General features: G+C 41.1%; 15 protein-coding genes across 32 annotated transcripts; 5 read left to right on the top strand and 10 right to left on the bottom strand.

Moving 5' to 3' along the window:
- Positions 1-988: 988 nt before the first annotated feature.
- LOC139628398 (uncharacterized) lies at positions 989-18,488 on the bottom strand. 2 transcript variants are annotated; one of them, XM_071490047.1, is made up of 8 exons: positions 18,270-18,488; positions 17,385-17,608; positions 17,132-17,233; positions 16,170-16,271; positions 14,430-14,543; positions 13,681-13,789; positions 4,690-4,764; positions 989-2,009 (listed from the first exon to the last, which is right to left on the bottom strand). In XM_071490047.1, exons 1-8 carry the CDS (start codon positions 18,379-18,381, stop codon positions 1,864-1,866), a joined length of 984 nt encoding a protein of 327 aa, XP_071346148.1. In that variant the 5' UTR covers positions 18,382-18,488; the 3' UTR covers positions 989-1,863. The 2 variants fall into 2 exon arrangements, with proteins under 2 accessions (XP_071346148.1, XP_071346139.1); XM_071490038.1 differs by lacking the exons at positions 989-2,009; positions 4,690-4,764 and adding an exon at positions 10,224-12,144 and having other exon boundaries at positions 18,270-18,483.
- Positions 18,489-18,586: 98 nt separating this feature from the next.
- On the top strand, positions 18,587-20,983 carry pdf (peptide deformylase, mitochondrial). 5 transcript variants are annotated; one of them, XM_071490120.1, is made up of 4 exons: positions 18,676-18,732; positions 19,475-19,568; positions 19,806-20,475; positions 20,728-20,983. In XM_071490120.1, the coding sequence occupies exons 3-4, from the start codon at positions 19,857-19,859 to the stop codon at positions 20,883-20,885; spliced, it is 777 nt and encodes a 258-aa protein (XP_071346221.1). In that variant the 5' UTR covers positions 18,676-18,732; positions 19,475-19,568; positions 19,806-19,856; the 3' UTR covers positions 20,886-20,983. The 5 variants fall into 5 exon arrangements, with proteins under 5 accessions (XP_071346205.1, XP_071346215.1, XP_071346221.1 ...); XM_071490104.1 differs by lacking the exon at positions 19,475-19,568 and having other exon boundaries at positions 18,587-18,732; XM_071490114.1 differs by lacking the exon at positions 19,475-19,568 and having other exon boundaries at positions 18,654-18,727.
- Positions 20,984-24,614: 3,631 nt separating this feature from the next.
- spata2l (spermatogenesis associated 2-like) lies at positions 24,615-29,260 on the bottom strand. Its single transcript, XM_071490017.1, has 4 exons — positions 29,123-29,260; positions 27,302-27,677; positions 26,757-27,044; positions 24,615-25,987 (listed from the first exon to the last, which is right to left on the bottom strand). The coding sequence occupies exons 2-4, from the start codon at positions 27,671-27,673 to the stop codon at positions 24,986-24,988; spliced, it is 1,662 nt and encodes a 553-aa protein (XP_071346118.1). The 5' UTR covers positions 27,674-27,677; positions 29,123-29,260; the 3' UTR covers positions 24,615-24,985.
- A 454-nt stretch (positions 29,261-29,714) lies between these two features.
- On the top strand, positions 29,715-35,751 carry LOC139628389 (peroxisomal trans-2-enoyl-CoA reductase). Its single transcript, XM_071490025.1, has 6 exons — positions 29,715-29,924; positions 31,088-31,195; positions 32,299-32,438; positions 32,690-32,786; positions 33,542-33,666; positions 35,308-35,751. The coding sequence occupies exons 1-6, from the start codon at positions 29,840-29,842 to the stop codon at positions 35,482-35,484; spliced, it is 732 nt and encodes a 243-aa protein (XP_071346126.1). The 5' UTR covers positions 29,715-29,839; the 3' UTR covers positions 35,485-35,751.
- A 9,655-nt stretch (positions 35,752-45,406) lies between these two features.
- Positions 45,407-75,643, bottom strand: vps9d1 (VPS9 domain containing 1). Of its 2 annotated transcripts, XM_071490001.1 has the most exons (17): positions 75,519-75,643; positions 73,583-73,655; positions 71,070-71,273; positions 70,724-70,859; positions 69,825-69,936; positions 67,579-67,641; positions 66,471-66,523; positions 62,751-62,838; positions 62,136-62,221; positions 61,468-61,616; positions 60,442-60,792; positions 60,096-60,225; positions 57,196-57,401; positions 56,423-56,507; positions 53,195-53,299; positions 50,359-50,475; positions 45,407-47,138 (listed from the first exon to the last, which is right to left on the bottom strand). In XM_071490001.1, the coding sequence occupies exons 1-16, from the start codon at positions 75,609-75,611 to the stop codon at positions 50,364-50,366; spliced, it is 2,046 nt and encodes a 681-aa protein (XP_071346102.1). In that variant the 5' UTR covers positions 75,612-75,643; the 3' UTR covers positions 45,407-47,138; positions 50,359-50,363. The 2 variants fall into 2 exon arrangements, with proteins under 2 accessions (XP_071346102.1, XP_071346107.1); XM_071490006.1 differs by lacking the exon at positions 73,583-73,655 and having other exon boundaries at positions 75,519-75,632.
- A 416-nt stretch (positions 75,644-76,059) lies between these two features.
- znf276 (zinc finger protein 276) lies at positions 76,060-85,008 on the top strand. 4 transcript variants are annotated; one of them, XM_071489974.1, is made up of 12 exons: positions 76,060-76,163; positions 76,814-77,115; positions 77,365-77,680; positions 77,804-77,850; positions 77,957-78,391; positions 80,537-80,618; positions 81,194-81,277; positions 81,385-81,504; positions 81,706-81,781; positions 82,105-82,222; positions 82,338-82,437; positions 83,404-85,008. In XM_071489974.1, the coding sequence occupies exons 2-12, from the start codon at positions 76,878-76,880 to the stop codon at positions 83,672-83,674; spliced, it is 1,887 nt and encodes a 628-aa protein (XP_071346075.1). In that variant the 5' UTR covers positions 76,060-76,163; positions 76,814-76,877; the 3' UTR covers positions 83,675-85,008. The 4 variants fall into 4 exon arrangements, with proteins under 4 accessions (XP_071346075.1, XP_071346066.1, XP_071346084.1 ...); XM_071489965.1 differs by having other exon boundaries at positions 76,066-76,197; positions 83,404-83,812; XM_071489983.1 differs by having other exon boundaries at positions 76,070-76,134; positions 83,404-83,812.
- On the bottom strand, positions 84,886-112,807 carry LOC139628338 (Fanconi anemia group A protein). The gene is made up of 42 exons (XM_071489951.1): positions 112,560-112,807; positions 112,072-112,184; positions 111,484-111,580; positions 110,876-111,030; positions 108,967-109,062; positions 108,675-108,748; positions 107,430-107,539; positions 106,403-106,513; positions 106,143-106,206; positions 103,756-103,868; positions 103,427-103,503; positions 102,274-102,415; positions 102,014-102,147; positions 101,468-101,578; positions 100,786-100,881; positions 98,889-98,951; positions 97,696-97,784; positions 97,505-97,565; positions 97,352-97,401; positions 97,043-97,113; positions 96,001-96,099; positions 94,678-94,811; positions 94,508-94,578; positions 94,265-94,364; positions 93,886-94,073; positions 93,650-93,746; positions 91,658-91,861; positions 91,366-91,439; positions 91,137-91,265; positions 89,884-89,962; positions 89,553-89,728; positions 89,336-89,441; positions 89,175-89,234; positions 88,953-89,057; positions 88,151-88,266; positions 87,765-87,924; positions 87,399-87,461; positions 86,219-86,312; positions 85,948-86,023; positions 85,555-85,708; positions 85,369-85,467; positions 84,886-85,226 (listed from the first exon to the last, which is right to left on the bottom strand). The coding sequence occupies exons 1-42, from the start codon at positions 112,618-112,620 to the stop codon at positions 85,128-85,130; spliced, it is 4,371 nt and encodes a 1,456-aa protein (XP_071346052.1). The 5' UTR covers positions 112,621-112,807; the 3' UTR covers positions 84,886-85,127.
- A 5,553-nt stretch (positions 112,808-118,360) lies between these two features.
- slc10a3 (solute carrier family 10 member 3) lies at positions 118,361-120,800 on the bottom strand. Its single transcript, XM_071489911.1, has one exon. It carries the CDS (start codon positions 120,355-120,357, stop codon positions 118,942-118,944), a length of 1,416 nt encoding a protein of 471 aa, XP_071346012.1. The 5' UTR covers positions 120,358-120,800; the 3' UTR covers positions 118,361-118,941.
- A 4,368-nt stretch (positions 120,801-125,168) lies between these two features.
- On the bottom strand, positions 125,169-132,803 carry chmp1a (charged multivesicular body protein 1A). Its single transcript, XM_071489936.1, has 7 exons — positions 132,667-132,803; positions 132,017-132,036; positions 131,838-131,915; positions 128,295-128,441; positions 127,978-128,106; positions 127,564-127,757; positions 125,169-126,830 (listed from the first exon to the last, which is right to left on the bottom strand). Exons 1-7 carry the CDS (start codon positions 132,671-132,673, stop codon positions 126,809-126,811), a joined length of 597 nt encoding a protein of 198 aa, XP_071346037.1. The 5' UTR covers positions 132,674-132,803; the 3' UTR covers positions 125,169-126,808.
- Positions 132,733-135,855, top strand: LOC139628326 (charged multivesicular body protein 4b-like). Its single transcript, XM_071489923.1, has 6 exons — positions 132,733-132,906; positions 133,165-133,458; positions 134,484-134,580; positions 134,832-134,949; positions 135,335-135,461; positions 135,703-135,855. The coding sequence occupies exons 1-6, from the start codon at positions 132,801-132,803 to the stop codon at positions 135,771-135,773; spliced, it is 813 nt and encodes a 270-aa protein (XP_071346024.1). The 5' UTR covers positions 132,733-132,800; the 3' UTR covers positions 135,774-135,855.
- A 3,695-nt stretch (positions 135,856-139,550) lies between these two features.
- cdk10 (cyclin dependent kinase 10) lies at positions 139,551-150,043 on the top strand. Its single transcript, XM_071489901.1, has 13 exons — positions 139,551-139,747; positions 140,565-140,637; positions 140,729-140,800; positions 141,606-141,708; positions 142,096-142,177; positions 142,688-142,755; positions 143,409-143,461; positions 144,840-144,909; positions 145,150-145,209; positions 145,462-145,585; positions 145,698-145,837; positions 147,797-147,849; positions 147,938-150,043. Exons 1-13 carry the CDS (start codon positions 139,658-139,660, stop codon positions 148,030-148,032), a joined length of 1,083 nt encoding a protein of 360 aa, XP_071346002.1. The 5' UTR covers positions 139,551-139,657; the 3' UTR covers positions 148,033-150,043.
- vps4a (vacuolar protein sorting 4 homolog A) lies at positions 149,546-158,963 on the bottom strand. The gene is made up of 11 exons (XM_071489889.1): positions 158,730-158,963; positions 157,966-158,077; positions 157,700-157,844; positions 157,523-157,584; positions 157,120-157,239; positions 156,203-156,359; positions 155,774-155,922; positions 155,523-155,604; positions 154,109-154,328; positions 153,871-154,011; positions 149,546-152,148 (listed from the first exon to the last, which is right to left on the bottom strand). The coding sequence occupies exons 1-11, from the start codon at positions 158,748-158,750 to the stop codon at positions 152,047-152,049; spliced, it is 1,311 nt and encodes a 436-aa protein (XP_071345990.1). The 5' UTR covers positions 158,751-158,963; the 3' UTR covers positions 149,546-152,046.
- Positions 158,964-161,985: 3,022 nt separating this feature from the next.
- sntb2 (syntrophin, beta 2) lies at positions 161,986-190,561 on the bottom strand. Its single transcript, XM_071489876.1, has 7 exons — positions 189,582-190,561; positions 169,802-170,021; positions 168,323-168,533; positions 166,296-166,438; positions 165,472-165,668; positions 163,712-163,902; positions 161,986-162,507 (listed from the first exon to the last, which is right to left on the bottom strand). The coding sequence occupies exons 1-7, from the start codon at positions 190,309-190,311 to the stop codon at positions 162,415-162,417; spliced, it is 1,785 nt and encodes a 594-aa protein (XP_071345977.1). The 5' UTR covers positions 190,312-190,561; the 3' UTR covers positions 161,986-162,414.
- A 4,148-nt stretch (positions 190,562-194,709) lies between these two features.
- Positions 194,710-235,791, bottom strand: spire2 (spire-type actin nucleation factor 2). Of its 5 annotated transcripts, none has more exons than XR_011692734.1 (16): positions 235,024-235,790; positions 219,391-219,428; positions 218,544-218,927; positions 216,049-216,129; positions 215,774-215,938; positions 214,970-215,056; positions 214,011-214,128; positions 211,804-211,970; positions 209,793-210,015; positions 206,987-207,114; positions 202,750-202,887; positions 202,571-202,638; positions 200,696-200,723; positions 199,579-199,676; positions 197,302-197,423; positions 196,061-196,202 (listed from the first exon to the last, which is right to left on the bottom strand). XR_011692734.1 is itself a non-coding variant. In XM_071489840.1 (15 exons), exons 1-15 carry the CDS (start codon positions 235,319-235,321, stop codon positions 195,788-195,790), a joined length of 2,436 nt encoding a protein of 811 aa, XP_071345941.1. In that variant the 5' UTR covers positions 235,322-235,791; the 3' UTR covers positions 194,710-195,787. The 5 variants fall into 5 exon arrangements, 3 of the variants coding, with proteins under 3 accessions (XP_071345941.1, XP_071345954.1, XP_071345964.1); XR_011692739.1 differs by lacking the exon at positions 197,302-197,423 and adding an exon at positions 201,246-201,307 and having other exon boundaries at positions 196,161-196,202; positions 235,024-235,789; XM_071489840.1 differs by lacking the exon at positions 197,302-197,423 and having other exon boundaries at positions 194,710-196,202; positions 235,024-235,791.
- A 3,330-nt stretch (positions 235,792-239,121) lies between these two features.
- On the bottom strand, positions 239,122-259,639 carry chst6 (carbohydrate sulfotransferase 6). Of its 5 annotated transcripts, none has more exons than XM_071489825.1 (3): positions 257,353-259,639; positions 243,297-244,091; positions 239,122-243,125 (listed from the first exon to the last, which is right to left on the bottom strand). In XM_071489825.1, exons 2-3 carry the CDS (start codon positions 244,003-244,005, stop codon positions 242,809-242,811), a joined length of 1,026 nt encoding a protein of 341 aa, XP_071345926.1. In that variant the 5' UTR covers positions 244,006-244,091; positions 257,353-259,639; the 3' UTR covers positions 239,122-242,808. The 5 variants fall into 5 exon arrangements, with proteins under 5 accessions (XP_071345926.1, XP_071345894.1, XP_071345916.1 ...); XM_071489793.1 differs by adding an exon at positions 256,901-256,986 and having other exon boundaries at positions 239,122-244,091; positions 257,353-259,636; XM_071489815.1 differs by having other exon boundaries at positions 239,122-244,088; positions 257,353-259,636.
- Positions 259,640-266,123: the final 6,484 nt, after the last annotated feature.

Here is a 266,123-nt window from a genome sequence, read left to right as displayed (position 1 = left end):
ATGTAACTTGTGGCGCACCTGTAGTTATATTAAGAACTACAGTGGCCCATAAGGACAAAGCACATACAACAGTAACCCCTCTAACCCGAGTTTTTATGGTGTGCTAAGCTAACTGCCCTTTAGCGCATAAATGTCATTCTATTAATTTAAACTTACTTTACTCAGGTAACAAGCTGTAAACACAACACTGGCATATTATCACCTTTTTGTTGATATTACAACTTATTAGCAAATAGTTGCTAGCAGTAGATTTAATTGTAATGGTTGAGGGAGTAGGAGGTGTGTGTTTGAGGGAGACCCATACATGAGGCAGGAATCCAAGGTTCAAGAATGCAGAACTTTTTCTTTTCAACTTGTTTGTGTTTGAGTCCAGAGATTAAATAAAGATATAACATTTTTCAGGTAAACACTCAAAGAAACCAATTCCTGCAAGGTTTGGGTCAGGATGGTCTGTGCTGGGGCTTAGGGTGGAGACTGCTTTGTTGTGACATCACAAAGTTCCAGAAGTCCTGGCGGCTGGTTTTAAGGCTCAGTTTCTGAATACAGGCTGTGTGCATTTCTCTGTGGACTGAGGCTTTGATACTTTCACAGTATTAATATAGAACCTAGACCTGCTTTATAATCAAAAACACATGGACATCTACCTTTATACAATATGAGACCTTTAAACTTCTTCAGCAGCTTGGAGATGGTCTTGTAGCCTTTACCTTGAGTTTGGCAAATATGTTTTTCCTTATCTTCTCGGACAGCTCTCTCCTTCTCTTCCTCCTGTCCATGTTCAGTTTGGTGCACACAATATCAAATAGCACAATGAGTAGGTTTCCCCATTTAAATAGGCTGAATGGGTGATTATAAGACTTAAGACACGTGTTAAACTAGCTGAGGACAATAGTAAGCAAGAATCGGTTCTTTTAAAGCTGCTGTGTTTTATTCTATGGTTAACTAAAGACATTCAGGTATGACCTTTTAATTTCAATATTTTCCAGGAAAAACAGAGCATTGTTTCACTGAGGTGTAACAGCACCAACACTTTCAGCCACATCAGCAGTTATGTGATCCACTGTTAATATAAAAATGCTTATTATAGCTACTTTATAATTTTACATAATTTTACATTTTACAGAATGAGACTTTGTCCCATATGTGATGGATGTAAAAATGTTTTCTGAAATACTTCAGTCGAAACAACAAGGCAAACAAAAATTCAGGAAACAGTAAGAGTAACTGTAAGTCATTAACCCCTTATGTCTATGGTGCTCCCTGCCCAAACAGAAAGTTACTTATTCATGGTGCGTATGACATACTATAGTTAATACCTGAGTCAACAAAACAGCCTCTAGACTGTCACATTGTGTTAAATCAATATGTGAGTCAGTCAAAAACAGTTTAGACAAAACGCACTGATGATGGTGTTGTTTTGCCACAGAATGTATTTGGATCATATTTCACATGTATCCAGTTTCCTTCAGCTATGTTCAGTGAACTGCAGCTTGCAGAGGGAATAGTGAGCGGCAGTGAAGGCAATAAATGTTAGTTAAACTGAAACAACATCTGTGGATAACTCCTGACATGAGTGTGGGTCAGTGAGGCTCCTGTGCTCAGCATCAGTTCATTTTACCCTCTGTCCACTGTGAGTAATTACATGGAGAAAAACGACATATAAACTAAAAGGCATGGCTGTACTCTTCCATCCATCTATTATCCATACTGCTTATCCGTACAGGGTCACTTGGGAGGCTGGAACCAATCCCAGCTGACATTGGGTGAGGGCGGGGTGCACCCTGGACAGGTCACCAGTCTATCACAGTGCTGACATATAGAGACAAACAACCACTCACACTCACATTCACACCTACGTGCAATCTAGAGTCTCCAGTTAATCATACCCGGAGGGAACCCACACAGACACGGGGAGAACATGCAAACTCCACACAGAAAGGCCCCAGAACCTTCTTGCTGAAGGTTGACAGTAACCAACCACTGCACCACTGTGCTGCCCAGCTGTACTCCTGCAAAAAGAAAAACAAAATAAATAGTAATAATTGTATTATTGTAATAAATGTTATTTTATTATCTATAACATAAGTTAGAGCAGAACTTATATCAGTAATTAAATGCTTTTTAGAAGGATAAATTCATGGCTGTTTTTCTTCTAAATAGTATTTAATATTATATCAATAACAATCAGATAAAACAACACCAGCTGTATCCTTAAATATAGATAGATTCTTGTGACCAGGCCATTTGTGGACCCTTTTTTTTGTCCTTTGTACCTTGATAACAGATACAACAACATGTCTGAGAATACCAGACCCAGCCAGTATTTCATGAAAACCAGACATGAGCAAAAGACTGGTTTCAGGTGTTATAGGAGGATGTTATGGTTGCTTGTGTGGCCCTAAAGTTTGACCCCAGAGTTCATCCGAAACTGCAAAGTCATTGTCTGGTACTCCATCAAGGGGAGACCATGCACTAAACACGGTTATCAGACAGTTGAGACAAACCACAACCGCTAACATTAACATAGCAAAAATTATATTATTTACTGCAATTCTCATTTATTGGTTTGACAATCATTTGGAGATTTAAGAGGCAAAAGTCTCTGGCATGTATCTCTAGACCTGAAGGGTAAATGTGAGTGAGGAAATTGGGTCAGTGACTCTGCCACCTACAACAGGACGGCCCCCACTGTCAGAACGAGAAGCATCAAGTCATGCCCAAAAAAGATAAAATAAAACAATGTTCAATACATGTAAAGCCCCATGTGGCTGCAAATGACAATGTTCACCATCTTCGCTTCTTCTTGTTAGCATGCCAACATTAGCCTATTAGCACAAAACACAACGTGCAGCTAATGCTGATGGGAATGTTATTAGTTTTACAGGTGTGGGGTGCTGAACATGAAAAAGAATAAGTGATTCTTTGGTTAACTGTTACTGCTGTGACAGGTCTATTGTAGAACCAGCTGTGCGCTGCTCCTGATGTGACAGGTTGTGCCTGTCACTCACTCTCAAGGTGGATAAAATTATAATGAGCGTCTTGAGGAGGAAGGAGATTCTCTATTTCGACATTAGCTACAGATTAATGTGAAACTGTCAGTTCCATATTATAAAATTTAAAAAGTCTGATTATCAAAATAATCTGGCGGGCCAGATATTATTGCTGGCGGGCCAGTTTTGGCCCGCGGGCCACCAGTTGCCGACCACTGACATAAAACAATACATGTTAAATAAGAGCAACGAGTTTGACCTCACTCTTGAATGTAAACAGACTGCAACAGTCATAAAAGGTGGTAATTTGTTTCAGCTTCACCTGTTCTAGCCTACTACTATTCAGTGCACAACCAGAAGCTGCGGCAAGCACATGAGGGAGGTAGGCCCACCTGTAGAGCTTACTCCTGGTTGAATACACGCTAAAAAGCGCCAACAGATTGCTTCAGCGGGCCAGATTCAACCCGCAGGCCACCACCTGACAATCACTGGTGTAGGTCATGTAGTTTACATTTCAAAAGTGGTGTTCATTAGTGGGATTCCCGTTGTTTTTTGGCTAAAATAATATGTCATCTAGTCATAAACAAACATTTTGGACAAAGTAAAATTCTGACCAGATGATGGTGCAAGGAAAAATGTAAGAGGATCATCAAAGTTCTCACAATTCATCTTCAGGGGAACATGAATGTCAGTACCAAATGTTGTGACAATTCATCCAGTAGTCACGGATTTCACTCTACACCCGCTGGTGGTGCCAGAGGAAAAGTCAGAAGAGCAACAAAACTGTTAAGATTCATTGTGTGGGAGCCATGAATGACTGTTACTAATTTCATGGCAAGCAGCCCAATAGCTGTTGAGATGTTTAATCAAAGAGCAAAAATGTCAACCTCATGGTGGCGCTATAGAAGAGGTCAGTGGATGACCAGTAGTCAGTAGGACTGGGAACCATAAATGGGAAAAAAGGTTTAGGGCAATTAATCTCCAGATTTTACCATGTGCAGTGGATTCAAATAAACTTCCCAGTCAAAGCCCCACTGGGTTTCCAGCTCTGACATCACTTAGTGATAGCACCAAACAAAACAGTTAGCATTACACTGTGCTACCTGCTCCAGCCCATGGACCCAACCTCAGGTATGGGCTGAAAGAACAACACAATGCCGTTTTCATTTTTGCACATAAAACAAGATCTGAATATTGTAAGATGGTGTATTGCAATACTGCAACACAAATTCACACAGGCTTTAAAAACAAAACAGAAAACAGGCAGTGTTACGTCAGTCATCCACTGCTCTTTAGCCGCATGGTGGGAACATTCAACATCACATGGATCTGATGTAATACTGATATGAGGAAAACTCAGTAAACAGTCACAGCTTGTACACCTGAGATGAAACAAATAAATAAATGCGTCCATGAATCGAATGAAAAACTCTAATACAGCGTTTGGACTGTTGGGATTCTGCTGTTACATACCTCAAAAAAATCTATGCATCACAAACTCAGTCGCTAATAATAAAATGTTCAATTTAAGCATGATGTTGTGATTTCTATCTTGTCTGTGCTTGATGATATATAAGCTGTATTGTCTAAAATGCTGTGAATGTTATCATATACATTCTGATTTTGGAGAGTTTTTTAATAAGGACTTATATAAGAACTCAATACACACACAGTTTACTCCATACTCTGCACTTTGTACCTTGCCATCTATCCAGCACTGCCTCGCCTTGCCAAGAGCCTGGGCCACTGTGTCCTCCACTGTTGATGATGGCACCTGTGCACAAACAAAATACCTGCCACATGAACAGTATGAACAAATCTGTTGAAAGAAAGATGCCTGAATAAAAGCAAATAACACTATTAGTAACCCTTTTGTTTTGAAGGGGGGCTTCATGACTAATGTGGGTTAACCACAAAACAATGTACTGTGGATACTCTGATGCACTTGTGACACTGTGTGACATAAACATGTGCACCAATGTGGAAAATAGCTCTGTTACGCCACCGAAAACTTATGGGTCCTAACAATGTACAGGGTTTTGGGTCAGGTTAGAGCCAGTTTATTATGTGAAGCTAGAGCTAGAGCTGGGTTTCAGTTTCTTTCTCTCTCTCTCTCTCCCTCTCTCTCTCTCTCCCTGTCTTTGGCTGTGTCAATGTCCATGTGTATCATGGTTTCCATTAGCCTAAACAAACTAATAGTCAGTAATGGATGAAACAAAGGAAAATATAGCTTAGACTCTGGCTTCTGTTATTTTGAAAAGCATTTTAAAGACTAACTGAGTAGCAGTTTTCTTCTGCCCTCTCTGGCTGAAACTTTCAAAACAGTTTCATGTTGTCAGAAGTTTACTGTGGAGCTGTAACTATACCCAACAAGAGCAATGCAAAAATTAAATAAACTATTGGTGGTGGTGAAACAGTTCAAGAAATTAACTTTTTTTTTTTTTTAAAGAAAAAAAAGAGTGAGATAGATCCCGTCTTTGGCTTCTCATTTTGTGAAGTTTAATTGGCAATTTCTAAAGTCAGTGTTTGATTGACACTGTGTCAGTGTATGAAAGTAAATCTCATGCAAACTTACATTTAACTTCAAAAGTCACACAGTATTGAACAACTATTGCATCCCAGCTGGGTTCATCACCTCTTAGTCTCCCCTGGAAACACTTCCACTGTGTTGTGAGTATTTGCAGTGCATGTGTCAGGAAATTGTTGAAGAAGTTTTCTGATAATCCTTGTGTTTTGTCTATTTGCCTGTATGTTCTTAAGTTACACAGGCTCTTAATACAATAACAATTAGTATACACGGTGTTGGAGAAACTATTTTGAAAGCATAGCTTTGCAAGCTACCACTTAACGTTGAAAGAAGTTGAACTACAGCAAAGCTACACAAGGGAGAACTCTAGCTTTGTCACCTAAAGCTACTTAGAAAAAGTAGTTCAAACTACTTTGTAAAAAAAAAAAGATCAAGATTAATAACATACAAGTGATACAAGATTACAAAATCAATACAAAGTTACATGTGAACAAAAACTGCCACACAATTGAGTTTCAATTGAATTCACCTTTGGTATTCTATACAAAAACAAGTATGGTCATGATGTTTCTTCCTCAGGCTGAGATTTAGGAGGTTTATCCTGGCTAACTACAAAAAAAAGTAATTTAACTATTTGAATCACTATGCAAATATGAATGTAGCTGAACTACCTTTTATGCTCTTTCAGAACTAGTTTGTAAGACATGCTGTCCACTTAAGTCTTAAAGTTGTTCTGGCCACACTTGAAGGCAGAGTGAAAAGAGAGGGAGACATGACATTTAAAAAGGTCAGCACAGTCTCTCTGAGGAGGCATTCTTAGTGTTGCACTCAGCTGTACACATAAAAAAAATCCAAAAATAGTTGGATTAACAAGTGAACAAGTGAATAAAAGAGAACTGGAGCAAGTCCAGTCCACAGCTGGCCGATCATAGTGTGAAGTGGGTGTGAATGTTGGGACTGTCAGTCAGTTACAGAGACGGTCGGACACATCAGGTCAGTGTCGATATTCTCAGATTTGACAGATGGTATGAACCCTCCTGTAGAACAGGCATCCAGATGGGAATGGGAACAATTTCATATATTGACATATATGTTTAGTCCTTTCTCAGAATGGGAAGGTAGACATTAATAAGAAAAACATATATAACCATATAGGATTTTTTATATGTAAGATGTTGAATAATAATACTTAATAAGCATAGCATATATGAATTAAATATACATACATACATGTTATACCTTATAAGAGTTCATCATATAGATATTTTAGTATATGTACATGTACAAATTTAACTATAGGTATTTCATATATGTTAAGACCTCATTAACTATGTGTTCAAAATCTTCATATATCCAGAGAATGTACATAATATATGTAATATTAATAATATATCCCCTGTAGGTGATATATATGGCAACATCACTCTTGATATAGGGACATATATGTCATGTATTACATTTCTGTATTTGAACACTCTAGGCTAACATTATGTGAGGTTACCCTAATGACTTCAGTGAAATGCAGGGTTCAGATCAGAATGTGCAGTTGAGTTTATTAACCTACTTGCACAGAACACATCATAATGAATTTGAAAAAACTGTACTCAAGGTTTCTTTAGTTCAGCCACTGGCTAAGAAATGTGTAAGCTTAATCACTCCCCACACCTCTGTCTGAACCTAACAGAAAACCACTAATATGTATGATTTGATGACTGAGCAGCCACATGCGAAGTTTCACATCCAGTCAAATCCTCAACTTGTTCTATGTTGAACTTTATGTCCAGGATGTATCATTCAAGGGCACATTTCCTAATCAATTCTCAGGTCAAAAGCCACTAACCGGTGTCCTCATTTTGCCTCAACCACAGAGACTGGCTCTATCTACTATCCCCTCCAATAACACTGTGTAAATACACATAAGCAAACAGAGGGGGTACTGTTGATCTCAGAGCTGACCCTTCGTGATTTGTCGCTCACATCTATACCAGTTTTTTGTTTTTTGTTTTTTTGCACACATCACTCAATTGACCATCATGAGGACAGCAGGTGCTGTGTCGTGCCATTGGACAGCTCGCCAGTCAGAGCTGACGTCTGCTGAGCTGATTGACTGACTCAGGAGAAAGGCACGTAACTGGCCAAAGAAAGCAGACGTGACTCCCAGAGGGTAGTCCATGGAGAATAAGTCCATGTCTGAATGAGTGCGTTAACATGCAGACTAGCATCCTGGTTATGTTTTGTGCATGTACGCAGCTTATCCCGGTATCAGAAACCTGGATATACTACCTGAAGTACTCCATAGAAACCAGGATACTGTGACATGTAAACACCATGTCCAGGTTTCTGAACCATCTCATAGCACCTGAAATGGTGAGAAATCAGGACACACCTGCAGGCACACGATCAGAAACCTGGATACCGTTCTGATCATGTGTACAGGGAGATGAATGACCAGGTTTTTCATGTTCAGTGTAAACACAAAAACTGGAAAAAGCTCAAAATCTGGATACCATGTAAACATACTCACTAACATCAGCTGAAAAGGTAACAGGCAAGTGGATACATGTTAGTCCATGCTTGTGCTTTATACACACAGATTGGTTTTTAATTTTGAGTTTTATGTGCCTAAAATACTTTTACTAAAACCAGGCTCTGTTTTCTATCAGTCTCTGAGCAGCTGCACTGATTTTGGTGCTTTAAAGAACATTTAATTCTATAGCACAATGCACAAATGGTTCTAGATCTAGAACTGAGTTGTTCTCAAGTTGCTCAAGTCATTTAAGAGAAGTCACCAGACAGTCACCAATTTTCTCATACTTTTTGTCTCTCTTGTTAACAAGCGGTCCAGACCTGTCATACAAGTCATTTACATAGAGTCTGCTTTTTTCCACATGACAAAAAACACTTAAAATAACCTGAATGAATATGGAATAATCCTGAAATCAACTAAAATGGAATATATAACTACGATGAACTTTTGGCACAGCAACGTCTACATTTCAGTGTTAAAATAATTATCTCACTGCACTCAGTGAGTCTCAGTGACTGTCATGGACAGACAGCTTTGCCTCATAATGATCATAATCTTTAGCATCTCACCTCAAGTCAAAATATTCCCCCTTTATTTCTGACACAGTGCAGTGCTGCTCTCATCACATGTCATTAGCAGCCTTGTTATTAAGGTTTTCAAATAGTTTCTGGTGTTAGCTGTATTCAAGCATATTGGTGTTTTGTGCAAAATGCTAATATCAGGGTGCTATCATACTAACATGCTAAATGGTGTCCCTCAGGGTTCCATCCTGGGGCCAATTCTATTCAGCCTATAAATGCTCCCTCTGGGATACATCATTAGAAAGTACAACATCTCCTGTCACTTCTATACTGATGACTCACAGCTGTGCCTTCTACTAAAATCCAGGGATTCCTTCCAACCTCTCCTGGACTGTTTTGAGTTATCTCAGCTGCAATCATTTTATGTATGTGATTGGACAACATGAATGACGTCATGTTGCTTTGCAGGAAAAGTTGAAACAGGTTCAACTTTTCAGCCTGCACACTCTGTGTTTGCGTCCCTCCTATGCTGCTGGACTGACCACATTTGAATACATGAGAGGGGGGGGTATGAATGACCACAGCAAATTTCACATCAGTCAATCTAATAGTCATCAAGACAGTCAAAAGCACAAAGCTAGAGGAAAAGTCAGGCAATGGCAAGTGGATCATCATCTGGGAACCATGACCATCTGTACAAAATATCTCACTGGCTAAGTCAAACCTTTTTTCCAGGATTTGACAGTTAGGATTCATCCTCTGGTGACCATGTGTTGCTGGACTGACTGACTTATTAAAAAAAAACATGACAAGGATTTGTTAAGAACCCCACTGGGTTATTTACTCTGGTTGTCAACAAATCTACACTGACAAACCATTTTCTCTGGTTACAAAACAGTCAAACATCAAGAGACACCTGCTACATTATCAAAATGATATTCAGAACTGTACGACATTTACAACAAGCATTTTTTTTCAGTTATGCAGTCACCACCCCTCAGAATCAGAAGTTATCTATGTCTCAAGTAATCTATGTCCTTTAAAACGTATTTAATAACAGTCTTCTAAAATTGTAAACAGACTCTTTTAAGCTGAATTTAGCAGGGTTCTGGGTACAACAATCTCCACAATAAGCTAAGTCACTCGTGTTTGATATAACATGGCCTTGTAAAATTGGCTGTTTGGTGTGGAGCATTTAGCTTACAGTGGTTTTATCTGAACTGTTTCAGTGAAAACAGGTCCCTGCTGTAGCTGGATATAAGGCTGATTATGTAAGGTGCAGCAAGGCTGTGGGCCCTAAAATTAAAACCATGAGCTAAAAGGTGCTAAAACGAGGGGAACTGCATAGTTGGGTAATTCTCTGTGGGTTTAGGGGACCTTCCGAGTGACCCCTCTCATCATTAAAATTCTTATTATAACAACTCTTATAACTTATTAAATTATCATATCAGAGTCTTCATTTCTTAACATAATTTTAACTTTGTCTGTCTGCAAGTGTAGCAGTCCCTTCAGACTTGATGTCGGCTCCTAAAACCTGAATCTAGCAACACAAAATGTTACACTGATAAATCAGCTAATATTAGCTTATTGTAGATGTATTGACATCTGTGCAGATGTTGGCCAATAAGTACCAATAAATTACAGTACAGAAATATGAACAAGGTTTGAGGTAATTTAGAAGACAGTCTCACCATTACACAGTTAGTCCACCAGAGCAGTAACAAGTTGATTTTTACAATGTAACATGTTCAATTTCATACAAATCACAATTTAAATAAAAAAGCTAAATAAATAGATCGTATGAGATTGTTTATGATAAAACAGTGCACACTTGGCCAATATATTGTTTAAAACGCCCAAGCTTCTCAAGCTTCCACTATCACTTGGGCAATATGGTCCATATGTTCAATCGTTCTCATATGTGATTCAGGATCCTTGTGCTCTCATACTCTAACAATAATCTTTTCTTTTTAATGCGAGGATTGTAGTCAGGGTCGCAGCTAAGCAAGTCCTCACTGTCACTGCTTGAAGAATGACTGGAGTAAAGAGTGTTCACATCAAAAGAAGAAGAATCCAAATCTTCCTCCACCTTCTCTCTTTCCACATCATTGCTGCCTCGCAAAACAGGTTCTGTGTGTCTGGCTGAGGATCTCCCCTCAGTCACTCGGTAACACTCCTGAGCGCTCAGCCTGCTAAGACTTACATAGGGCTGTAGCAGTGTGGACTGCAGCAGCACAGCCTGACTCTGTAGTGATAACCTCAGCTGGGCTCTGCAGACTCTGCGGCTCTCAGACCTGTCAGCCAGACGATCGGAGTTGGAGGTAGAGGAGACGACTATGGATTGAAAAGGGCTGGTGTTGTCTGTCTGAGGGTGAGGTTTGATTGAGTTCTGAGGGACAAGTTGTCGAGATGACTTGGTAGACAATAGGATTTTATTAGCAGTACAGGCTGAGGTAGTTGGGGCCTTTTCAAACTGTTCAGCTGAAAGGTTTTGACTGAATCCGTCCAGAGTCTGTGAATGTCTGGTGGTAGTGCAAGCCCGTCTGAGCTTTCTTAAAGGTCTGGAAAAAGACTGTAGAGTTTGTGTTTCACAGCTGAAAGAGGTAGATGCATCATGAGATGCAGGAGGTGTTTGCAACTTGGATGCTGTGTTTGGGGGATTTGTTGGGGCCACATTTTCTAACTGATCAACTGTAGAGTCTTTGTTTCTGGAGGTATGGCAATGAAGAGAGGTTAGTACCCCAGAATTGGAAGCTGCCTGCTTGTTACTAGACATGATGAAGTGGTTTGGAGATGCTTGATTGGGGTTAAAGGCTGGGTATCTCCGTCTGACGGAGGCAATGTCGATCAGTCGGACCACCGGGGATAACAAAGCAGGCAGACGAGTGTCTCCGGAGGACGGCTGAAGTAGAGATTCTATTGGAGAGGTATCGCTTGCCAATCCAGAACTCCGCTCGTCTTTGGGGTTTGCTTGTTCAGATTGTTGGACTGCTATCTGAGGATGGGTAGTGGTCTGTGAAGGTGGATATTGTTGGTCAGGGGGACATGGGATGAGGTCAGAGGGGGTGAGGTCCTGTGATGAAGAGGTGGATGAGGATGACTGGAAAAGTGTGGGAGATGAAGAAACATTGGCCTGAAGCAGCAGCTCTTCTGAACACTCATCAGGACACTCCTGCAGGATGCTCTTCACCCATCGGTGGTGTTTGGAACAGAAATGAGGAGAGGAGGCAGCTTCTCGAACACATTCCCTGCTTCTCTGACTGGTTTCCTGCCTTTCTTTGTCACTGCTCTCCTCCTCCACCCTCTTAATTACCTCACCATCTTCCTTTGTTTGTTGATATCTCCTAACATCTGAATGATTGTCATTCTCCAACAAAAAGGGGCTATCCTTGGACACTTCATGGGTAGCCTCCTCTCCTACCTTAAAAACCTCCAGGGGAGTTTTGCTTTGCAATGACTTGATAAGAACCTTTGTGGAGCTGCCATATGAAGCAGACTTTGAGAGTTGAGAGCTTTGCATATCATTCTCTCCATGTTCTGATGACTGAGAAACCCTGGCTGGACAACAGGAGGGAACATCTAAAAGAATGGAAAGGCATTGTATTGTGATTAACAAATGTCTAAAACATTTGGACTTAACATTTTGCTGCCGTACGTGCAAAGACCATAACACAGAAAAAACACATAGTACAAGCACAATTAGATCTTATTTTGTTCCATGTTAAAGGAGAACTCCGCCAATTTTACACATCAAATTATTTACACGTCTTGGATTGGTACAACTGCATAAGGTGTCAGATAAAACTGCCTCTAGTAATGTCACTTGAGTCAGCACAGGTTGGGGGTACAGACTACAATTTTGAAAATGACAAAAAGGAGTGTGAAGTGTTTCTGCTTGAGCAGACTGAGGTCACACTAGCCGCTACTGGTGTAAAGCATCTGGATCTTCGACCAGTTCTGACCAGGAGGAAAAATGCATGGAATAAAAAAAAATAAAAATTTATCTGGTCCTACCACATATATTCTGATCTTTTTATAACTGTCCATAATGAGACAATAATGTAGTAACAATGCTAAACTTTTAATGTAACAAAAAGCCCCTGACTGAGATTAAAAATAATTATTTTATGGCCATTATTAATTAGGCTGTATAATATATACACACACACACAAAAAAAAGGTTATGTGCCTTTTTATATAGTGTATGTAAACTTCTGGTTTCAACTGTATATATAAAACTATTTATTCTATTGTGTTTGTAAATGTTTTATTGTTTTTTTTCTATTTTATTTTTATTGTCTTTTCTCTATTTTATTGGTTGTTATCATATTACTTTGATCATTTCTATTTCTCATGCACATTAAGATGAGGTAAAAAACACTAGGGTAAAAATATCAGTATCTTAAATGGCCTTTTCAGACCTGACATATTTAACACTGATTCATCTATTTATAACATATCAATTATGTTAAATATTTGTTATGCCTTCATTCAGGCATGACAAGCCAGTTATAGGAGGAGTCAAATTAAAACTAAAATTAACTGCTCCTTTAACAACCGTCCACCATGTCAGCTGAAAATGGCGATGGATACGTCACTAGTTACTGAGAGCTACACAAAAGTTGTAAGGCCCCATCCTGAACAGAAAACAGCTAAAAGAAACAGATGTTCAGAAACAGAACAGATAATCCAGTCTGTGATTCAGCTGTGGCTGCATCACTGAAGAAGTTACATTCGGTCAGTAGTTGTTTATTTCATTGTCAATACATTTTTAATTTCTACTGTGAACACAAGGAATGCTCCAACACGCACCGCTCGATATCCCCGAATACATTTTCCCATCAACGTCCTCAATTTATGAGAGCGTTATGCTGTTTAGTTTATAAAGCCCAGCAGTGCAAGAGCATAAAATAACAAGATGTGATGCTGGTTCTCTAAATTCAGTCCTATTCGCTCAGCATGCAGCTTGCATGAAAGAATATTAAAATACACAGAGGACGTACAGTGGAAGGGGATGCCATACCTTGTCCATTTCCTGCATACATCAAGACACTTGATGCATGCATGGAATTACCTTCACTGAGTTCATCATTTTCTATATAATATATTTCTTACCACAGTGCAGCAGTTTCCTTAGAGTTGTAGCTATGGTGGTGGAGTCAGAAGTAATAACTTCCAACAGCAGCTTCTCCTCGTCAGTAACAGGACTTCCTTTCTTCAGTATCTAAAGTGCACACATTCATACGTGAAAATTCCCATCATGACCAGAGGTAATTCAAGCGTTGTCTATTTTATGGTTCTTTCTTTTATGGACTGACTGAAAGGTACCCTGAGGAGTTTTTCACCACTAGTGGCGCTATCGAGCAAATATCGTAATGACCAGGCCTCAATTAGTGTTAATTTTGTGAACAAAAATTTTGACAACATATATTTGCCAACAAACTTTTTTCCTTATAACAAAGATCGGACACAAAATGATGTCATTACCAAAAACTGCGATGAAATCTAAGTAATTGTTAATGAAAAACAGACAATGATTGAGTTTAAAACTAAAAAACTTCAACAAATTATCTCTATATTATAAAAAAAGAGGAGATGACTATCTCAGGACTAAACCCAGGAGTAAATCTAAAAATAGCTGACATAATTCAAGAATACACACTATGTGTTTGGCAGAAAACACTAGTTGTAACTTTCATCTAAAAGAAACTCTCCACAGTAACTTTAAGCATTTAATTATGGAGATGAATACATCCTTCCTATTTACAGTGTACTTCATCCACATGAGAACGTACATTTTAAGCACCTGCAGTTATTCTCTTTCCAAATGGGACCAAACTGCAAACACAGATTAAAGCACACACCTTATCAATGAAAGTATCTCCTGGTAACACGGCCTCCAGCTCATGTAGATAGTGTAGCAGCCTGTCCTCCACTTTCTGGGCATAATGTTCACCGTACTGCGTCTCCATCTGTTTCTGAAAATCACACAGCATCCGTCATCTCATGTGGATATGTACATCACAGTTTAGACACTTCAGGTTTAACTATACATTTTGAAAGCTACAAATGCATCAAGGTGCAGTGTTATGAAAAAAAAACTTTGTTGTGCACAATTTAGCGTGACTAATTCGTTTCTAGCCAGATGGTAAATGAAACAGTGGTGGAATGTGTTTTCATAGAAACCAGTTGTTTTGGTCCACAATGTTACTCATCATTTGTCTGTTTACTGTTTTACATACCGAACTTTAATACCCGAGTTCCAGAGATTTCTGGGAAACTGTGCTCTGCCAAATTGCATCCCACCACCCCACAAACAAGACTTCTCTATCTTCAAATATAGACCTGTTAGTGCTCCCTGCTGGACAGAGAAGGACTCACAGTCTGCAGTATCATGAGAAAACCATTCTCTCAAATCATTCTCTCATAACCCCAGTTCACACCAACCACAGCAGGGGAAGCACTATCGATGTGCATGCAAACAAACAATATTAAGGATTTGGGCTCATTCAGGTTTTATTCAAGTTTGAAGAAAAATGGTCTGAAAATATTTTGTTGAGACCAAAATGAAGGATTAAGTTCCACTGTTCCACTGTATATTAAATCTAAGTTGAGAGCTGCTGTACTTCCTCTGGCCACTGAGTTGGCAAAGCAAAAAACATTCAGTAGAATAACAGGATGTGTGATGTGTGTGATTTTCGATAATAACATTTTGATTTATGAATATCAGTCGAACACGGCATGGTTCAGCTAAACAATCCGAATGTAGACAAGATCAGAAATCTGAATGGTTAGAAAAGGAGCCTAGACAAACGGTTTAATTATTATTTATCATTATATTTGTCAGGGATGTATAACTTCTGTTGTAGACGAATGTCTGAAATTCTGATTTTGAGAAATATGAAAAGTAATCATAATAGTTTTCTTTCTTTATTCTTTATTTTTTAGTTTTCTTATTTTTTGTTGTATTGTATGAAAATGTATGGAGACTCTGGACTTACTTGAGGTCATTTTTGGTATCTTGTAAGTCCATTGTGTAGTTGTAAGCATGCAGCATGAGACAATAATAAAAACTTAATTTGATCATTTACACAGCTGAAAGAAAATCTCAGTTGTGTAAATAAAATGTAGTCATCATTTCAATACTATTACTGAGTTTAATCTGAGGTCTATTTAAGGCTAAATGCACTTTCAACCTGCTCTTGTTTGGACGTGCAGTGGAGGATGATGCATCTGGACTCAGCACACCCCCATACCACGATTTTATCAATGGACTTCATATCTGCTTTTTACACTGTAAATATACAAACATCAATCAACAGACCTGTAGAGCTTCAGGTCAATCAAACTCTGGTTTATAGATCAGTAGAAGTTCAATAATAAGGAAAGCCACTGTCATTACACGGCACCCCTCCCACCTCCCCCACCAGCTCTTCCAGCTGCCTCTTTAACATACCACAGGTCAAGAACACCTTTAAAATGTCCTTCTTCCCCACAGCTATCAAATAAATCACACCTACAACTTGTCTATTCATGGTACTGATGTTAGCATTCATTCAAAACGTATTTTTACTGTGATGTTTTTACTGTTTTACTGTTTCTACCTTAATATAATCTTCAAGTTTGTCCTTGTCCATAGCGAGAGCTTGTGCCAGAGTCTTAAAGTCCACATTGTTCTTCCTCATGAGGAACGTCTCATGTTGGCTCTGTGCAAGAAAAAGACATAAAAAACAGGATCACTGCTGCATCTATTCATTTTGGTAGGATTTTAACATGGGCATGGCAAGGTGACCCCATAATTAACTGGACAATGCTGTAAAGGACATGTTTCTTACCTAGTTGATAAATTAATCAATAAATGTAGTATTTCATTCATCTGACATACAAGATTCTAGCTAAATAAAAAAATATCCAGACAGATATCACTAGATTTTGTCCTCAAAAATTCACTCCATTTAAATAAGTCGAGGGCTGCTTCTGCAGGGGCTTTGCCACAATACAGTTGTAACTTTCAATATTAATAAATTATCACTTCAAGAAGTTGACATGGCTAATGTTAGCTAACAGCTACCTGCTTTTACGTCTAGCAGCAGACATGAGGCAACATTAGCATTCATTCGGATTTGGATTTCTGTGCACCTGATAAATATAAGTGTAAGACTAACTCTCCTTTTAGCTCCATTTTTGGTGTCAACCTGTATTCACCTGCTAGTTGCTTATCTTACATCTACAGCATAGTGGACAGTGGGTTTCTCAGAGTTTTTTTTTACTGAGAATAAATCATTAGAGTCAGGTTACAGACTAGAAAACCAAACAAATGAGCTAAAAGATGCTGAAATGCTTTGCAGAGTTGAGGGAAACTGCAAAATCAGGTGTCACTACAAGATGCCCCTTCCACATTAAAAGTCAACATTATTTCCATTCTTAATATTAAAACAGTGATTAGTACAACTTTATGTGAAACGGATGCTCCTGACTTCTACACAAGTCTAAAATCAGCAGAGTAAGAGCGTGTTCAGTTGTTTCAAAGACAGAACTTTGGACAGTTCCAATACTGGACACTTACACATTGATCTTGGTATTGAGGTAGTTTACTTGGGAAGAACTGGGTGATTTTAAACAGAGTGTCAACCATTCCTCTGCCCTCCCTGAGCATCCACATAATGACCTGGACAGAGAAACAATAACCGAGAGAGAGAGGAGTATATAAATACAGGGCATATAAATACTGCTCCTAGAACATGTAAGGCGCACCAATTGATGATATGATTTTTCATGCTTGTTGAATAAGTCAATGTTACCACCACTCATTTCCATACCATGGTTTTCAGGCCAAACATGATCTTCATGTGTTTGATGGGAGCTACCAGTCTGGGCAGAAGTCTGTAAGTGGCTTCCAGAAAGCCCATCACTCTTTCAAAGAGCTCCATGTCCCTGTTCTTCACGATGGAATACACCTGGGCAGAGGCAACACGCAGCCTCCATGAATCTTCAATGCTGAGAGGCTGGGAGTCCACATCTGGCCAATCGGAAGGGTCCACAACTGAGAGGAACAAAACATCAAGCACATCATCACATTGTCCTCTGATGTTAGTTTCATTACCACTGTCAGTTCTCCTGTGTTTTACAGTGATTCTTTAATCTGGAACATATTCTCACACACAGGTCTTTCAACTGATATAAACATATTCAAAATTAAAGCTGAGACTCAGTTCTTTAATGTGGTTGTAGAATTAAAAACACGATTAGAAGTTAAAGTGAAACAATGGTTTTCACAACGAAGATGTTAACACTGAACAGCCTCTGACACCACTCACTTATCAGATCTATAATTACATGGGCTCCTCTTTACTTACACACACCACGCCTATGTTGATGCATTCATACTCAGCACATACACAATACACATGCAGTAGACACATGCACACACATGTAACGCAGTCTCTTTTATCTGCCCTGCAGTTGATGCTGATCCTGTTTTACCACTGTTGTTTGTTTTAAGTTAGATTTCAAAGCCTAACAAATAAGCTTCAGCTGGACGTCCTGCTCAATGCATTTTTTACATTGTTCATCTGTATGTAACAATATTTTTCAGTAAGGTCCCTGCTGAACAAACAAACAAACAAACAACGTTATTGCAATGTAAAGTCTTGCCACGCCAACTGAATAACACTTTCAGTAAATAAAAATAACTGAAAACCAACCTTCTTGGATATCCATCATCTTGTGAGCCCAGACATACTCTATGATCCACACTGGTAACTTTTTGAAGCTCAGCAGACATTTACTTTCAGCCTGTTGCTCTCTTCCCTCCATCGCACTGACAGCACAGCACCGGGCACCAGCCGCTCGGATCCCTGCCCGGGCCGCTGGACATGTACCGGCAAGTTCAGAGTGTCAAGTGCTCATCACCCAAGTTCTAAAACTGTTTTTAGAAAAGTTACAAATTACTTCCGTGTCAAACTCACCGGTCGTCATCTAAATAAAGTTTGTTTTGAAGAGCTGTGCCTCACGTAAACAGGCGGCTGTCGCATGGAGACTTTTATTCTGAAGTTTAGTGTGCCGTGACGTGTTGACCCGGAACTAGCTGTACCCGGTTGTGATTCCTCCATTGTCACAACCTCCCCTCCCGAGTGTGTGCAGTTCGTCCTTTTCAACTAGTGTAAGGTAAAGGACATATGCAGTGTCTTTAAACAACCAAACACTACGCTCGGTTTGGAGAATCATTTGTGTATTTTTAATGCAACGTCTTTATTCTCATGCGAACGACTCAGCTTTGGACCTTGTAGTGGCTGTTGAGTGGGCGCGCATGTTTCGTAGCACCAGGCTGCCCCGTCGGCGGTGTTTGAAGCACTGCCCTGCTGTTTACTGCTGACCGGAGGAATAGTTACGGCAAACTAACTACGTTAATGTCAGTTTTTTTTTTGTGGTAATTGACAAAGATATATATCTTTAGTAGTAGTTTATTACATCTGCCGTTGACATGTTTCAGTAAAGGGGCACAAGTAAACACCGCGGCACAGGAACTGTGACATTTATTTACTTCGGCAATTGAATAATTTGAAAGATGATATCCGACACACACAGTGACTTTAAATTCAGGAGTAATTATGGTATAAAAAGGCACATCCTAGTCAGACATTCAAGCTCATTCTTCACAGTTTCACCTTGATGGAGGTGCACAGATGTCCTGATAGTGAAGGTCTGGGCCTGTTTGGCATGGTTTGGCCCTTCAGTAAAGCAGATCTTAAGGCTTCATACAATAACAGTATTCTTACAGCCTCTAACTTGTCAGCAGTTTGGAAAAGACCCTCCTTTGATTCCAGTTGACAATGCCCCTGGGCCCAAAGCCAGGGGTTTCGCAGTTTAGTGTTAAGAACTTGGTCTCAACCTTGGACTTCACTAATAGTGTTGTGAGTGAAGAGGAGAATCTCTCTGCAGCCAAGCTCCAAAACCTGGTGGAAAGCCAGAAACCAGAAGAGTGGAGGCTGTTACAGCAGCAAGTCAGTGCCCATGGATTTGGAACGATGTGTTCAACATTCACATATAGGTCTAATGTTTGTTATATCCACTTATGTTTGGACATATACATATCAGGTGTTAGAGCAAGATTAAATTAAATGCGTCATTGTCATCATTATATCAGTGACCTCATAAAGTCTGAAAATGTGGCATTTGGTCTTCATGACAGAGATTGAGGAAGTAACTAAATGTTCCTGTTTTGTGTGATGTCCTAATAGCGCTGTGGATCACCCCTTCATGTGATACATCTTCCCAGCTGCAGCTCCACCATGAACACAATATCATGTGTATCTCTGCTCCAGCTCTCCAGAATGGGGCTCAGACTTTGTGCATCCAAAGCCCCTCACTGCAGAGCCTCAGCCTGGAGTTTACCAACAGCGACTCCCACTTGTCTTTCACACATCTCACCTGTACCCTGCAGACGCTCTTACTGCAGTGATGTCAAGGTGCGCTCCTACCTTCAGTACATAAAGCGCAAGATTATATCCTCTCCCAGTCCTCCATATAGTCATGTGTGCCAGGTAGGAGACCCAGTGCTGCGTTCACATGCGGCTGCTGTTGACCCTGCAGCTATAACAGGCCCTGAGATCCAGAAGGTCATCAACACCATGGTGAGAGTAATGCGGAAAGTTGATTGTGTGGGACTGAGCGCACCTCAGATTGGGGTGCCGCTCCGCATCTTGACCCTGGAATATCCCGAGAGGATGTTGGAGGAGAGTTCGACAGCATCGAGGGAGGCTCGTGGTCTCTCCGTCCAGCCCCTGAGGATCTTTGTCAACCCCCAGATGAGGGTGCTGGATGGACGGACTGTGCTCTTTCAGGAAGCCTGTGAGAGCATCTCAGGCTTCTCTGCCACAGTTCCTCGCTACCTGTCTGTGGAACTGTCCGGTACGCACGTTTCTAACTTAGTCCTGTGTTTCCAGCTCAACACTGCCTTTTACATTTTGCACCATTTGCGCCAAATCTCATCTGCTGAGTCTTAGACTGTTCATGTCTGCATTTCATTTAAGAGTACGAGAAGCGTTAATGAGAGTGCTGATACAACACTAAGCTTTTGATGTGACATTAAATCCTTTGTGTCATATTAGAAGACACATTAAAGGGCAACTGCTAATACATTCCTGTGTGTTCATCCTGCAGGTCTGAATGAAAAGGGTGAAGCCGTCACATGGCAGGCCAGCGGCTGGCCAGCTCGTATCGTCCAACACGAGATGGACCACCTGGATGGGGTCCTCTACATTGACCGCATGGACAGCAAGACCTTCATCAACATCCACTGGCAGATGCACAATCAATAGAAAACAGACAAATCCTCAGGACAGACCACAAACATTTCCATAAGGACAATCAATAAAACTTATTATATCCAATCATTAAAGTTTTGCTGTACACCATCTCTGATCAGCCAACACTATGTCTCTTAAGTTTTTACATTTGCTGTTTTAGCATACAGTGTCTGTGTGTGTCTTACCTGTGAAAAATCATCTGGTTTGCAAAATATGATACATTTTGATTTCTGGTTCCAGTTGGAATAGAGCTGAGTATCAGAATCATTGAGAACTGAAATATTATGATTGCTAGAAGGTGGAGGGAAGAAACCCCAAAGCAATTATGTCACTTTAAAGTGCAAGCCAACAGAGCAAAGTTCTGTGGACCGCAGGATGCTGGATAGATCAAGAGGCTGATGTGTTTATGATAAAATGAGACATGAATTATGTCTGACGCCATCATGATGAATAAACTTCACTATGGTACCATTTAGCAAATCAGGGAAAAATGCTGGTAGAGCAAAGAATATTTCCCATTTTTCTAAATGACTTCCATCTGTTCAGTGTGATGTAAAACACAATTTAAATTTCCAAATGTTATCAGTGAAGGTCATTGTACAAATATTTAAAAGAATTTCATGGACAATTTTGCATATGGTAAAAACTCATTCTACTGGCAGTTTCACAGCACCTGAGAATGCAAACGTGGACGAGACTAAGTGACCCTGATCAGATTTGGACAGGGGACTCTGGACATGAGCAGACATGACCCTGGTCTAACAGCTGACTGAGTTTTTTTTGGAGGTCTTTCAGTGGGATATTTCTAAAACACTAAATGACTGATACTAAATGTTCAATATTAATATTGGGAAAGTATCAAAGCCTCAGTCCACAGAGAAATGCACACAGTCTGTATTCAGAAACAGAAACCGTCCCCCGGGCTGCACTGGGCCACTCTGACCATGTGATGGTCCACCTGATTCCCACATACAGGCAGAAACTAAAACTGTGTAAACCTGTTGTGAGGACATCGAAGCAGTGGAGCAGTGAAGCCATAGAGGATCTGCGGGCATGTTTGGACTGCACTGACTGGGAGGTGTTCAGGACTGCTTCCAACAGTCTGGATGAGTTCACAGAGGCTGTGACGTCATACATCAGCTTCTGTGAGGACTGCTGTATCCCATCACGCACCAGGGTGAGTTATAACAATGACAAACCCTGGTTCACAGCTAAGCTCAGTCAGCTCAGGAGGCAAAAGGAGGAAGCTTTCAGGAGTGGGGACAGGGACAAGTTTAAAGAGTCCAAGTACAGGTTTAGCAAGGCGGTGAGAGAAGCTAAACGACTGTACTCTGAGAAACTTCAGCTCCAGTTCTCAGCCAACGACTCTGCTTCTGTCTGGAAAGAGCTCAGACAGATCACTAACTACAAACCTAAACCCCCCCACTCCATTAACGACTTCCGTCTGGCCAACGATCTGAATGAGTTCTACTGCCGCTTTGAAAGACAGTGGGACAAGCCTGACACTAACCTCCACATCAGAGCCACATCAGAACCCCCCTCCTCCTCCTCTACCAAAGGAACGTCTCTCTCTATCCTGGAGAGAGATGTCAACAGGCTTTTTAAGAAGCAGAACCCCCGCAAAGCAGCCGGTCCTGACTCTGTCTCTCCATCATCCCTGAAGCACTGTGCTGATCAGCTGTCTCCAGTGTTCACAGACATCTTCAACACCTCACTGGAGACCTGCCACGTGCCAGCCTGCTTCAAATCCTCCACCATCATCCCTGTCCCCAAAAAACCAAGGCCCACGGGTCTAAATGACTATAGACCCATTGCCCTGACCTCTGTGGTCATGAAATCATTTGAGCGTCTTGTCCTGTCCCACCTCAAATCCATCACTGACCCACTCCTGGACCCCCTGCAGTTCGCCTACAGAGCCAACAGGTCTGTAGATGACGCCGTCAACATGGCTCTCCACTTCATCCTCCAGCACCTGGACTCCTCAGGGACCTATGCCAGGATCCTGTTTGTGGACTTCAGCTCTGCCTTCAACACCATCATCCCGGCTCTGCTGCAGGACAAGCTCTCCCAGCTGAGCGTGCCTGACTCCACCTGCAGGTGGATCACCGACTTCCTGTCTGACAGGAGGCAGCACGTGAAGCTAGGAAAGCACGTGTCTGACTCCCAGACCATCAGCACTGGATCCCCACAAGGCTGCGTTCTTTCTCCTCTGCTCTTCTCCCTGTACACCAACACCTGCACCTCCAGCCATCAGTCTGTCAAGCTCCTGAAGTTTGCAGACGACACCACTCTCATTGGACTCATCTCTGATGGCGATGAGTCTGCCTACAGGTGGGAGACTGACCGTCTGGTGACCTGGTGCAGGCAGAACAACCTAGAGCTAAACGCTCTGAAGACAGTGGAAATGATAGTGGACTTCAGGAAGAGCCCAGCCCCACCCACCCCCATCTCCCTGTGTGACTCCCCCGTGGCTACCGTGGAGCATTTCTGCTTCTTGGGAACCACCATCACACAGGATCTCAAATGGGAGCTAAACATCAGCTCCCTCATCAAAAAAGCTCAGCAGAGGATGTATTTCCTGAGGCAATTGAAGAAGTTCAACCTGCCAAGGACTATGATGGTGAACTTCTACACCTCCATCATCGAGTCCATCCTCACCTCCTCCATCACCATCTGGTACGCTGCTGCCACGGAGAGGGACAATAACAGACTGCAGCGTATCATCCACTCTGCTGAGAAGGTGATTGGCTGCAATCTTCCGTCCCTCCAGGACCTGTACGCCTCAAGGGCTCTGAGGCGTGCAGGGAAGATTGTAGCTGACTCCTCCCACCCTGGACACAAACTCTTTGAGACACTCCCCTCTGGCAGGAGGCTGCGGTCCTTCAGGACCAAAACCTCTCGCCACAAAAATAGCTTCTTCCCATCTGCTATTAGCCTCATCAACAAGGCTAGAGAGCCCCACTGTTGCTGATCAATTGCACCAATCACCAGAAAAAATTCCTTGTATGTGAAAACATACTTGGCAATAAAACTGATTCTGATTCTGATTCTGATTCTGAAATCTTAAAATGAGCCATCGAGACTTCTGGAACTTTGTGATGTCACAACAAAACAGTCACTGCTCTCAGCCCCAAGCCCCGCTCACCTGGACCCACCATCTGACCTTGCAGGATTTGAATTTGGTGGAGTGTTTACCTGGAATCTGCTAGATTTTTATTCAATCACAGTCAGCCAGAAGAGAGACTCAGAGCAAACTGTTGTTACTAGAGCTCTAAACTACAATGAGATATTTTTTGGTGTTTAAAACTATAAATATATTTTCTTGTGGATATCAACACTAAAGATAAAACACTGGAAAAGTGTAAATTATGGGACCTATAAGCAAAAATGCCCAAATATGTCAACTTAGCCTTTAGAAAATTGTGTCTGCCATTTTTTAGTTTCATGACATTTTATCAACCAAACAATGACTCAATTAAATGAGAACATAATGTGCATATGAACTGATGACAACAATAATGGTTAGTTGCAGCCCTTGTTTGTTTCCACAGTAATTACATACAAAAAGAAAGACAGAGCCACATACTCAAGGCAAAAACTAAAGGCATTAAAATGTTCTCAGGAAGGACTTGATTAGTGTTTGATATGACTGAATAAAGTATTAAAAGTGGTAAACTTAATTTATTCTGGTATATACTACTGTAACACAGTATCGCAAAAAGCACATTTAACACAGACAAGTGGCATATTGACCATTTTTACTCCAGTCTGTGTGCAGGCAACAAATACAGATGAAAACAAACATTGTTGTGCTTTGCACCAAGTTACATTTAAGTGACCCAAGAGCACAAACTGTGATCACAACTTCAAGTCTCAACAATACACAACACTTATGATGCCAATGGTAAATATGTCCATTTACAGAATAACTGGATGGCAGAGTAATGAGAGAAGTCCCAAACAGAAAAACTGGAGCACACTTAATACTGCATTTCAGCATTGTGTCAAGGCAACATTAGGATTTGATTGTTCATGATTCAAAAGTGTGCAGATTTAAGGCATTATGATTTTGCTAGTTGTGCCTCATTAGTGCACCACTTTTCAGATACTAATTACACAGAGGATGACTGGTCAAAGGTTTGGCCACAGGTGCATACAACAGGATTTCTGTACCAACAATCCCGGCAATACTCATTTCCACAATATCTGCAGAGAACCAGAGGGTTTCTGGGACATGTCCTCCCACAGGTACACACTCCCAGCTGTTTCATTGTGTGGTGGTGACTTTGGCAGTGGTCCACATCTCTGCAGGATCGAGAGTGGAAGACACTGCAGCTGCAACACAGGACCTGAGGGTCAAGCTGGGCAAGGTTGCAGCAGTCGTGAAAGGTGATCGGAGTAAGAGATGTAATTAGGGACTCAGGGTCATCACACAGGAGTAAGGAGGACATTGCTGTGCTGCTGCTGGTGGGAGTTTGTATTAGACTCATGTCACTCACTCTGAGACTTTCATTCTGTGCTGATACTGCTCCTGATTCTTTCATATTGTAAGAGGTTACCTCGCTGTGGTTCCTCATATAGCACTGCTGATGTAAGTCACAGGTGATATTGTGCAAAGTGTTGCATTCAATACAGTTATTTAGGTAAAGAGGATGAGATTGGAGACAGCTGCAAATGTTGTTGGCTTCAGCCTCACTCTTGCAAAGCCCCATCGCCTGTAACTGCAGACTGATTGACTGTGATTCTATATCTGCTTTGTCAAACCCTGACTCCTCATAGGGATGTCGGCCTTGCCTCTTGCTAGACGAGGAGCTTCCGGTAGTCTCTGACTCCAGAGGTGACGTCTTGGGCAGCGGGAAGTTGAGTTTAGAGATGCGGATCTGCTGTGTGAGGGGAGAGGATGTCATTCCGTTGCCGTGTGTTTTGAGAGCAGCAGGGGATGCACATTGTTGAGCCAGCCTGGTTGAACAGCGATGACTCTCGTCGTCATTGACAACTGCCTCTCGCTGCCCCCCATTAACATGCTCATCTGTGTACAGATCCATTTCTGCTTCAAACGGCTCCATCAGTGGCTGGTTGACTTTCAGTGTCCTCTTGATGTTGTCCAAGGCGACCTATTGACATGCATGGACAATAAATCCTCAATAGTTTACATGTCTAACTGTTCAAAAGATTTGGATCTTGTTTATTCTGTGTTCAGACCTTCTCAAACAGTGGGGTGGGTTATTTACAGTGGAGCAGGGCTGAGTATTGAACTGCATTCCTTTTGGTACTGACTGAAATGTGTTTATATTAGTTAATACCTAAAACTGCCAATTATTAAAAGCTGGCATCAATGTCAGCTAGGGCTGGGATGTATCCAAGCAGAAAAGAGGATCATCTGAAGGGGAAAAATGAGCCTAAACCACACTTTAACTGGATTTATATTTGAAAAGGAAATGTAAAATAGAATATTACCAATGCTACTCAGTAAATGAGACTCACAGATGTTGGTGGAAATGTATTTGGTGCCAAACTGTAATAATCTGTTTCATCAGATCTTTGTTGAAACTGCCTGGTGTTCACAGAGTGAAATAGTCAAGGCCACGACTCTGTAGCCCTCTACGGTACACCATTCCGTCAGATAAAAATATTTTCATGTCTAGAACATTATTTTGTGCACATTTCTTTAAAATTCAACCTGATTTATTTGGTATCTTTGGAAACTTTGGGATCTCCTCTAAAATGAAAATATGCCTGTGGGTTTGAATACAGTCTTGCAGTATGAGTCAGGTTGAACAGGTTAAACACAAAGTCGGGGCTGTGTCCCGTCACCACATAACAGGTGATAGACTCAGCATTTCAAAACACAGACCTAACCCCTTGAGTGACTGATCAATTTACCTGTAGGCTGTTTCCTTTCTGTCGCTCTCTCACCAAACTCAGCTCCCACTTGGCCTCGCCAACGTGCTTCCCAAGCGCTGTTTGAAGGAGGCGGCACTCACAACGGGCCAAGTAGAAAGCACAAGACAAGCGGAGGAGCTCATCCAGAGAAGCAGAGCTGAGTGCCTGGAGAAAAAGTTGCTCATGCCGAGAGGAGCTGGGCTGGTATCCTAGCAGGCCAAACAGTTTCTCAATCTGTGGCATCGACAGCACCGGTTTGATATAGTGGGTGAACATGCCAGAGTACATCTGGGACACAAAGGTGAAGAAAAGAAACACAAACCAAGCAAAAATTAGAAAATATGTGAGGTTTTAAAAATTATCCTTTTTTTTTTTAACCAGGTCTCTTCTGGACTGTCATGGCACAAAAAAAAAAAAAAAAAAGACAGAGGATTTTATTCTTAATGGCCAAATGATGATAAGAATAATAATGATAGCCTGGACCCCCCAAAATCAGAAATTTAATCCTAGATTCCATCATTTTATTCGCCCTTTTTTCAGCAAACCTTGACTACTTTGTACTCTTCCCTCCAGGGACCAAGGTACAGGTTCAAGGCAGCTTGCTCCAGGACCTCAAAAGCTTTTGCCAGGCCTTGCAGCCCTCCTCTGGCTTTGATTTGCCCACCACTGGCTGCTGTTGTTGCTGATGCCTCTGCTGCCGCCTTGAGCGACTCCTCCATCACAGTCAGTGGATCCAGACCCAGGCAGTGTGTCTCCTGAGCATCTCCATCCCTCAGCGGCCCCTCCACCTGCTTCCACAGCTCCTCATCTCTGCACGCCAGGTTGGAGCCTTGTCCCAGAATTTGCTGCTCCAAACTTTGATCATAGGCGCTCTGTAGATCTCTGGCTCTCTGCTTGGAGTTGCTCATCTCTATCATTCAGCTGAGAGGGAGACAAACAGGACGCTGACATGAAGGATGAAAATATGTTCTCATCTGATAACGACTGTGCTGTTCTTACAGAATTATTACTTAGCCAGCACTAATCTAATCCAATATGTTACAGTTTTTGCGATGTACACCAGTTTTCCATGTTACACAGACTCAAATCTTCTGCATACATACATGTGCTTAATCCTAGTTAATACAAAGGCTGTGATAACTCAAATAGTAAACTTCCTTCTTCATGCGTCAGGGAAATGTGGTACATATAATTCTGCTGAATACACATTATTACATCGTTTGATTTCCTGTCCTAAAATGGCAAACTACTGTAAAGAGATTTTCAGATAGAATATTGTACAACCAAACCCCATGATGATCATTTTTAGCACAACACCGTCTACATTGATGGTCCAATAAGACTGTACAATGCTAATAGCAAAGAAAGATTCACTAAAACACTAGAAAACACCAGAACCACTGTCAGTACAGCAGTGGCTAAATTACTTGTCAGGTGCTATCTACCTTGAAAGAATGGGTGCAACACAAGCTGAGGGAACTATGCCACTGAGAGTACTGAGTATTAGTACAACGCTTAGCTGCATGAAATATTACAAACTACATTAGCTGTAATTGTTTCGTGCTCAAAACCACTTGTGCTTATAACCGAAAGTGAAACATGTGACACCTTGGCCCAAGTGAAAGAAAAAAATAATGTCAAACTTTTCGTGTAATTAGCAAGCGTGTTGACGGGCAACGTAAGGTCGGGTCCGTTGTAAACTGGTCTTTAATGTAAGATAACACCACTCAGGGAAAAATAGACAGTTGTCTACAACCCAGTTTGACGTTAGCATTAGCGGTAACTTAGCAAAACTAGCTAGTCAGTTGACTGGCTATTTTTGCTAGGACATCTGTTAATGTTGCGTCCTGTTTTTAATGGCGAGAATTTTACACCAAATGTCTTATAAATACGCGCTAATTCAAAAATGTTCTTGTTTTTTTTTTATAAAAGGAATTTGTCATAATATACCACTCTAAGGTTTTTCAAAAAAACATGAAGGCTTTTCTTCAATTCGGTCAACATTCAATCCGCCAAACAAATAAACTTTTAGCACCACGGTGTTTAACCTTTGAGAAAAGAGTCAGGAAGTAACATAAGATTTCCACAGAAAAATACACATTTCTGACGAAGGGGACTTTTATGTTGTCTTGACAAACGCCGAATTAAAGGCCGACTCTCGCTGATTTAAAAAAAGCGTCGTGGTTCACTAAAACCTTTTATGCAAAGCAACATTACATTTCTAGAGCTGTGAACCACATCTCTGACCGACCAACCATCACTACTGTCGAAGCTAAGCTAACGTCACCCCGCTGCTACAGCTGGGAGAGCCGTGCTCTGACCACGGTACCAGACTCGCTCGACACCCTCGGAACACAGAAGCTCACCTGTGCCTGGCACCTCGTCAGCTGTCGATCAGTGAAGCGTGTAGAGCATGTCCGGCCCCACGGTCCCCGGTCCCCGGCCCACGGTCCCCGGTCCCCGGCGCTCGCTGCTGGCTCCGCGAGTCTCACGGAACAGTAAACATTGTCACGTGGCACGGAGTTTCCCAGACAGGTGCGCGTGTTATGGATATCAGGACGGGCCGAGGGGGCGGAGTGTGTGTGTGTGTGTGTGTGTGTGTGTGTGTGTGTGTGTGTGTGTGTGTGTGTGTGTGTGTGTGTGTGTGATTCTCCATTAAATATTCAAATTCTAGATGTAAACACTGAAAACTAGATATATGTAAAATAGACATGAAATGAATCGATAGAAATACTATGATTGTCTCATGATGTTGTGAGAACTTAATCTCTCTCTGGAGTTTCATCAAGCCTTTCATCCACTAGATGGCATCATTTTATCTTGACAGCCTCACCTCTACATGAACTACACACACACACACACACACACACACACACACACACACGCGCGGTCGTGGGGTGAATCAGTGGTGAGCCTCCTCTGCTGACCTGCGGGCGTGGCCTCAGTGACACCGGTGAGGGGCGGAACTGGAGCCCCGAGTCTCCTTTAAAGCCTCTTGGGTCGGCAGAGATGCCCAGCACAAGTGAGAAGCCTCGCCCCAGTGTCCCTCCGTCCATCAGCAGGCCTGTGCAGCTGCAGCCAGCATGTCGAACTCGGACAGGGTCGTGCTAGCTCTGGGAGGAGCGGGGACAGTGGGCTCTGGGATCGTTCAAGCACTGCTGGATAAAGGTAAGCTGCTCAGAGACCCTTCTCTACATCTGAGAGGACCTCTACAGAAACTACACTCTGTTTTACCGTTTCTATGATAACTCTGACATCCAGATTCATTTGGAGATTGTCTTAACTGCACAGGTGTCTGCCTGTCATGGTGAACTTGAGGTGTAGACACTAAATGAATATTTTATGTGAGTTTTCGGACTTACTGAGCATTTCTGGCTTTGAATTCTTAAATGACAGTGGCTATTAATCCCATGTTGCTTTCGTCTGCGTAAATTTGACTAAACACTGCGAGTAAAATAACACATCAGCTGCTCATAATACATTGCTAAAAGTACTGCTTGCATATAATTATCAATTAACAAAATATTGCAACGAATCATGTGTCATTACGAAGATTTCTTTAACGGCAAAGGAAAAGAAGTAAGTCTGAAAAGATTCAAATATCATGTAATGAATTGCAAGGACATAAAATTTCATTTGAACATAATGTTTCTTCAAAGGGTCCTTTGGACAACAGAGACATTTTCATACGGTGTGGACAACATGCTTTACCCAACTTTAAAACTACTTATGATAGAATTACTGTAATGGGAACACTGAAAACAATGAAGGTTAAGAGGATAAGATATTTTATAGTATTACAAAACACCAACCTATAAAAATGTAAATATCTGTGTTGTGAGTTTATGATAACATCATAGTTGGGATTTCTCTGCTGGTGTTTTGATCGATAAAGTCCTTTAAACTCTGACCTGATCTGAGCTCTGGTGTCAGCCTCTGCTGTACTTTCCACCATTATTAACATGTGAATTTGGCACGTTCTTCATCCCTGTGTAGTGGGGTTCTCAGTTCCAAAGCTGAAGTATATTGTAGTTATTTATGGTGCTCTGCGAGAACCACTGACGGAGACAGTGCTAAATGCTGTGGTGAGAGCTTTCTGGTTTGCATGTCCACAGCTTAATTGTTTGAACTGAGCAGAAAGTTGCCATCTGCTTCTCTGTCACATTCATCCCACTGATGACCTTGATAAACAGATTAGGACAATTTAGGCCTATTACTGAATTTTGATTTTCATGTGAGAAGGATTAGTCCTGTGTCTGTGTTAAAGGTGCTGGTTTCATCTGTCTGCACCACAGATTAATGTAGAATCTGATGTGTGTGTGTGTGTCAAGGTTTTAAAGTGGCCGTTATCTCCAGGGACAACAGCCGGCTGGAGAGACTCCGATCATTCGTCTCTCCCAACACGAAGGATAACCTCACCACTATAGTGGGGAACGTGGGTAAGTTGAGGTTACACATCATTCATCAGGACAACTGCCTCTCTGTCCATGAGGCTGATGAGATGGGTGTGACTACAGATTCCTCCTGGACCATTTCTGTCTGTTTGAGTTTCCAGTGTCTGCAGTAAAAAGTACAAGTACAGTACTTGAGTGAAGCTGTGTTACTTCCCACCACTGCATACTGTATCATGGATATAAGAATCTCCAGCAGTGACATTACACCAATTTGACAGATCCAATGGTAGGAAAAAAATATAAAGATGATTTATCTATTGTTAGAGCCTTACTAGTAATAAATAAAGCACCAGAAGCTAAAGCCATGCTAGTGGCTCTGTGGAGATGTGCTTTGTCACAGAGGGGCTTTGAGCTAATTGCTAATATTAGCACACCAACAAGCTCACAGTGATGATACTGACGTCCTGATGTTCTGATGTATGAGATATGATGTCGACCATGTCCACCTGTTAATATTCACTAATTAGAACTAAACACAAACTGCAGCTAAGGCTGATGGGAAGTTTCACAGGTGAGTCTGGCTCCACTTCAGTGAAAAGGTGGGGTCATTAAATAATGTAACATATGAAAGACTCAATATCACATCTTCCTCTTACAATGAAATAAATAAAATAAGGTTGAATATGTAAGCGATTAAACACACTGGCTAGTGTTAGCAATCTTCAGATAGATGTTGTATTGTTGTGCTGTATATTGGATAATAATATAATATAATATTGGTCAATAATATATTAATGTTTTATGTGAAAGGTTTCATTTTGTCCCCATTTGGAAATGGCTCAGTTATGTTATTGGTTAGTGTGAGTTACCCTGTCATGGACTGAAGTGCATATCACTGGATATCCTGACAGTGGTGCTAGATGACAAGTCAGGGGGTCACCAAAATTGTTATGAATCAACCTCCATATTATATTGTCAAAAGGCCGCAGCTTAAATAAAAAACTATCAATATCAGTCTTTTAAAGCCCATTTTAGTCCAGCCAGTCACACATATTGGTCTAACTTGCTGTTTTGAAGGTCTTCCTAGTCCTTCAGGGGGAAAAGTCTTAACCGGACGATAACCTGGAGGCCTTTCCTCTTTGTTCCAGGGTCAGAGGAGGGAGCAGAGCAGGTGAAGCAGGCCCTGCTGAAGGCTGTGGGGAAAGTGACAGACATTGTTTCCTCTCTGGGCTTCAGCTGGTGGCAGGGAGGACCGCCACACACCCAGACTCTCAAAGACCTGCACTGGGTGAGCGCACACAGATAAACCAGACAGCAGCGAGACCAATGCATGACACTGCCTGACTGAGTGGTTTTGATTAAATAGTGAATTTTCTTTGCATTCACGTAAGCATGTACACATTTATTACTTTATTTTTAGTTTAGTTTTAGTTTTTAACAGAGCTCTTCTTTTATATCATGTCTGAGTTTTGGGAGGGAACCTGAAATTAAGATGCTTGTCTGTCTATTTTCATATTTCCTCTCTCCTCAACCCTCCAGGTAATTGAGACATTACTTTTTAGCACATTTGTGTCTTGGAAGGCCTTCTTCCCCTTGGTAAGGGACGACTCCAGCTGTACCTACACCTTCATAACAGGTGAGTCCCTTAGCCATTTATTTCTACTAATAGCACAGCCTCTGTCCAGTACGTAATGTGGTGTAGGGGATGCTCATAAACACTATTGTTTGTTATTTTACATACAGAGGTTGAATAAGGCTCATGCTAAGTGAAGTTCAGTTCCACAACCAGTGTAGTTCAGGATTTGCTCCAATATTAAGCTGTGTTTAAGTTGATTTGACGAATGTCTTATCAAACTATTGTATTTACACATCCAGCAACCCTTATTCAGAGATCTGCTTCTGGCTACCTGCTGAATGTAAGTCCAACATTTGTACAGTGAAGGTCATCAGAGCTATTCACTGACAACAGTAAAGAGGTTTACGGGAGCAGTGAGCATCAATCAAAACAGTGAGGTTGAGGACCAGAAAACCAAAACGATGAGCAGAAAGACACTAAACTCCTCAGTGGAGCAGAGGGTAACTGCTGAGTTGGATGATAGTTCTCTGGGGGTTCAATACACTGAGTGACTCATTCCACATTAAACAAACTCACTTGATCTGTTATTTTAAAAACGTGAGAATACATAACTATAAAATTAGCATATCAGCAAAATTAGCATAATTAGCATTACTTTTAATCCACTTGAACCATGAGTTTTTTGTAGTCAACAAAGAGGGTTACTTTCATTTGTGTTTAGGTCTATAGTCACTTCAACCATGACTCCATCACATAGAAAAAAAACTGCCAGAGTGTTTCTGTAGTTTTACGCTCTCTGCTGCTCTGTGCCACAGGAGGAGCCGGAGAAAAGTTGCTGATGCCTGGTACAGGCTTCCTGACTGTGGGGGCTGCCAGCACCCTGGCCTTCTGCCAGGTACTACGAGAGGAGTACCCCGAGGTGTCCTGTAAACTCAACCAGGTGAGATTTCAAATGGATTACACAGCAAGACTTCAGTTAACAAAGCACCAAAGCCGATATAGAATTTCTGCCTGACCTCAGTCTCACAGCCTCAGACCTGTTCAGCTCAGCACAAGACAACAAAAGAAGTCCTTCAGAGTTCTTTTCTATTGCTGAGATCCTGTTCTTTTCCCCACAGAGCAGCCAGGAACATTTTTAACACAACATTATTAATTAATTATTAATTAAGGCAGTTATTACTTTGATGTGCTACAACAGCGGTACTCAATATGCGGCCCCCGGGCCGCATCCGGCCCGCCGGCCACCTATTTGTGTTGTTATTTCTTCAGTATGTGTTTTGGTTGGGTCAACACGTGTACCTATCGGGACTTGTCTCCATGCCAACGATACACAGACAGCCTGTTAATGGGTCGAGCGCGTTTTCAAGTTTCACTTTCGCTTGTGAAGCCGTTGGCATTGTCCCTTCGCCAGAGAGCAGGGAGGAGCTGGACTGTGCACGAACAAAAAAAGGTTGCACGAAAATGGCGTGTTCCAAATTATCTGCCAAAAGAAAGGTGGACAGTGAAAATCGTCAATTCAAAGAAGAATGGACTGAAAAAATTCTCTCATTAAGCTGTGTTTCACACTGACACACTTAGAATGTAAAATAGTTTTTCATTATATTTGATTCCTGAGATCTTGATATGTTTGTTTGTTACCTGTTACGACTCTATGGAGGTGCTGATTTATTTTTGTTAAACTTAATGGTAAACTGGCCTGACCCACCTCAATAAATGGACCTTTGAGTCACTGAAAATCATCTTTGTGGCCCTTGAAGATTTGTATTTGAGTACCCCTGTGCTACAAGCTGCATTAGCACTGAAATACAAAATCAGGATTTGTGTTTTTCACATGTTGTTGTCTCAACAACACTTACTTCACAGTTGTTAAAGGTCCTATATTTTAACTTCTCCTGTGTTTTATCTGAAGTGTTGATCTCCATCAGAAGATATATTTGTAGTTTTAAGAACCAAAAACCATCTCAGTGTAGTTTTACATCTCCTCTCTCAGGCTTCTCTCTGCAGCGCTAGCAACAACACTTTGATGAGCCAGTCTGAGCCTCTCTTCTGATTGGCTGTTTTCTGAGTGATCAAATGAAAATATATCAGATTTCAGGTAAACACTCAGAAAAACCAAATCCTGTAATGTTGGATTTGGGGTGCAGGTGGACGGGACTTGGGGCGTGGCTGAGAGCAGTGACTGCTTTGTTGTGACATCACAAAGTTCCAGAAGTCCTGACAGCTGGTTTTAAGGCTCAGTTTCTGAATACAGGCTGTGTGCATTTCTCTGTGGACTGAGGCTTTGATACTTTCACAGTATTAATATAGAACCTAGACCTGCTTTATAATCAAAAATACATGGACATCTACCTTTATACAATGTGGGACATTTAAGTTGGATTAGCAGATCTGGGCCAAGGGTGTTCATTTGGTTTGGCTTTTCTATGAATTACATACATCTTTGAGCAAACAACCCCCCTATCTATCTATCTATCTATCTATCTATCTATCTATCTATCTATCTATCTATCTATCTATCTAAGCAGTAACCATACACCTTAATGCGTTGAAACAGTCTCCATTTATTGGTTGGTCCTGGCAGGTGAAGATCAACACCGGTGTGGCCACCCCAGAGCGCATGGCACCTGGTTACCTGAACCACCTGGACCTGGGCGAAGCTGTTGCCACCCTTGTGGAAAAGCGAAACACCTCCCACACCGTCTTCACCGTCAATTGCCCCGCAGACTTAAAAACTGTCCTTCTGGAGGGGAACCTTTAGGCCGGGAAACCCGTCCTCCTGCCACACATTTACACTTCTGCTCCTGCTCTTGCTGAACTCTCCAGAAACACATTTACAGTATCCATGTTTTCATCTCCCACAACTCTGAACCATGCTCTTGCACAACTCTGTGTGAACTGTATATTGTTTCATCTAATACTGTGTATTCTGCTGCCTGATCTTAGATCATTAGCAACTGTTTTCTCTGCATGTGCTGTTGTGCGATGTTTGTAAAAAATAAAAAATAAAAACTCACAGGATTTATAATACTGACCCTCTCATTGTCTCCTGCTTCTGTACAAATATAATCACACAGTTCTGTTCTGTCTTCGGCATTGTTTGAAGATACCCAGTAGTGTTTTCTCCATGGCTCTACTAAGTATATTTGGTATAAAACTAGACCTCTTAAGGTTAAACCATTGCTGAGAGCAGGTGAAGATCAGTTCGTTAGTTAGCTGAGTTCCCATTAACAACTCGTCAGGAAAGAAGAGGGAACAGATGATCTGATCGTATGGATTTAAAGCTACCCTGTGGAGGCGCCATGGACGCCTGTCTTGTTCTGTATTAGCAGGCACACATGTACACACATGTACAGCAACAACCATGCTTTATGCTACTGCACTGACAGGTGCCAGTAACTGATGAAACAGCAATGTGCAAGCAAAAAGCATCATTGAGGACGACAAACTAGCAAACATAAATGTAAAGAATGCAGTTTTGTAGGCTATAAAGACTGTAAGTGAAACATGTTTGAAGACTGGAGGTAACACAGCTCTGACACTCAGTGACCTGAGATGTGTAGGACTTTGAGATACTGGAAAATGTTGGGGACTGGAGGCCTCCTGGACTTTAGATGCTAAGTACCTATCTTTAAGAAACTGAAATATTCAGGACTTCTATTTTGAGGGCATTGATATGCTGGAGAAAGGATATGTTGTAATAACAGGAGAGTGAACTAATTTCATATCCTGTGACCCATTAGAGGTTTACTGAAATGAATTGATTTGTACGATGTGTCGTCTGAGCACAGCTAAAGAGGAATGTGTTTATACCTGGTCCAAACAGCCACATTCAAAGCCAGCCATCGTAGACTCCAGTGGCTGAACCCTATTAACTGGTATGACTCTTCAGTCTCGACTGAAGACATTGATGGAGCTTGTGTAAAATGCGAGAGAAGTCATTTGTGTAAAGAATGGGAAAAAAAGAAGAGAGCCTTACAGAAAATTTTAAATCATGCATACCTTTGTCAGTGGAGCACACCATTTCATGCTTTTAGACAACACTTACTTCACCACAGTTGTTAAAGGTCCCATATTTTACACTGTTTCTGTGTCTTATTTGAAGTGTTGATCTCCATCAGAAGATATATCTGTGGTTTTAAGAACCAAAAACCATCTCAGTGTAGTTTTACATCTCCTCTCTCAGGCTTCTCTCTGGAGCTCTAGTAACAACAGGTCAGTCAACCAATCAGAAGAGAGGCTCTGAGGTGCTCTTCTGACTGTTTTCTGAATGATTAAATAAAAATGTAGCAGACTTCAGGCAAACACTCAGAGAAAGCAATTGCTTTACAATCAAAAATACATGGACAATTACCTTTATACTATATGGGACCTTTAAAGCACACTGACTCCTTAAAGGCCTGGGCATGCTTAAATCAAAAAGTTGTCAAAGCAGTTGTGTGGAGAATTAAAACAGAACTCAAACTCCACTTAACTGTCTCACCTTCACACCTGGTCAATCACCACATAAAGTGGGTGTGATCGTAAGACTTTTGGTTGTCAAAGGTTATAAGAGGATACAAACAAGTACTTCATCTGAAGCATACTGACCCCTTACAGATGGTGACTACAGCTCTGAACAGTAACAGTCAATGGCATGATGAGCACAATGTCAGAGCCTGCCTGATTACAGAGAAAGTGTTCCACAGCACGGTTTGGCCCATTCTTTGTTAAGCTCTTATTAAGTGAAAAAATGAAGCCTAAATATGTCATGTTTTACATTCAAACCCAGATAAACAGTTATATGGTCTACATCCCTAACCCTGTGTGTTCACTGCAGTATGTTTGTCTTTGTAGTTGTTATGGTTGTTATGGTTAATTGTCTCTATGGGGACATTGCAGCACTAAAAAGAAATTACTGCAGATAAAGGTTGATCTCTGGGGCGGGGCAGGTTTGACACATTTACATCCCCCTAGCGTGACTATCTGTCCCGGTCACAAGCACCAGCACCGACCCCCTATGGGTCGGTGCTGGTCCCTTTGTCTCTTACCCATTATTTGGGGCAGTGTGGCCCTTAGATAAACTAAACAAAAGTTTGGAGGCCATGGTAGACTGCAGTATCAGAGGGGGTATTGTTGTTGTACTGTTAATGTGTGCATGCTTCCACAACAAGAATGTAGATTTGTGTGCCAACAAAGAAGCCCCCCCCCCCATACAGAAATGCAATATATAATATATGTGCCTCTATATCAAGAGTGATGTTGCCATATATGTCACTTATATTATTATCACATATACACATACACTGGATTTATAAAGATATAGGTTTATAACATATATGAAATACCCATAGTAAAATTTGAATATGTACATATATTAAAAATATCTATATGATGAATTTTTACATAGTATAACATGTTGTGACCATATATGTTAATGATACATATTTAATTTATGTTTGCAAGTTTACTAAAACAATAAACATAAGAAATTATATGTATATGCTTATGTATGTTTTTCTTATTAATTTCTCATTAATTTTGAATATGCCTATCTTCCCATTCAAGGGAAGTGGTCTCAGACTTTTTAAAAACCTACTGTATCTAATATCAACATATATTGACAGAATCATCATCAGAATCATCAAATACACATACATAAACATACATATGTGCATTGGCTAGACATATATGTCAATATATGAAATTATTCCTAATAGGCTTCATACATGATTGTATGTGTGCTTTTTTTATATGTACATATGGAAATTAAATATACAGTATGTACATATTACATTTGTTTATGGGCTGCCCTTGTTTGACAAGGTTAAGAAAGCAGAGTGGGGAGAGTGAGAGTAGTAGTAATTCTGGGGGGTTGGGGTTGGGGAGTCAGTCACAGTTTTTGTTTTAAACTTGTCGGCTGACAGCTCAATTAGGCCAAATTATGGTTAAACCACAAGGGAGAACCCACTGGGCCCCACTTTCTCTTCCTCTTCATCTCCTCCTCTCCCTCCCTCCCTTTCTCTCCCCCTGAAAAGGACAGAAACAGTCAACAGGCATGTTCGCCCTCTGATGATGACTCATCTCATTCTAATAAGAAAAGAAAACTGGCTTTTGTTTAAAAAAAGGAATGAGGAGCTGCGGTCTCCTAGACAGAACTTGACAGACTGAGGATCAATCAGAAGGAAACGGAGGTGAACAGGTTCAAAGAGAGGAGAGAAAACTGGGTGAAACATCGGCTTTGATGACGGGACAGGACAATACATTTCTTCTAGCGCCACCATGAGGTTGACATTTTTGGTTTTTAATTAAATCTTTCAACTACTACTGGATGGACTGTCATAAAATTTGGTACAGATGTCCACAGATAAATCACAGTGACTTTGATGTTCCCTGCATTTTCCTGTAGCACTGTCAGCATGTTCACCAGTAAAACATCTACATGAACGGTTGCTGCAAAATTTCATGCACATTCATGTTTCCCAGAGGATGTATCACACTAATTGTGGTGCTCCCCTGACTGTTCTTCTAGCGCCACCATGAGGCTGATATTTATGATTTTGAGTGAATGTGTTGGCCACTATTGATGATGCTACGGTGGCACTGAGAGCTCAACGCACGGCACCTGAAGAAAACACATGCAAAAAGACACAACACAAACAAATTCAGAAAACATGTTCATCAATTTGACAACACATGTGCTGCAAATACAACAAAACCAAATACACAAACGCACAGCAAAATACCCACAACACAACTGAAGTGTTTCCAGGACACACAAAAAGTGATGAACCCAGCTGGGACACACTTGTTGTTCATGTGTGCATGGATGTATTTTAATATATTTGTACTGTATTGTGAGTATTTGCTGCATGTTCCTGTCTTTGGTTGTGTTGTGAGTATTCGCAGCACGTGTCTTGTCAAACTGATGAAGATGTTTTCTGAATTTGCTTGTGTTTTGTTTGTTTGCACGTGTAGGCGTTGAACTCTCAGGGCCACCGTAAGATGCCCTCAGGATGAACTGTGAGCACTTTGATCTTCTGACGTTTTTTTCTGGCACCATCATCAGGTCAAAATTGAAATTGTCCAGTACTTTGATTTATGACCAAATAGCTGCAAAGCTGAAGACATTCCCATCAGCCTCAGCTGGACTTTGTGTACTTAAATGTTAGCACGCTGTTACACAAAACTGAGAAGGTGAATGTGGGAGCTATTACAGCATGTTAGCAGGATGCTGATGTTTAGCTGAAAGCACCACAGTGCCTACATACAGTGTCACAGAGCATGTCAACTCTCAGTCTTGTTTATGATGAGAAGATGCATTGTAAGGTTTAGTCTACAAATCTTGCACCAAAAAACATGCTGCTCACTTAACCTCATTGTGAACCAACCGGGAAACTACAGTTCTCTTGGATGATGATCAGTAAGCCGAGGGTAATTAGGGTAATTAGAGTAATTGCAGAGACTTAGCTCAAAGTGAATACACGTTTTTTGACAAAGTGATTGAATATTAAGCCGATGAAAAGGGATGGAGACATATGTTGATGGTTCTTCCCTGCCTTGTACCTGATGATACAACAGATTACAGTCAGAGCACGGAGACAATGGCAATGAGGGAAGAAGAACAGTTCAACAGCTGAGAGACGGATGCCAAATTACTCCTCTGCTTCTGATTAAAAATTGGAGTGGCTGAGATGAGAGGGATTCAAATTTTGAGCCAGATGGAAAAACAAGCCATGGGCTCGGCGCTCTGCCTTTTGTGAGAGAGCAGCAAGGTCTCACCAAAGTTTTCAGCTCCTGAAAAACTAACACACCACACATCACCAGGCAACACCACAAGACGCAGTCCGACGAGCTGGCAGACGGTAGGTTAATCAGAGAGGCCGGGCAGCCATAAAGGCAAGAGACTGTGTCTGTGTGTGTGTCTGTGTGTGTGTGTTGTGTGTGTGTGTGTGTGTGTGTGTGGTCCCTATTGAGATATCTTCTTTCCCTGGCCTAGTGTGTCACAGGGAGTCATGGCATTGTGAAAAAAGGGGACAGAAATTTGATTGGCCCATAAATGCTGCATCTATTTAATAACAGCTGCCTTCATGCTTGTTGCTATGGAAACGAGTAATAAAGCCTTACACACTGCAGAGGCTTATGTCATATCAGCAGCCAGCTCTGGGGTCAGGGAAGCTCAGAGTCAGAGCTCTCAAGTCACGCTATCTCTGACAGGGTGTGTCGCATCACACTAAAAGGACACACAATCACTGACACTGCGGTAAAACACTCGTAAACACAGACATATGCCAGCATGTCACACAGAGTAACTCAATTATAAACTAATTGGTTCAAAATGTGGGTTTGTGGAGTGGTTTAAGGCCAAAGTGTGACAGCAGGGTGGGAGAACATTTTACCACAGCAGCCATGTTTGGAGGACACTCGTGGAGTATTCCTTCTTCTCACCATGATGCACATTTCTATTAGGACAGATGAGTAAAATAATCTTCGTTCACACATCTTGAGTTGTCAGTTATACAGAGATTTATGTGCATGAAATACTCCAAAGCAGACAAAAACCAACAGGCAGACAGTGGACAGGCACGTGACCCTGTGCATACCACACTGTCTCCTCTGAATGTAAAGGCAGACAAGCTGCAGTCATTATTACAGCGACGACATTCAAAGCAACTAACAGGTGAAGGACATCACTAAAGCGTCAGTGAAGTAGGAACCCAAAGTGCATAGAAAAACTAGCTGGGTTGGTAAAGGAGAGGGCTTGATCTCAGAGGAAATGAGTCTTCAGGAGATTCTTGAAGACAGAGGGACGTCCCTCCTCTGATGAGACTGTGGACTGACCACCTTGTGTGCAAGGGTTGGCAATGCCAGACGACGTTCCTTGGAGGAGCACAGTGGTGGAGAAGCAGCAACAGGCTGTACGATTGAGCTCAAGTAGATGGTGCAGACCCAGAGGCTACAGATGTTACTAGATGTGAAATATCTACTTCTTGGAGTCCCACTTTGTTATGAAGCCGACCTATTTAATCAGATTCTTCCTTATTTTTGACAGATGAAGTGTTCATGATTTGTTCTCTTTTTCCAGCAAACTTCACATGTAATTCAATCATCTAACTGCTATTATGAAACGTCCTGGTTGGAGACCACTCTTACAACGATACATCTGTGAACAAGATACAAACAGACAGAAATAACTCATTAAAGTAAATACTACATCCTACATTTGCCAAACTGAAACTTTATCTCAACAGTGTGATAAAAGTCAACCAACCCATGGCACCAATTAATGCTTTATATGTCATTTGTTCAATTTTTTACAAAAAAATGCAGACAACAAACTTGTGACTGTGACAGGCAAAAAAAGCAAGATACAGTATAATTAATCAGTGAGCTTTAGACGAATATTTTCATGTTTGGAGTGAGCTAGGCTAGCTGTTTCCAACTGCTTCCAGTCTTTATGCTGTGCTAAGCTAACTGTCTCTGGCTATAGCTTCATTAGCATCCTGATGATGGTGGTATCACAGCGTACTCTCAGCAGGAATGCTGCAATCTTAAACTATTTCTTTAACTTTTAACCCCTGTAAAAGCTGTTTCACCTGGTGGACGTTAGCCCCACGTATAACACTAACAGAACCAGCAGTTTTTACGTTTTTTAGGACTAGACTTCAGATATAAGGATATGTTGAGGTTTTAAGTTTAAGGTTTAATATGAAACTATAATGGTCAAAGATAGCTGTTACTAAATACGCAGCTAAAACTGAATCTGCACTGTTGCACTGTATGGTGTTTATTTAAACCCGAATCAGGCGGCTAGAGTCTGTATACTGTATACTTGGTATGGGGGTAACGAGCTTAGTGAACTAGATGTTGATGGAGAGGCAGAGCAAGAGAAAGGCAGCTAGAGAAGGGTGACGGGCTGAGTGGTGCTGTGGTGGCTGCTGGTGGTGTTCTGACTGATTCAGAGTGGCATGTTGTTCTTTCTTTAAGTTCTCAGGCCTCTGCTGTTATTCAGCCATGTGTCCATCACAGCCTCCTGCATCATCCAGGCCTCATCCACACACAGACACCCTAACAACTGACAGCAAAAAAAAAAGACAGACAGAAAGAAAGAAAAAGAAAAACTTGTCACATCAGTTAGAACTGGGTGTCAAGACACAGGGACTGTTTCCTTTTCTTTTCTTTCTTTTTTTTTGTAATTCTGCTCTGTAGATTTAGCGGAGCATTGATTCTTTCCTCTCAGCAAAGAACAGACAACCTGTATGACTGTAACCATGGTCATGTTCTGTCTGGGGTTGTCTGAAGTCTCTTTGTTCCTAAGTAGATAGTTATCAAACCAAAGTAAAGACAGTTCTCTGTTAGACAGACGAGAGTCCAAGACTATATGGCTTCACCACATAGCCATACAAATGTGGTTTTTGCAATCATTGTTCCAACATAAAAGAATGCAAACAATGTAGTGACTTTAAGACAAATAAGGTGTGCAACATAAAAGCATTCATTAACTGCAACACCTCATCTGTAGTATACCATTTATCTTGTACATGTGGCTGTTTTTACAGGCCGGACTAAGAGACAACTTAAAGATAGAATCACTGAACACAAGAGTGTCATTAGAAAAGCTAAATTTGATTATCCTGTGGCAAAACACTTTCACAGTTTGCATAATAGTAATCCAGATGGTCTCATGGCTGAAGGTCTTGAAAGCATCAAAAAGAACAGTCGGGGTGGTGACAGATTGAAATTACTATTACAAAGAGAAACCTTTTATATGTATAATTTACAGGCCACAATGTACCCAGGACTAAATGAAGAAATGCATTTTAGTCCTGTTTTGTAACTATCTCTCCTGTAACTATCTTGTCTGTGTATTCCTCTGCTATCAGCCTACTATATGGCCACCTAGTGGTTTTGTCTTGTATTTGTTCTCTTACCTGTGAGCTCACGACCTCATCACTCAGGTGTTTGTAATTAGGCTACAATACACAAAAGGGGAACGTTTGCACAAACCATTTTTCCCCTGTTTTGGTAAAGAATGTCTGGAGTATGGAGCTAATTTTGTGATCCATTAACAAAAAAGCTGGTAAAATCTTTACCTTGTCTTAATTTAATTTAGTTCATTTTTAAAAAACTAAATTATCCTAATAATTCAATTATGAAAAAATTTAATATATATTGTAATAATCCTAAAATACTAAATAGATTTATTACATTTAAGTTGACCACTAGGATTTAGTATGTTTGTAAATGTGTAAAAGTCACACTGATTATAATTATCAGTATATATTTCTAAAGGTATGTTCCACTTATCAAAAAAGAAAAACAATGACTATATTGTTGCAATGAACTATATTACCAACAAAAAAAATCAATGATGACATCTTATCTTGATAATATGTTCCTCCAGATCTGTTGTTGGATGTGATTGATTGTTGTTGAGTCAAAAGATGAAGGAGGTAACCAACTCTGTGACAGTGAAACCAGGGACCCAGGATTATCAGTGTTAGGTTTATCAGGGCCTGGTACCTCAAAGAGGACTCAAGCAGGTTGAACCTGCTTCATGAAGTCAGATGATCACATCAAATGATTTCTCTGTTCTGTTTATTGACTCATCTCTCAGACATACACACTTCAGTCTCAGTCTTACATTTCCGAGCTTTCACAGTAAATACGTTTAATAATGAAATTACATTCACATTATTACAAAATGTACAATCAATCATTTACATGAAATGTAGTGGCTTGATCCACTTTGCAAAATATCACAGCGTCCTGCAATTTTTATTATTACATAAACATTTTTGGTGTTAATGTTGCAAAATCGAATTAATAGTAACAAACCCAAAACAGGTAGACACAGATCTTTTCACATCTTTTGGACCCTTTCAAAGTTTAAAAAAAAAAAAAAAAAATTAAATAGTAAATTCAAGCAAGCAAACAAACCAAACAAGATAAAATGACAATTTATAAAACTATAGTTTTTCAATTAACTAAGAACCAACACTGGAGGCAAGTCTGCTAAAGATCCATCTTCAAAACACAAACCAAACATGTTTTTGCATATTTTAGCCCATAATGTAATAAACACTGCTGACCATCTACTGACTCACACCACAGTTTGCAGGTATCATGTTTTTAACCCTCCGTCCTAAAGCAAGTGGTTTCCATTTATTCCTTTACATTACAAAAATTGACTTTTAAAGAGTTCAAACCTGCTGGACATTTAGTTGGTAATCATCATCATCATCATAACCCCTTCCATCTAAAAGCACATCATCGTTGTTGTATTATTAATAGCACACCTATACAAAACAAGTTTCTAGAACTGATTTGTACACCTTGGTAAAAATTAATGGAAACTATGGCTAACTAACAAAAAACACTGCACACTTTAGAGAATGGTCACTGATGATTTGAAGCTAAAAAAATGCAAAAACATGAGACCCTCTCAGGTAAACACTCACTCCGGTGTCTCTACGCATTTAAAACCAAACAGCTTCAAGGAATCAAAGAAAACAATAAAAAATTTAACTCTTCCCTGTCATCAATGTAACATGCTCCCTTTAATACCATACCTCAACCATTTCATCAATTCATTTCCAAATATACTGTATATATATATATATATATATATATATATATATATATATATATATATATATATATATATATATATATATATATATATATATATATATATATATATATATATATATATATATATATATATATATATATATATATATATATATATTTTCTCATCCTGTGACTGTGGCACTGCAGACATGGAAGAATGCTTTGGAAAACAGGCCGTGAAGATGAGGTTAGCTTTTAGCTTTTAACAGATAAATTCCTTCACTGCTGTATATTGAAAACAACAACATAAATCCAAATGGCCGGATGATGGTCACATGTGCCTGCAGTAACTGTGGCTTGGCTTGCAACCTGTCGTACAGGCCACACACACACACACACACACACACACACACACACACACACAAAGTGGAGCAAACAAAGTGCAACAGTATTACAACCTAACCACATTCCTGTATACCCAACTCAGATGTTACCAACATGCTGCAAACACAGCGACTGTCAACAGATGCTACAAACAAGAGCAGTCATTCCTGTGCTCCTCCAGTGTCTCATTGTCGTTGTTACGTGGCATCTCTGACAATCGTCCCATAGACAAGTCTGTCTGCAAATAGATACACTGTCTGAAGCCAAAACCTGCTTCCCCTCAACACCTCAACACCCAAAGTGCATAGATTTATACTTTTAGTTCATAGTCTGTGGATGAGTTTTGCCCCCAGTCTTAAAAACACATGCACACACAGTTTTTGTATTTAAAAAAAAAAAAAAAAGGAAAAAAAAGAAAATAAAGCCACAGGGTACACGGATTAAATTATTTTTGCTGCAGTATCAGTCCGAGACATTCTTGTCTTCCAGAAGATTTCCAAAACCAAAGCCCTGTTTGGACAGGATTTATTTCTCTAGGGGAGGTGGGTGACTGGTCAGTGATTTTAATTGCAGCCAGAGCTTTAATGTAGATCATTTTTCATCCCCACTAATAATTACAGCCACCATTTACCTCCCGTCTGTCAGTGAACTCTCTGGTCCTTTTGTAATTTAACTCTTGTCCGGAGTGTCATTCTTGTAATTGTAATGTAATTGACTTGAAATTCAGCAAATGTCAAAATGAAGGAAGTTGAAAATGTTTTTTCCAATCTGACAGAAACAAGTTAATACCACCACACCAGCCTATTAGGGAAACCTCATCGTCATTTGGCTGGTGCAACCTGCTCTAACTGATTTAGATCCTATGCCTCTAGTGTTTAACATCATGACCTCACATACACCAGTCCCCAATAACGGAAGAACAATTTCAAGCACAAATACCACATAAGAGCTATGCACCAAGTCCTAAGTGTGAAGGGTTACTAATATCTTATCCCCCATGATATGAATCCCATCCAAATGGGGCTTTAGCATACACAGTTGGCTGACACACACACACTCGACACAACTTCAGTATCGCGTTTAGTTTTTTTTTTTTTTTTTTACCTCAGTTCCCACAGATTTGACCCATTTCCCAAAATGAAGTACATTTGTAAACCATTTTTCCTTTTCTAAGAATTCATATAATCAGTGGCATCACTTCCAAAGGTTCCCTAAGACATGTCTAATCTTGAGCAGATACAGTAATCCCTTTAATAATCCAGTGGTAGTTAATGTTTTACAGTTTGAAATCACAACCTCAGAGGACCCAGTATAAAGTCTGATCAGGTTAGAAATGACTCAGGCACTGGTTTAGTCCTCTCTTCGTTTGTACAAGATTATAATGCATCTGCATAACTTGCAGGGAGCTGCAGGTTCAGCTGTTGCCTCTGTCGCGCAGCAGGGAAGGTGGGATGGACAGTTGGGAAGGTTTGCAGCTGCCTGCAACACAAAATGAAAGACTTGTTGCACTGGCATCTTAAAAAAGTAAAATGGACAAGTGCCAGACAAGTTTGATATTCTGTTAAAACTAAGAGGACACAGAAACACAACTGTCAACGCAGAACCACAGACACACAGAGGGAATATCACTCAGAGCCTCCATATAGACGCTTCAGTCAGTGTTTGTGTTTTTCAAACAGCTCACTGCAGCAGGAAGGTGTAACTGCAGTGTTTCTGGTTTAAACAGCACCGTGCTGAGCTGACTTTTCAACCCCACTGTACATGTTAATGTCTTGTCCTCAGTTTTCATATGGCTCAGAGTAAAAAATTACTGTATATTATTGTATTATTCCCTGCAGTCAGATCAGGTCATATCAATTCAGTGCTTGTTTTGAATTATGGGCAATAAAATAAAATAAGACAAAAAAAAAAAAAAAAAAAAGAAATTCCAGCCTTGTCTTACAAATCATACTGATAGTATGATCACATAAAAAATCTCACACAATGGTTTTAAATTGAAATCTCCAAACCAAAAACAGTGGGACTTTCCGGAAATCATCATAATCCACAGCAGATTTCATCCATTGTCCATTATGTTTTCGAGGTAACTTCAGGTTTAACTCTGGGTTTTCAGTCCTACAATGGTGGTTGACTTCTTTGGGGTAAATCACTGTGGTAACTGATGCTGAACTCCTAACCTGGGCTGGTTAACTTAAAGAGATCAGATCAAAACCTGTCAACAACCCGACTACTGACCAATCAGATTTACAATAAAGTCCTAAATAATAAAGAGCAACATATCTCATCTCTGATGACGATGAGTCTGCCTACAGGTGGGAGACTGACCGTCTGGTGACCTGGTGCAGGCAGAACAACCTAGAGCTTAACGCTCTGAAGACAGTGGAGATGATAGTGGACTTCAGGAAAAACCCAGCCCCACCCACCCCCATCACCCTGTGCGACTCCCCCGTGGCCACCGTGGAGCATTTCCGCTTCTTGGGAACCACCATCACACAGGACATTAAGTGGGAGCTGAACATCAGCTCCCTCATCAAAAAAGCTCAGCAGAGGATGTATTTCCTGAGGCAGTTGAAGAAGTTCAACCTGCCAAGGACTATGATGGTGAACTTCTACACCTCCATCACTGAGTCCATCCTCACCTCCTCCATCACCATCTGGTACGCTGCTGCCACGGAGAGGGACAATAACAGACTGCAGCGTATCATCCACTCTGCTGAGAAGGTGATTGTCTGCAATCTTCCATCCCTCCAGGACCTGTACACCTCAAGGACCCTGAGGCGTGCAGGGAAGATTGTAGCTGACTCCTCCCACCCTGGACACAAACTTTTTGTGACACTCCCCTCTGGCAGGAGGCTGCGGTCCTTCAGGACCAAAACCTCTCGCCACAAAAATAGCTTCTTCTCATCTGCTATCAGCCTTATCAACAAGGCTAGAGAGCCCCACTGTTGCTGATCCCCCTGATCCTCAATTGCACCAATCACCAGCACAAATTCCTTGTATGTGGAAACACACTTGGCAATAAAACTGATTCTGATTCTGATATTTTCATAAATCAGTAGTTTTGCTGTTCTAGACCAGCATGTGTCCACTCAGGTTTAAAAACAGAGCTCTAACAAACAGAGGAGAGTTTATCACACTAAATAAATATATAACTATTATAGCCTGACTTTAATAATTAGAAATCATTTCTATTGTGTCTGTTCTAGTTTGTTTACATTTCACCTTGTTGAATCACTTTATGGTGTCACTCCAGCTGAATTTACTTGCAGGTAGTACTTTAACTATCAGATATGAATGTGGTAAAATCTGTGTTGCATAAGATGTGTAAAGTCATAAATGTAGGTCTGATTGTCTACATATTGTATAAACCAGACATTGAAAACCTAACCTGTTCCTCTAGTATTAAATACTCTAAATTCTCCCACATCTCAACCCAGCAACCCAGCAGATAGGTGACAGCTCTGTGGAGCACTGCGGTCTACAAAGTTAAATATTTGGCAGTTGTGGAATCATTGTGTCACTGGGAGTTTTTGGGAGTGCCAGTTGAGGATGTCACATTTTATATCGTGCAGTGTCATCACATCCCGTCCTGCCGAGTAACAGTGTGGACACATCACCTTGGGCATCAGACAAGCCATTCAGCAACACACTCACACCCTTCACCAGCTGACCAGTCTAAACCAGCAATGTGTTCATTCACTTGTCCCCAAGGGCAAGAAATAAAATAGTAAAAATAAATAGTTGTGGAAGTGTACTTTCTATCTCTGTTTCCTCCTGCATATGCACATACACATTTGCCTGACTACAAAAGGTTTAGTGTCATAAATATGTATTTGTAATTGTCATATAATTTGCCTGATTTTAAACTAATATTTCACATTTGTTTTCTTTGAATTAAGTGTGAGAAATGAGCTTTCCATGAGTAGATCGAGAGCAGAGTTGTTAGTGCATATGGATCATTAAGACATGAATGCTATTTACACTCACTGAACACTTGAGTAGAAACACCTGTACACCTGCCAATCATGTGGTGCAGTGTGTCAAATCCTGCAGATGCAGGTGAGGAGCTTCAGTTCATGTTCACATTAAAACATCAGAAAGAGGAAAAAATGTGATATCAGTGACTCTAACCATGGCGCGATTGCTGGTGCCAGATGTGCTGGTTTGAGTGTTTCTGAAACTGCTGATCTCCTGAGATTTTCACACACAACTGTCTCTAGAGTTTTTACTGAGAATGGTTTCAATCACTGAATCACTGATCCTTCCATGGAAAGTACAAAAAGTCTTAGTCTGATGCTTTTTTTGGCCTCCATGCTGCCAAAAAAATCAATTATTGCAGCTTTGAGTTGTTATTGCAGATGACTGCAGACAAAAGGAACATTTGGAGTTGTGTTTCTGAGACTCTTCTCTCTTTTGGTTTTAGGTTCTGTCTATCAAGCTACATTTTGTGACTAATGCAACAGTCCTGTACACAAATCTCATTTGGTTTTATGCCCCCATAAAAAGAGGAAGAGGTTTTGAGACACATGCATTTTACATGGACATATCATTTATGATAACAATTATTATCTTTAGTTTTCATCACTGACATCAAATACTAAAATATTCTTATTCATGAAACACTCATTATATATGCTCTCATCTTACTCTAAACAAAGGCCAATAATACATTTATCAGCAGTATCAGTATGGACTTTACCTTTTTCATATGAGCTTGTCTGCAGGAAGGTGAGCTCCTCCTGTGTGCAGTGACTCAACATAGGCCAAGGCACTCTGCATAGAGGTCAGACAGTAGCCCTCCTCTCCTATCAGATATCTGAAATAGAAGTGAGTGTTAGCTGATAAGACATATGTAAAGTCACTTGCCCATGTCACAGAACAGATACCCTTCCATCATATTCCATGTATATTCATGTAATCCACACTCGCTCTGACATGCCATTGTTTTTTTTCCCCTCTCTGGTTCATTTAGCGAAGCATCATCTCAACAGACAGTTCTTAAAACTACACAAATCTCCCGTCTATATGTACTGAACTTTTTTTGAAGGGCCAGAGTGAAGGATTTGGTGGCATCTAGCACTGAATAAATTTTTTTTTAAAAAACTCAAGTTGAAGCCCAAGTCTTAACTCACTGTATCCATTGCAACATGTTTCCTGTTTCTAGGAAAAGATTAGTTTATATCTGTTGTGTTACCCAGAAGAGTTGCTCTCACAGCACATCTCCAATGGCATATCTGATGTAAACAAAGTTGACAGTGTAACTCATCTGACTGACAGATAATGATTTGGTGTTGAAGAGTGGTGAGTCCGTCCGTAAGTAAACATGGGATGGGGGTGGGTGTGTGTGTGTGTGTGTGTGTGTGTGTGTGTGTGTGTGTTGGGTAATGGTCCCTGTTGGCCTTGCACCTCCTCTTATGTCTCTTGTTGAGTATTGTTTCTTTATGCAAATTAGTAAATACCGTCTCTAGTCCCAGATTGGACCCAGAACCCCAAACCTCTGTGCCTCTGGCTCTGGCTGTCGCTGGCGTGGAGGCATAAAATAACAATGTTGAAGGCTGTGGCAGCTGCAGCCTCAAGTTGAAAAAAAAAACAAACAAAAAAAACACCTTTAAATTGCACAATGTGAACTTTCACCGACGAATACTGAAATAACAGAGTAAAATTGTATTTGTTGGTCAAAACTGAAGCTTATGATCTCATAATGAATTAAATGTCCAAAATATGAAACAAAATAAATAATACTTGTATCTCCTGTAAATTTCACTTCTGGCCTTAGAAGCAGTGAAAACAAAAGATGTTTATTTGCTTCATGTTTAATTCTTGTAACTGCTTTTTAAAGCACAATGAAATGAAAGTGACCCCATTAAAGCTCAAAAAGCTTTGTTTCTTTTTGCATCACGTTACTCTTGTCGCACTTTAATGTTTCTTTTTTTTTTTTTTTTTAAGGTCTCTTACTTTGACTATAGGTCACACGCAAACCAGTCAAACATAAAATCCCAAATACACCGAGTGTCATCTAACTCAGCCACTCCCCAATCACTCCACCCTCCACCTCTGCTTCCAACCCACTGAACCACTTAAACATCAACTGGGACTTTATTTGTGTTTTTATAGAGAAGAAAAACCAAACTCTAAATATCCTGCCATTCCTTAACCACTGCCAAACTGACCATTTTACAGCCCACTGGTTTTATGGCTGTTGGTAGATCTTTTGGGTGTGGTCTGAATTCACACGCAACGACACTCAGTGTGATGTCGCATCAACTCAAGACCACCAGCCCTACTTGACTGCCACAACACTATTGAGACTGCATGAAGAGTCATATGGTCATCTGATTAAAAACTGGACTGGACCGTCAACAACAATCCAGCTGTGATGTGTGTTTGTGGGGACGGTCAGGTTTTCTCTATAATAAAGTGCCTTGAGATAATGTATATGATGATTTGGTGCTGTACAAATAAAACTGAACTGAATGTAATTATTGCACGGTCAGAGCTGCATCAATACTACAGGAAGTAGTCACTCTAATTGGTGCTACATTAGTTGTGCATAGAAGGCCTTTTAACTCTAACACAGCATTTTGATCCAGTTCCTCAGTACACATGAATAATTTTACCATCATTTCCATGAAGTTTGTTTTCCATGTTAGCGGTCGTTTCCCTGCAGAGATTAAAACCATGAGTGCTGGTATTATTTTATCTTAATTTAATGCTGTAAACTGCAGTTACCTCATGAAATAGTTGTGGCGAACTTGATAGCAAACAAATGCTTATTTTACACATGACATGGAGCAACGTTAGCATCCACCTGATGAATGTAAATCTGACATCTCTCTCTCCTTTTAGCTCTGTTTTGGTCTCTGCCAGCTCCTGAGAAAAATACCAGGCTCGGACTGTGGTGTTTGGTGGTGGGCGGGTGGCATTTGGTGGGTTTATCAGAGCTTTCTGACTGAACAGCTGTCTGGCCCTGGAAAGGCCAATGATGGGAGCACATTTTTGAGGCTTGGAAAACCAAAGTAATGACCTACATGACACTTGTGATGATCCTCTGTGGGATTATTAACACTTTGAGTTTTCACAGTCAGTTGACTCATTATCTCAACTCATTCTATATACAAGACAAGAACATTGAATTTGCAGGGTGGTGGGGACATTGTTGATCCACCTTTTGCCGGCAGCAGAAGTATTGACCAAGCCAGATTGATGTCTGTGTAAACAAGCATAGACGGCATGTAATGAGATCTCTGAATAAAAGAGGCTAGTGAGGACCAGCACAATATACTGCCAGGTTCAAACTGGCAAATACTGATCTGCCCTGAAAAGCTGTCATCAATCAAAGTCACTGCGATAATAATTCATGCTGGCTGAGATTCCATCAGGTATGAGGCCGTTTGCAAGTTTCTTCTTTGACAGTGGCGTCGTGAAGGTGGACGTCCTTCAACATTGTGACCACATCTACTCAGACAAATCATTGTGTATTTGGTGCAAACAAAGCAGACCTTCATTCACCATCTTTTTCCACGACGATGACTCACCCTTCATGAATGAACTCCTCCAGAGCAGCACATTCAGACACCAGCTGAGGACACTGGCACCGCAGAGCCACGAAGGACAGGATGGGCAGCAGGTCATCTGCACCGCTGTCAGACAAAAGAGAGAAGAGGGCGGTGAGACTGAGGAAAACACAAGTGAATAAATAGAAAAAAAAAAATTTGTGAGAGAGTGACATTTACAGAGTATGATGGCATGTGCTCCCCAGGGCACTGAATGGAAACTAAATCAAACGGAGCTCTTAATGGGATGCGTGTTCAGGGATGGGAGTGATAAAGCTTTTTTTCTCTGGCTGAGATCTGTAGGGAGGACAAATTGCAGCCTGGGAGATGATGACAGCCTGATAGCATTCTCCCTGTGTGCAGACAGTGACCGTTTGTTTATCAAGACTCACACGCAGGGCTAACTGCCTGCGTTCTAGTTTGCGTGAGAAGGTAGATTGCTGGCCCTGGACTGACCCGGCCGCATGCAACTGGATACTCTCCTTCTGCAGGTTCTGGAAGGTGTGGACAGGCTCATGTAACCACAGAGTAGGACCTCACTCTCACACACACACACACACACACACACACACGTACTTCCATCTTTGTGAGGACATTCATTGACATAATGCATTCCCTAGCCCCTTACCCTAACCTTAACCATCACAACTGAGTGCCTAACTCTAACCCTGACCCTAACCTTAACCTAAACCTAATTCTAACCATAACTCTAAAACCAAGTCTTAACCCTCAACATGTGATTTGAAGGTGTCTCAAAAAGTGAGGACCGGCCAAAATGTCCTCACTTTCCCAAAATGTCCTCACTCTGTTAGTAAAATACTTTTTTTGGTCCTTACTATGTAGCAAGTACAAGTACAAGTACAAGTACAAGTACACACACACACACACACACACACACCCTGAATTATAATCTTCTGAGTTCACTACTGTAAACACACATCGCTCCTCTCACACGAAAACTGGTGTTTCTGCATTCCTGCGATACAATGCACTCTTCCCACACGAATAAATACTGATTTCAGTGATTTCAGGCACCATTAAGGGTTTGCAATGTGTTCCAAAAAAAAAAAAAAAAAAAAAAAAAAAAAAAAAAAAAAAGAACAGCAGATAAAGGCAGAGGGGAAAATAATTCTTAATTAAACAGGATACAGAGGAAAAGTGGCAGCCAATTTAGCTGCACAATAGAAGAGAAAACAGAACAAAAGCACAAAAGAGAACAAGTGAGCTCCCAGAAAACTGCTGCTCAATGAATAAAAGGGGGCAAACACAATAAAGTAAGTGTGTGTGTGTGTGTGTGTGTGTATGTGTAAATTAGAACCTTAAGTGTAAGGGTGGGGCAACAACAAATAGGCAGAAACACTGAGATCTAAATATGCAATGTAAATATACAACGTGGTTATTCCTGCTGAAATAAACGAGCATGTGTCCCAGCACAACATCTTGTTTAGCTATAAATCCTCCTCCAAAATCTGAGCCGGGCCTTGATCAAAAACACTTTGTATGAGTCAGAGTGACACGCTGAAAGGCAACCTGCATTTAGATGGACTAAGAAAAGCAGTCACACATGGGCCTGTGCTATGCCACAGTGAGGACTTACAAAATGTGAACACAGGAAAATGCATCGTCCAAATCTGCCATCTTCAAGGAGCTGAGAATTTTATTTAGAGGCTGAAGTTTGAGGTCCCATTCTGAATGAAAGTTTTATTGAATTAAAGCAGCCAGTGGCCACTGGCTAGAACATGACATTGTAAAATTCAAATGGATCTGTGATGAGCTCGTAGCGCCAGAGTTGCCTTTGAAACGCTGGTTTTGATTCATAGATTTTTTTATTTTGGCCAATAAATTCCACCACAGATTATATTCTGGCAGACATGACTGCATTCTTCGTCTATAGACTTTAAACAAGACGAAATTAATTATTGATTTAGACGCCTTATGTGGTTTGGCCATGTTTGACTAACGTGCCAAAACAAATTCCACACAGTGTGATTTAGTTTCCATTTCTCTGGACTATATTTTGTGAGAACACAAAATAAATTCTTCATCACTTCCACATTTCTGGACAAAAAGCTCTGAGTGGTGCTGTGCCCAGTCAACTCTTCTACTCTGCCATCCCTTATCACTTCACACACACTCCAACACAAGAAGACAGATATGGAGCAAGAGACACAATCTCAGCCATTCTCCAAAGCCATTAGTGAGTCCATGAAAACAGGGATGAGGGCAGGAGTGGATGAAAGAAGATATTAAAATGTAATCATACACAAGTTGTGCATGATTATTTTCCCTAGTGCACATATATACACCCTTTTATTGTTGGTGACATATCCGATGGGTTTCATGTCAGCTTATAATAAGCTCTATTAAAAAACATCTAACCTTAAGACTGGCTCTCAAAACAACCCAGTAAATGCTCCTATTCTAAGACACAGTGGAAAAAAAAAAACATTGCTTTGTTTACTAGCATGTTCACTAGGAGTCTCAGTCTCTGCTTGTACAATAATGATGCCAACATAGTTTCAGTCCACTAACTCACAAATGAGAGTCAAGCCAGGCAGCGATGGGGCTGATCACTGTCGTCTGGTGGTTCAGAGGAAAACATAAAGGGCGCAATCAGAAGATACACATTCAACTTCCTGTGTATTCATTTATTTTTCAGCGTTTCACTCAAACTTTGTCAGCACAGAACAATTTAAGTTCACAATATATTGCATGTGCTTCATTATTGGTGCTGTGACCCACTGAGCCTTTGTCTGACTCTCTGTGCATCATCACGGATTCCACAAACCTCAATCTCCTTTCTTCTTCTCTCCGAGCTCGTTGTTGGGACCTGGGGTCTGCTCCAAACCCAGACAGGACGACCTACTTTTAGACCTGGCCAGGAAGAGGCACTCTGTAGGGGGCAATTGACCTAGGACAGCCCATGCTGTGCCAGGCCTAGCTGAGCACTGATGAGACCTGACAGGGCAGCTACCAAGGCAGGGAGCCCTTAAATGATGTTTGGGTACTTTCTCTGGACTTTGGGATAGTCTCTTCCTCCCTCATGACAATGTAGTCAGTGAGGACAGGGCTCTTATTTCTAAGTTCAATTAGGTCAACTTTGGAGAGATTCAACTGAAAAAACAGGAGTTTTACACTGTGCACAGTGTTTTTCTTGTATACACCAAAACCCTGACGTGGCGGCACGTATTTCAGCTGATGAATACTCACATGGCAGCTGTTTTGGGTGCAGAGTCCAGCTCATGAAGACATCTGTAATCCTCAGCACAGGCACAGATCACACGTAACGTCCTAACTGTAACAAATCATAGCAGAAGCAACACATATACAATCATGTCATGTTGTGCCCTGGTTCTTGGACCAAATCAGAGTTTGCATTATACAGATACAGAGAGACAGAGACAGAGAGAGAGCAATGTAGCAGAGGGACCATAATTAAAAACAACAACTACTAAATGAACTGGCTCTAGATGTCAAGGACTAATCAGGATTGTTAAAAGTCATTTGGCCGTCAGATTATGGATGAGTTGCACTTTGCCCACACCAACCACTGCTCCATTTTTGTCAATAAACAACAGTGCATAACATCAGTTGGAGGTTCATGTAAAGGATGCGCTGCTAACGTGTGAAATGTTGTACACAAAGCAGCTACAACCACCATTACAGCCATCACCTACAGAAACTCTGATTTTACCAACAATCTAAGGAAAAGAACATCTCAGTGTTAAGTCTGAAATATTAAAATTTATTGTGCAAGTATATCTCTGTGCTGGTTGCATTATATTCAGGTGGACAAGGGCTATGATCACACATGTCCTATGAGAGCAAAAGGAAAGCTCATACTGTGAAGGAGCGACCAGGTCTGAGGTAACAATACTCTGCCACAAAAGGGTAAATTTCGTCCTTCATGTTGAATTAATACTCTCTGTCCTCAAAGTTCGCATTTGAGTCAGGAAGAGTGAAAACCACACAGTGCCACTCACCAATACAATCCAACTTCTTCTGTGGACAGCAGTCTTTAACGAGAAGCTTCAGCTCCTCAACAGCAGACTCGTAGGGGTAGGAACCCTGTAGTGTGCCAGGTTCTGGGGGGAACAGTTTCAAAGGCACCCCTACATCTCCAGGTGAGGCATCCTGATACAGTTTCATACTCGTTTCAAAGGCCTGCTCTCGTTCCCTGTTCACCTTCCTGAGAAAGACATACAAAAAGGTGAATTTTTTTTTCTGCTCCTGAATAAAAGTGTGATAGAAAATATCCATGTTAGGTTGTTATTTTGTCCTGGGAAAAAGTAGCTGATAATAATGCTAAAGGCCAACATGGACCACAATTAAACAGATAAAAGATGAATGTGTTTTATTTTCATTTTACACCCCACACCTCATTTACACCACCACAGTGAGTCAGCCCAAAACAAAAACAACAAATGAAACAGAGTCTTTGTTTCATGTCTCTGTCATTTGTCCCTGATGTAATTTAATGTAGCATCATTTTGATTTGAGATGGGTCACTGTCAACTGTGAGAGAAGGAACCACCTACCAAATCACCTCCTAGTTCCCCACGTCAGCATTTATCATTCATTAACACTTAACACTTTGTCTTTGAGTGCAGGAAATACAGAAACATAGAAGTGTCTATCACAGTGTGACATACTTACAGATGGTATTGACATAATTCTCATGATAATGTGAGAAGAGCTTCATTTAGTAGAAGTCAGTAAAGATCATACTATGATACTATCATACTATTAACTCCAATCATTTCAAAGTCTGTATGTGAGAGTGGTGAGAATCAGAACTGGAAGAGGCTGACATACTTAGAGTTGCACTGCCACATGCTGGCCAATGAGAGACCTCCACTCACACTGGATCTTCACACCAAGCTCTAGTTTTTGCTTTAACTGCAGTGTAAAAATAAACACTGACGGTATCAAACGTGTGATCCCTGTGGCCTCTTTCCTGTCCATCGTGCTGTCACTGACTCAGTTAAGATTTTATTTCAACACAACCCACATAATCTGATTCTCAACTTACTTGCACATATGCAATGGCTCAGTTGTGTTTCACAACTTGTCAAGCAGTTTATCAACAAAACAATGGTCCATCACTTGATGCTGTCTAAACTTTATGCTGTTGAGAGTCATTTTCTAAGCAGTTTAAATTGTTTCCTACACTGGAGCAGCACTTTTCCACGACCACATTTCCATTCAACAGTTTAACCTCCTCACCTGAGGTATCAGAACCAAATGTCTTAGACAAAAAGGTTTATTCAGCACAGCACAAAGGAAGAGTATGCAATGATTTGATTGGTAGTCAGTGTGTACTGTCATCAGGTGAGACAAAGTCTGAGAGCAGGCAAAAACAACCATTATGTGCTATATACACTGCATTCAGAAAGTCTCCCTGCACTCCCCTCACATGTTGCAGTCTTATGCTAAAATTATTTCAGTTCATTTTCCCTCATCAGTCTACACTACTATCCCACAATGTCAAAGTGAAAACAGATTTTTTTTTTTTGTAAATTTATCAAAAAGAAAAACTGAAATATCACATTGACATAAGTATTCAGACATCATGGTCCTGTTGGAAGGTGAACTTTCAGCCCAGTCTGAGGTTCTTAACTCTGGACCCTGGTTTTGAGGACGTCTCTGTACTTTGGTTAAGGCTGGGGGAAAGCTGAATGGAGCAGTCTCCCTGTCCCTGGCACTGAAACCCCCCCCCATACCCTGATGCTGCCACACCATGCATCACTGCTGGGATGTTGTTAGGTAGGCGCCTGGTTTCCTCCAGACATGATGTTTAGAACTCAGGCCAAACAGACCATCATCAGACCAGAGAACCTTGTTTCTCACAGTCTGAGTCTTTCAGGTGCTTTTCTGCAAACTTTCACTGAGGAGAGGCTTCGTCTGATCACTCATAAAACCCAAACCTCTGTCATAAAACCCAGATTGGTGGAGAGCTGCAGTGATGGTTGTACCTCTCTTATCAAGGCTCTTCCCCCCGAGTTGCTCAGTTGGTCCGGGGGACCTGCTCTAGGAAGAGTCCTAGTTTTTCCAAACTTGTTCCTTTTAAGAACGATAGAGGCCACTGTTCTCTTGGGAACCTTCAAAGCAGAAGAATTTTTTTTTGTAGCCTTCCCCAGATCTGAGCCTCGACACGATCCTGTCTCTGAGCTCTGAAGGCAGCTCCTTCCTCCTCATGGTTTCTTCTCTGATCTACATCTTCAGCTGTGAAACCTCAAACAGACAGGTGTGTGCCTTTGCACATCATGCCCACTCAGCTGAATTTACCACAGGTGGAGTCCAGTCAAGGGGCAGAAACATCTCACAGATGATCGAGAGAAATGAGCTTAATTTCAGAGTCATATCTAAGCGTCTGATTAATTCTGTCAGTGATATTTCAGTTTCCTCTTTAATAATTTTTAAAAAATTCAGTTTTCACTTTACCATTACAGGGAACTGAGAGTAGATTGATGAGGGAAAAATGAATTAAAAATTTTAGCATAAAGCTACAGCATAACAAAATGTGAATAAAGTGAAGGGCTCTGAACACTTCCTCAATTCACTGTACATGTGTGGCAACTCTCCAAAGGTTACCTGCCAGTAATGACTGACTGTTACTGATTTTATCCAGATGAAAATTGTAAAACTGGCGCTTGGTGCACGATGATTTCACATTTTTCTAGCTCTTCAGGTATAGTCAGAAACTTTGCGCTGAGAGGACAGAACAACTATCAGCATTGATGAACAGTGTTTTTTTTTTACAGTGTTGTATAAGACCATACCACAGTCAAACTACAAAAGCAGTGAGAAACATTGCCTGTTTCAGATCACATTTTAAGGTAGGAAGAGATGTTTGAGGACACAAGGATTTAGGCTGCACTACCTGAAAAGAGCCACCAGGGCGCTCCACAGTGGTGTGAAGAAGGCTTCCTCTATGCTGGCAAGGCACAGGTCTTTAGAGCTGGCTGTGTTTAGACACTCAAAGGAGAGCAAACACAATGACAGGAGCTGATCTGAAAGAAAAAAAAAAAAAAAAAAAAAAAAAAATATATATATATATATATATATATATATATATATATATATATATATATATATATATATATATATAAAAAATAAATAAACACATAAATAATAAATAAACACTCCAATTATTTAATATTCAACAACTTTTACTTTGGCGCATGCGCACACACACACACACACACACACACCATTGCTGCACTCACCGACTGCAATATGAATGTCTTTGACGATGGCCTTCAGATGCTCTTTCAGCGCCCTGATCTCCAGCTCCTGCATGTTGCCCTCGTTGAGCATCGAGGTATCACAGGTCAGCTCTGAATCAGAGCCGGTGTCATCTGCACCGCCGTGGACTGGAGCCAAGTCCAACTGGGTCAGAAACTGCTCCAGATCTTCAAACGAGTTTTCCCGGTCCACTGTCACCTGTGTATGAGGCTCCTCCCCCTCCTCGTTGTGATAGTTGGTGTGGAGATCATGCGGGAGCAAGGGGGAGAGTGACAGGCTGGTGCTGAGGCTCTGGCCACTGCTCACAGAGCTGGTCGACATCCTCTTGGTCTCTGTATGACACAGAACATAGTCACATAAACATATAAATTAATGCTAATGCAGCTCACATGACTGTTATACAAGAGTGATTTACCATTGAGATGTTACATGGTGTCCTGATTTATTTTCCTTTTTAAAACCATACCTCTGATATGCCTGGCCAAGAGCCAGACTGGTTCAAATTGCACTTTCCCTAATGTAATAAAACAGAATATTTAAAGTGGTGCGCAGTTCTGTGAATCCTTGGCTCTGACTCAACACTGGGACAAGAAACATGTGAATGTCTTTTGCACACTGATTCTTTACCAAACAAAGCTGACACTGCAGCACTGTGGCTTGATTTATCAGACTTTTTTTTAAGGACCATTTACAGCAGTTTTTAATGACGTTAAGTGGACAGAAGCTCTACATATAAAAGTCAATAATTTTAGACACAGTCAGAGAATGAAAAAAGCAAACTGGCAGCCACCAACAGAAAGATGAAAGCTGATGAAATGAACAACATACATGTGAACCAGCATTTTTATAATGAAACAACCCAACAAATCAGAAGTGCAGGTAATGAATCACTTCAGTCTGTTGTGCTCAGGCCTGTAGAGCACTGTTTATCACAGCACAACAGCACCCCTGCTAAAATAGGTACAGGCTCATAGGTAGACGTACTGATCACCTGGCTCTGGCCCTACCTGGATGAAGCAGGTTGTGAGTGCTGCGTGAAGGTCTCAGCAGCACAGCAGGACTCTGGGGGAGGCCTTTGCTGACGATGGGGTAGAGGGCATTGTAAACCCGGTACTGGTGTTTCCTCAGCAGCTTCACCACAGGGTGATCAGACCGGCTGGGGACATGGAACAAATGCACATCAATCCTCATGTGGCATGAAAGTGTTGAATGTGCTGTTTATGATATATGATATATAAACACATTCTCAGTCTGTTGTATGGAAACAATCTTGAGTAACACTAACTGGAGCTACCTGAAGATAACAAAAAGGAAACACAAACACTTCTGCACCATCACGTATTGACAGGGAGGTTGATGCAACGCAACCAAGCAAGAGTGAGTCAACCTTTTGAACACATCCCAGAAATCTGTTTGGGTGGTGCTGTGTTGTCATAACTAACGCCATCCTTCACTTTAGTTTGAAAATATAATCACATTTACACACTCAGCAGTTTGTGTGAGTGTGTGTGGTAATCCTGAGTGATAGTAACATGGGGAGCTAGTTGAACACCAGATGAAGTGTCAAAAATGGTCTGTGATCAGGGGTCATACAACAACAAGTTAACTTGTATACTGTTCTGCAGTAACGCAAAAATATAACCTTAATGAAAATGCTGGTGTTGCAGTTAGTTACCTGAGCAGGTAGGAGACCAGACGTGACACTAATGTGACATCATCAGGATGCTCCTTCATGTTGGCTTTCCACAGTTTGGGCCAATCCTAAAAAGCCAAAACATGTAGAAATGACTTCCTGGCAACCAGATCTACAGTTTCATATAAACATGTTGACTAGTTCATTCATTTTAATGTAACTTCACAGAAAGTGATCGATGCCTAATTGAGGGTTTTCTTCAACGGCTTCTGTAAGAAAATGAGTTATTGGAAAGTGCAACACATAAGCACAGAGGTGTTACCACAACTCAAGGCATCGTCAACATCTGGTAACTTGTGGTGGCTCACAGTCCATTCAGAAAGTATTCAGACCCAATCACTTCTCTCACATTTTGCTACGTTGCAGCTTTCTGCTGATCTGCTTCAATTCATTTTTCACTCATCACTGTAGACTCAATACCCACAATGACAAAGAGAAAACTGAATTTTTCCTTTTTAATCGATTTCAATTTACTTTGTCATTATAGGGTATTGAGTGTGACAGCACAACAAAATGTGTAAAAAGTGAAGGGGTCTGAACACTCCCTGAATACACTGTATGTCCTTATTTTGTTTTATAGCATTTATTCAAACTTACATGGTCTTGTTCATATTCCAGTACATTGGTGTAGAGCATACGCTGTTCTTGCTCCTCTGCAGTCATGGCCCCAGATGCTGCAAATCTCCTACAGCGACAAACACAGGAAACAGATTTACATATACACGTACACCTGCACCTTACACCTTGAATTAATATCCCTACAGATTCAGATTTGTTCATCATACTGGTCAATAACTTAAATAACAGTCTTAAGTGCTAGAGTTGATGACAACTGGGCTTCTTTTAGGTTCCAGTTGTCCTCGACTCTAGGACTTCAGACTACCGTGACCTGGATGACTGAGAACCTACACAGACAAGTTATATAATAGGTTTGGTGCCATGACCACTGAACTAAAAAAAAAATGGCAAAAGTGAATGCTAATATACGGTGCATGCACATCATATTTCATGATCTGCAGAAGACTTTTCCCTCCATCTGCGAGTTTTGTAAACTGTGTGACTCTAAATGATTTTCTCATGGACTAAACTCTTTCAAAGAATTTATTGAGAGCTTTACCCATAGATAACTACAGAAATAGATAACACCACTGACTCTGTAGGTAGCCTTTCAAAAGCAAGGAACACGAGTGGGTGAAAACTTCATTTCAAATTTAGGAGACTGACCTGAATCATGAACCAAAAACTGTAGTGGATTGAGGGAAAAAAATAATTTGATATGGTCTTATACAGACTGAATATACTGTACACCTTACACATGTCTAAGTATATACCCAAGTCTGATCTAAGGCTACATCCACATTACTACATTTTATCTCATTTTATCTCCTGTGCTACGTTTACTCCTCCCATCCATGATACTCTGGAGTTTGAGCACCTAAAATAGAGACTTTCAGGAACGCTGCTGGACCTGTTTTAGTTTGAAAACTCTGGGGTTCAGTTGTGGTCTTGACGGACAGAAACAGAGACCTTTGGAATCAATGATGTAGACAGCCACATGCTCCCTGTTTGGGTCGCATCAGCCTCAACTTCCAGTGGTGAAAGCAACATGAATTACAATTGTTTCTGACCTTGTTGTCTTTGCTAGCAGCTGTTGTGCAGTTAAATTCATCTGTCTTTACACCTTGTTCGTAGTGTTTTGTACAACTTAACGACTGAAGAGTAGACAATCTGCTATCTGCTTCCTGTTTACACCGGCTCGCACGTGCCCGGAAAGTATTCACAGCGCTTCACTTTTTCCACATTTTGTTATGTTACAGCCTTATTCCAAAATGGATTAAATTCATTTTTGCCTCATAATTCTACACACATACCCAATAATGACAAAGTGAAAAAAGTTTGCTTGAAATTTTTGCAAATATATTAAAAATAAAAAACTGAAAAAAAAAAAAAAAAAAAAAAAAAAAAATCACATGTACATAAGTATTCACAGCCTTTGCCATGACACTTCAAATGTTTCTACAACTTGATTGGAGTCCACCTGTGGTAAATTCAGTTGATTGGACATGATTTGGAAAGGCACACACCTGTCTATATAAGGTCCCATAGTTGACAGTGCGTGTCAGAGCACAAACCAAGCCATGAAGTCCAAGGAATTGTCTGTAGACTTCCGAGACAGGATTGTATCAAGGCACAGATCTGGGGAAGGGTACAGAAACATTCCTGCAGCACTGAAGGTCCCAATGAGCACAGTGGCCTCCATCATCCGTAAATGGAAGAAGTTTGGAACCACCAGGACTCTTCCTAGAGCTAGCCGTCCAGCCAATCTGAGCGACTGGGGCAGAAGGGCCTTAGGCCTTGTTCAGACTGCCAGCCAAAATCCAATTTTTAGCCCATCCAGATTGGAACTGGATGGCTCTTTTGAAGTCTGAACAGTCACAAATCACATGAAATCCGATTTTTGGAAACCAGATCGAAACCACCTTCGGGAGGTAGTTTCAGATCGCATTTGGACAGATGCGTCTCAGTCTGAACAGCTCCAAACACTCAGATCGGTTTTGACTGTCCGTGACGTCACTCTACGCGACGCCAGACCCAGTGTGCCAGTCCGACCGCTATTGCCGGCCTGAGGTGCACGTCCAGGCATGTGAGCCTTGGTCGTAGGCGATCAGTGAGCATATTAAACGTTGCTCGGCACATTCTGAAATTCACAAGCAATTGGTCGTCGCTGCACAGAAACTCCGGCAGTGAGTGCAGCACGAAGCATTGTTGTGTATAATCCTACCAGCCTCCTGTGGCGTTGCAAATGTCTAGTGCGTCTCAGATGTTCCGCACCTCTAGTGGACAGTGATAAAGCCAATATACTGAGGTGACCTGCCTCCATCATGTTTGCTGTTGTTGTTGTCGCTGTCGCAATTATATGATGTCAGACACTCCGTTACTACAGCAACCTGTCAGATCAGTCAATAATGTGGCACAGTCTGAACAGAGCCATATCCGATTTGGACACTTGCTAAAAACAGTGTGGACAGTCAGCCCTAAAAATCGGATTTGAGTAGGAATCTGATTTGAATCAGATTCGCCTGCAGTCTGAACGCGGCCTTAGTCAGGGAGGTGACCAAGAACCTGATGGTCACTCTGACAGTGCTCCAGCGTTGCTCTGTGGAGAGAGGAGAACCTTCCAGAAGGACAACGATTTCTGCTGCACTCCACCAATCAGGCCTGTATGGTAGAGTGGCCAGCCAGAAGCCACTCCTCAGTAAAAGGCACATGACAGCCCGCCTGGAGTTTGCCAAAAGGCACCTGAAGGACTCTCGGACCATGAGAAACAAGATTCTCTGGTCTGATGGAACAAAGATTGAACTCTTTGGCCTGAATGCCAAGCGTCATGTCTGGAGGAAACCAGGCACCGCTCATCACCTGGCCAATACCATCCCTACAGTGAAGCATGGTGGTGGCAGCATCATGCTGTGGGGATGTTTTTCGGCAGCAGCAACTGGGAGACTAGTCAGGGTCGAGGGAAAGATGAACGCAGCAATGTACAGAGACATCCTTGATGATAAACTGCTCCAGAGCGCTCTGGACCTCGGACTGGGGCAAAGGTTCATCTTCCAACAGGTCAACGACCCTAAGCACACAGCCAAGATAACAAAGGAGTTCAGGACAACTCTGTGAATGTCCTTGAGTGGCCCAGCCAGAGCCCAGAGCTGAACCCGATTGAACATCTCTGGAGAGATCTGAAAATGGCTGTGCACCGACGCTCCCCATCCAACCTGATGGAGCCTGAGAGGTTCTGCAAAGAAGAATGGGAGAACCTGCCCAAAAATAGGTGTGCCAAGCTTGTAGCATCATACTCAAAGACTTGAGGCTGTAATTGCTGCCAAAGGCGCTTCAACAAAGTATTGAGCAAAAGCTGTACATGTTGGATTTTTGTTTTTTATTTTTAATACATTTTCAAAAATTTCAAGCAAACCTTTTTCACTTTGTCATTATGGGGTATTGTTTGTAGAATGTTGAGGTAAAAAATTAATTTAATCTATTTTGGAATAAGGCTGTAACATAACAAAATGTGGAAAAAGTGAAGCGCTGTGAATATTTTCCGGATGTACTGTATGTGAATGGTCATGTATGTATATGTGATTGTATGGACTGAGATAGTTTCTGTCATGGAGCTAAAACTGCATCTGGATGGAGATCGTTTTAAAATGAAAACGCACTCATGTGGATTAAAGAGATTGGTGATTAAAGATAAAGGCAGCGGCTAAAAACAGAACTAATGCTGAACCTAATCCAATGTGTTTGTGAAGAACCATAGTTTACCTGTTAGCCTCCTCCTGGAGCCTCAGTCTTCTCTCCTCCATCTTCCGCTGGAGCTAATGTTACAACAAACATCAAGGAAACCTCCAAACATAATAGTTCTCATATGAATCAGCTGTAAGTGATGATGCCTTTGACTTTAAATCAGACGTGTATAATTACAGCCTTTGATGGACGTGAAAAAAAAACACATATGAACATTCCACCATGTAAATGTCAACAGACCACAGAGGTCACTAGGTCATCAATAAGCTCCCTGTAAAACAGCCATGCATATGATACAGAAAAACCTATTATGGAAAGAACATGGACATGGGAATGTTCAGAGCAGGTCAGGGGGAGGAGTGGTCCGTCTTTAGCCTAATAAAGAGAGTCCATTAACCTGTGCAGCTGAGTTTACACAGTCAGGAACAGAATTACCTACAAAAAAAGGAAAATAAGTTGCCACCAGTTAAAGATTTTACCAGGGGGCTTCCAGGTGCAGGCCTACATCAATGTGAAATAGCGCATGGATGGAAATGAGCATGTATGCTCAACTTGCTCTGGATATAGTTAACACTGTATAACCTCTTTTATTGGTAAACTGGAGAATCACAGTGCTGCCTTGTGATTCTAGTGGGACTATTTAACCAGGAAGATTCTGAAGGCAGAATAAGTTGCAGCGATGCTAATTGACCTCAAAGACAATATTTTTCAGAAATCTACAGTTAAATGTATGTTTTTCTCTTCGCGCAAGTCGTTCTCTCCTCCTGACCCAGCAAAGCTCAACATATTTCATGACCACTTGAACAGTACAATACGAACTAAAGCCATGATTTTTGCACTTTAAAAACACAGCATGTGGCTTGTCATTTCTCATGGTCTGGCAGCTAAAAGTTGCTAAATTTCTCAAACACCTGTGTAGATATAAGAGGCTCTTTCTTTTAAATATTTGTTTCTAATGACACTGATGTTTGCCATCTGTCCATGCGGAAACAAGGGGAAATATTATTATATACATAAGATATTGGAACTGGAAGCGAAAAACGTTTTGATGCTAGTAAAGCTAACCTTCACCAGTCAAACAATAAAAGACAGAGACTTGTACAATACAGTGACAACAGAAGGATACAGCATCCTGCCTGGCCTTGGCAATGATGAGGTTCTCCATCATCTGCCGCTGGAGAGAGAGCTTCTGCAGGGCAAAAGAGGAGGGGGTTACTTTAATTACATGCATTCATGCAATCAAACATCACCAAGAAAAAAATATTATGAAATTGTATTAAAATGTGAATAGTTTATATAGAGAACAATTCAGCACAACCATGAGGCTGGAAATGATCCTATGGCTGGTTTGTAAATATTATCAGGGAAAACAAGAAGTCAGGTGGCAACAACAACATACATAAAAAAATATGTGTTAAAGGTGAAGCCATTATGTCATGTCCTGTCCCTACTCCCATCTGAAATGAACAATTTCAAACAAATTCTTCATCTTAAATCTCTGGAGGGAACCATCACCATTTCACCTGCACAGGTACAACAGATCAAAAATCTTAATTATATCGTCTTCAGTTGCAACCCTGAAGACTCCGTAGCGTCTCATGTGATGAGTCATATTTACCAGAACAGACAGCATCCAATCTGCACCATAAACATGGCTGTGAATGCTGTCGTACAGTTATAGTGAACAGACACAAATGAAACTCCCCGGAGCCAGAAAACTTGCTGTCTGTGAATTTGAAAATCTTCAATTTTCAGTTTTTTAATTCGGGGCTATCACAGCTCCTGTGGTTCATAAATGTTTGTAGTGTTAGCCCCATGGATAATACATCCATGGTTAGCCCTGTAGCGTGAATTAGCTGATGAGACCTTTACCTTTACAAACGCCTTTAGCTTTCTCCAGTAAGCACGGAGCTCCACTTGACGCCGAAACATTTTCCGTATCTGAACAATAAGGTCACATTATTTAAAAAAAGAAAAAAAATCTCCAACACAACACAGGACGCATTTAGGGGGAAATGAGTAACGATGGCAATTAAAATACTGCTCACTAAGCTACAGGTTAAATGTTGTAGCTTCTCGCTTACCATGATTTTTCTGTCTGGAAAAAGTGACCTTTCTCAGCAAAGACACGAACACGATGAGAGGAACGTTGTGCTTCTTAGCTGTGAAGTTATTTATCCTTAAATATCCCATGCGGCTCAGAGACACAGCCCACTCCCCCTTCTCTCAGGTATTCATTTATCATCAACCGGGCAGACGCGTCAGGCTGACGTAGACTACATACCGGAAGTACCGCAGGTAATTTAAAATTAAACCACATACGGTGTCTCTTAAAATGTTGAGACAACTATTGAAAAATGAACGGTGAATTAATCATGTTTTTGTTTAGGCTAACCCTTCTAAATTTGAGAGTTACGTTGCTATTAAATCATGATTTTCAACGCATTTTTACTGATTAATCACATACACAAGACAAGCAAGGTTTCCACTATAATTGCTCAGTTTTCACATGAACTTGTACATCAAATTACATCAAATCTAAGGCATTTGAATTGGCAGCTTGTTTTTTTTGTTTTTTTTTTTTTTTTTTGAACTGATGAAAACAGATGCTGCTGAAGGAGCTTACTATGTTTGTGGAAAACAATAAAGTTGTCTGTTTTGAACTCTTTCTTTTTGTGTCTGATCACTTAACTGTACAAAACACAGTCCAATCATGGATGATGAACCCATTCAAAACTTTTAATTCCACTGGTAAACTGAATAATTTACCTATTTAAAAGTATGATTAAAATGAGCATCAGTGCAACAGAGGATAGGTCCACAGATAGTTTTAAAGGCCGATATAATAATTATAGTTTGGAGCAGGAAAAAGCTGATAGACGATTAATCAGCTGATACTAGGATTAACTTTGTTGTGAATTACATTACATTATGAAATGCCACTTTTACACACCATTAATGTGCATAATCCTGGGGCTCCTAAAGTGTGCGATTTCATTTCATGAGTGGATAGTTGGTGGCTGGATTCATCAATTGGTGAGTAAAGTAGCAGTTGAATTGTGTTCTATTTATATATATTTTAGTTTGACTAATTTCTATTTATTTATTGACACTATCTATATAGTTAGTTGGCAGTTTATTAGGAACACCTAGCTTAAACTAATGCAGTTTCATTGAACTGTCCTTCAAGAAATAAATCCAACCTTCATGACAGTTCAAATGTTCAGTTTGTGTTGCGACTGTTTGACAGAGGTGTTGCCAACACAGTGACTATACCTTTACTTCTCACTTCTGGACCACAAATATAGCCTTAGAAAAACTCAGTGGGCGTCAAACACACACACATGCACGCTCGCACACACACACACTCACCAAAGACGTCTTCTGGTAGGCCTGACCAGGTGTGAGTCTTGCCAGACGAGCTTCATAATTGGCTTTCAACTTCTGGTTCAAACGTGAAGCTTGTTCAATGGGCGTCAGCTCTCTACAGCACATGCACACACACACACGTAGAAACACAAACAAAATATGAAATACAAACAAGTAACATGTTACTTAGCGGGTGAGTCAAAGGCACATAAACCAGTCTCTGTGTGCACCTGTCATCACCACAGGATTATTTTTATTAGCAGTTTAGACTCTTTGTTTTCAGTGGAGACTGCTGAAGTCAGCATGGACGCCATTCTAATAAAATAATAATAATAATAATAATAATAATACTTAAATCTAACCCTACCTCAATTGTATAGCACTAAAGTTACAAAGTGTTTCACAAAGGGATAAAACAAGAATAAAACAACAAAAAAACAATTATATAAAATGAAATAAATTAAAATTCACAAAAAGACAAAAGCTTTTTTTAAAAATCAGTTTTTAAGAAGGGATTTAAAAGCAGTGAGAGATCTAGCAAACCTAATCTCGGAGGGTCAGTCCGGAGTCAAAAAGCTCAGGCACCAACAACATTCACAAATGGTGGTGATAAGATTCTGCAAGTTAAATCAACTATTTTTAATTAAAAAATGGTGCGTAGGCATAAAGATAACTGAATACAAACAGCAGTGAGAAGGAGCAAGACTTTTTTCTTTTTTTTATTGATTCATTTCCAAGCACAGGTCTAAAATGTAGATTTTAAAGAGTGTAAGAATCTGTTTCAATCTGGTTGCTCTGAAAGGAATCCAGCAGCAGCTGGTTCTTGGAAATCTCTCTTATCATTGCTGTGTTGTTCACTTCAGAGGATATCTGGCATTGAATGGAGCAATATGTGGCCTTACTTTTTGCTTGTGTCCTTTGACTCCACTGTTTGTAGTCTCTTGAAGACTTCAGGGGGGAGAAAGGGGGAGAGCTCCCCGCCACCTTCTGACAACACCCTGCGGTGACCGGTCTTTGTGGGGCTGGTTGCTTTACGCCCTGTATCGACAGGAGCACCAGACAGAGGTGACAGTGACAGCAGAGGTGAAACAGAGAGAAAAGGCTTCTGATTGGCTTAAAGGACAAAATCATGTGGCTGTACATTGGCTGGTTTCGATTTGTGAGCCCGGGGGCAGACTCCAAGTTATCAGTGATTGAGCGAGTGATTATGTTTATAAAAGACAGGACTGGAGGAACACAATTATTTACCAGAGTTTGCTGCAGTGGCCCCTGGGAGAACGGCAGTCTGTGAGGGTTCTGATTGGGCAGGTGAACAGGAAGAGGAAGCAGAGGCAGATGCAGAGAGGTCAGGGGGGTCAGTGCTCTTCTCTATAAATGACTTCGCTCGCTCCAGACACTGCTCAGCTAGCCTCAACATCCGCTCCACCTCCACCGCCACCATCTCCCTCTCTTCTGAGGGCGGGACAGAAACAGAGAGAAGACAGAAAAGGTTATGAGAAGTGATTTTTTTCCCCCCCGATGATTAATCTAATGCAGGTAAACTATGTAAAGGTCATGGGATTTAAGATCTGTGTCAATTTTGTGCTAACAGTCAGCTACTGTATTCAAGCTGATTAGTTCAAATCTGGTTAGAATGATTAACTACGCTGGCAGGGGCTGCTGCTCCTGGTCTGTTTGTCCCATGAGGCAAGTCTGGACAGTCCCATCCACCACTCCACTGACTGCCATATGTTAAAACCTCAGTCTTTTCTCTTAGTTCATAAATTTCATCTGAGATCATCATAGTGGTCTAGGAGAAAAGTGACAGTGCACACCAATAATGTTTGAACATCAACCTGCAGGCCAGTTAAAGACGTCCCTCAACCAACTTAATGTTACCATAGTTCATACTTTTGCAGTGTTTTATTTGACATGATATTCACAGGAAGATATATCTGAAGAACCAAAAATCATCTCAGTGTAGTTTTACATCTCCTCCCTCAGCCTTCTCTCTGCAGCTCTAGTAACAACAGGTCAGTCAGCCAATCAGAAGAGAGGATCTGAGTCCCTGCGCTGGTCTTGGGCCCAGTTATATATATATATATATATATATATATATATAACTTTTTCTATCTTTTCTTTTCTGTTTTTCTAATAATGCACAGTTTGTTTTCCTGCCCAGTGCTGCACATTTCCTCTCATTTCAAATACATATTTCAAAACAGTAAGAGCACAATAACAGAATCACAGTGTGTCTTTGAGTAACAAGTAAAAGTCAATAGCTCATAAGACAGTAACCTGTCTTGTCTTTAGTCTTAGTCAGAGTTCCCAAATACTTCTTCTGCATCTTGCAACAACTAAATGTAATTACACAGAAAAGAGAGTGAGACAACTCAGCAAAATGACCTTGTAGACAGATTTTCACCACAGTACAAAGTGAACATGATACTGTATCTGTCTAAAATTCATCATCAACCAAAATATTGTCACAAAGGTTATGAAGCAATAGCGAATATTGGCCTTAACTCATTCAGCATTTATCCAATCAACATAAATTGCCGACGTCGTCAGTCTGTGATTGGGTAAAGGTTTACCAGAGCATTTTGAGCCCAACCTATAGGGGGCACCACAAATGTGAAGTGCCATATTGATTAGTGCAAGTGGGCATGACTTATCTATTTTGTATTTGCTCATGGCTCAAGATGCCTTGATGTCACTAGAGACATCCTATGCTGCCTCCTGAGCATAGACAAGTTTCATTCAAATCTGATGAACGGGGAACAAATGGTACTACAGTAACTGAGTATATAAGGTTTGAAATGCTGCATACATTTTAATGATGAAACAAGTGTGCGGTTGGTCTCACTGGCTCTTCAAACAGAATTAAACTAGCTGCAGTGATTTCGCTCGGCTTTGTGAAGCTTGAAACCTGCGTGTTGCTGCTTGCACCCTTAATCTCAGATGACTGAACCTCTTCCTGCTGTTGAGTGCAAAAAAGTTAGAACCCACAAACAGCTATAGTTCAATAAGAATATTTGCCCATGAAAGTACAATTAAAATAATCTGAGAACAAAGGGCAACAGGCCCAAAAATCAACAGGATATACAGCATAGGACCCACAGCTCACCACTGCTGATGATATCAGATGCCTAACAGTGTCTGTAGGCATCTGATATCAGTCTGTAGTGTCTGAGCACATTATGGTGGAGAATGTGTACATTCTCTGCTTTCTGAAGTTTCATTTCTTATTTAGTTGATAGGACTTTGTTTTGGTGAGCTCACAAAAAATACAACAACAAACCTCAGGACTTCACATGATCGCAATAAAGGCATGAGTAAGTTTAGCTGCGGCCCAAATGTGTTCACTTTTTTAATCAAATCTTAAGTGTTGCATTCAGCAGAAAACATTTAAATAACTCAGTATCACAATCAACAATATGACCACAGTGAAATGTTTCTTTGTCCTGAAGTAGGTATTTTAATGCAGCCCTATCTGCCAGTCATAACCACGAGTTAAACATTGCTGGCTGTTGTTTAACATGCTACCGCAGCTTCCTAACTTAGATTTAGAGGTTCAGATGCTGACAAATCTCTAGATGGGAAGTCAGATTTTTTCAGAAGCTCACAGAGGGCCCATTGGACAACTCTGTGCAGTATGCAAAATTGAGTAAACATACTAAAGAAGTAATAGAGAAAGCAAACACGAGGTTAGATGTCTTATCATAAAGCATCTCAGTATATGTCTTTAACATCAGTCATACATGCCACAACTCGGACCTTACTTTGTGACACAGTCTCCTCCAAAAGTGCATGTGATATGTAATTGATTGTCCGGAGGTATTCACAGTAAGCTTCCTGCAGAGAGACCACAAGCATGTAAACAGTAAACAATGCAAGATACCCACAGAGATTGTTATGCACTGCATCAGTCAATTCAGTTTGTATAGAGGCAATGTCAAGTCAATATCATGTTTATCAAAAATCTGTCAGTAGACATACTGGAAAGACAAGAAATTATACCTGACAAAACAGATTTTCACAGATGGATAATAAGCTCTCCTTAGTAAGGTTCACAACTCAATGTCCACATTTAATGGTGGCTGGCCTGTTGTGGTCTTTGTTGCTTGTTGTATTGTCTCATCACAAGATTTTCTAATCACACTCTGATGACTATGTCTGAACATTTGGAACTAGCTTTTATTGACCAGTTGCTATAGACTTTATCTTTACTACTGAATAAAGTGCTGGCGCTTATTTTAAACTTAATCATTGTTAAGTTACACTGCCTGTTGCCCAGTCGATTATGGGATACCCCCCAGCAACCCACAAACTACAACAGGATAAGTGGCTATGATAGATGGACAGTCATTCTCTCACAGTACTAGTCCCTGTCCACTGTTCAGTTTATATGAAATTAAATTAAATGATTAAGGATACACTTAGAAATATTTGTAAGTACAGAAACAGCATCTAATCCTACTCCAGAAGTCTCTACAGTAGTAGTTGTAGTAACAAGTAACTATTCTAAACTATTCAAGTAACTTTTTCTAAAAGTTATAATATTCAAATTATTATCTAAGACTAAGACTATCTGATGTAAGTCTAAGGACCTGGTCTGAGCAGCACTGAGGCTTTAACTACAGTGTCTAACACACTTTCACAACAGAGGTGCAAAGGGCAGAGAATCAGTCGCTGAGTATTGTAACTTAAGTGTGCCTCAACTTTTCCGTTAACTGTCAAATCAGAGCCTGCAAACTGGAAAATAACTTCAGCGTCACCTTCACAACAGGTTGTTTTTGTTGGCCTACTGAACATATCCAAAATGCTTTAAACCTACATTGCATCACAGTTTGGTTTTGGCCATATGTGCTGATATGGTGACAGTAACAGAATCAAAAACAGCATTAGCCGTTGTTGCTTTCTATGTTAGAGTGCTTTTTTTTTTTTTTTTTTTTTTTTTTTTTTTTTTTACAGTAAACTGATTTGAGTTCACATTAAAAAAAAAAGACAGAGAAAACAAAGCCTTCATACAAATACGTAAACAGTCTTTAAAAAGTATATCACCTTGAAATAGGGGACAATGAGAGAGGACAGTAGTAGGACAAAAAATCAGATATGTAGTGTAAAATGTTCTGACTTGATATCTCAATAACTGGTGTACATATATTCTATTAGACAGACAGTAAACTCTCCTGTGCAAAATAATGGTGACATTATCTCACTACCATGATAAAGTAATAGTGTCATGTTTAATACAGCTTATTGTACTAAGAAAGGTTTTTACTTTCTTTATTTTTACTTGCTATACAAATCTAACTTAGTAGTGACTGAACATCTTTAGAACAGTCTAAAATAAAAGTATAGTGTTTATTACTAACTTTTATTTGTATAGTATTTAAAGTGAAGAATCCCTTCTGGAATAACAAGCTAACTTCCGTCTAAAATTATATTAATGGCATTTACTACACGAATGGATGGTAGCCGGTAAAATATATGCATATCTTTAATAACTAATGAAATTTACAGGATAAGCATTAAGGCTTTCTCTCCTCTCCAGCAGGTGTGTTTGAGGCCACCGATGAACACTGAAGTGACAGGTTAGCTTGCTAACCCACTCACAGCTCCCGCCCCCTCCGTCTGTTTACATCACCACACACTGGTCCCTGTGAGCTTGAAAACCGCATGTTATTGTTGCAGTCGAGCTGTGGGGCACACTACCTTATGTTTGCTCCCTCCATCCAGCTGTATTGCTACTTTGGCCATTTTCATGGCATTTTGAAGAGCTGTCACACCACTGTCAGCTGTAGCCATGGTTAGTCCGGATACTCTTCTTCTTTGCCCGTTCTCCCCTCCCCGCCCTCTTCCTTCTTCTTTGTGTCCACTCATGAATGATTGTAAACAAAGCTTAAGTGTGCACTGCCTCCTATTGTACGGGAGTGGCAGTCAAATCACGAATTCGGCTGAATCTTAATAATAATGAATAAATTAAAAAGCATTTGGAAAAGTAAAGACAATCACCACATTATCTCTCCGTCACTTTATGTATCTGATGCACCCAGAGGACATTAAAACATTAATGTGATCCAAAATTAAAATATATATATATATATATATATTATTATATTTGTGTGAGCTTGCATAAAGTCAGCAAAAATTGTATGTAACTTTTGCTGTCACTTCATGGCTAATAATGAAGTGACTCAGTAGCCACATGAAGGACGGCGAGCGGCGCTGTATCACATTTCCGCTTATGTTTTCCTCCAGTTGTACTTCCGGGTTCTAATGTTTACAGCTGGTAGCATCGTTGAGACCACAGAGCTGGATCCTGACTTATGTAAAGCCTCTTTTATGTGAAAGCAACATGTACGTCAAGTGCTAGGATTTATATAAAGTCACGGTAGGCTATGCCGCAAGACTGCATTAGTCATAACGTTAACGCGAACTGCATTTTTGACACCAGCTAGCAAACGTAGCAGGCTCAGTCATGCTGCTCAGGCTAAGCTAGCTGGTAGAAATGAACAGTTAATGAACAGAAATGTGTCATGATGTAAAAGCTATTCTGTGTGTGTGTCTATTTAATTTATTGGTTTCCGTTTTACTCTCTTTGTAACGTTATATAATTACACGAAACTAATGAATGTTGTTAAATGGCAATATCACTGTGGCCAAATATATTCAGCAGCAAATAGTGGTCCAGCAAAGTAAGTTTTATAAAGTCAGACTAAATGGTGTTTTGTGAAATAAATACAGCTGTTCAGGGCAACATGATTACAAATTAACTTAGTATCAATGTATGAATGTTTCAAATGGACCAGCATGAGGGTGCAGAGAGGGTTTGGAAAATAGTGAGCTCACTCTAAGACTAATATATGAGAAGATATTTTTGGTCAGTAAAACTCATGAAATATGGACAGTAATTTCAAAGATTAAAAAAATGTTTAAACCATTGTTTATTATTATATCAAAAAAGATAAGACTAATTGGAACTTGCCTTACATTGCAAATCTTTACAGTGGCACAGGCAGCAGGCCTCCATCATCGAGATCAACTGCTGAAAATCCAAGTACAGAATAAACCATGAAGAAGAAAAGCAGGCGTCCAAGGTCGTGTGAGACTTCACGACAGATGACAGTGAGCGTCAGTGAGGAAAAGAGGACATCTGGAAACAGAGGGAGACCTCGAAAGACTGTTCCTGTCACCACAGACAATTTTTACCATGGTAACGCTACAACAGACAAGACTATTAACTTAGACTTCAGCACGACAGCTGCTGACGACACACAGAAACATCCAGAGAGCAAGTCAAAGTCTTCAGGTGAGTGGTTCAGCACTGACTCTATTGTGTTGTGTCTTCTCTTGTAAAGATTCATTAATGTCAGTATATCAGCTTCCACTGAAGCTGTCTGTTCTTTGAAGATCTTTTAAATGTGGTTTCATACACTCTCCTATTCATTTAAATAAAGAAATGAAAAGGGCCAAGTAGGGAACCTTCTTTGAAGACACATCCAGTTTTATGTAATAACTGACAGTTTAGAAAAGAGTGATATCTTTTTTTGCTCCACAGGCAGACTATCCACTGCAATCTGTCGGCTCTGCCATGGAAAGTTCTCTCCACGCAGCCTTAGGCACGCCTTCAACAGGTGGTCTCAAGATCCCATCAATATTGTTGATGATGAGTCAGATGCCGCCGCCCAGTCACCCCTTTTATTCCACTCAGATTTCCAGCAACTTGTTGGGGTCCAGTTGAACCGTGACCCCCGGTTATCAGAGTTTATCTGCAAGAAATGCCACGCCAAGTTCTACAAGTGCCACAGCATCCTGATCAGGTTTCTGCAACGAGTCAACCTCCCTCCAGTTGGGAAAGAGAACCTCAAAAGCCAGTGAGTCCAGTATAAGAAAAATAACAACTTTCGGTGACTTTAAAATTGTGTATTATATATAGGATTTTCGCATATTAAGGCAGAACATCTACAAGTATAAGAAGGTGTGTGCTTCTTTTTCAGGAAGAATGCAAAGTGTCCAGAATCATCAGTAAATCAAGGTTCCATAAGTAAATAAAAGCATTTCTTTGTTTTTGTTTTCAGAAATTATATAAAGTACAAGTCAAGTTGTCTGACTGCATTACTCTGTTGAGACATTCTGCTGTTTTCTTTCAGCACCACCATCCATTACCTCAGACCCTAAGTGCCTTCACAGTCTGGTCTCCTGGGCTCACCACCATGGAGAGGCCTGCCGCTCCTGCCCCGACCTGAAGGAGGTGCTGAAGGGCCAGTGCTGGGGCTCTGTTAAGGCCGTGTGGAGTTGTGTTGATGGTCACAGATACATCATGGACGCTCAGTGCACCACTGCCACTAATCCAGGTTACCCAATGAACTTCAGCAGTGGAGCGTTAGGGAGTGGCAATGGTGATGGAGTGATGTCAGAGGAGGAGGAACTGGAGCAGCAGGAGGAGGAAGAAGGAGTAGAGCAGCCCAGTGGGAATGGAAGGACCCCCGCAGGAAGTATAAGCGCTCTGACTCAACACAGTCCGCCAGCAGTCACGGCACAGACTCAGAGCTCAGCACTGGCTGACTGGGCGAGCAACACTGAAGGTGAGACTGTTTACAAGTCATGTGATCCCAGGAAGGAGGCAGCATCAACTGTACACTGTGGTTACACGTCCAGCGCTGCCTGTTTCTCCTTTCTGAGGGTCTGTGATGGATGTTTGTAGTTTTTATTTGGTCTTGTAATGTGTTGTTACATGCAACCTCTTACTCTATAATATATTTTTGGTGGTAAGTTGACCCAGTGAGTTGTAGTTTTTAGTTTTTCTGTCAGCATTTTTTTGTGTTTAACAAATTTATCAAGAACGAAGTCTGTTCAACAGATCAAAACCCAAAGATATTCACAAGAGAATAAAAAAAAAAAAAACAGCTCAAACCAGTTAATCAATCAGCAAAATAGTTGCAGATGAATTTTCTGTCAATGGGCTAGTCAATTAACTGACCAGTTGTTGCGGCTCTAATTAGCAGTAGGAACACACTCTTTCTTCATCCTTCCTTCTTTCATTCTGTTTAGCAGTTAACTAGTTTCGTTTGTGGACTGTGTCAGTGGCGATCAGATCTATTATCAGTGACTGAAGACACAAACACTGATCGTTTTTTCAATGACAATATTAAGGAACAGTCACTGTTTAGCAGCACAAGTAAGTCTTTATGTTAATGCAACCCGCTGGCGCTCCCTTTTCCATCTGTGAATCCTGGCAAGTGTGCTGAGCATCTGAATCTGACAAACCCCTGTACACTCACCAAGCACTTTATTAGGAACACCTGCTTGATCATGTAATTATCCAGTCAGCCAGTCATGTGGCAGAGGTGCATTGCATAAAATCCTGATTCAGCTCATGTTCACATCAAACTTCAGAATGGGGACAAACTGTGATCTCAGTGACTTTGACCATGGCGCGTTTGTTGGTGTCAGACGGGCTGGTTTGAGTGTTTCAGAGGTTGCTGATCTTAGAATGCTGGCTGATGGTGGTGAAATGTTTTCTTCATACACTTTGGGCTCATTAATACCAATCATTAATTGTTTGAATGCCACAGTCTGTCTGAGTGTTGTTGCTGACCATGGTCAACCCTGTATGGCCACAGTTCACCATATTCTAATGGCTACTTCCTGCAGGGTAATGCTTTATGTCACACAGCTAAAGCAGTCTCAAACTGGTTTCATGAACATGTCATGAGTTCAGTGAACTTCAGTGACCTCCCCAGTGTCCAGACCTGAATCCAGTAGAACAGCTTTGGGACGTGGTAGAACAGGAAATCTGCAGAAATGTCAACATGGAGCCAAGTATCAAAGGAAAGTTTCCAACATCTTGTTTAATCCATGACATGAAGAACTGAGGCGGTTTGAGAGAAAAGCAGCACCCAGTATTGGTATGGTGTTCTTAGTAAAGTGCTACCTCTTGATTCTAGCTGGTCTTTGAGTCCATGTGGGTCCATGAGCCATGTGTCACACAGGATCTTCCCTCACTCGCGCAGGCATCTTCATGTGCCGGGTCTGTTTCTAACAGCTGGTTTGCATCTAACTGATTGATACCGGTAATGACAATATAATGATATGAAAATACAGACGATTGTCCAACCCTCACACAGATACGCTCTGTTGGCAGTTTAGTAGGAACTCCTGGCTGTAACTAACACAGTCTAATACAACAGTCCTGAATAAATCCTTCAACCTCACGGAGGTTCTAATGTTCGCTTTATGTTGAAACTGCTTCAGAGAGCTGCTGATTCAACTTGGAGGCTGCAGTTTGTGGTGCTACTGAATTATATTGTGTTACACTGAGAGGTGTTTGTTATTTTGTCCACCCCATTTATATCAATGAGGGTAGGCTAAATAACAGAAGCACCTCTCTGAGTTTCTCAATATATCTTAACCTCTATGAAGTTTATCATGTTCAGTTTTTGCTGAAATAACCAGGGGTCATTTTCGAGAACACAACTTTGTTTTGCTGTTGAACTGAATTGTGTTCTATTTAGTGTCCACTCTCACCTGCATGGATTCACCAGCAGACAGTGGAAACTAGTTTGGTTATTCCCCACATGCAGGGAGACAAAGATGTGCCAATAACCTGTTGTTTTCCTGCAGATACTGATGCAGATGTTGAACTCATCTGTACGTACCCTCTGAACTGTCAGCTTGTGGCGTGTCTGTATGAATCCTTCACTCACATGGTTGTGGATTTTCTCTACTAGATTTTACAGGTCATGAGGAGGCTTTGTCTCCTGCTCAGGCCCAGCTGGAGGACAGGACAGCTGACAGCGATGTGTCTGACAGGTGAGTCACGCTGCTCATTTTTTTCATCTTATTGTCTTTTCTCAAGTATTAAGTGAGATGTCTTTTTTTCCCATGTATTTTTGATTATAAAGCAGGTCTAGGTTCTATATTAATACTGTGAAAGTATCAAAGCCTCAGTCCACAGAGAAATGCACACAGCCTGTATTCAGACACTGAGCCTTAAAACCAGCCGTCAGGACTTCTGGAACTTTGTGATGTCACAACAAAGCAGTCACTGCTCTCAGCCACGCCCCAGGCCCCGCCCACCTGAACCCACCTTCCAACCTTGCAGGATTTGGTTTCTCTGAGTGTTCACCTGAAATCTGCTATATTTTTATTCAATCGCTCAGGAAACAAGTCATCCAATCAGAAGAGAAGCTCAGATCCTCGCTTATGATTGGCTGACTGACCTGTTGTTACTCGAGCTCCAGAGAGAAGCCTGAGAGAAAAACTACTGAGATGGTTTTTGGTTCTTAAAACCACTAATATATCTTCTGATGGAGATCAACACTTCAGATAAAAGTAGTTGGATTAAGATTGATAGAATTCAATAATATCTATCTGTGTGTGTCCAGGGTCATCTCCGAGGATGAGTTTGAGGACAGTAGAAAAGGAGGGTTATCAGACGACGAGTTGTTTGAGCCGTACTCAGACAAGAGGTGTGTACAAATACACTTCACCAGAGAGCAGAGATGGACTCAGAATGGGTGCTGACAGAAACCCAAGTACAGTGTGTGTACTCAGTGTACGTCTCTCCCCTTCTCAGAGCTCGCAAGGTGACCGTCCCAAACAAGAGAAGACAAAGCCCAAAGGCCCCACAGGAGCCCAAAGTCAAAAAGAAACCTGGACCCAAACCTGGCTGGAAGAACAAGTTCAAACCTAAAGGGTGTGTAGGCATATTTGTCACAACTGGAATCCTGCATTTTCTCAAATACACAAGTTGCATGTAATATTTAAATGTGCAATTTATTTCAGTCGGAAGCAACAGATAAGTTTGTTTTTGGCCCATGTTTTGTTTATTTTAGTCAATGGTCTGAACACTAAATACACTTCATATGTCAAACTACTATTCTGTTTTTATTTGAAGAGAGGAGCTTCCCAACATCTACAAGTGTCCGTATCAGGGTTGTACCGCTGTCTATAGAGCTCCTGATGGCTTGAAGGTCAGAATTCACACACCCTGACACCATGTCATTCATATTCAACTGATACATGTTAAGTAACTGGAACAATAAAGATATGTATTACTGTTAGGGTAGTATTGGGTGTGTGGCCTACAGCAGGCAAATTTCTTGTCCTCTGTACTGCTCCAGACAGAATTAAATCAACTTTGAAATTTGGTCTCACAGTGTCTTACATGACAATGTGTAAGAGTGTTATCAGTAAAAACCATTCATTTCTACTGTAAATCAATAGAAATGAATGAGATGCCCTGTTTGAAGTTGGCTGTGTCAAAGTCTAGTTTTCTCCTCTGGTGGGATTTTAGAAGCACATCAAGGAGCATCATGAGGAGGTGAGAGAGCGACCCTGCCCCCATCCCGGCTGCAATAAGGTCTTTATGATCGACCGCTACCTGCAGCGACACGTCAAGCTGATCCACACAGGTGAGGTCTACAGGATTTTAGTTCGTTTGTGGACAGAGTTTTATCAACAGTCATGTTCATCATATTTGGGGTTTCATGTAGCTTGTGCTAAAGTCTGTCCCCTCCATGTCTCCAGAGGAGAGGAACTACATTTGTGACCAGTGTGGTCAGACCTTCAAACAGAGGAAACACCTCTCAGTTCACCAGATGAGGCATTCAGGAGCCAAGCCACTGCAGTGAGTACTGTTATCCTTCAACTATTTGTACCAGGTGAAGGAATCAACTGTGACTCTTCGACATGGTGGTTTTCTCACCATTCATTTGTTTAGAAACAGATTTTATTTGGTAATAATTTAGGACAAGTCAGACAAAGGCCATGTTTTCAAGTTTTAAAGGGACACTCCTGCAGTTCAGTATTGCACATCCATAAATCTGATTGACTCACAGGAGAGATTTAGACAATGCTCAAAATTAACTAGTATCTGTACTTAACTTTAGTATTATTATTTTTTTTAACTTCTGACCTTAATCCCCTACACTTAAAGACAAATATTGTACTTTTGACTCCTCTAAATTTCAATGAAGTACTCATTACTTTGAAGCAGAGCTTTTAGTCAGCGAATTAACCTTCTTTTATTTTGAAAAGCACCACGACCTTATCTTAAGCCCACGTTTGAAAGTTTCGAATTTAAGAAAGATGCATGACGAGGTAATGTTTGCTCAATTCCAGATAAACTTTTAAACAGACAGCTTGTAGTTGTTGCTGTTTTTATGGTCTGGATGGTCAAATGACTCACGGCCATTTCTACAGGCTTTTGATCATATTCTCCAAGCATTTTATTCTACAGTTTCTGCAGTCAGTCAGCCCATAGATTGTTTTAGAGTCATTAGGTTCTGTAAATGTGGAACAATATAACAAAAAAATGTACTTTAGAATACATAAGTAGCTTTAAAATCCAGACTCCAGAAATAAGGAAACCTACATTTCTCTGTAGCAGTGTCTCATATTAGATCCTCCATGCCTCTTCCAAACTTGTCAGGGTTTTTCTCTCAGACTGGACAAAGCTTCTCCAGAGCCACACAGGACTTGTACGACATTTTTCACAGGATGAGTAGAACTCATGAGGAGTAAACTAAACTTTATGAAGGAACCAGCAGAGTGATTCTTAAAAACAGGTTTCAAATTGTTTTCTTTCCTGCAGGTGTGAGGTGTGTGGCTTTCAGTGTCGCCAGCGAGCATCGCTGAAGTACCACATGACCAAACACAAGGCGGAGGCCGACCTGGAGTTTGCATGCCTCATATGTGGGAAGCGTTTTGAGAAGCCCCACAACCTGAATGTCCACATGTCCATGGTCCACCCACTGACTCAAGTTGAGGCTCAGAGAGGCAGCAGCCAGCAGCAGCAGCCTTACTCTGACTTACACACCATCACACTGACCGGGGAGGTGGTTCAGCAAGACCAGGACAGATGACAGCAGGGAGGTCAGGTCTAGGTCTGCTGCAGGGGTACATAGACTGTGGGACCTGAACCAGTTCTAGCAAACTGTACTGTGGTTTCTTCTCGTGTACACTGAGTTCATGGACCGGGATGGGACTCAAAACAGAGGTTTCATTTTAGTGGCTAGTGACCAGTCCAGAGCCACCTCACGGTCAGCTCCGATTCTCATTCCAGAATAAATTCACGTCATTGTCAGGACAAATTCCGACCAAGTAAACCACGTGTTTAGGTGTTAGTTTGTTAGTCTGTAACACTGACAGACGCTGCAGTGTAACTGATGCTTGGGAGTGAAGGTGTCGAGAATCTTTATAAAAACAACCACTGGTAAACATCATTGACTTTGTCACAGTAAGATCATTTCTACTAACAGATTTTTAAAAATTCAAAGGTGTAATCCTTAAGATTTCAGTTAAGGTTGAGATTTGGTGACACCTGTTGTTACCATGGTAATAACAAATGAGAGCTAATACTGCACAGCAGAAAAGCAGCTGGTTTATCCGTTTACAGAGCAGCCAAACAGTCGTGTAATAAAGAAGTCTGCGCACAGCGCCAGTAGTTTTCCACCTTAAGGTTTGTTACTTCACTTCCTCAGTGAAGTCGGAGGTGTTCATCTCAAACAGCTCACTGTGGCTGCCCCTCACTCTGCCATTACACCCACTTATGTAGACGCAAGTCAGCACTGTGACAAATACAGTTTCCTGTCTTTGCGTTTCCACTGCTGAATGCTTTTAATGTGAAGCATAAGTAGGAAATGGATCAGGATCAATTTTCTACATTTAGTTTTCATCTGTATAAATGGGGGTGTGAGGCAAGTTAAAAAAAAAATGGGGGGGGGGGGGGGGGGGGGGGGTCACTTATTTTTGTCTTCCAAGAAAAAAATATTAACTTGCCTTTCTGGGCTTCCATAAAAAGGAGTTTGATTGAATGAAATTCTTAAGGATTATAACTTTGAAAGAAACAACCACTTCTGGTGCCTCTGGTGGACATATTATTTTACACTGCCTATGAACTACATGGAGCTTTTTATTTCATAGCTGACGTACACAGTAGCAGCCACATATTAACGACCGTGTAACCTACATGTAACCTCCTCACGGTGCAAACAGTTGTGCAGAACGATTCCCAAGAACATATGCCTCAGCTTTCTTAGGTCACTGTTTTTTGTTAAGTTATTACAGTGCTCAGTTCCTGTTTCAGGACTTTATCTCTGTATTGTAAACAATGAAAAGGGCTTCAGATGTACATGTGTAAGTTGTGTGTGCATTATGTAAAAAAAGACGTAAATAAAATGTAGACGTTTTTTACAAAGCTGAGTATCAACAGTTTTTACATTAGAACAGAACTGAGTCAGTTACTATCAACTGTCAAAGACATAGAAGAATTTGCAGTAAGCGGGCGTCTTTGCCTCAGTGTCAGTCCTTAGCTGTTCAGAGGAAGTCCATCTCTGGGCTCAGGCTCTGAGGGTCGAGGTGCACAGAGAGAGCTGCTGCCACCTCTGGATCCAGGTCTGCACACTGGGACTCCAGCTGGACCAGGAAACCCACCAACAGAGAGACCGAACAGGAAGAAGTGATGAAGACAAGACAAGTAGGAGAGAGAGGAATCCATTGTTTTAAACGGAAGATGTTACAATGAGGGGAAGTGCAGGTGTTCATGTGTGTTGGTTACCTGTCTAAGTTGGCTGGAGGACAGAGCAGTCGGAGACGTCTGTGAGATCACTCTCAGCAGAAACGGCTTGGTGTGGTTCAGAATCTGGGAAGGCTCCAGCTGACAATACAATTCAAGTATTTCATGTCAGAGCGATATCACAGGTTTGAGTGCAGTCCAACATGAACAGAGAATACACACTATCACCTGAGGCTCTTCAGCAGGTTCAACAGCTGATGGAGGTGTGTGTCCTTCCAGGAACAGCTCCAGAAGACGAATGTAGCAGAGGACGGCAGTATGAAGGAACCCTGGACAACGCACGGCTCTGTGCAGCAGCTCAGCACTTTGCTGGAGCAGCAAGCTAACACACACACACACACACACACACACACACACACACACACACACACACACACACACACACACACACACACACGGATTACAGGGATACATTTTACAAGAATATGAAGTGTCTGCTGATAAAGCTGTTTGCACTTGTTACACCATTAGTCACAACTTTGTAACTACAGCAAAGATCTACAGTGAATCTAAAGTTGGACAGTTTCCTCTTTAGATTCATATTCAATGTTGTTGTCTCACCTGTAGAAAGCCCAAGGCATCAGACCAGTAAACTCATCTGATGTCACCATGGTAACTGACTGATAAACACCTTGTTCTGCATTTGAGGAAAAGCACATTAGTCTTATGATGCATAAATATCCACAAGATAAAATGAGTTAATGTCAGTGTAACATCAGATTTAATCAGAGGTGAGCAGCAGGTTAAAGTGGCAACAGAACTGATGTTGACTAACAGCTGAGTGCTGAGCATGTGGAGTGAACTGAGGTGTGAAGGTGTTCACCCACTGTACCGTTTGGTTTAAAGATGAGCAGCCAATCAGCAGAGTCCACCAGCACAGACAGAAGGGTTGAACATAAGCTCCTGGCAGTTTGATTGATTTTCTCCTATAGAAATAAACAGAAACCAGTCGCTCCTTCAAATGTCATGATGAAAGGCTTCACTGTCACATTGCTTCAGTGTTGTGTTCAAAGCTGAAACTTTGTAAACATGATGTGAAGTTTGACCTGAGGGAGTGTGGACTGTGAAGGAATAGTTCAACATTTCAGGAAACACAGCAGATGAGACTCAAAAGCAAACTCAAAACTTATCCATTCTCTGAGGCTCATGGTTAATTACTGTGTGTGTGTGCGTGTGTGTGTACAGTTTGTTACATGTTTGTTACATGTGCGGCAGGGGTTTCCGTTTGGTTGTGTTGATGTTTTGGGTTTTTTATTGCTGTCTCTTTTCTCATGTGTGAGCCTATACTCTTATTTTCATTTATTTGTGATGAAATGTGCTATACAAATAAAAACTGCCACTGCCATGATTGATATCGGTCTTGTATTTGTACACTGAATATGAAGCTGCTTAGCTTAGCATAAAGACTGAAAACAGAGGAACAGCCATCCTGGTTCTGTCCAGAGGAAACAATATCTGCCTCTGAGCACCTCTAAAGTTGACAGGTGAACTCGTTACAGCAAAGGTAATATCTCCTGGCTATAGCTTTATGTTTAACAGACAGATAAACTCAGCAAGAAAGCAACTAAGTGTATTTCCCAAAATCTCAGACAACTTCTTTAACAACGAAGCCACTTAGCTGACACCACTGAGAGAGAAATGCAAGTACAACAACATAGGAGGCCTCAGTTTCATGTGTCCATTACTGTCATAATGAACTTTGAGTATTTCCAGGACCAAACACTTCTGTTCCTCCCTTGACTAATGCCGTGTTTGTGTAGATGTTGTGTTGTCTACACGGCTAATGTGTAATAAAGAGGATAATGAATGAACCAATGAATCAGAGACATGTTTTTCATCTTGGGCCTTGTATGTTAGTTTGCATGTTGCTCATTAGGGTTTATTGGCCTGTGCTGGGCCTCAGAGACAGAGCTGTCTCTGTAACTGCTCACAGATCCCAGTTGCTTCAGTGCATCTAATGTAAACCTGAACACAGCCTGGTGGTGGATATGGGGCTGTACACAGTCAGATACCTGAGGACACAGGAGTGCTGACAGATAGTCGTTTACACACAGGAAAAGCAGGAAAAGCAGCACCTGGAAGAAGAAACGAGACAGCAGCAGGTAAATATAGAGATGGTGGAAAACAGCCTCTGATCAGACGTCACTCTGGATCAGCTGATGTGTCACAGCCACCACACCACAAGATAACAGCTCCAGCTGAGTCTGGTGTTTACAGAACAACTGTATGTATAAGACATAAACTCAACACTGTGCATCGTGGCAGCATTATACTGACTGTAACTTACTGTATATCAAAGTTTTTGAATGGAAACAAGCACACTGGCCGGTTTAGACTTGTGGTGGTGAAATGACATGAGTGTGATTCTTAACTCTCACCTGTCGGTGCTGTGTGCCCCTCTCTGGTCGCAGCATATTCAGGGCTGCACTGAAGCCCTGGCTGTCCCCTGCATGACCTCGCCAGGCACGATGCAGGCTGGATGCCAACAGCAGAGCCGGAGCTTCAGGCACTGGCAGTGACGATGGGCCATTTTCTAAACTGAACAGCAGAAGGAATTAAAAATCAACTCAATGTGAGAACACACACACCACCAAGAAAGACAAACTGACACTGGAATTGAAGCTGGATGAGCCAGAACAGGAACAGCTGAATGTTTCAGTGGTAGCATGGACTGAGGTGGAGCAGAATCTTGGGTGAGAAGAGAAATGTCTCCACGTATCTACGACCACGTCAGAGACAGCGGTTAATGAGGGTGGAGCTTTACCTGTGAGCCCAGTGCTGACAGTCAGTGAGGAGCTGCAGCTGCTCTGGTAGAGGCTCTCCATCACACACACGACTCCACAGTGACAAGAGCACCGGAGACAGACTCTCCCACCAGTGCTACACACACACACACAAACACATCATCATGAAAAGGCATCACACAAAAACTGTATCAGTACTGATTTCATCATTTCCTATTTAGAGAAAATAACCATTTCATGATGTAAAATATTCAAAATAAGGCAGTAAGAACAATGATAACTAAATGCAGGAGTTTTAATTTTTACCCGTTACATCTGTCTCACCAACTCATTTTAGTTTTATATTGAACCTTTAAGATTTACATTTGTAGAAATGGGATGAAAAATGTCCAACTGTTAACACCGATTTTATTGTTCTTAGGAATCTTCTAGAATCAGTCTCTAATAGAACAAGAATTATCGCCTCGCGGCTGTCTGCCTCCACCACTAGTTTTAGATTATATCCCTGTTTATCCAGTCATGTAAAATATGAACCATTTTTGTCAAATTTTGTCATAATTGCTGCATGAAGTCTTGAGTAATGGCTAAAAAGTGTATTGTGAAGGAAAAGCGCAGGTGTTACCATCTGTTCAGGACCCTGCCATCATTCATTTTATAAACCGTCCGTGACATTAAGGTCTAAATGCTTTCTATGGAAAATACCTGAAGCATCACCGTTTGTATTTGACCCTTGTAAACACACTGGTTGAATCCAATAAATGACTCAAAATGAGCATGTAAAGGTTAATTAAGTTCAGCTGCTGTGTGGAGAACAGAAAGTACCACTGTGGAGGTTAGGAGCAGGGGACAGCGGAGACTGATCTGAGACCAGGCCTTGTTCACTTCTGTCCTGGGATATCCGCAACACACACTGGCACATATCACACCCTGGAGAGGAAACACAGTCAGCAGACAGACTCTATGATGCTGTCACAAGAGCTCGAGAAAAACAGTAAGACATGTATCAGAGATTTGATTTTTAGATTTTAGTGAAGTGGTTCTCACTCTCAGGAAATGTGCTGTTACATGTCGAGGCAGCAAGCCGGCTGGAGAACACACCTTCCTCTGATGCACAAAAGAAAAACAGACAAAGGAAGATTTCAGTTTTACCATCAAGCACATTTGTCACACAAAAACAGCTGATCAGACTTGATCCAGCCGCTCACCTGATGCTGGTTGACGTGTTCTATCAGTGTGTTACAGTCCAGAGTTGTCCTCCCTCCTTCAGCCTTCACCTTCACAAACAGCCCCGCTGGGAGAGCCAGCAGCACTCTGTGAGACACACACGTCTCACACATCAGTGGATATACACAAAATGAGAGAATGTGTGTGTGTGTGTGTGTGTGTGTGTGTGTGTGTGTGTGTGTGTGTGTGTGTGTGTACCTGTTCCATGTGTTCAGTGTGTGTTGCAGGCTGAGCTCGGAGCTGACACTCAGTGAAGCTGAGCTCACTGTAGAGGAGCATCTCTGAGACACAAACTGAAACAGGAAGTCGCACACATCTGCTCTGCCCCTCCAGCCACCAGAGAGGTTGCTCACCTCCATCTCAAAGACGAGCTCCTGCACAAAATGATTCTGATTAACCTTACTGAATACTTCTTTCTAGCTTGGTTCACTGTGAATGTACAGTATTTAATTCCAAACATGACACTAACTGTTTCTTGACTTGTGTCATCTGAAGTGATGTTACACACACACATACAGTGAACACACACCTGTAACCTGGACAGGATGTCTGGCAGACAGGTCCCTGCGGCTGACACTCGGTGATCCAACTTTCTCAGGCTCTCATCACTGTTAACATTAAATAAATAGAAGAGTTACATTTAAGGTGGAAATAACAATGTACATTTACTTTCATCACAGTAACAGGAACAGCTTCTACTTGTTGCATTCATATTAAATCTCAAGTCCTGTAGGTTGCCACAGCACAACAGAGGGAAAAGGTCTGTTGTATCACATGTAAGTACAAGGACAAAGGTTTTCTGATGCATTTTGACTGTTTTTTGTGCTACTTTTGCTTTTAAACTTTTTAAGGGCCCATATTTTACAGTTCTCCAGTGTTTTATCTGAAGTGTTGATCTCCATCAGAAAATATATTTGTGGTTTTAAGAACCAAAAACCATCTCAGTGTAGTTTTACATCTCCTCTCTCAGGCTTAACTCTGGAGCTCTAGTAATAACAGGTAAGTGAGCCAATCAGAAGAGAGGCTCTAATCCTCTCCTCTGATTGGCTGACTGTTTTCTGAGTGAGCCAATAAAAATATAGCAGATTTCAGGTAAACACTCAGAGAAAGCAAATCCTACAAGGCTGGCCAGTGGGTCCAGGTGGGCGGGGCTTGTACAATATGGGACCTTTAATAACATCCATCCAGCTACAGTGCAGTACACTGGATGGCTATGAACAAAATAAAAAAAGAAAAAAATCTGAGAAATTAGAAAAAAAACTATACACTCACTTTTGCTCTGACATTTGAATTTACCACTATTACCACTATATTTGTAATTGGACTGTGCTTTTCTACCTTAACTCACAAAGAAATTTACCATTTGCCTTTCATCCACCAACTCTCACACACACACACACACACACACACACACACAGTCAATGTAAGGCAATAGTCGAGAGCAACGTGGAGCTCAGTGTCTCGCACACAGACACATCACCATGTGGACAGCGGGAGCCAGGGGCCGAGGCACCAACCCTGTAATCCACCTGCGACCCACTGCACAGTCTTCTCACTGGAGACCATGACACTGAAGCACACTTGGCTTTCAGCACATTTTTTTTAATACTTATTCAGGAAAAACATTAGACTACATGTGTTTCAGGTGTCATTCACACTTCCTCCTTTGGAGAGTTTCTATTGAAAAGATTTGACATGTAATCGATTACAATGTGGTTTCTCTATCAACAGCACTAATTACCTTTCACATACAAAATACTGTTTCCATGAACGTGCACCCACCTTGACTGCTGGTCCATGATGGCGTTGAGGAGATGAGAACAGAGGCTCTTCATGTCTCCTCCACAGCCTCCCTCCTCCTCTGGGCAGCACCAGTATAGCTCCAAGCAGGCCCACTGCTGGTACTCCTGACTGCACACACAGAGGTAATAGGTGTGTTGATTTTATTTCTGTTGTATGTCTAAAAGCAGAGTGTGTGTGTGTGTGTGTCTGTGTGTGTGTCCTTCCTCACCGTTCTGGGTCGGACAGGGTGTCTTCACTTCTCTGTACTCTGAGCTCATTAACCAGCCATTCAGAGAACATCAACTTGACAAACACAACAAAGGTTGATCATTATTCGTTCTCAATAACATCAATCCATCAATCAATTTCATTTAACCTACAAGTGGGAGTCACAAAGCCACAGATTGCTCTCTGAGTATGATACACCGGTTCACTGGGCACATTGGACTGTCCAGTCAAACATTCAACAGCCTCTGAGCCAGCAGAAAAACACACGACCACTTCACTGGGCTCCATCTCACCTGATACTGTGGTTTGTGTTGTAGCTGCTGGAAAGCAGCGTGTCTCCACAGGTACCAAGCCGTCTTCCTCCAGGTGCTGCTGGTGTCTGTGGCGCTGCTCCACAGATCAGGCAGGTTCTCCTCCTGGTTCTCCCCCACCGGACCATCGGCAGTGACGGGAGTCCTTCTGGCTTCAGGCAACAGTCTTGGGATGAGGTACAGAAGCTAAACACAGACACATAGTTATATATGAAAAAGTCTGGCTGTTTGTTTGGTCTCATCTCGTTATTAATCAGTATTGCAGCTGCTTATCAGCGAGGGTGGAAGGTTGGCAACATGTTTAGCTGTCATTTGGACAGAGGATAGTGATGACAGGAAGCTGTATGTTGTAACGAAGCTGATCTGCTGATACAAGATTAACTGATTGGTCGATGGACAGAAAACTGAAAATTTTAAAAAGTTCAAACACAAACCGGTTCCAGCTTCTCAGATGTGACAATATGCTGCTTGATTCTGTTTTATGTCATTATATGATCATCACTAACTGAGACTGTGATGTACATGTTTCACTATCTGGACATCTTACAGCCCTTCAGCTGATCATCAGCTGCAGCTGATTCCCCTCCCTATGTGTCTTGTTTGTCCCCATTCGGTCCTTTGAGTCTGTGTGTGTGTGTGTGTGTGTGTCTAGCTGGACGTGGCCTCCTGATTCCACTTCTCATGCACAGCTGTTCTTCATCTGCCAACCAACTCCACACCCATTTAAACCTGGCTCATCTCCTCATTCTCCACCAGATCATCCAGTCACATTAAGGCCGCGTTGAGACTGCAGGCGAATCTGATTCAAATCAGATTCCTTCTCAAATCCGATTTTTAGGGCTGACTGTCCACACTGTTTTTAGCAAGTGTCCAAATCGGATATGGCTCTGTTCAGACTGTGCCACATTATTGACTGATCTGACAGGTTGCTGTAGTAACGGAGCGTCTGATATATGTCATATAATTGCGACAGCGACGACGACAACAACAACAACAACAACAACAACAACAACAACAACAACAACACTGATGGAGGCAGGTCACCTCAGTATATTGGCCTTATCACTGTCCAGTAGAGGTGCAGAACATCTCAGACGCACTAGACCAGGGGAGCCCAATACGTCGATCGCGGCATTAGAAGAAGTAGAATCTACTTCTTTTAATGCCGTGCGATCTACATTTTTTCCTCAACTTCATTGGGAGTTCCGTGCGATCTACCTGCACTCCTCTTGCGATCGACCAGTAGATCGCGATCGCCGTATTGGGCACCCCTGCACTAGACATTTGCAACGCCACAGGAGGCTGGTGGGATTATACACAACAATGCTTCGTGCTGCACTCACTGCCGGAGTTTCTGTGCAGCGACGAGTGTGGTGCCACCCGAAGAGCTGGGTCTGGCGTCGCGCAGAGTGACGTCACGGACAGTCAAAACCGATCTGAGTGTTTGTAGCTGTTCAGACTGAGACGCATCTGTCCAAATGCGATCTGAAACTACCTCCCGAAGGAGGTTTCGATCTGGTTTCCCAAAATCGGATTTCATGTGATTTGTGACTGTTCAGACTTCAGAAGAGCCATCCAGTTCCAATCTGGATGGGCTAAAAATCGGATTTTGGCTGGCAGTCTGAACAAGGCCTATGTAGTATAAACACTATGGCCAGTCTCTGTACCTACCTTTTTTTTCACTCTACCTGTTGTGTTCTGCTTTGTGAGTCCAGAAAGAGAAACACAAAACCTTACACAATTATGAAAATGGTTGTTAGTTGCAGTCCTAGAACAAAGGAATACAGCAACACTGTTCAGTTGTGTCTGTGTTAATGGGCAGAAAAATCTGAAGAGTCAGGAAGTGACAGATGTCATCATCCATTTAGCAAAAGATTGGAGACAATGTGGCAAAAAGTCCTCTACAGTAAGACACATCAGCATTTTCTATTGTTGCTTTATCAATGCTTTCTGGCTAGTAACAGAAAGTGACACCTTCTTATAGAGGCTGCTGAGAATGTAGTCCTGCTGCTGATGCTGAGGCAGTGAGTCCCCTCTGCAGAGCCCGTAACACACAGCTGCCACACACAACCTAGACCGGAAAAAGAAGAAGTTCAAAACATGCTGCTCTCACTATTTACATCAGACATTTTCATCAGTACGTCTGTAATGAGTCACCATCCATCAATATTCAGCCTGTAAACATCTTCCAATTGTAAAAGCAATCTGACCTGACACAGGAGAGCATGTGAGTGTGTGAGCTGCAGACCAGTGCTGAGCTCAGAGCTTCTCCAACAGGTACTGGTCTGGGCAGAATGGGGGGGACCAACTGAATCAGAGGACTGTGGGACATGGAGGCATGGAGGTGGACCACAAAAGCTGCCAGACCGAGTATGTGTGCAGAGCTCAGCGATGACAGCTTTGGACAGAAGAGGTTTGTAAAACTGATGAGTGAGTGAACTGATTTCAGTCCCGTGGAGGAATAAAGAGGTGGATGATTTTAATGTTTTCAATAGAACGATCCAGGCAAGAAAATGAAGTAAGAGAGATAACAGACATAAAATCAAGACAAATACAAAGAGAAGTGAATATGAATAAGGGTTTATGAACCTGGTTATGAAACAGGTCCCAGAGTCTGTGTATGAGGCTGGAGAGCAGCTGTGTGTTACCAAGCAGCACAGTGACGAACCTGGAGGCCCACAGGGTTTGTCTGGAGAGACAAAACACATCTGGTATTTGTAGATGTGTTTAAATACCAATTCATACATCTGTGTGTATTTTTTTTAATTGCTGGTAATAATCACATTCCTCTTCTATTACTTGTAAGACTTTCAAAACATTTGTCCCACTCACTTATTAGGAGGGTTTGCCCGGGAGGCGTCCAACAGGCACTGGCAGAAGTTTCTCAGGATCATGTTGACAACCTGAGAATATGAGGGAGAGATTCATTATGGAGTACATATACATACTGGTAACGTAACAACATTAAAATAAAGAAGACAATGTGTTCCATTAGTGCATACTTTGACATGGAGCTCAGGGGACAGAGGAGGGTCTGTGTGAAGTTTGAGGACTGTTTGTTCAGTCAGCTCTTCAGGACGCCCAGGGAAGACGATGCTCAGTGTGTGTGAGATCCTGGACAGCTGGGCCAACATCTCTGAGGATACACCACCAACATGTCATGTATGGACAAGAGGGATTCAAAGAGACTGGACTCAGCATTAGGGACTGAACAGAGTTTGGACAAAAGCCAACATCTAACACAGATTCACACAGATTTGTGGTGCTGCTCGTGGAAACACATGAAAAACTTTCCATTTGGAGATTTACAGAAGAAAACACAATCAAACAGTTCAAAGCAGAAACACATTCATACTGCACCAAAAACCACACTGTAGATACACTGTACTTCATCTAACAAGACAAGGTCAAAACCTAGCATATGGCTAGACTGCCTACGGTAAGTTCCTGATTTTATCAACATGATGTCATCTGACAAAATCAGCAAACACATAAATTAAAGACAAAGACTGTGTGGCGATTTCAGCAGCGCTTACTTTAAAATGTTCTCTCTGAAAGAAAAATAGAAAATACAAAAAAAGACTTTCTTATTGTGTCTCTCACACAGAGCACAGCCTCCATCTGGGATCTGAGCCTTTATTTACCTCAACTCCAGAAGGTCACAGACTTTTATTAGAGGCAGCTCTTTATTTCTAGAATTGGTCACGGTGGTATTTTTGTACGAAGTCTCGTTTCCAGTTGCTCCTATTTGCCATGTGAAAGTCACTGCATCATATGTTAATACAAACTCAACACTTCCTGTTACCATTTCAAATTTAAGACCCTCCAGTGTTTCAGTGGGCAGAAACTATTTATTTCTTAATAGGACTTTTATTACTGTGCTGCAGGAAGTGCATTGTCTCATTTCTGGTTGCTGGTGTTTCTATTGTTTACATGCTGTTCAGATCTCGAGAAGGTAACTGACTTTTATTAGAGGCAGCTTTTTATGTCTAACTAACATAGCTGTTAGAACGAAGCCTTGTTACCAATCACTTCTCTCTCTCTCCCTCTCTCCTGCTCTCCCTCTCTCTCTCAGTGTGTGTCTTATGTTTAGTTATTCCTCTGCCTCCTTTAGTAATAATGACACATGTATGACAGTAGTTTATTTGCTGTAACGGAGGTGAGCCTCAGTGTATTGGACTTAGCGCCCCTCCCCTGCCCTGCAGTTCCCCAGCAGCTGGGAAACCAGGGCAGCTCAGTAAACTGCCTGTAACATGAGGTGTGGCCGTCAGCCCGTGTGTGTTTGTGTGTGAATTACAGTCATTCCTCTCTTGATGTCTGCCTACCTCCATCATCTCCATCAACCACCAGTTCTGTGAACTCCTGCAGCTGAACCTTCAGGACCTCCACAGGATCATCACTAGCGTCCACACACACAACACTCCCTGAAAACACAACATGTCAACACAGCACAGTGTAAATGTGGGTCATCTGTTTCTCAAATATGTGCAACATTAGGTCTATCATGGTCGTGAGAGGAAAAGAGAGATCACTGGTTAGGAGAACAGCACAAGGTTAGGAGGTCTAGTCAAACTGCAGCCTGCAGCCTGTAGATTCAACATTTATTCATGGTGAAATATTTTCATCTCCATAAATCTGCTCAACTACTATGAGGCAGACAGAAAACAGATCTCCTCAGCTTTCAAAACATAACAAGTTGTATTGATGTAGTTGGTTGGGAGTCACAGGAGTAGGTAAAAGAATAAGAAAAATAAAGGGATAAAATAAATATATTACACTGTATCAAAAAATAAAAATATATAGAAGAACTTGAGTAATTTATATGCAAAAATAAATATATATATATACATATATATATATATATATATTTCTTAAATATATAAATAAATATATCAGAAATAAATGAACAAATAAATGAAAATAAATAAAAATGCTTAAAATCATTCATTTTTATTTTTTTTAAGTTTTTTTTGCCTTTTAATGCCCTTATTAGATAGGTACAGTGAGAGAGTGACAGGAAAGTCAGGGAAAGAGAGAGGGGATGACATGCAGCAAAGGGCCGTGGGTCGGACTCGAACCTTGGGCCGCTGCAGTTAGGACTAAGCCTTAATGGTACGCGTTCCACCAGGTGAGCCACCGAGGCACCCCTTGGTTATTTGTTTTTTATATTTCCACATTTATTTATTCTTTTATATATTTCTTATTATATTTCAACATTGTTTTATGTACTTATTTACTCATTTATCTATTGCTCTTTATATTTCAACATTTATTTTCTTATTCTTCTACAGATTTATTCCTGTTTACGGCACTTCTATGACTGCGTAGGTGAGTACACAACAAATGAGTGTCATAATGGATACCCACTGTCCTGCTGTCTCTGTCTCTGGCACGACTCCACATACGATGAGTACTGGGCAGCTGGGATCTTGTCTGCTCTGAATACACAAAAAACCCCAATAATAACTAATAATTACACAATAATTACACAATCAAATAATCAAAGATGATCATTATTGGGATTGATTGCAATCCTTTTAGTAATAAAAAAAGATAATAAATAGGATAAAGTTGTGACAGCTTGTGTCTATAAAATTAGAGCCTAAAGGTGGCATGTTGACGGGTTGTTGATGAGTTACAGTATAAACATCTGACAGGCTTCTGATAATAACTCACTTTTTCAAAGCCTCTATGAAACTCATCCGAGCATCAGCTTTCACAGGAAGCTGTAATTGAAAGACAAGTGAACTTGAATTATAGATTTGTGACAACATAACATTTTTTTTATGAGGCATCTGTTAGTGTATGAACGTGAGGTGAAGGCCTCACCACTCTCGGCGTCAGCAGAGCAGGAAGGAAACGTGTGAGGAAATACGGCCTTCGGAAAATACTGTGAGAGGACACAGGCATCAAACTTCTCCATGTCTCTGTCTGTCATTTCATTTTCATATCTACATGATTCATTTCATGGAAGGCAGAACAGCAAATGTCCTTTTTCAGGACCTTCATGAACTGCGTACCTGGCCTCCATAACTGTGGCAGAGATTCTTCCTGTGCTCTCAAACAGAGACACTGCCTTCTCCACATCCTGGGCAGCCTGACACTGTGGCTGCAGACACACAAATATTACACTGTTATTAACCCACCATTCACTAACCACTGATCCAGAATGTAGAATAACCTGATTTCACAGCAGAGAGAAAAATCTTAGTCACTTGTGACACTTTCTTCATTTTTCTGTCCCTTAGAATCTTTAACAAGGAGATAAGAGCCTCTAACAGAGGACAAAGAAACAACAATATGATCCATTCCTTTTACCTAAAACAGACCAGACCCACCAGTTCAGTCCCACCACAGGTTTCTGGTTCAGACAGTGATGAGAGGTCTCTCATAAGAACAAGAGTAAACTGAGACTGTGGACTGATCGTTTGGTCATTTTTCTAACTGAGGGCAGAAAGTGTAAACACCTCCACGTGTTTGGGAATTCACAGCTAAGATTGTAATTTTTTGGTAGTGTCGCGTTTAGTTTAAGTGCTTGAAGTTGGCATCAAATGTCTGGTCAGATTCAGTTTTAGCCTATTTTAGGAAAACTGTGAAGGAAATGTTCTTGTATGTCTGCTTGTAACTAGACAACTTTTAACATTAATGAAGTTTGGCTCCTTTTGTTGAATGAAAGACTGAAACACAGAGCTTTGCAGAAAACTTGTTCACATTCCTTTGAGTATTTTTTTTTGTTATTGCAACTATAACGCAACTATAATTATGTGTAATTATATTGGTGTTTTATAGGTGAAATACAACAGATTTTTAAATCATATTTGCACGCAGGGTGACTCATAATTTACAACATGAATAATTATTACCAGCTGTGTGTGTGGTTGGGATTGTTGTGTGTGTGTGTGTGTGTGTGTGTGTGTGTGTGTGTGTGTGTGTGTGTGTGTGTGTGTGTGTGTGCGCGTGCAGGTGAAATACATCTGTCTGTCTGTGGTTAGATTACTGTCACCATGACAGAGTCAGTGTAAGATACAGTCATGAAACTTTACAGGTGTGTAGTTGAGATCAGAACAACAACTGAGGTCAGACCCATGAGAAATGAGTGCTGATGTAATAATGTAGTAATGACTACTGAGTACTCTTAGGTCAGAGCTGCAGTTTAACTAGGTGCTGCGCCCTCACCATGACCTATGACCTCATCACTATGTGTTGCTGTTACCTGCACTGGTGCTCCACCTGCAGCAGAAATATCCTCATATAAACCCATGTCCTCCACTGACTCCTGCATATGTACACACACACACACACACACACAAAACAAGGAGGTAAGCATTAATACAAGTTATATTGGAGAGTCACTTTCAGGGATACTAACCATAATACTCTAATCATTATGTTGCGTTACTGTTATATACAGGTGCTGGTCATATAATTAGAATATCATGAAAAAGTTTATTTATTTCAGTAATTCCATTCAAAAAGTGAAAATTGTATATTATATTCATTCATTACACACAGACTGATATATTTCAAATGTTTATTTCTTTTAATTTTGATGATTATAACTGACAACTAATGAAAATCCCAAATTCAGTATCTCAGAAAATTAGAATATTACTTAAGACCAATACAAAAAAAAAAAAAAAAAAGGATTTTTAGAAATGTTGGCCAACTGAAAAGTATGAACATGAAAAGTATGAGCATGTACAGCACTCAATACTTGGTTGGGGCTCCTTTTGCCTGAATTACTGCAGCAATGCGGCATGGCATGGAGTCGATCAGTCTGTGGCACTGCTCAGGTGTTCAGAGCCCAGGTTGCTCTGATAGTGGCCTTCAGCTCTTCTGCATTGTTGGGTCTGCCGTATCACATCTTCCTCTTCACAATACCCCATAGATTTTCTATGGGGTTAAGGTCAGGCGAGTTTGCTGGCCAATTAAGAACAGGGATACCATGGTCCTTAAACCAGGTACTGGTAGCTTTGGTACTGTGTGCAGGTGCCAAGTCCTGTTGGAAAATGAAATCTGCATCTCCATAAAGTTGGTCAGCAGCAGGAAGCATGAAGTGCTCTAAAACTTCTCGGTAGACGGCTGTGTTGACCTTGGACCTCAGAAAACACAGTGCACCAACACCAGCAGATGACATGGCACCCCAAACCATCACTGACTGTGGAAACTTTACACTGGACCTCGAGCAACATGGATTCTGTGCCTCTCCTCTCTTCCTCCAGACTCTGGGACCTTGATTTCCAAAGAAAATGCAAAATTTACTTTCATCAGAGAACATAACTTTGGACCACTCAGCAGCAGTCCAGTCCTTTTTGTCTTTAGCCCAGGCGAGACGCTTCTGACGCTGTCTCTTGTTCAAGAGTGGCTTGACACAAGGAATGCGACAGCTGAAACCCATGTCTTGCATACGTCTGTGCGTGGTGGTTCTTGAAGCGCTGACTCCAGCTGCAGTCCACTCTTTGTGAATCTCCCCCACATTTTTGAATGGGTTTTGTTTCACAATCCTCTCCAGGGTGCGGTTATCCCTATTGCTTGTACACTTTTTTCTACCACATCTTTTCCTTCCCTTCGCCTCTCTATTAATGTGCTTGGACACAGAGCCCTGTGAACAGCCAGCCTCTTTAGCAGTGACCTTTTGTGTCTTGGCCTTCTTGTGCAAGGTGACAATGGTCGTCTTTTGGACAACTGTCAAGTCAGCCGTCTTCCCCATGACTGTGCAGCTACAGAACTAGACTGAGACCAGTTAAAGGCCTTTGCAGGTGTTTTGAGTGAATTAGCTGATTAGAGTGTGGCACCAGGTGTCTTCAATATTGAACCTTTTCACAATATTCTATTCACTCTATTCTGAGATACTGAATTTGTGGTTTTCATTAGTTGTCAGTTATAATCATCAAAATTAAAAGAAATAAACTCTTGAAATATATCAGTCTGTGTGGAATGAATGTATACATTATACAAGTTTCACTTTTTGAATGGGATTACTGAAATAAATCAACTTTTTCATGATATTCTAATTATGACCAGCACCTGTAGTTTCAACATGAGAAATTCTCAATAATGCACTGATGCTGTATAAAAGTAGGACTTTTAATTTTTAGCTTTGCTCTCACCTTCAGGTCGGCCAGCCTGGTCTTGGCCAGGGAGGTGTACTCCATCAGGAGGCTGCGGTGTTTCACAGGTATATACGGAGGGTGGAGGACATGAACCTACCAGGTGACCATGTTGTTAGTTATTATACATTTTTCCTTACATACAGGATTTAGTATAATTGTGCATTTTATCTATCTATCTATATATATTTCACTATGTTATATTAATGGTAATTAGTGGTTCAGGTGTGATATCCTTAACCAGGGCTGGACAGTAACAAAGTACATTTACTTGAGAACTGTACAGAAGTATATTTTAAGTATTTGTACTTTACTGGAGTATTTTTTTCTACAGTCAGTCATTCAGTAGGTTGTGTCAGAGTCATTAGATTCTGTAAATGTAGAACAACACAACAATGTGTTGACATAAAAAAAATAATGTACTTTTGAATACTTAAGTATTTTTAAAATCCAGTACTCCAGTACTTTAACTCAAGTAAAAAACTGACTGAACAACTTTCACTTGTATTGGAGTCATATTTGACCAAGAGGACCAGGAGTTTTGCACTTTGTCCACCTCTGATCTTAACTCTAACTATATTCTGTTTGCTCACAGAGATCATTAAGGGGTTGGTCTGATCTAAAAGTCAATATATAAAGTATCAATAATGTCCAAGCGACACGAGAACCTGCTGAAGGTCACCTTAAGGTACTGTGGAGGTTCAAAAGGAACCAGGTCTGATAGGAACTTCAACAGGAACACCAGAGATTTCTTGCTTGTTGCATGGTAGCCACTGCCCCCGCCAAAGGACATCTGCAAAGGCAGAACAAGGCACTTCAGGCTGGAATATGAGACCTTCATCAATCAACAACACAAAGTGCAACAATGTCAACAAGGAGCAATGTCTTTCTTACGCCACCAGGAGTTGCCAAAGTCACAAATGTGGCTCCTACACATCAGAACTTTAATCAGCAGTATACAGGCCATGCAGTATATTAAATATATATTAGTATTATTATTGAAGATGTTTTGTGCACTGTGTGTGGTCTAAACACTGTATCTTTTTAAACTCAGTGGGAAGTTTTAGGATTTTAGGGAATAATAGTGGAAACTGAAAGGTGATCATCAGTATCAAACACGCTAGAATATTTGGCGATATTTTTAAATCTTTTTTTTTTCATTCCCATTAACAGACCAAAACCAACAATGAACTAATTCTCTCTAAAGAATATGTAACTGAGATGAAACCTTGAACCAGTCGCTGTAGGAGGGGAAGATGCCGGTTCCCTCCAGCGCAGCCTGCCGAGCCAACAAAAAGGCCGTTATCATGTTCTCTAAGTCATAGCTTTCAAATGCAGAACTCAGCAGTCTGGACAGCAGCTCTGATGGAGGCACAAAAACAGAGCACATACGACAAGGTATTTATTATCAGCACCAAATGTTAGCAACTTAAAATTTTAATCCAAGAATACAGGTATCACTAAAACCCGTGGCTCCCTAGTGTTTACCTCTGAGGCTGGCCTGGGTGCTGGGGTTGTAAACCAGCAGAGTGGACAGGAAGCACAGGACGTGTTTCCAGTTGACCTCATGGGTTTCCAAAACCTGCTGCAGGTGCCGTAGCAGCTGCTCAACACTGAAGATCACAGCCAGCTTTTACAGAAACACAGCAACAACAGACGAGTCACGGTTAGTTCCATTGAAACAGAACCTGTAAAGCACAGATCTGAAGACACAAATAGCACTTGAAGTAAGATGGGCTCCTTTTAGTGCGGTTAAAATCAAACAGAAAAGTGCTGCTCTAAGGAAACCAGGATCAGAACACAGGAGCTGATTGACAGACAGATATATAATGGGCTGAAGGCCGTGCATCTGAAGCCTGCAGTCATTCAACTGCTGTTGTGTCAATCTTCAGCTTAAAATACGGGAATGACGATGACTGTGGAAGTAGCAGAGGAGTGAGACTTGTTTGCTAATAATGATGTGTAGTTTCACCCAATTATTATGTTCTAGCATTCATTGGTTAGCCAGAAATCTGCAGATGTATCTGAAATACAAAGACAGCAGTGACAGACTAAGAGCAGGGGATATTTTATGACAAGCTACAAAATAATTTAATATACACAGACCCTGTAACAAAACTAATTTAGAGGTCTCATATTTTATCCATAAGAAGATATATTTGTAGTTTTAAGAACCAAAAACCATCTCAGTGTAGTTTTACATCTCCTCTCTCAGGCTTCTCTCTGGAGCTCTAGTAACAACAGGTCAGTCAGCCAATCAGAAGAGAGGCTCTGAGGCTCTCTTCTGATTGGCTGACTGTTTTCAGAATGATCCAATAAAAATATAGCAGATTTCAGGTAAACACTCAGAGAAACCAAATCCTGCAAGGTTGGATGGTGGGTTCAGGTGGGCGGGGCTTGGGAGTGGCTGAGGGTGGTGACTGCTTTGTTGTGACGTCACAAAGTTCCAGAAGTCCTGACGGCTGGTTTTAAGGCTCAGTTTCTGAATACAGGCTGTGTGCATTTCTCTGTGGACTGAGGCTTTGATACTTTCACAGTATTAACATAGAACCTAGACCTGCTTTATAATCACAAACACATGGACATCTACTTCATTTCATTATATGTGAAGGTTTCCAACCCAGTTACAGGTAACACTCACCTTACGGAACAGAGAGGTCAACGGCCGGCTGGCTTTTGCAAAGGTCCAATTGTTCTGCAGTGTGATGGCATCTGAGACTGAGAAAATATGGTTTAGTTGATTCACTTCAGGTTTTTAGAAATTATTTTTTTCATTATGAAAGCAACATGTACTGTGTATCAGGATACTTCAAAGTCCTTTCAAAACCTGAATTTTGCCAGATGAGTGTAGGCAAATATAAGTATCTACTTAAAGATGTTGTTGGTCTATAACAGGGAAGGGTGATATCCAAAATGTAATATCTTGATGCAGTCCCACCCAAATATCCCCGATCTATAACATGTCTTTACCTGTCAGTCGAGGCTTGTAAGTGAGAGTCTGTGTGAGAGAGTGTGTGAAGAAACGCTGAAGGGCCTCTGCTGACGTTGAAACTCCACATAATGAAGCATTAAATATTTGAACCCTACACAAAACACAGGGCAGAGAGGTAAGAAACAGAGACATCTACTGTCTTACATTTTCTCAATAGTCACAAATCCCTCTTCACTGTAGAAAAAATACATAACCTATAACCTATGAGTATCACGATGTTGAAAACCTTTATAAAAAATTTTATTTTTGGATAAAAAAAGGACTTTTAACTTTAATGATACTGACCACAGTGTCTTGTGGGGGTATATACCACAGTCAGTGTTTTAATTTGCATGTATGCTTTCTTGTCCTGCATATTTAAATGCTGTAGACAGACTCAGGTGGTTGTGACTCAGCGTGTGAAGCATGCAGACTGAGCTGAGGGGCCAGTTACTGTCAGTGTTACACTGATTTAAGCACAGTCTGATCATAGGTGCCAGGTGCATTTCTCCAGCATTTCAGGACCAGACAGGCACCGAGGAATTTTCACACTCCAGCACCAGAGTTTACAGAGACCTGCGCAGAACGGAAAACTCATCCAGTCAGCTGCCGTCCCGCTGGATTTAAGTGTTCTGAAAAACTGTGGGGAAGATACCAGAGAGGCAACAAGTCTGCACTAAAAATCACATCACAAGCTGAAAACAACTGGAGCTGAAAACAGTGTATAAATATCACACTGAAGCACTAAGTCCTGGATAATCGATAAATCCTTTAAATAATTTTTCAAACAAAAATGCAAAACATTCTCAAGTGCCAACTTCTGAATCATGAGGATTTACTGCTTTTCTTTGTCTTTTGAGACAGTAAACTCAATATATTTAGATTTTAAACTGGTGGTCAGGAAAACAAGAGATTCAACGATTTGAATTTTCTGAGCGATTAACCAGCAGATAACAGTTTACCAATGGTTAGCTGCTAGTTACAGACCTAAACTAGACTGAGGGTCACTGAATGGTGTGAGTAATAGAAACCAGGCATATACTTAGACAGCTACAGATACAATAAGTGGCTCAATAAGTTATAACAATATATTCACTATAAATCTGGTACGTTGTTTTGTGAGTTGTCCTACACGTGTTGAAGTGAAACATCTTATCTTGCACTGTGATCTCAGTTACTCCTGAACTTCTGTCTGACCCAAAACCCCAAACCACAACTTGTTTTTACACTTCAGTTTCTTTACAGCTTAAACAAATGAGATACAACAGATACCTGAGTGAGCTTTAGAGGTGCTGTGTCCCTCTTTTTTCCAGTCTGTATGTTGAGTTGAGCTAAATAAAGATCTGACAGTGATATCGATCTTCTCATCTTAACATCAGAAGTATTCTTTTGACTGTGCAGGCTGCTCATCTGTGATGTTGAATGTTTTCTTGGTTTGGTCCACAGTTCTCAAACCAATTTTCAGGTTGAGGTAGATCCAGGAAAAATCTCCCTATACTGAAAAACACCATGAAGGCACCAAGCTGTAAACAGCATCCAGCTGTGAATCCGTCAGAGATTTCAGACTGTTCCAGGAGAAAAGAGAGCGTCTCATCCAGGATTAGCTAAGTGCTTTCAAATCTTGTGATAACAGAACCAGATCTAAGAACTGGTTCTTGGGAAGACAAGGTCCTGATACTGTGTGTGTGATACATGTGCAGACTGCAAATATCTCGTGTCCAGTGTAGGAGCTATTTAATAGTTTGTTTGTTGGTTTTTCTATTATTTATTGATCTGTTCTGAGTTTTTAATTTGTACTTCATTTGTTTTATTTTTGATCATTTCTTTATATTATTTGCTTATTTAGAATAGTCAGTTTTGGTTAACTAGTATTTTGTTTATTTGCATAAAGCTATGGGCACATGAGGTTACTTAGGTAGGTAGAGTGGCTTCGGACCAGAATGCACCTGGGTGAGCCTATGTTTTTTTTTTTACCAGAGCAGGAGAGAAGCAGGAAACATGATCCCGTTGTTCCTTTGTTAGCTTGTTTGTTTGGATAAATAAATCAACAAGACAAATGCAATGACTTTGTTTGGACAATAGATTATTTTGCCTGCATAAACCACATCCACCATTGTGCATCAGTGGCCTTTTTGATTTTTATGTTGGATTTAAGCCAAATAGCCACTACATGTCCCTTTAAATGATTTTAAGCTATTTGAATTGTCCCACTTTCTAGGACATCTGCAGTTGCTATTATATAATTACATAATTCAATAATCTCCCTGTACATTATGGTCATGCCTTGCAATTGTTTTTGTACTGGGGCCTCGTTCTCAGAGACCTCAATCTCAACAAGCCTATCTGATTCCATAAAGGTTAAGAAGACAAATAAAAAGCAAAGAACCAAAGCTCAGCTCCAGCTCCAGCAGACTGCAGTGTCAGACTCTTGTCCACAGTGTCCAGAAGCCCTGAAGAAGAAGAAAGACAGAAAAACTGTGAAATGTTAAAAAGCAAGACAAAAAAGAAAAGAACTAAAATTAGACCTCCTAGCAGTTAAAGAAGTTGAAAATAGCTTTTAGGGTCCTGAGGTGTGAATCAAAGTACTTTACTGAATATTTCATCATCACAGGACAGGGTAAGTGGGACAGGGACGTGTAGACTCACAGAAGAGTATTTCATCAAGTACTGAGCAGCAGAGCAGGGAGATCCTCCTGTCTGGAGCTGCTGGTTCAGGGCTCAGCTCAAAGCCAGATCCCACCAAGACTCCAACGACCACTGAAACAGGAGATCTCTGTTTAGCTTCATCTTAAGCAGGGATGACACAACAAGAATAAACTTCATGTATGCCAATTAGTGAACATTTCTTCAAGTGTACTTGGTACCAGTATTTTTTGCAGCTTGGGTGGTTGCAGTTTAACACCTAACCCAGACCCAGGCTCGCTGTTTCTCCCCGTTCTTTATGTTAAACTAACCAGCTTTTGTGTGTAAGGTCTAGGTGATAAACAGTATTTACATGATTGACATCTTCCAGGAAGCTACAACTACAACTAGATGAGTTCAGACCTGATATAAAGATGTGTCTTCAGTGATCTGATCACCAGTGGTCAGCTCTAAGTAAATCTGTTCACACCTGGCTTTAAAGTGCATCTCCACATCTGTCTCCAGTGACCACTTGTGATCGGATATCACTTCCCTGCTTCATATGCAAATAAACAGGTATTAACCAATCCGACAGACAGGTCCTTCAGCAGTGTACTGTGTGTGTGTGTGTGTGTGTGTGTGTGTGTGTGAGAGAGAGAGAGAGTGAGAAAACGAGAGAGCGAGAGAGCGAGAGAGAAAGAAAGAGAGAGAGAGTGGGGAATAGAGTGGTTGAGTGAATCAATGCTCTGCTCACAGCTCTACAGTGAAATAATGGTGAAATAATGTTTCATCCATTTGAAATAGTAAAATATTTTCGGTTCATTGGGAAACTGTGTTGGGCCCAGGACGCATTTGTGTTCACACTGTTAAAACAATGTGGCCACATGTGGCCCGGACCACCTCCAAATGTGTGTTCGGATCTTACATGCCTCCTCAATGCGTCTTGGTGCGTTCACACTTGAACTTAGAGCTGATCACTTGTGATCAGATCACCAGAGACAGATGTTAACACCTGGCCTGAGCAGGGTCTGAAAGACATCTGTGGCCTTACCCAACAACACTTTCTGCTGAACCTGTTTGGTCTCCTCTTCTCCCTGTGGGGGTGTCCAACTGCACAGAGCCTTCAACTGAGACACCAACCAAGACCTCACGCCCTCGTCACTGAATGGAGAAAAGCAACAAGAAAGCAGACGTGAACTAGAGGTTGACCTTCATTTCCTGCAGAGAGGTGTCGGCCATGATTGCAACATTTATGAACTCTGAGTGACTTGGATATCCTTTGTTTTTTGCAGCTTATTTTTGAGTTCTTGGCTTTTACTACGTCCACAGAGGAACACTATGACAACAGAACCAACAGCAAAGAAAAAAGTTATTAATCAGCCATAATAATTTGAATTTTATAAGCAACTATAGAACCAAACAGAGGCTATTTATCATTTAGCACCACTGAATTTGTAACATTGAATGACTTTACTTTAAAAGCCGAGCTGAAGTTTTCTAAACTTAGGAATTAGATCTATTTTCACACAGATTCTCAGTTCCTCATCTGAACTTGTCTTTCTTTTTCTCTGTCTTCTTTGATGGATCCTTGAAAGTCTGCATGTTCAAGTTGGAATTTTCCATCGTAAACTGTGTTTTCTTAATTCAACCAATCCAGTGTCAGAAACCTGTTTTTGACTTGACTTGAATTGATCTGTGTACGGTGGCCCTGAGAGTTCAACGCACTGAAACTTAAGAAAACAAACAGAAACAAACAAAACACAAACACATTCAGATAATCTATTCATCAATTTGACAACACATTGTATTGGGAGTATTTGCAGTGTGTGTTGTCAAATTGATGAATAGATTATCTGAATTGTGTTCGTGTTTCGTCTATTTGCATGTGTTTTGTTTAGCTGCAGTGCATTGAGCTTTAAGGTCTGTTGTACCCGTTGAGTTTGTGCAACATGAATAAAGGTTTTTTGAATATTATACATTTTCAGAAAAAAATTAAACAATTTGTAACTCAACCAACATAAAATTTAGTTTGTTTTCACAGTAAAATATCTCAACTCCATAAATGCAGTATATTTATAAATGTTCAGGAGCTGGTTAAGTTTCAGTTAAATTATGAATTCAGTTGCTTAAACGATTCAAACCCTGATGGACTTTCTTTGCTCCCATAAGGTCACATTAAAAAACTGGTTCCAGAGTTGTGACACTAATCCCTGGATGATAGACGAGCTCATCAGCAGCTGACCCTGATGAACCAACACACGGCACAAACAGTCTGACTACACTGAATATTTCTTACCTCTCTAAAATGTACTTGACAGTGAGGATGCTGTTAACATGAAGATGATACACCACCTCCAGACTGGGCGGCCTCTGTAAAGACACCACATTAGATTTTGCATTTACGACATCCATTCTGTTGTGTCAGAAAGCCAAGCTGAGTGCTTTGACTCTGTATTATACATCAACTTGTTTCACCTGAGAAATGAATTTCCATTAATGCTGAGGAAAAACGTGAACTTAATGGAATTTCAAACAGTGTAAATATATATATAGGCTTAATATAGAGTGGATGAACAAGACACACACACCTGATCCCTCCTGTACTCCTGCCAGAGCAGTTTAGGGCAGAGGGCTCCCTGTGAGAGCAGGTCTTTGCTGGACTCCAGTAGGACACACAGCTGGACCTGGACAGGACAGGAGAGGGGATTTCATGTATGACCTGCTTTCTGTTCTCAGAGCAAGAATCCTGCAGTAAATTAAGACAGGCTCAGGGTGGAGATGTCAGCTGAAGCCACATAATTAACAATCATCCAAGAAATGAGATGCAGCTATTTTCAGCTGGAAGAACAGCACTGACACACCCTGATTCAAAAAAAGGAGCCATAAAAATCCTCCTATAGACGCTATACTTAAGTCGCAGTTGAACTTAGCACAAAAACACATGGCATCTATCAGATACATGCACGTAACATGCATCTAATTCAGTGATTGCTTACAGAACAAGATCTCTTTTACAAGAGGGACCTGAGTACAGCAGGAGAAACATAACCAATCATAAAAAAAGCAAATATATACAAATAACCACAGAGACCTCCAATGTGTCAAAATTAAAAGTTTAAAACATTAAAGCTTAAAAATCCTTTTGTGAAATTTGTGAAATTCTCCTCTGATGATCGAAGGTGTCTTAGCTTATCTGAACTAATTCTAATCATGTGGTGTACATCACATCAGCATTCATCTGTGGAGTGTGTAGAGTTAGACAGACCTCAAGTATGTGACATGTCCCAAAAGAAGACAGACTTGTTCTGTACAGTCTGCACTAATCAACATAGCAAACTGTTTTAATAGTTAGTACATATAAGCATGAACACACTTTGATGTCAATCAACCTGCAGCTTTGTAATGCTCCTGTCAATCAAACTTCCTGAAGAAAAAACTTAATCTCTTTCTCAAAATACTCTTTGTTTTCCATGATTTCTCTGGAGCTGAATGTTCTGCAGCTGTGAGCTGTGAGAAATCAGCTGTAGTTAGAGTGTGTACTGTGTGGTTTCAGTGTTCTGCGCTTCACTCTGTCACTTTTTCCAGTTTAAACACAGTACAAACACTACAAACTACTACCAGCTGCTCAGAATCAGTGAATCTGGGACACACCGACGGCCTGGAGAGACCTGGGATGTGAAGTATTAACTTCAGTCAGAGACTTTCATAATGATTATTAAAAAATGATTACAACCCACTGTACAAATGAGGGGTTTCAAAAGAAAGATGCTGACGGACAACAAAGACATGTTTTTGCTTTTGTTACTTTTCTTCAGTTGGACATCTGTAGGAAATAAAAATAAACAGATTTTAACTAAATTTAGTGCACAAGTAGCCTTAGGTGAAGAACCTAGGGAGAGCATCACATGTTGTACAGAGACCATGTGATACAAGCAAACAAGATGTTGCTTCACTTCAGATGGTCCTCTAGATTCAAGAAATTCTTCAACTCAACAATTTGAAAGTAGTAAGAAGATATATTTGTGGTTTTAAGAACCAAAAACCATCTCAATGTAGTTTCACATCTCCTGTCAGGCTTTTCTCTGGAGCTCTAGTAACAACAGGTCAGTCAGCCAATCAGAGGAGAGGATCTGAGTAAACACTCCAAGAAAACAAATCCTGCAAGGTTGGATGGTGGGTCCAGGTGGGCAGGGCTTGGGACATGGCTTAGAGCAGTGACTGCTTTGTTGTGACATCACAAAGTTCCAGAAGTCCTGGCGGCTGGTTTTAAGGCTCAGTTTCTGAATACAGGCTGTGTGCATTTCTCTGTGGACTGAGGCTTTGATACTTTCACTGTATTAACATAGAACCTAGACCTGCTTTATAATCACAAACACATGGACATCTACCTTTAGACTGGATGGACCTTTAATGTTTGCATGAAGGTTCTGACTGAACTCCCACCTTGGATTATACCAGAAAGAAATGTAACATCAAATTCTACCATCAGATACTCACTCTCTGAGAGGACGTCAGCAGCTCTCTCCTCTTGTCCTTGACCTCCTCCTCTTCTTCAGTGCCAGTGATCTCCATCAGTCTCTCAAGCACCATCTTCACTGACAGCACCACCACCGGGATACCCAGCTGCCCGGCCTGATGCCTCAGCTCACACACTGTCCACAGATACAACACATGTTCCAGTTCATAGCATTAACTTCATGTCAAAGTTGGTTGTCATTATGTCTCACTGTTCTGAGCAGGGACTTCTTTCATAAGTCTCCTTTGTGGTGTGTAAAAGCAAGAAAACAACATCTGAAAACTGACGGTTGTTGAGCAGATAAACACTGAACAAAGATGGACATCATGAAAAAGTTATTCAGATATTAGACATCCTAACACACCAATAACAAACAAAAACCATTTCAAACATCCCTGCTGACCACTGCAGTGTCACCCTTCTCTTCCTTCACTGTTTCACAGCTCTTTGTTTTGTAATGAATGTATAGATAAGCAGGTGTCTCAGGGCCAGAGTGTGTCACATGTCCTCCCATTTCAACTTTGGCCACTTTGGAAAAACTGATGTAGAGCACAGCGTCTAGTTCTGAGGGCTTGTATCAGACACTCACCCAGCAGTGTCGCTGCGATGGCAGATGAGGTACCTTCAGACGCTGCTGGTTTCTGCTCTCCACTCTGAGAGCACTGAGTCCTGCATGGATCTTGATTCTACAAAGTGTGAAAAATACAGTAAACATATATTAATAACATAGGGGTGAAAGGTCATCTAACTAGTTCCCAGCACATGTAGCACAAGTCTACTGCTGAGGAGATGTGAGACTGAAGCTGCTTTTCTAATTCCCCATTATACAGTGTATCACACAGGTATAATTCACCCAGAAGCAATTATTCCAGTAGTTTGGGTTTTTTGTTTTGTAGAATACCCTCCCTTTGAGTCACAATACAATGCAGAATAATGTGTTTCTTGTCAAAGTGAAATGAGTATAATGGTGAGTAGAAACTACAAACCTTTGCATATGGTATAACACACATAGAGACACGTTTTTTGCTATGTGGAAGTTATTAAATAATCTGACAGTTTGTTAGTTTATTTGTGACAACCTCTTTCTTGGTCCACAGATTAGAACAAAAATGTGATTATTATTTTAAGAGTTTTATGTTTGATCACTGGCTGTGCAGCCTGAGGTCACTGCACTCACCCCGACCTCCCTGAGCAGACTGCAGAGGTTCTGCTGCTGCTCCAGCAGCTGGATGGCTGCCTCCTGCAGCCGCCGACCATCTTCCAGCTTCGGCCTCTTCACCACACGACTAGCTGAGACCACAACAACATTTTCCATAAGTAATATAGAGTCAGTTATAGCACGAACTCAGCTAGTTGTAAAACCTAGGCCAATTTAAGACACGACATAACGTATTTACATGCACATATCTTTGGTAAGTTACTTTGTTAAAAGAAGTGTAAACGGGGATGATTTCCTAATAACGTTCACGCCAAACTCCACTTAAAAAACTGGCAGTTTAATTTGTCCATTCTAATTGTCGGAGGGGGTTAATTTGACACCGGTAACATTACGGACTTCACAGTAAACGAGTATGAATGTTAGTCTGACTGTCTGTCGCTGTGTTTACATATTGTTTGAGGATCCTCCATAAATGATCAGGTTAAGTGGCTCAGCTGACAACTCACCGAGGAGGCTGGACAGAGTCCTCTCCTGAGAGACCGATTCACACGAAGCAGCCACTGACATTGACACACTAACGTGTTTACAAAACGCTTCGACACAACGGCAACGTCTCAGCAGCTTATTATCGTGAAACTAGTTCATTTAGGGCGTTTCGGAGGCTTAATGCCCTGGTTTACTTTCTCAAACGGCCTGTGAACTGCCTCAGCTCATCCTCTCCTCCATGTTTCCCATCGCGCTCTTCTTTGTTATTGGTCAGTTATTCAGCCAATCAGAAGAGACGAACATGGGACAAACAAAAATCATCCCGGAGTTTTTTAGGTCCGTGGGTATCTGTTTTTGTGAACGTTTGTGGTAAAAGTTCATCTGGATAACAGTATTGAATTTAAAAATAAATAAAGAAATTAATCAAATGTAATCAATGTATTAATTTAATAAATAAATATATAAATGCTCACAAAACTAAACCAGGAGAGATGAATAAATAATACAGAAGTTATCCCTCTTCCTCCTCGTTTTGTCAGCAAAGGGGCTTTGACCTGCACCACTGACTGACTGTGGTAACGCAGCAAACAGTCAGTCAGTTCATTCAAAATGCCTGCAGCATTATAAATATGCACACCATTATATGCGGTACCTGTGCAGCAGCCTGTGCAGCGCTGCTAATGACAGTGAGTTCCAGTGAACTTGTTGAACAAGGGGACAATAAATACAGAACATTTGAAACTCCTTCTCGTCTGAGCTACAGAGAATAGAAGCATCAGTTTACTGTACTCTTTAATGTCACAGCAACATCTCAGCATTGTATCATTTTTTAATCATCCTAGACTGTACACATCTGTTCTTTTAACATGCTTTTACTCGTTCTCCTATGTAAATGTTTCTAAGGTGCTGCTGCAAAAGAGCATGCATGCCCAGCTGATCTGTATCTGTATTTAAAAAAGAGTAAATAAATAAAACTGCTTGATATAAGGAGGTTAGCTTTTTATTATAATGTTGTTTCCCATGACTTGTGATTGAGCTTTAGTAATCTCACTGACAAGTGTGCAAACCTACAGTTAAAAGTAGTGGAGCAGTCATGACGGCTTCAAAATGATCAGTTTCCTCTTTTTAAGCTGTCTGAGTTTCTACATTTTACATCTACATCAGTGTCCAACAAATCACAACTGTGTCTAAACTGTCTATGCATTCATAAAAGTAACAACACCACAATGTAAATACACTACATTACAATTAAAAGTTCTGTATTTTAAATATAATGGACCTCTGTCAGTGTCACCTTATTATATAAGGTGACACTGGTATTATTATCATTCATTTATTCATTTTAATTCATTAAGTGTTGTGGTCAAGATGTATTTTATATAGGTTGTTTATTACATAGCAGTGCATCATATTTTAACAGCTTGTACATAAAATATCAATCTGTAACTTTCAGAAAAAGTAACTAATCATGTTACACCACAGGAAAGGTAATGCAGATCAAATAAATAGAATTGAATATTTCAAAAATTGTCCCTTTATGTAATAGGTCAGCCTTTAAAAGGGTCTATGAGTTGTAAATAACATATTAATGGTTAACATATCATTTATTAATACTTTATAGAGCAGCAATAAGCCATTAATAAGAATAATCTTTAGGTTTCCAGGTTGTGAAAAGCTTGAACATTTTTAATAAGCACCAACTTTGCAGTTCTCAATATGAGGAAGTTATTAAAAATAATGGTAATCAGTTTCATATTTTCTAATGAGCAAGAGTTAATAAGTTACCTTAAGTAAATGTTGTTGTGTAAACACAAAGTGTCTGTGCAAATGAAATGTAAATGTGAAGAATCTGTCAAAAGTCTTCAAAAGTGGGTTCCGTCAGTGGTTTGTGTCTATGCCCAAGTGTGTGTGTGTGTGTGTGTGTGTGTGTGTGTGTGTGTGTGTGTGTCTGTGTTAAGTTAGCAATTAGCTGGTGGAGCATTTAACTGGTAATAAGTGAAACATTTTTTGAAGAAGTGGTAGAGACCAAAAACAGAGATAAAAGGAGAGTGAATATTGATGTTACATTCACCAAGTGGCCAGAAACATTACTACAAATGTATGCAAAATTTACACTGGATGTGTTAATGGCCAGTTGTTTGCTAAAAAAAATCCCCATATTGACATAAATGTTGTGCTGATAGCTTGTTTCTGCTGCCCCAAAGTGGCCAAAATTAGCATATAAGCTATGAACTTATTAAGTTTACAAGCTTATTCAACAAAGTGTCATGGTTTTTACAAACCATTTTATATCTGTGCCTGTGTGTCCACAATTTCTTCACCTTTTCCCACTGCGAGCAGCCCCTTTATTCTATTGTGTTACATTTTGGGACAGCAGTGTCCATGAACGCCTCTAAGAAAATCTTACTATGCTGTTACTTTATTTTGTAATTTTCCCCATGAGAATGTACAGAGAATGTGTGCAGTACAAAGTACTGCATACTAATCAGGACACAGGGCATGTAAGGACAGGTGTGACGGCAGGTGTGGCTGCTGTGACTAGGCTTCCCCCTTTTCATAGAACCGATCTGACCTGGTTTTAAAAAGCTAAAGGATTGTCTCATTGTTTTGTGAGAAGCTGCAGCTCACATTCGCTCAAAATATAACCAGACAGTGAGGTTGTGATGTGCAAGAAGAAAAATAACATTTCAATGAGATCCATCTATCCTTGAACAAACTAGATTTTGACTCATTTCAGGTGTTGCATGGTGTTTATGCCATGCCTTGCCACATCACACTGAGTGACCATGACTGTACAGCAGCAGGCTCCATCTTGAGTGAAGATCATTCCTCTCCCTCAGTGTGCAGAGTGCCCCTCTCACCGCAGCCACCCATGTATTTTCTGGACTTCCCAGCTTTATTGCAGCAGGCGGTAGGAAAACTGTCTCATGGGAGCCAGTGAAAGGAACTCATGAAAACTTAATGCAATGTGTCCTCATGAATTTTTAAGGGCTCTCTCTTCCTATTGTGCCACTAATGTGCAGGATAGAAATGTATACAGGAGTGCTGATGTACAGAGCTGAGTGCAAATCTACCAGCAAGGCAGAGCATCATCAGCTGTCAACACCATGAGCAACAACACACACTGACATCTGAGGACACACACACTTTCAGCTGTAGTGGCAGTCTTGTCTGACTCATAAGGGAGCCACTGTCACTGGATGGCTGAGTAGGTAGGCAACGTTTTTGATTCAGGACTGACTGGGACTGGATCTCAGCAGGATTTCCTGTGTGTGCACGTGTTTGCATGTTTATGTGTGTGTGTGTGTGTGTGTGTGTGTGTGTGTGTGTGCAAGTGCTTGTGTGTAATAAAGGTTGAGGGAACATGTCATTATCACAGCATGAAAACCAGCTCCAGTAGCAGGTTAGCTCAAACACAAAGCACCAGATATGAAAAACACCAAATTCAAAGCTTGTGCTTGTCAAGTACAAAAAGAGCCTGGAACACACATGATCCACCCACTGAAAGCTAAACTGTTCAGCTACTCCTATAACAATCACTGAGTCATTGAGTGTAACTATATTTCCACAATTCATTTCCTTTAATCAAAAGAAATCCAAGGATTTCCTTTGAGGAACTGCAGTTAAAATGTGGGCTATCTGCATTCTCCCACATTGTAAGGCCGGATACCAATAGAGATGAGGTGTGAGAAAATTTCAAGGATTTCTGCCTTGAAATTTATAGTTCAATTATGTTTACAACAGCAACTGGCAAAGAGCATCGGGAAAGTTTAAGAGGGAACAAGATGGAGGAAAATCAGCTCATTATGAAAAACAAATACATGAGCCCAACCTTGTTCACACAAAGGTTCTTTTTCTTTCTAAATGACAATAAAATGTACTGAAAGTATAGATTTAAAAAATTAGATTTATCAAAGAAAACTGACTTTGCCCTCATGAGAAATGTATTCAGTTTCCACTGGTTGCATGAATGTATTTAGCTCCAGTTACATCCATGTAGGTCAGGGAACAGTTCTGTCCACGACAAATTCCTGGAGGCCAAAATCAATAGTATCCCTAAAAAAAGCAGAAATGTTTTAACGTAACGAGGGAGAGGACAGAGGTCGTGACTCAGAGAGATCATGTTGCTCTTTTGACAACCATCATTCCCTTGTGTAGTAGAGAACTGGACTTCCTCCTCCTCTGTGAGGCGGCCACAGGAGTAGAAACACACCAGAACAGACGGAGACTCTTATACCAAACAACCTCTGCTCAGCCTGGAGGCTTTACAGCTGTGCTACATTCCTGAGAGCTCAGTCAAAACAGCAGGCCCGGGCTCTTACAGTTTCCACTACAAAACTACCCGCACAAAACGTGTAAATGAAAGCACATGAGGTCTGCTGCTCTTGGTGCATCAACAGGAAATGCAGTCTTTACATAAACATGTAAAATCCTTCCGAGTGAGCTGTTTCTTAGAGAAGTGGAGGTTGTGGTGTCAACAGTCAACAGTTCGGCTGTTGTTGAAGCACAAAGCTGTTGCACTTTGCCGTCCAAAAAGAGGGAGCTGATAAAGACTGGACCTTGTACCTGGTATAATAGGTGACTAAACTGTAACAGGCTTGTTGCACAGATTTACTTCCCATTCTGACCTTTTGCATGGTTTCTTTTGCAATAACTTTTGATTAATTTCCTCCTCTCATTTACCACCACTAGTATCTAGCAGATAGTTTTTTAGAATTGATTTTGGTTTCATTTGTCCAGATTTTATCTGCCTCTCACATTTTTGCCACCAACCCAAACAAAGGAGGGCTATGGTGCTTGAATCAGTCACAAAAAATGCAGCTGTCTTTCCACATATTCCCAGTGCTCTAAACAACCCACACTAAACCGAAAGCATTTTGCACCAAAGATATAATCCCTTGGAGAGCTATTGACAGTGTGTGCTGTGGAGTAATAATAGGGACACCTTTTCTGGAGACATTTAACAGTTAAGCCTTTTGACTTCTAATACTTTGAGCAGCAAAGAAATTCCATCCACCTCCATTGTATTGAGCAGTGGTAGAAAAAGTATTCAGACCCTTTTCTTGTATAGAAGTAGCAGCGAAACATCGTAAACATGATCTGTTACCAGTAAATGTCTTGCATATGTCAGGTATAAGCAGCAAAACGGACTGTGGTTAGATCATTATACATAAATAACAGCATTTTAAAGGTCCCATATTTTACACTTTTCTGGTGTTTTAAGTGCTGATGTCCTTCAGTAAATATATTTGTGGTTTTAAAAAACCAAAAACCATCAGTGTAGTTTAACATTCCTAACATCTCGTTTAAGATTTTTTAAATTTAAATCTGAAAAATAACTGAACCATAGCTCTTAATCAATCGATCAATCAATACACTACACATGTTGGCTATGGAGAGACAAATGCAACATTTCATTTCACGTTGGGATATATGAATGTGTTTGTGTTTCAACGGATGTGAATGCAGTTTCATATATGTTCAAAAAAGAAACTGAAATTGTGACGTTAAACCTGCTGAATATACAAATAAAACTTCAGGCATCTGTAGCATTAATCTAAAAATATAATAACTAAAATTTAATTTGGGAAGCCAAAAATTCCCTGCACCATTACATTACGTTACAGACACTGTGAAACTGTTCTTCAAATACACAAAACACTGTACAGCTGCTGAAGTGAAACCTAACAGTCACTATGTGCAAAGAACCACAGGTTGTTTTCCTGGTAAATTGCAGCTTGGCCACAGTTTTGTCACAGCAAACAGACACTGACGTGTCCGACGTGTTTCTCGGCTGACATAGTCTTGACAAACTCAAGTCTGCTTTGACAACATTTTTATTGACTTTTTCTTAATTTCCTCTCTAATATTCAAGTACATGGATTTGCAGATCCAGGAAACACAATCAGTAGCAAATACTTTCAAAATATCATCATGTTCCCATTTGATTCACGCGTGATTCCACTGAGCCCCTCCCTCCCCGTGCTAAGACACATGGACCTCTTGTAAACATGATACAAATCAATTTTTTTTTCTTTATCGATTACAAAAAGTAATCTGGTAGAAAAATATCTTTTCTTTTATAGGTATTTCTCTTTTTAGGAATATTTACATCGAGTACCTCACAGTATAATCTGATTTAAAAAGTACATAGTGTAAAATAAACACAAAAGGTCTCAGAGGGGTAAAAGGCCTTTGGTTTTCATGAAAAATACGAAAAACAACGTCAAAAGAATCACAAAAAGTCCATTCACTGTCCTGTGTACAACAGTGATGACTGGATTGGTGATTGTTGGGTGTCTTGTAGCCGAGATTGTGGGACACCAAATTTCCACAGGTTTGACAGGGTTCATTCTTTAAAAAGTTCAGAACAACAACAAAAAAAAAAAACTGCAGCTACAATCAAGCGTCACTCCTGGGGACGGCGGAACCACACAATCTCCGCTGGGCAAAGTATCCTAGAACAATGAGCAGCATCTCTGAGGTGCTGCTGAGGGCCACAATGAAAGGTGCCTGGGATGCAAAGTCGGCCTCTGCCCGGCGGAAAGACAGCTGCATGACGGCGAGGGCCAGCAGGCTGTTCTGAACGCCCACCTCAATACTGACCGTCTTCCTTTGTGGTGGGGCCAGGCCAGAGAGCTTGGCCATGACAGCCCCGACCACCAGCCCCAGCAAAGGCACTGTCACCCCCACTGCCACAATCTGGGGGCGGACATTGGCCAAGATGGATGCACCCATTTGGTAGGCCATGAAGATGCCCCCTACAATGAGCACAAAGCTGAAGGGTCGTATGAGTGCTAGCAGGACACGTGTGAGGGCAGGCAGGCGCAGCTTGACCACCATGCCCAGCGAGATGGGAATGGCGATGAACAGGAGGGTGCCGAGGATCTTCACAAATGGCACATGCAGGGCAGCGTGCACGCCAAGCAACCGGCCGTACAGAGCTGATGACAAAGGCATGGCTGCTGCTGCCACCACCGTAGAGACCAGGGTCATGGAAATAGCCAGGGTGACATCTCCACCAAGCAGCAGGCTGTACAGGTAGCCACCCCCACCACCAGGGGCAGAGCAGGTGATGACCAGGCCCAGGGAGAGTGCTTTAGGCAGTGAGGCCAGCTGGGACACACAGTAAGCGTACAATGGCATCACCAGGAACTGACCCAGCACCCCTAGGAGCAGTGGCACGGGGCTCCTCAGCAGACCCCGCAGCACCTCCACCTCTACCTTGCATCCAAAGGCACACTTGTTGACAAAGATGAGGGGCAGCAAGGCAAACAGCACAGGGTTCTCAGAGAAATGGGAGAGGCCACCCGACTGGATGAGCCGGGTGGCCGGGTCATCGTTACCGGGCGCCACTCTGATGGAGTAATCCGTCCTCTCCTCGATCAGAACCGGCACCGAGTCCTGGTCCAGGTCCAGTAGCTGAATCTGCAGCTGAGCCGTGCCTGGGAACCCGGAGCGGATGCTGATAATGTAGCTCTTGGCTAGACCTGCGTGGCCGCTATCCGTAACATTAAGGATGGAGAGGACCTCCGGGTCCATGGAGCGGACTCTCACCGTCTGCTTCCAGCTCTGGCGGCCCTTCCTGCTGGCCGCGGCGCTCCGGTACTGACTGGAGATTACAATCACGCCGTTGGTGTTTTCGGGAAACTCAAATTCCTGCGACGACCCGTCCCCGATTCTGATATACTTGCTGCTGCTGTCGACCGTCAGGTTGGGCTGGTTGCTGCCGTCGACAGTGAGGTTTCCGGTGGCCCACACCCGGTCCGCTCCGCCGGGGATAAGGAAGAGACAGCAGAGTGTAAATAGCGTCCTCATGTTATTGACTGACAGGGGGTGGAGGGACGCCGCAGACACGCTTCTCCCCCGCCAGCGGCCTCCCCAGACGGTTACACCGCCGCCCTGTGACACCAGAGCGGTAAACTTCTCATTCTAGTCTCCGAGATAAAACGACAGCGCCGGCAGCCGGTTCCTCATCTTGTCTGGTTCTCATTTTCTGGCTGCCTTTATACCGGAACCTGAACATCACCCCGCCCTGTCCGAGCCCAGCTCTACAGCAGCAGCCCCCGAGCACAGGAAACACACACACTCACACACACTCACACAGGTCTCTCACGGCTCCCCCCTTTGTCTGCTCGGTGCCACGATGTCCGTCTCAACAAGCCGAAGCCTCGTTTTCGTTTTTTTGTCTCCGCGGCTGACGGGAACAGTGAGCATCGTAGCTCAGCTGCGGTTTGCTTGCGGCTCAGAGCTATTTCAGTAAAGCTAGCTTGAGGAAAAGTCGGATTTCCGGCCATGAAATGCCAAAATAAAAGTCCTTTATGTTATTGAGGAACATTGGACTGGGTAAAGCTGACAACTGTCTGGACCCATGCCCTGAGAGGTCCCTGAAAAATGTATAATGATATCAAATAGGGAGGGCCCTGTAGATCGGCCAGGGTCAAATGTATTTTTAAGAGTTGAGTTTATTTTGAATTGTGCGTGAATGCTGAAAATTCCTCAGAAAATGCAATTTATCCAATTACCAGAAATGAAGTCAAATTCAGTATTATTCCAGTGCTGGTTGCACTGACTTTATGGCAGCAGAGCACACAGAGGGAGGTGAGTGGGGGTGCTCATTGTGGCCCAGCAACAAATGTATCCCCCAGACCCCTGTAACAGTCATGAGTGTACCCTGTGTGGCTTTTTGTAAAATTCAAACTACAGTATGTTGTGCCTACAACTCCAGGTTTGTGTATCACCAGGTTTGTGCTTGTTTATCAACAGCTGATACAATAAGGGCCTTACCCTGAGTCCTGCTTCATCAGTTCAATTCTGTTCAATATAACTTCATTAATCTGTGTAAGAGCAACAAATAGACACACAGTAAGAGGGACTCTGATAATTAACACATTAACATTGTTAATCATGTGATCCTGAGGCCCTGTCATGTAGATGAACTCTGTGTCAAAATCTGCTTTTGCAGTTTTTAGTTGTATGTTGGATATTCCTTAATTCATGTGCTTAATCAAAATACCACACAACAACCTGAGGTCATGAGCTATTCTAACGTAGAAGATCAGTACGCAGAGGAGCAGGGGTGAGTAAGGCTCAGTAATTCAGTTTTTCCCTGGGGCACTTGACACACTTGACAATAATGTCTTCTTATCAAATTTTGTTTCTCCAAATTGTAATGAACACTCACTTACTTCCTTATGACAAATTGTATGCATTTATTTTTTAAGGAAAAATCTTACTACTTCCGGTCTCTCTCTCGCTCTCTGGATAACTCTGGCTACCTTGACGGAGCCCTTCATTAATCCAGCTGGAGCAGCCCAAAGCGTCAATGCTCCTCAGCCAATAAGCAGGGGCGGACACATGGGAGAGGGAACACCGTGATTAGTATCCACATGGGGGCGTGGGGCGCAGCCAGGGATTATCCACCATACATAGACACAGTGGGGCGTGTGTTTAATTTTCTGACTAAAGGAAAATGGTGGAATGGCTAGAAACTGAAAACATGATAATGTAGTGATAAAACAAATTACCGCTTGTTAGAGTTATGCACACCCTAGGAATGTGGTGTTCATGTTGATACTCATCTCTCACTTTCACTTTCACATTGTCTTTCTTACTGTCTTTTGCAAACATGGAAATTGCATCGCTCCTCCCTATGGCCCCCTCAATCTGGGTCTTCACTGTCAGTTTCTGCTTCCTGACCATTGATTGTATCTTGTGGCAGATCCATTATGCTTATGGATGAAAATCAGCACAGTCACACTCCCCGAACAGTTTCAAGTTACAGACCTACAAGCAAAGTACACTATTGTTTAATGTCATACACAAAGAACAGTCACAACCAGGAAACCTGACGCTGCCCCGTCTCGGGAGTATGTCATTAAGGGGAATTCCAGTCTGTCAGCATAACCCTGAGGGCTTCCCCTTTTATAGTAACTGGATGGGAGTCACTTGTATATTTAAAAAAAAATTTCAGTTCACAGCCACCAGTTATCTACTTCCCCAGTGGAGGGTCAGTAAGGTCAATGGGTCAGTATTTTCCAGTGGGAGCACCACCCGGGCTTATGTGGATATTAACTATCACTGCTGGCTGTGTTAAAGTCAGTCCTGGGACAGCTTATTCATCATCTATTGTGTTTTCATGAGCTGTGCGTCCTCCTTCTGTCACCATGGCTAAGTCAAGGCTTCCAGAAAAAGAAAAGGCGGGGGAGACCTCAGTGGAAACACTCAGTGCACGCCAAGACAACCTGCTGGGGTGATTGCTCTGGCCTCTTCTTTGACATTTCGTGGCATGACAGCCAGTTGTTGTGAGTCTATCAGGCATGTATTTCCTGCCTGGTGCTCGTGCTGCTCCCCTCCCTGGGCTGTCTAATTATTTAGCAAAGGAATGATAATTTACCTCATGACTTATTTCACAAACAGCGAAGGAGAGAGACAGCAGGAGAGAGGGACAGAGAGGGAGTGAAGAGGAAATCCAAACAGCCTCTCAGCTACATTCCTTCACTGCCCACCTTGACACTTTCCCTGGTAATGGCCTCAGTGAGAAATTACAGGAATATTTGCTGTATGTGCTGCAGGTCTACTGTTTACCCAGGGAACACAGCAGCTTGTATTTGTCCCCGTCTGTGAACTCACTGCATCTGTGTAAATATTCATGAACCATCTCAGAGCAGTGGTTATGATCTGCCTTGTGTTATGTTGCAAATGAGATCATAAGCAGCCATGATGACAAATCCAAAAACATTTGTCCTTAAATGTCAATTTAGCACAAACAGCACTGCGGCCAGGATTTTATAAATATTGAGGACGGGAGGCCCACTCACCTAAAGGTGTTCAGACTGAACACAAAACTAATGTTAAAGGTGATGTATAATAAGACGGTGCAGAGACAGGAGTGAACATGTATATAGGTAAAGTTTCACTGTGTGTGGCACAAACTGAGGCAAAGCATCAGTACAGAATGAAAATGTTTCCCACCTCATAAACATGAGGAATAACGAGAGGACATATGTAATTGTTGCTAGCTAGCAACAGCTCATGTCTGTACAGACTGTAGAACTGTTCAGTTTAAACAGACCCTGAGAAATTTCTATCTTTTCATTTAAAAAGCTTGTGAAGTTTCAACAAATTAAAAATGTTCTCTATTATAATGTTATTTATTGTGGACAGCAGCAACCAGACCAACCTGACGGTCACATTTTACTATTCCAATATACTTTCTGTAAACCTCCCTTCATGACGGTCTATTAATAATTCAGTATAAATTATACTTTCTTCAACTTAAAGCTGCATTCATTGATAGTTCTGGCCACCAGAGGGCAACAGGACCTGTTTATTTGAGGGGGTGGGCTACGGAGGCTCCTGGGGCAGAGGTGACTGACCTTTTGCATGACAGGTTAGCAAACAGTACCAGACCTTGGTTGTCATGGTTACAGTAATAAATACACAGACTGTACCAAGAGTGACATACCTACCTTCATCACCATGGTTACCGTAATAACGTCCATGGCTTGGTTAGGTTTAGGAAAAGTTGGTGATTTGGGTTAAAATAAGTACGAGGACAATCTTTGTTGTCATGGTTACAATAATAACAACATGGTTAACTTTGTGGAACGGTCATGGATAATAGAAACAACATATAGAATAGAAACAATATCTATTTATGATAGAAACAACATAAACTGCTACTTTCACATGGGAATCGAACACCGCTCTCCTGTGTCATATTCATCCATCCACCCCAACCTCCTCCTGACGTGGACTTTGTCGCTCTATAAACTATTCCCTTTACTTCTGTCTTAATTACTACAACCACTAGACGTTGCCTCATAACAAAACTTAACTATGACTCATAGTAACCTGCTGCACAGACGACCAATGGGGGCGCTTTTTACAGGACAGTCTCTATAGGCTGCTTCCCAGTTTGAGAAAGACGCCTTCCTTCCTGAATGTGGAGGCCTTGCAGCGCAGTGCAATGAGCTACAAATGATTTTGAATAAAAGTCAGAAGTGCTCAGAGCAGAGTTGGTGACACTACATGAGCAATGCCTTTCACTTTCCACAGAAACATTTGATTCGTGCTAACATGCTCACAGTGACAATGCTAATATTTTAGTATTGAGCAGCTTGGTGTATTATGTTTACACCAAGCTGGTGGAGACATCTGTAGTTGCAGGTGCTGGTGTTCAGAGACTGGGAACCTTGAATGTCTGTGCCAACTGGTTGAGGACATGTTGACAGTTCAAGGAATAAGGGAAACCTCTGACCTGCTTGTGATGCCAGAGGAAAAACTGGTGTTCACCCTCTGAGAGCCATGGATATCTATAACACATTTCATAGCAATCAATCTGACAGTTAAACCAAAATGTCAACCTGATTATATCTTATTTTAGCCTGCTGGTTACAGATCGTAAACTTCTCCTCCTCCTCCGAAACGCCCTCATATTCCCAGAAACAATAATGAGCACCTGTGTCTACAGTGGTAGTAACGGTATATTCCTTAGGCTATTTCATTCTTGAATAGTAAACCTTTTGTAAGATTTTTGTTTTATATGCAATATTTTTGCCATTTTGTGTATTTATATGATGGTTCATTCATATGCTGTGTTGAATGTTGTCAAATGAAACACTGCATCAGAGAGTGAGATTTTATTTCCACAAGATAGATATACAAAACAAAAGTGCTGCAAAGTCTGCTGAACGTTCAGTATAAATAAACCCACCCTGTGTTAAAATGGACAGAAAACTGAAAAGATTATCAGGAGGGTGAAGCTGCTCTGTCGTAGGTGGAGGTCTGGCTTCAGTCTGCTTGCCCCTTCACTCATGTCTACACTGGATGTGCAAAGAGGGAGGCATCAAAACCAGTCAAAGCACTTAACAGGCAACTCAGTATATAGCTATGACCTCAGAAAACAAAAGGAGAAGGAAGCAGTCTTTTCTTAACTCAAACACATTCTGGTGCCTTTGTACATTTTATTCTTCTGTCTTTAAATCTGCCCTGCTCTTGATGCCACCACATCTCCTGCATTTATGGACTTTCAAGCAAATGTGTGGTTTAAAGGGCAAATTAGGAAGATCAGCTGATTCTTGTCAAATTAAAAAAAAGATCCAGCATGTGCATCCCTGCTCTGAGATGACGTCTTCTCCTGAAACAGTCCAGGATGAAACTGAGACAGGTGGACATGATCGAGTTATTCTGAGACAGAGACACTTCTAAAAATATCTGAATGAGGTTTCAATGTTGCTGGGGGAGATTTTCAACACCTCAAATCAAACACCCAGAACCAAAAAGAGATCTGGCAACTTCATGCTACAGAGTTAAAGACATATCTCTAATTACTACTGTCCTTCAGGCACTGATGGGGGAAGCGCCTATGCAAGCACCTGCATCCCAAATAAGGCGTTCGAAGCAAAAAGTCTGAAAACAGGCATGAGAAATAATCACCAACGGATCTGAATAATAACAGAAAATCCATATGACATGAAGAAACCAAAGTTGTGAAGACTGTCCTGTGTTTATACAATGTTTATAACGGTGTCAGGAAGCGGTTGATACTTGGACAAATTCAAGGAGGGAAGGAGACGATGTCTGTTAGTGTTACCAACATGTCACAATTTTAAACTAAAACTTCACTTTAAACTTGATTTAAACAGTAAAACACCTTTTAATTGGCATGTCTTCTTCCTCCATTTGTCCATTTAAACCATTTCTGACAAACAGATCCCAAAACACTTAAAAACAACATGTACACAAATCTTTGACTCACCCTTCACCTTATGACAGGGACACCTCCGTTATAATTACTATACCTGCTCATTAAAACTCTAACTTTTCATCATTGTACATTATACAGTTTGTAAAATGTTTTTCTTTTTGTATAAAGCATAAATCCAGAGTGTGTGATGTGGGAAATGGAGAGCGCAGACACAGGAGGAGGTGGTGGAGAAAAAGGGATAAAAAAAATGAAGGAAAAAGGGAAAAGTGGAAGGTAAGATGAGATCCAATGGGGAATTAGAGGGGACAATAGAAATGGGAGTAGAGATGGATCGAAACGGGAAGGTGAACCAGAGAGAGAGACTCAAACCTCCTCAGGTGGTATTTCTAGCCGCTGTGTCTGTGTATTTATAGAACAGGGGAGTGGTAATCAATAGCCTCATTAAGTCCTCCCGGTAGGAACGGTTCAACTGAAACACACACACAGCTCCTGTTGCCGTCATTAAGCACGTCTGCCTCCACGCAGCTGTGCGCCCCGTCACCACTGCTGGAGGAGCCCTCAGTTCCGCAGAGCAGCCAAACTGGAAGGAGCGAAAAATATGGGAGAGATTCATTGATGGGAGCATTTGTGAAATGAGATAAAAGCCTTAAAGGTGCAGTGCACTGAATTAAATTTGTATATATATAAATATATATATAAATAAATATTTTTTTATTTTGTATAAGAAACACAACAAAAAAATCCACTTAAAAACAGAGCAGACAATAAAAAGTTATTTTAAGTAGCTGGGAGATGACTTCAAAATTAGAGCTTCACAGTGATCTTCAAACTGCTTGTTTTGCCCAAAAGACAGCTGAAAACAATAACACATTAAACATATTAACATAACATATCCTCGTATCTCTATTGTTATTCAAAAGTTTCTTTTTTTGTCAAAATGACAAACTGCTGTTCATGTCAAAAACCACAGTTCATTCGACCCTTATCTCTACAATGCAGTATCTTCACTCTGTCTTTGCACTTCTCCTTTTCAGCTGAACACAGTTTATCTTTCCTGTTCACTCATGACTTTGCAACCACATCAGTAGTTCTGTGTGTGTGGATATTAGCATGCAGTGCAATCTGATTTCCTGTTCTCACGCCCGAACTGAAAAACATGTGCGATTTGTTAGCCTGCTGCTAGAGCATGAGAAGAGTTTTACCAGGTGAAGAGTGGGAAGACTTAGTGTCACACATGTTGTTTCTGACCTCTACCTCAGCAGTTATGGGATGGCACATATTGTCTTGTGTCATATACAGACACTGGTCCTTACCGTCGAGACAGCTGGTCCTCCTTGTCTTGGCTCCGTGTGCTTTCTCCGCCCAGTGAGGTGGCTCCTGCTGGCAGCTGGTTGAGCTGGTCCATCACCTCCAGGCCACTCTCCTCCGCTATCTGGTGAATCAGGTCATCCACCTGCTCCTGAGGTGTGGTCAGTGTCATTGCTGAGCTCATGGAGTCCTCCATCACCTGGTGTAAGACAGAGAGGGATGAATCAAGGGAGTTAGAGAAAAAAGAAAAGTGATTTTCATGTGATTCAGACATGACTTGTGAAGTCCTCCTCGATGCCACAATAGAATTTCTAACCATGCAGCATTTTGAAAGTGCCCTTAACACTTGACCAGAACACTGCATGAAAATACTGTCCATGTACTACAGGAACAAATACACATAGTCTGCAGCCACTCACTGAGGTGTGGACGTCAAGGTTCTGTACTTGACTTTCAAATTTATCCATGACCGCAGAGACCTTCTGGAGGTCCATGGAGTTCAGAGCTTTGTCCAGGGCCTTGGTCACCTGGCCCATGTTTTTGGTCACCTGAAGGAAAAATAATGAGATCAATGTATAATATATTCATCTCATTCTGGGAAAACAAAAAATCTCATATTCAAAAAAATCAGGAATAATGTGATGAGGTCGCATGAGAAAAGCCACTTTATAAACCTGCACTTTGAATGTGTAGCACAAGTATATAATCTAAGGCAACGTGTGTTAATGAGACTTACTGCCTTCATGGTGACAGCAGTCTGGACTTTAGAGGCCACCGCGTCCACTCGTGACGCCATACGCAGCCAATTGAGACCTTCATTCTTTTTCCGGATGGCGTTCTCTGCATAAACTCTGGCACATTCCACGTTTTTTTGTTGCAAAGCCTGGTGACAGAGAAAAAGCCACTGCAAAAGCTGCATCCGCAATTCCCCATTTAGTATTATCTTCTGTGTGCATGTACACACGTGTACATGTCAGACTGACACACACAAACACCAGTTCTGTGACATATTTTCATCTTTTTAAATGACTTCATCAAAGGCACTTAACATGTCAGTGTTGTAGACTGTGCTGCCTGATGACATGAGGCCAGTCATCTTGTTTGTTTTAATTCATGTCTGATGTTTTTATTGGTTACTTTTGCTGCCTTTCTTTTCTAGGAATTTAACTGTGTGGAAATGAACATCTGGAAAAGTGCAGCTCATATGAAGCTGCTAATAATAACAATAATCCATTCAACAGTAATAAAAACAAACTGCAGAAACAGGTCCACATTGAAATGCATGTGACCTATTAAACTGGATATGAGGAATAAAACCTATCATGACTCTGCGGCCAGTGGCTTTGTCATGGCTCCATTGAATAGAATAGTAAGGTTTTGCAGCTTCTGTGCTCAATTCCACTGAAGTAAGGTAAAAATATATAGGACAGAAATGAACAATAAATAAGATAAAAAGGCAATAACATAGGGTGAAGAACAGTATTAGCAGTGTCCAGTTGTAAATGGTGCAGACAGCTCACATGTGCAATGCAGCAACAATACAGGAGCAACCATGCCATGTGGGTGGATGTTTTAAGCCCTGAGCACTGAGGATATTGATTACCATATAGTGCAGTATGAGTATGTATGTGAAGTCAGTAGTGATCAGTCAGGCAGTTTAACGGGGATACTTGATGGACTGATTCAGAGCAGCTATGGCTCTGGGAAAGATGCTGTTCCTCAGTCTGGGGGTGCGGGTGTTGATGCCTTTATAACGCCTGCCAGATGGAGGAAGTTCAAACAGACGATGATATGGGTGTGTGAAGTCCTTACAGATGCTGGCAGCTTTCTGGGGCAGTGTGAGCTGTAAATATCCCCCATGGCTGGGAGCTGTATCCCAATGATCTTCTGTGAGCTGGAGACGACCTGCTGAAGAGTTTTCCCATCAGCTGCTGATGGGATGCCACAGAGATGCAGTATGTTGGGATGCTCTCTGTGGAGCAGTGGTAGAAGGTCACCAGCTGCTGTTGGGGCAGACCAGCTTTCTTCAGTGTCTTCAGGAAAACCAGCTGTTGCAGGGCTGTGTTTTTTTTAACCAGTGCAGTGGTGTCAGTGGACCAGATGAGGTCCTCAGAGATGGGAATGCCCAGAAACCTGAAGCTGGACACTCTCTCCACTCTGTCTCCATTGATGAAGACTGGAGCTTACTCATCCTTACGTGACCCTCTGAAGTTGATGATTAGCTCCTTGGTCTTTGCTGAATTCAGAGACAGGTTGTTCTCTGAACACCAGCTCACCATGTTCCCGCACCTCTGTGTGCTGAGTCACCGTTGTTGGAGATTAGCCCAATCACCATTGTGTCAAATGCAAATTTTATGATGGTGTTTGTGGTGAAAGCAGGAACACAGTCACGTGAGAGGAGGGAGCAGACAATGGGGCTTAGTACACTTGTAGTGTGCCAGTACTCAGAGGACAGGTCCGGCCCAGTCTCACCACATGAGGATGCTATGACAGGAAATTCAGGATCCAGTTACATGATGATGAGTCGAGGCCTAATCAAAGGCCTAGTCAAAGTATTCAAAGCAGAGCTGTAGCTTATGAATAGAATCGTCAGGTATGTGCTATAAGCAAACTGGTGCGAGTGCACAGAAGCAGGGATGGTGGCCTTGATGCGAGAGAGGACCAGGCTTTGAAAACACTGCATTGTTGTTGATGTGAGCAACAGGATGATAGTTGCTCAGATTTCTGACGTTTCTTTTCTTTGGCATTGGCTCTATGATAACTGACTCAAGGCCAGACCACTTCCTGAGATAGAGACAGGTTAAAAATTCTGTAAATACCTAAGCTAGCTGTCTGGCACAGTGCTGAAGTACCCGTCCTGGAACATCAGTACATTGTGTGTGTTCAGTGTGAGAACCTGTGGCTGGGATTGCTGCGTTTGCCACCTTATTGCCACTTTCAAAGCGAGTGTGAGATCACTGTGGGAGCAGACAGGGTCACTCTTGTAGTCAGTGGTAGTCCTGGTACTTTGCCACATGCTCCTAGTGTCAGTGCTGTCGAAGTGGTTATCTACACCACCTGACCCTTTCCATGCAGCTGTTGATGTAGAAAAGCACAGTGGCTGTGTATTCCTCCAAGTGCACCACTGTGCTGGATATAGTATCTGGATATCTCTTCTGTAATCTCTCAACCAAACATTCATTTAAAAATGGAGCTGCACAATAATCATCTAAAAACAATTAGCCATTACGGAAAAAGTGACACATCAATTTCACAATACCATGAAGGCACAATAACTTCAATGCTTAGGTTGTATCGCCCCCTGCTGACTGACGTGTGCCACTCTCGCACTCTCCCATTTGACCAGTAGGGTGTGCATAAATAATCTACTGATTACAGAGTTCCAATTATGGAGCCCCAAGACTGACAAAAGGCAGTAAAACCAACTGAATACATCAATAAATATTACTGTTAGTTACATGTCTACAAATAAATAAAAATCTTCATGTTTTTATATTACATAAATTATCATATAACAAAATATGTTAAGATGTTTTTCATTTAACAGTTTGCACCAGTTTTATCAACTGACTGGAAACACAAGAAAAAGTAAAAATCTTTATAGTCGTTTTTACACTCCATTGTAATCATTTAACTAACTGTATTATCTATTTGTGTAAATAGTTCTATTTATTAATTTTTGTATTTAGTTGTATTATTAAGTTGTATTTTTACTTGTCTGTATTACTGTCAGTTTTCAGGCTCTGTCTCTTTTTTCCAGACTAAATAAGTCAGGAAAAAAATGAGAGACAGGCACAACACCAAACAGTCACACCCAAGCATTTTCACCACCCTCTCCAGGCAAAATGCAAACTGCAGAAAACAAAAAAGATAACAGAGAGATGCCAAGTAATTGAGAGGTAGATGATACCAATCTGTAGGCTTTACATTGTTCACTTGTGCTAAACAGAGCACTTACTGAAACAGAAAATTGCTGGTAGTCTAACTGCTGGTTGAACTTGCTTGAACTTGCTGACAATTCACCTTTTCCCTCTGCTCATTTTCTTTTTTTTTAAATCCACATTTCTCCCTCATTGTTATAATTGCACTTACTGTGAATTGGCCTTTTTGGTAAGATATTGTTTTGGCATTTTGCCATTATAGAGAGTAGAGATGCTGATGGAAAATGATGAAGGGAGAGAGAGAGTCTACATGGAACAAAGACAGAATAGAGCTTTGCCATCACAGTATATTGTAACACACCAGTGGCTTGGCCTTAGGCTTGGGCCAGTCTGCTTACCTTCTTGACCTTGGCCTGCTCCTTTTCAGACTCCTTCTCCGCCTTCTTGGCCAGTCTCTCAAGTTGCTTGGAAGTAAACTGGAAGCCCAAAAGAGAAGGATGTATATAACATTAATAAATAATTCACTTTTACAAGCTATATTATCTGATACGGACAAAATCTTTTCACAGATACATACCTTAAGCTGGAAGAGAGTTTCTGTGGAGCAACAGTGAGAGACAGAGTTAGGAGTATGGAGTGCATATAATGTAATCTGTCAATGAACTGTCTGTTACATAGCAATACATCAACTCTACAGTGTCTGGTGAAACTGGTTTTTCATCCTCAGTTATCCAGTGGAAACGTTAAAATGCTATTTACTTCAAAATTATGACTTTATATTCCTGAAAAAGTCATTTAAAATGTCACTAAAACCATCATCAATGGTGGCAATAACTACACTGTGGAAAAAATGATTTCATATCCTTCAGTTAAAAGTCTTCGTGTTTTTGAACAAGTGCAAATCTAAGTTAGTGTCAAGATGTGTCTACGTTTGTCGAGGCTACACCTAACGACATTCCTAACATAACTGTCATGTGCTAAGAAAAGATTCAGTGGTAGCCAGCGTTGAGACAAAATGTTAAATGTCCTCGAAGGTCAAATTAATTGACGGTTTGGCAACGAATGAACTTAAAATATGAACATGTTTGACAGCTAATCTAGCTAACCACCCACCTAAGCTAACAAGCTAGTGTTAGCTATATGTCTTTAGATTGATGGTATAGCTAAAAACAAAAAACAGACGCAAAGTCTATAAAGATAACCCTCAGCTGTTAAAACACGACATACCATCCATGTCAAGACGAATCTGATTTCAGGTGATGAGGGGAAAATTAATTTTGAGCTCCTCAACAGGCGAGTCTGTATTTGTTTTGATTTATCCGTGTACCTGACACCGCACTTCCTGGTCTAAGAATAGTCACATGACCAGAAATAATATTCTTCTTCGTCTCTTGTTCATTTATGGAATCCCGCTCAGGTGCAATGCCGCCATCTACTGTCATCCAAAATCACGAATTATTGATCTAGGTAAGAAACTATTAAACGTTTCAAAACCAGCAATTAGACTCCAAACATGCAAGACGTTGTCGTTAGTGATTATTTTTTCATTTTTTTCTCGTAATATATATTAATTATATTAATAACGTTCTTGTTTCACCTGTAAGCAAGGTTCACTTTTGGTCTTTTGATAAATGTTCAAGTGATTCACACAGCGTATTTTCTCTGACATAGGCGGGAAGAAAACAAACGATACTATGAAACAAACAAAATATTTTCTTTTGAAAGTGGCCCCAGGTTACAGGAAGGTGCGTTCACTCAGTTCAGTCAGTGCAAGGGCCAGGGACCTGAAGCCTGTCAGTAAAGGCCCGTCTCAGGCAGCATCACAGAGCCGGTCACAGATGTCTTTATTGAAGTTGTTCAGTGGAGGAGAAAAGGTGAGAAAGAAGCCCTCCCAGCAAGAGGAGATGGAGACACTTTCTGAGAGAGAGCAGCTGCTGATGGAAAAGAAAGAACATTTGAAGAAAAAGATTCAGCAGGAACTTATGTTTGCCAAGAAGAACAGTAGAAAAAACAGAAGAGGTGAGATGTTTTGTAGGAAGGTTGTGTTATTCGTTAGTAAACACGAAAACATACAAGCTGCCAAGTGAGGTGGTGGTGGGTGTCTGCCTAGCTAAGCTAACCTTAGCTAGTACGTGAGCTAGCAGTTGCTATAGTAATTGACTTATTATTATGCGGACCCTTTTAGGCAAGCCCAGACTTATCAGTAATTAATATTAGTAATTAAAATTAGTAATCTGTCAGTTACAAGTAAATTAAAATGGATTGGTGACATCTGTGAAACATTGTCTGTCAGTGTAGGCTGCATACAAAGAGGTGAATTTAATAAATATATAAATACAGAACCTGTATAAGTTTAAGATGACTTAAAATTGCCATAAAGTCGAGTGTGGAAATGGAAAATGTTGGTAAATTATTATCTCTCTGTATTTTCCCCACATGGATTATGTAAGCAGAACTTTGTTAACCAGGACTTAGTTTAGTTTAATAAAGTTTAATCCTAGTCTGTTTTTATATTGTTGTTGTTGTGTTTAACAGTTATATTATGGGAGATAGTTTTATGTTGTTTTTAACTAATTTGTTTAATTTGTCATCATTTATTTTCTGTATTTTGGCAAGTAGTGCTGGTTGATTCAAATGGGACTACTGCAATTTCCATATTTGTTTTTACAAATGAATACATCTAACTTTTGAGCTTTTGAAATCAAGACATTGAGAGATACAGTATTAAAGGCAAAGATAGGACAGTCTATATAGTGTTGCGAAATGTCTGACAGTCCATATTGTCTTTAAGTGTAAATCATCATATCACCCAGCCCTTACATTAATTACTGCATCCCATACACGTGCCAGTTGCAGAGTCCTAGTATTGTCCATGATGGCTAATTACAGTAACAAATACAGCTGCCCACGAGATAACATTGCTGTGAGATCACTGTGACGCTGCTGTTTTGGTTGGAAATCCCCATGATTCTGTTTCTGTCTTCACTTTGTTGAGTCAGGCACACTCCTGTTCATATACTGTAACTCACCTGCTCTCCTCCCAGTGGCTCTACAGGCGCTGAGAAGAAAGAAGTGGTACGAGAAACATCTTAAGTACATTGACTGTGCTGTTAAGGCCATGAGGTCCACCGATGAACACATGTAAGGGTAAAGACATCAGCACAGGAGGCCCCATTAATGCCACATGAATAGCTAAAAGGGTTTGAAGAATAAAGCAGGATGTCAAACAAAATGTCAGCAATTACAAATAACATTTTGGATTTAAGTCATATTGCTGCATTTTGATGCTGAGTAAATATGTGGATGTCATCTATTTACATGATGCCATGTTTGTGTATACACTATCCTAATATAGTTGAACTGAGACAGGAACTCTCTGCTAGTGGTTTCAGAGATATTGTCAACAAGGTCAACGACCTGATCAGAGACATTACAGAGGAGCAGGATGTGACTCGAGATATGTCAGACACCCTCCACACATCTGTGACCTTTGGGGTGGAATTTGATGAGGTACAGTGAAACTAACACCTTTAAGGGATTTTATTTTAATTTGCCTCTTGTAATGTCATACATAGACTTTGTTTATTTACACTCAATAGACTGTTTAATATTTGATTTTATAATTTTTTTTAAATATTTGAATATGATTCTGCATGTCAATTTCAAAAAAAGTTCTCAGTATTGTAAGTTTGATTCTAGCCTGTACTGTCAGCTTAGGATGATACAGTGTCACAGCAAGAAATCCTGGTAAACAGACTCACAGAAGTATGTGTGGTGATGCCACTAAGATCTACAGTATGATGCCAGTTGGTGTGTGTGTGTGTGTGTGTGTGTGTGTGTGTGTGTGTGTGTGTGTGTGTGTGTGTGTGTGTGTGTGTGTGTGTGTTCCTGTCAGGATGCGCTACTGGCAGAGCTGGAGAGGCTGGAGAAGAATCTGGATGAGAGCGTCTTTGAGAAGGACAGTGTGGAGGAGAGAGTCCTGTGTCCCGAGGTGTTGCCCACTGCATCACTTTCCCATCTTGGTAAGAATCTAAAGAGCAGGTGCAGACACCAGTAGATTAGTGTAGTTAATAAAGCAGAAGGCTGTCACATAGTGGATCCTGGGTCGAATCAATATGAAGCCTGCTGCAGCAGATGATAATACCACTAATGTGGCAGTGGACAGCTTCACGTTAACTAAGAATATGATACAAAACAAGGTGCATTTGGCTGCAGCATATGCCAATTCATGCAAACTGCTCACAGTTTTTTTCTCCCTCAAAGCCCAGACAGAAGAAGATGAGGTTGAGCATGATTTAGAGTATCTGCGGCGCTGGGCTAATGAAGCCTCATAAACACACCAATAGCTACAACGCACTGACTTTTTAAAGAGAAGAGGAAAGTGCAGGGTGGAATAAACAGACAGCAATGATACATTATCGTTCATGAGTGTTTCATTTTTGCATGGACATCTGATTGCCTCTATCTACAGTGAAAAAAAGAGCATGTCAGTTAATGTAATGCAGTGTATTTCATGAATTCTCAAATATTCATCTGTACTCTGTACTTGTTGTTTCACCTGCTCATGCCTGAGTCGATAGCTAACTCAGTACACTAGTGTTTAGTGTAAAAACCTTTGTTATATACATTTTTTGATGTGGCTGAGAGGTTCTCTTGATGTTTTGTGAAGCACAGTGTTGACCTTCATCCTGTTTATTAGAGTTTATGTTTCAAATTTTTTAATGTTACAAAAATAAACCATTATATAACACCTTACCAACAAGAGACAGTGATTTATACACACAGGATTCAATTAGTTAATACACAAAATGATTATTTTAAAGTAGGGCTCGTAGCACAAAGTGCTTGTACTCAATAGCAAAACTTTCTGACATGCTCAGATCATTTTAGGACATAACATACACCATATTTGTCTAAACGAGCCTTTACTCTTAAACAATCTGATACTTACTATGCCCCTTATAATTTGCAGTTATAATGCTTATATTGTGTGCTGATATGTTATTGCAGAGACCTTTTTGCCTTGTCTTTGGGAAAATGTGTTTTTGCTCAAATGTGGCATGCAGCTTCACTCAAAACTCAAGTCAGGTCTTAAAATAGTTGGTAATTTGATCACCTTATTTTAGCATATTTAAGGAAATTACACACTCAGGTAAAATTATAATAATAAAAATGCTCATAACTCTATGATTGACCTGAACAAAATAAGTATATTTCTAGGGTATTTATGTATGTATATAATTATGAAACCACTTCAAATGAAAACCACATCGTTACTCAAGGAACATGAAACATTCAGGGTTAAACTTTTTCAGGCCTCCACCATCTAAAATAACTGCAAATCAATTCGCAGTTGATATTGTGGGTGTTGTCAACAATTAAATTATCATTTTAAGATGAAATGGTGAATTTGTATTCATTCCCACAAACACTAAAATTAATTTGATTATTTTAATAATTACATTTATCTCAGTCAGTACTAGTATAATAATCGTGTTATTATCTTGTAGCAACATGTATATGATATATATTTTGTTTTTTCACAATAAAACAAGGGCTTGTACTAGTTATCCCTATTCACCCTTTAAATCCAGTATCTCTTACTACTGCTGTGAGCAACCGCACAGGATTAGTGTCTGTCAGAGAGAGCGAGTGACGGAGACAGAGCAAAGACAGGGAGGGGAGGACTGGCAAAAGCAGTAACCTCAGGTGTATCACAGCCTCTGAAACGCACACTCTAAGTGTGCTGTAGCACAGACTGACAAGAAAATATGAGCACCATGTATGTGGAGATGTACAGAGTGCACCACAGCTGACTGCAGCCTAATGGGGTCTGGAGCAAGCCAGAAGCAAGATTCAGGTAGGGATGAAAGACCTCAAATGATCTCAGTAGAACATTTTTCGGACACCAAATGAAACAGTAACCAGTGACATTATCAACTTATTGGTAATCTGAGACTTCAACAGTCTGGATTTAAGGATTGCTGCTTCAGGAGCAGATTCTGAATTTTACCTGGATTCTTAACTATTTTCTGTCAATGTTTATCCGTTCAGAGGAGATAGATCTGTGCATGGACTCTATATGGGGATGTTTCAGTGATAGTGACCCAGCACCTTGATACAATGTGAACTGTATTTCTTTTTACTATCAGCCATACAGTAATACTTTGATTAATAAGGCAGGAGCTGTCCCAGTCCAGGTTGTGGCAACAACTGATATCAAGTTCAGAGGTCATTTGACATATCTGTTGTCAGTATATGTATTCAATGTGGCATTAGTGTTAGTATAAACTATGCCAACAAAGCAGCTACACCTGAGCCCGGTTCTGTTGGAAGTTTCTTCCTGTTAAAAGGGAGTTTTTCCTCCCCCCTGTTGCCAAGCGCTTGCTCTTTGTGGGAACTGTTGGGTTTTTCTCTTTAACAAAGTAAGGTCTTGACCTTATCCTGTAAAGTGCCTTGAGGTAATGTATGTTATGATTTGGAGCTATACAAATAAAATTGAATTGAATTTAATTGAATTACCAGTGCTACAATTATAAGCACTGCCTATGATGATGGTAATGTGTACGGTTTGCACTATGCTTCAGCTCTCTCATCTACTGAGATACAGTTGTGTTCAGCAGTGTAAAAATGTCAGGCTGTTCTTTACTGAAGCAGCTGAATATATTTAGATATGTAACTGTTGCTGATCATTGTTAACAATAGCTATTGTTCCTCCATGGAATACTAATATGATGCAGACACAGCCCTAACGCTCTTAAGAAATTAGCACAATCCAATTTAAAAGGTGCTATTGCTCTCCATAACAAACACTAACACTATGACCACAACCCCAAGCACACACATCCTTGTCTTTCTATATTCGTGGGGACCTGTTGTTGACATAATGTTTTCCCCAGCTCCTAACCTTAAACTACCCATCACAACAAGTCTTAACCCTCTAACAGCTGTTTAAACTTGTGGGGTCCAGCACTTTGGTCCCCACATAGCTGTTGGACCCCACAAATGTAAGGATCTTCCCATTACACACACACACACACACACACACACACACACACACACACACACACACACACACACACACACACAGTGACCCACAGTTCACTCCCAGGCCAAAGACAGTCCAGTGTCTGTTCTTGTGTCTGTGAGGTCTAAATTTAGTGGACAGGAATTAAAATAGAGGCTGGAGAAGCTGGGTGTGGGCAAACAACACCTTTCATCAGTTTACCGGGTTCGTGACCTTTCATTGTAAACAATTCCTAAAACGAAGTTGTTTTGGTGGGTTCATTACAGTGCAAAGCTACACTATGTGGAGTGAGGATACCCACATACAGTGGCAGCCTTTGGACCCCACTGTGCATCTCTGGTACTTCAGAGTCATTTTCTCCCTCTCAGTTACAGAGACCCCCTCCTCACCACAGTTAAGCACTGAATCTGACTCAGCTGAGTACTCTCCACGTCCACCTACGATCCTCATCACAGCTCCATCACGGGAAGACATCCATGCTTCACCGCCCACCATCACTATAGCTGAGGCCCTCAAAGAGCGGAGGCCATCCTCCACACCCATTGTAGTGGGGAAGACACTGGCCAGACAGTGACTCACAATGTCCTGTCACATAAGGTAAACCAATCAATCAAGTTGGGTAAGGTCAGATCTTAAACCACTAGATAAAGTGGTCGAAGAAGTATTAAGATAATCCTGATGATGTCACTATAGTTATATTCGCTAGAAATTATTAACAGAAAACATCCATTAAAGGCTGTGAGTGTGGAGACGTTTAACAGACAGGGTGTAATGAGGAGGTGCTATTGGTCATTTTTTTAGGAAATGTAGAATGTTGGACCATATGAGGGACGAAAACTCTACATGTCTCTTCAAGTTTGACCATACTTTAAAAACAAAATCTGTGTTCTGTGACACATAATGGAAGTTTATGGTAGGACTGAGTTGTAAAGAATGAATGAAGGCTTCAGTGTAGTTTTGGATATGTGTGTGTGTGTGTGTGTGTGTGTGTGTTTTGAAGGCATTTAGATTGTAAGTCTATTGTCTGGTCCACACTCCGGACCTGAAGGGGGCGGTAATGCGCCAGTAAGCTGTAATAAAAAAAAATAGAAGAAGAAACAAACCCAAACATAATGGCGGCGCCCGGCACCGTGAAACGCTGCTCGTCGAGTTGACGCCATAAGCGACGGAATTGTTGTATTTTCTGAAAGGATGGACGCTGTAGGAGAGGACGAGCCGGATCTCATAAGACTGAAGTCACTCAAGAACAATAAAACATTCACAGTCCCTCAAAATGATAGGGTAAGAGGATTATCTGTCAACATGAAGCCATCACTCACAGAACAAGTCCAGATGGACTAAATCTTTGATAAAGGCAACATGAAATAGTTTATGAGGATTTTACTGTGCCTTTAACTGAAGGAAATCACAACAGCGGCCGCCAGATAAGGAAGGTAGTGATTAAAATTGCAGACTTCTTTAGATGGAGTTTGGTCAGCTCTCCATTGACGAGAGGCAGCCTCGCCAGCGACACGCCAGATGTGCTGAATGTGCACACTGTGTCAGAGTAATGCGTGAGGCGCCTTTGCTGTGAGAGTCACGGAGCGGTGGCGGTAACGGGCTGGCACTCTGCACTGCCTCGGTCATTGTCTCCAGCAGCAGCCAATCTCATTACGGGCTTCCACTAACACATAAGCCTGCACGGTAAAGCACCTCACCGTCCACGTCATCCAGTGATACCTAGGTGAATCCTCGCTGCCAATGTGAACTGGCTCTAAGTGCTTTTTTCCATTCAGGTAATGGGGAATTCCCCTGAGAGCCAATTCTTCTTAGTGGCTCAGAACCTCACTTTGGTTTGATAATCACCATTAGATCCTTTTATTGATGTCATCGTGTCATTTCAACTTCACTCAGTGTCCACCTAGATTATTCTGAATACATCATGAGTCATATGTCACATGGACTTCCCAGTGTCTGTCCATCAACCACATTTATCCTTTAAGCTTTATCCATTAGGTGATGTTACAATCACAATACACTGACTACGAGAAATTGAGCATGATGCATGGAGTTCAGTGATGTGAAGAGAACCTCTCCTCATTTTTCCACTCTCTTTTAGTTTGGGAGCTGCCGAAGTGTCAGAGAGTTTGAGAAACTCAACCGAATTGGAGAAGGAACTTACGGCATTGTGTGTAAGTCACTCAAGTTCGAGGCCGTAGACAGGTTTGACTAGGAAACATCAGTACATCAGCAAATTAACCACCTTTCCTTTTCTTATCATAGACCGAGCCCGTGACACCAAATCAGATGAGACTGTAGCATTGAAAAAAGTCCGGATGGACAAAGAGAAGGATGGTAAGACCTCTTTAACTACGATTCATATGTGTGTATTTGCATGAAATCACCAATATCCTTAGTGTTCTTCCTCTGGGCAACATCACTACATCTGTCCACTCAGATGCTTCTTAAGATTTTGATACCTCTTGTATAGATGTTTCCCCCAGTGGATAAAATGTCAGGGTGTCATCAAAATCATTATGGATCCTCCCCCTGTCACCATCCATATCATCAGAAAGAATTAGCAGAAATCTATTGAGTCGTTAAATATCTTGCTGTGAACCAAACTGTTGGACATGCAGTATCAACTAACCCACACATATGTGTCTGGTTGTCACCCTTTGGCCCCACCTTTAGCATAAAGGAAAACAGAAACAATAAATTAACACATTTAGTCCAAAGTTTAAAGGTCCCATATTTCACACTTGTCTGGTGTTTTATTTAAAGTATTGATATCCATAAAAAGATGCACAGTATTTGTGGTACAGAAACAAGCTCGATTTAGTTTTACATCTCCTCTCTCAAGCTTCTTTCTGGAGCTCTAGTAACTCTAGCTTGGTGAGCCAATCAGTAGAGATTGGCTTGAATGGTGGGTCCAAGTGGGCGGGGCTTGGGGCAGGGCTGAGGGCGAGAGTGCTTTGTTTTGGCATCACAAAGTTCCAGAAGTAGACAGTGGACATCTCACTTTATACTATGTGGGACCTCTACTTTCCCATTATGTCTGTGAACAGTTAATTCACTGGTTTTCTTACTGTTTCAGTTTGATTGTTAGTATGAAGTAAAAGTTATTGAACCAGCTGACGTCCTGCTTTCTGTCCTGCAGGAATCCCCATCAGTAGCCTCAGAGAGATCACCCTCCTGCTGAGGCTCAGGCATCCCAACATAGTGGAGCTGAAGGAAGTGGTTGTAGGCAGCCAACTGGAGAGGTAATCCCCCCCCTCCCCAAACACACATGCACGCACGTATACACACACACACACACACACACACACACACAAATCCTATCCCCACAGTAGTGTTGTAACAGTGACAACATGCAACTTAAAAATACAGTTTTCACCTCAGGCCAGAGAATCACAGGGAAAATGTTGATGGATGAAAAGTTGCATTAAAGTAGCCAGGGCAGTGACATATCTGCCAGCTCTAAATGTTTTCTAATAGAGATGAAACCCTCAGTAGAAAAGCTTGTGACAGCCAGAACAGAAAGAGAAACAGAAAGTTATTGCTGCATATGTGTCTGGTTGGAGTTTAACTGTTCAGAGTCTGGACTGCAAGAGCTCATGCCTTGTATGTAATGTGTGTTTTCCATCCAGCCTGTTTCTGGTGATGAGTTACTGTGAGCAGGACCTGGCCAGTCTGCTGGAGAACATGCAGACACCGTTCTCTGAGGCTCAGGTAGGACAAAGTGAAGTTCCTACATCGTACCTTTAACTCATTTGGTGTAAATTTCTAATAAAGTGAATATAATTCTTCAGTCTTCATAAGAATATATATATATTTTTAAATATCTTTTTTGTAGTATCCTTTCCAGACCACCACCTCAACCCACCCACCCCTGTTTAGTAAGATTTTCCATTGGACCCCAGACCCATGCAAAAAAACTGCACCAGTGGTTCCCAACCTTGGGTTTGGGACACCACAGGGGGTCTTATCATAAAGGGGACCAGAATAGCAAAGAGTTATGCAGAATAGTTTATTTTTGCTTGACATTTTCTCTCAACAAGTTCTTTGTTCTTCTGACATATTTTGACATTTTCCAGTCTCTAAAAATCTGTTGAATTTAACAATCTGAGTTCTGTGGTTAACTGCTTCCGTTAGTGTCACTAATTTGCTCTGTATGGCTCATTAGTTTCTTCATTGGTTTGTTTTGTGCATTGTTATATTTTCTTTTCTTCTGTTATCCAGGTGAAGTGTATTGTCCTTCAGTTGCTCAGAGGTTTGGAGTATCTTCACCACAACTTCATTATACACAGGTCAGTGTCAGGCTTTTACTGGAAGCCCATCATCACCACCATCAGCTGACCCATGTCACATCAAGCTCTTAACTATGTGCTGCATGAGGACCTGTGGAAGCCCCTGTCTTAGTTTTGTGCGGTGAATTAGTTTATTCCCTGCAGGATCTGATTCTTATAAAAAGCCTGTTTTTTATTGGGGAACATGTGTTTGGGGTTTTATTTCTATTTACGACACAACAGTCGGCGCCCATTCAAACCTGTGGCTCATCAAACTGTAACCAAACAGAACGCAGCGGCTTGATCAATCATGGTGTCTGTGGCGACTGTTTCGAGTTCATACCTCGTGTAGAAGCTGCAATAGTACCTGACTGTAAATCAGGTATGGATGAAAATCAAATCATGCAAAAGCACAGCTTCTGTCTCTCCGTGTTATTAAAGGCTACATGAACATGACTGTGAAATTCACCATCAGACTGAGCTCTGTCACAGTTTATCACAGCTGTGATGAAAACACCCTGATTTGGAGCGTTCCCCTGAAACAGCTTTGACCACAGCTGAGCAGTGAGGGAGAACTTCAACTCAACTCTGCAGATGCGTGACAGGTTAGGGGGGGTTGAAAGCTCTGTGTCTTCTGGTAGCTGCTTCATTATCCTCTTCAATCTTGTTACCAGGGACCTGAAGGTGTCTAATCTGCTGATGACGGACAAAGGCTGCGTAAAGATTGGTGAGTCGTCACTGTTACCATAACCACCTCTGCAGCTCTCACTGGAATCACATTATACCTGCACTGACACAGAGCCCAAACTCTGCCATCACTGACCTTTGACCTCTCACAATGACTGCCTTACACACACACATACAGTATATATATATATATATATATATATATATATATATATATACACAGACATATATTCTACAGACCTCATTCACTTTGCTCACATTTTGTTATGTCTCTAAAAATCGTAAGCATCAATCTACAGTCAATGTCCCTTAATGACAAAGAGAAAACAGATTTTTTTGAAATTCACACCCTTTGTTCTGCCACTTGAAATTTAGCTCAGGTTCCTCCTGTTTGTGATGATGTTTCTGCACCTTGACTGGAGTCCACCTGTGGTAAATTCAGTCGACTGGACAAATGTCTACATAAGGTTTCAGAGCAAAAACTAAGCCAACCAGGACTCTTCCTGGAGCTGGCTGCCCAGACAAATTAATAAGCAGGGAGAAGGGCCTTGCTACGATGCGGCCAAGAACCTGATGGTCACTCTGGCTGAGCTCCAGAGATGTGTGGTCTTTATGACTTCCCTTTCCTGTCTGGACCCTCAGCCCCAAGCTCATTGGTTCCTTCTGAAGACATGAACCTTTAACAACAACTCACAAAAATATCGTTTGAAAATTTCTTAAAGCAGCTATGTAGTCTATAGTTTCAACAAGTTTCTTACTTATGCAGAAGGAAATTATGCAGTTGTTGCAGTTGTTGCAGTTGTTGGAGACCCATTTTCCATCCTAGGAATAATCCACTCTTGGTGCTGTAGTGAGAATTTACAGCAGTGGCATGGTGTGTGTGGTGACACAACAGTGTGTGTGTTGAAGGTAACAAAGGAACATGTCAGCCAGTGTATCAGTGTGGATCATTGATGTGTTTTTAGCTCTCATGTACAGAGAAATAAGTAGAGTAAAGTAAAATTGCCCCTGGCTACTTAACGTTTCAGTGCAGGATCCTTTTTTTTGTGGAGCTTTTAACCACCAAGTAAAAGATAGAAAGTGGACCGTGGTTTGAGCTTATTTATTCAGGCAGTTGACAGAAAATAGATCAAAAGTATTTTCATAATTGATTAACTGTTATTTATAAAGCAAAAATTCCAAATATTCACTTGTTTTTTTTCTGTTTTATTTAAATAGTTTGAGTCAAAATAAACAATTTTAATGTCACTGCAATAATTAATTGATTAATTGAAAAAATGATTAATGATGGACAATGACAATAACAATAACTGTTAGTTGCAGCCCTTGTGCATACACATGAACATATACATGCATTATTAGTAGTGGTAGGATCGTTATGGATGTGTTTTTTGTCCCTTTGTTCTTCCTGTACACAGCTGATTTTGGGTTGGCCAGGATGTACGGGATCCCCCAGCAGCCCATGACCCCCAGAGTGGTTACACTGTGGTGAGTGTTTATCCAGCCCCCCAGCCAGTTTAACATAAATGCCCCATTAGCCTAATTCTGTGTGTGTGTGTGTGGGGCGTCCTCTGCAGATAACCATTGCTTATGTTGAGCTTGTGCAGCCTCAGTGGAAACTCTTCCTTTTAATCCCTCTCAGTAATCCTTTGTTATCAGCTGTGTTAGCTCACACTGGCCAGGTCTACATCACGAAATGTGCTCCTCCCCCCTGTCGCCCGTCTGCAGGTACAGAAGTCCAGAGCTCCTCCTAGGAACCAAGAGCCAAACTACAGCTCTGGACATGTGGTAAGTCTCCATCCATAATGAGAACAGACACGTACGTCATTAACGTCCGCTGTTCCCACCTATTACATTACAGAATATAAGGGTGCTCCACCTAGAAGCAAATATGATTATTCTATTTTTTATTATTTTCCAGTATCTATGAGAAATTCTTCAGGCTTACACTTTAAAATCACCCCACGCCACGTTCAGAGCCAACAGGAGATGATGGCAGGAGTTGTTAACATTAAGACTGTCATGGTGTTTGCTGTGCAGGGCGGTCGGCTGCATCCTGGCTGAGCTGCTGGCTCACAAACCTCTGCTGCCTGGAACCTCTGAGATCCAGCAGGTCGACCTGATCGTCCAGCTGCTGGGAACACCCAACGAAAACATCTGGCCTGTGAGGCTGCAGCTCTCAACACATCCTCAGCATGAGCTCAGCTCTGTGTCTGTGGTGATAAAGGAATATGGCGAACTGAATTTGTTGTTGTGTGTGTGTGTGTGTGTCTCAGGGTTTCTCTCAGCTGCCTCTCATCGGTCAGTACAGCCTGAGGAAGCAGCCATACAACAACCTGAAGAACAAATTCACCTGGCTGTCTGACGCTGGACACAGACTGCTCAACCTGCTCTTCATGTACAACCCACAGCGCAGGTACAGCCCCACACTGCGGTGTGTGATTCAGACTACATCACATGTACATGTGGAAGTGCGTTTGTCCATTTTCCTCTGAAAACACACGCTCATGAACTGTGCACATGAAGAAGGAGAGCCACAGGTTTAAAAGGACAAACTGAATGATGGCTGAGTTCCATTCAGATGCTTCAGTTTTAGGTCCTGGTTTTGTGCTGGTGTCTCACTGTCACCTGTGCTTTTCCTACTCTGACGGGATCAATGTTTGCTGGGAAAAAGGCCTATTCATAACACAAGTAAAAGTACTTCATGTGCATCACACTTTTCTAGCGCCATAAATATTATCTGAGGCACAAGTGAATTTAGGGTGTGTCCACTGATGTTTGCTATCTTAATGGCGGAAAAAACACTCACTGTGCCATGTGCATGGTTCAAAAGGGTTGTACTTGGTTTCTTAATTAACCATGGGAGTGTTTTGGGCCATCGTCCATCCCTTTAAGAGCCAGAATTGCTTGCACCTTGGTGGATTGCTATTATGATGGTGCAGTGTTTCATACAGAATTAGATTCTGTCTGTGGTCAGTTGATGACATATAGTGGCTGACCAGTGAACCCAGTTCCAGCACACACGGAGCAGCTCTGTCTGCCCCGAGGGGCAAGGAAGAGCTGCATGAATCAACGTTGACACGTCAGCGTGTCACTGCTGTGGTAAAGACCTGACCTTGTTACTATGAAATAATCCAACTATTCTCCAAAAGTGTAAATGCTTTTCCATCCCTTTTCTCTAGTAACCTTGCCAAGTGGTGTTGCCATGGTTACTGCATGGTTGGAGTTATGATAATTTCCACTTCATCCCTGTAACTGATAATATTTAACACCAGCTTGATCAGATAATGTGTCCTTCAATAACTCACTCGGTTAGATCTAATGTACTGAAGGAAACAATACAAGTGTGGATGTGCCACGGATCGCACTTCATATACATGGATATACACACATGGTGTTATTTTGTATTTTATTTTTTTAGTTGTAACAGTCAGGACTAATCAACCCATAAGCATTTGTCAGTCAAGGAGAGATTACCTCCATTTCTGAGGCTCACTTCACCTCTGCAGACACACATTGTGTCTCTCGTGTCTACAAGTGGTGAGTCATGGTTTCAGTGACGTCAAACTGCTCCACTCAGAGGGTTTCTCCTGACAGGCTCCTAGATTTAGAGGCAGACTTCTCACAGAAGGATGTCTGACTTGATTTGACCCTGTGCCACATGTCAGCTTTAAAGCTACAAATGATTTACTCTACTGTTTTGGGAGAGGGCATTATTATCCTGGGTTTCATCACTGGGCTTCAACAGTATTGTTATATTTATCAGGAAGTTGATTTGTTTTACACTTTCCCTGTGTTTTATCTGAAGTGTTGATCTCCATCAGAAGATATATTTGTGGTTTTAGGAGGCAAAAACCATCTCAGTGTAGTTTTACATCTCCTCTCTCAGGCTCCTCTCTGGAGCTCTAGCAACAACACTTTGATGAACCAATCTGAGGCTCTCTTCTGATTGGATGACTTTTCAGAGTGATCAAATAAAAATATATCAGATTTCAGGTAAACAGAGAATCCAAATGCAATGTTGGATGGTGGGTCCGGGTGGGCGGGGCTTGTGACGTGACTGAGAGCAGTGACTGCTTTGTTGTGACATCACAAAGTTCCAGAAGTCCTGACGGCTGGTTTTAAGGCTCAGTGTCTGAATACAGGCTGTGTGCATTTCTCTGTGGACTGAGACTTTGATACTTTCACAGTATTAATATAGAACCTAGACCTGCTTTATAATCAAAAAACACACATGGACATCTCAGTTTATACAATATGGGACCTTTAAACACAGTGTTGCCATTCTTTCATTTCACAGCTGCCGGTCTACAGAACAGTTAAAACACTTTTAAGAGCCATCCATAACTGATTCTTCTCTGTTTTCCTGATGCAGAGCATCTGCCAAAGACTGTTTGGAGAGTTCTTACTTCAAAGAGAAACCACTACGTGAGTAAGAAGATTTTGGGTGTGTGTCAGCTGTAGGCTCCGCCCCCCGATGGTTATCATTAACTGTGTTTCTCTGCTCCCCCTGCAGCCTGTGAACCGGAGCTGATGCCAACCTTCCCCCACCATCGCAATAAACGAGCTGCTCCTCCAGCAGAGAGCCACGCGAAACGGAGCAAAGTGTGATCAAGATGGTGATGATGATATGATTGTCACTTAATGAGTGACTGGGGACATGGACTTGCTCGTAAGGACGTAAATGGATTTTACTGTGGAACTTTGAGCAAGAGAGAATTAGTTCCAGTTAGGTTCAGATCCAGATCAGATCAGAGCAGTGTTAAGTATAATGCAGCCACTGACCATTTAACAAGGCTGTAACCACGCTTTCTGCAGTGTAGATCCCGCTGTCTGCAGCACTGTTCATAGGCACAATAGAAAAGTCCCTGATAGCTTCCAGATTATTTCTTAAAATTCATATTGCTGCCAATGTCTGTACAATAAGGTTCATGGTAATGAGGTTGCCTTGACACATACACTGAGGCATTCAGCACTTGTGTGGTGAGCCTTACAGCTGTCTCAGCTGTCCTGTGATCAGTTTCTAACATCAAAACAATAAAACTGTGAAAAGGCATGACAAGTAGGAACTAAACCAGAGCTCTGCTCCCTTGAGACATCTCCAGAGTTTTCTAAATCATATTGACAAAAATAGGATAGAAGTAGAAGAACCTGCCTTTATTATTCAAAGAGGACTGAAGTGAAGGGCAGCCTTGTTAAGATTTGATCCTCATCATGTCTCAATGAGCAGCCCTGTGTCCTGTCAAAGTGTCCTTGAGGTAAAGTGCTGAAGCCCTGAATGTGCCCGCTTGTGTTGTTAAAGGAATAGTTCAGCAATTTAGGAAATTAACTTATTCGCTTTTTTAGAGAGAGTTACTCCGTGTCTACGCAGAAACCGTGGCATGTGTAGCACGTTAGCAGAGCAGCAGCAGCTCAGAGCCGAACATACAATCACTGTAGTTACGTGTAAAACGCAGGAAAATATTAGAGACTGTTTAAAACACTGGAACCAGCAGCTGGTTAGCTTAGCACAAAGACTGGAAATAGCTAGCTTGGCTCCTACTAAAATGTTTTAACATTTGGTTTTTAAGACCTTCAATGTGTTTGAGAGTGTGAGAGAGAAAAATAATATAAAAGAGAAGAGATGTTTATAGGAGAAGGTAATGGCTGCAGTGAAACTCCACATTTAGTTTTATACATGACAACATTTATCCATGTTAAAAAGAACACTATGAAATCCTACATATCCAGTTTGGCAGATAATTATCCTAAGGATTTACTCATCATCCATTTGCCAACAATACAATACAAGGTAGTTGACCTGCTTTGCAGGTCAAAGGTCAGATTGTCTCGAATTAGACTGGAGTTGGATTCTACATGTGACAGATGCAGGACAGCTCGGACCTGTTCAGGACTACATCAGCTCTGGCAAATTTTAATACTCTCTCTAAAATACTGAAGGAGCCATTAGATCAATCCCCTCATTGCTGTACTTGGTGTTGCACCACAGGGTGTGTAACATGTTGGCCTACTTAAGACGGCAGCTCATAGTGTTCAGATGGAAAGACCCTCTCAGGGGGTCTGCGCTGAGATTCTGTGCAATTTGGCAGCCATTTGTAGAAAAAATGGAAGCAGGGAATGTGTGTACCCTGTCATATTAATGTTTAATTCAATGGCACAGTGGTGGGTGGGTAGATTCGATTGTACTGGATACAACATACTGCTGACATTTTATATGTTGTGAAAAACTTGAATAAAAAAACCTGGATCAAATTAATCTCATCAACTCATCAAAAAAAAACAAAAAACAATAAGGGCATTACAAGCTTCAGACCTTCCCACTTCCTAAAAGAAGCACAGTTGACTTCCTGCATGTGGGCGGGGCTTGGCTGTCTAACCCCGCCTTCCTGCGGGCTGCAGCTATACTACTTGGGGTAAAGGGCTGCCTCCTCGATACATATTCACTGCACAAACGTGACAGGGTTTATGTAACATGAAATATTCCTTGAAGAGCCTCTGGTTGGATGCCTAAAATGTACTGAAAATAAACAGTGGCCTCGTTTGTAGAGATGACTGTGTAAGCTGGTAGAGGTGTTTGATACTGGCTGTGAATAAAAAGGTGGAGAACTTGGGAGACCGATCATGTTACTGTAGAGTCTCTAAATGTGTTCAAACCATCAGCTGCTAAACATAAGAAAAATGTCAGGCCAACAACTGCCTTTTTTTTCATTTGAAACATCAGTTTTTATTGGTTAAATTAGTATTAATGGTTACATGGCCAGTTGGAGATTAGGTCCCCTGACAGGACTGTTGATAACTGACCTCCCACTGAACCAGTATGTACCTCCACAAACACACAGCGATACTAGCACTGAGCTATCACAAGAAGTGTCATTACTGAGTCAGCCACACAAGCCTGTGGTCCTGATGTGACAGTGAGAGGTCAGAGTTGGTACAGAGTAAACATCCAATAGCAGTTTGACTTAAAAGATTATTTTAAAACTGTGACCCTGCTTCTCAACAGGCAGCAGGCCCAGCTTTCCTTCCTCTCTGTTAGTTGACAACAGGACAAATACTGTTGAAGCTTGAGAGGGAAAACCAGCACTGAACACATGGTAATGAAACAATATGGTAGTGTCTGCGTCAGAGTGGAACCTCCCAAAAGACAAAAAAAAACCAAAACCCAAAGACTTCACTGGAGCTCCATCATGAAGCTCAATGAAAGAAATGCTTCAAGTGTAAACAGACTGTATCTATTAGTCAAGTTACATGTCAGGTGTGATCAAACAGGTAGTATAAATAGTGTTGTGTACCATCGCTGAACAGTGTATGTCAGGGCAAAACAAAACGTCCATGTTGAAAGAGATGAGATGTAAGCAGTGGCACAGTCAGAGCTGAACAGGCTGCTGCAGAAAACACGGTATCAAAGTACAACTCACATTCAGACAGACCACTGCATTCTGGGAAATGGGGTGCAGAAATTCATTTGAGCAACTGGAGGTTCAAAGTTCTTTGTAGTAGCAGTCGAGAAAAGAACCTCACCACTCGGTCTCTTTATTGGCTGTTCTGGAGCTTTCACATGCAGCTGTTCAACTTTTTCTTCGAGTGCTTTAATACCTTTCATCCCTTTTGATCATATGATCTAATCAAAAGCCCCAGAAGCCACCAAAAAGACCTTCTGATGTTTTTTTTTCGACTGTTGTTTCCAAGATCAGGAAATAAAATTGAACCAATAAACCAATATGGATGAGAGGATATCACAAGATCCTGTGATCTACACGGACTAAATGGACATGGAGGTGAGACCAAGAGCAACTGCAGGATTACCACTGAATATGAACAAAATCTTTTTTCAAGTTTTTGGATTGGATAAATATGATTGGCTCTCAGTCAAGCACTGCAAATACTGAAGATGAAGGCCAGGCTTTAACAGCTGTTAGCACAGAGGTACAGACCTGGTAAAGACACAGCTGTACAGGGACATGGAGGCAGTGATCATCAATTAATTTACCCCTTCATCAAATAACAAAATAACAGGGCTCTCAACATATAGATGTATACATTAAGACACACAAGTTTAATAAAAACACTTAGATGCATTCACACGCTCGCATGCCTGGCAGGAGAACTAACTTCTTTTGTTTCTTCTTCAGACGTCACTTGTCCTTCATCGTGATCCAAAGCAAAGTGCACAATGGCAACAAAACGTACAGTCCTTCAGTCAGAGACAGAATTGGCTCAGTAAGGGACAAACTTGTTGCATTTCCTTGCGTCAATGCAGGCTAGGTGAAAAGTTCTTTGAATGTGCTGTAGCGGCAGCTTAGTAACGGAACATTGTCTTAAATAGGGGGGGAAAAAAACGTGGGCTCTCTTGTCCAACTATCAACTCACACCAAGATTTTCTATTGTTGCATTTGGTCAACGTCCTCCAAGGATTCAAAAACACTGGACTGAATGATTAGAAGTTCATCCAGACCAGTCGCTCATTTTAAATCCATGGGAGGCAGTGAACCAAGCGCTCAGCTGAGAGATGAAGGTCTACAGGATGGTACAGCAGTAGAGGGGGAGATAAGTTGATGGGAGCAGTTTGACCCTTCTGGTGGACTCAGGGAGAGGCGGGGCAGGGAGGGGTGGAGCTCTTGTCTCTCAGCCCTCCATCCCAAAGTCCTCTGTGAACTTCTTGACCTTCAGCAGGTCTTCAGTGTTGACTGTGGGACGGGTGGTGGAGAGAGAGCGCAGCATGTCCGACTGAAGGAGGGAGAAATACAAGTCATTTCTGTTTTACATTGATTTTTTTATAATACATTTCGGGCAGTTTACCGCTTCCACTTGTCTGATTTCCACGGTCTGAATTCTGTTATTGTGTCATGTTATAATATAAACACAATTGATCATATCTGAGGAAAAGTTAAGGGAACACTGGAGTTTTTTTGACTGATAGTGGCACTGTGAACAATGTTGTGATTACAACATTTGTCATTATGTCATAATGGTGTTATCATTATTATTGATAACACCATTACCGACACAGCTGTTCCTGGTCTCTCTCTCTCTCTCTCTTCTCTCCCCTCTCCTCCCCCTCCCCCTCTTTCTATCTTCTCCTAAACCCAACCGGTCGAGGCAGACGGCCGCCCACCCTGAGCCCGGTTCTGTTGGAGGTTTCTTCCTGTTAAAAGGGAGTTTTTCCTCCCCCCTGTCGCCAAGCGCTTGCTCTTTGTGGGAACTGTTGGGTTTATTCTGTAACAAAGTAAGGTCTTGACCTTACCCTGTAAAGTGCCTTGAGATAATGTATATTATGATTTGGCGCTATACAAATAAAATTGAATTGAATTGAATTGAATTACTGGCATGTGATAAGAAGCACAGAGCAACATGGCATCAGTACAATCACTCACACAGTCTGTCTGTAGCTTCCTCCAGCTTCAGCAGCAGAAACAGCTTCACTTTTAACTCTTACATGATGTTGACTCGTTCTCAACAAGTCATGTCCACACATTTCAACACTAATGTTTTCCTGCTCTAGTTCTAAACTGAACATGTTGAAAATGCAGAGCACATAAATATAACAGGATGTGCAGTAAATCCCACACTTACTGAAAGGCTGTTATATTTGTTATCATTTCTACATCATCATCATGCCAATAACCTTATTTCATTTCATTTCATGATGATGAACATCTTACTCTACACTTGATCTACTGTTGCGACACTCTTCAGTGCACCTTTAACATTGATTCTACAGATGCAGTAGAACCTAAACGAGTCCAAATCAATTCAAAACAGTTTGCTCATCCCTCAATTTGAGGCAAATGTTTGCAAACAAAGACAATTCATTTACACAGAGAAACACTGTAAAACCACGAATATTTGTAAGATTTTCAATACGGTATGTCAGGATTTACAACAGTGGCCTGTCCATAGCAAGAGCATTTATCAGTCTATACACAAACTGATGTAAGTCTGTTCTTAAGTTCAGTGGCTGCAGGGAAGCTGAAGCACATTCCTAATGGCATTGGAGTCGTCATAGAGAACATGTGTGGGGCTGTTGGTAATATTATCTGCCTTTTTAGCACTTGTTCAGTATTAAGCTGTGTTAGGGATCTTTGTGTTTTGCCAACAGATTTACAGCTGAAGAAGAACGGATTGCAACACCTTGCAATCCGTTCTTGTCTTTCTGACAAAGGGAAGTGAACCAGCAAATGACTGAAAAACTTGAATTACTTTCCATAACAAACAACACTCAGTTTGTGTATGCAGTATAGTCAAGTCTCTTTCATAATCACATCTGTAATGTCACTAAATCTCAGTCTGTCAGCCGACACATACACAGACTCCTTGGTGCAGTTGCTCGCTTACAGACAGGTTCTGCTCACCAGTGTCTAGTTGTTGTGTGAAATGAGGAGCTGCAGAACTCCAGCTCAGGAACCGATGATCATTTCTGTACTGTTCATTAATATACGCGTATCTCACCATGCAGACTATTGGCTCCAGTAGCTTATCACTAGGCACATCCATCCAGGTCATCTCTATGGCTGCAGGGTCGCCAGGGGAACAAGGAGTCAAGAGATCGTCCACCATCACCTGGTTGTTGCTTCTGGATGGACCGCGAACCTGCAGGAGCAGCAACAGTTTAAGATTCAAAGTTTAAAAAGACGAACCAGACCAGGGATTCCACTGACATGGGTCTGATGACTCACCATGAGCTCACCTTTTTGAAGTGCGTGGCAGACTGGACCTTCCTAACTGGCTGCATGAGAGCGTCCCGGACAATGATGCTGATGTCGGCTCCAGAGTAGCCGTCTGTTTTGCGGGCGAGCTGCCGCAGGTCAGCCTCGCTCAGGCTGTGTGGCGTGTTGCCCAGATGAAGACGAAACATCTGAGCCCGAGCTGGCTCCTCCGGCAGAGGGATATAGATACGCTTCTCAAATCTGCCACAGGACAGAGGACGCAAATTCATCAGCTGTTCACAGATCATAAACAGTGTGCTCACAGGTTTCTGATGCAGGTGAAGACTTTACAGAGCTTGTGAAAGCTGCCTGCAGCTGAGTGTCAGACTAAACAAAGACATCTGTCACAGAACGCCCATCTGTATCTGAACATAACACAGCTACACGTACAGAAATGGGAAGAGAATGAAAATGAAGGACAATATTCAACAGTTGTGTTTACTGAAGCAACAAGATACGATACAAACAACTCACTGTCTAATTTGGGATTAACCCTGGTGTGTATTAGCTCATAGTGTAACAGTTTCCACACTTGCTGACTTTCCACAGTAGTTTGGTTCCTCCTCCAGTGTAGGTTCAATTCACATGTTTTAGTGAAACTACAGAATCATATTTGGCTTATTTCATGCACCTTGAATTTCATCTTCCTCAAACAACCAACAGTCTGACAGTATCTCCATCCATCCACTGAGGCTTCACTTTTACTATGTGAACTCGGGTTGTGTTTTAGTCTGGACAAGCAAAAAACAGAGACGTAGACAGAGATGCAGACACCTGCCTCACCTCCTGACTGGGTCTGATCAGGATAACGAATTACACGCGTTGCTGACCTTGTTGTCTTTGCTAGCAGCTGCATTTTAATGCTATAACTGCCTTTGTTGTTCTTTTGTAGTATTTTCTGGAAGTAATCAACTGCAGAGTAAACAATGTGTTTCCTGTGTAATATAGAACCCAGACTTTTGTAAACAAAAAAGACGTGAAAATCTCACTTGTGGGACCTTTAAAATGAATGTATGAATGAAAATGTATGTATGCACAGTAGTATGGACACAGCCCAACTTTGTTGTCGTCTTTGAGTGAAATGCACCTGTATTAAAAGAGTTCAGTTTGTAATACCTCCTCAGTGCTGTCAATAACTTGTTGTCCTTGTAAAGTGACAATATGAAGATGTAATAACAGGCAACACCTTTTTTTTATCTTAAGACACAAAGCTCCTGCTCCAGTTGCCCTGCATCATAATATACAGGTGACACATCTCCTTTGACTGACCAAGATGAATTAAACTCTCATATGTAATACAAAGAAGGGTTATTTGAATGACCCCCTAAAACCCTGTAAAACAAACTCAGGGTTTGATGAACACATTTGGAAGCACTGAGTATTGTAGTGACTGACCTTCTGCGAATGGCAGCATCTAGCACCCAGGGGATGTTGGTGGCTCCCAGCACCAAGATACCATCGTTGTTGTTTCCCACACCTGCAAAACCAGAGAGCTTCAGTCAACATGAGGGTATTTCCATATTTCAGATTACTCTTCTATATCACTTATACAGTATCTAATAAATATATTATTTGATAGTGCACATTCTTCGCTGTGCTTGATTATTGTACGTCAGTTCTCTCTCCTCATCTTGTCATTGGCTCACCCTGCATCTGGACCAGGAACTCTGTCTTTATGCGACGGGCAGCCTCGCTCTCATTCTCATTCCTGGAGCCGCACAGTGAGTCCACCTCGTCAATGAAGATGATTGAGGGCTTGTGTTGGCGAGCAAGGTCGAACAGATTCTTCACGAGCCTGCAAAGAGGAGGAGGAGAAAATCAGGCAGGGACAGCAAATTTAAAGGAGGCGCAGTCTACACTGATGATTGTGATGAAGATTAACCCTGAGTACTGCTGGTCTGGACTGGAAATGGGCTTACTGTGAGATGCGGCCATCTTATAGTCAATCTTTTAAATTCTGATTGATCCGCTTCAAAAATAACCCACCAAGGTGTAATTACTGCGAAAGGACCACATGTCCTGACTTTCCCTGTCTATAACAGTCATTTCAGACAGCCACCCGCAAGGAGACGTACTTCTCACTCTCTCCCAGCCACTTGGACATGAGGTCTGAGGAGGAGACAGAGAAGAAGGTGGAGTTGTTTGCCTCTGTGGCCACGGCCTTGGCCAGGTATGACTTCCCCGTCCCTGGTGGACCGAACAGCAGGATGCCTCTCCACGGAGTTCGCTTCCCTATGAACAGAAAGACTGTTGGTCATACTAGAGCACAAGTTACTAGGGTAGTATCCAGTAGTCCAGGGATGGAGAGCACCATGAAAAGATTTACTGCTGTACCAACTAACAGGCAAGCTTTTACCAAAGGACTTCCATTATACAAAAATCCATTATACAAGTAAGACTAGAATGAAATTTCATAACATCAACTTTTCATTATTACGCATTGAGATTAAACTATGAAAACAACTTATTCTCATTGATTCACTATAAATTATTTCAAATGACAAAAAGTCCATAAAACAAACAAAAAAAATCACACTGACAATCACTGACAAATGTCCATTGAATGTTGTGATCCTCAGCTCAAAACCAAAAATCAAAGAAGTATCAAATTAAAGTAACAAAGAAGAGTAGCAATCATATGTGAAAAGCTGAAATTAAAGAACAGTGAGGAAAAACTCCCGGTGCACAGCCAATAATATCGACCAGGTGCTGGTTGGTCACAGGAACATCTAAAGTGAAAATCAAACTTCAGCGCACACTGAGATGACTGTTACTGTGACACTGAAATCAGAGAATGTTGTGAATGGTTAATGAACACCAAAATGCGTCACAGATCAGTCAATTTCAGCTCTAAATTTACCTTTCGCTGTCACACTATACACAATGGGTTAGATTTGGGCCGATTTTCCGCAATGCTGAAATAATATGAAACATTATTTTGTGGATTTCACTGCATGATAATTAGTGGGTGTAAACAGAATTCGAGTTGAACCTGTGAAGAGGTGAGGGAATTTGATGGGCAGGATGACAGCTTCCTTCAGAGCCTCCTTTGCCCCCTCCAGCCCAGCCACATCGTTCCACCTGACATTAGGCTTTTCCATTACAATGGCACCTGGATACAGAAGCACAGCATCATTAAGATCTTCACAACCTTGAAATGCAGCCTGAGGAAACACACAACCATACACCTGTATACCTGGCACTAATAGGACCTCATAACTTTGCTGAATCCAACACTACTACTTCTAATAAAAATAACAAAAATGATTTAAGTCTTATGTCTTTTCATCGATTAAGCAGTACAGTATGTTTTTATTCATTTATTTTTACACAAACATCAACTAGATTAACTTTGCACCCATGAGGAATGACTGAATCCATGCCTGCCCACTCACCCATGAGTTGCTCCTGCAGTTTCTTCTTCTCTGGGTTTTCACCCTCGCTGTCACTATCGCTTCTAGAATGCAAATAAACACATAAAAAAAGTGAAACACGAAAATACAGCAAAGCATAGTGGGCTTTGTTTGACACTTTAACATGTTCACTGACAGAGCAGGAAAATGACAGCATACTTGTCATTGCTCTGTGCCTCCTTGACAGGCTTCTTGCCCTGTTTGTCTTTATTCTTCAGGTAGTCCTTAAGTTTCTCCGCTCGGTCCAGGTACTGCATGCATTTTGCTCGTATGCTTTCCTTTGCCTTGTCGCTGTGGGCCTCATCTGAAAGAAAGATTCAATTCCGAGCAGCAATGTCAATAAAACCCACCAACGTTTGTACCAATGCTAGGTTGTAAAAGTTCAGTGGAGGTAGTTTCACTTTCTGTCAGGCTGCAGTACTCACATTTGATGGCATGTAGGAAATACTCCACAGCATGCTGATACAGGCGCAAGGCCTCCTCATAATTCTTTGCCTTGTCTTCTTCTGTGGCTTTAGTCACAAGATCAATCGCTTTCTGCAATTAATGCAGAGAAACAATGTCAGAGGACGGCTGTATGATGGATTGGGGGCGGAGACACAGAAATAGAGGCAGGGAATGTACACACGTCAACAGTAGTCTGCACATGTCGACACCGGGGCTTCAACCAAAACAAAGCACATAACATTTCATACAAAAGGATCCTATTAGTTTCCTGCTTATAAAGCAAAATTCACTGTGTTGTTTCTTATGCTAGTCACCAAAATAAAATGATCCATGACGTAAGTCTTTTCTTTTTTTTCATGTTAACTGTCTGTGAGTGGGAGCCACAGCCCAGCTAACGGGCTGCTACCGTTATAAACATCCTTCACCAGGGGTTTGACGGTAGTTAGCAAGCCACAACTCATGACCCACATCAAAATTAATCTAGATTATTATTCCTACATTATGTAGTTAGCAAGTACAGTAAGGTTAGATGCATATGTTTATGATAATGCTGTTTTGAAGACAATGGACGCACTGCTCGAGGCTCAGTTAAATGAACTGGCTTGCCAACAATGTTAGCGGGTTTTGGCGTCAGCTGTTTTGCTAGCAAGTTAGCTAGCACTGAGACTGTAGTATGGTAGGATAAGCCAAGTTGAGTCCAGTTGTAGCAAGCTAACGTTAGCTAGCTAATACCCTAACGTACCTGCAATGTTGACGTTGTCATTTCATCTCACTCTTCTGCTATCCGCCCAGATTTCTGTCCTCCTCAAATGTGGGTATATGAAGAGATGCACTCGTTAACAGCCTTGTGTTGTGAGGTGACAGGGTGACATGACAAGACTGCGGTTTCTGTGCTAGCTAGCAAAGATGACAGCCCTGCATCGACCCAACAAAACCACAGTAACACTGCGTCTACCGGCAAGCTAGCTGGTACAACGTTAACTTCCGGTTTCAGGTTTCAAAATATAACACACAATGACAAGCATACTCTTCAAATGACAAAACACACATATTCAAAGATTTAATCAAGACTATATTATACCATATTCCTATTGATTCCTATTGAATCGATATAATAGTTTAAATTATCACTGAAAAACCTTTCATTTGAAGACATAAATTGATATTTCCTGTCGTATGACTAAATCTAGCAACTTGACGAATGGTAACAACTGTGGCAGATTCTACAAAGGACTGCGGCTGCCACCACCCAGTGGTGCTGTAGCAGTACTACACCCACAATGACTGAAATCCAGTATTCCCTACGTTACAGAATACCTAAATCTTTCCTAAGCTTCAAAATAAACCACACATGAATTTATATAATTTGTAACAGTTTTATTGGTGAATATTTACATTTGAGATTATTACATTGCTATCATACATTGTATACTATGTCTTGGAAGGAAGTCTAAAATACTTTGCATATGACAGGTTGATGCAGCAGCACTTTATCCTCTCGTGACCTTTCAGTTTAATGATTGTGTTGGACGCAAGCTGCCACAGATATGACCTTTGGATCAAAAACCCCTTCTTTGAAGCATTGCTTTGCATAGACAGGATAGCCGCGATTTCAGAAATAAAGAGAATCACTTTGAAGAGGAGGTGTACATTCACAGGTTTAAAAGGGTTTGAGAGATTAGTGCATCAAGCTTGGAGAGGGACGGCCTGTAGCTTGCTGAGGGTCGACTGACTTCAGACAATCACATCTGTGCAGCAACTTAGAGAAACAAAATGAAATGAAATGTTGTGAAAAAGTAGGATGATCGAAGGCAACACTTTACTATTAATCCAAATGTTGCAGGAAGAAGACTTCATTTCAGGCCAAACATCACTCAAACCTCCCACATACAACTGATAAGAGAAGGGAAGCAAAGTCTGATTCTCCCTTAACACAGCTACTCAATAATCATAACCTGAAAGCTATAAAGCTCTGCTTTCATAAACAAGCCAACAAAAGTTGATCAAACCATCACAAGGACATCAGAATCCAAAATAGAAGAGGTCCTTCAGATAGGTGATTGTGTTCCTTATCCGAGGACAGAAGGGCTTTCCTATTTTACAAGGTCAGTGGACACAATGGTACATTGTTTGGGGTCTCAAAGAACACTGAGCCTCTACTGAAGGGTAACTAGGGACATGTACCATACAATTATGTTGAACTCATTTATGTGTAAAGTCTCAACACATGAACAGATGAACTGAAGGGAGGGAGACTGAGTTACTTTAACTCACCTGGATTTGAAGGAAAAACTAAATTAACTTAAGATGTGCGATGGGATTTTAGTTTAAATTAAATTTCACAGGAGCGTTCATTCTTCACCTTGTGAACAGTAGTTTGCCAAATAACCTTAACTCTTGGTCCGTTGGTCCGTTTACTAGCCTTTTGTTTTCAGCTTCATCTCACTGTCTTCATCAGTGAATGGAATTTGTTAATTTTTCATACCAGGGTCCATAATTATCAAACTGCTGAATGGGAAATTTTGGAGTAAATCGAAAGATAAATCCTCCACTTTTACTTCTACTTGCAAACTTAGCAGACTTAAAATATGGTATAATTCAGAAGAGGGTGCTTTTAGCCTACCATGTGCTTTCTACTTGAACATTTTTGTCCTTTTTTTTGCTTTTCTCAGGAAAGTAAACAGCAACAATATGGCAAACACTACATTTTTCTTATCCTTTTTCTCTGACGTACCTTTTCTACATGCAGCAGAATTTCTTCCCTGCTAAAGTTTGGTTTTCTTTTGTTTCCATGTTCGCCTATTAACTATTATTTTATCTCTTTTATGCATTATAAATATACTGACTGTTACAATTTAGATTATAAAAATACATTGGTACCTCTGTCATGTGATGGCCCACCATAAGACAAACCTGTTTAACAGTCCTTTGCCAGAGGAATGATGCTTATAGAACGAGAGACAAGTAATCTCAAGAAAAGTGGAATGAGGTGACAGCGACACTGAGACGGAGATGACATGGTAGGACAGGTGAAGGACGTAACACACGGTCATGTCACAAATCATCATCTGATACAGAGTTCAATTTCAGGAAGTCATGCTATCATGAGATATACACATAAAAAAAACAAAAAACAAATGGCATAAAAATAAAGTAATATTGTTTACACTATAAGAGTAATACTATTGCTTGTGCATGTCAGAAGCTTAAAATTCTCTTATTGTGTGAAATAAAATGAAAAGTTACAGAGTGTCTTTGTCTACATGTGAAAAGGCACAGTTGGCAATCCTGATTACAACAGTAGTTTGGAATAATGTGCTAAAAGGTGAGTGTGTCAGACAGCAGGCACGCTATCAAGCCAACAGATACATATAGTAAGACACACACACACACACACACACACACACACACACACTTGTACTTCTATCTTTGTGAGGACACCCATTGACATAATGCATTCCCTAGCCCCTTACCCTAACCTTAACCATCACAACTGAGTGCCTAACCCTAACCCTGACCCTAACCTTAACCTAAACCTAATTCTAACCATAACTCTTAACCCTCAAAAGTCCTCAAAAAGTGAGGACTGGCCAAAATGTCCTCACTTTCCCAAAATGTTCTCACTCTGTTAGTAAAATACTTTTTTTGGTCCTTACTATGTAGCAAGTACAAGTACATACACACACACACACACACACACACACACACACACACACACACACACACACACACACACACACACACACCTTTCGTCATACACACAATCTCTGTGTAGTAACAGTCAACTGCATTCTGACTCTACAACAGCACTCACATGTCAACACAAGTTTGAACAAATACATTAAAAAGAGCCCAAAGTACATTAGAAGGCTGTCGTGGAATGATAGGCATAGAGTAAAAACAGGGAGCATTTACCTGTGCTTGGTGTGTATTAATTGTCTAAAAAAATCCTTCTTTCCTTAATATCTTTAGTAACACATTGCTTGAAGTGCTCTGGTGATGTAATCTCATCAACCATTTTAGCTTGTGTTTTTTATTTACATCATAATGGACATTACATTATAATGAAATTTAATTTGTTATCACATGGAATGTTATAAGCTTTTTTTTGTGTATTGTAACTGACTTTGAGAAAAGTGCCACCAACTTTTACCTGATCCTGCAACAGAAATGAGTGCAAGAGGCGGTAAGGAGAAGTCAGGAGAGAAGGCACATTTTTGAGACAATCAACCACCTGGGTTCAAGCTTCCCCACAGTGCCACATCAGGCCTAACTTCAGCTGTAAATGGAGAAACTGGAGACAAAAAAAACAAAAAAAACATGAAAATAAAAAGTTAACCCCCATTATCAGCATATTAGGGTCATGTCTTCCCCCTCCCCTCCGTGCTGGGCCTGTCCACTCATCCTCACTGCTGTTGTTGGCTGTTTCACGTCAGCAGACCCATACGAGTGAGCTTGGCTGACAGGAAGGAGTGGAGGACAAACACCACCGGCTTTGGACCAGAGTGGAGGTCAAATACCTGGAGGATGAAAGGAGGGAAAAAGTGAGGGAGGAAAGCAGCAAGGATAGGTGGGACAGGAAAAGAGACACAAAGATGTAAAACAATAATTTCAGATATGTGACCACCTTTATTTATAGTGAACTGTCTTACATTTAAAATCGGTTCACTTTGAATTTCTCTGTTCCTAACCTGTAGCAGTTTACTCATGTTAAAGTTTTTCTGAGTCTGTAGTGTTCATTGCAACTTAACTCGTTTGCTTTTTTCCTCTAGACCAAAAAGAAGCAGGTTTTAAGAAGCAAAAATGATCTCAGTGTAGTTTTACATCTCCTCTCTAAGGCTTCTCTCTGGAGCTCTAGTAACAACAGGTCAGTCAGCCAGTCAGAAGAGAGGCAGGCAGAGAAACCAAATCCATTATTTGAAACAGAGAGCTGTTAAAGTGAATCTGTATGTGTGTACTCAGATTTGTGAGTCAGTGCAAGGACGTAAATGTGTAGTCCGATGTGTGAATGTGTAAAAGTATCTGTAATGTGTACACATTATGTGTGAACTGAGATTTATAAATGTGTTGACAGATAAATACCAATTAGATTTGCACATCAAAAGAACCTGCAAACATTTCCCTTTATCATGAGTGAAAACTAAGTATTTCACTTCAAGAGCTGGAAAGTGACATCACTACAGATTTTTTCACATATGAAATAAACATGGTTAGTTTACGTCACCAATGTATCAGGTTACAAGGAGCATTTATTCTGACTCCACTGCTGCTTACTTTTTGTTTCAACACCAGGTCTCTAAGTTAACTTGTGGTTCCTTAGTGTTTGTATTTCCTTACAGGAAAAAGCTGCAATCAAACTCTGGAGATACAACTGAGATTAGGAAATCATGTGTACCTTGATAGTTGAGATAAGCTGGCGCGCAGTCACTCTAACACAGCTTCTCTATGAAACTATTAGCTGATTAATTCATAAATACAAAGAAGCATTGCCATTATTAATTTCAGCTTTTTATTTTTGGTTCCAGCTGCTGGTTTCCTGGTTTTCGCTCTCATAATTTGATGACATCACATTTGGGTCAAAGAACTGTCACAACACAGTCAATTGATTATTGATATGAAAAACTATGATGAAGACTTTGTGTCTCATACTTCACTGATCCGATTGTTTTCTGGCAGGAAAAGGAAAGGTCATGTGACAGCTTTTTCTCCACATTTATAACTCACCATTTCTCCCTCTGGACCCCCAAAGTCAAGGTAAAGGTTGCGTATTCCATCGTCAGCGGACATTTTGAGCTTCTCGTAGGGGTATCTGAATAGCACGGCGCCACTGGCCGGGTCCGCCGGCTCTCTCGTCACAGTGAAGCCCTTCTCATAGTGCAGCGTCAGCCGAACATCCTGCCTGTTCAATGTGCAGCCTGGGAGAAGGGGTGAGACAGAATAGCAGGTGTGTGGGTAAGTGTGTCCAAGTGGGTAAGTGAAAGTGTTTGTGGAGAATACGGAGTAATATGTTTGATACATGTCAGCAAAAGACAAACTTGAAGAAGCCTGAAGTCATATCATGTGCCAGCAGCAGACTAAATACGTTCCTTTTGATGTCTGATCGGGATGTTGTTAACTTCCTGTTTTAACACAAATCACATCAGTGACAATTTCTGTCTCTTAATAATAATAACTTCCTCTACAGCAACTCAACAGAACTGGATATGATGTTGTTCTGTATCTGTTCTGTATCTTTTATATAAAAATCAAGCTTGGTGCAGCTTTAACTGTGAGGTCATTTGATCTGAAAGCATTTCAGTGTGTATGGCTGTAACCTGAATGGCCTGAATATCCCTGCACAACTGTGTGTTTGTGTAGCAGCAGGACAGGGAAGGAGGAAAAAAAAGGCAGAGAGGCTTTTACATCAGCCAACTATTGTTCGACACAGAGTGGAAACATTCCCCTCTGCTGGCTCCCACTTCTGCTTTTCCTGCACAGAGCTGCTCTTTCTGAGCTGTTGCTCACAGCCACTGAGCCAGCTACTGTCAGGAGCTTCCTGTTACAGTCAGAGGCCTATATACACAGAAATATCTTATCAGTGCTTCTGGAAAAGGATTTAGTTTGTGATTAAATATTTTCTCTAGAAACTAACTTCTGCTTGACATTCATTTTTTGTCATTTTTTAGCACATACACATAATCACACACACAGTGTGTGAAACAAGACCAGAACAACACTCGGACTGGGTGACATGACCTAAAACTTTTATCTAGACAAGTTATTGGCCCCCTCCTGTATACTGGCTCAGTACACAGTAGCACAATAATAAGTAAAAATACTTACTTACCAGTAGCATTTAAAATCTTATATCTTATTTTAAAAAGAAAAAGTATTAGTGCTCATGATGCCACAGCCCTGTCCTGTCCAGTGACATATTACTACATGAATATATCATATAATATTTGATCATTATCATTGATCCATTAATGTGTGAGCAGCATTTAAATATTGAAGCTGGGTGGAGCCAGTTTAACTGTGTAATATACTGTGTGGTATAACTGATTATGTATTTGGTCTGAAAATGTTAATGTGTAAAGTAAATAGTAACTACAGCTCTCAGATAAAAAAGGCAGTGAATAGAAGTGGATACAAAGTATTATTGGAGCTTTTGTCACTATATTGAATATGATAATGAATATGATACTATAATGAAAATTGTGATGATCATGATGATAAATGAACATTTGAACAAATGAACAAATGTATAATGTTGATTTATTTGGTTTATTAATTGGCTATAATCAGCACCTACAATATTAGAACATGAAGTAAATCAGTATATTAATGCTATAAACTACAGCTTAAAAATGAACAAAGAGTTGAATTAGAACTAAACATAATAACAGCATAAGAGTCTGCAGTACTGTGTAAAGAGTGAATGAGTTTGGTACAGATTTCAAACTCCTACTACAGACTAATCACCTACAGCACACACCCACACTCACCAATAGAGACTTCTTTGATGAGCTCAGCGGCAGCGTGTGTCCCCTGCACAAGGGCCCGCGTCCATGAGGACAGATCCCAGTGGGTCTCCACTCGAAAGACGTGGGACTCGATGCCTCGTCCTGTGCCTGTCCGAGTGGCAAATACCAGGTCTGACCCCTGGGCGGGAGAGCCCCGTGCACTGCCAGAATGAACCAGTCTGGAGAGAGAGAGAAGCACAAGAAAATACAGGCACATTTAACATCCTCAAAGTCATCCTGCATGGACAATCTGCATCAGCAAGACTCCTGACAGAATTTGCTCAAGTCCTCTTAAGCTGCTTATTGAAGTTGGTCAGGGGTCCTGGTCTCTGGGAAAACTGACCCACAACAGTCTCATTAGTAGCCTTTCCTGAATAGGATGAACTGGGTTTAGACATTTGTGTTGTTCTTCTATAGTTTTTTTTGTTTGTTTGTTTTTTTACAGGTGGGGGTTCCCTGCTGAAGTTTCCCCTGAAAAAAATCTTTTAACTGTTGCGGTTTCATTTCTCACATTTGAAACAGTAAACCTCCAGGTACTTACCATAAATGACAGTTTGTTGAACATATGTCGACGTTAGATGAAAAGTCCTGACCAATACTTAACAGTCAGCTGATACACTGTTTGAATATTTACTGACACTTTGCAGGGACTCAATATTGTACTCGCAAAAATGTCCCATCCAAATGCATTTTAATGTAAATGTAAACATCTGTGCTGAAAAGCAAGAAATGATAAATCCACTTTACAGCTATGGAAATCAGACCAACAGCTCACCAACAGTCACCCTGCTGTCTGTTGTCTTTACCTGGTGGCCAGCAATGGGTGTGTAAGCAGAGGCATGGACCAGGACTCTCTGCTCCATGGCACTGATTCAAACAGAAGGATGTCCTTCTCCGTCAGCGCCATGACCACTGGCCTGTACTGCTGCCGTCCACCTTCCAGCTGGACCTGAAGAAGAAAGTCAGGGGGAGATGTCAGACGTAAAAGGCACTAATATATCCAGGTTCCCCGACCACTTTCTCCAACCCTATGAAAACGATTTTTATAGGTAAGCCTGTGTATGCTAGAACACTGAGTAGATCAGTTCCCCCAGATCCATAGTTCACTTGTGCAGATAACATATAAACCTAATTATTCACTTTTTCAAAATGTGTAAAACAAATTTAAATAGTTTGATGGGGTTTAAACTACAACAGGGTATGGGTGCAGGGATAATGCAGTTTGACATGGGACTGGTGTAGTGATTGTTTTGATTGGTAAAGGTACAGATATACTGGTGTAGTGGGTACAGGCACAGTGATGTAGTTTGCCAAGGTACAAACTACAACAGGATGTGGGTACAGGTGTAGTGATGCAGTTTGACGTGGTAAAGCAACAGTGATTGTTCTGACAAGTAAAGGTATAGTGATCTATACAGGGATAGGACAGGCTGACCTGAATTTGTGGTTGAATTGTGCTAAAAATGCGTAGGTGTGTGAGTCATGGCTGAGGTGGTGGAGTTGCAGCTGAAAAGCAATGACATTAAACCAGTCAGTGTGTTTGTGAGTACAACTGTGGTGAGTAGGTGGGCTCTGCAGGAAATAGTGTAATGCAACGGAAACTCCCGTTGGTGTTTCCTGTTTGAGCCCGGTCAAGATAAACAGAGCTACACATCCATACATTCAACATGACCTTGAATGAACACTTCATCAGAGTGAAAAGATGTTTTTCAGAGTAAGAGTCTTTTTCCTGGACATGTTTCAATTTAGCACTACAGCTAATTCAAGGAAACACACATTTCCTGTGTGCTGCTGCTGGTATGTGCGGTGATATGGAATAATAATTATAATGTGTTGCTTGAGTAAAACTGGTTTACATTTTAATATAGTCCCCTATAGGCCTCCATATTACTGCACATACCAAAAACTCAAACATACAGGCTGTGCTTCTGCTCTGACCTCATAACTGCAGCAGCACACAGGAAGAGTGTGTTTCCTTGTGTGTGTTTCTGCATTCCCATGCAACCATATAGGTATGTGCTAATAAAAAATATCTTTATAGTGTGATTATTTTGGTCAAATGTAATTGATTACTTACAGCTGATATAATCTGGCACCAGTGACCTTTGCCACTTTAATCGAATAATTCTACATTTTGGGAAATACACTTATTAACTTTCTTGCCAAGAGCTACACGAGAAGATCAATATCCCTACAAAAAGTTCCAGCCAACAGCCCACAGTAAAACAATGATTTGTCACATTGAACAAATGAGACATGTTCATTAATGAGCTTTAGGGTCTTTCCACATTTGGACAGAGCCTGGCTATCTAAGTGTTTGTGCTATGCTAGTTTTAGCTTCATATTGAGCATACAGACAAATCCTCTCATCTAATGCAGGTAATCGTGTTTCCAAAATGCTGCACTATTCTTTAAATAGTGGAAGCAGTGCTAGCTAAATGCTTGCTTCACTAGTAAAAAATATCAAGGAGAGATAAAAGATGATGGGAGAGATTTGTTCACCTTGAGTCTTAGCAAATCTGCTGTAGCAGAACAGATCTAAAATGAAAGCGGGTAGGGGAACCCAATGCTACTTTAAGAAGTACCAAGCGTGTAAGATACAATAGACAGTTTGGCAGCTGTTGGCTCACCATGGTGAAATTAGTTTGAACTTGGATACTTAACAGATATTCAGTTGAAAAGGCTTCCAAGCAACCAACTGGTGTTGGTGTTCACTGTCTGAATACAGCAACACAACCTCACCTGTTAGCACACACTGTGTGCAGCGGCCTCTGTGGTCCTGACTAACCACATGTAAATCACAGAATGCAGCTGCAAGCAAATCTGAAAATACCTGTTCAGCCAACCACCCGATGTGTTTGAGGTGGGGGTGTGTGGAGGTCGAGGACGAGGCCCCTAGATAGGCGTTGATGTGAGCCAGGGTCTGTGGCAGCAGAGCAGCAATGTTGGTGTGGATGGCCGTGAACCAGGAGTTGGCGGTGGGGCCGTCTTTACAGCGCAGCACCACCGTGTGCTGGCCATCTGGGGAATGGAGCTCCAGGAGTCTGAAAGGCAGCGAGGAGATTTGTCAGTTTTATCAGACAAAATCATGTAAACAGCTCATGAACAAGGACTAATCACAGTCAGAAAAGTGAGTGAGTCAGTGAGTGAGTTCAGGTTTGGGACCTCAGCTGTGGTGACTTAATAAACTGGTTGTGGGAGGTAAGACTGCAAGACTGATATTTCTTTTAGGATATATTTTCAGTTGAAAATGCATTAAACACATCTGAACTCTACTTGAAACAATAATAATTTTTCTGTGTAATCTTCTTAGTGCTTCACCCATGCCCTTGACCAATGAAAGAAAATTATAGCACATTCAAATTCATGTGATAACTTGATGAATTTCATGATTATTCATAGAATTAATAAGTGTTAAGATTTTACAATCAGGGTTCCAGCTATGCTTTGTGTGAAATATGACGTTGACACATTTAGTTTAGCCTTGTGGTTTTTAAAGCCAATATTTGACACCATGAACAGTCCTGCTGCATTAGCTACTAGAAGTTCCTGTTTACACTGTACTACCTCTGGATCAGTTTAGATTCTGAGGAAACCTAAACATGATCATTGACAGACAAGATCCTCAAGTTATGAGGAACATCTGATGTTCTCTAATCCCATGGACATCTGAGAAACCGCTCTCACTGGAAAAGAGTAGTTGATTCAGGAGTGTGTGTTATGACTTCACTGAGTTCTGAGGTATAACTGAGAAGGTGTGTACTTCTGTCAGTCAGGTTCAAAGGGTTAAATGCTTTTTGTCATATATACAATAGTTTGGACACAAGTACCTGACACAAAGGTCCACAATCACATAGTCTGTGTTAAAACTGAAGGTGTGTTGATATGAGAAATGCTATATTTTAACCTATTAATGAAAACGGCCACGGTATATGGCAAACTGCACTTCAAAGAGACATACTGCTTCTTGGTTATTTAATACCACCCATCTGTTGTACCAGTGTTTGCACTGGAGACTCACTTCAAAGCTGATGTCCTGGAATCACTTTGTTAACCACTTGTACAAGTTGCTGGATGTTTTCAATTTTTTTGTTTTGCCATGCTTATTATCTCTCCCAGAACAAACATACCAATCTAATGAACAGAGGTTGGACACAGGAAAAAAAGCCACACTGACACACCCAATGGTAACACACACACACACACACACACACACACACACACACACACAACCACACCTAAACTCCTACATAGTCAGCTATTTCTCTCAAACATACACACAAACACTGCGGAGTCTCATATCAGACCAGACCTGCTCTCCAGATCTGGCATGGTTAGGTTCCTGCTGATGAAGCACATCCTCAGGCTGATGACCTTTCTGTCTTTGGATGAGGAGGAGCTGCTGTGTTTGGGTGACCCCGAATCCTCACTACCACTGTAGCTCGGTGACTGTGGGCGGACTCCGTCCCATGGCAGGTCGGCGACCAGGGACGGCTTCTTGAAGAGCGGAGAAACCTCACGGATGTACTTCACTGTGGAGGAAGAGAGAATAAATATAAGCAAATGTACATCCAGTGCAAGACGGTATGACTGAATGGCTCCCTGATAGGCTGACATAGCTATACCTCTACAGTATCCATGGTCTAAGTGTGAACGTAGAGACTGTTTACCATATATATCATGGAATCTCAGGGTTAAGTCATTATTGCCTTCAATGTCTTTTTTTTTTTTTTTTTTTTGCAAGTAGTGAAATTATAGACACTTTATATTGGCACATATTACAACACATTTTTTGGTAGCAGCATGTTTACAGCCTGGTACAAAAACTGTTTTGGTCTCTACAGCTAATTTCCTCCTTTATGACAACTGTACGGGGGGTGAATCTTTATATAACTCACCAGTTTAAATTTTATTAAGACTTAAAGTTCTGTATAGTTTAGGGGGTGGCCGCTTTGAGTGACAGGTGGGGGAGTGTATGCTCGCTACAAACCAGCATGCACTAAAGTCTTGGCTCCACACATGCACCACCTTTTTGCCCATTTTTGGATTTGCTGAGAGTTAGGGGCGGGGTCAGACACTGCCAAAATGGCGATGGCAGAGCAACCCACTCTTCAGAAACCTGGAGGTGACGTCACAAAGGCTACATCTATCTTTATTTACAGTCTCTGATTAGCACTCATGTGGAATATTCATATTGATAAACGTAGGTCCGACCTTTACCCTCCTTTTAGCCTTAATTTCGCTCTCCACATTATCTGCCTCTTGATTTACAAGATGTTTGACTTCCTTCATAAACTAGTCACTAACTTTGCCTGCGATTTAGTGCTGGGCAGGTACAGTTAGCACTGAGGTTGGGAACCAAAACTTGGTTCTAAATTACAACCAAATCCAACATGTCATGTACCACGTACCCAGTGAGAAAAATGAATCAGATTATGGGTCTCTAACCACGACGGGCCATGTCCACACTGCCACCATTGCTCCTGCCAGCCCTGTCTTTAAACACGAGTCTGCTCTTTTTAAGTGGCCGTCGATGACACAACGTTTGCTGTATTTTCATGTTTTATCTGAAATGTGAAGAGTAGTAAGTGGAAAGCAGTCACGTGATTTTCACCTGATGTTTTGCTGAATTATTGACATGATGCAGTTATAGCCTACGCTGGGTTTCTGGATGTAGCATTTACCTCTGATTATCATTCAATTGTGTGATTATTGTTTCTTTTCTTTTTCTTTTTAAATATTTTCCAGAGCTTTATTTTCTTCCTGAAATACCTTGATACAAGAGTTTAAGAGTGGCTCATGACCTATCAGTCTAAGCTGCATGTATATGAGAACTAGTGGGCAATGGAATCTACCCTAGCGGATGAATAATGTCTGTCTGTCTATCAACTCTTTTACGTGTGGTTGTTTTGACCATTAAAATGACCTCAGGAACAGGTGTTTCTTTGTTGTTGGATTGAGGGGATAGTGTAAAATATAGTAAAATATAGGACAAATATAGATACATGCCTTTGTCACCAGAACACTGAAATAAAACAACTAGCAGTTAGTTTAATGAACTGCTTTAGATTGATCTGAATCTATCATTTAAGATTTTTTAATGCACGTCTGTGGATCATGATTTCATAATGTGGATTTGTTAACAGTAAATGCTATTTACTTTGTGAATATTCAGTTAACAAAAGAATGAAGATATTCTTGTTATCTAAACATTTGACCTCTTTCTTTTTTTTAAACATTGATAAGAATAGGAATTCATAAGCAGAATTCAAATTGCTAAAATTAAAACAATACTCTCTTCTAGTTAGCATGCTTGTTGGTTAATGAGACGTTTTCTGCCAGAAACAGCTGCCTGCAGGGGTTGATGGGAGCTTTTACAGCAGATATGCTGTAAAACCAAGCGAAAGAAGCTAAACAGCTCCACAGAACACACTGCAGTTCTGTGCAGTTCACTAGCTAGTTGCTGACTTCGTGTGTGTGCTGCTTGGTGCTGCAGGTCGGTACACCTGTGAGGTGTAACGCTGCTGAAACTCCAGAGTCATGTGATAATTCTCTGTGGTTTCGACACTGTGAGTGACTCTTCACATTACACACAGTCATCTGGTCCACTGTTAATAAAAAATATTGATTACTGCAGCTTGAAAATAAAATTCTGGCCGTCAAAAACCCACATGCTGAACCTCGTTTGTGTGGTGTAATATTTCAAGAGGAATCAATGTTGATAAAAGCAAGTGTTAAACAGACAGCTACAGGTAATTAATCAAATAAATTAACCACAATGAATTGATCATCATGGCAAAACGCCAAAATACTCTGGTTGTAGGTTATCAAATGTGGAGATTTGTTGCTTTTGTAAGTTGAATATCTTTGGATTTGGACTGTTGAAGTTTTGAAGATTTGAAGAAGACTCGGGGAAACTGGGATTTTTCACCTGTTGGACCAGATGATTGATTGCTAATGAAAAGCAATCTGAAGCAGCTCTAAACTGGAGGCAGTCAAATGTTCAACCCAGTAAATGTTCATTTGAAATTCTGTAGAGATGCAAAAGAATGAGAGTGAGACTGCAGCAGGGGTCCAACAAGCACTGACACCTGATCTCCTCTGGTTCCGATGCTGTTGGGTGTTAGGTGGTGAAGATTTGTGAATTAGCATTAAGGTTCTCGTCGGACTATCTGGGGACTGGGCCAGGCCTAGAGAAACTAGAACTGATCTCACACTCTCACACACACACACACACACACACACACACACACACACACACACACACACACACACAGTTAGGCAGTTTTCTGATTTTAGGACTAAGTAGACAGAAGTAGTTTATTTTCATTTTTGTTTTAGAGAGCTAGTTTGAAACTGGTGTTTCTAGTCCTCTTTTGGTCATACGGTTATATTTATCTCCTTCACCTCCTCACAAATAAATAACTTTGCTTCAGCAATTACATCTGGTTCTGTGTTACGTTGCTTTCCCCACATCGAACAGTCCTTCAAATGTAACATTAAATGCACCATAATCTATTCCAGGCTACATGCATGTCTACACAGAGAGAAATAACAAAGGCCAAAAATCTTTCCCTTAAAGTTTCCCTTAAAGTATCAACAGCCACCCTCCTCTCCACGAGCCACACTGAGTAAAGTCTTTTACAAATATGTGAGATCCTCAGATAATCCCTCTTATCATAATAGAATAAACACATCAGTTGGTTGTAGTTTGTTAGGCTGAAGCACATCATGGGGTGAGCCAAAGCAAGACAGCTGCTTAATATCTACACACCCTCAACAAATAGTGTGTTGATAGTTTGACCATCTGTGGGATTCCACCCATTAACAGCCGGTTGTGTGGTGTGGCCAGCCCGAACCCAGGCCATGAGGAAACACTCTGGGATGTTTAGTGAAGTCACTGGGCCCAGCCAGTGGGGTTAAGCCAGGGTTAAACTTAAACACAGTTGGACTGTGGTTCGGGAAAGAGCTGGAGTGTCTGTCCGACCTGAAGTTTGAACATACCTAACAACTAATAGAGGACATTTTCCAAATGAAAAGGACACTGATCGTATTCCAGCAGGGACTTTGGACCATGAACAGGTCCTGCTGTCTGAAGAGGACGCAACAGTCCCCTGTGTGAAGCTATCTCAGGCCGTACAGCTGTGAGCTTGGCAGAGCAGATGTTTGTAAAAGAATGACCTCTGCTCCAATGTGGTGGATCCACTTTCCAAATTTGGTCCCATGGCCTCGTACACCCCCCACCACCACTGGCACACACTCACGGGCCTTCACTTACTCTTATATCTTCCCTTGTATATGATGAGACCATTTTTATTTCCTTCCTTCAATGCATGCTCTCTTAGTATCTCTGTGTGCACAGTGAGTGTGTGTGTGTGTGTGTGTGAATATGAGAAAGGAAAGAGACTAACACCGAGCGTGTGTGTGTGTGTGTGTGTGTGTGTGTCTTGGACCGCTGGGTCGGTCTGCTTTTTATGAAACCTGAGACGAGACTCTCAAGAGGTGAGGTCATTCTTGAATGTAGACTGACATATTAGGTTTGTGAAAGTTTGTGTGCTTGTATGAGTGTGTGTGTATCTGTGTGTGTCTGTGGGTGTGTGTGTGTATGCGCATGAGAGATGGAGAAAATAGGCTCGGGTCTAAAGCTATGTGTGTATGACTCTAAAACGAGCTCAGTGAGACATGCAGAATTAATGACTGAGCAACAGATGCAGAAGGAGCTGCACAGTGCATGAGTCCCTGCACGCTCGTGTGTACGTTACCCTATGCATGACTCAGAGTAAAGGGCAGGGCTGGTAATAATGCTGAGGCAACAAGCCAAGGAATGGAGCCTCATTTCCCCGGTCATCCAAACCGCACTGCCCATACCGACAGCGTCTGGGATCGTTTCTGCAAATGTAAGCGCGAGTGAGAGCATTCCTGAATGCTCATGTATATGTCTGAGGGTCATATGGAAGAGGATGTCTCTGCTGCAAAGCCCTGCTTTCAGATTCATGATTAGATTTGGCACAGTGATGTTCAGAGAGATATTTTCCATCCACAAACTTGGGGCTTTCTGCAGTGCACGTGTTTACAATGTGCAGGAACTGAATTCTTCTGTCCATAACTTTGGCAAATTGTTTTCTGCACCACAGAGCAACATTTTACTTCCCACAATCAACACTGAAATACAATCACATATAAGTTTTTGGTTTCATTTTGGAAATCATTTTTAGAATTCATCAGGAATATTTAGATCATTTTACATTTATTCCCGTGTATTAGTCACAGGGATACAACTGACATCGGAAGAAACATTTAATGTTCATTGGTATTTTTTATGTCAAACATAAAAAATATGCCAATGCCAATATTCTCTGTGTGGCTGTAACTTTCTATAGCAGTCTAATATATTTCTACCATTCACACAAATACACTGGTTTTAATCAATAACAATACAACATCTCATATTTTATATTATTCTTCCTACCTACAGAGACTTGGGGATGTGCACTGCAGCCCAGAGAGCTACAGAGAGTAGGGCTGTTGAAAAGTGTAATATCTAATCTGAATCTGTCCATAAACCAGGTTACTGTTACTCTCTGCCAGCATAAAATGGAGACAATTTGCGAGCTGTGCTCAACAGATTCGATAAGGCCGTTTGTTGAAAAAGCAACTGCCTCACAGTAACATCAGCCTTTTAGCCAAATAAGGCAGCAGAAACACTGTGAATGAATGGAACAACATTACATCTACGATTAGGCTACATGGTTAATTTGAATACATTACATCTTAATCTCATTCCATCACACTTGAGTCTTTTCTTTTGTTATAGCCCTAATAGGAATTGGGAAGAGTATTTTAATCAGCCCCAACAGTCTGAAGTAAGAACAGTATATCCACAGTGGACAATGGACAATGGTGGACAGTGGATTATACAAATGTACAGCATCAGGTTATTTCATTACTGGCTAATTAGTGGGTGAGATTTTCCAGGTAAACAGTTCTGAGTCTTGTTATAACCAAATTTGTCACCATCCAACTGGAGATCAGACTTCCCCAAACCTGAGAGTAAAAGCTGAGGACGAAGTTCAGTGTCATCGTCACAGAAGCAGCAAGGAAACAAGTCAATAAAAGGACAGTGTGTCACCCAGGAACACCTGCAGTAAAGTGAACTCTGCAACATAGCTCGATAGGTGCAAAGATGGCAAGGTGGGCGGGACGATATATGAAATCAAAAGTGGGCCCACGGCACCATAAGTTTCTGTATAAGAATAAAAAAAGTGGAAAACCAAATATTTAAATGAGATAGTTCTCACCTTCACGTTTCCAACATTTGTGAGCGAAAATCAGCTAAATCACACCACCCTACAATCTGTGGAGGAGACATGATCATAAACCTCACAAACATCCCAAACTCTAACGCTCTGCTCAGAATACAGTCAGACTAACCGCTGTGTGAGCACACGTGTTGATGGTTTACAGAAGGAGCCTTTTCATCAGCAGGGCAGGAGAAGGTATGGGAACTGATTTCCTAGCAGGGAGTTTAACAGTGATGGCTGTTCTCTGTAAAAGTGAAAGCACCGCTTTATTAGCAGGTTTCCATTATTATGAGTCAGCAATGACACGCTTCATGTGACTGGTCGGCACACATATCAGTAATAGCTGCAGAAGCTGGAAGCAACTATGTGAAACCACAAGGGACATGTGTTAACTTCTCCAGTGAAGTGTTGATCTCCATCAGAAGATATATCTGTGGTTTTTATCAGAAGAGAGGCTCAGCCTCTCTGTTTCTCAGTTTTCTGAGTGATCCAATAAAAATAGAGCAGATTTCAGGTAAACACTCAGAGAAACCAAATCCTGCAAGGAGAGGATTGTGGATTCAGGTGGGCGGGGCTTGGGGCGTGGCTGAGAGCGTTTTATTTTAAGTAGGGCTGCAGCTATCGATTATTTTAGTAATTGAGTATTCTGTTGACTATTCCATCAATTAATCGAGTTATCAGATAAGAACTGTCTTATTAAAGAATAAGATAGATGAAAACAATGGAACATATAAATATACATATAGAATTTAGAAAATATGAAAAAGAGAAACAAACACAGGTCTCTTAAAATGAACAACTAATTGTTTTCCTTTTAAGAAAAATCAACATTTTTATTGATTAAATTGCTTCAATTTTATCTGTTAAAATCAAACCCAGCTCACTCTTTCTCTCCTGCGTCTGTGTGTGTGTCTGTGCTCACGTGATGACATCGCTCCGGACAGGAAGGTAAACTCCTCTGGCCGTGTAACAGGAGACAATCGTCTTTTCTGCCTTCTGCCATGTTCTGACTGACACAAAACAAATCAACGTTGCTTGCTCCGGATGTGTCTGAGAGAATGTTGCTGGTCAACGGTACAGAACCTAACATGAGTTAAATTCACCACAGTAACTGGCACCAGTTAGAGTGATAATTACAATTTGAACTGTAATACTAACCTACTAAACTTTTACTGGGATTTAGCCTGTAACCGGTAACTGTTTCATCTCTAATGGTGACCACTGAGCCGTCATATCAATTAAATGGAGATTCGATGCAAAGGATTTGCCTCAATTACTTTTATTAATTAAGCCTAAAGGAATTGTCTCAGCCTTAGGCTACGTCCACACTACTACGCTTTTGTTTTAAAACAGCCTTTTGAAATGTAAATGTACTAGTGGGGATATCGCCTTAGTTTTAAGGCTCAGTTTCTGAATACAGGCTGTGTGCATTTCTCTGTGGACTGAGGCTTTGATACTTTCACAGTATTAATATAGAACTTAGACCTGCTTTATAATCAAAAACACATGGACGTCTACCTTTAGACTGGATGGACCTTTTGGACCTTTAAGGCGATGCTGGTCGTACTCTGTGGACTGACTTGTCCTGTGTTTTCCAGGAACGGGACAGGAGTATGAGTGATGGATATTTTACAGTGTGTATAACTTAGAAGAATAAAGAGCCTATTCTCATAGTATTAAACATCTAGAGATGATTGCACATTGCATAATTGCATGGTCTTGTTTTGGAACTATTCTGGGCTTAGGATAGGTCACATGACTTCTTTTCTTGTGTCCGATTGGTTGATGACAAGTAGACAAGCCACCTCCCTAATAGTAGTTGGCTAGATTTAAACCTGATACGACACTTGCAGAGGAATTATTTTCATACTAAATACAATGCTGTCATACTGGTAGCACTACATTTGAGATCTGACAAGATATTTGGTTTTCCAAAGCTGTAGAAGACATAACCACAGAAGAGAGATGAATAGATAACAATGGAGTAATAACTGAAAACATGTTAAATATTACGCTAAATCTTCTTCTCCTTATCCTCATTGTATATATTTATATTCCTGTCATATTTTTCAGAAGTTGCTCTCAGATATCCACAACAAAATTTCTTGAATCTTGGTTGTGAAGAACCTCAGCAACAGTGAAGCTCATGAATGCTCTGTTGTGCAACTTGTTGGCATAGAGGACCATTGTACATCTGCTTCTATTCATTTTTTTCTTTTTGGGTCTAAATGAAAGGCCTGGGAGCAATTGCAGTCTTTGATGTAGCCACAGAAATGTAATTTATCATCATGAGATGTAGCCTCTTTACACACTACAGCCAGCTTCGGTCATTAGGATTGGGCGTTATATGCAAAATATCTCAGTATATCTCAGTATAGTCCAGGAAATATTTCATGATAAATAATTTTTTTGTTCATTATTTTATCAATGACTAGGCTTGGACAATATCCAAAATGTAACACCTCCATAAAGTCGGGTGGTTGTTTTAATAACACATATTATTGTATTTTAAGTTTCATGCGTAAGCAATGCTGCCACTAAACAAGTAAAAGGTACAATGTGCAGTAAGCAAAGCAGTGAAATGAGGATCAGACTTGGAAGCACAGCAGACTGTGCAAAACTACAAAAAATAAATAAATACATAAATACATTTTTTTCAATATTATGAAAAAAATATGCATATTGACGGAAATATCGTGATATTCGATATTATTGAATATCAGCCATTACCTAAATTTGGATGTTGCTGCTTCTAATCCCAGGTGTTGGTAGTGAATGGTAGTGACAGAACTGAATGATTAGAAGAAACAATATTTCAATCTGAACAATATTTTGTGATTATTTTCTGACAAGCTTTGCTTAGGCACAGTACTGCTTTGAAGTAAGTGCTAAGGTAAGTTGGCTAACGTGCTGATGCTAAGAAGGCATAATATTTACTATATTCATCTTATTATAGCGTGTTGGCTTGCTAATAATTGCTAATGAGCACATTAACAGAGAGTAAAGCTGAGGCTGATGGGAATGTCAGGGATTAGCTGGTATTCGGTCGTAAATTGTGACCTGCTGACGGTGTTAGACGAAAAGTCAGAGGATCATCAAGGTGATTACAAGTCATCTCAGAGGGCAGGGCCATCACTTTTTATTTCATTTATCCAATTTAACATTTAAATTGTTGGAAATCAAACTGTACAGTCTACAAGTCCAACTAAGTGTTTGAAGCAGTTTGCATTGTGGCTGAGCGGCGGGCGTTCCTAAAATCAGCTCGACCTACTGACCTAGGTAAACTGATAATTAATAAAAATGGAGGAAACTATTGATCAGAACCACGAGGAATCGGGGATGAAGCGTGTGGAAGTATTTTGGGTTCTTCATGGCAGATGGCCAAATTACCAATAAAGATAAGGTTGTTTCCTGACTTTGCATGAAGCAGCTGCCTTGCTCTACAGCCACTCCGAATCTGAGCTGCTGCTGCTGCCTTCACTGCCAGCTCTCAGCTTTTGATACTCAGTGCTACAGACACAGTTTCGCTAGCAACAAAAAAGTATCGAGGTTTTTTACGCCCAGTACTATGGCTGGGTGACAGATCATGTTCATTTGATTGATTCAAATTTTTGTGTGAAATGTCTAAATAGTGAAATTCACATCTTTACACAGTGCACAGGAAGGTTACTTTTAAACTGTGCACACCTGCAACTCCATGTGAGCAGCTGGCTCCCAATATCTCATAAATCGTGTGTATGGTGACTGAACATGCAGCTATTACAGGTCTTATTGTTGTATTTTATTGTAGTATTGTATTGTATTGTTCTTGCTGTCTTGTCCAGTTTCAATTCTGCAACTCAAAGGAAGAAACAAACAAATCAATGAAAACTGTGAGTCAGAAAAGAGAGATTTGATTTTTCAATTGACTGTTATCAGGATTATTCCTTTTTTCTTTGTGATATTTTTCCTCAGTTTCTCCTGCCAGAACAAACAACTCCTCTCCACAAAAAAAAACGCTTTCTTCTCTTTCTTCTCTGCTTGCATCACATGTCTTTTTCTGTCTTTCCATCTGTCTGTCTGTCTCTCATTTGGTGCTGTTAAAAGAACTCATTAGCTCTGTCAAGCCTGTCACTCAGCTCCACTTCTGCTTCTAATTAGGCCAGTTCACAGAGGACTACCAGCTCTGTCTGTGTCTCTGTGTGTGTGTGTGTGTGTGTGTGTGTGTGTGTGTGTGTGTGTGTGTGTGCACAAACATTTCTGCCTCTGTGTGTGCATCTACATTAATGTGTGTAAGGGAGATTTTCCTGAGACGCAGACCAACATCCCATGAGGCCATTTCATCTGCTTCCTTTCATACCTTGCTGCCTGCAGCAACGGAGGGAAAAGGAAAACAGGGAAGAGGATGGACAGAAGAAAAAGAGGACAAGAGTTAGAGGGGGAGTAGAATCAGAATCAGAATCAGTTTTATTGCCAAGTATGTTTTCACATACAAGGAAGGAGGAGGAAGGGAAGGAGGAAGTGGAGGAGGAGTGCAAAAGGCAGAAGAGTCTGACTTGACACATATTTGGTTGCGGCCTCAGCTCTGCCGCAAAGTTACCCGTAAAGCTACCCGCCTTCAAACCGCCCTCCTCTCTTCTTTCTCACCACACATGCATGTACACGTGCGTGCGTGCGCACGCACACGCACACACACACACACACACACACACACACACACACGGTAATCATCTTATAGCAAGGCCAAAATAACAAAATAATAGCTTACAAAGCAGTAAGTCAGGCAGTCAGACCCTGGCCTCTGTATTTTTTCCCCTAAAACTGCCCAGAAATTCCCCTGTGGTTTGGCTCGCTCCTCTTTCACTCCTCTCTCACTCCTCTCTCATTCCTCTCCTTTCTGTTCTCTCTACCCTCCTTCACGCTCTTCTACCCCTCCTTCACTGTCTCTCCATCTTCAGTCATGTCACTCACCCTTCTTCATGCTTCTCCCTTCCCACACCTCTCATACAGTCAGATCCCCCCCCCCCGACCTGGTCTTTCTGTCTTGTCCGCTCCCTCTTTCTCCCCCTCCTCTCAAAATCTACTTCTGCCAGAAACATAATGGGAACAATGTGTCAGAAACTAGCTCCAACAGAGAGGGTGTGTGTGTGTGTGTGTGTGTGTGTGTGTACGTGCACGTTGGGCTTGATGTGTGTATACACGTGCAAATACATTGACAACAGCATTCATGAGCACAAATCCTTCTTCATTATTTATGAGCTGATGTTACAGTTTTTTCTTCTTGGGATTTTACTCTTCACCTCTTGTTTAAATCAATGGTTGCACTTACTTCATAGTTGAAGCTGTAGAAAATTAATCTGCAACTATTCTGATATCAAGATAAAACTGCTTCCAGCCAGCCAGCCAGTTTTTTTTTCAGCTCAGTTTTGGACTAGTTGAATTGTTACTGGTAAAGAGAAAAGTTGTAAAAGTCGGTTTAATAGGAATGTTCACAGCCAGTCAGTCAGACTGGGATTAGAACCAATCAGGGAATTTTTTAAACCTATCAGCATCAATATCAGATCGTTTGTATGATCAGCACTGATCAATTTTCCACCTTTGTTTACTGAAACCCACACAGACATTTCTGGCTTGTTATAGTAGGAGAAGCACATTTCCTCACATTAATGATGGTTCTGTTTTCTTCAGGGTCCCAGCGAGTCATGACAGTGTGACAGAGCCAGGACCAAACTAAAGCAGCTAAATGGAATTCAGCCATTATTTATTTTACTATGAACTTCACATTTCTGTTTTTCCTACTGAGACAAGTCAAAATGACTCCAAGGCTTTTTGCACCTTATATGACAACGAACTTTATTCAAACAGGACATGAGCATTGTTTTAACGTTTTCAACATACTGGTGCCAACAGGACACATTACACTATGTTTATACCTTATCATTTTTGGGAGTATTAACTGTGTGATTAGACCTCTGCTCAGGTTGAAGGAGGGAATAATGCGAGGTGACCAAGTCAGTGGAGACACAAAAATGATGACCCACCCAAACAGGTGCACTAAAGCTAACCACAAACCTTACATCTGGAGAATAGGATTTGTAGGACGGGGCGTCTCTGTGGTACCACAATGCTTCATTCATGATATGTTTTGATACAGTTTACCTTCGTCAAAGAACTTGCAGCTCCTGCAATTTGAATATTGCACTTGGCCATGTCGGGACTTCGATCATATTTCAATTAATAGTTCAGCCCTACAGGAGAGTGAGGAAGATGTGAGCAGCCTGTACACACCTACAGAGTCCTGAGCTCAAGTGAAATCCTGTGCAGCTGGACAGTGACAACCTCCACCCCCCTCCTGCCAAACTGCTCAGTGCATCAGTGTCAAATAAACTTTGCCGACATAAATTACAGATTAAACACAGAAACATTTTCTGATCTAAATCAGGAACTACCTGATGAAACAACGTGTTCCGTTTCACAACACTACAGTGTGTTTGACACAATACTGAAGTTTGACTTATTTAGTGCAAACACTGATTCCTAATGCACAGGGTTGTCAGTGAGTAAACAACAGCCTCCATTAATGATAATCCTGCTGACAGGAAGTGTCAGTGAGCAACAGTCACTTTGCGTTGGACTCTGCTTCATCGTCACCTCTGTGTTGTGCCACTGTTGTTTGAAAACTGTATCTGAATTTGAGTATTTTATTAATGTTGGCGATGATGGGAGGGATGACACCCAAACCTTCCTGCTGCAGCACACCCACTCTGACACTTTCCTCTCCACAGACAAAGGGCTTTGGGAATCACCTCAGCACATCCTGTGGCGATTCTGCTGAACTGTTTCATTAGGCTGTTGCAGGCGATGTTGCATGGCAGTGAGCAGCACTGCTTCATGGTTACACTGGATCTACAGGATTTTTACATCAATGTGATGCAGTCACAAGACAGTCCATTAAGCTTATTTTTGCCAGAAATAGTTTTTTCCACTTATTTTCCATAGAAATTGACCATATCAAGGACATCCTTGTGATCTAATGGTTAAATGGAATGGACTGCACTTATTTAGTATTCGACCACTACAAGCCACATTCACCCATCACGCAGTGCTTTCCTCTGCACATACACTCATACCCTGATGGAACAGCCGTCAGAGGTAATGTGGGGTTCAGTATCTTGCCCAAGGACACAACACGCAGATTGGAGGATCTGGGATTGAACCACTGACCTTCTGATTCATGGACGACCTGCTCTACCTCCTGAACCACAGCCACCTGTGTCTATAATTACTATGTTCCCGGTTCAGGCATGTCACACACTGCTCTCTCTCCCCATCTTACAGTATGTTATACTGTGTACTGTAAAGGTACTGATACTATAACTGCACCACTACACAACACCATTCAATAAATCATATTTAAATTTGTCTTTACTATTTTAACGTAGGCCTCCTCTCTACTAAATATTCACCTCAAATTGTGATTCTGTATCAACAAGTTCTTCATCAGAGCAACAACATTGATCTGAATCTCCCAAAATAAGTCGCTGGAGACTATTTGGGGACAGAAATGTCAAAACGACCCACCATACCTTGCTCAGATATAAGTGCCACTGCCTACATACACAAGCTGGCATGGCAGTGGAAATCACATCGTACTGTGGACACACTCTCTGACACACAGATCATAACAACAAAAAGTATTCCCTCGATCCCTCAAACACTGAGTCACACCTGCCCCCTCCTCTTTGTTGTCCTCTAACCTGGATCAGAGAAAAAACCTTTGGGAAATCATGCAGTTGAAGTGTAAACACATGAGTGTGCTCATCTGTAGCAACACACTGTAACATTTAAGGAATTACATAAGTCATTTTTCCAAAGGTCGGTGTATGGCCTGAAAGAGTATCTGAGTATGTGTGCCAACTTTTTTTGGACAAATCAGATTATGAACAAACATAATCACATTCATCATTCTCTACTGTAGTTTCTGTTAAAGATTACAAATGTCATCCTGTCACGCCGCCAGTGAGGTCACAGACTGATGGTGCTTCAGCTACGGTTGAGGAAAAGCTTGATGCTCTCTGCTGTGGTGGAGATTTACAATCCAGCTCAGTCTTGTGAGACAATTAAACAAAATAAAAAGACAAACCGTCCTATGTGACAGGACGCCGGTGCCGAGGTCGACAGACTTTACCCACAGAGTCAACAGGCTCAGAGACTGTTTGGAGGGGGACGCACAGGGGACGGGACACAGCAGCAACAGTGGAGAGTGCAGGGCATGGTGTAGCAGTTAGCATTACTTTACAACTGCAACTAACAGTCATTTTCATTGTGGATGAATCTGTTGATTATTTTATTGATTCATCTTTTCATCAATGGCTAATCAAAATCTAATATCTCAATAAAGTCCAAACCAAATATTACAATATATGATTGATTATCACTGGGGGTATTTTATTTGTGTATTTTATGTTTTTTTTTTAGTAATGCATAATTACATTACTGTACTTTATATTTTGTATGTTATATAATTATATTATTGTATTTTGTTTCAGATGGTTTTTTGATAATATATAATTATATTACTGTAGTATATGTTTCAGGTGTAAGCGATGCTTCCAATAAATAGCAGTTCAAAGTTTATTTGTCACATGCCGAGGAACAATGTGCAGTAAGCAAAGCTGTGACATGAGGGTCGGACTCTGCAGCAGAGCAGCCTGTGCAAAACTACAAAAACAAAATTCAATATTATGAAAAATATCGTATCTGGCAGGAAATATTGTGATATTCAATATTATTGAGTTTATTATTCATAATAAATCATCATAAATTATACATTTCCATAACAGAAGAGGGTGTTGTCATTAATATTCAGCCATTATAATGATCCCTATTGTCCCGCTCAGGACTGCAGCTAAAATGCTACGTAGAGCTGAGGGGAACTGCAGGTTTAATGATAATGTGCTTCAGGTTCATGACTGTAAGTGACTTTTTTAAATTGACACATATTCACTGAGAATTTTTGGGATTTCTTTTTTTATATTTGCTTCTCCTGCCAGCCCCAACACAACTGAGGTCAATGCTCCTCAAAGTGATGAAAAATGACAGTAACAGTAACATCTCTTTAACTGCTTTCTACCAGGTAGAAAGTCATGAAACTGATTTTTAATTGTTTGAGTGAAATCTCAAAGACAAATATGTAACCTTGGTACATAAAAACAGGTCTTTCTTAAAATTGGGTTAGCTTAACGTATAAAATTTTTTTTTTAATTAAACATTGTAGAATACAACAAACTGAATTTGACAAAACATTGAAATGTTGCTGCTTCTACAATCTGTACTGTGGATTTATGACTATTAGCAGCGACATATTATAAATACTACAAAAGTGCATTTTTGTTTCCCTCTTCTGACAGCATAAACTGACTCTAATATCAGCTGAGCTCAAGTATCAGTAACAACTTGCATAGCATCAATCAGTTTTATGAGGCTTCTATTCATATGAATGTATTTGATTCCAATATTTAAAAAGCCAGTTGTTTTGGTGTCAGACCTGATTCACATTAAAGCTTAGGTGACACTCCAGGAGTTCACTTATATTTCTCTTGACAACTGGACACCAGAGACCTATCTGCAGATGGATATCAGAGGTGGTGAAGTTCATACTGAGACAGAGCTGACAAACCGGCATGCCCTATTTCAGCCTGTGCAGACTCATGCTGTGTGGCAGGTCTCACCCCGTGAGGACACCAACCAACACACTAAACGGACGGTCGGCCAGTTTTGGCCTCGGAACAAAAGAAAAGAACTGTTCTTGGTCAGGGCTGTCCCCGTTTCATCAATAGCCTCTGTGTCTGGTATGTGCTGTTTTTTTATTCCTCCAATTACTCACACAAAGGGCTCATCCTACATCTCCTCCTCCTCCTCTCCTGCACCACCGACCAGCAGGATAATCCAATAAGACACAAGGGACTGCTGCAGCAAACTTCAACTAATCATTTAGAAATAAGGGATAGTGTGTCTGCCAGTCAGCTGGCGAGGGGAAGGGGATTAACCAGCCGTGTGTCATGTCTGGGGTATGTAAGCCATGTGTTGATGGGCCAGTTTAAGAGGAGCTCATTCATTCAATCCTGTGTGTGTGATTTTTTTGTTAAATATACAGAAGTGCAAATATGACACAAGTTCATATTTGCACCTGGTTTGAAGAAATAACTTTTTGTTCAATATTAGACGACATGACAGATTAATATGGACTTTTTACTGGGAGAGAAGATCCCACCTGCTCCCTTTGCAGTTTGACTTGTTTGTGAAACCAAAGCTGAAAAAAAGCCCAAAATACTGGGTAAATTAGAGAAAAAAAAACTTGAATAAACAAACTTAAGAAAATCAAGACAGGTATCAGATCCAGCTGTGTTTCTGTCTGATGACTGATAACTGTTAGTCCAACAGTCACTGCATTTGCTCTGTTTTCATCTCCACCAACTAAAATAAACCAGAACTTTTCAAATAGATACTGTATTCACCAGCGGGTCTCTCTCTTCGTGTGTCAGAGGTCTTTCGTTAAGAGGAGTCGCCAGCTGCTGCTGAAAATCAGCTTGAGGAGAAGTGTGGGCACTGGATCCATTGCTATTACAAACATATTGATTAATGCAGCTCTAAAACTGGTGTCATCCTTGACATAAGCAAAGACATCTAGTGTCTCTTTACAGGCGTATCAAATATCAATGCGTCAACCATCAACCCACTTTTCTAACTTGTTAGTATCCACTGAATATCTTGAAATAAGTTTACAACCTAGTGCAATTGGCGCTTGACAGGATAATCTGATTTAGATAAAAAACGAGATTGGATCACCCTAAAATAACATAGATAATGTGACTTGTAGAATTTCCATGTGTGCTGCATGGCTTTAATAGTAATTGAGAAAAACAGCTTGATTGAGACCAGTAACTTGATTTGCAGAGTAAAAAAGACAAACAGAGAGATGTTTCATTTAAGTGCTTGTGTTGGTTATTTACAACCATATATAGAACGACTGGGCCAGAATTAGACTGCCAACCCATCCAGGCAACATGTTTCTAATAATTTAATGGTTTGGTCACAAGCCTTATTAAGAATCAGGACTCTACACGCTCTTATTACATCCATCACGTTCTAAGATGTACTTCTTTACTCTCTCCTCCCACATTCAGCATCAAGAAAAGAAAAAAAAAATCCCTGAATATTCACTGGAACTGTGCAGCAGCTCGAATCATGGGGCCACAAAGGTGTTGACCTTTGCCCTAAATAAGCACATGCAAGCAGAGGTCAGGAATGTGGGGCGTCTAAGCTAATTGTGAGAATATCTAGGGGTTTATGTATTGTGTACACGGCACAGCGGTCTGGAAAAAATCAAGCCTCGTTCAGACTGACTGCCATTTCTTTCTCAGAAGAGTGGGAACCAAGCAGAGACAGAGGGGGACTGGGAGGAAGAGCCAGTCCACAAACAACACAGCTCGCTGCCTGTCGACCTGACAAACAGTGACAAGCAGCTGATACATTCTTCCACACAGAGGCCGACGTCTGGACTGTGGCTGTGGCAGCAGGAGGCGGCACATCCTCCCATCTGTGCCTGAGGGTTGCTGGAGAAATTCTTACACTGATGTCAGCTGCAATCGGCCAAATTCAACCGGCGGTTTTAAAGTGATATTTATTCCCCTGTTAGGCCATCGCATTTCCACTGTGTTACATTCTGTGCAACACATGCATATTTCATTTGTTTATTTAGAGACCTCCATCAACCTCAGCACAGTGGGTGCCTGAAGAATCTATCACACTTTAATCTGGGAGACAAAACAGGCCTCGTTTTGACTTAAGTGGAAATGTGTCACTCATTGATTAGTTCCTACAATTTGTGCTCTTCAGTATTCATCCAGCGTTCATTCCAAACCATTAAACACTGCATTTAGCTGTTCCTGGCTTGGAGTTTCCAGACCCCAAGGGCTCTGTGGCCTCTCTTCCCCCAATTCACTCTTTTTCCACTTTTCTAAAGATTGAACTGTTCTACATCAGCGCAGTTTAGTGTCAGAGCTCCTCTCCGTGGAGCTCCGCTCAGTCCCAGAATGGGGCAGTCAGTATCTCCTGACCTACTAAAGTTTAGTCGGCTTTTGGGCTTTCTTGGCTGGACTGCACCTGACTGAGTGTTGATGTTTCCTCATTGGCCGTGACTCTTTCAAAATAATCTGGCACAAACAGTTTCTATCAAATCCTCAGGGGGGCGTTTGCAGGAGGTGTTGCCAAATTAGCGCCTGTTTTGCAAGATTGACCGACTTTTCAGGCCCCTTTAGTGACTTTTCTTCAAAAAAGCACCTGCAACAACTGTTTAGACAAAGCCTCCCTACTTTCCACAGAGAAAAGTCACCAGTAAGACAAGGTTGGTGTTCCCTCCAAAGGCACATCTCACTATTCCTCTCATTAAATTGACCACACCCACTGTCTCTCTGAGTGATCAATTTACAACTAAATCTCAGCACTGTCTTTGTCTTTGGTAGCAAACAACACTGACAAAGAGCCAGCGGATTACACTTTTACATGTACTGTAACTGTTAAAACAGTTATGCTTATGTTATACAACTGAAAAAAAGTTACATGTTGTCCAGGATGCTTGGCGGTCAGGAGCCACGCTGGGCGACACAAGCGTAAATCTTCCATGGGCCACATTTCTGTAGACTGTATCCTCTGAAGGATGCAGCCCCTGGATTGCAACACAGCTCTAGTGTGGATTATTGGAACTGTTCTGACAGGTGAGAGCTCTGACCCAGTACAGTCAATGTGCCATAAAACCAAAACAAACAGGATAAATGTGAAAATGCTAAAAAGCTTCATGGAGCTGCAGCGTTGGGTGTAAATTTCATCCTTTGAATGCAGAGAGTAAGCATTTTATGACCATAGCCTAACATTCCCCCTTTTACATACAGTAATTAACACAGTTTGTGTATTATATGGTGTTTTGTTTCACATCCTTGTTCTGTATGTTCCACTGCTGTTGTTCTGGACATTACATGCTTGTTGCACACACATCACTGACGCTTCTTCCTCTTTGTCTCTCCGGGACAGTATCAGAGACAAATCTCCTCTCCTCATGCTCACAGTGACCTCTTATCTGTTGCAACCCACAGTGATTGAAACACACACAGAGTGTAACAATGTCTCTGACTCTGATCACAGCTGTGGTTACCTTCCTGTTTACACTAATCAAAGGCTTTCTGTTGTGCTGATGTTATTTAAGCCCCGCTCCTGCTGCTGGCCAGAGATCACCTGGGACTGAGAGTCTGTTTGTTTATACCAGTGTGTCTACAATTGTATCCTAATGTGTCACAGAAATAATTATTTGTGTGGTGAAAGTCACAACCCACAGAGCATGTGTGGAGGAGCTACAAACTTCACCAGACTTTGGTGGTGGTAGTGTGCATCCTGCTGTCCTGTATTTAAAAATAAAAGTGGTGTGCTGGGAAATGCATGGTTTTGTTTGAATAACAAGGTCATCGAGTCACTTAGAATAAACCTGAACCTAAAGCTATTCTTGTATTTAATATACTGTGCCGCTTACACTTCTGGGGACATGTGACATATCCAGATATGGTTTAAAACTTTAGTCTCTGGATGAAAGTCTACTGCAAGTTCGCTTTTCGATGTTTGCGGCGGAAAAAGAAACGCCACACCTACTCTAACCGACATGACATCCATGCAGAAAGGGCTAATGCACAGAGGTGTGCACCCACACCACAGGAGTCTAATCTCGGCCTTTGCAAATCCCCGCTCTCGCGTCCGCCAACTTACCCTCCAGCGTCACTTCTTTCCCCGCCTTCTTCAGCGCCTGGACCGCTAGGTCGTGTGTTGCCTCCCGGAGGTCGTTCCCGTTCACCGACAGGATCGCGTCGCCCACCCGCAGAGCCCGACTCTGGTCGGCGGCGAGGCCCGGGAAGATCTTGGAGATGAGGATGGGCATCCGGTTTTCGCGCCCCCCCTTTATACTGATCCCCAGCCCGCCAGACTCCTGTTTGACAACTCGGACTTTCCGCACAGCTTCCGAGGAACCGTCCAGATTAACGGGGAAGTCGCCTTGTCTTGACCCGAAGCTGGACCCGGGACTCCCGTAGCTCGAGCTGGGACTTCCAAAGTCTGAGTTTGTGCCGTTATTTGGGTACTTCCCAGGGCTGCTTAGACCATAGTTGCCGTCGTATTGACCCCGACTGACAACCCCGCGCCCCGGGCTGGCGCTGCGCCCCCGGCCCCCGTGGTTCTGGCTCTGGAGTTGGTCTTGACCCGAGGACGGACCGCGGCCAGGGTTCCCCGGACTCGCTCCCGGGTCGTTTCCGTTCGACATGCCATTTCGCAGGCCCGCCGAAGAGTTGTTGTAGTCCCAGTGATTGCCACCCTGCCCGGTTACCTCCGCTTCGGCCGTTAGAGTCAGCGTTTCACGGGTGAGTTCCGCGGTCACTCGGATCCAGCGGTCGCGGAGCAAAAGGTCCAGTTGACCGTTTTTGTCCGCTCTGGTCCAAACTGCCATTCCTGGACGGGGAGCCTGCTCAGAGGCGGGCCGCTCTCACACTAAACTCATCATCAACTTTTTCCTCTTTTCAGAGTGCGCACAAGCAGCGACTAGGCTACACTGGCCCACATCGACACACCCACTCACACACTGACTGCTGGGAGAGGGGGAGAAAAAACACGACTCCCGAAAAGAGGGAGAGGAAGAAGAAAAGAACAACGGGCTGCGATGGGCCAGCCTGAGAGGGCTTGTTGTTGGGCTCAGACTCTAAAGCGGCCCGACGTCCACTGTAAAGCCCGCGAGAACACAACAAGGAGGACAGCCGTTCGACTCCTTCAAAATAAAAAGGCAAATCTGTTTTGGTGCCAAATTTTGGAGTAGCTGATAAAAACGACCAAAACGAAAACAACGCTTTAAATGTTCTGGCTCGCAGCTTTTCTTCAGCCATTCAGTCTCTGAATGTCTTAGAGGCAAATTGGTGTTTGAGAAGGATACCTATTAATGTAATTCTATTTAAAGGAGTGGGATTTAATGTCTCTAAGTGCAATTCTCTGTTCATTCAGCATGGCACCTGGGCTCATGCCAGGCATAGAGTCAAAAAGCCAGATGAGATGCATCAGTCTCCCAAGATTTGACAAAAACTGTGCAGGCTGAGAAAAGATACATTGAGATTTCACTGGTGTCCAGGGAGGAAATGAATGTGTTTCAGAAGCACAAAACACAGGCTGAGAGGACACACAAAGAACTATTTTCATGAATTACACGTGTAGAATAAAATAGGGGGTTAAGGAAACGACACTTTACACTACCAGCCTATATCTCAGGCTTCAAATTTCTGTCTGTTTGCGAGGCCACTGTATGCACCATTTTCACCGGGGTATGGATAAGAGAGGGGTGTGTCGGAGCGATAAAGAAAACGACGGAGTGCTGCATTCATCACCGGCGGACCTTAAAGTACACATGAGGGGCGTTAAAATGGTAATGAATACACAATAACAACATATACAGAACAAGCTTGATAACTTTGTACTTTTATTTTGAAAGCAAAATTACTTAACTTCCTTTTTGATTCTGTCTAATCGTGCAGCCCGTCTGTCTGAAGAGTGAACTCAGAGCCGGATGACAGACAGCCGACAGCCAATAGACATGCAGACCTGTAGATTATTTATTCATGATGAAAGGGGCGGGGCTCCATTACAGATCCCCCGGCTGGGGACAAAGCCGTCTTAAGTTCACTCACAGCGGTGGCTCTTATTAATGGACTGTGCTGCTATTGTTGCTATTGCTATTGTTTTCATAACGAAAGATAAACACACTGCTTGATATTAATGATGCGATCAGTGAAGATTGTTTTCTTAAGTTCCTAATATAATTTGCTTGTAATCACAATTAAAATTAATATTAAAAACATTTACCCATCTCCTCTGTGACCTACAGTAATGTTGACAAATTACTTCTTCAAATTACACATGGTTAGACAACATAACATGGTTCTTAACGTTAATGCATTAGTGGGAAACCTCTTCCATTTAATACATTTCTCTATTAGATTTTTTTCTTTTTAATGTAGCTGTCCTGTACATGATCGCCTATTTAGCAAGGAAATCTTAACACAGTGAAACACATCCATCCATTAGTTTTATTGCTTATCAGTAATAAAACATATCTTTTGTGGATTTTTACTGAGTAATTTTTAACAACAAGCTGTAGAAATACACACTTCTGCACACTCACAAGGCTTTACCCCCAGAGGAGTCACAACATGGGCCCTCGCCTCAGGTGCCTTTGTTCTTCTCCACCAGCAGAGCTGTGGAAGAATTACATCTCTCAGCATTCTACCAAATGGTCAATTTAACCTTCATGCATTTTCTATGAAAAGAGCTCAGCTGCAGGATTCTGCATGCTGCAGCAGCTCTTTCTACACACAGAGAGATGGAGTGCTGCATGACTCTGGCAGCAATTTCCACTCAGGGTGGACAAAATATGTGAAACAGCATCAATGTAAATCTATACAATTCAACAGCACCTCAAACTACAGCTTCCAAATCAACTGTAAATTTCAATCAACATCTCTCTGAATAGTTACTTTAAATCTCAGGGCCCACATTTTCTTGGCTGCAGTGAGACCAGCCCATACAACACATTTCTGTTGCAGAGTCTGAGGAGGAGTCATCACTGAGTAACAGCAAAGTCAGTGAAAGTGAGATCCTTCTGTTAAGCACATCACTTAGGGACAGAGACATTTGCTTCCAGAATCTAACGGGGAATTCCCAGAACATATAAATGACCCCAGGGTGTTGGGTGGACACAGGCCACAGTTGGGAGATGTGATAATCTTCATGAAGTGGTGCTTTCTGGGGGTTAGGTACATCCTATATGCAAATTTATAATTGATGACCTGGATTCCTTGAAGTGCTATACAGGTTTTTCCACAATGTCCTCCAGCAAAATTGTTCATCAGTTACATCAGATATTTCCCTACACCATGCAGCCTCTACTGGCACTGGACTACGACGTTCAGAAATACATTTGTAAAGTTTAGAGACCATCCCTCGTGTAGAAACTGCTGAGGCTAATAATTTATGAAGAGGGTGGGGGTACCTTGGTGGCTCACCTGGTAGAGCGGATTCGAACCCAGGCAGCGGCCCTGGGTTCGAATCCGACCTGTGGCCCTTTGCTGCATGTCATCCCCTCTCTCTCTCCCTGACATTCCTGTCACTCTATCACTGATCTATCCAATTAAAAAGGCCAAAAAAATAACTTAAACACAGCAGATCTGAACAGCAGGTAGAAAAAAAGGATGCTCCAGGTAGACCATATTCAGCTTGTAAATCATTAAAAGCTCTCAAACCATTTCTATCATACAGACTTTTGACTTGTTTCCTCATTATGGTACAAAAATAAAATATTAACATGATGTAAATCTAAACAAACCTGATAAGTGGAGTAATAGAAAACCTCACTTGTTTGCTTACTGCATGATCAGGTGTAAGAAACTAAATGAAAGCAGCTCTTACAGCTCTTAAAGAAAAAGTTCCACATCTAGGAAAACATGCCTTTTTGTTTTCTTGCAAATGAGAAGATCAGCACTCTCATCTTTGTATATTAAGTTTGGAGGCAGAGCCAGGAGGCAATGAGCTCAGCTTAGCATCAACACTGGAAGCAGGGGGAAACAGCTAGCCTGGCTCTAGCCAAAGCTCAAGAATACTCCTACCATCACTGTTAAGGCTCACTATAGCACCACAACATAACCCCTCATAAAACCACAAACGGCCTTTTTTACATTACTTTTTGTGTATGGATTAAACAAACAACATCAGTGATCTTTAAAGCAGGCAGACACTGTATGGATTAAGATTATGTTAACCCAAAATTAGCAGATGAGCGATCAACGTTCAGTGATCTGGATGGATTTCTTGCAGGTCAGAAATTTTGGTTTTTGATTTTAACATTTGTTCCACGGTCTGACTTCGTACATGGTCGCTGTCAAAAGATCTGTTATAAACTGTAGTGAGCTTGTTTTAATATTGTCTGAACTGAAAACAGAAAACAAGAACCGAATATGATACAAACCAGTGCAGATCGACCACAGGTAATAACAAAAAATGTGATATTAACAAAGATGACTACTCCACCTAACAGTAAAAGAAATGAAGAGATATGAAACTTGCTACCATAAAGTAACTAAGTTATAAAAATATTTTTACACGTTGTGGTTAAAAACATGACTGAAACTCTGCTGATATATGAAACTACTACTTGGACTTTGGAGGCTGCAGGTTTGCTTCTTCCTGTCACTGAGCTAAGTTGTAGTTGCCTCCTGGTTCTCTTATGCAGACATGAGAGTGACTCTGACCCTCTCATCTAATATCAGTAAGAAAACGTATTTCCAAAACTGTTGAACTGGTTCTTTACACACAGCCACCATTCTGAAATTGCTTTGCATTTGAGTTGGAAAGCTCCCCCTGCTTGAATAAGTAATAAAGTCCTGAACCAGAAAGCTGGGATCTGAATGATTTAGGAAGTGTGGAAAGAGGTCCTGACCAAAATTTTAGATTGTTGGGGTCAGGGTCTCCCCAAGCAGAGTAGGACCCAGATGTTTCTAGCTGTGCCCCTGCCAGGAAGTGCGTCATACATTTTTGGGAAATTGACATTCATAAGTTACCTTAAATTCTTTTCTCTTATTCTCAGCTTTTTGATCCCGAGTCTTCTGTGATAAAAGAAAATGCTTTTAATCAACCTGTTCATTTGCTGCTTGCATATTTAACATTTATAAATGTAATCTTTCTTCCAAGAAGTAAAAAACATCCATTCACTGAAATATACAACATCATCTTCCATTTATTAACGAAGTGCAGCTCTATGACCACTCAAGCTGTTACAGCTGAGGAGTAAAACTCACAGACGCGGCACAGGTCGTGTTTGTCAGTAGATTTTATTGCAGTTGAGGTTTACTTAGTGTTTACAAAACCAGAGCAGATTGCAAGCGTCCATGGGGAGTGAGAGAGACGGGAGTTTCATCTGCTCGCTTCACGTCAAGCTGCATCAGTTACAGATGCAGTCTGCAGCTTCGCCTCATTACATTCACAGTGTCATCACTATCACACCTCATCCAGCTGTACCTGGGACTTTAAAAGCATGTCTAAAATGCAAAAGTTATACAGCAGCCACAAATCCCTTTTTGGATGATTAAAAATAAAAGTTATTATGCTGTGTGCGAGCTTATCGTTTTACAATTCTGTTTCTGTTCTGTTTCTAAGTTACATTCATGACAAAAACAAGGCAACCACAAGACCTAAAATGTTACGGATATATGTAGACTAAATGCTGGGCAGCTTTTATCCCCATCGAACAACCACCATCTAAACTCGCCTTCCCCTTCTCTCTTGCAATGTATTACCCCCCCAACAACCAGCACTTTCCTCATCTGCCCTCTCCTCCCATACGCCTTCCTCCCAGCAGATGGGAGTTCAGTCATGGTGCTGCAGATAAGGCAGATAGAGACACAACTGCTTCTTATGGAAACCCTATAAAGTGAATAGGGGGCTCTGTGCATCTGTGCTGGGTGTGGTATGGAAGATAATGTTGCTGGGAACTGGATGATGGGTGAGGTGGTGGTGGTTTATAGTCGCTAGATTCTTACTAAAAAGGGATCTATACAGCTCCAGAAAAAAGATTTTTTTATACAGTATATCATAGCATAACCATTCAATAATGCATGTAATACTCCAACCCAGCAATATTTTAAAACTGCTGAAGGATCCTCACTGAATTATGTGTTCTCATTTTATTCATTTCAACCAATCAGCTGGCTCTGAGGTCATTAGTGCTTTCTATGTAACCATTAGAACCCCTACAAAACCCTTCTTTTTCTGTGCATGTGCATGTGTATCTGTGTGTGTGTGTGTGTGTGTGTGTGTGTGCAGTGTGGTGCAGTAGCACAATTCATTAAGGAGTGTGTGTGTAGGCAGAAAGGCAGAAAGTGTCAATCTACTCATTGGTTCATATTGTTGATCATCTTGGTGTGGTGCTGTGGCGAAGAAGGTGACAATGATGCATGAAGCTGCTGCTGTTGATGGTGGGAGTGGGGAGGGAGCTGGTGAGGTGGGTGACACTGTGACTGTGGGTAAGGTGGAGGGTGACGCTGAGGGTGAGGATGAGGAGGGTTTGGTTGAGAGCAAATCTCGAGGTGGGATTGGCGTTGCAGCTGTGGTCTCTGAGCAGCGGCAGCAGCTTTGGCTTCCCTCTTGGGAGTGTTGTTGAGGATGTCCAGACTCCGACGGCTGGAGGAAATGACATCGGCGACGAATTTGGTGCATTCAGCACAAACGTCACGCAGCGTGCAGCCATGAGCGTACAGGTGGGGGAACTCCTCCTCCACTGAGTGGCGGGATAAACTGCGCAGGGACCTGCAGAGGTACAGGGAAGATTGGACAGGTTTTCTCTTTCATATGAAGAATACAGAAGAAGAAGGTAAACCAACCAGCTGATCAACATCGGAACGAATTCATAACAGAGATCTCACTCAGCAGTTTCTGCCTGAGAATATAACCCTTCTGATGTCATTAGAGTTACCAAGGCTTGGCCTGACAGACTAATCATTTTCAACTTGGGTGTGTAAAGTTTGGAAGAGCTGGGTGTTTGTCTGGCAGGGAGGGTTTAATGGTGAGCTCATAGTTGCCTTTAAAAATAGAAACAGCTGCGAGCAACATCAGTTGATTTCAAACAAGCTGATAACCAATGACGCTAACTTCTGAGGCAGTGAAGAACCAGAGAATCCAGCACAGAGGAAGCTATCATTGTGTATTCGCTGGATTTCACCATCTGTTTTTTATTAACCCGCCTGTGTCGCAATATAAACTGCTTCACACAAACAGGCATGGCTTTCAGACATTCAGTGAGACTGCTGATTTACTGTTAGGGACCAAGCTTGCGAGCAAGTGAGCTGTTGTGACTGACTAGCACTAGTATGTTCCCTGGATTTTAAGCCTGTTAGCAGTTAGCTTGGTAGCTACCATAGTTCACAAATAAACTTGGAGCTTCCAACACCACCTATTTCCCAAGTACGCATGTGTGAACTGTGCTGCACCACTTTTTTGCTGTCACCAGGCCTTGATAAAAATACACTGCTGGTAGGATTATGGAAAATGTAGCATCAAGCTTTTTGAAAGTCCTGATGTCTTGGTCTCTGCTGCTTTGGCCATATTTTAAAATCCATCTTACGCGAGTCTCTCAGTTGAACAAATATATGAATTCTGAATTGCAAATATGAAATTGCTGGAATAGTCTTAGTTCAACTTCAAACAAATAAAACTTCAAAAAACAAAAATTAGATTTGTTCACATCAGTGGTTGTGTGACATCGACATATTCACATAACCATCAACTCCACCATACATATTTTACAAAAATAACTAAGTATCATAGGAACAGAGATGGCCACATTACACAACAATATCATGAAACTTAACTTTTGTCAAATAAATGACCACATTGCCACAACACTTACTAAGTCTCAGTCATATTACAGTACATGTTTCCTGTGAGAAGGGCTCTTGGATCATGATTACCAGCAGCAGGAGATTTAGACTTTAATTTTTGTCTTTATTGTAGCCAGACGCAGTGGCACTCCTGAGTCACAAGAAGAAAAAAACAATAGCATGAATAATGCCATGTCAAAAACAGCCACTCTGTAATTTCTTTCTCATGTCTTCTTCTCTCTCCATATCTTTGTTGTGGCAGCATTTTAAAATGGAAGACAAATGGATGAACATTGACTGTTCAAATGATAGACAGACTGTGTCCCATCTCTCACAGTGATCAGCTGAGCATTTGGAAGAATAAACTTTCTAAGCTCATTTAAAGTGAATGAAATATAAGCACAACACCATAAACAAAAGTGGGACCATCACAGCCACTAACGTAAAGATTAAAACCAGCTTTTCTGATTTAAGTAACACTAACATTTGCTGTTATTAAACCTACTATTTCTGTCCTTATAGTGGCAGCTATTAATGATGGGCATGGATCAGCATAACACCTCACTCCCTCTCTCTCCCCCCAACTCACTGTCTAGCTCTCTTGCTCCATCCTTTTTTCCGTCCATTTCTCACTCTCTCTTCCACGTCTGTCTTCACACAGGCACAAGGAGTGAGGATATTAATGACAGCTGGGTAATTATTACATAATGGCTGCTTAGAGGCCTCGGCACTGCACTGATTATATAACACAAGCGCGGGGGGTGGGGATGTGGGGTGGACACTGGTGATTGGATTGAGTAGGCAACCTGCGATTGGTTGAGGTAAACACAGAAGCTCTTTCTGCTTAGGTTGGAGAAGGTTAGCAATCAGTGGCTTGAGGTAGGGTCAGATTTAGACAGATTTAACCTGCTCTTAACCTGAGGGGGGCTTTTGTCCTTGAACTGAAAGCGATTGGCTGAAAGGTCAAGTCAGCTTTATCCTCAATGAACTTTGGAAATAAACAAAAAGGGTAAATTAGTTGTTGTCCTCAAATAGGTAGAAGTTAGTTAATAGCTTTGTCAGCATCAGTAACTGTTCACATATAAAATAAGTGGACAGGGACAGAGCCCTGCTACAAGAACCTGGAGCCTGGAATACTTGGTATCTTCAAATACTAACACAACACACTGATTATTGGTGAGTATTTATTACTATTCATTTATTATTTATTATTGATTTTGATCATGTCAGTGGTTCTAGGAATTACAGTGTTGGTCTGCCAATCTATCACTTTGGTCCAGACTGAAATAACTTAGCAGCAGATTGGAGTTCAGCTTTGTACCAATGTTCATGGTCCTAAAGGGATGAAACCTCCTGACTCTGGTGATCCCTCCACCTTTCCTCCACCTTTGATTGTGAAATATCTTGACAGCTGTTGGATGGTTTGCCATGATGTTTAACACAGACATTCATGTTCCCACTAAGGATTTTCATCTAGTGCCACCATCAGGTCAAAAATATCATTTGCCCAGTACTTTATGGTTTATGACCAAATATCTGCAAAATTATTGAAGTTCCCATCAATCTCACCTGTACATTGAGTGCTAATAAGCAAATGTTAGCATGCTAAAATGCTAAAGACTGTGAACATGGTAAACATTACACCTGCAAAAAAAAAAAAAAAAAAAAAAAAAAAAAAAAATCAGCGTGTTAGCATGCTGAGGTTACTGTGAGCATGTTAGCATGCTGCCGTTTGGCACAGCAGTGCTTGGAGCTAAATGCTAAGAACAGCCTCACAGAGATGCTAGCAGGCTCTAGACTCTGAAGTCTTGTTAGACTTCAGAGTCTACCAGTTTTACCAATTGCTGAAATAAAACGATGTCTACTTGTGACCACTTCCCACAGGGCACATTTGTCACAGGGTGCTGGCTTAGTTTAATTTAAACATTTTTTGGGATTTGGGAGGTAAAATTACCCAGTAATTCACAAGCAAAAGCATCAATTAGAAAAAGTCAGGGCGAAAAAAATGCTTTTTTTAAAAATTCAGTGCTGTTTATTTGCTCAGATTCATCTTGTGTGTGGGGGGGTGGATGGGTGGGGAGACTGAGTGATAAAATGTTATTTAACCCACTCTGATAGCTAGGTACTCTTAATTGTAAAACATATTTTTATCATTACCTTTTACCCTTATCATAAAAACTTTGTTAGTTCAAGTGCTTTTTATGTACAAATATCTCATTTTAAGTCAGCTTTAAACATTTTCTAAACGATCAATCACAAAAAGGATCTGATAGTCTCTCTGGTCTTATAGACAAACGCAGACTCACTTATAGACCTGGCTCTTGTGTCCATGGCTCTTTGGAGTGCTGTGGAAGCCCACAGTGTACACAGGAATATGGGCCATCTTCTTTGAAGGAATCTTCATCTGGAGCACAGGAGGAGACACAGCAAGAGGAAGACGATGAGCCAGAGGTGAGAGAAGACAAACAAACTGTATTGTGATGGGGCACAGCACACTTGAAGAGCAAAATACTTTCATACAAGTATTTATCAAGTCTCCAAGTACAACCAGTAGATTCAAATACACAAACACTGTCCAGGACAGTTACGCAAATCACAAAGCCACAAATGAATATATAACCTCAAGAAACACATATATTTCAATAAAGACAAACCACCATAATGTTTAACAGCACAGAGTCACAGCACTCCAGCAAACAACCACACTACACACATCATGTAGAATCACAAAAACACACAAACAGCCTAAATGCCAAACCTACAGAGCACAGACCCACACATCCAACATGGCCAGGGACTGAGGCAACTAATCAAAACCAACAAAACAGAAGAACTGACGTCAACAGAAATACCAGTCACTGCAGTGAACTTGACAAACTGAAATAAATGTTCAAAAGTGGCAAAATATCCCAATTTAATTCTCTTTTTATTGCCTTATACTTGCAAATATTTTTTTTATCTGGTTATCTCGAGATAAAGGGCAAAAAAAAAATTGCGAATATGGCCTTTGTCGGCTTCTGTGCCTTAAAAAGCAATATAATACAATAATAAAACAGTGTACAACAAAAACTGAGCACAGCCCTGGTCAATAACACTAAAATATTATGTAATTACACATCCTGTAATATAATACAGTTTTATTTGTTTTTAGCCAAAGCTCAAGATTGAAGCCAGTTAATCTAAGCCGTTCATTTTTAATCAAACATAAGGTTAAACACCCTACACTAAACAAATAATAATACAATCACTGTAAGATGACACAGTTTTGAATCATTTAACATTTTAGTGATATTACATATGGGTGTCCTCAGTTGTGATGTATACTGTAGCCAAATAATCACAGAATCATATGTCTAAAAGTAAAGCAGGAAATGTGCGATGAATTAAACTCATGCTTGGAGTTTTTTTAAAAATTATTTTTACCTTTGCGCTGCAGGAGACGCAGACGGATCTGTAAGGGAAACAAAAGTTCATCAATACAGTTGTATTCCTGAATGTCAGGGTGGGAAAGAAGGTGTTTGCTAGCCTGTATCATATAAATGCCACAACAGAGCTGTTAATTGGCTGACTTGACCAGTACCACTGAGTATAGTTGTTTAATAATACATGGACCATTATTAAAGTTATTAAAATATGCTTTATATACCATAGCTTCAGGAGAAAAAACAAGAGTTGTGTTGTTACTGTTTACTGTTGTAGTACTAAGAGATAATTAAAAACTTTGGTTTGTTACAACTTGGGTTTTGGCATTCATTTCTATTAGTAGTAATTACATTGCACTCACCAAGTTAATTACTGAGATTTGGTAACGTGGTGAAATCATTAAAAAAGATTAGATTGTAGATTGTAAAAGATTACAAGCGTAGATTGTAAACTTACATAAAAGAGAAGATGAAGATGCACCGTAAATTTATCAGTAGTTGCACCCAACAATGGTCTACGTAGTCTGGAGAAATCTTGGCCCGCTACTGACCTGTCTGTTTGCTCTTATTTTGGCCCCTATTAGACTTTTTCCTAGCAGATCCCAGCAATGACCTGGTGAGTACAACCATAGACATATATATGTAGATGCTGCATTGGCTGCTAGATGGTACAGTCAGTGTCGCCGCCATATCGGTCCAGGCAAGACTGGCCTGTAAACGAAGATGAGTTACGCAGTTTTTCCTGGATAAAACGTAGTGTTTACATTTCTCAACCAATTTTATTTAGTTGTTTTTGTATTCAAGGGTTTATGATCTGTTTGGAGAAAAAAAAAAAAAAGTTCTGTCTCCAGTTAATTATAATCAAGTTTCAGCTGTAATCACAGTTTTGTCGCACTACTACTACATTTCACTTAATATTACATGACACTTAAATTCAACATTTTACTGTGCGATATGTTTACTATTTTTTTCCCACCACAGGTGTCATGTAAATATGTTATCCTGCTCTAACGCCTGAATGAATTTAATCATGCAAACTGTCTGTTTCATTTGGTTGTCAATGATTCCCTATTCTCATGTGTCAGCGTTCTGGTTTCCTGTCAGGAGCTCAAAATTGACTTTTATCTAGTTTTAAGTCACATTTTTAAGACATGCTTTTTACAACTTGGTTGTTTTCAGTTATATATTTTTACTGGGTGAAGATTTTAGTCATCGGATGTCTGGATCTTAAATTATCAGAAAAAAAAGCTGAACTCAGCTCAGAGATGTCCTGTGTCTGCTGTGCTTTACGTGTTGTTTCTACCGGTTTTAATCCCCTGGTCTATTGGTCATGAAGAGGAGGACAACTCTGTGGATAATTCAGCTACAATTTTTTACCTGGAGCTGAGTTAGCAGCAGTCTCAGCTACGAACCATTCCCTGATGCCCTGTGTCCACCGTAGCCTATAACGGCGAAACTCTGACTTTAAATGTGGAACAGTTTTATTCAGTGTTTTTACTGGTTCTAATCAGCTCGTCTCATTGTTGTGGAGAGGAGACCTCTGTGGAGAATTCAGCTCCAGGTAAAAACCTGCTGAATGACTGACACTGAAGAAATCCAACCCATGAGAAACTGATGGTAATGGTGGTGTAGACAACAACTCCCATTATCCCACACACACTATTTCATGACGTCACCCAACACCGTTTTTGTTATTGTTTTGATGGACAGATTATGGTTAATAAAAACTAAAATAGGAATGGTGGAGGTGGGGTACTTCGTGACCTTAGTAAAATCTCAGCCACAGCTCTGGAACAAACATTTGACAAACGACATTTGAAGAAAAAACATTTCAGAAATTCTGTTCTCACTGGTGAGATAAAGTTTTCTTTGATACCTTTTACACAGTAAGCAGGTAGATGGCCATGAGAAGAGGGGGAACTTCACTCTACAGCAGCAGCATACCTGAAACACACACACACACACACACACACACACACACACACACAGAGTTACAGAGTCCATTTACTGTAAACACAACAGTGAGAAACAGCAATGAGGGTTCCTCTCCATTACCCTGCCTCTCTTCAGGTTATTGTAAAGCTCTTTGCTCTGAAGAAACTTCTCCATCTCTGCTTTGACAAGCACTCGGCGCACATTGATGACCTCATCCACGGTTAAGGCGAGACTCTCCACAGGGTGGCTGAACTCCTCCTGAGAACAGCCGACAGCACAAGAAGAAGAGATTCATCAGTCTGTCCACTCATCCATTATTTTTTACACAGTAAAACATTCAATAGTTTCTAGTGAGCAGCAGATTGAGATTTCAGACACACATGACACACATACAGTACTGTCCAGTTCAGCAGCCTCAGAGTCCACTGTAACTGGCTTATATTTTGACTGTTTCTCTCCTGTACATCTCTCTGAGCTCGCTTCATCTAAACCATTGACTTGTCTTCTAGACCCTGTTCTAACAAGGCTGTTCAAAGAAGTTTTTCCTTTAATCGTCACCTCTATATTAAGTCTGATTAACTTATCTTTATCAACTGGTTATGTACCGCAGGCTTTTAAAGTTGCAGTAATTAAACCTCTACTTAAAAAGCCTACTCTTGATCCAGATGTTTTAGCCAATTATAGACCTATATCCAACCCCCCCTTTATTTCCAAAATCCTTGAGAAGGTTGTTGCAAACCAGTTATGTGATTATCTGCACAGGAATGGTTTGTTTGAAGATTTTCAGTCAGGTTTTAGAGTCCATCATAGCACAGAAACAGCTCTGGTTAAGGTTACCAATGATCTCCTCATAGCCTCAGACAATGGACTTGTCTCTATACTTGTCCTACTAGATCTTAGTGCTGCATTTGACACCATCGATCATAAGATTTTATTACAGAGACTAGAACATATGGTCGGCATCAAAGGAACCACACTAAGCTGGTTTAAGTCATATCTGTCAGATAGACTCCAGTTTGTTCATGTTAATAATGACTCCTCTATCATAACTAAAGTCAGTCATGGAGTTCCACAAGGTTCTGTGCTAGGACCAATACTTTTCACTCTATATATGCTTCCTCTAGGAAACATTATTAGGAGGCACCAGATAAATTTCCATTGTTACGCAGATGACACCCAGCTGTACTTATCCATGAAGCCAGGTGAGACTAACCAGGTAGCCAAGCTTCAGGTGTGTCTTAAGGACATAAAAACCTGGATGACCACTAATTTCTTACTCTTAAATTCAGACAAAACTGAAGTTATTGTAATTGGCCCAAAACACCTCAGAGATACACTATGTGATAATATACTGACTCTGGATGACATCACCTTGGCCTCCAGTGCTACAGTCAGAAACCTTCGTGTCATTTTTGACCAGGACTTGTCCTTTACTTCACATATAAAGCAAGTCTCTAGGACAGCCTTCTTCCACCTGCGCAATATTGCTAAAATCAGACCCATTCTGTGTCTAAAGGATGCTGAAAAGCTAGTTCATGCATTTGTTACCTCAAGACTGGACTACTGTAACTCTTTATTGTCAGGATGTCCCAAAAATGCAGTAGAAAGCCTCCAATTGATCCAAAATGCGGCAGCACAAGTACTGACAGGAACTAGGAAACGAGATCACATCTCTCCTGTGTTAGCTTCTCTGCATTGGCTCCCTGTAAAATCCAGGATAGAATTTAAAATCCTCCTCCTCACCTACAAAGCCATTAATGGTCAGGCACCATCGTACCTTGGAGAGCTTATACTTCCCTATTTTCCCAATAGGACACTTCGCTCTCTAAATGCAGGTCTACTTGTGGTTCCCAGAGTTTGTAAGAGTAGAATGGGGGGCAGAGCCTTCAGCTATCAGCCTCCTCTCCTGTGGAACCAGCTCCCAGTGTGGGTTCGGGAGGCAGACCCCCTCTCTACCTTTAAGATCAGGCTTAAAACTGTCCTGTTTAGTAAAGCTTATAGTTAGGGCTGGCTCGGGTATGTCCTGACCCATCCCTGAGTTATGCTGCTATAGAGCTAGACTGCTGGGGGATTCCCATGATTCACTGGGCGCTCTCTCTCTATTTCTGTCTCTCTCCCCCTCTCTCTCTCGATGACTTCATGCCATTAACTTTGTATTTTTTCTCTCCCGTAGTTTGTGCTTCTCCTCTCTCTCCCTCTCTCTGTCCTCATTCTGCAGGTCTCTCTGCCTCTGGAGCAGCAGGATCTGGATCCACCACGACTCATCTTTACTATTAACCACTGTTATCTGTCATTATTATTGATAACACCATTACCTACACAGCTGTTCCTGGTTTTTCTCTCCCCCCCCCCCCTTTTTTATCTCCTCCTAAACCCAACCGGTCGAGGCAGACGGCCCCCCACCCTGAGCCCGGTTCTGTTGGAGGTTTCTTCCTGTTAAAAGGGAGTTTTTCCTCCCCCCTGTCGCCAAGCGCTTGCTCTTTATGGGAACTGTTGGGTTTTTCTCTGTAACAAAGCAAGGTCTTGACCTTACCCTGTAAAGTGCCTTGAGATAATGTATATTATGATTTGGCGCTATACAAATAAAATTGAATTGAACTCTTCATGTCGTGTCACATGCTGTAACTGTCATTTTTACATGTTAACATTGCACCTTGGGATTTTTTTCTTACAAAAAGTAGTCCTGTAGCTGTATTATTGTTTAAAATCATGTTTACAGAACCTTTAAATATTAGGTTCTGGTATCTGACATACTGTGGAAAATCAAGCTATATTTTCCAAGTTGTATTGAAATTCATGAGGAATTTCAATGAAATTATTTTCCTCTAAAAACAAACACACACACACACACACACACACACACACACACACACACACACACACACACACACACACACACACACAAAAACCCAAAATAAGGCGGGAAATACTGAAAATGTCCTACAAAGGAGACAACAGAATTTTGACAACTTTGACACACTTAATTTAAGGTTAATTAATTAATTTCTTAATTAATTTCTTTATTTTTTTCAGGTTCTTACTCCATATGAAATTCACCACAATTTTATTATATGTTTTTAAAGAAAGCTTCTTATGAAGATGAAAAACATTAGCAAATAGGTGAACTGACAAGTGCACAGAGAATTAAGCAGGGTTGATTGCTGCACTACATTTTGTTGATATTTTCACACTCTTCTTCATCATTGCCACTCAAAGTATCATGAGACCAAAACAGAGCGAACTCACATTCATCCAGTGAACTCAATTTCAAATGAATGCTAATGTTGCTCAGTGTCAGGTATGTAAATAGGCAACATCAGCTATAACAACTTATATAGCCATAAGATGATAATGTCATATTGTGCAGCTCAACCCAAAAGTGGCCAAAAAAAAAAAATTAATTAATGTTGGTTTAGAGGGAATATATCTGATCTGATTGTCTAATATCTTTTCTTCACTTTTCTTTTACTGTCCATCTCCAAACGAAAGACAATACTTCATGCTTCAGTGCTTCAGTGTTCATTCTGCACCATGGAAACAGCGATTACCAAAAACAATCTTACTGTAAGGTGTATTAAGCAGACCTCATGGTGAACCTGAGGTCACACTATTTGACGGACAAGGGGTTTGTGGGAAATGCAGCTGAGCTCCTTCATAACAAGCAAATAGAGATGATACTCAGAGTAGATTTTTGACCTTTGGAAGCAGCAGCTGAGAAAACAATCACATCACATATCACAGCAGCGCCATCGGCAGTTGTGCAGTTGTCATTAAATTCGACATGTTCCTCAGCCCTTTAAGGACCTTTTATCCATTTGGTGAAGGTGAAGTGACGAAGATTTGATTAAAAGTTCTAGAACAGTTACTGAGATTTCTCTTTGAACGGTGTTGCAAAGGTCAAAAATCCACTTTGACCCTCAGTTTTTGAGCCGATGTGGAGAAGAAGTTGTTGAAGTACTCGGAAAAATTTAAATTTTAGCATTTACAAGTTGATGAAATATGGGCAAACTCCATTTGCTGATAAAAATGATGTAATTTGACTGAAAGCTCCAGAGCAGATGCTACTATAAATGGATCTTGTAGTGAAATAGAAAATTATTTATTTTGACTATTGATACTTTTATGGATCCTTGTGCATCAGCCTTAAGATTTGTATGAAGATATTAACTCTCATTTCCAGAAGATATTTCCAACTGATTTGCAATGGAAACAGTTTGAAAAAAATTTTGACATTAGAAGATTTGTTTTCTTGTTTTAAGAATTTAGACTGTCTCAACAGATGAACTTTTTGCAGTGCACTTTTCTGACCAGTGGGACCCCTGTGACTTCGCAGGAAGCTGCTGTGATTCTAACTCACCATCCACTGGTGCTCATCTCCGGCTCGGGAGCCTGACGCCATTTCTGAGCCTTCAATGGTCTCGTCAACTGAGCTCAGGGACAGGCGGGCCGGAGAGGATGGTGCCCAGCCGGTAACTGGGAAGGAGGCTGGGATGGGGAAATGGATGAGAAGTGAAAGAGACAGAGAGGAAATAAGGTGAGTTTATCATAGGAACTAAATAGGACTGAATGAAATGAGGACAGCATCAGTGAGTGAATGAGAGAAAGCCACAAATCCCATGAATTACACAGCAGCCTCTTTCATTTAGCTCCACCACAGATCTCAGCCCTTCAGATTGTTTCTCTGTCAACTCTAACGCTGTCATGTATTATTCATCTCATTTCAGTGGAGTGATTCAGCCCATGCACATCTGTAACGCAGATCACACTGAGAGGTCCATCCAGTGACTGCTCTAAAAGAGGAGCTAGGAGGAGGCTCGGTGACCTGACAGCAGGAGGGGGTTAAACCAGACCACACAGAGCTGAATCTAGCTGCCTCTTTGATCCTGCAAATGGAAGGTGTCAATTTGGCTCTAATGGAAAGTAAACAGGCTAAAGAGGAAGGCTGGAACAGGCCGGCAAACAGCATTGGTACATATAATTTGGATCAGCTGCCAATGACAGCTGGGGCTTACGACCTTGCATCCTCACATTCACACAGTTAAGGCTGGAGAGTCTCCTGTTGGCAGAGTCATGTACTACATAATAAATGTCCATCCAGCTATTACCCTTGTCTCGGGCCTGTGGCATGCAGCTGCATGGATCGGCTCTCAGCCATCTAGAGGCTCAGAAGGGATTGAATCAGGATCCTTTTTCAAACAATTACCTCTGAATATGGATGACGTGGCTGCTAATGCATGAACCATGGCCATCAAACATATCATCCTCCCTGTGGTTTACATGCACTACACAATTCAAACCCATTAACTTCTCCTCTCCTTCCCTCAGTTTGACTTTATCAGCACATCTTTATATTTGATTAGAATCCATCCCCACTTTCCCAGTAGCTTCATAGCAGATATAATCCCTGTCAACCCTGTCAGCCAGCATCTTACCATGGTGCACCGACACATTATTCAGCTCTTATTTCAGTGAGGTAACAGTTATTTAATGAGGTCATTGCTGGAGGCATGGTCGAGGATAGATTGGAGGCAGTGAGGACGCACTGTCTCTACAACCACAGAATCATTTCATGGCCTTGAACATTGAAACAAAATCCTTAAAAAATATTTGACTTTTGATTACACAGACATTCTGTAATTAGGAGTGGGTTTAGAAAGGGCTTGTGTTTCATTTTTAGCAGTAGAATCAATAGTTGTTGGGTTTTGTCATGACCCTCTAGCTACTGCACTACTGTCTTCCTTCCAGGCCTCAAGGCAGAAGAGCTGGAAACTTTAAAAGGGTGTTCAGACTGTTGTAGCCACTGGATTGGGGATCTAAGTGCCCTCAGTTTGTGGGGGCTTTGGCTTGAAAGCAGTTTATGGCCAAATTATATGTGAAATTTCATGGATATAAGCCTAATAGGTCTCTAGGATCTGTGGGAACTGCTCAGTGGTGCCTTGAGTTCAAACTAAACAGGGTGAAGTGGCCTTCAGCCACTGTGCTGCCCACTGCTGGAGCCAGCTCCCAGTGGACCAGGTCAAATCTGCCCAAACTGCAAGTGGCTTTAAAAAGAAGCTAAAAACTGCTCTGTTCTGCACTGCCTTCATTTAATCTTTTAATCTTGCTCTTTAATTAGCTATGATCTATTTTATAATCTTTGTTTTTATACTGTTTTACACTTTTTTCTTATGATGCTTTTTACATCTATTCTTATGCTTCTTTTATTTTAGTAAGGCACATTAAATGACCTCTGTGTATGATAATGTGCTATGCAAATAAATTTGGCTTGCCTACAATGATCGAAGTCTTCAGTTCATTAACACATAGATCAGGATAAATATACAGAGTGTGCTGTAGTATAACTGGCACCATGTCTCCCTCTGTGGGAAGAGAAGTGAAACTACAGCCAGTGTGAATCATCTGCAGCTTCTCACTGCAAACACACACCACAGCAGGTGATGTCATTAATTATCTTTCTATCAAACCAATGAGTTGAATCGATGAGTTATTTTGTTGGGATTAATGGGAGTAATTAATTAAACTGCAGACTGCTGGATGTCAATGAAGCACGCCTCACTCTTGCTCAGCTGTTTAGTTCTGCTCAGAGTCAGACTGACAACTCTCCACTTACATCTTATTTTCAGGCCTATGTGTTTGTGTTTGTAACAACTCATATGTTTCGGTGTCTTTATATTTTTGCATATCAATGTTTTTTTGTTTTTTTTTCATTTTTTAAAAATCAACAACAGTGGCGAAAATAAGAACAGGAGCTGAGCAGGATTTTAGTTCAAGAACATCAACCCGAACATGAATTCTGGTTTCTGGTGTGCAAGTTAAAACTTTTCCTCAACTGTCAGATGTTTACACATGAAGGACACAAGCTTCTCCTGCTGAACTGACACAAGATCAGCCCCACCATTTCTTGGCTTTGACATGTTTGCTTGATGAACATCAGCAGTTTTTTTCCTGTGAAACATCTCTTTATGTTGTACCTTACTGACTGTTGATGTTAAAATCTGAGCACTCTTCAGCAGGAGAAGCACAGGTAAGTCTGATAACAATGATGATCTCTCAGTTCCAGCAATGATTGAAAAGCAACAATTTATAATTCTGTTAGTGACACCTGTGCTAGACAAGTCAAAACGTCTAGTGTGAAGAAGGTCTGCCCACATTTACATACTGACCTCGGTGATAAGGAGGCGGCCCGCCACTCGTCAGCGTCCGAGACCGCGGCCTCTCGCCCCTCAGCCTGACCGCTCCATCCAGCTGTGCTGACTCAGAGAGTGAAGGAAGCATCTCTCCACGGAGCAAGGCCAGGTCATGCTCCGAGAAGGAGCGATCCCTCTTCAGAGGCATGGGGGAGCTCTCTGCCCTCCTCAACTCCCCATTGTCTGGAGACTCCTCCTCCTGTTGCGGAAATGGTGGTCGGAGAGAGAGAGAGGAAGGGTTGAGGGTGGAGAAAGAAGAGAAGTAGGGAAGTGAAGGGGCAGCATTGGAGGTGGAGCAGGAAAACAAAGAAGAGGTGAAATGATGGACAGAAGGCAACACAGGATCAGAGTGTGTATATACAGATATGTCATTAAGCTGATGTACAGTGTGGTCAGGCTAAGCTTGAGAGGTTCAGTGGGTGATGTCTGTGAAGAGCCTGTCGAACAAACTGAACCTGAATCTGTTTAATGGAGCCAAACCAGAGCTGATGTCATCATTCAGTCTACGTCATTCAACACAATTCACATCAACTCACATTAAAGAAAACATATGAGGAAGAAGACACTGAAACAAAAACACACAAAACTACTGTCACTGAAAAAACAGAACCCAACTCCTGGCACCATGTTATAGACTGGCAGTGAGCTCAGACTCATGAACACAGAGCTGCTGCTCTGCTGTAATCATGACATTGTGGGTTCAATTCCTATTTGAGTAATGCAATTTTCCTGCAGACAAAGTGTTTATTTTATATCAACAAAATGAAATAACTGGCGTTTCATCACTCTGGAAAAGTTCAATGTTCAAAATCAACAGAAAAAAAATGACTGGCACTTTTCTAGACAAGCTCTTTGTCAGTTGAATTAAGTTGTTTAGGTCTAGTCTATATAGTGGAAATATTGTTTATATGTCTGGCAGAAATATGTCTGCCCCTTATTAAATATGTCAAAAGTGGATTTCTTGGCATCTATTTCTTTAATTTCTATCAGAGTAAAATTTAAAGAGACGAGCGAAGATATTTCTCACTGTGATGCTACAGCCATGGGCCATAGTTGTTAATTAGCTTTATTCAAATATGAGGGCATTTAAAAACATATGTTGACTATAATATTGTGCAGAAACACAGATACATACACACACTGAGGAAGATGTTGAGTATAAATGATAAAATGTGATCAATCTGACACAAACAGAAATCTGACTCATGTTCACAAAGCAACAGTACAGAGGAATCAAATGGAAAACTGAGACTGGTTCAGCCTGAAAACTAATACAACCACAATCAGGCTATCGAGCTAGTCTGCAGGGATAAGTTGCTATGGTAACTTAAGTCAGCCTTAGAACAAGTGGAATTTCCTGAAAATGAACCTTGTTTAAAATTTTACACCTTGATTTACTTATCTGTTGAACAGAAAGAGGGCAACATCTAAAATCCATTATTCTGTTTTTTAAAGCAGAACTTAAACTCTCATCAGCTCTGAACTGCAGCAGCAGTATTAAGTGTCTGTGCTGCTGAACACAGGTTTCATGGTGACCACAGAGGAGGCTTCAACTCCTGCGAGAGACTCTGTGTTTTAGGAGACCTCCATAAAATATGTGCTTTAAATGATGAACAAAGAGGGAGAGAAGAAGAAGAGAGAAGATGAACCAAACTCACGTCACCTTCTCTGACCTAAATTCAGCTTGCAGCACAGAAGAATGAGAAAAAGAATAGAACCCCCACCCCCATGTCCAGTGAGGACGCTTTAAAGAAAGAAAAGAAAAAGGGGGAAACACATTGTCAGGTGTTGATGTTTAGCTTAATGCACAGCAACAAGACAAATGATTTCAGCTGTTGAGTCTTTGAGTCTCAACCATCATTTCACTTTCTACCCTCTGTGCTATCCTGTAACTGCACAGATGCTTAAGACAGCAGCTATGATTCCAATGATTCTTTTTGTTTTCCCCTCCAAGATTTCAGTTTTTCGAGCTCCTGCCTGACCTCACCTCAGATATGTTCATCTCCTCCATCTCTGCCAGAGTTGGGGCCTTGAGCAGGATGCGAGGGCGGGATGGCGGCCGGGGCCCGGGCTCTGACACGGACAGGTCGATACACGAAGTAGATTTGACATTACAGGTACAAGTCTGAGCCAGGCAGGGGAGAGAGCCAAATGCTGAAGGGAGAGAAACCAAAATGCCATCAGGGAACAAATACGCAAGAAGCACTGAGATCAGAGGGCAGTGACTCAACATGTACAATGGACTGTGTGCAGCATTTCAGCATCACTGACGTCAAGGGGAGCCACAGTTCCACTGTAGGTTTGCCACAGGATTTATTGTTATTTTAAGTCACCGAGTCATTTAGAATTTCTTGTATTGATTTACAGCACAAATCAGGAAGAAGTGCTTCCAGTTTATGCTTCTATATTAACAATAGAGAATTAGCCAACTTTGCAGTTTCACTCAGTTTTTAGCACCTTTCTGCTCGTTCTTTTGGTTTTACCTCATTCATCAACCTCGCTTCCAGCAGCTGTTTGAAGTACAAAGTTTTGGTAAACCCGGTGTACACTGGTGGCCAGAAACACAACTGCAAATAAATGCTAATGTAATTGTTTACTGGCTTGTTAGCAGAATTTCTAGCAAGTTAGCCATAACAACGTCATTTTTGTGTTTTCAGAAAATTCCAATGATATATAGGCGAACAAGTAAAAACTGAAAATCAAATCAAATAAAAAAATACAAACAAAAAAACCCCACTTCATTTACAAAGTTTATCTGCTTCAGTAAAAGTCGCCATGGAGAAGAAGCAGAGACAGTGAGCCATGGGTTTTTCTGGAGAGGTGGTTTCAGTTTTGAGAAACACTCACTTTGATGATGTCACCACTGTGATTGATTCTAACAATTAGTTCAAAATTGGTTTTAACAGCAAATAATTACATCCCTGTTTCATAAAAAGTTGGGACGTTGTGTAAAATGTAAATAAAAACAGAATGTGATGATGTGCAGACAAAACAGACATGATTCTATAATGGAAATCACTGCATGGGCTCAGGAACACTTCTGAAAACCATTGTCTGTGAACACAGTTCATCGCTGCTCCACAAATGCAGGTTGAAACTCCACCATGCACAGAAGAAACCATATCTAACCATAATCCAGAGACATGGCTGACTCAGCCTTGTCTCTGGAAATGAACAGGAGCTCATTTAAGATGGTCTGAGGTGAAATGGAAAACTGTCCTGTGGTCTGAACTGTCCCAACTTTTTAAAAATGTGTTGCTGCATCAAATTCAAACTGAGCAAATATTTTTCCTAAAACAATAAAGTTTACACGATTTGCACATCATCACATTCTGTTTTTATCTACATTTTACAGAGTGTCCCAACTTTTTTGGAGACAATTGTAATTCTCTGACAATTGACTGTAATTCTCGCTCCACTGTATGAAGTTTAAATGATAATATTGCTTAAAATTCATTTTCAGAGATGTGATTCCTTGTTTACATAAATTGCCCACAGTAGCTTTAAACAGAGTCTGGTAAGTCCACATTTCACCTCCTTCATCAACAGCCTACATGCTGACTTACTCTGACCTTGATCTGTAAATAGCAAGTCAATATTTATGAAATGCAACACCACCTCCACGTGTGCTGTAGCTCTAAATGGAACAATACTCTTGTTACACACTACAGCTTACAAACTCGTATGCAGTACAAACTGCATTGTGACCCTCACAGGCTACTGTAGAGAGTCTAGCCCTGAAGTCATTATTTAACTGAGTGAGTGGTCCATCCTCTTTAGTGTAACATTTGCTTTCTGGATGGCACAGCAAGAGCATCGCAAGGGTCACACTGAAAGTCATGCAGTGACTGTACATAGGCTGGTTAGAGACAAATACACAGACATACAGAAACATAAAGTACGATGACAGGAGCAGCCACCAGACCTCATCTTTCACATCATTTAATATCACCACAATGCCTCGGACCACACACCATCCAGCTGTTTCTTTACATTGACAAATACATTAAGTGACTGTTTGATAAGTCCACAAGAAATAGAATTTCTTGTTCTGTACCTCTTTAGAACATTATTAAGATGAGCAAACTTATGACATTTTGCATTTAGTTCTTAAAGTTGTGATTTAACCTTTAGTTAGAGGCTTTAATTCAGGCACAGGGGGGAAACAGGGGGGAAGCATGATTGTTCCCTTACGTCTGGAACTGGGTGGGACCACAGGCCTGAGCTTTCTCTCCTGCTTGATCTCAGCCAGGACCTGGTCATGGAGGGACTGCTGCTGCGGGGGAGGAGGGGGGAGGCTGCGCTCTGTGACCTAAAAAGAAGAAATAATCTGAAAGTCCATACTTCTGAGAAATATAAGAGATGACTAAGAATAAGAATAATAATAATAAGTGAATTGTGCTCCTCAAATGAAACTCAGAATTACATGTAGTAATAATAATATAGAAATATTTAATTATTAAAACACTACTATATATAAAGCCATGATATCATTGGTGAAAACTGCTGACTGATATACAAAATAAAAGTCCTGATAAACTCGTGTAAGTGATAAAAATAGCTGTTAGGTAGATGCACAGTTTTATCAAATCACAGGGCAAAAAGACACAAGACTTATTCTACGTTCACAAACTGTTAAACAAATCTCTGGGTATGTGTTATATGTAAAGTGTACATGTATATGTAAGCTCATATTAGGATGTATTAAGGGTGGCAGTACTACTATTTAGAGACTGGTATAATAATAACAGTTCAAGAGAATGCAATTCCAAAATAGTGCATTTTTAAGAGAGGTTCAACAGGGGAAACTGAGCCAGCTAGCTAGTAATATATACATATCTATAAGCAATGGATAATTGTATCAGGGAGAAGCTAATGTTAGCAATGTATCAATGTAAACCAGTTCAGGCAGGGGATGAGTAGGCCCAAGTCTAAGACTTAACTGTCATGCCTCTACATTTATACAGAAAGCTACATATTTATGCATTTGTTCTTAAGCCTGGTTACTACCTACTGTATTCTCTACTGCGCTGGTATGATGATGATCACACTGAGTGGTTTTCAGGATAAACTGTACATGACCCCGGAAATTGCACACTTGCATGTAGCCGTCTTCACGCTGCTGCAGTGAGCTTATGGCTAAACCCACTCACCGGTTTAAGTGGAGGTCTTGATCTGATGAAGTCCAGAATCAATTCATGGGCATTTCTCTTCACTCTGGTAGGAATGTCACCGTCCACCTGGGTAAGACAAGAAACACAACACAACAGCTGTAGCACTTTGTCTGCCTTCTGTCCGAACTCATTCATTTTGTTCGCGTTTGTCCACATTTTCTAAAATCTTACAAATACGGACAAAATGGAGCACTACCAGCGGAGGTTGTGGGGGCAGCATAGCCAATAGCTCACCTGAGACACAACCATAGGACTAGGGGTGGGCGATACCATAAAAATTTCTTTTTGATCCGATTCCTAGTGATACAGGCCTAGAATCACGACTGATACTTTTCATTATTAAAAGCAGCTCATGTATTTTCATGTAGGGCAGAACAATGATTTATGAGGTATAGGCATTATCACTAGGCTAAACCTTAATTCATTGTAAATGACTTTCCAAATGTTAGTAATCATTTAAAGGATGGTAGAACTTATACCTGCTACATGTGAGACCTGGGTTTGATTCCCAGGTTCATGATATTTTTTTCTCAGAACATATGATGGTTTGATTTGGCTGCTGTCAGCAGCTCACACCTCTGCTGACATTGCAGCAGCTCTAAGCTTCTCTGCTGTGACTGACACCTCAACTGCTTGCAGCATCAACAACTTAACATCACTGACACTTACTGATTGCTAATTGCTTATAGTTCAACTGACATTTCAACTGTTTTCATATCTTCATCTTAATAACATGTCTAATGATATTGACTTGATTGTTTAAAACTGGGGCTTGTCTCTCACCATGACTTTACGCAGCTGGAACTTGCGAGCTCGTATGTCCTGCATCAGCATCTCAAAGGGTGTGAGGCTGAACTCGGTGGGCAGTGGGTTGAACGGCTGCTCCTGCACCTTCTTCAGCTTCACTCCCTGCCTGAGCTCCTTCATCAGCTGCACCCACAGACGTGCCTGAGATAGAAACAACGCACATCTGCATGTGACAACACTAATTTCCTGAGCCACACACACTGTTGCATTGTCCTCTCTGTCACACTGTGCCCTCGCTTGTTTCAACTCACCCAGTCTCTGTGTTTCAGTGCATCCAGTTCAGCTGTAGACCTGTCTTCCAGAGCTTCCTCTGTTGTGATCTTCTTCAGCATCTGAGTACCAACAGGCAACAGACACAATTGACTTTTTTTTACAATCACAAGCTTGTACATTGACAACAGCAGCAATGCAGACACCGGTGAAAAGCCTGAAGGGGCTATTTTCAATGGCGTTAAATGGACTGCAGTATTCTCATGTTAAAGCCCCCATGTGTACAAGTCGGTGTGAGCATCAGCTTGCATTTGTAAGAATAATGGACAGAAGTGATTTTACAGAACATTATGATGTCACAGTGAAGTTGACCTTCGACCTTTTGGATATAAAATGTTCTATACTTCATTTCATCCTTATACATATTTGAGCTAAATTGTGTCATAATTAGTGTTTGAATTTGTGAGTTAAAAATGTGTTTTGCGAGGTCACAGTGACCTATGACCTTTGACCACCAAAATCTAATCAGTTCATCCTTGAGTCCAAGTGGATGTTTGTGCCAGATGTAATATTGTAATAAATTGCATTCACAAGAATGTGAGATCACTGTGACCTTGAACTTTGACCTTTGCTCATCTGATTTTAATCAAGTCATCCTCGAGTCCAAGAGAATGTTTGTGCCAAATCTTACCAGATAGCTGAATGGTTAGAGCTATTACCATGTGTGCGCATAAGCTCTGAGAAGGCGAGTCCCCGGTTCAACTCCAGGCTGGCTAGACTCTACTTCATGTCATTTCCCCCTCTCTGTCCCTGCACTTCCTGTCTCTATTCACTGTCCTAACAAATGAAGACATAAAATGCCCAAGATATAACTTACTTATACATGAGGCCAAGCCCATGTTTTGTGAGGTCACAGGACCTTTGCCCTTTGACCACCAAAATCGAATCAGTTCATCCTTGAGTCCAAGTTTGTGCCAAATTTGAAGACATTCCCAAGACGTTTCTGATATATTTCGTTCTCAAGACTGGGAAGGACGAAAGAATGGACGCTGCTGTCACCAGCATAAAAACAAAAAGATTCTGCACACAGTGGCCTTAACCCAAATCACTCAACACTGAATAAGACTATTTGGAGGTAAAAGAAATAAACATGAGTGAGGGCACTTGAAGCGAGGGCATCCTAATACATGTGGCCACCACATTCTTCCTATAAATTCTTCCAATGAAGTCTGGCTAACCTGTAGGTTTCTTTAAAGGAAAACTATAGTTAGTTATGACTTGGGCTTTATTTTCATAGCTGAGGCCATTTGTTCAGTCAGTTATGAGAATAATGTTTGCAGCAAGGCATTTGCTGAGATCTTGGGACATGGTGACACCACTGAAAACTTGTCCCACTGACAACAGCCATGAACAGTCAGATGATCAGACAGTTTATAAAGCCGACAGGTTTAGATTAAGATTAGCTACAACTTCATTCAGAGGTAAAACCAAAACAGTGCAAATGTGATGTCGGTGATGATCCTTTACTGCAAAGACAAACCATGAGTGCACACGACTTAGTCAAGTACTGTAGGTCAAAGTTCAGTCTAGAGATCAGGCTGCAAACTGTGATGGATGTTTACAGCACAAACAAACTGTCATAATTTTACCTTTACTTTTATTTTCATTTTCAAATTAATTCAAGTAACCTCGGGGTTTGTTTATAACCTGTCTGATCAGATCTGTCGTGAGTTTCAGGGTTCAGCAGTTAAAGCTTTAATACCAGTGGAGCATTGTTTTTACTGCTGGGTTCTGTTTTTTGTTTGTGTGGATGCACATGGATACACACTTATTGTGTGGGGCAACGCAATCCACATTCCTGCTGACAGTTTTATGCTGTTTGACAGATAAACAGGTGTTGATGTGTTAAATGTAGTGTAATATGTGAAGAAATGTAGCAACGGTCCATTAAAGGCTGGGAAGAAGATGACTGATGAATTAAAAAAAGTCAAATAATCTGTTTTGTAAATATTTTATGAGGAGGTGAATGCAGTGTTAGACGCACAGTGTGTTTTGGTGAGAAACAGTGACTGAAAACTTCAAAATTCAGGGTACCTTTAACTTGTTGATACAAAATAAGGCAACGGCAAAAAACTTTCTTCATAACCAAAATGATAACTAAATAACTTACATATTAATCAAAGTATGACTCCATCTGCATATACTCATGTAAAAACAACAGCTTCCCGCACAGTGTTTCTGTTCAACAGAGGTAAACCACTGCAGTGACACTGGAGGGGAGCTGTGGATGTGCTTTCTTCAGTTGTCTATCAGTCTCTGCTCTGTAGCATGTGAACAGGAATAATAATATAGCAGGATCGAGATCATTTCAAATTCAGGGTGCACACACTGCAAGGTGCAGGCCACTGGGGGCAGCAGCAGTGAAAGTCAACTAAAGTAAATAAAAGGCCCATGTGTGTATTTCCATGAATTTATTCCCACAATATATTCTCAGTAATTATTAATATGAAATGGGTTAAGGGTTATGTTAACACACCTCCTTAGCATCTCTGATCTTGATGAGGAAGGTCTGTAGCTCCAGAGTCTCTACAAACAGAGCCCTGCAGACAGCCTGGTAGTGCTCTGGAGCCAAGCTTGGGTTGGCCAGACGAGAGGCACACATCGCCATCACCTGGCGGAATGTACACACCGGCCTTATCGCTTCCTCCTGCTCCTCCTCTTCCTCCTCTTCCTCCTCCTGCCCACTGTACCCCTCATCTGTTGTGCCATTACTGGCAGTGCTGACACCCTCTCCGCTCTGGTCCCCGCCAGCCATGCGTTCGATGAGGCGCTCCAGCTGTGGGCTGAGCTCCCTCTCCTCACTGTCGTCCAGTCCCCAGTCTAGAGCTTGGTAGATGGCCACTCCCAGCGACTGGACCAGCTGGAGGGATAGTTACAGGGGGAGACAGTTAGATTGGCCTGCACCAATAACATTTCCCATACCAAGTCTGTCAAAATTCAGCCTGAAAATACTCCTCATGATGTCTCTAATAATCAGGTTGGGATATTGTGTGACTGTGTTGAAGACATTTAAGTGATGGGATTTCGTGTACATACAGTATGGCAAATTTTGAAGTGCTGGCAGTAGTTGTCAGTAATTTGCTTTTCATGTCATCACCTCTCACCCTCAGCAGTGAAGAGTGACATGAAATTTACAATATGCCAAGAGGAGGAAGTCGATGGTGGACACAGTTTTAGAAGGGTAAAATGTATAGTTCAAAAAAAAAAAACCTAGAAAAAAAACTTATGTGGAAAATAAAGTTTCTATCACAGCTGATATGGTAAATTATGTTTAGCTATCATAAACAGTGAAGTACTTTGTGTTTCTCTGCTTCCTGTCTCACCTGACGCTCTGCAGTAGGTGGAGGAGGAGGCCCGTCATCTGGAGAGACAAAACAGGAGACACACAACTCATTGGGGACCTCAGACTTACACACTTCTACTCAAAGGACAATTCTGGGTGATTTCTGACTTTTCCATCCAAATGTTAAATATGAGAGTTTCTGATATTTCTGCAGAAACTGTGAAGTTAATTCACTTATGTTCACTGCTGAGCAGGACAACTCTAAAAATGCTGTAATTACTGTATTTTTCTTCTTCTATTAGTGAGCACCAGATTTTGGTGTCATATAAAACAATTAATTCTGTGACATTTTCAAAATACTTTGTGTCTTACAGTGTAATATGCTCCTGATTTTTTTTCTGCAAATACAGTTTCACATGAAAAATGCACATGCGCCTTTTGGACAATCACAACAGGAGAGACAGGTGCTGCTCATGGTTTCTGCTTTTCTGATTGAAATAAAGCTTTAAACCCACAGCTCTCTGCAGGACTGTTAAGAAAATACAATTAAACCTCATAAAGTCGAAACTGTAGATATGACTTAAAACAAAAATAATAAATATGTGAACTTTACAGGAACAATAAGGCCCTGCTCACACCTGCATTAACACACACACACACAGAGAGAGAGAGAGAGAGAGAGAGAGAGAGAGAGAGAGAGAGAGAGAGAGAGAGAGAGAGAGAGAGAGAGAGAGAGAGAGAGAGAGAGAGGGTTAGGAAGAACTGAGTGAGTCAATGCTGTGCACAGCTTTACAGTATAATGAGACTTTAGCCATTAGAAACAATAAATGGCCTAGGACACATTTGCATTCACACTGCTAAAAGAACATGGCCACCTCTGAATGTGGTCTGAGTGATCAGATCTGAAACGCGTCCTCAATGCGTCCTGGGTGCGTTCACACCTGAACTTGGAGCTGTTCACCTGTGATTGGATCACCTGAGACAGATGTTAATACCAGGACTGAACAGGGCCACAGTCAGCCTGTTTTCAGTCTTATACTCATTACATGTTCCTCCATCAGGGTTAGAATTAGGTTTAGAGTTAGGAATTCAGCTGGGATGGTTTAGATTAGTGTAAGGGGCCTGGGCATGCATTATGTTAGTGAGTGCCCTCATGAAGATAGAGGTACCGTGTGTGTTTGTGTGTGTCTGTGTGTGTGAGACAGAGGAAAGCTCTCTCTCCCTGCTCAGATGTCAGTAATGACACCCGAGAGACCTGAAACTCCTCGATCAGCAGCTCTCACTGCGGAGAAAGAGGAGACTGGACAGACTAGAGGAGCAGGAGACAGAGACAAAGAGAGACAGGGAAACAGCACCAGTGTAAACACCAGGGAAAAAAGAGAATCAAGTAAGTGGTAAAAAGAGAGAGAAGAGAGATCAGCAGAAAAAATAGTTAAATAGGGAGCACAGGCCTGGATGTGGTGATTGGTCGACCTACAACAGCAGCCTCTGCTGTCAGCAACAAAGTGCTGAGAGCAGGACATGAATGTCAGACAAACAGAGCATCACTCTGTTCCTTGTGTGAACACAGACGCTGCTTCAATCTGCAACAAAAGGCGGCAACTGACACTGAAGGAGGGCCAAGAAACTCTATTATTACTGCCCTTCCCACAGGAGTGAGTTGATAACATGAACCCCTGCAAACCTGCCAGACGGGTTCAAATAATGCACGACCGAGGTCACGTAGTGTAACCAATGATACTTCCTTCAGTTTCCCACAGTTACAGGTCAGCAAACACAGAAGACGAGAGGAATCTGCATGGAAAAGACTTCCAGCGGCCTCAAGCTTAGATCATGGAGAACACAATAAAGCAGTTAGTCACGTGGACGTGGAGAGGTCAGTTTCTCTCTGCTGAGCTGCAGAGATTCTCCAAAAGAAAGCTTCACAATCAAAACAAACTGTTTTCACTTTCAGGGCTGTTTTAAAGGTTTAGGTTATGAGTTCATGGAAGTGTTTATAGAGCACATTTGGGAATGCTGGTCGGACATTACCCAAGGGACAACAACACAAAGGGTCCATAAATTCCCTTATTAACACAAATACAATGGATTCAGCTATACAGTTTGTAACTTGTCAGTGTGGCTCGCTGCTGGAGCCCTGTTATTGTCATCCATCCATCAATTATGGAGAGCAGCTTGGCCTGGAGTCAAAATTGTGTCGTAACCTGTTGTAGTTGCTAATACAGGAACAACAGGAGGTTTCCCTATTTTATCTGCTTTATGCTTTATCTGAGTGACTGAATTCTCAACGTGCAACTTCATAACAATTCTCTCTCTCACTCTCACTCACACACACACACACACACACACATACACACACACACACACACACACCCAAGTTGGACTTTGCCATGTGTGGTCATGGAAATGAGGTCTGAGAGACTTAATTCAAAGAACCCACAAGGTGACAAGAGACGAAAAGGAAGAGGAGACCTGGTTATAAATGAATGAGAGGGAGGGAGAGAAAGACGGAAAGACACAAAAATGGAGAGAATGTTTTTATTAACAGCTGCCAACAGGAGTTACCTTTATCTCCAGGTACACAACAGGTGTAGTAGGATGTAGCACAGCTTTACTTACATGTCAAGTCAAAGTTGACCTTAGCTCTTCTCAAATCATTATGACAGCATTTATTGCAAGGGAGCAGAAACCAAGAGGGAATCAGAGGACATCCTGACTCCGCCTCCAACCTGATGCCTGTCACTGCAGCTGTTTATCATTTCCTGACCAGTTTGTGGGTTAGGTGTTGTTTTGTTTCATCTCATCAGTGAAACACTCTCATTTGGACTTGTATTTGTTTGAAGATGAAGAGGCCTGGATTCAGGCCTGTGCTTCTACATCAGACTCTGCTCTGAGGGATGTGGCTGACCTAAAATTACACTGTCAGACATTAATAGTCCAATGCAAGGAGCTTGGCAGTAATGTTACAACATTTAGCTCAAGCCTTAGCACAGACGAAAGAGTAGATTCCTCAGAGAATCAGGCTCTTTGAAACAAGTAGATTTTTGAAGGAATTCCTGATTCCTTTCATTTTTCTTAGGTGAATTTTCAAGGGGGTCATCTGGTTGAGATAATTTGAAACATAAGTAAATACATTTTGTCACATTAACAAAAATGTTAATGATGCCCTGGGACCCACATTCTGAGGCAAAAGAACTTTTTTTATTCAAAGTATTGTCTCTGAGATGGCACAACTGGAGCATTTAATGAAAGATTCGCTGACACATGATTAGAGGAGTCAATTCCCTGGTTACAATCTGTTCAGATATAGCAGACAGATGAATTGTTGATTTACACCAAAGGCCATTTTAGTGGAAAACAGCCCAATGACAGGGTGTATGGGGATCAATGTTACCATTTCCCCAAGCACAACCCTTCTTATAACAGCTCTGTACAGACTACCATATTCTGACTGATCATTTAGGGCCTAATGTACGGTGACCCTGAAGGTCAAAACACAACATTTCAGAAAACAAAATAACATTTCACAAAACAAAACAACATTTCAGATATGGAAATTTCAAACTCAGTTTGAAATTTGTGCAGAAACACTGTTGAGAGTACGCAGAAGAAACGACATGCAATTGTTGCCAGGCACTCAAGAGGTGTTGTCCTGCCCTTTCCATAATCTGAAATGTTGTTGTGTCTTGACCTTTTGGGCCACCATACTAACAAGAATAACTTCAACATCTCAGACACAAAATTGATTAGCTGCCACATCTGACTATAATCTGACTTCTGTGGTAGAGAAACGTACAAGAAAGAGTGAGGAGCAGAATCATATTTCAGCCATTAGTCCAACTGACTGGTCTCATTTGTTATCCAGTGATGATTCAGTGTGGATATTAACCACTGCTGACAGCCCTTAATAGCATCAGTATGTCAGTTAAAAGCAAACCAGAAGGTACAACTTCTCTGCCCTCACGAAGATCTAAGACGACAGAAGAAAGAAAGAGACCCTGCCCTGAAACGTTCAGGTGAAAACATAAGAAAAGTTAAAGCGTAGAGCATCTGTCATTCTTTTCGCTGAGTGAGGGATCTCATCGCTGCTTCACAGAGCAGCTAGTGTGGATGTAGACTCTGTGTCTTGTTGTCCCCTGTTGAAATGTCCGACCAGCATTCCCAGATGTGCTCTATTAACATGTCCATGAACTCATAACCTAAAACTTTAAAAAACAGCCCAGAAAATGAAAATGGTTTGTTTTTATTGTGAAGCTTTCTTTTAGAGAAATCACTGCAGCTCAGAGGAGAGAAACTGACCTCTCCACATTCACATGACTACCTGGTTTATTGTGTTCAGACAGACACTTTATTCATCTCCTAGGGGACATTCAATTGTGCAGCAGCTTGCTCATATATGGAGTTTAGGTTTAAGTCTGTGTCATGATCCTCTGCCTTTGGCTGAGGTGTTACACAGTCTGACGGCAGTGGGAACAAAGGATTTCCTGAAAGGATGAAGATGGAGTGAGTGAGTAGCCATCCACTCTCTGCAACATTCCTCAACTCTTTCTTCAACCTCAACTTTTGATGCTGCTGCTATCCCTCATGTTCCTCCACTTGTTGTGGCTCATCCTCCACTGCCCTCTACTACTGGGCAGACTGGGTGTAAAATCGTCATCATCTGTTACATCATCAGACTGCAAAGTAAACCTGTGTGGAAAATGCTGCTCCCTGATCCATGCAGGTTGAGCAACATGTCAACAACTGCCCTATGTCAGATTTATTCAACTCAAGAGTAGCATGCAGCACGCTTTCATGCACACCCTGAATGACAGTTGCACAGGGACAAATTTTATATATTTGCTGACAGTGAACTGGGATTTGACCCAGTATACTGATGGACAATGGGACTGTGGTATGGGGGAACCAAAAAGTGCATTTCGTCGTTCCTTATGATAGGGGTGGACGCCCCATTTTCTGCCCCATAGTTGTTTGGAATATGGCTTTGACGGTTGGCTAATGCTACATATTTCCCCCTCTTGTCAAACACAAGTATTATGTTTAGTTCGTCAAGGATATGACTGAGGACTTATCATTCTACTGACTACCATGTGAAATGTCTCAAGTCGAAGTTAGCTGAGGGTGGTGCAATTGTGGCAGTGCTGTCGATATTCAGAAGGATCTAGATCCTTTCATTTTAGCATCAACACTCTACTTGAAACATTTCAAATGAAACACTTGAACAACTGGATAAAATCTTATTGGAATAACTGCAGCCAAAGGGTCAACTTAGGATCCTGCTTATCAAATCCTCTCAAGTACAACTTTGGGGTCTCCGAAGGCTCTATATTGGGACCTCCTGTTTAGTGTATATGAATGCCTTCAGCTTATGTATGACAATGGTGAATATGCTCATGCATCTCGTAAACAGGAAGCAGCTGATAAATCAGTAGAGGCTCTGTCAAGTATCTCTGAATGGTTGACTGCATCCTATTTGCACTTAAACATTAGTAAAAGCAGGCTACCTGTATTTTTCTAAAAACACTGACCCCTCTCAACAAGTAATTAGAGAAAAACACTGACTGGTTGACTGATTGATTGGCAACAATAAGGTATTTTATAAACTATTGGAATTGGTGGAACTTTGGCCAATGGCTGTGCTTCTCTCAAAATACTGCCAAACCATGCTGATGTCATCTGTCCCACTTTCCTCTTTTCTTGTTTACAACATGTGGGCATTAGTGCAGAGAGGGGGGGGCTGCCATCTGCGGGGGCTGTAGCCCCATCAAGTGGCAGGAGGTTGTGTAACATCTTAGATGCAACAGTTCTGCTGCAATGTTCAATGATTACATATAAAAAATGAGCTTGAATGGCTAGTATATTTGGTGCTGACTAGCAAGGGCAATGTTGTATCTCTTGACGGTGCAGCTGGCGCACTACACCGGGGCCCAGTAGCTGTCAAGGCGCCCATCACACTTATGGTTTTGAATCTGTCTTTTATACTTTTATTGCCCTTGTTGAAATTTTCCCAAACACTAATTTAATTTGATTACTTTCTTCCCAAAGTTACAAGGCAAGGCTTTCTGGGCAATCCTGTCCAATGAGTCCAATGAGCTTACTCCCTGTCATTTGTAATAACTTGTGTGAGTGGACGTCAGCTTCTCTCTCAACCTTTTAGCAATAAGCGAGTTCTGCAGCAAATGGATGATTCACTTGGCAATACAATGTTTAGCAAGCCCAAACAAAAAAGCGGTGCTCAGAAGAGGAAGGATAGAAGACAATATCAGGAGTTTCCTGCTGACGTGAAGCCGGAGGCTAATGTTAGCTGGACTGGCTAAACTCTCAGGAATTTGGACTTGAGCCGTGTTGTTAATGACTTTGCTGAGTGAAGGCCTGGCGGATGAACTTCTAATGACTGAGTACTGGTTTGTCTTTATAGAGCAGAATCAGTGATTTAAATCTACACCAATGTAACTGTTACCTCTCATATGGTGGAAAATGCGCAGCTGCTGTGATCTGGGTGTGTGTAATAACATGTGGCCACTGCATCATTGATGATGAATTCTATAAACACAAGTGATTGTGTGATCAGGTGACGTCATTCATTCATAGACCTATAAAGAGTTGTGCTTTTCTAAATGGCTGTTTGTTCTATGCTTACAGACAGAGTGTAAGCTAGCTTTGTGTTGATCTGTTAGTGTTGGCTGGATAAAGCTATTTCAGATGTTTGATAGTTGCTGTGGTGGTTTGAGTCCAGGACAGGCTGTTAGAGAAGAGTTTATTAATTTGACACTAAGGCGGCTGTCCGATATATATATATATATATATATATATATATATATATATTATATATATAATCTCATCACACCGAAGCCGGGAACTCAGGTGACAGGCTGATGTGGGCAGGCACTTTAATTGAACTAAATCTGGCTTACATTAGGTGGACGGATGAACAGCGAGGTGAGTTGACAGGCGAACTGGTTCAAGAGAATGAGAAAGCGTTTTTTTCTACAGTGTCCTCGTCCAGGAGGTTTTTACCTGGAGCTGAATTATCTACAGAGGTCTCCTCCTCTCCAAAACAAACACACCAAGTGATTATAAAGCACTAAAAGGAAGTTAACCTTTAAATTCAGTGTTTTGCCAACACTGTACGGCGGACACAGGACATCAGGTAGGGGTGGGGAGCTTAGACTGTAATCTAACTAACTACCTGCTAATTTATGAACCAGACATTTTAGAAGTTTTTACCAGCAGCCAAATTATCCACAGAGGTGCCCTCCCTCCGAACCAAACAGACCAGGGGATTAAAACAGTTAGAAACACCAAAGAAAGCAGTGTTACTCTAAAAATTAGTGATTCACCAGAGCTGTATGGCAGACACGGGACATCAGGGAAGAGCTGAGAGCTAAAACTGCTAATCTAACTACTAACTTCTGAACCAGATGTACGGGAGTTTTTTTACCAGCAGCCAAATCATCCACAGAGGTGCCCTCCTCTCCATAACAAATGGACCAGGGATTAATATCTCAAAAATATATAACATAGATCTAGTCATTTGTAGACATTTGAATGTGAAAAAGTTACAAAAACTTTAAAAGACAAAAAAAACCCCCCAAAAAACATGAAAGTCTCGGAATTATTAAAAACAAAGCAAAAACTGAAGTGGAGGGAGGGACCTCTCAACATGCTGGGTGATTATCTTCAGAGCGGCTGTGAGGCCTGTTGTTACATCCAGACTATCAAGAGGAGGAGTGAAGCAGGGGCAGGCTGTCTTCTTTGGATTTTATAAGGCTCAGTGGACTCACTTGAACATCCTGTTATGTGAACACTGCCATGTATCAAAGCCCCTCTCTATGTGGCAGAGTGCTGCTGCAACAGGAAAACCTTGCAAATTAAATTGACGGGAATCTCATGTTTCAACTATGCAAAGCAAGCTAAAAACTACTCTTTGTCTTTCATCTTGAAAAAAAGCAGTTGACATTTGGGTGATGCAAGCTTTTTACCTGATGGGAGTATTATGTATCTGGACTTTGATTTCCTGCCTGCCTTAAATACACTCAGTGAATCACCTCGCACTTTAGCCTTGTCCTGCAATGCCTTTAGCAACCTTTAAACAGGAAGTGTAAGGCGCTTCATTTCAAACTGAGGTATTACTGTAGATCTGATCACTTCTATTTATTGCTCACAGATTAAGAAGCAGTTGGACTGATGCAGGAAGAAGATATCCAAGTAAATTAGATGACAAATCAGGAGCTTTTCAGCAGCTCTGACCTATACAGTCAAACTGAGCACTCTGAATCTGGGGCAGTGCAGCTGCAGTGAGCACCATCAGTTCTTGTGAAGAACAATATGACTTCTATTAGACCTACTTATTCTTAATTCTATGAACGAGGCTGAAGGTATTGTACCATTAAAATGATCCACACTCACATAAGAGCAGCACTACACTGGATATAGGATAGGACAAATGTCAGGGGGGTTGGGTCATGTTATTGGGGGTTGATTACGGAGAGGGAGTTGTGCGTTACAACGCTCACCAGAAACATCCAGTGTCTGACTGATCTGCTCCCACAAATAGGCTTTTCTGTCTTTGTTGTGATAATTCCTATCTGACACATCATACAGCTCAGGGTGGATAGACACAGCTTCTTAGTCAGCAGGGTGACAAGCCCATCCCCTCTCACTGTTTGCCTGAAAAGGAGATACACCACTGCCTTTCTGAAAATTTCACAGTTTGGGTGAAAATAAGTAAGGCTCTAATCTTTTTCATTATAGTTACAATAATAAACACGTGGTTAAGGTTGTGGAACAGTCATGGATAAAAGAAACAACAATGATTATTGGTTTCTAATGGGAATCCATCAGCAATGTTTTGCAGACTCATCCATCCAGCCCAAACTGTCCCAAACTGTCACCGTCCTCCTCCGCTAGAGGTCACCTAACGATAAAACATAACTATGGGATGTAATAAGCAGCCCATAACCTAAGGGCTCATTTCATTTACAGAACATCTCACTTCAAGGTGATATGTCAATGTGGCCTTTACAGCTTGTTCTGCAACTCTCTACCTCAAAGTGGGAAAAATTTAGCTTTAAAAAAAGAATTACCTGGAATCACCACTTCATGGTTGTATGTCTCTGCAACTCAGAGTAGTTTCACATTACATCCCCGTTTATCCAAAATCATAGAAAATATTCACCATTTGTGTGAAATTTTGTCATAATTGCTGTGTGAAGTCTTGAGTTATGACTGAAAAACATTTTGTGCAGTCAGAGTGGCCTTTGACCACCAAAATTTAATCAGTTCATCCTTGAGTCCAAGTGAATGTTTGTGCCAAATCTTGAAGAAGTTCATGAGAATGACAACCTGAAAACAAAATGCTGTTGTCAGCACACAGACATAAAAAATATGCCATACTCAGATTTGTGACATGTCATGACTATTTGTGATGTAAACATGAGTTTCAAGGCCAGAAATTATGTTTTTGTAATTTTAATAGTTTTTTAACCAGGAGTCAAATTATCCACAGAGGTGTGCGTATTAAACGGACCAAGGAATTGAAACCTAAAGATCAATGATTTTATGATGCTTCTCAGCAGACATGGTGTCTTCGAATGGCTGGAGACTGAGACTTCTTACCTTTGTTTTTTTTGATAACTTATGAACCAGACGTTCAGAATGATTTTACAGGCACACTACAGAGTTGCTAATCCACCAAGCAGGCAAGTCCTGAGACTCTTTACTGCAGGTCATTCCTCCTCTCTCTGTCAGTCTTTACTGGTTTTTACCGGCAGCCGATGAGAAACAACGAATAGAGCAGTTTCACTTTAAAAATAAGTGATTTGCCGGCGCTCTTCAGCGAACACAGGGCATGTCACAGTTGATGCATGGATGAGTGGATGGGACCTGAGCTGCCTTTTGCCTGGTGTTTTCTCTGATAAGTTAAGATCCAGACATCTGATGACAAAAAACAATCCAAAATTCCTTCATCCACTTAAAGGATATAGTTGAAAACGACCAAGGTGTAAAAAGCAATGACGATGCTTTTTTTAAAAAAATCATTATTGAAAAACATCAAGGCGAACCACAACACTGACGCATGCACATAAGGGATATGACATCACTGACATGCGACCAAATGAAACAGAGCGTTACCATGATTAAAATCAGTATTTCTCTGGTTTGGGAATTGCTAGAAACGTTTGGGATCATGTAAGTGCATATCTCAAAAAAGATATAACATAGGGCTAGTCATTTGTAGATATTTGAATGTGGAAAAATTATATAATATAACTTTAATGAGGTGCATAATTTTCTAGGGAATATACTGTACATCCTTTTCCTAATTAAAGTTGGCCTAAAGTTGTTGCTTCATAAATTCAACGGTGTTTACAGCACAAAAAGGGCTTTACAAGCTGCAACTAAAATACTTGCAAGCAAAAATACACAGATTTGCCAAATTAGAAATTACACCCAACTTTGTGCATCACTTAGTATTAACTGAGGAAGTAATGTGTGCCAAATGACAGCTTGCTCCTGAAACCTCTTATATAGTAGCAAAATAACATTCTCTTGCTTACATGAGCTTATTCCAGCACCATGATTCAGTTTCTCTGAAGGGGGAAAGAGCCTGAGTCTCTGCAACAGCTGATGCCAGTGATGTCAGTAATCTGCACACATGCTCATACGCTCTCATGCTTACCAACACGGGCTGTCTGTCATGTTTCATACCAGAGGAGGCTGAAGAAGAGGAAATGAAAGCAAGACTGTTGGCGAGTCCGGCTTTCTCTGAACACTGTGCTGCTCACTGCTCTTACTGTATGTTTGAATCCAAAACCCACATTTACTTTGGTAATCAGAGTGAATCTGCAGCATGCCAGTGAGGACGAGATGTTTTTCTCTGTCGTCACCTGGTGACTCATCAGGTGGATGTTGTGTGTGTAGTGTAGTGGATTGACATTCACTTCCTCCTCCTGCGCAGACTCTTGGACAACTTAATGAGATTTAAATTTCCAGGAAACAGAAATTGATCTCATCATCCATGTAACCTGCTGCACATACTAATGCTACAACATAATGTATATCTACATTCCCAGGATGGAGCAGCATGTAAACAGTAACATTTGGATATAAAGAACTAATATTCCTCTCATTTCGACTTGTCACATCCCCATAGCCAACTTGTTTCTCTTGTGATTGACAGAATCACACATATCAATTACAGCTGCCTTTTACCAGCTTCTGATTGGCTGAAACATCAGGTGTGTCAACTACACATGACTGAGAGGGCCAGACCACCAACTTAGTGGACCTGGTGGTGAGACTGAAAACCAAAGGTGGATTGACAGAGTCAAGTATAGGATGGAAACAATTACTTTATATGATAAATAAAATTGATGATGATCATTTGGATAAAACACGTAATAATTTAAGTCAGTTCACAAGCAAAACTGTCAAATAATAATTCTTTACTGTAAGAACTTGTGCCTTTTCTCTTATTCATATCTTTCAGAATTGAATACCTCAGGATTATTAATTAGTTACTTCATATTTTCTGGTCATGTCATCAGGTAAAGAAATGTTGAGAGGAAACATACCATTTTTAGCAGTTTAATATTTGTGATCAATAAACATAATCAGACAGGGCTCTTCCATTCTGCGAGGTTAGGGTTAGCTACCTTAGCTTTCTAACTACCTTGAGAGCCAGCAGCCTCTAATGTTTGCTACGGCCATAGCTGAGAGAATGGAAACCATCCTCCCCTACTTGTTTTAAAAGGTGGATCAGTGATGTGGTTTTCTGATAAGGCACTGCTCCCTAGACACTGGTTGTAAATTTATACAAATTTGGGGGTCTCTCACTGACTGCATGTTGATTTAAGTGTCCCACTGAATGTGTTTATTTGTACTGAGCACATTCACTGGACATCACCAGATCAGGCCTATGAAAGCACTGTTTTAGCCCCTACAGCCATTATATATCAATGTCCAAACATAGGCTTAGCTGATGCATGGACATTACTTTCTCATTGTTATTCTGTCAGAATTTAATTGATTGATTAATTGATTTGTTTTCTTTTTATAACTGTGCATGTGATGGGTTGGGTGTTGTGTCATGTGAGTTGTTATTTTTGGGGCATTTTCTGCCTTTATTTGGAGATGAACAACAGAGAGGTGAGAGGGTAGAGAGAGTGATATTTAAGATTCTGCTCTATTTCAAATTTAAGCAAATTTGGGGCATTGACCAAAAAGGTCAGATTTACTTGAGTTGTCTTCCTTCCATTGATGCATGTGTTCAGATGTTCAGGTGGTTTGATCTACTCATCAGATGCTTGTTCAAGTAGCTAAACTTGCAGCCAGTGTTATATTATAGGGCTGTAAGGGCTGAAAGTATGAGAAGTCAAATTTTTATTTTTGGCAAAGAGGGGATTTCACAGTGTTAAATCGTGGCTAGACTAAAAGTTTCTAAGGGGGCAGGGCAGTGAACTCTGAAACACTTTGCAGAAACTGGATCAGGCAGACCACAAGTGACCACACCATCAGAAGATCAATACACTGAGCTTAGTTCCCTGAGAGACAGAAAAAGCAACTTCATCACAGACACAGACATTTCTAAATAAAGAACGCAAGACTCCTATCAGCAAAAGTCCTGTCAAAAGAGGATGAGGAGCAGGGTCTGAACCACTTCTCAGGAGGGGAAACGGGGGCAAACACTCGTGGTGGGCTAAGAAATACCAGCATCTCACAGTGGATGGCTGGAAGAAGTCCTGCTGACTGAGGAATCCAAGTGTGAGATGTCTGGCAGTAACTGAGGGCTGTGTGTAAGGAGACCAACAGGACAGAGACTGATACCACACAGGATCAAACCCACAGCGAAACATGGTGGTGGAATATTCACCAAACCTACTTCCTCCTGACCAAGGGGAAGTCCCACTCCACTCCTCAGAGACATGCTGCACCGTCTGGTTTGCCCCTCTGTGGAGAAGATTTATAAAGGAGCAGGATACCAACCCAAACACACCTCGAAGCTTTGCATGAAGTCCTGACTGTCACTGGCTTTCCTCCACAGTCACCTGACCTCAACCCCACTGAACATTTATGGGGCACTTGAAGACTGAGAGAGAAACACCACAGTCAGACCTGTGGGACACTGTCAGATCATGCTGGGATAATATGCATCATCAGGTTTTGTGGAATCCATGCAGAGCGAGAGTCTGCCGTCATTTCAAAGATTCAACTTTGTTACTGTTAAGCTGATATTATCATTTGTAATAGAAATGTGTTGCTGAATCAAATTCAAATTGAGCAGATGTTTTTCATAAGACAATAAAATCTCAGTATTTCAACATTTGATATGTTGTATTTGTTCTATTTTCTGTTAAATATGGGTTTACATGAGTTAAACATCATTGCATTCTGTTTTTATTTACGTTTTACACAGTGTCCCAACTTTTTTTGGAAACAGGGTTGTATATAAATAAATAACAATAACCAGGAAAAATATGAGCAACATTCCAGCAGCTTTGGTCACAGAAACAATGTGATGATCCCAAAGGACATTCTTCATATCTTATGGTATGACCTGAACTATCATCTAAATATATTGCTCTGCCATTTGAAAGTATACTGGTTTTAAAGAAGGTCCAGGCTTAGGGCCAGTGTTGTAGAGTGAGCTGTACAAAGTCAATAAAAATAATCTGCATTAATGAAGAAGTTTGGAACTCAGTTGTTTCCTCTGCAGCTCGGCTGTCTAAAACTGACACACTGATTTGGGTTGAATTTGGGCACTTAAAGAAAAGAAAATGGCCCTGTGGCTGACTGGCTGCATTAATAATGCAGACAGACTGACTGTAATAGACTCCCTTCATGCTGGTTAAGGGATTTACACCACTGCATTGATATGGACTGTTTTTACTTATGGATCAGCGGAGCAGAAACCAATACAGACTACAAAGATAAACAACTGTGTTAATGAGCAGTGAACATCTCCTCACAGTGAAGGCTGAGAATGAATGATCACAGTGAAGTGATGCAGCTGTTAACTGCACAGTTCACCAGATCTAAACAGGTTCCAGTGTCTCTCCTAAGGTCCATGACGGAGAACTGGGTCCCTCAACCGTAGCTTTGACAAAGCATGAATTTTACAACTGTTAAGTAACAAACTAATAATGTTTTCAGATTGTTGCCCAGCATCGTTCACCGTTGTGTGGAGACAAACTGTGAACTTTTCCTCTTAAGATTTCTAAACAGGTGCTACATCGCTGTAACCGTCTGGTTGTGACAACTTGTTACTCAGTCAACAGGAGCGGGGACAACAGAGATTGGATCGCTCTTCTCGACAGTCCTGCTTTTCTCGACGTTTCTCGCTCATTTTGTTAATATCTATTTGTCCCTCTCTGGTCTCTTGGCAGGAACTAAGCACACAGTAATTCAAATACTCTGACTGTATGTTGCTTTAGTGCAAAGGTACAACACACGTACAGACCATGACCTCTGAGAAGCTTTTTGTGACTTTGAACATTATTTGGTGCAATAAGCTACAAGCAGTACTTAAAAAAAAAATCAGTTTCTGGAAATAATGACTGTTATTCCCCAAGATTTTTGCAATAAGAGGTAAAAAATTGGAGATTTTATTTAAACAAATGCTATGTGGTTTATTTGATTTATGCTCAATTATATTGTGTCTCTCAAGGGTCTCCAAGCAACTATATGTAATACAAAGCCTAAATAAAACCTTTTTAAATGAAGTTATCTCTGTGCTTGTCATACTCCTGGAACAGATTCCAAGGGCCCAGTCTCCAGTATGGCCATAAATACTTCCACACAGTAGGATATTATGCAGTCGGCTAAAATCAGGGGAAGAAACAACTAGAAGACTGCATAAAATCCTTTGGGCTTCCAGCCCCCCTTTGAAGTCTCCAAAACAGTCTTTGCAAGAGGGGATGCTAGGGTGAAGCTGTGCTTTATGAATAATTAACCATTTACCGGCATTATACAAGTCATCCTTGTTGGCATCGGGAGTGCAACAAAATACTGACATTGCTGTCTGGATTAAAATACAGTGTCTGTCTGTGTAAGGTCAGCTCAAGGTTGTCCAGTACTCTAGACTAAGGTCGATTAGGCAGGAATATAATGTTGTTTGAGACGGGACAGGATAGCATCGATGCTTCTGGTTCTCTTCAATGAATAGTGTGTTCCACTGTACCAAACTCCGTGGGAAATTCGAACAAATTAAAGTGCCGTCGCCTTTCATTAAAGTTTCCCACATGGTAAACCAAGATGTATGGTCTTTTACAAAAACTGGAACACATTCTTAAATTCCGCGCTGATATGGTCAAAAAACAAAATGCTATTTCGTAAAATTCTTAACATTAACACCGGCTCGCACTGTTCGCTGCCGCTCATCGTGGAGTAGTTTATTGGAGGAACACAGTGGGAATCAGGCGGACCAGTTGAAAAAGTCGAGATTTTATACGAAGAAAGTTTTGATTCGTGTTTATTATTTTATGCCGAATTAATAATGGCCCCTAATATTTTAAATACAATATTGCATCAAATTGTAAGCGCTGACTTACTTTGAACAGCACGGACACATTGTTAAAATTTACTTTTTCATAAACGAGTTTTGCGTTAGGGCTATTACAAACAAGCCAACGGGCAGATGGAAGTTGGGGACAACAACGGTCAGCTATCCTACCGTTGTCTTGGGGCTCCGGCTGTAGCGACACGGTTCCGTCCCTGTGCAGGAGGATGGATGACGGGTCCTTCACCCGGCTGCCTCTCCCGGGCGGCGGGCGGGGCACCCTCAGCCCGCTGCAGCACTGGTAGCACACCGCCCATGCCTGCTCCTCGTTAATGGGCTGCTCGTAGGACTTCAGCACCTCCTCCAGAGACAGTTCCCGGGGCTCGGCCAAGTCCCGCACCTCTCCGCGGTCCGTGGGGGCGGTTACCCGTGAATCCCCGTCCTTGACGCTTCTGTTGGTGGATCTGGCCATGGCTGTGATGGCGTGGAGCCCATTCTTCACTCCGTAGGCTCTAGGGCCATTTATGCTATCTTGCCTCCTGCCTCGGCCCGGTGTCCTGTCCGCCTCTTGACGTCCACTGCCACTCAGCTACCGCAGCTGCACCTCGTTACCACAACAATGTCAAGCTAGCCACAGTAAACGCAGAACTTCCGGTATGAGTTTATATTTAAAAAAAAAAAAAAAAAAAAAAAAAATGCCAACCCGGTAATCCACATGTTGCAACTTTTTGTCAGTTACTTTGAAGTATCGAAGTAGATGACAAACTTTAAAGTAACACCGTCAATGACAAACGTGAATATAATCTGACGTTTTTACTATGGAGGTGCTCTTGAGCCTGGCATCGAGTTTTCAGCTGATCGAGCCCAACAGCAGAAGTCTGTTTAGGTCTAATATCATTGAACCTCTTACACTTATGCACAAAGGCTACATATTAGGTGCGTGCCATCAGTTTCAGTTGCCCTTGTGTGGTTTTATTTTGAAAGTAAATCTACCTCACTTCCGATCATGGTTTTATTAATTCGCGCACTTGATTTGAAAACAGGCTTGTTGCCATGTCAGCAAGTGAGAGGCGACGGGATCTGCGGGAAATCATCAACCAAGTGCCGGGGAGGCAGGCGTTGGTCTTCTAACCTAGCTGTCCCATTATCCGCCCGTTAGGCCGCCTTCAGTGGAGAGGAGGTTGTTGGAAATGTTCACCTTCATTAATCCGTTCTAATATATTATTTTATCACAGTTTTACAGAGTGGGAAGAGAGCGTTTGACAGCAGGTGCACCACTTTTCTCTTTCTGACAGCTCGTTTCAGTACTGTCAATTGTAAAGAACAAAGTCAAACTTCCGAGCATATCTTTCAAAATAAAGCCGTTATTCCTAAATTAGCATGCTGCAACATTTCAATAATTGAATCTCTTTAAATACACACCTGATTAATTAAACACACACACACACACACACATATATATATATGTGTGTGTGTGTGTGTTTGTGTGTGTGTTTAATTAATCAGGTGTGTATTTAAAGACACACACATATATGTGTGTGTGTGTGTGTGTGTGTGTGTGTATAGATGTTTTAGCTGTTTTACCTTATTAATGTCAAATCATTTTAAATTTCTGCTTTACATGAATTTGATAACACTCACATAACATCTGAGCTTTCAGCAAAGATTTTATTGAAAGACATTTCTTAGCATATTGTCATACAGGTAATGAATGCAATGCTTTTGACCATCAAACTGTGTCCTTGCATGCACCACAAAGGACAGCTTACGTGATCTCAATGAGAAACTGCTCTGTGAGCTGACAAATTGTGGACAAAGTTATTTATCTCTAGACAGTTTTATATCTCTGCAAACTGATTTTCCCTGCATTCCAAAATAACTGCAACCAGGTATGTGATTTAGAGTAAATGGTATTGTCACAAATTCAGAATTTCACTCCATTTTTCAAGGGAGTGTGATTGACATATTAATCTTCACATCTTTGGGACTTAAATTTAAAATTCTGACTATCAAAACCATCCCAAATCCCCTACATAGCAACAGATGAGGTGCTGAGGGTGTCAGTTGACTGGGGGAGTATGGAAAGGCCATGTTTTTTGTGGCTCTTATGTGAAAAATGCAATATAACAAAATAAATTAACACAATAAAAGACATTGATATTGTACAAAAAAGATTAACCAAGGAGCAACCGCCACAGCTGCTGCCTCCATGGGAACTCGCTTTTAAAAATTTTAATTCTCTCTAGATTTTAAGAATCACTGTTCAGTTAAGAAGCCATCAGGTTAAAATGTTCATTTGTGAAATTTTCATTTTGATTGACAGGTGTTTCAGACAGTCACAATTATAATGGCTGTCATTTGCTGGTTTCACCCCAGCTTCACCTAAGTTTTCTTCCCTTTAACCAGATTTGAATTTTCCTCATCCTCATCAGTGTTTTCTACAGCCAATGGTTCAGTTAGAAGTGTTAATAGTGTTAATAATCCTGTGTCTGCTCATCAGCCAATTAGCCATAAGTCACAGATGTTCTCCCCTGCATTCAACAGTAGTTTTCTGTACTTACGTTCAATTTGCATGACGACCCATTTATGGTGGCACCAGCATGAGCTCTTGCAGAATGCTTACAGCAAAAAAAACAAAAAAAAAAAAAAAGAAATAGAAATAGAAAAATATGGTAGTTCTTAACTGATAAACTCAGTATTAACATGCTTTTACACAATAATATTCAAAATTAACTATAATCAACTGAATTTCATTAGAACATGTGATACACTTTAAATTATTAAAAGCTTTGTGCAGCTCTCAAAATCCCATAGAGGTCCAGGAGTAGAAGGTAGAGGATGTTTTACATCATGTATGGTTCTTTATTCCTTCACAGGATCCTCAAGAAAGTTAGCTTTTATTTTGAAGGAAAAATCACCTGGTTTCCTATTTTACTCTGGCTCCCTGTGCTATCAGGTTGCAGCATCCTTTGTCTGCATTTTCATTCCAGCTGCAGCTGCAAGAGCTTCGATTAGAGCACGGAACCTGAACCAAAATCTCACAAATGGAAACCAACTACCACTCCTTCAAAATTCTGGATGTCTTTTAAAGCTCCTTGTATTTCACATCAGAACCCAGAATTATGTTATGTGAGCAGAAACTGTTTAGAAGTCCATGTATGCTTTCCAACCACATGAACAATTGTGCTTGTTTTACATATCTCAAACGTTCTGACATTTAAATTTAGAAGAAAGTAATGCAAGTGCAGCACCAAAATAATTTTTGCCAGAATCTGAAATCCCCTTTTGTGTGTTGCTTGCTGAGATGCAGTGGAAGGACAGTAACAAAAAGAGGGAATTTCCCACTAAAAAGATTATTTGTGGAAGATTCCTATTTAGAAAGCTGTTGGGGATGAAATATAAAGGCACACAGTGTAACCTCTTGGCCAAAAAGCCACAGTTTCACATGTAAATACTTTCACATGTAAATCACGGAAGGACAGTTTGTCTTCTGCAATGGCAGTCACATTATTTAAATATGGTAAATGTAGTATTCAAAAATATCATACCACAGCCACTGAAACTGCTGTACTCTCATTGGCTGCAAAGCGTATAGTGTATTCTATTCTAAAAGAAAAACACAAGTTACACAAATAAATCCTGAAGTCTTGAATTTCAAAAATCTTGAACTATTACAAATACAGTACTTTATATGGAGTCATGGTATCACAACACTGTCTGTTCATATTATCCAGTAATGATTTCAAAGGTATCATATAACTGCAGCATATGTCTACTAATGATTAGTGTAAAATTGTGGTTTGTGTATGATATATACTCATTTATTATACTTATTATTGCATTCCTATGTCTTTATTAGGTGGTGATGGTGGACAGATGGACAGGAGATGTAAAAAAGGTCCCTGGCTGGATTCAAACTGAGAGGTCTTCCTCCTATATTATATATATTTATGTAGATTTAAGTCAGATAGATAAAGTTAGATACAAGTCCTGCTTCACTAAAATGCAATTTTTACTACTATATAAAATCTTTTTTACAAAATATTTTCTCAGTGAATATTGTTTTGATAGCTATTTCTATTCGCAATAAACAGAGTAAATATCCAGCAGAGATGTTCAAATTCTATTTCATACAATTACATGAGCCAGCAGATGGCGCCCAAATGTAAATTATGTGCCACGAGAAAAGCTCAACATCTTCTTACAAACACTGTAAAGCCAGCAAGGTATCAAATTAACTTCCAGTCAACACACAATAAAAATCGACAAAGGTAACATGTACATATTTATTGCATTCATTAGTACCATATAGTTTCTGCTTCATAAATCTTCAGATAAATACATGAACAAACTGATATGTCTGTCAGCTGAACCCACTGCAGGGCACTGACACTGTCAACAGGCTCTTCATGCAAACTAAAAACTTACCAGAGAGGATAAACAGACCAGTAAAGTCTTAAATAACTTTCACATTGATTCGGGACATATGTTAACTGTTAAGGCACTTCATGGAAACAATGGATCAATTCCACAGTGAAAAACACATTCTCTTGATCTTCTACAGGTCCTCTCGATTTACGACACTAAAATGTTGTCAGTTTATCTGCACATATGAGTTTGGATTGCTGGGAAATCCACTCAGCAGAACCAGAATCAGTAAAAAGATCACACTGGTGTCAGTATGTACTTGGTTCGTGACTCTTTGATATAAGTCAGTGTCTATTTGCAATCTCATGCATATCTATGAGATGAGAACAGTTCAACCAGAGTGATTCTAGATTTAAAATGGATTGTTTCAGAAGAGGTAACAATGTTTTACAAAAAAACATCATTCCTCTTTTTCATTCCATAAATCATCTTGTGACCCCTCAGGTTTATCTTGTGATGAAAGGAGCCTTGACCTGGGCTCCGACCATCAAGATTTGACTTTTGCTTTAGCTGCATAATGCAGAATTATCATAAGCCAACATTACAACTAAAAATACTATATTATTATGTATCATTCTTGTTGTATTGTGATGGAGCTGAAATAGCATTAATAGAACTTAATATCAAAGAACAATCAGAGGACACCCTGAAATAAATGGGTAACAATTACTCCTTTAAAGAAGTTATTTTTAAATTTTGCTATTGCTACATAGCTGACATTAGCATTATCAGCTGTTGACTCACAAGTCTGGAGGAAATGTTGTGAGTTCGGCATCAAACTTCATAACTTTACTCACAAAGAGCTGTTTCTAACTAACTGCTTTTCTTTTTCTACTGAAGTTAGCATGCTAACCAGCTAGCCCCAGTCTGGTTAGCCCATCTGATCACTTTTACACACTACTACAGAGTCACTGTAGCATCCAGTCTGCCCTGAAGAAGCAGCACTGCTCAGAGTAATTAGGACCTTTTGTATTGTAAACGCAACAACGGCTGAAGCTTTTGCCAAGACTGTTATCGAAAGAGTTGTTAATGCTAACACTGGCTATGTAACAACAGCAAAACTTACAAGCAGCTCCCTTAAAGGTACAGAAACACATTAAAAAATCCATTCATAAAATATGAGATTTGCGGTAAATGCAATAAAACAGTGAAAAACACCAGTATGACCCTTAAAAGGACAGAAGAGAAATCTATTTTTACCCTAAAAAATTCCCCAGTGTGTTTTTATCTTATCATTTACACCACAGCCAATAAAAACTCATAAAGATTAGAGTTTTGACTTTCGTGTCAATGCAGATTTGGAATATGGATCACTATGTTTACCTTTTTTTGCTGGTTATGTAAACATGGATAACAGGGAGAGTGACGGGAGCGGAGGGGAAAACTCTCTCCCTATGATGATTTATATCTAACAATACCCATAACACTGCTGTAACACACTGTTAGCAGAGTGCTCAGTGTTCAGTTCAACTCTCTCCTTTCAACACCTCAACATTAATCAATGTCTACAAATGTAAAAGGTGAAATACATGGCAGGCTAGTATGCAGAATCACACACTGTCCACTGGTAAATCCATAAAGATTTTGTCACATACACCAACCTTCTCCCTCCACCTCACACACACACACACACACACAGACTGTGACAGAGCACAGTGTGCTCAGCGAACACTCTGTTCCTCATGCTCCATATGTCTCACACAGCAAAGCAACACACTCTCATCTTCAGCAGTATTAGCTCTTACTAACCCTATCCACACAGCAGATGTAATGTTGAATGTTAATCTGGTGATTACGGTGTGCATCTGCAGCTACAAACTGATCAGCTTCCCATGGAGCTAACTCACGAGTTGGTCTGGGTTAGGCATGTCGCCTCAGTTGAAGTCTCTGCTCTGTGGCCCCATCTGTGCATCATGTGCACCAGTGTGTAAAGCTAGACCAGCCATGTGTCCCCGTTCCATACCACATACTATCTCTGTTAGCGATTTGAATGCACAGTAAGTTCACACTGAAAAAATAAATATACAGTTGTGAGTCTGCATAGTTTAGAATGTGTTTCCATGTACAAACACTGTTATACACTAAGGAAACAGAGCTCATCACAACTGGAATACACAACACAGGACTATGTAGACATCTCAAAATACTGAGCGTGAAATCTCCACACAGCAAACATGGAGCAACATTAGCATTTATTTAACTTTTACTGTCCGTACCTTGTACTACAACTAATACTGTAATAGCACTAGTGTATAGAGTAGTGTGCAACTGGGACACATCTCAGGTTTGCCAAACTGTACAAGTTACTGTTTTAATCAGACCACCTCTGCTGCACATGAAAAATGAAAAATGATGCTGAAGTTGTGCCCAAGGATCGAGACTGTGCCTTGATTCTTTGACATGAGAGAATCTAAATACGGACTGCTACCAGTTAATCTTTACGATGTAAATCAACATGACTGAACATTCCACTAGTGACTAAATAGTCTGATCTTTAATCATTGCCAAATGTACTCAAAATGCTAGTCTTTGAGTGGATCAGTGTAATTACTCATTAATGAATTGATAAAACAAGCACAAGTTCTGTAAACAAACATAAATAAAGACATCTGGTGATCCAGGAAGCAGATTTCTCAGCCAGTAAGTAAACATGTCGATGCAACTCCTCAACTACCAACACTGTCAGCAGGCATGTGTTCCTACTTTCATAACTAAGCTACACTAAATAAACAACTGGACTATGAGCTGTATTAAGAACATTTATACTTGAGGAGTTTTAAAGTGGCAGCACAAAGTAAATGTTTGAATTTATTCAGACTTTCAGACACTTTAATGGAACCAGATTTGCCTCAACTGTAATTTGATGGAGGTGAAACCATCTGTTTTGACCCTAACTTTTCATTTGTCACTTCCACTGGGAGAGGATTTCCTAACAGTGACCCGGAGTCTACATACTTACAGCTGTAGACCCACTTTGTGAATTAGGTTGCAAAAAGTGTATTTTCTTCCTGGTGTGGCTTTGCTGATTCAAATTCAGTACATCAAGCTATAGGCAAACTTTTGCAGTTTTCTGGCTTCCGTACCTCCCCTGACATGACTGGCCCAGATTCACTTTGTACAGGGAAGAGTGCACTCATCCATCGATTCACCAATTGTACAGACAAAGTAGAAATCTACTTATCAGTGCTGGTTTTTAAAAAAGAAGGCCTCCTTGTTTTTGTTCAAAGTATATAATCATCTGTCAACACCTTATGCTTCCAACTGAATTATTTGAATGTGTGGTCATGCAAATCAAGATTGAGGCTTGTATAAGAAAATAAAATTCTGGTCTGCTGATGTGTTTCTCAGAACATCGGGACATGTTTTGTTTATATTGAGGCTACAGGGGACAACATGTCAGCAAATCTCAGTGAATGTGATTCTGTTTTCCAGTTTAGCTCCGACTTTGTGGGATATAACATTTTCTAGCCCTTGCATCAGCTGCTCTGTACTTTGTAGTCTCTTGGTGATAATGTCTTCGTCATTCATGTTTTAACTATTACTGGGATGCTCTGTTTTAGCTGGTAACCAGCTGAATTGATACGGTTCCCGTGGCACCAGCAGATCTATGTCAAGCCTCTTCTGTTCTTTTTCACTGTTAACTGTCCTGTACCCAAGCAATGACATGGCCCCTTTACACACTTCCTGGATACGTTTGACCTTGCTGTATGGCAGCACGGTACGCCAAGCCTGCGAGACGTTGGTGGCGTTTCGTGAAGTGATTTTAAAGGCATCTGTCTTCGAGCCTTTGCCTTTTCCATGGGTCACTCTGTAGATCCATTCTTCCAACTGTGAGGTCGTCTCTAGACCTACAAATTCATACATTGCAGTTATTTCCTCAAGTGGGTTGCGTGCCACATCCTCATAGCGGACCATTTTGTAGCGGCCTTTTAGAAATGGAGGGGGCTTCAGGATGGCTCTCTCATTTATGCGCACGTGGCTACGACAGATTTCCTGCATGACTTCATACTGCACCTCACCTGCTGGTATGCTTCTCTGCTCCAAGAGAACAGCGTTGTCATACACAAAAGCGTGGGCTGACTGTTCTCTAGACCGCAACACAGCCCGTGGGTCTCGGACCAAGTGGATGATGCGGAGGTCAAGGCTTGGGTCCTGCAGAAGTGGGTAGAGGGATTCCAGCTCAAAAAAACGCACTTCTTTTAACACCACATGGCTGTAAGTGCCACAGGCCTCCTCCACCCCCTGCAAGCCGACAGCATCACATGTCTGGAAACACCGGGTCTCATCGCTGAATTGGTTGCGTGGTGTGAGAGGACAAGCCGGTGGTGAACACACTGCTCGACTATGACTCCACATAAACAAGGAGGAAACGTTGTAGTGCTCTTCAAGGTAGGACTCCATCACTGATAAGTCACACTGGTATAGACTCCGTAATAGATCCCTGACGGCCATTCGGAGAACCCGCGCCCTGGGTTTGTTTAATTTGGTCCACACATGCCAAGCAGGCTCCATAAGATAGAATACAGATGGGTGCTGACTGAACACCTGACCGAGGAACGATGAGCCTGATCGCCACGATGACAGCAGCAGAACGTGAACTTTGCTGTTGGAGGGAGCAGAGCTGCAGGGACTGAGCTGGAGATACCAGCCGCAGAGCAGCACCACCGCCGCGCCCTGCAGGATCACCAGGAAAATCATGGTGCTGAGGCTCACTCTGCAGCGGGGCATGATGGGTGTGGGTCACTGCCGGTGTCTGGTGCCTGATGTGGATCTCTCTTTTCTTCACCTTCTGTGGAGTGGTGTGTTTGCCTCTGCTGCAGAAAAGACATGGCAAAGGGTGAATGGAGAGCTGAATCAAAGGAGAAGGGGGGGGGGGGGTATGTCGGAAACAGGAAATGCACTTTTTCACAATTTTCTTTGCAAATGACTCCTTGCAAATGAATCAGTTGGTATGGAACAGCGGATAATGAAAAGTGACTCAACTTTCAACAATACAGCCAATGATAAAACTGGTCTTTGATGTTTGCAAAGATTGTTGAGCCAAAAGCAGCAGCATCTCTTTTAGCAGGTCAAGTTTATTTATGTAGTGCAGGCCAGACCTAAAATTTAAAACTCCTTGTTATTTAGGGCACTTCCCACTTAAAGGGAGGAACTTTGTTAAATATTAGTATTTCCTGTCACTCTCCCTGTTAATTCATATAATGAGCCGAGACTTCTCAATTCAATTGGATGTCTACTTCAAAGGGACACAACACGCCAGCAAGTGATTTTAAATAAAGACATTTATTACTACTAATATAGAATAAATGTCTGATCAAGATGAAAACTGGAACAGTATTAATCAATAGCTGATAAAGTAAACTGTTTAATGAATTGGGCAATGATGGGAGATGGGAGTGTGATATAGCTATTTACTGTACTGGTGTACTACTAATTACACTGAAATGTCTCTGAGTGAAATCGGATTATTAAAATATTAACTTATCTCAAACAGCGCTCTGCACTTCTCAGAAAGACAGCACGTATAGACCAGGGAAAAGGAGCTATTATAAATGATTACAGCAATTATTTTCCTTGACATGGTAAAAGAACATACAAAGTGCTTAATTCTACAAAATTAAATAAAAAGTGTAGCTTGATTTTCCATTTTTCTTCTTCATGTTTCAATTAATAGACTCACCATCATCTCTCCAGTGTGTGTATCTCACTGACTGACTCTAGTTGCAATGACTGGCTGAGTAGCGTCACATGACCAGTGCTGTAAAGGCTGATTTAATAAATTCTCAATAATTTATAGGTTATACATCCGCGTTGGGATATGATGGTGTCTGGGTCTGGATCTGGATAGAAATCTGGGAATTTAATAAAATTACATAAAACATTACATGGGTTACAGAATAGTTGGATAGTTAATTAATTGTCTTTTGTCTCTGTTTCCTCTCCGTTTGATAGTTTGATGGTGGGGGGAGTAAGAAGGGTGACATTTTTGGGTCCATAACTCTACATGTCCTTACTAAGAACTTCTCTAATAGCTTGTGACTGATGCCAGGCCAGGGATGTCTGCTACATTTACTGTATGTAGCACCTGCTGAGAGCAAGCATCACAAATTGCTCAACAAGCCGATAGACACAGAGCACAGGATCCGATAACAAACCTTAATCTCTTGTTGGGAATCCACAGCCCTTTCTGATTCGATTACTACACAGTGTGGATACATCTCTACAGTCCCCTCAGGCGGTGGCTGGACCAGACACTGAGGAAGTTCAACTCACTTCCAATTCTGCAACCAACCTCCACTCTTCATGGGCATTTTACAAATTTGCAGAAAGTGGGGATGGAGTAATATACCCAACCAGACAGATGTCAGCCACTCAACCAGTGATGTGGCTGAATGGTTTGTGCATTATACCCAACCTGCAACATATAGTGCAAGCTCCAAATTCCCACCTGAGTTAGGCTTGGACTCACTTTGTTAGGGAGGTTCCCCACCATGTCCAGATGCTTCCCTGACAAGTTTGCTCTTCTCTAATTTGCTCCTTAGGAGAGACAAAGCCCCAGTCCTGGCTTCTCTCATATGTCAGGGGAAATGAGTTCCACCAGCACTCTAAGAAACCTTACCTTCATCCCCTGGGGAATCAGTGAGGGTACTGAGGAAGGGTACTCGAGCATGAGTGGAGCTTCTACGTGGATTTAATCAACGTCAATTTGGCAGCATTTCAGTCTACAAAAAAGATGTGTTGCTACATGACTAGCTGGTCTGTCTCCAGCTGCTGAGCTCAGAGAAGAGGTTAACAGCAGATGGATTTGTGCTTTTTGGGGCTTGGGCACAATCTCCTGTTTGGGCAGAGAGTGCAAAGATCTGACTCAGGCTGCCAAGGCAAATCATCAAAAGGTAAAGCCTAGAGGGTTACCCACATAGGCCTACTGTTTTTCACCATGATGAAAAACAGTAGGCCTATGTGGAGTTTACTGAAATTATTAATGGCTCGGTGACCTTCAAGATCAATCTGTAGTTCATGTGGAGGAAAGAAGCTGTTTAAAATAGACACTAGATACAGGCCAGTGGAGTCTCTCATACACTAACTTCAACCAATCAGATGTCCTTCTCATCTTTTTCAATTCCAGAGGAGTCTGTTGGTAAATCAAAGTCTTGCCATAGAGCAAAACTATCTTTTCCACAGAGAAAAGCCTTCAGAGCCATTGTTTTTCCTCTTCTTTCAATGAAGAAATACTCTCCAATTAAGATATAACTGATGCTGTAGCTGTTGTGTTAACCTCTTTAGGAGCCGCCATTGTTGTTAACAAAGAGTCATTTCTCACTGTCATCACACCTAAGACAGGCCCATAGCTTCTAGTGGTTCCTTCCCTAGCAGGTCCACCAATGACTGGTCCACCCACTGTGGTTCAGCCACAGGTGAATAGCTTGGCTCAAGATGGATTCTCGCCTGCAAAAAATCGAGCTGCCTCACAAAGTTAGTCTGTGGCCAGAAAATGTCAATGACAGAACCCACTGTTGTTGAAACTGTCAGGTTTTCCAGAGGAAGTCCATAATCATAAAAATTCCACTTCAGATATGAATAACATCTAACACCCTATCAGGGAGAAGCACTGGCAAGATAAGAAAAGAGAGGAAGATATGGGACAAAGGGGGAGGCATCCTGCATGAGAACTGTCACCGGCAACTCAACAATCCGGGGTCAGTGGATCTAACTGGCAGGTACAGTTGTGTGCCATCAGCATAAAAATGTAAAGAAACACCATGTCTTTGAATAATGTATAAGCAAAATAAAATTGGTCCTAAAGTATACCATTAGAAAAGGAAGAGACATGGTTGTTCACAGAGGCACAGGACCTCCTATTCAACAAGTTAGATAAGAACCATTCTAGAACAATGCCACCCAATTCCTCAGTCTGTCTAACAGGATGCTTCGGTCAACTGTGTCCAAGGTTGCGCTAAGGTCCAGGAGTATGAGTAACACCAGCAGTTTTAAAATAATCAGGGACACAACCAAAAACTGGGACTGACAGATTCTGTTACTTTTAGTAAAAACCTAGATGGTAAAAATGTCAAGAAGGCTGGAGGACACTATGTGATATATGTGACACTGTATCTTCATGTTCAGACAGGGTAATAGGATAAAACTGCTTCAGGCTATGTATGTATGTTCTGATTATGGTAATGAAGCACAGTATACTTGAAATATCCCGTTTGGAGAATAATCATCATCATTATCTACAGCTGTGTCCCCCACAATATCTATACACTTAAAAAGATCTCTAAAGCAATGTTTGTGCCATTGCTTTGTTGTTGAGTGGATTCACTCAGCCGCCCCTTGCCCCGCTCTCACTCCCTCTCTCTCTCTCACATTGTCAGTGGACCCATCTGTCATAGTCGGCCATCAGGGGCACTGGGAGAAAACCCGTCACATCAGTGAGCCACTGGGCCAAGAAAACATCTGTAGAGTTTTTACTGTTCCTGCCTGTGTCTGACTCTGTGTGCCTGTTATTCAGGGTGTGGTTGAGAGAGTGCTGTGTGGGTGCGCTGAGATAATGTTCACTGGATATTTAAACAACCACCACCAAGCTGGTTCAAGCACAAAAACAACCTAATTCTGTGGGAAAGACTTCACGCTGTACAGAACATGCACTTTTGTGCTGTTTTGTGAGCAATGAATTTCTTCTTGGATTCAGTTGTTAGAGGTTGACTTCATACAATGTCCTTCACATTGTCCACTCAGCTACTGAAACACCATTTTTCACAGATAATCCTTGTTCCAAGTAGGAAGCACTGCTTTTCATTGCAAGACTGCATGAATAGTGAATTGTGCATGGTGTCATTTTCGAGGACAGCCACTGCACCATCTGTTATAGGCAGTATGACCTATGTCCTAATGACTGCTGCAGTGGTGTTTCACCTTAGCTTTAGTAGTCCACTGATGCTCTTGTACCCTCTCCCATTTCATCAATCTGGCATCTTACTTGCTCAGGCAGTTCCTCACCATGTGGAGCGATGGTGCGTGAGACACAACCCAGGCCAAAATTAAGAATTAAGAAAGCTGTGGTGTTACAAGTTACTTTATAACTATGTTCATGCAATTAGCCTTAACTGGAAGTCATCACAGGGGCAATCACTTCTGTTGCATAGAGGCCTGTATTTTAAATGTGGTCTAACCTGTTTGTATTTATTCATACATAAGGTCACATACCCTACACTTAAACTAAAAAATACAATTATATTAAGATGTGACAATTTTGAATCATTCAGGATTTCAGTGACCTTGCACTGGGGTGTATTCAGTTTCACTGCTCTCTGCCCTGCTGTTAAATGCATGGTAACTGGCCTCGTATGAGGTGAAGCGTAAATACCTCAACGTGCTGACATGTGAAGGGGTTCATCAGCCCTGCAGTTTACATGAATGCTTTCAATATCACCTGGTAACAAACACATGTAGGTGAGCTGTAAGAGAAGGAGCTGGAAGACTTAAAGTAAAGTAGTGAATGAACCAAAGGTTTCTCCATCTGTGCATGGCTTGTGTGTGTCTGGATAACACTGAGTGAAAGGAGGAAAACATGGAAATTTAACAAAGAATCAAATCTTGACGTCCTCATTCCTTATGTTTTTCCATATTCAGTGTGCAGCGAGAGGTTATTATTGCTATTTACTATTATATTATTATTATTATTACTGTTATTATGTTTTTACAGTTTTACAGTTTTACAGTTAGTGAGCAATTAAAGTGTAGGGCAAAACATTTGGACTTTCTCTGTAAAGTTTCAGAGTGGAAAAGCCTGTGAAAGAGCATTTAGAGCATCATGGGAGAATAAAACTCTCAAGTGACAGAGAAATTCTTCCAGGGTTAGATCAGAGGCACGGACACCAACCACACCTACTCAGTAGTCTACACCAGCCTCTGAATGAATTGACAAAATGGTGAAAATAAAAGGTAGTATGCACATGCTGACCGTGTACACAGCCTGTTGCTCCTGTTAGTTTTCCTATGTTTCAATACAACATGGTGACCAGAACGACAGCCCCGCAGAAATCAGGAGAACACACAGAGGATGCTGAGGAGGAACAGTGTGACTTCATTATGAGCAATGTTAGATCACAGGTCAGCAATGTGTTGAACTAGCAGCCCTAGTGAGGAACCAGAGGGGTGTCTGTGAGTCTAGCATTATGTGTTTCATAGAGACATGGATACATGAAGGTACTCATCGCATCACTACCATTCATAGCTTTCAGACGGTTCAGGCGGACAGGAATTAATCTGAAAGTGGAAAGAAAAGAGGTGTTGGGCTGATGGTGCCATCCTGGTCACATTACTGTGAAGGAATGATTCTGCAGCCCAGACATTGAACTGTTAGCTGTGGGGCTACATCTGTAATACATACATCTGGACCCCGCACACCTCAGACTTCAGGTACAACACGGAGACCTGCCCCCTCAGCAGTTGTTAGTTGCATCGGGAGAACAGATGTGTCAGAGTGCCAGAGCGCTGTGAACAGTCTTGTGGGCTTGTGTGAGCTGAACAAGCTGCAGCTCAACATCAGCAAAACAAGCTGGTGGTAGACTTCAGGAGATCCAGACTCCTACCACTCTTCTTTCCATTAACAAAGAGATGGTGGAGAAAGTACAGAAGGATAAACACCTGGGTGTCCACTAGGAGAGCAAACTGGAGGGGACCAGGAACTCTGGAGCTCTCTACAGGAAGGGCCAAGGTCAGCTCTGCGGAGGTTCCAGCCCTTAACATCTGTGGCACCATGCTGCAGATGTTTTATGAGTCTGTGGTGGCCAGCGCCATTTTCTATGCACACCAACCGACTCAACAAACTGATTCAGAAGGCTAACTCAGTGCTGGGGGTGGACCCGGACCCTCTATATGTAGTCACAGAGAGCAGGATGTTGTCAAAGTCAGAGGCGAACATTCAGCCACCACTCAGAATGACTGTGCTCCACTGAATTCCCCACAGACCTTCTTCCTTCCAAATGCCACCCAACTATACAGTTCCTCCCCTTTAACCATATCATCAGTTTAACCACTTTTCCTTAACTGATTTACTGATGACCCACATTACACTTTTCAATCAGTTTACCTTTGCACATTTTGGTTAATTTACTAATAAAATACTATTAATCTACTTTGCACGTTTCCATTCTTTATACTTTTGTGCAGCCTGTGATTACTTTTTAAATTTTGCACATTTGCATTTGTACATTTTTCTATTCACTTACTGTGAATTTATTATTTTTTACTTATTAACTTTGTTGAGCAATTTAACCAGGCCATTTCCTGTAAGGATCATTTAAGTTTTTTGTGATTCTGAACAAAGAATGAAAAGAAGACACAGTGTTGCAAAAGACTGTCCTTTAAAGTTTCCAGTGGAAGACCAAGATCACTTCTGACTGAGGGGATCCATGCAAGCGTGCCATAATCTGCTGTGCTCATTGAACAAGCCCTGACATGATCTCCTTGACTTCAGACCCCCAGGATACAAAGGTAAACACAAGACATCATGACAGATCCTTCCTTCCCTCTCCTCACTACCCCTATCATTCAGCCTCAGCTCTCCTCCACAGCTGCTTGTGTTCACACCAATTCATATTATCCAGTTTCGATTCACATACTTACTTGAAACCTTTAACTGTTGTAAGACTAAGCTTTTCATACAGGTTTCATTGTATAAAATATAAGATGCCTGGAAACCAGACCAACCAGATACAGATGGGATGAAAGCTGATTATGGAATATTTGCCCTATGACACCAAAAAATGGCTGCCTACCCCAGCAAGATAAGACATATTGTCCCTGAGGAGCATTTTGCCTTGGGTAGTATTGGAATACTTACAGTCCAACCCCTTAAAACAACACAGACTCACAAAACAGTGAGTACTAACAAAATAGAATAAGTAATTCTCTGTAGACAAATTAATATAAAAATATTGTTCATCTTGTAATCTTGTAGCAGGTAATAAATAAATAGACATTAAAAAAGTATGAAGTCAAAAAAACATAAGTCAAATGTATAGTGAATAAAAACTACACATGTCCCAAGTTTGGGTTGAGCTGGTGTTTGTTGAGTAGTGTAGTAGAAGTTCAGGAGAAGGAAAGCTAGAAACGGTTGTTTTTGCAAATGTTGGCTCTGTAATGTCTTCCTGAAGGTAGTGGTGCATATTCAGAGTGTAGACTGTGTGAGGGGTTCTCAGGATTTTGTCTGTCTGATAAATAATCTGAAAGGGCTAGGGATCGACCAATATGTTTTTTCCAGGGCCAATACCAATACCAATTATTGATAATCAAGAAGGCCGATAACTGATATTTTGAACCAATATGCCATCACAAAACTACTGCTATATAAGGATTCTTGTTTTGGCATCTGGGTGTTTCTATTATTTTGTCCACCCCATTTATATCAATGAAGGTAGGCAAGACAGCAGAACAGCTCAACAGCTCCACACACTACATGCTCCTAAATGATCATGCAGTTGAATCAACGACTGTCTAAGACAACTTTATTACAAACTGGACATTATAACCTTCATGAGGGAGGATTCATTACAGCATTGTTGTATTAAAGCACATCAGCTTTAGCTAGATGTTATTATTATTGCCATATAAGATGCTTTACCTCTCCTTCCCCCTTTAAAACGTAACGCAGTCACACGTTTATTTACAACACATTTTAACTGACTTACTTTGTACTTTTATCTGAGTACATTTTTACACTTGTAATTTTACTTCTACATGAGCAAAATGTCTTTTCAGTAACCGTGGTGATTGGCCGTTCACATGCTGCCATCAGCTGCAGTTGCTGCAGTTTGTCACAAGTTCATTGCGGCTGTCTTAACCCAGTTAACGCTGCTGTTTTCTTCATCACAGTGACTAACTACCTGCTGTACATTTAAACTGACACTAGTTCTGCTCACAGCTCTCTGCTCCTTTTAGTGACTTTCACTAATTCATCAGTTTACCCACTATTCAGATCAGCTAGTTACTAGTTAATTCATCTTAGCAGTTAACCCTGGTTTCTTTCTCTCTCTCTCTCTCTCTCTCGCTCAGTGTGTCTTGGATCAACAAATGAACTTGTTCTTCAGAATGTGGTGTTTTTATAACTTCAGTGTTGAGGATTGTGATGTTTATTACAACTTCAGCGACGTCTGCTGTCTTACCTTCGACACACAGCTCTGCTCGCTAACCAGAGCCGCTCTTGTCTGTGCCTACAATAGCCTGCAGTGTTGATAAGCTATTACTCGTGACATATAACCAATCAGACCAGACCCACCACAGGGTTGACCACTGACAGAGAGAGGCAGCTGCAGCAGAGTCAAAATTGCACATTTTAAGATAAATTAATTTCATCGGTTATCGGTTAAAAAAAAAAACAACCCAAACACAATACAGATAATCGGAAAAATTATATTTTTATATAATATTGATTGATATTGCTGCAGATAATCAGCCAGGGTGATAATTGGTCGATCCCTAGAAAGGACAGTTGTTAATTTTTGACACAGTGTTGGAGCTGCACCAAGGGGCCGAACCATCTATGATTACAGGGTCATGAGATCTCACCTGTCTGTTGTCAAATATCATTTCTTCAGTCTTATTTACATCTAAAATAAGGTGGTGGCTGTTGCACCCATTCTTAAAGGTGGTAATCTCACGTGGACACTTGCAGTGTCTTCTACGTGGCAATGCAGTCATTACCACGAGGAAGGCTTAATATGATTGTATCATCAGAGAATGTGCTGCTTTATTCAGCTGACAGATTCTACATTTGTTTGTGTACAGTGTGAAGACGAAGCCTTGAGCTAACTCTGTACTACAGTGTTTGGTCTTCAAGAGGGAGCCCGAAACCTTTACCTGTTGGGACGCGTTGGTTAAAAACAATAAAGCTATTTAATAAGAAAAGGATTTGCATGCATGTCATTTAGCTTCTGTACAAGCATATGTGGTTGGAGTGTATTAAAAGCTGAATTAAAATTTGCTAATAAAATACAAGGATATGTCTTGGGGTCCTCTAAATGACTGCCACTGATTACAGCATCATCAGTACCACGCCTCTCCCTGTATGTAAACTGCAGAGGGTCCAGACATGAAGCCACTTCAGTCTTAAGCACTTAGACCTTTTCAAAACACTTCATTACTACAGATGTCAAAGACACTGGTCAAAAGCTATTGTTGGCAGATGGACATGCTATTTTAGGTACAGGAATAATTATAGACTTTTTACAGGTAGCTGGAACTGTGTCACTGTCCAGAGACTGTTGAAAATGGGACTTCATGCAGCAGTTAGTTCTGATTAGCAATTTTTTAGCAGGAACGCAGGCAAGGAACTGGGCCCCGTTAATTTCTTATTGCACACTGTCTGATTGCTGAAAATGCAGCCTCAGGCCTCTGCTCCCCCATGAAAAAAGTCCTGTGTCTCAGATCTGAGGAAGAAGTCATTAAGTTTGACCTGTTCTGACCTGTTCTACAGAGAGGATCTTGTTCCTGTTAGAGTTCATGTTAATTCTGTTTTTCATACAATCCCATAACCTTTTATTGAGCTGAAGCTTGCAGATTGATGTTTCCCCCTGAGACGTTCTTTTTGAGCTATTACCACAGCCCCACACTTGTTGTTTCTCAATGACAGCTTCTCTTTATTACAGGGTATATACAGAAATCCTGAAGTAAAATTTAATACCTTTTAATACCTTTTTTAATACTTTCTCAATATTTTTTAAAACCAACATGACATTGAGTTGCAACTGTTTTAATCGGCAACCTTTCTAACTTTCATTTTTGACTGTGGACTGTGTTTTTTTCCATCTTTTAGGGAACAGAACATTTTATAGACTGAGCAGTTTATCAAGTAATCAGTGATTAATGAAGATAGAATAGTTGGTACATTAACCAAAAATGAAATTAATCATTATTCACAGCCACGATTACAACAACTACAAAAGACACATCTTGAGTTACTAATTCTGACATAGGTTTTTGATTCACTAATGATGTTGAGAATGAAAATTCTCATATAAACCCAACAGTTTCAGTCCTTATGTGCTGTCACATCCTATAACTCCTCTAAATGGGTACAGCTGTGATTCATTGGGGCTGGATCCAAATAATGGGCAGTTTCAAATAACTTTGTATTTCCTTGAAATCTAGAGCACATTGGATTGTTCAACAGTCTGCCCAGCAGGTGGAAGTTAACAACAAATAAAACCCACGAGTACATTTGAACAACACAATGCTGCTGATCTAAACTGTTAAACCAGCTCCAGAAACAATGTCTTTATCCCTACGTCATCCATTATTATCAAGTAGCACAGACAGTATGTGCTATCATTAGTGTGACTTGAGGAAGTAACATGCAAAACCACCCAGTGGTAAATGTGTTCTCGTGAAATTCTAACATGCTGTGGAATACAGCATGTTAACAAAGGCCTGTGTGGCTTCAGAAATATTCAGACCCTTGACCTTTTGCATTCATTAAAAAGACTGTCATCTGCTAATGTTTGTGAGGCTGGATTAGGGGTGGCTTTCGATAGCTAGATAGTTTCAGTTTGGATCCAGTCTCAAATCAGTAAAATAGATTTCTTCAGATTTCTTAAGCTCTTTCATTCATGATCTCTCCACCTCTTTTGTTTCATAGGCATCTGCAAAGAAATATAACTGGTGATGCACCTGCTAAATTAGTGATAATTTAACTAACTGTCTAATCTAAATAACCTGACTGACTTAACCGGGCAGACTGCAAATATTTATCTACCACCCCTCATGTTAAAGTCTTTGGCCAGGGACAAGTAGGCCTATCAGCCTGCTGCCAGCATTACTTCTGTGACTCAGCAGGTTTTGTATCTTCTAGCACTGCAACAACCATTTCAACCTCATGCACTGTTTAGTGACTGTGCAGGCCGAATGATGAAATGAAAATTCATATTCAAAATACATTTCATTCACTTGGTGTAAAACATTTTTGAAAGTACAAATAGTTGGGGTACAAAAATGTACCTGAAAGAAAGCATACCATATTACACCTGTGAAAGGTTTGGTACTAAAAGCTTTAGTTGCTCTGCTTATTTCTGAAAATGCAGTCACTCAGAAACATGATGTGTGCTTGTTGTGCTCAGCTGTCTGCATCAAAGGACCCAACAAGCTTGTCCGGGTTGTGTCAGGATGCCATGCAGCTGCACAGAGCGGCCATGATTATGAGTGGAAAGAGCACTGTGCTCAGATGATAAATAAACTTCTCAGCCTGGCTGTCTTCAACTTCAGCCTCAAACAGCTGCTCCTTTTGTCTCTTGGTTAAAGATCACCTTCAATAAATTATGCTAAACACTGCACAAACATTTCACAGCGATGTGATGGTAATTAAAAGTTGATGAGATCCAGCTTCTCATCATAATACAGCAAACAGCCTTTTTGACCATTTTAATTAAAGCTGTTTGGTATCAATGCAAAAAAGTGTTTGAAAATGGTAAATACTGATGTACCATTAAGTTTAAATGTGTGTACTATAAGAACATATATTTACTGAAATGTAATACTGTTGGCTGTTGACTTTCAGTAGGGCATGTAGACTGGCGTCCTGTCCAGGGTATACCCTGCCCTCGACCACTATCAGCTGGGATTGGCTCCAGCAAATGTCAGAAAATAGTGAAAATGCCTATTGTTGTGATATCTACGGATGATTGACTGTATGTTTGATAATGAATAGGAGTTGGGAGAACAGTATGAGTCTGAAATAGAGGAGGAAGTGTCTGAATTATAGGACAATGTTGAATGTGATCCAACTCTGATGAGGAAGAAGACCTTTATGATTCAGAAGATGGATCATAAAGGTGAATAAAATAACATTGGCTTCAATCCCTTATTAAAGGAAGGGTAGAGAACAATAACAAAAAATAATCAGGAGGACAAACTTCAACCCATCAGAGATGTCTGGTACAAATGGGTGTAACATTTGCCACTGGTCTACAATCCAGGACCTGGTGTCATGGTAGATAAACAGTTGGTTCCAGGAGTCAGAGGTCATTGTCCATTTAGACAGTCATAGTAAAGTATATGTGGTCAGTTTAAACCCATGACACAACAGGTGTAATAATAATTGCTTATTTTAACATATAAGAAAATACAAACAAGTTATCCTGGGAATTATTTCTTGTTGATCATTGAATTTATTTGCCCGTTCTGTTCATAATAAGTAATAAAATAGGTCAATTAAATGTTAAATGGAGTACATAAAATATCTAAGTAAGTAAATACATATTATATTTAAGGATGATCAGTTACTTAAATAGATAAAATAGTTGACTGGATCATAATCTGTGTTTTTTCTTTTCTTTTTTTTTTTAAATTTTGTTCATGAATTCAAACATGGGTCAAATTTGACCATTAACACAAAAGGTTTAAACCCTTTTCTAACACATTAGGAGGGTTAAAAGGAATAATTCAGGGGAAAACAGTATTTCAAGGTATTTTTTTAAAAAACGAAAAAATTGCTACTTTTTTTGTTTTAAAATAATTTTGTCTGATGTTGGGATATATAATGAACATAAGGAAAATAATGCCACAAATGTTATGATATTCCATTGCCCAGCTATATAGTCCGTGGCTCCTCATGGAGCGGACTCACATTTGCTCCGTGGCCCCGTCCTCGTCTCCAGGGAGCCTCCAGCAGTATCTGAGGGGCCTCAGGAGGGTCTCCGGTGAATGTGGGATCTAAATGTTATGGTGTAAGTTATTTCTGTGTTCACCTCCAGGACATATTCCTGCTGTGTTGGCCCCCAGATAAAATTACAGAACCAGGACCAGGTGTTAGCTGCATAAACTCGGACAAAATGGGATAAAAACCCGTTAAAAAAACATCACTTTCTGTTTGCGTTTAGCCACTAAACAAAAACCGCTGGTTTCCGCAAGTGTCTGAATTCTGAGGACGAGAGGCACGAAGTTACTAAAAAGTGTGTCCGCTTGTTGCTTCACATCGGTCCCATGGAAACTAGCGGCGCAACGGCTCTGGCCGGAGAGGAGAGAGGAAGGTGTAGTCTGCTTATTTTCTACCCCCCACATTCCGCAGAAACATCTTACCTTGCGCTTTGTTCGCGGCCGTGCAGTGCTCTCTGTCCCGGCGCCCTGCGGTCCTCTCCACTTCCCCGCAGCTGCTCCTCTGTTCCCACTGTCCGCTTTTTGAGACGTGGCCTGCCGGGCGGCCTGGCAGGGGCTGGGCGGGGTGTAGTGCAGCAAGCCAAGCGGGACCTGAGACGGTTCCAGTGCCTCAGCAGCAGGAGGACAGAGGCACCGTGCTACGAACTAACCTCTGCGCCTGATGTAAATCTGCTGAGTCATGGCTAAGTTTACACAGCCTTAAACAAGTCTGGACCACTGACCATTTAGCCGTGTAACAAATGGCTAAGATCAGATAGTGGTCACATGATTTCATTTCAATAAATGTTCAAATAATCCAATATCTCCAAGATTAAAGAAAAAGCTCAAACATTATAAGACAGGTTTGTGTATCAGAACCTTTTCCCTTTAATCATCCCATGACTCCTCACATTTCTCTTATCTGTGCTTATAAAACTCTATATAAAGTAGTTAAAAGTCGCTCCACCTGCAGCAGCTACAACAGTGACATGCTGCTCACACGCTGATGCCTCAGTACTGACCTCTGATAATGTCTATATAGCCTGATAATAATATATCACTCAGAGGGACTTTTACTTTTATATTTTGCTGCTTATACTTTTTCACCAGGCTTGGTGGAGGAAGAACCCACAAAATTTTTGTGTGACTCTAGTTAAGGTGCAAAATGCAGGAGTTAAATTTTTGTCAGTTTCTCAGGAAATACATGCATACATTTTACTGGAGTGTCATCTATGAGTTTGAACATTTTGTTGCAGATCCAGGAGGAAAACACTGTGCTTACTATTTTTACTGGCAAAATATGATCAGACTACTTCCTTTTTCCTTTTATTTTTGACTGGACTGCAACAGCAGGGCCAGTCCTATAATCTGGAATGTCCCTGATTGACTGACTGACTGACTTTCCACCATTGGTCAGCTAAGTGTTTCTGGTGCAAGCATGTTCTGTTAGAGGGGTGTTTACAGCCAGCAGTGTTGCCAATTTAGCACCAAGAAATAGAGGGTTTCTGTCCACTGAAGTACTAGAGGGCTTTTAAAACGCTTTGTTGAGTTTGTATTAATACGTAATGCAGGAACTTTACCACAGCAAGCAGGAGCGACTGAAAACAACATACAGTACTGCTATGACCAATTATACCTATCACACAGAGGGAGCTGGAAATAAAGACCTGCCTCTAATAAAAGACTGTTATGTTCTGGAGTTAAGGTAAAGAAACAGAGAGCTGTGTGAAAGACAAAATAAGAAAGATATTCTGTTGCCTCTGACTGTCTCTCTGATTGATCATTTTACAACTAAATATAACTCTTAAACTTAAACTCTATATAATATAAATAAGAGTACAGTGCAGTCTTTGTCTTTGATTTATGTTTGTTGATTTTGTCAGACAACGTCAGGGTTATAAAATCAGGATGTACTATGTTTTGACCTGGTCTTGTTATGTTTTACGAGCTGGATAGACATATGTAGGATTGTTTGGCCTTGGTGGAGGGATGAGTTCTACTCAGTCAATCAGGAGACTGTAATCACACATGCCATCAAAGCCAGTGTCAGCAGACTCTTAGTTCACTGGTTGCACAATAAATGGAAACATACAGATACATTTACAGAAAAAGTAGCTGCCCTGAGGTAACCTGTAGACAAAGTAGGACGCTAGTGTGCAGGTGAGGAAAATGTTTGTGTTGCTTAGCAACAGTCCAGTACCAGTCCAGTTGCAGAACTATTTGTCTTATCCCACTCGAGGTTGTGACATTGTAGTGAATATCAGCATGGCTGTGATTCGGTCGTAGGTACGGGGCCACAGGCCGAGCCTGGTGGAGCTCTGCAGACAAGTTGTCCTCATTGATTCCATAATAATGAGCCATAGATAATGTGTTGTTCATGCGACTGGCCTATAATGTCTCACAGAGGAGCCCAGGTTGCCAGCAGAGTTTTCTTGACTGCCCAGATGGCATTATGCAGTGTTGCATAGCTTCTTAAGTTCTATGTGCTGCATTGTTGGCTCAAGCTCCTTTAGTTTTTCCACAACAAGATCATGCACTACAGACCCTGAGAAAAACTTGTAGAGCATTTGAAGTGTCTCAAAAAACTCTGTGGCAGTGTTGACATTATGCACACAGTCCACTAACACCAAGTCGAGCTTGTGTGTGTGGCAGTCTATGCAAATTGCCTGTGGCACCTCCTTCCCAAACTTTTCCTGCACATCATTGTTACACTGTTAGATCCCAACGCTCCGTTGTAGCACTGGTAAACACAAAAATTTAGGTCTGTATTACATTGACTGAGTGTCAATGTTGATGCTGGATTAGTAGTGAGTCTGTATTGAACCCATCTGCTGGGGAAAATTTTAAAAATCCTCCTGCACTTTGTCTGACATTGTCTGCAAATACCACACAGTCATTGAAATCTGTTCCTGTTTACTTGCATCTTTACTTTCATCCACCAACACAACAAAGTGCTCTGTATCTCTAACTGCATCACTTATTTCTTTATGTAACATGTTAGCCATTATAGTTAATATCTCATTTTGTACTGGGGAATGTATTTGGTATGTGATGGATAGCTGGCTGACTTCTTCTCTCGACTAGAGGACTCCTCACCCTCACTGTGACCTCGCTGTGCAATGCCCTGGCAAGGCCTTCCACCACAGCTCTGAAGCCCCACTGTTGCTGATCAATTGCACCAATCACCAGAAAAAATTCCTTGTATGTGAAAACATACTTGGCAATAAAACTGATTCTGATTCTGATTCTGATTTTGATTCTCCATGACCAACACCTAGGGTCCCTCGTCAAGCATGTTTGGTATTTTTGAGCCGCTTGCCTGTTTTTGTTTAAACTCACTCCATGTCTCCATAGCAAATGTATGTCCCACACTTTCATGATGACTCTTCAGTTCCACTCCTCCAGTAATGCTGGCTCCAAATGAAATCGGTGCCCTCTTCTTAAAAAAATACAGGCAGGCAAAGCAAAATGCTGCGTCTTTACACACACTGTATTCCAGCCATGCATACTGATCCAGCCAGTTTTTATTGAAACTGCTCAGGTGAATCCCAAAGGGCCATGTGGGGTACTTTTGAACTGGCCATCTTGGGCCCTCCCGGGGATGATTGCTGATATTATCTACAATGCTACTGTGACTTCTGGTGTTATCATTGGCCTTGTGACCCCTACCTTCACAATCGTTCTATTTCCTTCTGATTCTACACTTGGATGTTTATGCGGTAAAAAACAATCCATTATTATGAGACTAATAATAATAATGTCTTATGTTTATATGTATATACCAATAACTAATATTAGTATAATTAATCACACTCTCTTGTCCTTGCTTTTTGGGGGGGAAAGGAGGACTGGAGGGAACTGTCTGTCTGAGACTGGTTTGAGAATGAATGAACATACTTCTCGATTCTGGATCAATGCTTTGTCTGGTGTTATACATTTAATGTATTATTTGACCGTTTATTATTACGTTCTAATTGATTTGAGATTTCCTTCCAAATTTATGTAAAAGGGTTTTTGATGATTGCTGATTCCATAATGACTGATTGCTGCTGATGACTTGCTCATATTTTGATCACATGATTACTGTTAAACTCTGATTGTGATTGAATTATTAATTGATTATTTAATTAATCAGTTGGATTGACTGATTAGTTGTCATTTATTTGGCCCTTCCATTTTCATTTTATAGATAATATATTATGGATGCATTGAACATGTAAGCTCATATTTTTGATATCACATTTTTTGACCAGTACCCAAAAAGCCAGGGTCCAAAGACATAAAAGTCTGATAACCTCTGTCTTGTAGCCTTAACCTATGTACTGGCAAAGTGCATGGAAAGGGTTGTCAGTAAATATCTCACCTCATCCATAGCACAAAAACTGGACATGTTACAGTTTGCTTATGAAATTCACAGAGGGACTCACTATGGTCAACCTGGTTGCCAGTCACCTACAAAAGACTAACACAGATGCACAGATTTTATTTCTTGATGTTAGCAATTGCTTCTGGACCTAGTGTTGGATTTGTGGTCTGTGTCAAGAATTATTTAACCGATCGGCCACAAAGAGCCCGTGCTAAACACATACTGTGTCTGGTGTGGGCACTTGACTGTAGTGAATAAAAACAAGCTGACCTGATTGTTAAGACAGTAGGGAAGATGGTAGGCCACTAATGAAAGCACAGCACAGACCTCTACAGCACAGCTGTACACAGCAAAGCTCTGATAGTAATCAATAACAAAACACGCGCCCTCCACCCATAGTTTGAGTTGCTCCCCTCAGGGCAACGCTACAGGATACCCATGGCAATGAAAAGGATCTAAAAGAATAGTTTATCCGAGATGCAGAGAACGTAGTCACCAAACCACAGCAAATGTACCCCCTCCACTCAGGGGTGGCTTTATCCCTTTGTTTCCATGGTTGGATGATCTATTAGCTATTAGTCAGCATTGTATGCTATTGTTATTTTTCTGGGTGAGACCATTTTATTGCCCTGGCTCAGCTTGAAAATGAGGTCTATTCTATTCTATTCTATTCTATTCTATTCTATTCTATTCTATTCTATTGTGTGCATCAGCATTGTGTTCCTAAACCTTTGAAGTTGGAACCAAAAATTTTGAGACAAATAGTACAGCTTCAAGGTGTCTTGTCAAACTATGTCTCTCTTTATTAAGCTTGTGAAAACTTGGTACATAAACCAAAATTTCAGTCATTTAAAAAAGAAAATCCCTAACATGTTGTAGTCTGCATGAGCATGAAATGCTGATTAAAATTGAGAGAGTGACTGAATGAGTGACCAGGAATGACTTACTAAGTACCTGAAAAACGATTATGGCTAAGGGGCTAACAGTGTGTATGTGTATGTGTGTCTGTGTGTGTGTCTGTGTGTGTGAACTGACTTATATTAAGTCCCACTCAAAGTCCTTAATTCTCTAGCAGACTGGAGACTCAGTGACAGTCATGGGAATTACTTGTTAGCATCTCTTGCTACCTTGCTACCTAACGTGTGATTTGAATACATCCCTCCTTAAGCCTCTATTTTCTGGCACTATAGCACAGTTACAGTCAGACTTCAAACATCGTGCAGCAATATAAGAAATTACATTAACAGTGTTCCTACAACCAACCTCTGACAATGTATTTGGAGGGTGTTCAATAAAAAAAAAAAAACAGTGCACACGTTGCACTGATGATCACTTTGGAAGAGTTTGTTCGTCATTGTCAGTTTCAGCATCAGTTGCAGGCCCCTTCACACTGAGTGTGATGTTTCGGGTATAGCACTGCATAGCTATGGCTTCCTGTACACCGCCCCTGTCAGGCTTCATATGAAAATATAGGTCTCTAAGAACAAAAACTTACATCTTACCATCCTCTTCCTGTTCATTTGATGTCTGGTATGATGGCATATGCCCGGTTCTGTTGGAGGTTTCTTCCTCTTAAAAGGGAGTTTTTCCTCCCCCCGTCACCAAGTGCTGCTCGTCGTGGGAACTGTTGGGTTTTTCTCTATAAAAAAAAAAGGTCTCAACCTGACCCTGTAAAGTGCCTTAAGATAATGTATATTATCATTTGGCATTATACAAACAAAATTGAATTGAATTAAATCTTTCAAATCTAAATTAAAATGTGTTCCAAGCATTTTGAGGCTACAGCTTTTCCCATCTTGTATACACAGGCACTGTTGTGTACAGTTGATTGTCCATTGAGTGAGGTTATTTATCTGCTTACTGTTTACACACACAGACTCCTCAAATCCGGTGATCATTTCCAAGATCTGACTGTTTGAATAGAGCCATACTCTTTCTGTCACCTCTGCAGTTACCTGAGCTTAGAGCTTAAATTATTTCATAACACACATGTTTACATGAATAAATGTCTCAGGAGATTTTCAGAATCAGCATCAGATTTATTTGTCACTTTCAAAATATGCTCTCAAATATACTCTCTGCTCCTGGCACCAGATGTCAATACAGGTTCCATGTTTTCTCACCGAGACACACCACTGGATGCCTGTGATTAGGCCTCTTCAACAAGGGTCTGAGAAAAATGGACACGACTGGCTCTTGAGCACCAAATCAGCACCAAAAGACCTGCAAGCACTACATTCTGGCATCTCGTTTTGGAAGACTCATACACAGGTGGACTGTCAAAATTGAGATGGAATGACAAAGTGCTTGGATCTGACAGAATTCCACCTGGTTTTGATACATTTCACCATCATATTCTGTATGTCCAAGATGAAATGTTCATTCTCTGACCTTCAGTGTCTGTAGCTCAGCTGCCTAATCTGATCTGTTTTCAGGCAGTGCCTGAATTTGAGGTTCAGTTGATATGTTTAATAAAAAAGCTCACACTGATCAAGGTCTCGTCTCTGTCTTTTGTGTCTTCTTGGCGTGCCGGTGGATATTTTGCAGTAGGAGTAAAACTCCACTATGTCTAAATTGTTTTTAAAACCTTGTTGAACAAATATTTGGATCCAGGTAAAACCAAACAGAATATTTTTGAGCTTTAACAAGCCATCATATTGTTATGTTCTGTTATTTCATGTCTTGCTGCGTGACTCATTACCCCGAGACTTTGTCGTTGTGCCTGTTGACATTGGTGCTGAATGCATGTCTGTATCAAAGCTTGTCTGTTTTGATAAATCATCTTCATCTTTGCATTCACACCAAAAGCCTTTGTCTGCCTTCAGATGAAGAATCACAATCAGACTGCTGGGTGTTGTCACTTGGTTGAAAGTTACGAGATGAAGACATGAGCTTCAAAACGACAGTTGTGCTGCCTACACACAGTCACACTGAACCCAAAAATGCATAACCAGTGTCACACAACTGGCTGTGCGCTGCCCTTTCTTGCAGTTTTGAGATAAATTTAAAAAACAGCTTCAGCAAGAGAGAAGATAAATCCCTCATCTCAACATCTACAGTACTTAAGTGTCGACAGATCCTATGTGTCCCCTTGATCTCTGTGGTCATGGTGTGAAAGTCAAAGCCTGAAGTCACACAAGTAACTTCTTGAAAACAATTCTAATGATGTGCGGTTGATATACAAGCACCTGGTCGATCGTACCATCTGGATCTGACTGAAGATGGAGATGTGGTCTGCTCAGGATGAAGAAAACAGAGTAGAAGTCAGTACTTAAGTCCGGTATGAAATGATATCTACCACAAATTTAAACAGCATGTCACCGTCTCACCTCGACATCTACAATGTGTGAACCTGAACTGTTCTGATCTCTGCAGTCATTGGCGGAGGTCAAGGCCTAAAAACATTTACAGAACCATTTAAACCACTTGGCAGCTACAAATAACACTGTCAGGTAAGACTGAAGATATAGATCCTTTGAACAACATAAACTGGCAAAGCTTGAATCGATACTTTCCAAGCATTAACACATATTTCTCATGAATTTAACATGAGTTAGATATTGAAGAACATATAATCTTAATGAGATTACAGCGTGAGTCCATAGAAATGAAATTAACCTTAACGCAACATCTATAAAGTATGTAATGCACTAGCAGTTGCTGTAATGAACTGAGTTTTAATGCACAGTATGTGCTTGTGGACAAAAAATGACAAAGTACCTTTGATGGACTACCATTATCTGCCAGCAGGTACAGGTATGGGGTTTGGTCATGCCCATGACACACCATTTCTTTGCTGGTCTAGTTTCTTTTTAACAGTTCAAATTTAGGTAATGTGCTTACTGACTGATGTAGTAGATATATACTACATTAATAAGATTAGTGTAGTGCTTTTCAGCAAAAATAAAAAGAGAACCATAAGAGGCAGAAGTGGACCAGATCAATTTTCTAAGCTGTTGCTTTGAAGGCAACATGACTGAACATTTTTTATCACTTAATATTATAATAACCAACAGAGATCTGAATGGAATGCTGGGTGGATCTGCTTGTAACTGAAGACCCACTGCGTTTGTTCATTTAACTCACCTCCTCCATTACCTCCACCATCAGAGCAGGTGGAGGATGGGTACTTAAATATCTGGCAGCAGATGGTGGTGCTGTTGAAAACTACAACTGCTGGTGCTGATACTTTACACCTGCAAATTCTATAGGGTAGGGATTGGGGGTTTGTTAACCCGCTAAAGAAGTGAATGTTAATTTATGTCAATAATTTGTGTCATTTAAAAACATTTTGACACACATTTTGTCAGATGAGGGGTGTCAATATGGTGTTTATTCAGTTGGCATGGAGATCGATGTGTTGGCTCAGGAGCTGTTCTGATTTTCTTCTACACTTTTAGGACCAGCAAAAACAGGAGGGGTCGACAGGTTGGAACATTTTTGTCAAGTCACTGAAATAATTTTGGGTCACTGGAAATCAGGAAGCTCCAGACTAGTATTCTGTAGCAGCATGTCGAAACAATTGCTTGTTTAAACATAATGCCACGTGTGCAATTGAGTAGAACTGAGTAGAATAGACCCGAGTTTAGCTCCCTGGGCCCTGGTGAATGAACTGCAAAAAAAAGGATGCATCTGGTTCCTGTATGGGTCAGACTCATATCCTGTCCTTCAGCTCTCTGCAGCCAAAACCAAAGTTCTTTGGTCACTAGCAGAAGGCTGAATGGAGAGAGAGGACTGGGGGAGGGAGTGACTTTGCCCCAGACACTAACGTGGAGACAGTTTGAAACAGCCACAGTAAGGTGTTAAAAAAAGAAAACAGTGCTCTGCCATTCAACAACAGACACTCACC

This window comes from Trachinotus anak, unplaced genomic scaffold (assembly GCF_046630095.1).
Source record: "Trachinotus anak isolate AG129_WGS33_773 ecotype Australia unplaced genomic scaffold, CSIRO_AGI_Tana_v1 ptg000002l, whole genome shotgun sequence".
Taxonomy (NCBI): domain Eukaryota; kingdom Metazoa; phylum Chordata; class Actinopteri; order Carangiformes; family Carangidae; genus Trachinotus; species Trachinotus anak.
This window is presented reverse-complemented; position numbering and strand designations above follow the sequence as displayed.

Excerpts from the sequence above, each read along its gene's own strand:
- LOC139628398 (XM_071490038.1), bottom strand. The coding sequence starts at position 18,381 with ATGGAGGGAAGAGAGCAACAGGCTGAAAGTAAATGTCTGCTGAGCTTC. Across the intron at positions 14,544-16,169 it reads AACTTGAAGATTATATTAAG|AAACAGATGGAGACGCAGTA; the intron begins GTAGAAACAGTA and ends TGTGATTTTCAG. Across the intron at positions 13,790-14,429 it reads GAGATACTTTCATTGATAAG|ATACTGAAGAAAGGAAGTCC; the intron begins GTGTGTGCTTTA and ends TGTGCACTTTAG.
- pdf (XM_071490095.1), top strand. The coding sequence starts at position 19,398 with ATGCCCCTGGGCCCAAAGCCAGGGGTTTCGCAGTTTAGTGTTAAGAAC. Across the intron at positions 19,569-19,805 it reads GGAGGCTGTTACAGCAGCAA|CGCTGTGGATCACCCCTTCA; the intron begins GTCAGTGCCCAT and ends ATGTCCTAATAG. Across the intron at positions 20,476-20,727 it reads CCTGTCTGTGGAACTGTCCG|GTCTGAATGAAAAGGGTGAA; the intron begins GTACGCACGTTT and ends TTCATCCTGCAG.
- spata2l (XM_071490017.1), bottom strand. The coding sequence starts at position 27,673 with ATGATAGAGATGAGCAACTCCAAGCAGAGAGCCAGAGATCTACAGAGC. Across the intron at positions 27,045-27,301 it reads AAGAGTACAAAGTAGTCAAG|ATGTACTCTGGCATGTTCAC; the intron begins GTTTGCTGAAAA and ends TTTGTGTCCCAG. Across the intron at positions 25,988-26,756 it reads AGAAAGGAAACAGCCTACAG|GTCGCCTTGGACAACATCAA; the intron begins GTAAATTGATCA and ends GCATGTCAATAG.
- LOC139628389 (XM_071490025.1), top strand. The coding sequence starts at position 29,840 with ATGTCGAACTCGGACAGGGTCGTGCTAGCTCTGGGAGGAGCGGGGACA. Across the intron at positions 29,925-31,087 it reads TCAAGCACTGCTGGATAAAG|GTTTTAAAGTGGCCGTTATC; the intron begins GTAAGCTGCTCA and ends GTGTGTGTCAAG. Across the intron at positions 31,196-32,298 it reads CACTATAGTGGGGAACGTGG|GGTCAGAGGAGGGAGCAGAG; the intron begins GTAAGTTGAGGT and ends TCTTTGTTCCAG.
- vps9d1 (XM_071490001.1), bottom strand. The coding sequence starts at position 75,611 with ATGGCTACAGCTGACAGTGGTGTGACAGCTCTTCAAAATGCCATGAAA. Across the intron at positions 62,222-62,750 it reads TGGAATATGAACAAGACCAT|GATTGGCCCAAACTGTGGAA; the intron begins GTAAGTTTGAAT and ends TTGGCTTTTTAG. Across the intron at positions 60,226-60,441 it reads AGACATTCATATTGCAGTCG|ATCAGCTCCTGTCATTGTGT; the intron begins GTGAGTGCAGCA and ends TTTTTCTTTCAG.
- znf276 (XM_071489974.1), top strand. The coding sequence starts at position 76,878 with ATGAAGAAGAAAAGCAGGCGTCCAAGGTCGTGTGAGACTTCACGACAG. Across the intron at positions 78,392-80,536 it reads CTGGGCGAGCAACACTGAAG|ATTTTACAGGTCATGAGGAG; the intron begins GTGAGACTGTTT and ends TTTCTCTACTAG. Across the intron at positions 81,278-81,384 it reads GAGCCGTACTCAGACAAGAG|AGCTCGCAAGGTGACCGTCC; the intron begins GTGTGTACAAAT and ends TCCCCTTCTCAG.
- LOC139628338 (XM_071489951.1), bottom strand. The coding sequence starts at position 112,620 with ATGTCAGTGGCTGCTTCGTGTGAATCGGTCTCTCAGGAGAGGACTCTG. Across the intron at positions 87,925-88,150 it reads TGTCAGCACTGGGCTCACAG|TTTAGAAAATGGCCCATCGT; the intron begins GTAAAGCTCCAC and ends TCTGCTGTTCAG. Across the intron at positions 85,709-85,947 it reads ATGCCTTGGGCTTTCTACAG|CTTGCTGCTCCAGCAAAGTG; the intron begins GTGAGACAACAA and ends TGTGTGTGTTAG.
- slc10a3 (XM_071489911.1), bottom strand. The coding sequence starts at position 120,357 with ATGAGGACGCTATTTACACTCTGCTGTCTCTTCCTTATCCCCGGCGGA.
- chmp1a (XM_071489936.1), bottom strand. Across the intron at positions 127,758-127,977 it reads ACCTTGACGTCCACACCTCA|GTGATGGAGGACTCCATGAG; the intron begins GTGAGTGGCTGC and ends GTCTTACACCAG. Across the intron at positions 126,831-127,563 it reads GAGGACCAGCTGTCTCGACG|TTTGGCTGCTCTGCGGAACT; the intron begins GTAAGGACCAGT and ends CGCTCCTTCCAG.
- LOC139628326 (XM_071489923.1), top strand. The coding sequence starts at position 132,801 with ATGACCAGAAATAATATTCTTCTTCGTCTCTTGTTCATTTATGGAATC. Across the intron at positions 133,459-134,483 it reads CAGTAGAAAAAACAGAAGAG|TGGCTCTACAGGCGCTGAGA; the intron begins GTGAGATGTTTT and ends CTCTCCTCCCAG. Across the intron at positions 135,462-135,702 it reads TGCATCACTTTCCCATCTTG|CCCAGACAGAAGAAGATGAG; the intron begins GTAAGAATCTAA and ends TCTCCCTCAAAG.
- cdk10 (XM_071489901.1), top strand. The coding sequence starts at position 139,658 with ATGGACGCTGTAGGAGAGGACGAGCCGGATCTCATAAGACTGAAGTCA. Across the intron at positions 140,801-141,605 it reads GATGGACAAAGAGAAGGATG|GAATCCCCATCAGTAGCCTC; the intron begins GTAAGACCTCTT and ends TCTGTCCTGCAG. Across the intron at positions 144,910-145,149 it reads CCCAGAGTGGTTACACTGTG|GTACAGAAGTCCAGAGCTCC; the intron begins GTGAGTGTTTAT and ends GCCCGTCTGCAG.
- vps4a (XM_071489889.1), bottom strand. The coding sequence starts at position 158,750 with ATGACAACGTCAACATTGCAG. Across the intron at positions 158,078-158,729 it reads TGACAACGTCAACATTGCAG|AAAGCGATTGATCTTGTGAC; the intron begins GTACGTTAGGGT and ends CATTAATTGCAG. Across the intron at positions 154,329-155,522 it reads GATGCTGCCATTCGCAGAAG|ATTTGAGAAGCGTATCTATA; the intron begins GTCAGTCACTAC and ends GTCCTGTGGCAG.
- sntb2 (XM_071489876.1), bottom strand. The coding sequence starts at position 190,311 with ATGGCAGTTTGGACCAGAGCGGACAAAAACGGTCAACTGGACCTTTTG. Across the intron at positions 170,022-189,581 it reads GAAAGAAGTGACGCTGGAGG|TGAAGTACATCCGTGAGGTT; the intron begins GTAAGTTGGCGG and ends CTTCCTCCACAG. Across the intron at positions 165,669-166,295 it reads CACCCATTGCTGGCCACCAG|ACTGGTTCATTCTGGCAGTG; the intron begins GTAAAGACAACA and ends CTCTCTCTCCAG.
- spire2 (XM_071489840.1), bottom strand. The coding sequence starts at position 235,321 with ATGGCCAGATCCACCAACAGAAGCGTCAAGGACGGGGATTCACGGGTA. Across the intron at positions 211,971-214,010 it reads GGTCCCACCCAGTTCCAGAC|CATTTGGCTCTCTCCCCTGC; the intron begins GTAAGGGAACAA and ends CTCTCCCTTCAG. Across the intron at positions 202,639-202,749 it reads ATAACCTGAAGAGAGGCAGG|GTATGCTGCTGCTGTAGAGT; the intron begins GTAATGGAGAGG and ends TGTGTGTTTCAG.
- chst6 (XM_071489793.1), bottom strand. The coding sequence starts at position 244,005 with ATGCCCCGCTGCAGAGTGAGCCTCAGCACCATGATTTTCCTGGTGATC.